The following is a 283,013-nucleotide window of genomic DNA, read 5'->3' on the forward strand; positions in this document are numbered from 1 at the left end:
CCATATATTGTAAGTAGTTTTAATTACCTCTTAGGCTATATTTAATTGTCTGATTTTTTTTATGGCTGCTGCTGACACCAAGACAGGTTTATATATATAATCCTGCCTTCAAGCCCTTGTGGGTATGGGACTGGAATATGTGCCTTGAATATTTGTTATGCATCCTGGGTTTTATTGTAAGATCAGCAGTGGGTTAAAAAGAGTCATACACATGGAAAAAAAAACTAGTAGAGGTAGTCCTCAGCTTAAGACCACAATAGAGCCCAAAATTTATGTTGCTAACCGAGACATTTGTTAAGTGAGTTTTTCCCCAGTTTTCAATTTTTTTGCCGCAGTTGTTAAGTGAATGATTGCAGTTGTTAAGATAGTAACGTGGTTGTTAAGTGAATCTGGCTTCCCCATTGACTTTGCTTATCAGAAGGTCGCAAAAGCTGATCACATGATTCTGGGACACTTGCACAGTTGTTAGTAGGAACCAGTTTGCCAAGCATTCGAATTCTGATGACATGGCCATGGGGATCCTGCAATGGTTGTAAGTGTGAAAAATGGTCATAAGTCAGTTTTTTTCAGTGCTGTTCTATCTTTGAACTGTCATTAAGCAAACTGTTATAAGTCGAGGACTAATTTGACTTGATAAAATAGAAAAGATGACCTGAATTAACAACCAAACCTTTTTTGCCTCTCTTCCTGTCAGGGCTGCCACTAAAGAGAAATCTCTAGCAAAAATCCTAATTTTAAAAATACAATAATAATCAATATATAAGAATGGAATAATAATCCAACCACAATTTAAATTAACATTTTGGTAAAATAAAAGGTTTTCAGGCTGGATAAGGCATTGGTAGGAAAACCTTTAGCTCTTCCTATGCTAAAAGGGCAATGAATTGCGGAGGATTACATTCAGCTTAAGAGGAGCCTATTAAAAAACAATATGATGAAAAGGGGTCACATTTGTCATCAGACCTGATTTGGTATAAGAGAATTGAATGTCACATATTTAGACTCGGAGTAAAATTTGGTCCAATTCAGCCATTCTCAATTTGGTAGCTTCCACATGTGAAGAGTTACTATCTCCATCAGCCCCAGCCAAGGGTGCTCCAATTTGCCAAATGAGGCAGATTACTTCAGCCTACCTAATAATAGAAAGGGACGCGGTGGCTCAGCGGGTTAGGATGCTGAGCTTGTCAATCAGATGGTCGGCAGTTTGGCGGGTCGAATCCCGAGTGCCATGTAACACAGTGAACGCCTGTTACTCGTCCCAGCTTCTGCCAACCTAGCAGTTCGAAAGCACGTAAAAATGCAAGTAGAAAAATAGGGACCAGTATGGTGGGAAGGTAACAGCGTTCCATGCGCCTTTGGCGTCTAGTCATGCCAGCCACATGACCACGGAAGACGTCCTCGGACAAGTGCTGGCTCTTCGGCTTTGAAACGGAGATGAGCACCGGCCCCTAAAGTTGGGAACGACTAGCACGCATGTGCAGGGGAAACTTTACCTTTACCTTTTTTACCTAATAATAAGTTTGGCCCGTGGTTCATATATCAGACACTGGGGAAAAAATTGCCCTACAGATGTTTCTGAGCTATAATTCCTATCTAGTGAAGATATTGATGAGGAACAATGTTTGATTATTCAGAATAACACAATAACAGAATTGGAAGGAACATTTCATGGTTGTCCAGTCTCTTCTTAAAAACTTCCAGTGTTGGAGCATTCACCACTTCTGGAGGCAGGTTGTTCCACTGATTGTTTTAACTGTCAGGAAATTTCTCCTTCATTCTAGGTTGCTTCTCTTCTTAATTAGTTTCCATCCATTGCTTCTTGTCCTGCCTTCAAGTGCTTTGGAGAATAGCTTAACTTCCTCTTCTTTGTGAAATCCACTGAGATATTGGAACAGTACTATTTATTTATTTTTTATTTTATTTATTTAATTTTTATACCGCCCTTCTCCCGAAGGACTCAGGGTGGTGTACAGGGCAATAAATATCAAAATATAAATACAAAAGTTAAAAAAGAAGTTAGAAATAATTAAATAATTATCTGACCATAGCCCAGTATGGTTAGAGATTAATAAGGATAACAGAGATAGGCGCTCGTGGCGCGTAAATGAGAATTTGTTTAGAAACAAGGAAAATGTGGAAGAGTGTAAACAGCGAATGAAGGATTTTTTTGAAATTAATATGAATAAGGATACTTCTATGGATATGGTCTGGGATGCTAGCAAGGCCTATATGAGAGGAGTGTTGATATATATGAACAATAAATATAGACGTACTTTGGAAGCTAGAAGGAAAGAATTGGAGAATGAAATTAAGGAAAAAGAGAATGCTTTGATTTTGAATCCATTGGATGTGAAGACTAAGGAGGCTATTAAGCTATTGAGAGGACAATTTGATAAATTAATGGCTGATCAAGTGGCAACCAATTTGAGGTTTGCCAGGCATAATACTTTTTGCAATGCTAATAAGCCAGGTAGATGGCTAGCTTATAGACTAAGGAAAAAGCAGAGGGCTTCTAACATAGACAAAATTGAACATAAGGGAAAAATGGTGTTTCAACAGGATTTTATTAAGAAAGCCTTTGTGGATTTTTATTCTAAATTATATGCTAAGGAGAAGATTAATGAAAAAGACATTGATGAATATTTGGAGAATGCTAGCATCCCGGTGCTTACACAAGTACAAAAAGAGGAGATTAATCAATTGATTACAGAAGAAGAAATACTTACAGTAATTAAGGAATTGAAGGTAGACAAAGCGCCAGGTACAGATGGTTTGACGGCGGCCTACTACAAAAATGTACAATTAGAGATGGTTAAACCGTTAAAGGAACTGTTCCAGACAATCCAGCGAGGGGGAAAGGTGCCTCCATCTTGGAGAACTGCCTTTATCTCTTTGATTCCGAAGGAAGACCAAGATGCTACTCAAGTAAAAAACTATAGACCGATATCACTATTAAATACAGACTATAAGATATTTGCTAAGGTGTTGGCTAATAGATTGATGAGGGTTCTGCAACGGGTGATTCATGGGGATCAAACTGGGTTTATTAGTGGTAGGCAAATGAAAAATAACGTGAGGCATATAGTAGATGTGTTGGAATTTTTGGAAAGGAACAACCAGATCTCTGCGGCGCTAATTTTTTTAGATGCTGAAAAAGCTTTTGATCAATTGAATTGGCAATTTTTGATGAAAGTTTTAGACAAAATGAATTTTGGGGATAAATTTCTGCAACCAATCAGGGCATTATATCAAAAACAAACAGCCCGAATAATAGTTAACAATAGTCTGACAGAAGTATGTAATATTGAGAAGGGCACAAGGCAAGGGTGTCCGTTATCGCCCTTGTTATTTGTGTTAACATTGGAGATATTATTGGTAAAAATACGAAATTCGGAAAGAATTAAGGGTATACAGATCAGAGATCAGGATTATAGATTGAGAGCGTTCGCAGATGATCTGGTTGTTACAGTGACCCAGCCGGAGAGCTCTGTTGTGGACCTGATGGAGATAATAATGCAATATGGGAAGGTTTCTGGATTTAAAGTTAATGTACAGAAAACTAAAATTTTGGCTAAAAACATGACAGCATCGCAAAAGGCCCTTTTAGAAGGGTTAACTGGATTTGAGATTGTTAAAAGGGTTAAATATTTGGGGGTGTTTTTGTCGCCCTCTAATACAAAATTATATAAAAATAACTATGAAAAATTATGGGGAAAAATCCAAAAAGAAATGGAGAGTTGGGAAAAACTGCAATTGTCTTTGTTGGGGCGAATTGCAGCAGTAAAAATGAATGTCCTGCCTAAATTTTTATTTTTATTTCAAATGATACCGGTTCTTAAGAAAGATTCTAATTTGGAGGAATGGCAGAGAGGTATCAATAAATTTGTTTGGGCAGGGAAAAGGCCACGAGTTAAACTTAAGATTATGCAGGATACTCGTGAAAGAGGTGGTCTTAAAATGCCTAATCTTAAATTATATTATGAAGCTGCTGCGTTAGCAGGTATAAGTGATTGGATTAATTTGACACAAGAGAGATTATTAAATGTTGAGGGCCATGACTTGCTGTTTGGCTGGCATGCATATTTGTTGTATGATAAGAAGGTAGATAATGTCTTTAGAGTGCATATTTTAAGACAGGCATTGCTGAGAGTTTGGAAGAAGTACAGACATAAGTTAGATTGTAAGATACCATTGTGGGCAATTCCAAAACACGCAATAGAAAATATACATGCTGGTTTCAAACATGATATGACTACGTACAAGGAGATCCTAAGCTTGGAAAGAAATGAGTGGTGTCTGAAGCCATATAGTCTCTTGCGAGACGAGAAGATTGTTCAAAATTGGTTTCAATATACTCAGTTACGGGCCAGGTGGAAAGAAGACCAGAAAAATGGTTTTACAATGACTGATGAAAATCTGATAAAGCAAATTAGAAATCAGGGACCAGCACATATTAAACGGATATATCTTGCGTTGATAGAGATTGATTCAGAAACAGAACTTGTTAAGGATTGTATGATAAAATGGGCCCAAAACATCCAGGAAGTTATCACAATGGACACGTGGGAAAAGATTTGGGTGAGGAACGTAAAATTTACACAAGCTCAAAACTTAAGAGAGAACTTTTATAAAATGTTTTATAGATGGCATTTAGATCCTAAAAAGCTTGCAAGTATGTATCCGAATTATCAGCCAAAATGCTGGAGATGTGGAGATGAAGATGCAACATATTTTCATGTATGGTGGACTTGTAAAAAGATCAAGGTTTTTTGGATAAAAATTTGGTGGAATATGCAGAAGATTTTTAAGCAAAGGATAAAGTTTTGTCCGCAACTCTTCTTGTTGGGAATAATTACGGATGCTACGGTTGTGGACACTAAGTTGATGTTAAATTTAATTACGGCAGCAAGACTCTTGATAGGTCAGTATTGGAAGAAAGAGGAACTGCCGACCATAGAAGAGTGGACTTTAAAGGTCTCCGACCTGGCAGAGATGGCGAAGATTTCAGCTTATTTGAAAGATCACTCGCAAGAACGTTATATTATGGAATGGAGAAAATGGATTGAGTTTATCCAGAACAAGTATAGGGTTAAGAAGTTTCATGTAGCATTTGAATAAGTCTTCTTTCTTTTTTTCTTTTTCTATTTTAGTTTTTCTATATATATTTAATATTACTAAGGTTTGTCTTATCCTATATAAGCTAGAGAGTGATGGATTCTAGAGTTTATGGTTGTTAGTATATGGTTGTTTATGATTGTTTTTTTTATATATACCTTGTATTTAGCTCTGGGAAGTCGGGGGGGATGGGGGGAGGGGGGAGAGGTAGGGGGGGAGGGAGAAGGGAGGGGGAGGGGGGATTGTTAAAGATAAATTGTATGTTAAAACTTTTCAATAAAAAAAATAATAATAATTATGCCCAATATAATACAATAATAAAACTGTGTTAAAACTAAGTCCAACCCCAAACCCATCAGACCAGGCCAGATTGTTCAAATAAATAAGTTTTTAAATCACGCCGGAAGGAGTGAAGGTCGGGGGCCATCCTGAGCTCAACTGGCAAGCGGTTCCATAGGTCTGGCGCTCCCACAGAGAACGCCCTCCCCCTGGGGGCCACCAATCGACATTCTCTCATCGGAGGCACCCTGAGGAGGCCCTCTCTGTGGGAGCGCACTGGACGGAGGGAAGTTGATGCCGGCAGCAGGTGCTGCCGTAGGTAATCCGGACTCATGCCATGTCACCCCTGGTCCTTCTCTTCATTAAACTAGACATACCCAATTCCAGCAATTGTTCTTTATATGTTTTATCCTCCAGTTCCCTAATCATCTTTGTTGCTCTTCTCTGCACTTTTTCTAGAGTCTCAACATCTGTTTTACATTGTGGTGAGCAAAACTGGATGCAGTACTCCAAGTGTGGCCTTACCAAGGCATTATAAAGTGGTCACGTGATCTTGATTCTATCCCTCTGTTAATGCAGCTTAAAACTGTGTTGGCTTTTTTGGCAGCTGCAGCACACTGCTAGATCATATTTAAGTGATTGTCCACTAGGACTCTGAGATCCCTCTCACAGTTACTACTATTGAGCAAGGTACTACCTGTACTGTATCTGTGCATTTGTTTTTCTTGCCTAAATGTAGAACCTTACTTTTTTCACCATTGAATTTCATTTTGTTAGATAGAGCCCAATGTTCAAGTCTGTATCCTTCTGTATCTTAAGCCTATCTTCTGGAATGTTGGCTATTCCTGCCAGGTTGTGTCATCTGCAAATTTGATGAGTTCATCCATATCATTGATCATTGCAGGCTCGGGCTATTTGCTGATATTCTGCCTTAGTTATGTGCCCCTCTTTCCACTTTTTATACTTGTTCTTTATGCAGCCATGCTGTTATTTTTCTTCTTTGTTGGTATTGTGCTAGACTGTACTTTTATAATCTCACTTTTCAAAGTTTTCCAAGCTTCTTGGGTTGTTTTCACCTTGAGAATTCTCATCCATGGAATCCTTCCCAAGCTCTCTAAGATTATTGAAATTAGCTCTCTTAAAGCCCAAGACTCTAGTTTGACTTTGTTCTATTGTTTGTGCTTGTATTGCATAATCACTCTCCTCCCAAGATTCCTGTAGCTTCAACACCTTATAATGTTCCATATATGTTAGTTAGAATTAAGTCCAATATGGCCTATCCCCTAGTTCCTTTTTCTACGTTTTGTGTCAGAAGCACCACAATTCTACGCATTACATGCTTATGGATTGAAAGGATTAGTCAGCGATAAGCTGTTGTCCAGGATACGCCTGAATGAGTTAACAGCACACATTCTTCAGGGAAGCTCCTTTCATGTCCTCCATGAGGAACAATGTCATCCAGTAACATTTGAAAGATCCCTTCTCCCTTCTTGTTGTTTACTTGTTTTTTAAATTAGTGTTCTAGATACTGTTTTTCAGTTGGGTCACCTCAGTTGCTATTCCATATTATTCAAGTTTCTGATTGCCTCCATTCCTAGAAAATCCACTTCAGCACAGCAGCCTAGTAGGACAAGGTATGGTTGGGAAGGAAGGGCTTCTTATAAAGGAGAATATTTGTAATTCTAGGTTGAAATATGGGTCCTTGGGGCTCTCTGAACTTGGTTGTTTTCTTGCAGACATTTCATTACCCAAACTAGGTAACATCATCAGTGCTAGTAAGAAATGGAGTTTACTCTCGGTTTACATCCTAGTGGCTTGCCCTGGGGTGGTCTTAGAGGTTCTTTGGTTGGGCTGTTTACTGTTGGCTTGTTAGATAGTGCCTTGATTGGGGTATTGTTTGCTTGATTGTTGGTCTGATGTTAATCTTGGAGTTAATCTATGCTCATCTAGGTGCTGATTGTTGGTGGAGAGCTGTTTTTAGCTTGTTGATAGTCTCTTTTGCAAAATATATAAAAAGGTAAAGGTAAAGGTTCCCCCACACATGCGTGCTAGTTGTTTCCGACTCTAGGGGCCGGTGCTCATCTCCGTTTCAAAGCCAAAGAGCCAGTGCTTGTCTGAGGATGTCTTCCGTGGTCATGTGGCCGGCATGACTAGACGCCAAAGGCGCACGGAACGCTGTTGCCTTCCCACCGTAGTGGTCCCTATTTTTCTACTTGCATTTTTACTGCTTTCAAACTGCTAGGTTGGCAGAAACTGGGATGAGTAACAGGTGCTCACTCTGTTATGCGGCACTCGGGATTCGACCCACCAAACTGCCGACCATCTGATCGACAGGCTCAGCGTCCTAACCCACTGAGCCACCGCGTCCCTTTTGCAAAATATATAAATATTGTTTATATCTATGTGTCTATTGATGGTTAATTTGTCAGAGTGCCAGGCTTCTAAAAATTCCCTAGTGTTTTTGGATTTGGCTTGGTCTAGGATGGTCACATTTTCCCAGTTGAAACTATGGCTAAGTCTGTCCATAGAGCTTCTTCCTTTCTCTCTTCAACAACTCCTCAGCTGTGAAGGGAACAGCAGCAACTGGAGAAATTCCTTCTTAATATTGCATTTCTAATCTGCGCTCCTTTTTCTCTTCCGTGGAGATCACAAAGGAAGATCTGTTTCTGGTCTCCAATGCTTTCAGATTTATCTGCAGCTATTTTCTACTACCTAGCAGTAGCTCAAACACATAATTTTCTAAAGTATATGTTTTTGAAATTAAAGGCTGTATTTCAACTGGATAAGTGGACGACATGTCTGGCAGTTCTATTTTGCATAGTAGTTTTTAAAAAAGGAAATAACATTTTATAATTCTGTAGTGCTGTGGGGTTTTTTTATCCTACATAAATCCTTCGCTATTCCCCTCCCCACCAACTTGTGGTGATGTTATCCAGATAAGTTCCCACAGTCAGAAAAAAATGATGTCATTACTTGTAGAATCATTGATTAAGTAAAGGATAAAGGATGCCCCATTATTATGGCTCATTTGCTTTTGGAGTGATACAATTCAGTGTTAAAATTCAAAAATTATATTTTGAAGGTAGGACAAGAAGCAATGGATGGAAACTAATGAAGGAGAGAAGCAACCTAGAACTAAGGAGAAATTTCCTGACAGAACAATTTACCACTTAATCCAAAAGTTGTGGCTTCTCCAACACTGGGAATTTTTAGGAAGATATTGGACAACCATTTGTCTGAAATGTTACAGGGTTTCCTGCCTGAGAGAGGGTTGGGCTAGAAGACCTCCAAGATCCCTTCCACCTCTGTTATTCTCTTATTCTGTTATCTTGGGCTTTTCATGGAAAGTCCTTCTCAGAGTCTCTTCTGCCTATGTGAAAATTAAGGGACACAAATCTTTAGATATCTTTAGATATATATTTTACCATATCTTTAGAAAAAATGGAAATGTGACTGGTGTCAACTTTGAAATGATATCAAAGTTTCAAACATTTTTGCTTGGTTGAGTATTTTAAGTTACTTGAACTGTCTTAAGATATGCAGTCCATTCATATGCTTTGTGTTTGTATTTTATAGTTATTTAGTTTTAAAATCACATGTGTGATGGTGTCTAAATTGATTGGACATACAAATAAATGCATTTCCGCATCTGGAATGCAGGCATGACTTCAGGGCTAAACTAATAATACCTTGGATAATCATGAAGCTGAATCCCAAGTTTGTGTTAATTGGTATACTGCCTTTAACATGTTATTAGGATAGAAATTGTATGGCAGGAAATTTAAAATGAATGCATATTTATGAATACACATAAACATATATGTTTTATTATTTACATACAACTTCATTTCATATCGACGTCTTAAACTTAACTGAAAACATTTAAGATGGCAAAAGTATAAAGGAGAAAATTACAAAGCCCAGGTTCCTGTTTAAAATGCCACATCAAAAGAATGTTGGAAACATGTAATATATTCTGTAAATCACTGTAAATATGAACACTTCTGACTGTGTGGAATGAATTAAAATATAACCCCCTTCAAAATACTATTTATAATTGAAACTGCACCCAGTCCTTTTATTCTTAGAACAAGAATGTGATGAATGTAATGCATTTTATATATATATCACATCACATTCATCAAATTGTTAGCAGCTTAATCTCTGTGCGGGCTATCTATTATATTTAACATAGTTTCCTGCCTAGATCTCAATGTAGTCTTCAGGTGGAAGGAATCAAGTGCCATGCATAACTATGAATTGCTGTATAACTGCATATGTTACATTTTTCTGTGGCTGAGTGTATACTGTAATTTCACCTTGTCTAATTTAATCAGCCAGTTAGTTAAAGTTGTGCCATATACATCACTATGTATACATCGTACACACCCAAAGGTGCTTTTCTAAAGGCAAATGGAGTTTGAACTGAAGTTTGAACTGCAGTTTAAACTGAACATGAACTGAAGAAGCTTCTTGGATGAGAAGCGAAATGTTTGTTTTTTAAAAAAAAAACCACCACGAAAGCCCAGTTATCTTTTGGTAATGCACCATTGGGACAACCATGACTTGGATAATTGAAAATCTCCATAAACATCACACGCACACTTATATTCATTCATTGAAACAACTTGTTCTTATTTTTAAATTAAACTTTGATGCTTCTCTTTTTCACAGGAAAAGAAGAGGACAGGTTTGGATCTACTGCAGTGCAGAGATATTTCTCTATAACAATGTTTCTCAACCTTGGCAATTTAAAGATGTGTGGACTTCAACTCCCATGGATTGGGAATTCTGGGATTTGAAATCCACACATCTTAAAGTTACCAAGATTGAGAAAAATGGCTCAATAAAATATTTGTTCCAGTTTTACTAATATGAAATTTGTTCCCTTTGAATGTCATGCTGTAAATAAATCTTGGAGGACCTTTAATAATAAGCCTATATTGTACAGCACATAATTAATTCTGTAGATTGAGCTATAAAATAAATGACACAGGTAGCTCTGGTGATATTTGTCATGCTTTAGACAAAATTATTAAGCTTTTATCTTTGTCTAAAAGTTGAAAAACACATTCTAATAATCAGGGTAATGGAACCTCAGATTATTCATATGTCATATATAGGTAGCATAACCCTTGTTTACAAACATTCATTTAGCAACCATTTGAAGTTTCAACAGCATTGGAAAAAGTGACTTACAACCATCGCAGTCCACATTCATGTGATCAGAATTCCAGTGCATGGCAACCAGCATATATTTACAATGGTTGCAACATCCCAGGGTTATGTGATCATCCCCGGGTCATGTGATTATCCCAGGGTCATGTGATTCCTATTTGCAATTTCTCAGACAGCAAAGTCAGTGAGGAAGTAGGATTCACGTAACAACAGCATGAATCACTTAATAATTGCGGTGATTTGCTTAACAAATGTGATAAAAAGATAGTAAAATCAAGCACAATTGGTCATACAGTAAGTCTACTTACGTTACCTACGTGCTATATAGGTAAGTTACATTTTATTTATCAAATTTATAAAACTGTACAGTATATATGGTTGTGCATTATAAGAATTCATTCATATTGTTTAATATTACATGCAAACTGTCATTTTGTTAAAAAGTTCTTTGTAATTTATGATTTATGCCTTATTGCAGACATGTCAAACACAAGGCCCGGGGGCCGGATCCGACCCACAAAGTGGTTTCATGTGGCCCGCGAAGCCATCCTGGGAACAGTGGGGGAACGGCCCCCACTGCCTTGGCCCCAGCCCAGGCCAGCCAGGAGCCAATGTACAATTTTGTGGTGGCCATCTATGCTGAAACACATTCAGTCTTAGCTCCACAAGGCCATCTGGAAACAGCGAGGGACCGGCCCCTGCCATGATGGCCCCATCCCCTGGATGCACGCTGGGGAGGTGTCACCCTTTGTGCAGAATGAAGAAGTGCACCATTGCCTGGAAGTGGCCAGCAAATGGCCCTCACCTACTTCACATATCCAGCTTGATGGGCTCCAGGGGAGGGGTCTCAGCAGACAGCGGGGCGCTCTTCTCACAGCACTGAGAGGCTGAGCCAGGCAATGCGAATCCAAAAAGAAGTGCGCCACCTCCCAGCCTGCCCAGTTTCGGCAGGCAGTGGGGCGCTCTCCTCACAGTGCCAAGAGCTGAGCCGGATGGCACGAATCTGATGAGAAGTGCAATGCTGCCTAGCCACCAGCCTGCCCAGTTTCAGCAGGCAGCAAGGTGCAAAGCCAACTCAGCTGGGGGCTGGGCGGCATCACGCTTCTCTTCAGATTCGCACCGTCCGACTCAGCCTCTTGGCTCTGTGAGGAGAACGCCCTGCTGTCTGCCAAAATTGGGCAGGCTGGGGGCTGGGCGGCATCACATTTCTTTTTTGGATTTGCGCTGCCTGGCTCAGCCTCTCGGCACTGTGAGGAGAGCACCTTGCTGCCTGCTGAAACCAGGCAGGCTGGGGGCTGGACGGTGTTGTGCAGGTAATGTTAACTCTCCCACTGCTCATGGCATCCCCTCCCCTAGAGCCCACCAAGCCGGATATGTAAAGTAGGCAAGGGCCATGTGCTGGTCACTTCCAGGTGATGGTGCATTTCTTCATTCCTATGAAGGGTGACACCTCCCCAGCTGCATTTCTTGCCTGTTTTTCTCCCTCTCTCAACTCAAATATTTTCCCACCACTCTGTTCTAAGGAAGGAAGGAAGGAAGGAAGGAAGGAAGGAAGGAAGGAAGGAAGGAAGGAAGGAAGGAAGGAAGGAAGGAAGGAAGGAAGGACCTCTGCTGCCTAGGACTCCAGGCACTATCCAGCCCCCCCATGGTCTGAGAGGAACAGTAAGGCTCCTCCAGTGGACCATGCCTTGGCACTTGCCCTGGTCCCACCCCCTTCTGCCAGAGACCCTCAGATCTCTCCCACTCCTGCCCAGGCCCTCACAAGCACCCTTGATGCAAATGATGTAGAGCTGGCCATGCCCACCCAGTAGGCCACACCCACTCCAGCCATGCCCACCCAGGAAGCCACACCCTGCCTGGCCACATCCACCTGGCCCTTCGAGGGCAACCACAATGCTGATGTGGCCCTCAATGAAATTGAGTTTGACACACCTGCCTTATTGTATTGTGGTTTTTTTTTATGAACTATGACTAATAGTGTGCATAGCAGGTTATAGTTTCTTAAACAAATTTTGGATTAAAATAATTGGCTTTATCATTATACACAATCTTTGTAAATCATTCAATTTTACAAAGTTAATTAGTAAAATTCCTTGGTGTAAGAAATAAATTGCTTTTTTGCAAGAGGGAAAAAAAGAAAATGGAACCACAAATTAAGAAACTCTATTTACCACCATCATCAGCCAATATGAAAATAATATAGTATTAAATGAGGCATGTTCACATTTCAATTCTATTCATTTTCATAAGATAATGATGGACTTATGCCAATAGTTGTTTAACCATTGTTTACTGACGATTACTGAAAGACATAGGATTGTACAAAGAAAAGTCCCAGACTTATTTTCAACCATATAGCCATGGGACAGGTTACCAAAATTGTGACTCAGTCTACTTATAGCCAAACATTTACAGTATGTGGGGCCAGAGCATTATCACAAAAGAGGAGGCCAAATATTTCACCCTTTTTCTCACGTTTTAGAATTAGAAGTAAACTAGGTGAGATTAACCTTACAAAGACTTGAACCTTAAGACATCCATCCCACCCCTTTTCATTTGAGCCTCTCTCCAAATATGTTAGTCCTATCCACAAGTGTGACCAGTGATGTGCCATGCAAAGCCTGCTATAGTGCTTGTGTATTCCTAGCATAGTGTAATTAAAAATGCAGCTTTAAAAATGCTTCATATAAAGCCACTGACATCTGATGCTGAAATTGTTTTATTGTTGTGGATTACATGCAACCATTCCATTTATATTAAAAGCAAGATTGCAAAAAAATATATATCAATAAAATGTAGATTTACCATTTTTCTTTTTGGATTTTCCATCTCAGAAAAAGAAAAAGAAACTGAAGGCTATATTTTGTTCTTGACTCAAAAAAAAAACCACATTAGTTAGCTAGTAAAGCTGTGTGAAGGGTACATAAATCAAATCCTCTTAGCAGTGCTTTTTTTGTAAAAGAAAAAGGTGCCGGAACTCACACATGTTATACAACCCGCCTTGCCTATCCTACAAGGTTCCATCCAAAAAAGGTGCCGGAACTCCGTTCTGAGCGTTCAATGAGAAAAAAAGCCCTGCCTCTTAGTGTATCAATCAAAATTACATTTGTGCTTGCTTATCAGCTGCATAGCAAATTCTGTAGCTATTTCCTTTTAAATCTGCTGGAATTACAAAGCCAGGTCCCAAATATCCCTTCTTTCTGCCTATCCCTCCAAGCCCTGTCATATTAAGTTACAAATGGGTATCAATCATCACCCAATTTAACATCAGGGCAAGTAGATGTTTTAGATTCTGGAATTGCTCTTAGCCATCTGAGACAGACGTTTTGTATAACTTCTCCTGAAGATTTGGAATCTCACTGCAGCCCAGTCACAGCTGTTGAAGGTACCAAATGTATTTATGTGGCACCTGTTGTAGACAACGTGAAATAAAAACAAGTTGTGGTTACATGATAAGGCAAACACAAGCCCAAGCTATGTTTACTTGAGTCCTGTGGCTCACCACTTTCTTTTCTAACACATGTGTTTAATAGTAATCATGCTATCCATATTTCTTTTAGGTAATGCTGCTAACCATTCCCATTTTTTCAAAGTATTTCCTGTTTTCTAGCACTCTAGAATAGTTAAATTTTGTAAAGTACTTAATAGAACCTTCCTCAAACTGCTGCTTATCAAACTATTTCATCCTCAGCAAGAGCCACCATGCTAGAGATTACGTAAAAGAAACCTCTACCTACCAATTTGCACTGGATCAACATGGTAGATTACTGTTCATAACTTTTAATGAAGAGCCTTTCATCTTGAAGTGGATTGATTTGGGATTATAATAATAGCACAATGAGTATGGTGCATTAAAAATGAAAGCTAGTTTGGTGTAATTATCAAGGCATCAGGCTAGAAACTGGGAGATGAATATGAATAAATGAATAAACCTTTGTTATCAAAGTACAACATGTATACAATGAGATTGGCTGAGCCAATCATGAGTTCTAGTCCCACCTTGAACATGAAACTAGCTAGGTGATCTTGGTCACGCTCTGTCAGCCCTAGAAAGAAGGGAATGGCAAATCGCTTCTTAAAAAGAACCTTGCCAAGAAAACTGCAGGGACTTATACAGGCAACCTCTAAGAAATGCGAATGATTGAAAAGAAAAAATATTTACTGTTTACTATTTCAAATTTATCATTCATTCTTTGCTTCTGAACTATTTCTTTCACTGTCTTTCATTCTCTATTTTATATAGCACAATAGAAACAGTCATTTGTCACTGTTTACTGCCTCTTTACCGTAACATCAATTACACAAATCCTTGCTTTAAAAAAAGAATTTAGCCTTTCTCATAATTCTTCTAAGGAATACAAGGACACTACTTTATCCTTTGTGCTCATGCATGTGCAAAAACACTCAATGCGTATATAAAATAATGTGGGCATAAGACATCTCTTTTAGATGTGTGACATTCAGAAAGGACATTTATGTGTTGAGGTTTAACAAAATGGAAATATCTCCTTCTAAATAAAAGATAACTGTCTAAAACCACTGTTAGAATAAAAACTCATCCACACAAGAAGAGTCATTCATGGTACAAAGAAAAATGATAAATCCACAAAGATGCTGAATGCTTGAGCAAAAAGAAAGGAGAATTTATGTAGGGATTGGGTAAAGGATGTACAATTTAAGATCATACAGTATTACTTCAGAGTACCTCTAAACTAGACGGTAAGGGCTAGAGATTAAAATCAGTCTACACTTCTCTCCTTCGGTTGCAGATTTATATCTGTACCTGGTTATAAATCTGCCACATTAATATGGAAAAGTTTTCTTAATAGGGGGACAGTAGCATCTCTAACAAACAGGGAGAACACAAAATGATGGCACTATTGCTGCAATTATATCCTCTCATGCCTGACTTAGGTAAGTCATAGCATTGATATGATGATTGTGTCAGATGCCTATATATAGGTAAAGGTTCCCCCACACATGCGTGTGAGTCGATTCTGACTCTAGGGGCCGGTGCTCATCTCCATTTCAAAGCCGAAGAGCCAGCGCTTGTCCGAGGATGTCTCTGTGGTCATGTGGCCGGCATGACTAGACGCCAATGGCGCACAGAACGCTGTTACCTTCCGACCATAGTGGTCCCTATTTTTCTACTTGCATTTTTACCTGCTTTCGAACTGCTAGGTTGGCAGAAGCTGGGACGAGTAACAGGCACTCACTCTGTTATGCGGCACTCGGGATTCGACCCACCAAACTGCCGACCTTCTGATCGACAAGCTCAGCGTCCTAACCCACTGAGCCACCGCGTCCCTATGCCTATACAGTTAAAAAAAGTAATTGAGAAAATAACTATGCACAAGCAGCACATTAAAAATATGCTCTTTTGGATTATTATGCTGCTGAAACTGCCATTTCTGGAACAAAAAGGGGAGTTGGAGAGACAGCTACATGTTGGAGAGACAGCTACTATAGTTTGCTGCTTGATTCCAAAACAGCAACCAAAAGATTATAATTATTATTTTTTAAGAAAAAGGCCTCTCTCTCTCTCTCTCTCTCTCTTTTTTTTCTCTCTCTCTCTCTGTGTGTGTGTGTGTATTAGCAATATATACATATATATTATTGTGAACCAACACCACACCGGAAGTGATGCCATAGAAAATCCTGCCAAATGTGAAGATGCCAAAGGAGTACTGCTAGTGAAGTTCATAGAGCATGATTCAACCATCAATTCAGAAGTCTACTGTGTTGGGGCATGCTGACTTCCGATGTGTTGGTTCATGATAATGCTCGCCCGCACACCACTAGACGCACCCAAGAACTTTTGAAGCAGTTCAGTTGGGATGTTTTTGATCACCCCCCCCCCACATACCCCAGATTTGGCGCTGAGCAACTACTATTAAGAAATTTCAAACCTTGTAAGACGTTATGACAAGTGCCTCAATTTGAATGGTGGTTATGTCAAAAAGTAATGTAATGTTGTAGTTTTCTAATGTGTATAATAAAAATTCTGTATCTGTAAATGTTTGTCATTGATAACCAAATGGAGGTTTATTTCCGAATTGCCCTCATATTTTATCGTCAACCTATATGTTGTGGAGGTTTCCTCAAATATTTCATGTGCTATTTATCTTCAGAACTTGTTTGGAGAACCATATTATTATTGCCACTCAGTATCCCTTATTGTAGGGATAAAAATTCCACTTATCCATATGCGTTATGTTTTTGTTTAAAATACTTGTGATTAAACAATACATTTTATCACCGGAAGTTGCATAGATGAGTCTTGAGAGAACTAGTCTTAAATCAGTTGCATTTGTCGTTCTGTATTGATAAAAGTTATACTGCATTATCATATTTAGCTTTCCATTTATATGCAGACATCTCAATCATTTATGGTAGTAGATTATGCAGAGAAAAAAGGCTAATATTATCTTCATAGTGATTTAAATGAACTTTAAATTTATCTGGAACAATCTAAATTACTCTTAAATATTAATGAAACAAAGCTTGTATTATTTGACACAACATAGAAACTGAGTAAACTGAAGATGGCAAACAATGTGACCTTGGAGTTAGTTACTGGCAGGAGCATTTTAAAGACTTTAGAAAAGGAGAGAATATTCCTTCCTCCCTACCCTAAACCTGGATGCTTCCCTTTCCACCATCTAAACCAGGTGTGTCCAACCTTGACAACTTAACTTGGGGATTTCAGCTCCTAGAATGGAGGAAGGTCTCTATTAGGTCTTACAGATTGGTTCACTGTTCTAAGTATTGTATTATACTTAACTGATTTGTATCTTAAGTGTATTTAAGTGTATTTTAGGTATATATATATATATATATATATATATATATATATATATATATATATATATATATATATATATATATATATATATATATGAATATTGTAGACAAGAAGGTTTGTCAGTCCGTTTGTACCATGTCCAATGTTTTTAAATAATAAATTTAATAATAATAATAAATTTAAATAATAAATTTAATAAAATATATTAATAAAAAAAGAAAAGGAGTGAATATTCCTTCCTCCCTACCCTAAACCTGGATGCTTCCCTTTCCACCATCTAAACCAGGTGTGTCCAACCTTGACAACTTAACTTGTGGATTTCAGCTCCTAGAATTGCCCAGCAAGCCTGGTCTAAACTATTGATTACTACAAGATCTGGAAAGAAGCCCACATTTCTTATTTAGAAACAGTAAATACTATCATGTTGTTTGGTTTTCTGGACTGGAGGAAAAAGTTGTTCCTGTTCAGATCGTTTGAGATAGCTTAGATTGTGAAAGTTGCAACACATCTGTTGGGCGGGATAACACAACTTTAGTTTGAACCTCTAGGCAAATTATTTTGAATGATAAATTGTATAAATATTAGCATATGCCAGTGTAAAAACAATTAAGTAACTAAATCCATGTTAAACTTCTTCGTTTTTCCCCATGAACATTCATTGTCCCATTCTAGCCCTCTAATCTTTGAATATTTGCACTTTATGAAAAAGAAATACTAGCCCATAAATTGATACTAGAGCCACTATGTTTCAGTTATTTCAACCATAAAACTGAACGTCAGATGAATAGACACATGAGAAGCCTGTATAAAATAATATGATGGCATAACTTTTTATCTTTTGATGGAAATATTTTTTTATTGAGTCATCAACCTCTCCTCTAAATAATTTAAAGTAACACTTGGAATCACAGTACCACAGTAGAATTGGACAAATGCTATGTTAGGAGCGCATGTAACTCCCTCAAGATTATAGATGTCACTACATAAAAGAAAATAGTCTTTGCCAACATAACATTCTTCAGAATTATTAGGAATGCAAATTCCAGAATATATTTGTCTATGCTAACTAGAAGTATTAAATACAACCCACATGGAAATTATCAGATTAGGGAAGGCTGGAGTGGGCATTCAGTGCAAGCTGTTTCTTTTGAAAAAAATCATAATCTGGATTCTATAAATAGTCTTGACAGCAATGCTCTAATCAGAACGGGTGATGGTTTGTTTTTCTCCTGTCCAAGTTGATTAGTTTTCCAGTCCTTTTTATAATCATCACAACATGAGTTTGACTTTCCCATAATAGCAATGTGCTGCCAAAGCTACAAAACACTGCATAGTTTAGAGATGACTATCAGAAGTTCCTTTGAGTCTAATTAAAAAGACACAAGCAAACTTTTCATCAAGCTGAATGATAGGTAACAAGAACCCTGCAATTAGAAGCTTGCAATTTAGAAGCTTCCCATCCTCCACATAGTATTTCTGGAGTCAAGGAGAAGCAAACATTGCTTTGCTTGTCATTTATAATTTTGAGAGACTTGGAGAAAGGCGTTTGCAGAGGGCAACCTGATCGGTTTGCTCTCTCTATCTCTACAGGAAGTTCTTGCTATTTCGCCGCTTTTCTGTTTAGGCTGATTTCTATATTTTCTTAAAATAAACTTTGGGGTGCAGGCACCCGTGTATTTTCTAAGGATGACTAATGCCTGGAAGAATTCTTTTGAACAAATATTTTGTTGGAGGATAATGCATTACTGTGCAAATGCCACAATGTACTGAGGATTGGTTTGTTTTTAATTAAAAGGATTATTTCATTTTTTTAAAGTCAAAAGTGGTAGACACAATGCAGAGTGTCCATGGCAACATGTAACCCATGAGAGTATGGTTTTCTATTACTATTCCTTTAATGTAGTACTAGTTGAGAAATGTGTTTCTTTCCTCTGCCTCTGTGACCGGGTTAACCATTTCTCCAATCCATATTTTTCCCTTGTTTAATTGTATGTCTAGCAATTTATAGAATTAATACTATGGTTAAGGGACAACCATAGTCAAGCTTAAAAGTCAACAATAAGAAAAAGTATATAAAGTTGAAGCATAACCAAATCAACAATTATATGAAATGAAACACAGTTGGAGAAAAAATATTGTATTTCTTGAGGCTTGGAATAAAGAAGAAAAAATAAATTTAATTTAACTCTGGTGATATTTCTATATATATTCTCACTATATGTTAAATATATAGAACAATTTTTGTTGAAACTACTGTTAATGATAGCTCTGGTAAATTTTATTTACTGTGCTGTTTTTTGTATTGCATTGATTTGATTTGAACAAATTTAGAGTAAGGAAGATTTATGTTAATATTAAAGAAAGTGGGTATGCTTAACACTAGAAAATCCATAGCTATTACAACATAATCAGTGTCATAATAGGGATCCAGGAACATGCAATTTCAGTTTCAAAGAGGACTTCATTGACCTAATAATCCATATATTATACACAAACATAGGCATAAACAAGATAGCCTATTTTAAAGATAGCATGGCCAATGAACAGATTGGGTCTTGATTTTGGCATTGTTTTGCGGTGAATATTACTCTGCTAAATTCAGTGCCTTTATTACTTCTGTTAGAACTGACTCACACACCCACTTGAGGCTAGATAGAAATATTTCTGGTTCAGTTGCATACCTAGAAAAAAAATGAGCCATCTGCATTGCCTAACATCAGCACAAGCTACTAAATATACTATGGATAATTCTATTTGGGAAACACGGAGAGCAAACCAGTTAATTCTCTCAGTGGGAGCAGCCTGATTTTAGAGCTGAAGCATTTTTAATGTTGTGCAGAGAACAGACCCAATATGGAATTGAGGATAGAAAATCATATGTGTATATCTTTTTGCCCCTAACTTTTTTTAAACTGTAATTTTACATTTTAGGTTAACAATATTCACACTTCACAAAGGCATTCTTTCAATATTTGAATATCCTTCAATCTTTTCCCCAACTTTGCTCTCCTTCTCAAATACCAAGTCTCTAACGCTCTGGAATTTTTATTTATTTATTTTAATTCCATTTATATCCCGCCCTTCTCCGAAGACTCAGGGCGGCTTACAAGCTTAGCAGGAAAGAGAGCCTACAGGCTCTACAGAACAGTGCTTCTCCATGTTAACAACTTAAAGGTTTCTTGACTTCAACTCCCAGAATTCCCTAACCAGTAGGCTAACTGGAGAATTCTGGGAATTCTTTATGTGAGAAGCACTTTTCCATACCTTCTTAGGGCCATTGGATTGCATTTTATTGATGGGAAGTGATTCAGGGAAGTGAATTTCCACCCAAATGAGAAAACAGTTCATGTCGTTGAAGGCCAAAATAGTCATGATCCATAATATAGGTCTACTCTGAAATGAGAGTATTGCTTTTATCCAAGTATCATATATAGTTGCAAAATGAATGCTAGTATTTATTAAATATTCTGACACAGTAAGTAAATCACCAGCTAAAAATCTCTTCTTTCATATAAGTTTAAGAAAATTTAAGATAATTCACCTATTTCAGACCCATACAACTTTGGATACAGTATGATCTTCTATTCTGTTTCCAAAATAATCCACTTTTTTAAAAAATGCTAAAATTATATTTAAATATTTTCAAAGAATAACATACCGTATATACTTGAGTATAAGCCGACTCGAGTATAAGCCGAGACCCCCAATTTCACCCCCAAAAACTGGAAAAAGTTATTGACTCGAGTATAAGCCGATCCGCCGTTCTGCAAGCCTCTGCCGCCAGCAGAGGCTCGATCCGCCATTTTGCAAGCCTGAATACACAGGAATACCCTGTGTGGCCGCGGCTCGTCGGCAGGTCTCCGTTCCTCCTGCCGACCTTTGGGGAGGTTTGGGCGCCTCCCCAAACCTCGGCAGGTCTCCGTTCCTCCTGCCGACCTTTGGGGAGGTTTGGGCGCCTCCCCAAACCTCCCCAAACCTCGGCAGGTCTCCGTTCCTCCGCGCAGACCTGCCGACCTTTGGGGAGGTTTGGGCGCCTCCCCAAACGTCCCCAAACCTCGGCAGGTCTCCGTTCCTGTTTGGGGAGGTTTGGGCGCCTCCCCAAACCTCCCCAAACCTAGGCAGGTCTCCGTTCCTCCGCGCAGACCTGCCGACCTTTGGGGAGGTTTGGGCGCCTCCCCAAACCTCCCCAAACCTCGGCAGGTCTCCGTTCCTCCTGCCGACCTTTGGGGAGGTTTGGGCGCCTCCCCAAACCTCCCCAAACCTCGGCAGGTCTCCGTTCCTCCTGCCGACCTTTGGGGAGGTTTGGGCGCCTCCCCAAACCTCGGCAGGTCTCCGTTCCTCCTGCCGACCTTTGGGGAGGTTTGGGCGCCTCCCCAAACCTCCCCAAACCTCGGCAGGTCTCCGTTCCTCCTGCCGACCTTTGGGGAGGTTTGGGCGCCTCCCCAAACCTCCCCAGGTCTCCGTTCCTCCTGCCGACCTTTGGGGAGGTTTGGGCGCCTCCCCAAACCTCGGCAGGTCTCCGTTCCTCCGCGCAGACCTGCCGACGTTTGGGAAGGTTTGGGCGCCTCCCCAAACCTCCCCAGGTCTCCGTTCCTCTTTGGGGAGGTTTGGGCGCCTCCCCAAACCTCCCCAAACCTCGGCAGGTCTCCGTTCCTCTTTGGGGAGGTTTGGGCGCCTCCCCAAACCTCCCCAAACCTCGGCAGGTCTCCGTTCCTCCGCGCAGACCTGCCGACCTTTGGGGAGGTTTGGGCGCCTCCCCAAACGTCCCCAAACCTCGGCAGGTCTCCGTTCCTCTTTGGGGAGGTTTGGGCGCCTCCCCAAACGTCCCCAAACCTCGGCAGGTCTCCGTTCCTCCGCGCAGACCTGCCGACCTTTGGGGAGGTTTGGGCGCCTCCCCAAACGTCCCCAAACCTCGGCAGGTCTCCGTTCCTGTTTGGGGAGCTTTGGGCGCCTCCCCAAACCTCCCCAAACCTCGGCAGGTCTCCGTTCCTCCGCGCAGACCTGCCGACCTTTGGGGAGGTTTGGGCGCCTCCCCAAACCTCCACAAACCTCAGCAGGTCTCCGTTCCTCCGCGCAGACCTGCCGACCTTTGGGGAGGTTTGGGCGCCTCCCCAAACGTCCCCAAACCTCGGCAGGTCTCCGTTCCTGTTTGGGGAGGTTTGGGCGCCTCCCCAAACCTCCCCAAACCTCGGCAGGTCTCCGTTCCTCCGCGCAGACCTGCCGAGGTTTGGGGAGGTTTGGGGAGGCGCCCAAACCTCCCCAAAGGTCGGCAGGAAGAACGGAGACCTGCCGAGGTTTGGGGAGGTTTGGGGAGGCGCCCAAACCTCCCCAAAGGTCGGCAGGTCTGCGCGGAGGAACGGAGACCTGCCGAGGTTTGGGGAGGTTTGGGGAGGCGCCCAAACCTCCCCAAACAGGAACGGAGACCTGCCGAGGTTTGGGGACGTTTGGGGAGGCGCCCAAACCTCCCCAAAGGTCGGCAGGTCTGCGCGGAGGAACGGAGACCTGCCGAGGTTTGGGGACGTTTGGGGAGGCGCCCAAACCTCCCCAAACAGGAACGGAGACCTGCCGAGGTTTGGGGACGTTTGGGGAGGCGCCCAAACCTCCCCAAAGGTCGGCAGGTCTGCGCGGAGGAACGGAGACCTGCCGAGGTTTGGGGAGGTTTGGGGAGGCGCCCAAACCTCCCCAAACAGGAACGGAGACCTGCCGAGGTTTGGGGACGTTTGGGGAGGCGCCCAAACCTCCCCAAACAGGAACGGAGACCTGCCGAGGTTTGGGGACGTTTGGGGAGGCGCCCAAACCTCCCCAAACAGGAACGGAGACCTGCCGAGGTTTGGGGACGTTTGGGGAGGCGCCCAAACCTCCCCAAAGGTCGGCAGGTCTGCGCGGAGGAACGGAGACCTGCCGAGGTTTGGGGACGTTTGGGGAGGCGCCCAAACCTCCCCAAACAGGAACGGAGACCTGCCGAGGTTTGGGGAGGCGCCCAAACCTTCCCAAACGTCGGCAGGTCTGCGCGGAGGAACGGAGACATGCCGAGGTTTGGGGAGGCGCCCAAACCTCCCCAAACGTCGGCAAGTCTCCGTTCCTCCGCGCCCTGCCTGCCTGCTTCTTTCCGCTGCGGAAAGAAGCAGGCAGGCAAGGCGCGGAGTTTGTGGAGGTGCGTGCGCACCTCCCCAAACCTCCCCAAACTTCGGCAGGTCTCGGACGGCGGTGGCTTGGGAGAGGTGCGGGCGATCCCGGAAGCACCAAAGCCTCGGCCGCGCACAAGTCCTCGGTAAGTTTTTTTTGTTGACTGGAGTATAAGCCGAAGTGGAATTTTTCAGCCCAAAAAGTGGGCTGAAAAATTCGGCTTATACTCAAGTATATACGGTATTTAATTACAAAATCTGTATTTGTATATTTTATGTATATTAAAATAACTTTTAGACATTTAAATCCCTAATTTTTAATAGATGAGATTTGAGCCCTGAAAAATGTGAACATTATATTATTCTGCTGTCTTTTTTTAAAAATGCACTGAGAGATTTTCTAATGGCAATTATTGTTATTACATAATAATATGTAATAAAATATAATATGTAATAAAATAAAGCATGGCTGTTTACTATTGCATATCCCATCCAGACAGAGAAAGAGAATCTCAAAGATTTTATTCTAGGGAACTTTGGCTTTTTTCATTTAATTAGGGATAAATATGGAAATAAAAACAGTCTTTGATCAAGCTTCCTCTGTTTTCTGTTGAAAAGCAGCTTGTAATTGTATGAATTTTATTCAAAGAAATAGGAACTTGGTAGTTCCCTTTCCTTCAAATGGACTCCCATGCTAATTCATTTCTTGTAGCCAGACTCATTTCAATATTAAACCTCCTTATATAATTATAATTATGAGATGAGTTTCTTTAAAAAAAGAAGTACTAGCTTTTATCTGGGCAAAAACTAATATATCCTTTGGCTGAGGAACTACTGTATAGTAAGAAAGCATTGCCCAGCATGAATATTCAACAGACTAAGAACACCAGCATGGGGATACTGAGATACTGCACGCCAGTCTTCTTGTCTATTAATTATGGCCAGTAAAAGAAAAAGGTGCTGGAACTCACACGTCATACAACCCACCTTGCCTACCCTACAAGGTTCCATCCAGAAAAGGTGCCGGAACTCCGTTCTGAGCATTCTATGACAAAAAAAGCCCTGATTATGGCCGTTAACTTTAGCTATCAACAATCAATTTAATGAAAATATTGTTAAATGGAGAGACACCCATTATTATTATTTTTAAATCCCATTTATATCCCGCCCTTCTCCGAAGACTCAGGGCGGCTTACAATCTAAGCACAAATCAATGTGCTTAGCAATAGCCTTCATTCTATGTATATGCCTGCTTATTAGGGCTTTCAGGCCCCCCCAAGCGGCATCATTACAAAGTCAGCTTATTGCCCCCAACAGCTTATTGCCCCCAACAATCTGGGTCCTCATTTTACCTACCTCGGAAGGATGGAAGGCTGAGTCAACCTTGAGCCTGGTGGGATGCGAACCTGCACTAATTGCAGGCAGCTGGTGTTACTTAAGGAGGCATTAGCCTACTGCTCCACCAAGGCTCTTGCTATTCCTGCCAGCTTGGTGTCATCTGCAAATTTGATGAGTTCCCCATCTATCCCCTCATCCAAATCATTGATGAAGATGTTGACAAGCACTGGGCCTAGAACAGAGCCCTAGGGCCCCCACCACACACTTCCTTCCATGTAGATGCAGTTCCATTGAGGACCACACACTGAGTATGGCTGGTCAGCCAGCTATGAATTCATCTGGTGGTGATGCTATCTAACCCACATTTATCTAGCTTATCAAGTAGTACAAGGCCCTTGTATTTACCTTTAGCTTCATACAAAACCAGGAGAATAAAGTGAACCCTCATTCTATACAACAAGACAGTCCTACATATACTGTATGTTTCACTATGTCTCAAGTGGTAAATAGCAACAGTGTGAATGCAACTATCTGCTAAGCTGGTTTGCTACCACTAAAGAATCTTTACTTTGCAAATACATAAAGCAAGAGTTTAAAATAATGTCTCAAACTAACAGTGCTATCCATTTTCATTGGTTCATTGGCTTCCCTTAGTATTTTGATGTTTTAACACCATCTTGCTATTAAAAAATTAGAAGAAAGCGCATTTAGAAAACTTTTAAATATTGTTAATAATTTCTACTGGATCTCAATAAAATCACTTTTATTGTGACCAATATTAAACCCCAAAGAGCAGAAACAATGTGAACTACATATAACTTTTTTGTTATTACCCAGTGGATCACTGGGAAAATTACATATTTACTATGAAGAAGGGTTATAGCTTACCTATACTGTCTTTGCCAAGTCCCAACCTAGCTCAGGGTAATAACATTTCTGAATCAATAGCTGACTTGTCTTTGAAATGCAGCACAGCTAGATTTTGACAAAGACTTCAGAAACTACAGCAGAGCACACTGTTTATTTGCATACCTCTGCAAATAAATGGTAAGATGAAGCTACTCCACTGGCTAATATTAATTTCTCAAGCCAAGGTTAATATGTGTTCAAGATTTAATGATGTTCAGGACTAGAGAAGCATTCACTTTTAATTTTGGCATTTTTGTTATAACCTGAAAATGATCTAAATATCCCATGCATAAATAGAGTAGGTGTACAAAATGATCACATGACCACAATGGTTTCAGAGAAAGTGTACACAAATAATATTTCAAAATTCTCTTTCTAATTTGCAGGCAGAGAAACTGGAGTTCCCTGAATTTCTCCAGGGCAACATTCTCCAAAAAGAATTATATACAAGAAATACATATTTATAAAGAATAAAGCCAGTATAAGTCAAATGAATATGGTTATGTAGCTAACTCTTAGGGGTAATAATTCAGCTATATTTGATTAACCATTGGCCTCTACCCAGTTTTTGCTGGCTGTAGAAGACCAATCTTCATGTATGGCATTTGGCAGAAAGAAGATGTAAATTATGAATAGCAGAACAAACCCATCTGCATGCTGTTTCATCACTCAGTAGCCTTAATGTATAGTGTTCTGGTTTAAGTGATGATGGAGATGCTTAGGATCCAAGGATCTCATTACAAATTTTGGGGTACAGATATGTAATAAATAATATAGAGAAATGTGAATATAATATTTTAAAGAGAACTAAGTGACTTACGACACTAAGATAATTGAGTGTGACTTACGACACTAAGATAATTGAGTGTCATTTTAAAAAGAAAATCAGCGCTTGTTTATATTAATAATTATTTTCTTCTGTTCTTAACAAGTTTTAATACAAACTAAACAAACGAGTTTAAGAAAAAATACATATATACCACAGTATTAAAACACAAGGTAAAATCAAAATTAATAACCATAGTAAAAATAATAAAAGGGATTAAAGTCTTGGGAAATTATGCTACAAGAAGGATTATAAAGTTGACTATATTGTTCAAAAGTCATTTTTCTTGCTCCATTGTCAAAAAAGTCAGACAACATACACCAACGATTCATTGATGCAAATCAAGTGCTGTATAATAATTCTTTTACTCAGTCCCATGCTCAGTGATATCATAGACCATTCACATAATTTTTCAAAGGCTGTGAGTCTGGTTCACTGTATGTGATTACAGATTTTATTTCAACCAATGATTGCTATTAAAACATACCCTACTGATCAATCAACTTCCTGAACACAGTTAACTTCAGTAGGATTTAAAGATATGTATTCAGGACTTATCTATTTTATTATTTCTGTCTGATGGATAATTTTATGTGTGTTCTTCAGGAAGATAAAAGTACCTCTCTTTATTTAATAATAGCATTATCATTTAATTAATTGAAATGCTTTGTTACTCATGTAGAACCAACAGATATGCACAAATTATATTATGATTGTGTAATGTTCAGTATATTCCACTTTTGCTGCATAAGTATTAACTTAGGGAAATATATATTGTTCAATTGTTTATATTTCCCTTTTTAAGATGATCTATTGGGGCTGTTATAAACTCATATGGAATGCCTGCATTCAGGCCATACAATATGTTAGGTGTTAGCCTTTTTCAGTCTGGTTAGGAGTGACATGATAGCAGTGTTCCAATATTTGAGGGGCTGCCAGAAAGAAGAGGGGAGGTCAACCTATTTTCCAAAGCACCAGAAGGCAAGACTAGAAGCAATGGATGGAAACTGAACAAAGAGAGAAACAACCTTGAACAAAGGAAAAATTTCCTGATAGTAAGAACAATCAATCAGTGGAACAACCTGCCTCCAGAGGTTGTGAATGCTCCAACACTGGAAGCTTGTAAGAAGGGACTGAACAATCATTTGTCTAAAATGGTATAGGGTCTCCTGCTCAAGCAGGAGATTGGACTAGAAGATCTCCAAGGTCCCTTCCAACTCTGTTATTTTTTGTCTCTGAGTGTCTTTGAGCATTCGGACTACCATGCTAAAAATTCTAATATTGGCTGGGAATTCTGACAATTTTATATCTAAAACATCTGCAAGGTTTTTATGCTATGGAAGGCTGACCTTCAAAGCATAGTAAATAGATATTACTCCACGATTAATCACAAAAAGCAATCAATATTTTGCCTAAGGTGTAAATAATCAACTGTACAGAAGCAGCTGCTACATGACTTTAGACCAAAATCTTAGACTTTCACTTCATGGAGTCTAGTATTATGTATGCTAGTTCCTTGAAACCTTTTATTCTCCTCCACTTGGGCTCATCTCCAGCTAGCATCTCCATGTTCTGTTTCCTTAGGTTTTGTTTTCAGTTACATATAGATTTAATTCCAAAATTAAAAGTTGTCTTCATAAGCTTTTGTACATTTATTAATTCAGAATTTATAGCTAAGAAGACTCCATTAGACAATATGAAGAAGCCAATGTTTATGAAATACTGTAGCATAAAAACATAAATAGTATAATAATGCATGAGCATGCTTGCACACACACACATCTGTTTTCATTATTGTATATATGAATGTATGTTTAACCTTCATTGTATATTCCATGAAGACAAAAATTGGCAATGAAAAAAAATTATTGCTTTTGATCCCTACTTAGGATTTATGCACAAGGTAACTAAATTATTCTGGCCTCCAGAATCTTTCATGATAACTAAATATACTCATGAAAGGCAGTCAACTTCATGGAGTTACAAATCTGCTAGTTATAGCCCCAATATCTGACTACAGTTGACCCTGAGAGAACTTGGTCAGTTAGGCTTTTTGGCACTAATATACTGTGGGAAGTCAGCCCCCCCCCCAAGAGAAGGAAATATTAAAAGGGCAGAAAAAAATATTTCCTCAAAGGATCTTAAAGAGGCAGAAAAGCATGCCCAGTTTTGTTAATAGGCCCAAGTCTCCCTCACCCAAGCAGACACCAGCTCTGTACAAATGCAGATGTAAATCCATGAAGGTTGGAGGCCCCCAGCTAGAAGATTAAGAAGACAAAGACACCTAAAATCTACATACCCCACCCAAACTCTAAGACAGGACATAATAGGATTAACCCACAGGTGCCAAAGGAACACAGGTCAAAGTACATGACACAGGAAATGCAAATCCTCAAACAGGAACAGGAAACAACCCCAAACAAAAGCCCCAGAGACTATAAAAACCCACTCCCTACATGTGTTTGCTCTCTTTTCTTCCAGAGCCATCTTCCTGTCTGGCTCTCCTCTTCAATAAACTGCAACCTTTTTTTCTAAAGCAGTCACCATGTTGTTTATCCCCGGCTTGGACTGAACCATGATGAAGGCTTCTCCTTCAACAATACAGTTCAGTTTAAGAATAAGTCTTTGAACAGATCTAGTCTTTTCAGGAAGCTGTTCTCAGTTGCTAAATATTTAGCAAATACCTTTGCCCATAGAATAGAAAATCATTCACTCTTGCCCATTATAATGTCCTGACATTTTTACTCCTAGTAATTCACCATATCTCTACACAAGAAAGATTCCTGCTTGCTGGAAAAATTAGAAACAGTTTTTATGTGCTTCCATGCCATCTCTTCTACACAATGTGGCAGGTCCCTTTAATAAGGGACCTGTCTACCCTCTTATTTGCCAGCTTTCTTCTAAGAAGAACATATAATGAGGTAGCTCCAGAAGACCAATTAAATTCATTGCAATTGTGATAGCTGTTAGAGGCTCAATTGTTTAGCAATTAAGTTAACCTGAATTCTTTTAGGTAAGCATTTGCTTCTAATTTGATTGTGTTATGTTGCTTTTTGTTATATTATGCTATTTATTTATTTATTCAACTATATTGGCTGTCTAATGCCAAAACTCTTGTTCTGTCTTTCTGAATGTAAAATTAAATAAACTAAAATAACATATTGTAAACATTAGAAATGAAACCTGGAGTGAATTGCTGGAATCAGAGAACAAGAGATCCAGTCCCAGAATATCACCTCAGTGGGTTTACTCACCTGCGCTCTTCTCTGCTATTGAATCTCCAGCAGCGATACCTGGAGAATAAGGGTCTCCAGACTGAAGTCAGAAGCACACTAAGAAAGATGACAGATTTTCAGCTCATCCAGGGCAAAGACGTGCACTCAAGCCAACAACAGATCTATGACATTCTAGAACTGATGTAAATTACTTTCCTGCCACTTGAACCAAGACAAAGTAATCTGTTAAAAATAATAGTCTGAAAAGGGAAAAGCAAAATGAAACAAAAAAAAAATCTGCTTCTCTTTGCCAGTGCAAGCCTGCAGGAGTCATCTTTCTGTCCTTGGATCGCCCTGCTGCTCCTGCTACCATTTTGCTATAATTTAAAAAAGTAATTCACTTATGATCTACTGGAGTATAAAATGAAGTCAGAGGCAAATATTATTGTTTTTCATAAACTTTCCATGACCTCTGATCAGGTTTTCAATGAAAAGACTGAAAGCAATAAACCATCTAGAAAGTGGTAAAGATATCTTCCCAATGAAGCTGCCAAAATTTGTGACCTTTTCAACTCTGCTGGGCTAACTGTAGATTGAATTATTGGATCAATAATTTTATATTCTGCAGATTTTTCTAAATACATACTTTTTCCTAAAAGTATGACTTACTTAGTGGTTTCATTCAAATAAAGGAGTAATACTGTAAACTTTAATATCATTGGTTTTTAGACCTTGGATTGATTGAATGATTGATTGATTGTTTTTTTCCCGCCTTTGTTATTTCTACAAACAACTCAAAGTGGCAAATATATCCAACATATCTCCCTACTCCCATTTTTCCCACATCAACCCTCTGAGGTAGGTTGGGCTGAGAGAAAGTGACTGGCTCAAAGTCACCCAGCTGGCTTCCATGTTAAAGTGGAACTTGAACTCCCAGTCTCCTGCTTTCTAGCCTCGTGCCTTAACCACTAGAAAAACAAATGGCTCTCTTTGATTAATCAACTGAGAAATTAGATGATTCCAGTGAAGATTTAATTTTTATCAACTGAGAAGACTAATAATATATATATATTACCTTGCTAGGCCCCAAACATGGGACAAATCTTTATTTCCTGTTTCAGCCTAACCTGTAGTTAGGTTTCTGTTTTGTGGTTGTGTGTCATTATCGTTGTGGGTTCGGATTTGCTTTTTGAATGGTTGTGTGGTGGTGATGTCATGTGATGTTATCATGAGTTTGGGTCTGGTATCATTCTTGGGTCTGGTATCATTCTTGGTGGTTGGGACTCATCTGTCAATCAAGGCGGGTTTCCAAATGGCTGGTAGGCGAGAGGTATCATCTCTACAGCTGCAACATTAGCCACTTTAAACCCCTCCAAACCACACAATAAGCAAGCTGACACCCACTATAAAAACATGGCACCACCACAAACACGGAGCCGAACAAAAGCAGCACAACTCACCAGTTCAGGTCTAAGGCTGGCAGCTGAGACCAGCCCATCCACTCAAAACACATCCCCACCCAATCAGAACACAGCCCCCATTCAAAACACACTCCCACCCAATCAGAACACAGCTAAGCCCCCACCCAATCAGAGCACACCTCCACCCCATCAGAACACAGCCAAGCCTCCACCCACAGAACACACCCCCTCTGGCAGTTTAAAAAAGAAGAAAAAACAGCCACTATCACACACTTCTCCCAGAAGAACGAAGCTGAAGTCACCAGCCTGAGGATGTATAATGAAAATTATGCTTTCTTTCATGTAATATTAACTGGTATTTGGAGCCATATCTTTTTTAGTATTTTACATACTTTATTAATAAATGAATTAATTACATCTTTAAAATATAACTTGACTAGTTTCATAATTGTATTGGGAATAAATTTAGTTTAGTTTAGATTATGGTAATAGAGCAGAGCAACTTAAAAATAAAATAGATACATCAAAATAGCAGAGACTAAAATTCCACCTTTGTTAACATCGGTAGGCGCCGTCACCAAAGCAAAAGCTGATTTCAGTTGTCAACTCTTATTTGAATGTAAAACATTCTCATGTAACATTTTAATGTTACAAGGCCAAAAGGCCTCTATTAACTGATGATGTCTCCAGTTTCTTCTACAATTGTTGTCTAGAAAGAAGATTAAATATTGCCTTGAGGTTCATGAATGCCACATAGAGTACTCTTCTGAGGACTGGTAAGCATTTTTTAAAAAATAAATCATTGTAAAACTAAGCACTGAATCACGATCGATCTCCTCATCCTAAATCCAGCTTGCCCTTGAGCAAGTTTATCTTCCTCTTCTATGTGGTCCACTAATTTTCAAAATAATAATCTAACAAATGGTTCACTATACTGATTAGAGGATGGATAGTCAGACCTGTCTCCTTTTTTAATTATACGGTCAATAATAAAGTTGTCCCATTTTGGTAGTATGTTCAATATTCAGATAATCGTTATGAGTGAAACCACTAAAACCTGTGTCTACTAGTCTACTCATCCACTTGATTTTTAATAATTTAGGTGGGATATTGTCCCCTCCTCCAGCTTTCCCATTTTTCAGCTGTAACATTAGCATAGCAGTTTCAGTTGGGAAAACAAGGGGCCAATCTGGAAAGGCATCTTGTGCCTCTGTGCTTATAAATGTTTAATTTTTTAAAGTACAAACAGATTGAGTTTTAAAAAAAACTTTCCATGTGGAGACAGGATGGGGGATTATGTAGTTTGATCAGGGACAAAGTCAGATACAACATTCCAAATATCATACTTGCATGATAATCCCAAAATTCAGGAAGGCCTTATCTTTAGCCAGATTCAATGCCCTCCCAATAGCCATTGCTGAAGGAAGATACAAAAAAAAAATCTCCTTCAGAGACTAGGTTCATGCAGTGGAGGAATAATTGAATCAATGGAATATGTTATTCCCTATTGCCCTCTCTATGCAGGTGCTCACCAGGAATTATTATTTCCACTCTTTAATAAATATCCTGGTTATTCTGATCTATTTTATCTCCAGATTTTATTATTGGCTCAATCTGATTTTATATCTTGCTCTATAATCTTATGGTAGTATTTGTTTGGTTCGAATTGACGAGGACTCAGAGTGGTTAACACTGAACGAGTTTATTGAATACACAAAGTCAACTGTCAAATGTCAAATGTTGCAACCCTTTTATAGAGAAAGCGTTTGAACTGTAACCAATACAAACAGTCTGTTTTCCCGCTCCTTGGTTGTGGCGTCCAATGATTGCACCTTATTTTCCCGCTTTAAACCTTGCAAAGCTGCACAGTGTTTGCAATCTCTTTCATGGCTTATTGCTAACTATTTACATACACAACACCCCTTACCCCCCAGTTGGTGTCATTTCTTTACAAAGTCCATTAGGTATTTTGGTGGCCTATGTATTCTAGAAGGGTATCTGTTACTTTGGCTGCTAGGGACCCTTCTTCCTGGTTGACTGCTTGGCTGCTGGTTACTATGCTGGTTACTACTAGACCTGGGCTCAGGGTTACTGGCTTCAGATGTACTGCCTTGTGTATTAGGTTGTGTTTGGGATTCAGTTGTCACTGGCCTACTTCGCAGGGGTATTTCCCAATCAATTGGACTGAATTGTTGTTGATGGGCATCAGGAAATGTGTCATCTTGCCCCACCACTACACCACTTTCAGGCCTAATGTTATCTGTACTGTTTGCCCTAACTGAGCTTTGGTCCCCCTCAGCTGGCACACACCCACTAGATCTTTTCCTCAGCTGGTCTATGTGTCTTTTACAGACCCTATTCCCTTCCCCCTCAATGATGTATGATAGGGGACCTAAGATTTCAGTTACCACCCCAGGAATCCATTTATCCCCTTGGGCGTAGTTCCTGGCCCAAATCAAGTCCCCCACTTCAAATGTTCTGTTAGGAATGTCTAATTCAATGTTTGGTTGGAGTCGGTCGGGGTGTAGTCTGTCCAACTTGGTCAAGATTTTTCTTCCCCACCTCATTTCAGCTGGACTCTTCCCTGTAGCCGAACAAGGGGTTGTGTGTTGAGCCAACAAGAACTCAGCTAGTCTCTGATGCCAGTCACCTCGAATGATTCTTTTAAGCGCGTCCTTCGTGGTCCTCACGTTCCTTTCAGCCAATCCGTTGGTGGAGGGGTGGAAGGGTGCGGAAGTCTTATGCTTAATCGAGTTGGCCTTGAGGAAATCCTGAAATTCAATAGATGTGAATTGTGGCCCGTTATCAGACACTATTAAATCCGGCAACCCATGAGTGGCAAAGAGGCCCCTTAATGCCTGTATTGTTCTGCCTGCCGTTACTGAACTGACCGGTACTACTTCTAGCCATCTAGAGTAGCTGTCGACCACTACAAGGAACGTTAACCCCTGGAAAGGTCCAGCGAAGTCAATATGAATCCTGGACCAAGGATTCCTAGCTAGCTCCCATTTATGTGTGCGGATGTGTTGTTGTTCAGGCCTGGAACGTTGGCACAGATGGCAATTGGCAACGCATTCCTCAATGTCTTGGTCCAATCCTGGCCACCACAAGTGACTCCTAGCTAGGGCCTTCATCCTTACTATTCCAGGGTGTCCCTCATGCAATTCAAATAGAATAGCTGATTTGTGGATTCCTGGGATTACTACACGAGTTCCCCAAAGTAAGCAACCCATATGAACTGATAGTTCATCCTTCCTTCGGAAAAATGGACTGTATTTTACGTCTGGGTTGGCGTTGGGCCAACCGCTCATGACCCAGGCCATTACTCTCCTTAAGATGGGGTCCTTATTGGTTGCCTCAGCTATGTCTTTAGCAGTTAGGGGCAGATCAGGAATATCTTGTAGGGACATTACTTGTCCCACTGGGGCAGGGTCCTCCTCTGTTGTGCTAAGGGGCAATCTGCTAAGAGCGTCTGCATGACCCATGTCTTTACCTGGTCGGTATTGGAGGGAAAATGAATATGCTGAGAGGAAAATGGACCATCTCAGCATCCTGGGAGACATAATTTGGGGAGTCTGTTTATCTGTGGTAAACAGTCCCAGCAGGGGTTTGTGGTCTGTCAGTATTGTAAAGTTCCTGCCATACAGGTAGTCGTGGAACTTTTTAACTCCTGCCACTATGGCTAAAGCTTCCCGGTCAATTTGAGCATAGTTCCGCTCTGCCTTGGTTAGTGTGCGGGAGTAGTAAGCAATGGGTCTTTGCATTCCCTGGGTATCTAAATGGCTGATTACTGCCCCAACGCCATAAGGCGAAGCATCGCACGCCAGGTAGATTGGTCTATTTTCTATAAAGTGGGTTACAGTTGAGCTACTGGAAAGGATATCTTTTAAGGTCTGGAAACTCACTTTGTGCTTGTCTTGCCAATGCCAAGGGGTCTTCTTATCTAAAAGCCTGTGCAGTGGTTCTGCAATGGCAGCCTTATGTGGCACAAAAGTGTGATAAAAATTTACCAAGCCTAGGAAGGCCTGTAGCTCAGCCTTGTTCCTTGGTTCAGGAGCCCCTTTTATTGCTTTAATTTTTTCAGGGGTAGGGTGGACTCCGCTTTTGTCAATCCTGAACCCCAAAAAATCAGTGGATTTAACCCCTATGCTGCATTTTTCCTTTTTTAATTTTAATCCAGCCTTTCTAAATCTACCCAGTACCTGTTCCAGCCGCTCTACTAACATTCCTTCATCTTTTCCAGCTATTAGGACATCATCAAAGTAAGGGCATACTCCAGGTATGCCCTTTAAGGTCCTCTCCATCACTTCTTGGAAGATGCCTGGAGCAGCTGCAATCCCAAATTGCAGTCTGTGGACTCGGAACGCCCCCTTGTGGGTAACAATTGTTTGTGCCTCTGCAGCCTCTTTGGAAACAGTCAACTGTAAGTACGCATGCGCCAAGTCGAGCTTGGCGAAGATGGCGGCGTCCTGGATCATGGCGAGGACCTGCTTCACCGTCGGGACCGGGTAAGCGTGCTTTTTCATTCCAATGTTGAGGGTCGCTTTATAGTCGGCGCAGATCCTCACATCCCCATTGGGTTTGAGGGGTGTGACGATCGGCGTCTCCCATAAACCGCCCTCAACGGGTTCTAAAACTCCGAGGCCTACAAGCCGGTCGAGCTCGGCCTCGATTTTTTCTTTTAAGGCAAAAGGTACCCTCCGGGCCTTTAGCCTGATTGGATTTACTGAGGGGTCTAGGTTAAAATTAATGGGGGGCCCTTTGTACTTGCCTAGAGATCCATCGAATACGTCTGCAAATTCTTTGCAGACGGATTCGAGGGTCTTATTTCTAATCACAGAATTTATTCCCCCAATCCAAATTCCCAGGGCAGGAAACCAATTAAGCCCTATTAAGCTAGTCCTATTCCCCTCCGTAACTACCACATCTAAGACCCCCTTAAATCCCTTAAAATTAACTCTAAGGCTGGTCTTTCCCTTTACGATTATTGGACTTTTTTGGAAGTCCATTAATTGAATATTTGTTGGGCTAAGTGGAATTCTTTTTCCACTTAGTTGTTCAATTTTTTCCAGGGTTTCAGTGGAAATTATCGACACTGAAGCCCCAGAGTCGATTTCCATTCTGCAAGGAACCCCTTGCAGAAGGACTGTGATTTTTAATTTTCCGTCCGGAAAATTGTGCCCCCTTCCCTGCCTTTTCCGATTGACTCGGGCCACCTCCCCTGGGTTTGAAAATTTCGCCCGGGATCTAGGGGTCTCCTTGCCACTAGCATTGGGGGTTACCTTACCCTCTGGCCACACATCGACTTCATTCAGACGGGAGTCCCGGACGCGGTTTCTGCAGATGGCCTGGATGTGGCCGGTCTTGCCACAAGCCCTGCACTTGGCGGTGCGGAATCGGCAGGAAGCGCGGGGATGGTTGCCGCCACAGCTGCCGCATCGGTTCTGGGTGTCGTTGTCGCGCGGTCTGGTTGCGGTGTCCCGCCACGGTCGTTGTGCCCCGGTCGGTGGTCTCTGCGGTGTTGCGGGTTGTTGCCGGCGGCCGGGTTCGGGCCCTTCGCTTCTAAGTTGTCTGGGTGCCATCTTCCCAAATCGCCTGGAGACTTCGGCGATCTCTTCCTCCCACTGCTGATCCACCTCCCCGCAGTCCACATAGCCCTCTTGGTTAATTTCAGGTGCTGTCGCCATGCTACTGCGGGGGGGGTCGCGATACCCGGTTGACTCATACGTTAGGAGTTCGTCGAGCACTTCCTGTAAATCGCCAGTAGGTTTGGCGATTATTCTGTTTTGTAATTGTTCATCGCGTAAGCCTAGCACAACTCTGTCCCGAATCCTAATTTCTAAATTATCGTATTTGCAACGAACTGCGGCTTCCCTAACGGCAGCGACGAATTTCTGTATGGACTCCCCCGGTCTCTGATTTCTCTTCTCGAAGATGCGCCGCCAAAAAAGTTCGGACCTTCGGGGAGTAAAGTGCACCTTTAGTTTTGCAAGGAGGTCGGCATAGGGCACGCTGGAGACTGGTTGTGGCTGGCACAGCCCGACAGCGACTCTGTAGACCGGTGTGCCGCAAATTGTCAAAAGTGCCGCCGCTTTTTTCCGGTCGTCGGTGATTCCGTTCACTAACAGGAATCCTTCGACCTGACCAATATATTCTTCCCAATCTTCGGGGAAGTTAGGGTCAAATTCCTTCAATGACCCGATTTGCGCCATTCGGAGAATTTTTTTTCCTATTCTGCCGCGGCCGCTCGGTTGACTGTGACTCGCTCAGACTTTGCCGCCTTCACGACAATTCTTCCTAATCTCTGGTCTTCTGTCAATCCCACCTTCGTCGCCAGTTGTTTGGTTCGAATTGACGAGGACTCAGAGTGGTTAACACTGAACGAGTTTATTGAATACACAAAGTCAACTGTCAAATGTCAAATGTTGCAACCCTTTTATAGAGAAAGCGTTTGAACTGTAACCAATACAAACAGTCTGTTTTCCCGCTCCTTGGTTGTGGCGTCCAATGATTGCACCTTATTTTCCCGCTTTAAACCTTGCAAAGCTGCACAGTGTTTGCAATCTCTTTCATGGCTTATTGCTAACTATTTACATACACAACAGTATTAATTCTGTTTTAAAATATTTTTATTTCTTATTCTATAGTCTTATGGAAGTATTAACTCTAACCATTTTTAGATATTTTAGAATAACTATATTTTTCCCTTTATATGAATTAATTGTGACTTTTGTGTTTTATTTGCTGGTTTATGACCAGCTAAAAATTTGATTGATTAACAATACTCCAAAATGGAATCTCACCAGCCAATTTGGAGAGGTCAGTTGTCTGCATAATTTCTCTGAACATCCCTTTTATTCTTTTTCAGTAAAGCTTTGTATTTCTTTTTTGTTTATGAAATAAAATCAAGAATAAGGTGTTTATTGTTCTTATATAAAATCAGCAGTTACACTGGTGACTTATGGAGGATAAAATGGCAGACTGAAGGCATCACCACAAAAAAATGGAGTCAGCAATAATGGCAGAATGAAGAGACAGTGAGTAGGCCAGTCAATTGAAAACTTCCAGACAAGGAGAGGATTTGAGATCACACAAATGCTCCAGACAGCTGTTCCTCATAAGAGGACTACAAAATAGCTGTGTCTGGTGAGTTTAGAGCTGTGGGGCGGGGTAAGAGTATAGCCATCTTGCTCAAACCGCAGTTGGAGCTGTTAAAGAAAGTGAAGCTTGTAAAATCCCTATTTAAAGCCTGTGCTTAGATATGGACCACTAAATAAATAAACAAATAATAAACTGATATTGCCAATTAAGGACTTTGCATATTCTTCATCAAACTGTGGTTTGGATCTTCTTTTGTTAGAATCACCCTTAGTTTTACAAATCAGTACTATTTAAAATGTAGCAATGATACAGGTTATAAAACCTTTCTGAGGCTTTCTCGTTAATTAGTAAATATTGATAACTGTAATATGGTAAAATCTGAATTGGGGACCTATAACCAACAGGATACAGGATTTCTATGTAATCATCACTTGAATCTTGAATGTTATTTGAGACACAAAAACACCAGTTCCCCCACTTGATGTTCATCCTTCCTAGTAACAGTATATTTGTTGGATCCTACGATCTCAATAGATCATGTATCCTAGAACAGTATAATATTGTAATTAGAAATATAATCCATTATCTATCCCAACATTTAGAATGCCAACCAACAGTGTTCCAGGAAAGAAAGATAAATTCCTGTAAATGCCTTGATTGTCAATTAACAACCATATCTAAAGTAGGAACAAGCTACATTATAAGCATAACCAGCCTTACAGTGGGTGACACATATGTGAGTTATATGTATATAAGCTCACCACTTTCACGGTGACTAAATTTTAAAGATCTAATTTTAACATTGTCAGCAATAGCTAGTGTATGGTGCCCTGCTGATCTTTCTTTTAATAGAAAAGAATATTAACAGCACTTTGGAGTTTGGAATCCCGCATATAATTAATATTTTTAACCATCTGCTGTTTTGTATCTGCTCTTATCTGATTTATTATCTATTGGTTTATGCATTTGTTCTCTTTTATTACATATTTCTTGTTGTTCAACTTCATGGACATTTGCATGGATAACTCAAAATATATATTCAAAAAGATTTCTTTAAATAACTAATGATGGTTTTAACTAAGTAAAATTAAAATTAAGATGACTTACAAATAAACATTTAAAACAAACTGGATGCAGTATTCCAGGTGTGGCCTTACCAAAGCATTGTAAAGTGGTATTAGTACTTCACTTGATCTTGATTCTATCCTTCTGTTAGTGCAGCCTAGCACTGGGTTGGCTTTTTTGGCAGCTGTAGCACACTGCTGGCTCATATTGAAGTGATTGTCTACTAGGACTCCGAGATCCCTCTCACAGTTACTACTATTGAGCAAGGTACCACTTATACTATACCTGTGCATTTGATTTTTCCTGCCTAAATGTAGAACCTTACTTTTTTCACCATTGAATTTCATTTTGTTAGATAGCGCCCAGTGTTTGAGTTTGTCCAGATCCTCCTGTATTTTAAGCCTATCTTCTGGAGTAGTGGCTATTCCTGCCAGCTTGGTGTCGTCTGCAAATTTGATGAGTTCCCCATCTATCCCCTCATCCAAATCGTTAATGAAGATATTGAAGAGCACTGGGCCCAGAACAGAGACAGGATCTTTGAAAAATATAGTTCAGTGGTTCTGAGATCACGTCTGCCAGTTCCTTGAGAACTTTGGGGTATAATCCATCTGGTCCTGGTGATTTGAACTCATCAAGGCTGGACAGGTGTTCACTTACCATTTTTTTGCCTATCTTAACTTGCATTTAGTTTAGTTTAGTTTAGTTTTATTTGATTTATATACCGCCCTTCTCCTTGGTAGGGACTCAGGGCGGTTCACAGGGCATATATAAAAAAGACAATACAAAAATTAAAAAAGATTAAACCCATGCCCAATTAAAACAATAATACAAATTTAAAAAACAATTAAAAACCCATAATCCCCCATCAGGCCAGACCAGCTATTTCAAACAGGTGGGTCTTCAGGCCCCGACGGAAAGTTCGGAGGTCTGATGCCATCCGGAGCTCCACCGGCAGTTGGTTCCATAATGCCGGAGCGCCCACAGAGAAGGCCCTCCCCCTGGGGGCCACCAGTCGGCATTCCCTGGCTGGCGGCACCCTGAGGAGGCCCTCTCTGTGGGAACGCACAGGGCGGAGGGGAGTCGATGCCGGCAGCAGGTGGTCCCTGAGGTATCCCGGACCCATGCCATGTAGGGACTTAAAGATCGTAACCAACACCTTGAACCTCACCCGAAAGACAACTGGTAACCAATGCAGCTCGCGGAGCAAAGGTGTAACATGGGAGTACCGGGAAACTCCCAAGACAACTCTCGCGGCCGCATTCTGTACCAGTTGGAGCCTCCGAGTGGTCTTCAAGGGAAGCCCCATGTAGAGAGCATTACAGTAGTCAAGGCGAGAGGTCACGAGCGCATGAGTGACCGTACACAGGGCATCCCGGTTCAGATAGGGCCGCAACTGGCGCACCAGGCGAACCTGGGCGAAAGCCCCCCTAGTCACGGCCACTATATGATCTTCCAGGGTAAGCCGTGAATCTAGGAGGACTCCCAAGTTGCGAGCCCTATCCACGGGGGGTAAGAGCTCACCCCCCATAGAAAGAGATGGAACATTTTGAATGTCCCGGGATGCCAGAATGCACAGCCACTCAGTCTTGTCAGGGTTGAGTTGAAGTCTGTTCCTCCCCATCCAGACCCGAACCGCCTCCAGGCAACGGGACATCACGGCGAGGGCATCACTGGGGTGGTTTGGGGTCGAAAAGAAAAGTTGGGTATCATCGGCATACTGATGATACCCAACTCCAAAACCACGAATGATCTCACCCAGCGGTTTCATATAGATGTTGAACAGGAGAGGCGAGAGAACCGACCCCTGAGGAACTCCACAAACGAGAGACCTAGGGGCCGATCTCTGCCCCCCTGCCAACACCGACTGCGAGCGTCCCAGGAGATAGGAGGAGAACCACTGAAAAACTGTGCCTCCCACTCCCAATCCCCTGAGACGCCGCAGCAAGATACCATGGTCGATGGTATCGAAAGCCACTGAGAGGTCTAATAGGACTAGGACAGAGGAATATCCCCTATCCCGCGCCCTCCAGAGATCATTCACCAGAGCGACCAATGCCGTCTCCGTGCTGTACCCGGGCCTGAAACCCGATTGGTAGGGGTCCAGATAATCCGCTTCATCCAGGACTAGAGGGAGCTGATGCGCCACCACACTCTCAACAACCTTCGCAAGAAAGCGAAGGTTGGAGACTGGACGAAAGTTGTTCAAAACAGCTGGATCCAGGGCAGGCTTCTTGAGGAGAGGTCTCACCACCGCCTCCTTCAAGACGGTGGGGAAATAACCCTCACTCAAAGAAGCAGATATAACCGCCTGGAGCCAGCCTCGTGTCCTCTCCCTAGCTGCATAAACCAGCCAGGAAGGGCACGGGTCCAACAAACATGTGGAGGAGCTCAGCCTCCCCATAATCCTGTCCACTTCATCAGGGGTCACAGAATCAAACTCTTCCCAGATAACATTGACAAGACCGCCCGTGTCCTGATCGCCTGACTCTGCCCAGCTGGAGTCCAAACCGGTCCGAATCCGAGCGATTTTATCCGACAGATGTTGACTAAATTCCTCGGCACGACCCTGCAAGGGATCCTCCCTCACCTCCTGATTAAGAAGTGAGCGAGTCACCCTACACAAGGCGGCCGGGCGATTATCTGCGGACGCGATGAGGGTGGAGAAGTAATTACACCTCGCGACCCTCATCGCTGCGAGATAAGACCTAATATAGGTTCTTAACCGCAACCGGTCGGGTTCGGATCGGCTAGACCTCCAGCAGCTCTCTAGGCCCCGTTTCCGACGCTTCATCTCCCGGAGCTCCGCGGAAAACCATGGAGCTCGCTGGGATCTGCGCCGGGTCAGGGGCCGCAAGGGTACAACCCGGTCAAGTGCCTCAGTGGCTGCCCTTTCCCAGGCTTCCACTAAGGCATCAGCCGAGCTGTGAGCAGTGGAGGCAGGTGGGGACCCCAGCGCCGCTTGGAATCTATCAGGATCCATTAAGCGTCTGGGGCGGTACCATCTAATTGGCTCCGTACCCCCATGGCGGGGTGTGGCAAAACGGAAGACCAGCCGCAGGAGATGATGATCGGTCCATGACAGGGGCATAATAAATGGAGAGCCCCCACCTAGATCATCCAACCACCGTCTAGATAAAAAAATCAGGTCAAGGGTGTGGCCTCCCTCATGAGTTGGCTCTGAAATTACTTGCGTCAGGTCCATGGCCGCCATGGAAGCCATGAACTCCCGAGCTAGCTCAGATGAACCTCCCAGGGATGGTAGATTGAAGTCTCCCAAAACTATAAGTTTGGGAAACTCAACCACCAAACCCGAGAGGATATCGAGCAGCTCGGGCAGGGCTGCCGCTGTGCGACTAGGCGAAATGTACACCAGCAGCAAGCCCAACTGTGCCCCAGGACCAAATCTCATAAAGAGAGACTCACACCCGACTATCTGAGGAACGGTGGTCTCCCGCGGACATAAGGTCTCCCTAATGGTAACCGCCACTCCCCCACCCCTACCTTGAGCTCGTGGCCGGTGTAGCACCCGGAAGCCTGGTGGGCAGAGGTCAACCAAAGGGACCCCACCCTCTGGGCCCAACCAAGTCTCCGTGATGCAAGCCAGGTCCGCATGCTCACCCTCAACTAAATCCCTAACGAGGGGAGCTTTATTAACCACGGACCTGGCATTCAGGTACACCAGCCGGAGCTCAGGAGGCTGCACATCCTCGCTCCCGGCACCTCGGGGAAGAACCAGAGGGTCGGAGCGCCTCACCGCTTGTAGACAGCGGAGACGGCCCTCCCGGTAACGATATGGCCCCCTGTCTATCCGCCTGCTGCCTTTCCCCGTCGTGGGAATTGGTAATCCCACGACCCGCTCATGAGCCCCAGATGTAACCACAACCCGCTCCCCCCGAACGCCGTCAGACCCAGGCCTGGCCTGCAACACAGTTGTTTGGCTACCCCCCACAGCCAGACAACCACTACCCCCCACCCCCCTCCCCAACCCCCTAAAAAATTTGACTAAAAAATTAACCAGGGGCCTCTTATTAAATTTATATCGAGAACCCCTGGCCTTACCCATTTCTATTCTGTTTTTTATGGCACTGGTTTTGGTAGGTTGGACTGTTTTTTCCCTTTGTGTAAAGACAGATGCAAAAAACGAATTAAATAGTTCTGCTTTCTCCCTATTGCTTGTCACCTTCTTGCCACTTTCCCCCACTAATGGACCAATCATTTCCTTAACTTTTTTCTTGTTTTTTATATGTTGAAAGAAGCATTTTTTGTTATTTTTGACTTTGGTTGCAAGCCTTAGTTCATTTTGAGCCTTAGCTTTCCTCACTTCATCTTTGCAGGCACGGGCTATTTGCTGATATTCTGACTTAGTTATGTGCCCCTCTTTCCAATTCTTATACTTGTCCTTTTTATCTTTCAATTTATCAGAGAGTTCTTTATGCAGCCATGCTGGTTTCTTTTGAGAGCTGTTATTTTTCTTCTTTGTTGGTATTGTACTAGACTGGGCCTTTATTATCTCACTTTTCAAAATTTCCCAAGCTTCTTGAGTTGTTTTCCCCTTTAGGATTCTCATCCATGGAATTCTTCCCATGGTCTCTCTAAGTTTATTGAAATTAGCTCTTTTAAAGTCCAAGACTCTAGTTTGGCTGTGTTCTATTGCTTGTGCCTCCAGAATGTTGAATTCCAATATTGCATGATCACTTCTCCCCAAGGTTCCTGTGGCTTCGACATTTTCTATCATTTCATCTCTGTTTGTGAGAATTAAGTCCAATATGGCTAATCCCCTAGTTCCCTTCTCTACTTTTTGGGAGAGAAGGTTGTCTGCTAGGTTTGTCAGGAATCTGTTTGATCTTCCACTTGGTGCAGAGTTTGTCTCCCAGTTGATATCAGGGTAATTAAAGTCCCCCATTACTATTGTGATGTGCTTCTTATATACCTTAGTTAGCTGACAAGCCAAAAGTTCATCTATTTCCTCCGCTTGGTTGGGCGGCCTATAGTATACACCTATGGCAATGTCATTTTTCCCCTTTTATATTGACCCAAATGCATATATAAAGATAGATAGATAGATAGATAGATAGATAGATAGATAGATAGATAGATAGATAGATAGATAGATAAAAAAGAAAGGGAGGGAGGGAGGGAGGGAGGGAGGAAGGAAGGAAGGAAGGAAGGAAGGAAGGAAGGAAGGAAGGAAGGAAGGAAGGAAGGAAGGAAGGAAAACAGACAGACGGACAGACAGACCTTGGAGCAATTACATTTTCAGCCCCAGGAAGGAAGCAATGGCAAACCACTTCTGAAATCTTGCCCAGAAAACTACAAGGATTACCCCAGGTAATCTCCAGGAACCAAGAATAATTTGGTTATTTATACTAAATATGTGAAGAAAATAGGGATCAATGTGGTTACACAGTTCTCATCATTTAGTCAACCATATATTGGCTGAATTTAGGATGATTAAAATAAACTGGAAATTATTCAGCTGCATAAAAAATATATTCCTGTACCAAGTCAGAATCTCCAGTAAGGATTTTTGCTAAGTGCTATCATTTTTTCATAACACTGAGTGAGAAAGAAAAATACAAAACAGATGTTATTTACTAGCTTAATGCACTGCTAGAAGGTGAATGGATAGTGCATTAATTAATGAGTACGGCATAAAAACTGCATAGGGTAGAATTCTCCATAAAATAAAAATGTACAGAACTATTATTGGTTAGGGCATAATTATTCATAATAATTTATCTGACTGTGCATGAAGTACAGATAAATTCATTATTATGCTTCCAGGAAAGGGAAATAATGCAAAATAAACTGATATGTTTTTTTTTAAAAAAAAATACATTAATATTTAAACTAGTTAGTCCAAACTTTTAATTTTATATCTTTAAATACATTTCGCTTTGGTGAATACAAAGTCAAATTTTCATGCATTTTATTTATTACCTTTGCAACCACAGAAGCAGATGCATTGTCAGTATCCAATCCATAAAACATCAGATGCTAGCAGTGGATTATGATCTCAACACCTGATAACAGAGGATTCTTTCACCAGCAAATTAATTTCACAGTTAGAAATTAACAGCCCAAAGCCTCAAACTTCCTGCTGACTTTATGAATAGGCAAATGAACTAGACTTAATTCAGAACGGAATGCCCCCAAATAAATGTCGCAAACAGAATTCTGCCATCAGACATGTTTTTATTTGGTGAGAGAAAAGAATGAATGAAAATGAATAGGGGAAAAAAATCAGAGAAATGATCAGGACTAGCAACACAGGTATGCCTCATATAGTAATTGCCTCATTTAGTGACCAGTTCCAGTTACAACAATGATGAAAAAATAACCTTGTGACCAGTTTCGCATTTATGACCTCCCCAAGTCTGTAATTCAAAAGAAAGCTGAGATAAGATTCTAAAATTGTGATGTACACTTAGGTTCCACTTCCCTTAACAACTGAGTTGCCAATCCCAGTCCTGGTTGCTATATTTTGACTGTTTCTAATACCACACTCAGTAGCATTGTAATAGCAAACTGTGTTTATTTGGAACCTTTCTGCAATACTTTTTCACTAGTGAATAAAGACCAAGGGAGAAGGTATCAGGCACAAATGATCAGGACCATACATTAAGTTGCAGTTCAAAGATTTATTTACCTGTTGAAGGAAAAATCTTCATCAGGGTCCAGTCCAAGCCGGGAATAAACAACATGGAGACTGCTTTAGAAAGAAGGTTGTAGCTTAATGAAGAGGAGAGCCAGACAGAAAGATGGCTCTGGAAAAAAGCTAACCACATGTAGTAGGGAGTGGGTTTATACCTTCTCGTGCTTTTGTTTGGAGTTGTTCCTGTGGCATGAACTTTGACCTGAGTCTGAGTGTGCCTTTCTGGTATTTTGATTGTGGTGGATTAATCCTATTATGCCTCAAAGGTCATATCCTGCTTCCCTGGGGCTGGGGTTGACTGTTGGATTTTTTGCTGTGAAGGATTGTTGATTCTAGGGATCTTTCTTTCTAATCCCAACTTCCTGACTCCAATCTTTCTGACAAGATTATCACATCTGCATTTCTGCAGGCCTGGTTTCTGTTTGGGGCAGAGAGACTTGGGGGTAGGGTTGGTTTCTGCCTTTAAAATTCCTTGGGGAAATATATTCTGCCTTTGGGGAAATTTATTCTGCCTTTTTAATATTTCCCAAAATATTTCTTTCTCTGGATTCTTCCCACATACCAAATCTTTGAACAAAAATATAGTCAACCAAAATTCAATATTAAATTAGCGCCAGATAAGGATCAATTGAATTCAAGACAGGCTGGGCTTGGATCATTTGTGGCTATGTAAAGACTCCAAGCTGATAACTCCGACTTCAGCTCTGCCTGATCTTCCCCTGCTAGCGGTTTTGGGGGGTGTGTGTGTCATCAATTGCTGTAACAAAGGAAAAGTTATTCTGAAACTATCAAAAATGGATAAGCAAGATAACTTGTTATCCCAGGAAAGCTAATGAGTCTAAGAAAACTAAGTTACGTGGCCAAGCATAAATTCCTTTATTCCAACACTATACTGGGCATGATATCACCTACTCCATATATGCCTTCAAAGGAGCTTATAAAAATGTTGCATACTGGCAACAAAAGAACAAATGCAATTCAAATAGCTACTGTTGATGGATTTGCTGCAAACCTTGTTTGCACAATAGTCAGAGAGCTGTGAATAATGGCCTTGAATGAGTAGAAGACTTGGGTAGAATTAAATGGTATGAATGCTGTGATGAAAAATGATACAGGACCAACTTTGTAATTTAGGAAGATGAAGAGCAACAAAATGGATAGCTCCCTTCTACAGAGGAACAATTGCCCAAAATATGTTCCGATTTTCCTTAGGAAGAACTGCTCAGAGTTTACAAGAGCAGGGAGTAATATTAGAGCAATTGCTGAGAGATTTGTAAAAGGAAAATGGCAGCATATCTATATGCAGAATCTAGGCATTGTGTTACTAGCAAGTAACACAATACCCCAGTTGGGGAGAAACACCTGAGACATTTGAACACTCACCGTGGGCAGTCCTGTGGAATTAAGCCTTTGAAAACATATGGGAAATTAAAGATTAGTGAAATATTCTGAATACAGCTTCTTTACACAGCAAGAGTTTTTCTAGTATGAGGTCCTGTTGCTAAGAAACTATAATTACAAAATGTCAAGATGAAGTATTTTTAAATTGGAAATGTTTATTGTTGAAAATATTTATCTGTGAGGGTGTTTTGGCAGAAACAGACTGTGGATTGCACTGTCCAAACTTGTTTATGATGAAAACTGTCTTGATTGCATTTGGGTCAATATAAGGGGAAAAAATGACATTGCCATAGGTGTATACTATAGGCCACGCAAACCAACAGAGGAAATAGATGAACTTTTTGCTAGTCAGCTAACTAAGGTATGTAGTAAGCACATCACAATAGTAATGGGAGACTTTAATTACCCTGACATCAACTGGGAGACAAAATCTGCACCAAGTGGAAGATCAAACATATTCCTGACAAACTTAGCAGACAACTTTGTCTGCCAAAAGGTAGAGAAGGGAACTAGGGGATTGGCCATATTGGACCTAATTCTCACTAACTGAGATGAAATGATAGAAGGTGTTGAAGCCTTGGTGGGGAGTATCATGCAATATTGGAATTCAACATTATGCAAGCACAAGCAACACAGTCAAACTAGAGTCTTGGACTTTAAGAGAGCTAATTTCAATAAACTTAGAGAGAGAGCTTGGGAAGGATTCCATGGATGAGAATTCTCAAGGTGAAAACAACCCAAGAAGCTTGGGAAATTTTGAAAAGTGAGATAATAAAAGACCAGTCTAGCACAATACCAATGAAAAACAAAAATAACAGCTCTCAAAAGAAACCAGCATGGCTGCATAAAGAACTCTCATAAATTGAAAGACAAAAAGGACAAGTATAAAAAGTGGAAAGAGGAGCACAAAACTAAGTCAGAATATCAGCAAATAGCCCAAGCCTGCAAAGATGAAGTGAAGAAAGCTAAGGCTCAAGATGAACTAAGGCTTGCGACCAAAGTCAAAAACAACAACAACAGCAACAAAAAGCTTCTTTCAACATGTAAAAAACAAGAAAAGGTTAAGGAAATGATTGGTCCATTAGTGGGAGAAAGTGGCAAGAAGGTGACAAGCAACAGGGAGAAAGCAGAACTATTTAACTCATTTTTTGGCATCCGTCTTTACACAAAGGGAAAAAACAGTCCAACCTATCAAAAACAGTACTGTAAAAAACAGATTAGAAACACATGTTAAAATAGGTAAGAAAATGTTGAGTGAGCACCTGTCCATCCTAGACAAGTTCAAATCACATCATTGCACAGTCAGCCAGATGTTCAGACTGGATTTGGCATTTTTGTCTATCTATCAAGTCATCATCATCATCATCATCATCATCATCATCATCATCATCATCATTATCATCATCATCATCATTATCATCATTATCATCATCATTTACTCCAGGTATGCAGGATGACTTTTTGGAAGGGACATTCCTTTCTTTCTGCTTCCTAAATTAAAATACTAAATTACTGTTCCTAGAAACCTAAATTAAGTGAACCTAATTAAGTAAAAGGGAGCAAAATTAGCCTTTAATGTGGCCTACAGTAAAGACCACCAACCCTAAGTCCCAAACCACCCCCCACCCGCTGCTACCACTGGTCCGTGGAGCCAGAAAGGTTTGGGACCACCAGTCTACAGCACTAATAGCAATTATGGATACTTCTCAACTTACAACCACAATCATGACCAGAATTACCATTACTAAGCAAGACGGTTATTGAGTTGTTTTACAATTTTACAAACTTTTTTGCCATGCTTGTTAAATGAATCATTGCAGTTGTTCGGTGAATCATGTGGCTGTTAAATGAATCAAGTTTCCCCCACAGACTTTGCTTGTCGAAGCCAGCTGGGAAGGTTGCAGATAGCAATTACATGACCCCAGGATGCTACAACTAACATGAATTCATACCAGTTGCCAAGCACTCCAATTCTGATCATGTAACCACGGGGATGCTGCAACAGTCATATGTGGGGCGACTAATCATGTCACTTTTTCCAGTGCCGTTTTAACTTCAAACAGTTGCTAAACAAATGGTTGTAAGTTGAGAACTACTTGTATGGTGCAAACTGATGATATTATTATTGCAATATTAAGGGCAAATGCATACATAAAAATAATGTGTGTGAGAAAATATTTATTTTCTACTCATATACATGTTTTAAGTATGCATTTCTTCTTTCATTTCTTCTATATTTCACACATTTAAAATATTGTTATTAGATTGTTTATAGATGATGAATTACAGTTGTTGAATAATAGTTAGGATTCATTCCTGACTGGAAGTTTTCACATTTACTCTCATTGCAGCCTAGTACATGAAGTGTTATGTTTATTCCTAGCTGACATCTTAGCTGATCATATACAGTGATCTCTAGAGAGAGAAAAGTTGAAGTAGCCTTAATCATTCTATTTATAACACTGTTTGATACAAAAGAAGAAATCTTGGCAATAGCTAGAGGACATCCTTTTCTGTGTACAGTAGCTTGAAAAGAAAATTAGTGTGCAATACTCTTGGCACAAAAATAAGAAGGAATTCAATATTCTGTAAAAATTCAGTCATACAGCAGTCTGTGGATGAAATCAGCATCTGTTAAATTGGTCATCTTATAGATTGATGATGCTCAGTCTTAGCAATCAGGTCTGCCATTTATTTATTTATTTATTGCAGCTTGCTTACAGATGTCCAATACCCATTTACTCATTACATTGATTATTTCTGAAACATATGAGACAATTATCTAAAGAAATATAAGTTTCCCTCACTGCAGCTGAATGCAGATGAAATATTTTTCTTGGTTCAAGAGGAACTATCTACTAAAGCTTTCTAGAATATTTTATGGAATGTCTCAGAAATGAAAATGATTTACTGTAGTGCTAAAAATTGAAGAATTTATCCTTCTTATGTGACTTATACTGTGTGAAATTGGGGAGAATAAAATTAAGAAGTTGCAGAATTTGAAAAGACTATGAATATGAACTATGAAGCATATACCTTTTCTCAATCTACCGTATTCCCTTTTTAGTTTTTTAGGGGTTACATTTTCTTTTCAATTTACTGAATCTTTTTCACCTAACAATATATCATTATCGCCATATCTGTTGTCTTAGATGTTAAAAATTGGTTTTTCTGTTGTGACTTGTTGAAACCCCATTTATTTTGATGCAACTATATGTTAGTCTAAACAATTGATACAAGAATTCTTTTGAGTTTTGTCTACCATAAACTAGGACAACTCTCATCCTAAACTTACTTTTGGAAAAATTATTATATTCTTTGTCATGAGTATGTACCACAGATGTAATGCATATTTACACGGATATTGGTGAAGTTATATACTCAGTCCATTTGCATTCACTAATATTTCAGAGATGCCCTCATCTTAGACTGTCAAGTATATGTCAAGCAGGCAAAGTTCTGAATTTAAATCTTTACCTCAAGCAGGAAAGTTAAAGCCTTAATGTAGATCTCAGAGATATTTTCAACCTTTCTCTTTCTAGAAAGAAAAATGGTTGCTTTAAATATGAGCAGTTAAGGAAGGAAAGGGGATCTCTTGAAAAAAAGCATAGCAATCTAGTGGTACCTTGGTAATCAACTGCTTTGAAACTCATCGAATTAGGTACTCAATGCATTTTGACACAAACATTTTGTCTCAGTACTCATTGTTTGTTTGGTCCTCAATGCACAAGCTAGAACGTGTTGGAGTCAGCTGCCTTGTGACTCACTACATTATTACTTATGGGAAAATTTTGGTACTCATCGTTTTTGATACTCATTGCATCTCCCAGAAAAATGAGTATCAAGGTAGCACTGTACATGAATTTCAGGGATGCTAGGAGGGCCAAGAGGGACCCTTGGCTTCAGGAACTCTGTCTTCAAGAAATGGATAAACGTATAAACTAAACATCTATCTTAAGGGTTTGTGCTTTAATCTGACCTTGTATTTTTAAAGGCCTTTTATATTTTGATGATATCTTGATAGCTATCTTTTTTATCTCTATGCCGGCCTTATATTTTGGTGAACTTTGAAATTAGATCTAGGCAACTAAACTTCCATTGATAATTAACAAATCAACATAATCTTGTGTTATGCTCAAAATCTTATAACATTAAACTGATTCAATTAGTTTATTATGAGGGAGGTTTTTCTGGAGATAATTTATCAGCTATATATTTCAATGTCTTTATTATAGAATGTTTTGCATGGGACTCATAAATTTCCCAAAAAATGTCTATATTCTCTTTTCCATTTTCTTTAAAAAAACCAACAACCCTTAAATAATCCTTTAAGTAATTAATCAGACTCCAAAGAGACTGATTTCTCTAGTCACATCCTTTAATGCCTCAGAGCCAGGAAGCAGTCCTACTAAGACAACAACCAAAATACAGGTGAAACTCGAAAAATTAGAATATCGTGCAAAAGTTCATTTATTTCAGTAATGCAACTTAAAAGGGGAAACTAATATATGAGACTCATTACATGCAAAGCAAGATAGTTCAAGCTGTGATTTGTCATAATTGTGATGATTATGGCTTACAGCTCATGAAAACCCCATATCCACAATCCCAGAAAATTAGAATATTACTTGCAATCAATAAAACAAGGAGTGTACATAGAACAATATCAGACCTCTGAAAAGTATAAGCATGCATATGTACTCAGTACTTGGTTTGGGCCCCTTTTGCAGCAATTACTGCCTCAATGCGGCGTGGCATGGAAGCTATCAGCCTGTGGCACTGCTAAGGTGTTATGGAAGACCAGGATGCTTCAATAGCGGCCTTCAGCTCTTCTGCATTGTTCAGTCTCATGTCTCTCATCTTTCTCTTGGCAATGCCCCATAGATTCTCTATGGTGTTCAGGTCAGGTGGGTTTGTTGGCCAATCAAGCACAGTAATCCCACGGTCATTGAACCAGGTTTTTGTGCTTTTGGCAGTGTGGGCAGGTGCCAAGTCCTGCTGGAAAATGAAGTCAGCATCCCCATAAAGCTGCGGAAGGAAGCATGAAGTGCTCCAAAATCTCCTGGTAGATGGCTGCGTTGACCCTGGACTTAATGAAGCACAGTGGACCAACACCAGCAGATGACATGGCTCCCCAAATCAACACAGACTGTGGAAACTTCACACTGGACTTCAAGCATCTTGCACTGTGTGCCTCTCCATTCTTCCTCCAGACTCTGGGTCCTTGGTTTCCAAATGAGATGCAAAAGTTGCTCTCATCAGAAAAGAGGACTTTGGACCACTGAGCAACAGACCAGGTCTGTTTTTCTTTAGCCCAGGTAAGATGCTTCTGACGTTGTTGGTTGTTCAGGAGCGGCTTGACAAGAGGAATACAACATTTGAAGCCCATGTCCAGGATCCGTCTGTGTGTGGTGGCTCTTGATGCACTGACTCCAGCCTCAGTCCACTCCTTGTGAAAGTCCCCAACACTTTTGAATGGCCTTTTCCTGACAATCCTCTCCAGGCTGCGGTCATCCCTGCTGTTTGTGCACGTTTTTCTTCCACACTTTTCCCTTCCACATAACTTTCTATTAATGTGCTTTGATACAGCACTTTGGGAACATCCGACTTCTTTTGCAATTACCTTTTGAGGCTTTCCCTCCTTATGGAGGGTGTCAGTGATGGTTTTCTGCAGAACTGTCAGGTCAGCAGTCTTCCCCATGATTGTGATTTCCACTGAACCAGACTGAGAGACCATTTAAAGGCTCAGGAACCCTTTGCAGGTATTATGGCTTAATTAGCTGATTAGAGTGGGACACTTTGAGCCTAGAATATTACACCTTTTCACAATATTCTAATTTTCTGAGATTGTGGATTTGGGGTTTTCATGAGCTGTAAGCCATAATCATCACAATTATGACAAATCACAGCTTGAACTATCTTGCTTTGCATGTAATGAGTCTATCTCATATATTATTTTCCCTTTTAAGTTGCATTACTGAAATAAATGAACTTTTGCACGATATTCTAATTTTTCGAGTTTCACCTCTATACCATGTATTACTTCATCAATTTGTGGAATCTCTATTGGTCCCACATATCTAAGTTAGCAGAGACGGGTAACCCCCAAGCAACTGCACCAAGGCTGAAAGGCTATGCTAAGAAATGGGGAGTTTCAGAGGAGTCCTAGGGAGAAGTTGAAGACCTGCAACCTTGTGAGTCTAATTTTTGTTTCTACATGTAAATACCTGCTATTGTTTTTCTGTTACTCCCTTAGTAACTCTTTTTTTATCTTTAGGAGAGGCCTTACTGATTTCATTAGAAAAAAAATCAAAGAGGTCATGGAACTGGAGGCTAAAACATATAAAGAACAGTTGCTGGAATTGGGTATGTCTATTTAATGAAGAGAAGGACCAGGGGTGACATGATAGCAGTGTTCCAATATCTCAGGGGTTGCCACAAAGAAGAGGCAGTCAAGCTATTCTCCAAAGCACCTGAAGGCAAGAAAAGAAGCAACAGATGGAAACTGACCAAAGAGAGAAGCAGCCTAGAACTAAAGAGAAATTTCCTGACAGTTAGAACAACTAACCAGTGGAACAACCTGCTTCCAGAAGCTGTGAATGCTCCAACACTGGAAGTTTTTAAGAAGAGACTAGACAGCCATTTGTCTGAAATGGTATAGGGTTTCCTGCCTGGGCAGAGATTTCGACTAGATGACTTTCAAGGTCCCTTCCAACTTTTTCATTTTGTTGTTGTTGTTGTTATACAAATTAAGCAAATCTTCCTAGATAGTATCTAAGCAGGGGGTTGGACTAGAAGACCTCCAAGGTCCCTTCCAACATCATCATCATCATCATCATCATCATCATTATTATTATTATTATTATTATTATTATTATTATTATTATTATTATCATCATCATCATCATCATCATCATCATAATCAAATTATTTTCCCTTCCATATACATTATATTAAGAGCTCTTATTTTGGCATCCCCAGAAATGCTAAAAAAAATAAATTGGGGGGGGGGGGAAATTGGTCTCCTTATGATCAGGGATCAGCCCTTCGGCACAAATGGAGGTTCCTTCTATTTTATCAGGAAATTTTGCTTTGACAAGAAGATGATTTCTTCATTTGTACATTATCAGGATGCAAGGAGTCAAATAAACAAATAATTAATTTGGCAGAACATTATTTAGAATATTGCCAAAAGTCTGTTCTGTCTTATTTCATGTTCTCAGTGAACAAGGCTGCATGATGAAAGATAATGAAAAATAGGTTTCTGTGATGCATAGTTTAATATATAAAAAGCCCAAAGAATTAGCCCTTGGGAAGGCATAAACTCTTCACCAGAACTAAAGTATAAAATTAAATAATGGTTGTGGGGAAAATAATATAATGAATTATTGTGGCCTTTTCTAGAAATACTAAACTTCTGCATCCTGCAGCTATACAAAGCAGTAAGCAATATATAACAATACATGTTACAGAAGTAAGAACCTCTTGATTGAATTTACTAAAAATGCGTTACCAACATTTTAGGAAATAAGGCATCTTTTCATAAAAGGATGGTTTCCTCAGTTAAGCTCATTAGGAAATCACACATTGATTCATGCATAATTACAGGGAAATATCTGCCACTCACCACAAATCATTACCATATTAGCTTAAAGTTGAGTTAATTAATCTGTGATTTCAAAAAGGTGGTATCCTAAATAGGCAAAATTAGCATGTATAAATGATGAGACTATCAATACCACTTCAAAAGATTTTTCCTCGCCCCTGCCAAAGGTGCGTCATTTAATGCCTTTGCCTGGAAAGCTGAGTCTTTTCAATGAGTGCTTAAGCTTTTCTTCCCGTGTCAGAATCTTATACTTATGGATCCAATGCCAGGTACTTAGTGAATGGTTGATAGTCTGAGCACGTTTACTTGCGCTAGACATACTCATTGTTTTTAATGATCGTTGCAGCTGAGATTGAATTGAAAGGAGGCTCAGAGGTGTTGAAGAAATAAGTTCTGAAAGTGCCGTGCAACTAATGCTTCAGTAAAAAAGAAGAAATGAAAGTGAGCAAAACGTTCTGGGTACTAACATTAAATCTCAAAAGTCTTAGCATTGTTAACAAAGACTGAGAACAGAAGATTTCAGCTCTTTTGTTTCCCCAGTATACATTTTGAGCAGTATAGTATTTTGCCTTTTTTTTTGAAGAAAGGATTTGCCATTCGAAAGGGCCAGTAAAGGTGCAGATGTTAATCCACTTTATTTTTGGAAGACTATCTTTACAGGTGAACATAGCTTTCTTAATTATGGCTGGACTCCTAGCAAGTATGGTCCATACAGCAGGAAAGCATCACGTTGGAGATGAGAAACACAAGAAAAGAGCAAATACTTTTGTAAGTAGTGATGCAAAATGAATCTGTTTGTGCATATCCACTGTCGGAAATTGCCCATTGTTTGATTATCTTGGGGAATGTTTGCAACCTTCCTACAAAACAGAAAGACTGTCATATTAAAAGCTTGTTAGTGTTAATTCATTATAGTACCTAAGGTTTGCCTTTCTTATAGAGGTATGGTGCTCTGTTAGACATCAAAGGACATATTTCCCATTCTATTCTGGGTGGTGCTTTAAATCTTATATGACCTTAGTTGTCAATAAATTAAGGGGGGAAAACCACAAGATTCAATTATATTTCTTTCCAGAGTAATTTTTGGACTCCTTAACTTTATCGGGTTATTGAGTGATTATCAGCTATTTTCCTCATAGTACCTCAGAGTTGACATGACACAATATGAAACATTTATTTACTATACATTCTCCCTTTATTTTATGATACACAGATGAGGAAGAATACAATAAACTCCACTGGACTCTCAGGTTCTGCTCGAAAATCAGATGATCAGAGAATCTTTTACTGTTCACAGATATATTATATCTTCCAAACTTGCCTATTTCTATAGCAGGTTCTGCTCAGTCATTCATGCCTTGAATTCTGTTGGACTATTGAAATGCACTCTACATATGGCTGCCTTTAAAAGCTCCCAGAATTTGGTCCAGAATTCAACAGTACATATAGTTATGGCAGAGTTCAGTACACTCATGCTTCATAGATGCACTGGTTCCCAATAGGCTTCCAAATCAATTAAATGCTGGTTATGAGCTATAAAGCATTACATGGCACAGGGATGGGTTATTTGCAAGACGGTTTCTCTCCAGTTGTGTCATCACATGTAAAGAGTACGGAAGATGATCTTGATAGAGAAATGCAAGATATTGTCTAAGGAAATGTGACTAAAACATTTTTTTAAGTCCAGAGCATAAGATAACACTCAGAAGAAACTTGGGCAGACATCTCCTTAATTCAGAAGGTATAGCACAATGATACTTACGTCTATGATTATTGCCAACCTCAGTTAAAGTAGTTTTAGTCTTTCTGAAAAGCTGTTTTCCTGCTCTGGTTTACTTAGTGGGCCTGATACCATGATGGGCATTCTTTGGTCTCTTCTATAAAACCTTCCATAAGGAGCCTTGGTGGAGCAGTGGGCTAATGCCTCCTTAAGTAACACCAGCTGCCTGCAATTAGTGCAGGTTCGCATCCCACCAGGCTCAAGGTTGACTCAGCCTTCCATCCTTCCGAGGTAGGTAAAATGAGGACCCAGATTCATGGGGGCAATTAAGCTGACTTTGTAATAATGCCGCTTGGGGGAGGCTAATAAGCAGGCATATACATAGAATGAAGGCTATTGCTAAGCACATTGGTTTGTGCTTAAATTGTAAGCCGCCCTGAGTCTTCGGAGAAGGGCGCGATATAAATGGGATTAAAATAAAAATAACAAAAATAAAACAATGTGGTGTGACCCAAAAAGTGTGCCTTCTCCATTGCAGTATTGAGCCATTGAACAAATGAATTCTTAAAAGGGGGGGCGTTAAGGTATTATCTCTGAATATCATAGTGAAAACTGATAGAGAAGGGATATTGGAGATTCTATTATGTAAAAAACAAATCATTTTTTCCTGATTCATCTTAGAGCTGCATCAGAGGGCATAAGTCTGTTTCAGCTTTGTCTTTTTTTTTTAAGTTTTACAAAAAAAATTTTTCCCAATACATATCCCCAAAACCCACCCATCCCAAACCACCCCCCTTTCCCCCCCCACTTCCCAGAGCTAAATACAGGGTTATAGATATAATAATCATATTCTAACTAAAAATTATCCATAATATAAAATTAACCAAATTCATAATGTGCTTTAACTCCCCTTTAACATAGATACATACAAAGTACTAACACTAAAATTAATAACAATATCCCTCTAAAATCTACTCATAAGCTAAATGGAACTTTTTAGTCCCATATTTATTCTGAATATAATCTATCCATCTCCTCCAAACTGAAATATATCTTTCTTGTGAATGATCCTTCAAATAAGCAGAAATCTTAGGCATTTCTTGAAGATTCGATACTTTAAACACCCATTCTTCTATGGTAGGCAAACTATCCTTCTTCCAGTATTGTCCCACCAGTAACCGCAGTGGCGTAGCGTGGGGGGTGCAGGGGGGGCCGGCCGCACCGGGCGCAACATCTGGGGGGGCGCACTCGACGGCGCCGGGATCCGGCAGGGCGGAGGCACCGGAGCCCCAGCCGGGAAGGGCCTGACGCCCCACGGCGCGCCACACACACACACACACACACACACACACAAACACACAGCGTGACTCCTCCTTCGGGCCGCTCCGACCGGAAACTCCATAGGCCACAAGTCGGAGGCGCTCTTCTTTGCCCGGCCTAGAAGGCTCCGGGGAGCCAGGCCCGGCTGGAGCCTGAAGTCATCCGGTCCCTGGGGCGAGCCGAGTCCGGCCGAAGACAGCCTTCGCCAAGGCAGGGGCGATCAACTTACCGGAGCGGCTTTTTTTCCCCCCCGCCTGGGTTTACATTTCATGGCTGCAAGCCCAACTCTCTTCCTCTCCGCCTCCTCCTCCTCCTCCTCCTCCTCCCCCCCCACGGTCCTCTCCCGCCCAATCGGAACTGGCTTTTTCTGCCCGGCGGAAGCCGCCGGTTGTCCAGAGAGCTCCTCTCCGAGCGCTAGCCCTGCGGAGAGGCCAGGAAGGTGAGGGGGGGTGGGGACGCGCTTCAGGACAACCTCGGAGCAGGACCGGGCTTGTCTCGGCTTGTCCCTCGCCGTAAAAGGAGCCGGTCAGTTTCCTCCTGGCTTCCGGAGCGCGCTAGAGAAGGGAAGCGCGCCCCGTTGCCGCTCGCCGCGGGTTGGGAACTGCAGCGCGGAGAGAGCTATAATTATCTGGGCCTGGGAAGGGATGAGTCCTCCTCACAAAAGGAGATTCCCCTGGGTAACAGGGGTCGGCAACCTTGGCTCTTTTATGACTCGCGGACTTCAACTCCCAGAATTCCCGAGCCAGCTATGCTGGCTCGGGAATTCTGGGATTTGAAGTCCGCGAGTCATAAAAGAGCCAAGGTTGCCGACCCCTGCAGTGGCGTAGCGTGGGAGGTGCAAGGGGGGTCGGCCGCACCGGCCGCAACATCTGGGGGAGCACACTCACACTCGCAGCTCTCTGCCCTTGCCTGGCTCACTCTCTCTCACAGCAGTGCTGGCTGTGCGAATCCAATCCGAGCCGCCGGGTCACCGTCCACTGTGGAGGGGGGGGTGCCAGGCGTGCGGTGCGGAGAGAGAGCGAGGGACTATCTGGGGGAGGGACAGTGCAGCGGCCGCCCAGCAGGTTAGGGGGCGCAAATTACTTGCCTTGCCCCGGGTGCTGACAACCCACGCTACGCCACTGAGTAACCGTGCTGCTGTTATCAAATTCAACATCAAATTGGTTTCTTTAACATCACAATCTACAACAATGCTCAATAAAAACAATTGCGGAGAGAACTTTATCTTTCTCTTTAAAATCTTTTGAATGTTCCACCAAATTTTAACACAAAAAGCTTTTAGATTTCTGCAAGTCCACCACATAAGGTGGCTTCTAAACTACCACATCTCCAGCATTTAGACTGTAAGTTAGGATACATGTTAGACAACTTTTTGGGATCCAGATGACATCTATAAAACATTTTATAAAAATTTTCTCTTAAATTTTGAGCCTGAGTAAATTTAAAATTTCTAACCCAAATTACCTCCCAAGTATCCAACGGAATTGGTTCCTGGATATTTTGTGCCCACTTTATCATACAATCTTTAATTCCGTTTCCGAATCCAATTCAATTAAAACATTATATATCCTCTTTATATGTGCACAATTTAAATCTCTAATTTGTTTTACTAAATTTTCATCTGTAATTGTGATGCCAATGCTTTGTTTTTTTAAAAAAACAAGTTTTATTGGTTTTTCAGTTAAAATCTACATATTTAGAAAGCATCATGATGACTGGGTAATCAGAGATTCAGTAACAGAGTTTTCAGTACATAATTCAGGTTACATTATCAAAACATCCTTCTCAATTTCCCTTAACATTTCATACAACCAGTTTAAACTAATAAATTTCTAGAAATAGCATGGTCAGTTGAAAAATTTGTCAATTCAATTTCATTGAAATATATCTATGTCCTGTTATTAAAGTTTACCTAATTTTAATTATATTATTCAAATTTAGCCTTTAACATCCCAAATAATATTCACAACCCAAATTTCCCTTATTTCATTACAGCAAAAAATATAGCATCTAACATGTACACAGTGGCTGAGTAGCTATGTTCTACCTAATAAACATTGTCTGTTTCACATCCTAATACATCACACATTACTGACAGGACCACAGCCTATCTTTATCAATCTACAACTATTTATACACAACCAGATTCTGTTTTAAATTTTAGCTAATTCTTAATTCTTAAATAGAATAATCAAACGTCTTTTAACATCAAACGTGGGGTCTATAAACCAAATTTCCATTATGTCAGTGCACAAATTATAATGTTTAAAATAAGCCTAATAGAGACATAAACAGATTCTAGTTCTATCTCATAAACATTTTCTATTTTAGATCCTGATAGATCACTGATTACTAAAAGGATAACCTTTAATGGTTCTGTAAGAACTCACTTTTTAAATCTAACTCTGGCTTTCTTTCTTTTTTGCCAATCAGGTTTCCAGACCAAGGCCTTTGAATTGCCAGTTAGGTCTCCCTTCACTCCAATACATATTATTTGAATCGAAGGAGGCCATCTAGCCATCAGTGATCCACAAAAACCAAACCATTTGTAATCATTATGTTGTTGCCCTGTTAGTTCTAGTCTCTGTATTTGCTCTAAAAACTTTATCTTCAGTTCGGTCTGGATTCCTCTTCCATCTGGGTTCATCTGCTTTAACTAGAGAGTCTTATCCAATTTTGTAATTAATGCTTGGCTATCCAGGCTTTCAGGAAACTGGTTTTGTTGATATTCCACGTCCTCTATGTTAGCATCACTATCTTGCACATAGTATACTTCTAAAGTTATAGGCTCTTTTGATGAAGTCAAAAGTTGAGTATTACGTTTTCCCATAGTTTGTTTTTAGTCCTTAAGGTTATTTGCCATAGTGATAGTTCCTTGTACTTTTAGAGTTGTCAGTTCTTTGGATAATTGTTGCTTATATACCTCTGTCTCAATAGTAATATCTTCCAATTTTATTAGATTCTGAAGTGTAAATTCTTTAGTTGCAGTCTGGGTTTCAATTTGTGACTTAAGGTTGGCATGTAAATTATTAAATCTGGAGATAGACATCTCAGTGACTCTGTAGATTGTTTCAAGTATAAGGTTATAGTCAAGCGAGGTTTGTGGCTGATCCTTCTCCACTTTGTAATAATTATAAATAGTCCTTGGTGGAGGCTATTTTTCAAACAAAAATCAGTAAGAGTCCACCTCCACAAGTCTAAGCCAAATTCATCTCCAGCTGTTTCAGGTTTTTATCTTAATACCAAGGTCAGTCCAAAATGTAAGCAAGCTTGTTTGCCAATAGTATTCACTAGATATCCCCAGAGTACTTCAAATCCTTTTCAGACAGTATCTTTTTATTTATTTCTCTTTTTTTGTCCCCTTTTTTTAGACTAATAGGTAGAATACTCCATTTCTGTAAATATAGGAACTTTGGGCCAAAAGTAGAAAGGCAGTAAGTCCAATAAATCAGTATAATTTAGTAGAAGGCTTTTTCTTTTCTCTCCCAATGTAGACAAAGGCCACTCTTTAGGAGGGTGGGGAAAAAAATTCGAGAAGCTTTTGGCAGGGAAAGTAGACAATTAAGAAAACAAGAAGGCAATTCTCACCCAGTTTTCAAGTGCTTTCAAGTGCTTTGTTGTGCTTTTGGCTTCGGCAGGAAACGGCTAAATGATGGGCCATGGGAGTGTCCGGTCCTTTCTTCTTCAGTTCAAAGAGTAGCTCCAAGCTGACGGGAGGGTTGCCGCCCTTCTACCGCTGACTGGAGAGACCTCTCCCCTGCTCATCATCCCTCCAGGGTGACTTTTGACCCCTTTACAGGGGCCCCCCGATGAAGAAATCCAGGGGACATGAAAAATCTGTAAAAATCTGTAACCGGAAGCCAGCTTTTTCTTCAAGAACAAACATTAGATCTCTGGACAAAATACCACAAAGCATCATGTTGTTCTTAGTTGCGAAGTCATGTCCGACCCATCGCGACCCCATGGACGTTTCTCCAGGCCTTCCTGTCCTCTACCATCTTCTGTAATCCATTTAAGCTCACGCCTACTGCTTCAGTGACTCCATCCATCCACCTCATTTTCTGTTGTCCCCTTCTTCTATTGCCCTCAATCTTTCCCAGCATTAGGCTCTTCTCCAGTGAGCATCATGACAGAGTCAAAATTTGGAGGTCCCAAACAGCAGCCAAAGATTGCTTCCTATGTGTTTTATTCCATTAGTTATTACACTGTAAATTGCCCAGAGTTGTCTTGAACTGTGAATGGGAAGCATATAGAAAGAAAGAAAGAAAGAAAGAAAGAAAGAAAGAAAGAAAGAAAGAAAGAAAGAAAGAAAGAAAGAGAGAGAGAGAGAGAGAGAGAGAGAAGAAAGAAAGAAAGAAAGAAAGAAAGAAAGAAAGAAAGAAAGAAAGAAAGAAAGAAAGAAAGAAAGAAAGAAAGAAAGAAACCTTGGTTGTTATTTCATTATTCTGTTTTTTTTCTATGTATTGTTTTGTTTCTGGTCTCTTGGTTTTTATGCTTCTATCAAATTGTAAGCTGTCCAAATTGTAAGCTGCTTTTGTAGGTACAACAGCTATATAAATCCAATAAATATAAAACAAACACTAACAGCACAATAGACTTATTTGACTGAAATTATCAAAATGCAGATTCTTTATTAATCTCCATACTATTGAAATATGCTTCTATTTGCTTTTTTTTAAAAAAAAACCCCACAACTTTATTAGATTTTCAATTAAAGAAATAAAAAGTTAACAAAACTAATAATTAAAGGAAAAGAAAGGAAAAAGTAAAGAATGGAAAGCAAAGCAAAGCCCGAAGTGCAAAAACAAATGCAAAGAAATGACTTCCAATTTTCTTTTAAAGCAGATATAAGACATATGGTTAGATATTTGCAACTTTAGATCTGTTTGTTTATTTTTTATCTCCTGAAAACTAACATCAATAGCCAGTACAGTCTCCTAGCCTGAGGTTAGCCTATGGCAGAAAAAAGTGCAATTTCACCCAATAACTTTGGGTGGCATACATTAAAACTATAAAACCATTAGCATATTAAAAAATTCTTAAATCAGATTTTTTTTAAAAAAAAATGCAATTAAAGGCTAAGAGAGGGTAGCAAATATCAACATCAATGGAGCCATCTGAGTATCTCACTGGAGCTTGTATCTCCAGGCCTGATGAGGTCAGTTGAGGGATTCAGTAAAATCAACAGGGTGGATCCAGCCTCACAGTAAAATCAACAGGGTGGGGGGTGGCATTCATAAGGTGGGTACCATGGCAGAGAAGACCTGCCTACTGGGTCCTAGCAGGCCTATAGCATGCCTCTTCTGCAGGATCTGATGGGATAGGAAGCTATAATTGGAGAGAGACAATCACCTGATAATTTGTCCCCATGTCATGATGGACTTAAAAGTTCAAAACCAGGACCTTGAATTGTACCCAGAAGCAAAGTGGCTTCAGCTTAAGGAGCAGAGGTTATTGCATCTTTTACCACCTGAAGCTTCTAGATAGATTTCAAGGGTAGCCTCCCCTAATGTATGCCACCCAAAGTTATTTTTGATGAGATGGACAGCCATATAAATGTGATACATAGATAAATAAATAAAGCAAAAAGGTGCAACAGTTCTGACTGATCAACATCAGCATGTAGAACATTATCCTCAGTAATAGGTAGCACCTAGTGGAAAAGATTTTCTATTCCTGCAATGAAAATTAATAATATGTCCAAACTATAACTAGGTATATATTAAATTGTAAGTATCTCCTTGGGCTTTTTTACCGTAATTGTTTCACAAGCAGAATATACCAAAGAATATAGAATATAATTAATGTTGTTGATTTTTAAAAATGTTTTTAGTGATTTTATGATTGGTGCTTCTGTGTTGTGTTTTCTTATTTTAGGTGCATTGAATAAATAAAGCAGCAATAAAACAAAATAGAACAGCAAATTGACAAAAAAGCAATCACAACAAAATGTGATTTTTAAAATAAACTCTGAATCACTAAGAGAAACAGCAAATTTCTCTTAGTCTGCACATTTTATAAACATGGAAGCATCTCTGAACATTAACCAGAATGTTTCATTGAAGTTTTCTCCCTGCTATTCTTTACAAGCTGTTTCTGGAAAGTAGGCCCTCGAAAGCTTAGTTTCTTGTAGAAGTTCTTTTGATAGCATTTCGTTGCAACAAATATATATAAATCAAGGTTTAAAGATATTTATACCAATGAATAGTTTAATAGACTGAGAGGTCAAATTGAGGGATATCTATTTAATATGGCCCTAATAGTTGAAGGCAATGGTGGGATTCAAATATGTGAACAACCGGTTCTCTGTGTGGATGCCGCTTCCGGAAGTCCATTATGGGTCTGGGCAACAAAAATTAGCTACCGGTTCTACCGAAGTGGTGCAAACTGGCTGAATCCCACCACTAGTTGAAGGGGCTGTGGTTAAGATACTTGTTGGCTGGAAAGCCAGCAGCCCAGGTTCGAGACCTGAGTTCCATACGATGGGGTGAGCTCTTGTCCTTCTCCCAGCTTCTACCAACCTAGCAGTTCAAAAGCATACAAATATGAATAGATAAATAGGTACCACTTCAGTGGGAAGGTAACAGCACTCTGTGACGTCAGGCTGGCTACATAACCACAGAAATATCTTTGGATAGTGTTGGCTTAATAGCTTTGAAACAGAGATGAGCACTGCCCCCTATAGTTTGCAATGACTAGCTGAGTAAAATTTTCAGGGATTCCCTTACCTTTTAATGGTTGAAGAGATGCAAGAAAATGGACAAAGTTCAGACTCACAGGCAGGGCAGAGAGCTTGCATTTGTTTCTGTTTTTGTGAGAGATTGATTTTTTATTTACCTTTGTTAGTTAAGCTATATTTCACTTTGCATGTATTTTCTGCCTAAGCATGGCAGGAATTTGCTTCACAACACATCAGGATGAGCTCTGGAGAAACTCAAAAAGTCTGTAAACAGCGGATGCTTATATTATCCACATCTGCCTTAAAATACAAGTTAAATCACAAAGCAAAATAAAAAAGGAAGAAAAGCAGTTGAAATGATATATCTGATTTAAAATTAAAGTATGCAATGACATTAAAACAGGAGTGTCAAACTGCCGGCCCATGGGCCGGATGCATCACCAGGAAACCGCACCCACCCCATTGCCAGCAATGGGGCAAAAGCTCAGATACATCCCACGATGTCATATGACGTCGTGAGTTTGACATGTCTGCATTAAAGGATGAAGCAAATGTGTTTTATATAGACACATTTGGATATCCAGATATTTTTCCTTTCCAAGCAATTTTGTCAACTGACTCTTTCATTTCCTGTAATAATGATCCTGTCATTATGTGTGTGTCTTAATATAATTATCTGCTCATAGCCGACTATGTTAACATATGGAATTAAATTTAATCCCTAGGTATGTTCCATGGGTAATTGTTTTTACCTATGCTGCATTCGACAAAACTGCATAGAGAAACAGCATATTGAACAGTCGATAATATAGTTAAGAGAAGAAGTTAGGACTGAGTATAGGCAAGGAAATTGTAAAGATTTCTCAAAAAAGCAAAAAAAAAAACAACCCAGGAAAAAAGTAATTCACTGCTTCATTTTGAAATGAATCGGCTTTGCATAACTGATTCCAAGTAACCACAGCTTAAGGTTAGAGGCATTCAGGCTGAGAACTTACTATATTAGAGATACTATAAAGAGTAATGAAAAGCATACTTTTTTAACATTTAGATGACAATAGCATTAGAGGTGTGTAATGAGTACAGCAAAGCCTTCACGATGTGAAGCCTTTATATGTGCAGCATGACTTACTGATCTTTTCCTTATCTGTGATTTAAATGGCTTTTCATAGCTAGCCATACTACATATGATTCTGAATATAAAACAACATGATCTTTACATGCAATTACTCTGGCATAAGGATAATACAGCAAAGTTGGATAATTAGATCTGTACAAAATTTCTCTATGAATAACAAAACTGATAAAATTTTTAGAAACTCAAATTTTCTATAATGTTTATTTATTTTGAGTGCATTTAATAAAGTTATTATATTAATAAGGATTCTGTATTTTTTTAAAAAAAATTCTCAGTCCTCAGATTACCTTTCAACATCTGGCAATGGATCTTATTTAGCAATGCACTGGATAGAATTGGAAAATATGATTTCCACATTGAAGTGATTTTGAAGGTCAGCAGTTTGGCGGGTTGAATCCCGAGTGCCGCGTAGCAGAGTGAGCGCCTGTTACTCGTCCCAGCTTCTGCCAACCTAGCAGTTCGAAAGCACGTAAAAATGCAAGTAGAAAAATAGGGACCACTACGGTGGGAAGGTAAGAGCGTTCCGTGTGCCTTTGGCATCTAGTCATGCCGGCCACATGACCATGGAGATGTCCTCGGACAAGCGCTGGCTCTTCGGCTTTGAAACGGAGATGAGCACCAGCCCCTAGAGTCGGAAACGACTAGCACGCATGTGCGGGGGAACCTTTACCTTTACCTATTAAGTCAAAAATAGGAAGCAGGCTGTTTTAGGGAAAATCTTTATTATATATCTACATCTTGATTTTCAGATATATATATTTGCTTTACATCTTTTTCCAAATATGTTTGGAAATATATTTGGAAAAAGATGTAAGGCAAATTCAATTCACAATCTAATCATATTTCTGCCCACAGCAAAGAAAAAAATATCCAACAATTAATTATAAATAAAATTGGCTATAAATGTTAAAAAGAAATACTGTGAATAGTCATCTAACGCTAAGGTTTTCCAGGAGTGCAAGTTTCAAATAATTACAAAAGAATCTGTCAGCATCATTTTACAATAGGACATCTCCTTGAAAAGTCAATGTGATTTTTAGTTTAGCTTTAAGGCATTTAAGATAGTGAAATCCTTAGAATGAAGAAAATAACCAATAGTTCAAGAGACCATTTTCTGATAGATTTACAGACTGAAAGGAACTACTTTTTCCCCCATGTCTTACCTGCTCTGGTAAAACCCTCAATTTAGTCCCAGTGTTGACTCACAGCTTTTCACATATAGGTTGACATTGTTGAAGAACAAAATATATAAGGCTTTAAAATGGTCTAGTTATTGTTCCTTGGTATCTAGTAGAAGCCAGACAAGTAAGTGGCAGCTGGACTTGCATTTTACAGCAGGTTTGACAGAAGGCAGTTTAGGAGAAACATAAAAAGACCAAGTGCTAATACATAGCTTCCCATTCCCCTTTCTGGAATAATGAGCAAAATTAAACTATGCATACTGATTGTAGGAAGGGAAGTCACAATTGCTGAAATAATAATAATAATGATCCCATTTAATAAGACACCCTTATTGTAGAATGTATCCATGCCTTAATCATTACCACAGTTGGACTATAATGTTGAAAGTGCTTTTAACAGTTGCTAGTTCTTTTAAGGCTGTTTCCCTGTAGGCTGCCATTAGCAATGTAAAAGATTGCATCATGAATTTTTCTGGAAGCACTTTGGTGAGTTTTGTTCCCTCTGGATTTCACAACTAAGCAAATGTTAGTTTTGAAATCCACCAAAGTAAAAGTCAAGTAAAAATATCTTGGGGGAAAAAACTAGGAAAAGGTATGCTACTAAAAATTATGTTTTAAAAAATATGTTAGATAAAGGAAACTTTCATCTTAAAGTCTGAGAAACCCACAAATTGAAGAATGACAAGAATTCTTCTATATTTTAAAAATATGTTGACAAGTTATTAAACATCTGGAGTGAAGTGATTTGTGTCGCCTTCATATGTTACCAGATGTTGTGGATGTAAACAAAAAAAACCTTTCTAAACAAATTGCCATATAAAACTGCTTTACAATTGAAGACAACAATACAGACAGCTTTTTAGTGGGGTTTTTTCACTTTCTTAACTGCTGTGATACAAAAAAAAAAGAATTCAACTGGGATGTGGTTGAGCTGTCAGGTTGGAAAAAGTTGCAATACAAAGAGGAAATGCATCTTGTGAGGAAAAAAATTGTGCCTGTCCTTTTTTAACCTGAGATTTTGTTGTTCACATTGGTGCTGGTTATAATATATTGAAAAAAATAATGAATCACATTTTTCTTCTTATTTTTAAACTCATTTTTAAGAAGTATATGTCTAAGATCTAAGTTTTTGTCATCTCAAGGAATAGACGAATAGATCTGAAGATATCTATTGCCTAATGTCTTCACAATGTACACTGAAGCTAGATTAGGAATTTTTCTAAATATATTTGTCTTCCAGAAGATTACAAAGGTGAAAGTCTGCCAGATTGCCTGGGGAAACTGTTCCATAAGGTAGGGGCAGTCACAGAAAAGGCACACTTCCTATGTCCCATTAGATGGCAGTATTTCAGGGAAGAGAACTATCTAATGTAGTGGGATGGGCACATACCTCCAGGGAGCCGCTGAAAGATGCTCTACTAATTCAATGGGCTTTATCTCCCAGAAAAGTGGGGTTTAGGTTTAGGTGATTTACCAGGTTTATTCTAGAACAGAGGTGTCAAACTCCCAGCCTGCAGGCCAGATGCCTCATCCAGAAGCCACGCCCACCCCCCTGCCAGCAATGTCAAAACTGTCCTGATACGTTGCGCGATGTCAAGTGACGTCGCGAGTTTGACATGTCTGTTTTAGAAGAACTCAGATCCTGACTTTCTCATCCATCCAATATCCAGACTTCAAAAATAATGACCAGCACCTTGAATTGCATCCAGAACTGAACTGAACTGTTCTGAATTTGGGGCCTTATGCCTACAATCATATTTTCTACCTCTAAAGCTCTTCAATAAATTTCACTGAGTTGGATACAAAGAAGAAGCCATTAGAAGGCTTGTTTTTCAGTTTGTTCTTTGGAAGTAGGAAAGAAAATGAAAACTAACCAAAATAAAACAGTTGACTTAATTCATCAAAATGGAGTCATATGTTGTATCTTCATGAATTCCTCTCTGCTCATAAAAAGTGAATAACCTTTGCTTTGTTAATAATAAACAAGACAGGCAGCTTATTGATCTGCTTATTCAACTTTTCTTAAACTGTAATGTCTTGATCTTGCCAGGATAAGATGCTTCTGAGTATTCTTACAAGAATCCTTACAATTTGAATGAATGAATGAACCTTTATTGTCAAAGTACAACCATGTATACACTGAGATTTCTACAGTTGATTGATAGGAAGAGTGAGCAGCTGGTGAACCAAACTCTCCAGCTACTGGTGAATTTCTGCTCTCAACTGTAGTCTCTAGGGCAGGGGTAGGCAACCTTGGCTCTTTTATGACTAGTGGACTTTAACTCCCAGAATTCCTGAGCCAGCATGGCTCAGCTTGGAAACCTCTCTTTTTCCCCTCAGCATGGCTGGCTCAGGAATTCTGGAAGTTGAAGTCCACCAGTCATAAAAGAGCCAAGGTTGCCTACCCCTGCTCTAGGGAAAGTAAATAAGGGAGTGAAAAGTGAATAATCCCTCCTCGCAACCCTGAGTACTGCAAGATTTTTCAGAAATACATGACATCCTTCACAGTTTCATAAATACAAGAGATGTTCTTAAAATCATTACAGACTTTATGGGGAAATTGAGTAGCTGTTTGCCATTTCTAGTGGGTTTTTCCCCTCATATTCATGCCCTGTGGAGGCACCTGGCAGGGTGCAGCAGATGTCAGGCTCCATGCAATCTATTAACTTCATGCCAGTTGAACATCCTTATATATATATATTCAAACTTTTTAAATAGACTTGTGAGCCCAGTGTGAAAATGACGCATCAGATGAAGCTAGTATTGCCCATCATTTATATTTCCTCTTTAGCACAGTAACAGAGGCAGTGCCACCAGACATAGCAAAAATGTTTCAAAAGGACACATTTATCCTTTGATGCTGAAGAACATACCACAAGAACATAATCAAGAGCCCGCTCTACCTCTAAGGATGCTGATTCTATAACATTGATTAGAAGTGAATTTAAGAAAGATAATGCATATTTGTTCTGTTAATGGTTTTATGATTCTATCTCACTGTATATGATAACACTTTTGAAACCATGAAGTAAGAATTCTGTACAATGTCTAGTATAACTATTTATCTATGCATCGAATTACAATTCTCATGACTTTTAGACAAGTTGAAGGAGATAGTTCTAAAGAAATTAAACAATAACTGACTGAAAGAGTAATACTGGTGGTTTAATAGCAATAAAAGCTAGTTTTTAAAAAGTAATTGATAGGCAATATAGATACCAACAAAACCTCAAATAATATGCTGGTGTTCTTCCTCATCCCTCCATTTTTAACAATAATAGCAATATATGATAGGACACATGAAGGAGGCAAAGGAGAAGGAATTAATGCAGAAGTAAAGGATCTTAATTCTAGTTAAATAATGGGAATATAGACTATTGAGGATGGCCTGAGTATATAATGTTTTCACAGTAGAACAGAAAGTGAATATGCTGTTTGTCAAGCTGATTCTTAATTAGTGGATATTAGTGAGTATACCAGAGAATAAGGTGCAGTGGTGATAGTTTCAAATTCTTCCTAGCATTAGAGAGAAAAGAAATTACAGGAAACAATGCTTTTAGCTATGCGAATCTCAAATATTGACTATTTTATTTTTTCATATGCATACTATTGTGAAAGAGGAAGTATTATTAGAGAATCAAACGACAAAGATGAGAGCTTAATTGTATTACGGTTTCCTGAGGTTATGTAAAATACATTAATAGATTTCACTAATGATGAGATCATAGTGCTTGGTTTTATAGTAAGCAATTTGCTATCTTAGTGCATTCAATTTTAACACTGCAACAAAGTTCCATATTATCTAGAGACAACTTCTGAGAATACCAAGAAACCAAATAAATGGATCGTAGAACAAACCAATCACTGAGATATCAATGACAAGCCCAAGGAGCTTACTCTCTGGAAAAGTCTTTAATGCTAGGCAAGTAGAAGGAAAGAGAAAAAGAGAAAGAGAAAAAGAGCTTGAGTACAGTAAGGTGGATAAATTCAATTACTTCTGTGATGAGTGTATCACTGGAAGACCTGAAGGTCCAAGGTGGGGACAGAAACTCTGTCTATGTGATTACTGAGTGTTGACACTGACTTAATGGCACATAATCAATCCTGCCAATCAATAAATCAATCGCCTAGAACAAGTGAGAACAAACTCCATTCAAAACAAGCATAAATAAATCATGGGGTGATGGGAATTTTAAAATAAAGGATGTAAAAAGAGGGCCTGCAATTAAATATTTAAGATTCTAACTAGTAAACCGTGCCTCTTTTATGTAAACCACACTCAATTACCATCTCCTTCCTAGTTTGTATAGTAATATAATGATTTCATGAAATCTATTAGTAGGCTAATGTTTTGAAATATGATAACATATACAGTATTTTTTTACAAACCTTATTCTTGTATTAAAAATTGAGATGAGTCAGCAATATTATTCATACTGCTTGGCACTTCCAATTTCTGTTCTGTAATTCAACTGGTTGCTTTCTCTTATTTTCTCCTGGTTATTCCCCAGGCACCATCCGATGAAGCAGACTGGCACCAGCTTGGCAAAGGAGTGTGACATGGCTGTATATTCTCTTATTTATTCAACCTATATGCTGAATATATATTACAGGAAGTGGGTTTAGAAGAAGATGAGTGTGGTTTTAAAATTGGAGGAAGAAACATCATTAACTTCTACTACGACACTACTCTGATAGCCCCAAATGCACAGGATCTCCAAACTCTAGTAGTAAAAGTCAAAGAGCATAGTGAGAAAAAAATGGGACTAAAATTAAATATAAAGAAGATCAAACGAATGGTTACCAGCCTTAGAATTGGAAATAAATATATCAAAATGGTGGACAGTTTTTGCTTTTTAGGATCAATCATCAACACTAAAGGAACAAGGAATCAAGAAATACACAGCAGACTAACAATGGTTAGAATAGCTATGAAGGCCTTGAAAAAAATATCCAAATGCCATATAATGTCTATATCTACAAAGACCAGAATTGTGTAAGCCATGGTATTCTCTTCTGTGAAAGTGAAACTTTGAAAAAGCAGGATATAAAGAATATTGACACCTTTGAACTTTGGTATTAGAGAAGAATCCTGAGAATACCAAGAACATCCAAGAAAACAAACTGATGGATAACTGAACAAATCAACCCAACGGTCTCACTCAAGGAACATACAACCAGATGCAATTTATTCTACTTGGGATGCATTATGTGAAGAAGTAGCTTTCTGAAGAAGACATCAATGCTGGGAAAGGTAAAAGTAAGGTAAAAGTAAAGAGAAGAAGAGAACTAGAAGCAATGTAGATGGACTTAATCACAATGGTAATACATGCACCATTGAGTCCTGAAAGAATTGATAAAGGATAGATTGTCATGGAGAAAATGTATATATGTGGTTGCTAGAAGCTGAATCAAAAACATTCAATTCCCCTTAGAATTCTCTGACAGAAAAGGAAAATTCAAGATTCCTTCAATTATAGCTAGCCTTCTAGTCTATGAGCAGTAGTTTTCCTAACTATGATCCCACCACTTGCATGCATGACCATTGTTATAAGATTTTACCATGCAATGCACAGTTGGTTTCCAACCTAATAATACTCATGTAATACCCATGTGAATGTTCTATTCACCTAGACATAAAATATTTATCCAGAAATCTGGAAAGTCATCTCAGTACTATTTTGTCAATGTGAGCCAAGCATGCATATTCTTTATAGTAAGCCCATAAATCCCATTTGTACTAAAGTGCTTTTCTGATGGAGTCATGAGCATAATTATCTCTTTTTTGCTGAATTGATTGAATTATGGTGGCAATTGTTTTTCATGCTGCTATATCCCAATTTTATTAACCTTGCCTATGAAATAAATGAAACACTAAACTTTCCTGGGATCTCTTGCTTTGTATATCAATGGAGTGACATAAAGCCACCAGGTGACTTTAGGACTACATTTTTCAAATTTGAAAACAGGTATGGAATATGGAATACAAGGAAAGAAAGAAATAGTGCATGACACTGATGTTTCCAATCCTTCTTTCTATCCACTGTAGACTCCAGTGTCCCAAAAGAATATGGAAGAAGAGATGACGTCTGCTATTGGAACAGGCCTCCAGGCTGATGTGCCTCCCGTATCAGTGATGAAGTTGTTAAAGGAAGTGGATAAGAGTATTTCCAAATCCATGAAGATCTTCATAGATAGGACAGCTCTAACTCTAACAAAAAGTTCTGCAGAGTTAGGACAACTCAGGAAAAAAGTGGGGAAATTCCAGATAATTACAAATCTCAAGATAAAAATCACAGACTGTAGGGATAGCAATAGCAATAGCACTTAGATTTATATACCACTACACAGTGCTTTACAGCCCTCTCTAAGCAATTTACAGAGTCAGCATATTGCCCTCAACAATCTGGGTCCTCATTTTACTGACTTTGGAAGGATGGAAGGCTGACTTGGCCTTGAGCCAGTGAGGATTGAACTGCTGCAGTCGGTAGAATTAGCCTGCAATGCTGCATTCTAACCACTTTGCCATTACGGATAAAACATTAGAGACAATCCTGGGGCTAAAGAGCATGCAGACCAATAGCTATGTGGGGATCATCTGTTCCATATGCTACACCTTCCGTGCCATGTGCCCAATTGGCAATGGCATGAAATGCTCAATCATTTTCCTGTTTAAAGAGATATTCTCTGTGGCTTTTTCAGTTAGTCATGCAACCTGATGTGCGTATGCACTCCTCAACACTGGGTGGCATCTTGACATGGCCCCATTTAGATAAAAGTTTACAAATTTTGGAAAGAGGAGACAATAAGCATAGTACTGCCATGAATTTCTGTCATTCTTATATTGGACACCTTTCTTCAAATTCTCTCTAAGCCATAATAGCTTTTGCAGTAAAGTTGAAGAATGGATAGAACTTCAACAAAGCTTTGCCGCAACAAGGAAATTTATTGAGTAACCGAGAAATGAGGAAAGAAAGTGTATAACTTCTGGTTTTCTTGCCTGAGGCAGGTAGGAAATGGAGCACACCATACCTAATGAAGAAGCATTTTACCCAAGACTAGCTGAATTATTTTGAGACCTGAGAAGGAGGAAGAGGAGGAGTTACAACTACCACTCTGGCAGTAAAATGAATGATACAATAAATAAACAATAATTTGTTGCACTTTTATTGTACACAATGTTAGCTGCCCCAGGGCAGATGATACTGGGATGATTATTCTGTCAATCTTTTCATTAACTGATTTTTTAGGAAAACCCTTCAATGACAATTAATCTAGCAGTAAATTTGTCAGAAAATAGAAAAGCATGTTCAGCCAGCATCTATTTTTTAAAAAAACACAACAGTGTTTAGTTATGGCCAACGGAACTGTAGTTTTGAGAAATACAGGCAAAGAGCAGTTTGGGGACAATAAGAAGCTATCCAATTTAGTTGCAATAGCTAGGGTGAAATTTACAATGGCCATCAATTCTCATGCTTTTAAACAGATACTGATCACCAGCTGGGTATAGGAAAAGGGTTTTCCCTCTGGTACAATGTCCCACAACTGGCAGTGTATATTTCTTTTCCTGATCATCAGGCCACTGTCAGAAGCAGGATATGAGACTCGATGGATCATTGATCTTTCCAGGGCATCAATCTCTCTGTTCTTAATTTTCTTTGCAATCTACACAAATTGGAATCAAGTTTATTTATACCATAGAGTAAAATTTTCACAGCATACTGTAACAGTTCCAGCTATCCTGCTGTTATCACAGATAACATCTTTAAATAATCCAATATTGCATCCCAAACAGTACAGTATCTTTTTATAGGAGTTCGGTGATTGACTGGTTTTATTCTTAGTTGCACGGGGTGAGGGGAGTCAGCTGCTATTGTCTTAATTATATCAATTTAAAATCAAGCATTAACTACAACATATTGCCAAGCAAACAATAGCAGTAACATGAAAAAGCAATAGTGATGAACTTTAAAGATGTAATTGTGAATTTGATTTTGGATTTATTTGAAAGGAGATTTACCTGTTCCCTGCCTTTCCATTATTTCAGCAGTTCACTTGCCCTAAAACATGTGTACCACAAAGTCAGCAAGAGACAGATAGATATTTTTTATAGAAGCTCCTCTGAGCAATATATCCAGGTTTCCTGAGAAAACTGACTTATTTTAAACAAACAGTAGAGATTATTCAGTTGCCACCTCAGGCTTGCTTGTGCTTCATTGATATGGAGTGAAAGTCTGCCATGAACTATGGAGAAGGGGAATGAAGTGGACGATGGTTGGGAAACCAAAAGTAGATTCTGTGCCATCTCGAGAAGCTGCTTCAAGGTCTCCCAGTTGGAAGGAGGAGGGAGTGGCATATTAGAGCCTGCTTGAACTGTTAAAAACAGCTTGCAAGATTTTAATTGGTTAATTTTTTAATTTTAATTCCATTTATATCCCGCCCTTCTCCGAAGACTCAGGGCGGCTTACAAGCTTAGCAGTAGCCTTCATTCTATGTATATGCCTGCTTATTAGGGCTTTCACACCCCTCCCAAGCGGCATTATTACAAAGTCAGCTTAATTGCCCCCAACAATCTGGGTCCTCATTTTACCTACCTCGGAAGGATGGAAGGCTGAGTCAACCTTGAGCCTGGTGGGATGCGAACCTGCACTAATTGCAGGCAGCTGATGTTACTTAAGGAGGCATTAGCCCACTGCTAATGTTACTTAAGGAGGCATTAGCCCACTGCTCTACCAAGGTTACCCTGGAGTGGGAGATGAAAGACGTTTAAGGAGAGGAAAGGAGGGGAAAATATAATGTAAGGATGTTGTCATGCAAATCTCAGTTCTGGCTATGCATTACTGCAATACAGTTTATCTCTAATAAAAATATTCCTTTCTCAGCAAATGGAGCCAATGATTGTTTTCTACTTAAAGGTTTAACTTTGTGGCAGGTCTGACAATTATTGGAAATGAAAGTGAAGATGGTTTGCTGCCTCAGTTTGTTTTATTTTCATTTTGGACCTCAAGCTCTAATCAAATCAAATCCAAAATAAAATGTCTGAGGAGCAAAGACAGACTTGACTTTAAGATTTCACTTGTTACAAGGTTCTTTCTCCAGTAAAAAATATTTTAATACAATGACAGCACTGCAAACTCAATGAATAATAGATGCCCCATTTTTATGATTAATTTGTAGTTGCTGTTTTCACTTGCACATTGAACTAAGCTAAATCACATGTTCAAATGGTTTGCATGATTTATTTATAATAATCTGAAATTAAAGAGTTTGTGAAGTCTCGAGTCTACTCTCAGAACCCTGTCTTTCTATTCAATCTTTTTTTTCTTCTTTTTTATATTCTCTGAGTAAGGAAAGGATAATTTGTTACAGGATAAAAGCCTAATCTAAGAATTACTACACGATACTATGACAGTTTGAAAACCATGCATAATATATATGAGATTTCCAAAAAAACAACAAAAGAATGATTTGATGCGTACATGAATTCAGGTATTACGCAAAGTGACTTGGAAACTTTCCCATGTTTATGAGTTCACAGAACACCACCAGCCAAGCAGTGATACACTTTCTGGCTAACAGCTTAATGCAAAGAACTTTCACCTAATCAAGCTTGCTTGCCAGATAGAAACTGAATGTCTTGACTCAGCTTCTCAGATCTGTGCCTAAAAATTATAACGGGCTTTTCTCGTTATGGCCATGTGGCACTACAGTTTTACAAGCCGCACTTGGCCACAAATTTAAAGTTGGCTATTACCTACAAAACCCTTCATGCCATAGGATTTGGTTATTGGAGAGATTGCCTACCTCCGATTGTTTCTGCCTTCTCTGTGCATTGTGGCAGAATGGATGCACTCAATTAAAAGTGGTTACTTGGTTATAGGACCAAGGAAGCATGCCCTCTCTGTTGCCACCCTTGCCTGCTGGAACAGCATTCCCCAAGAAATGCATATGGCGCTCACTTTCCCAGGGTTCCAGAAGGCTTTCTTCCTAGGCCTGGGAAGGCATGTTTGTGTAGCTTCGAAAGTGTTTCCTATAGTGTTTTAATAGGTATGGTGGTTTTAAATTGAGCTGCCATGTTTGCTTCATGTGTTTTAAAACTTTTTAATTGTTTGGTTTTGTAAGCCTCCCATAATTTTCTGGAGTGGGCAGCTGTAATACATTTGATAAAGGAAATACTTATCATGGTGGCCAAATTCTGTTGCCTTCAAAGTTCCTAATGTAGCATGGAGGTGTTCTGCATTGGAGGTGTTATCCTATGCAAAACACAACCAACAAAGATATAGTAGATTCTAGGAGTTGAGAGGTGGACTGAGCAAAATATTCCTATGGTAACATAATGAACTGACTCTCATATTCCTGAAGCGTCATTCACTGCCTTGAACCAGCATTTTTCAGACCATAGAAAGAATACCACTAGACCTGGATATGCTAACATTGCTTGCAGTTGCAATTCTCACCCATTTATGAAATCATGAAAATAAATGTGTGTGGTTGAGGGGAGCTCATCTCACATAGGTTCTGAATCAGTACTTAGGTTTGGCAGACTTCCAGGTAAGCTTATAAAATTATAGCCTCAGTAAACTGGAAAATTGGAAATAGCAGTGTACAACCACGCTTTGGATGTTTCCCCATTACTGAATTAAAATGCTCTTCATCTATCCTTGAGTTAGCAAAAAATTATACTGGCATGAAATTTGCTGCCCCATTGCTGATCTCTCTCTGTTCCTCTGTTCTGTCTCACTGCCAATGACTGGAGATATCCATAATATGAATGATTCCTCTGCTTTCCTGGATTCACTCTTCAGGATGCCACAGCCAGCAAGAAAACACAGTAAAAAACCAGACTGACAGAGAGATCAACTCTATTTTTAAAATTGTAAAAAGGTTCGAAAGTAGCCATGCAGAAATGCTAAAAATAATGCAAAGCTATTTAACATACAGCAAATCAACACCTAGCTATAAGGAAAAAGAAACAATGCAACAAATAACACAGGCATCCACAGAGAGCTACGTTTAGAAAAAAAATGGCAGCCATGATCAGATGAATGAAGCCCCCCTTTTGGATGCATCACAGTGCATATTATAAAGACGTGGGGGCTTTGCTCATGTGACTTTGGATATTCCCCCCGCCAATCCTACCTTACAAGCAATATCTCGCTCTGCTTTGTATTTTACCTTTGAAGAAGGTTTATATGCATGAGGCAGTGATTTGATGACGCTGTGTTCCTTTGAGTGAAACCTGGTTAGAGGCCTTTGCATTCAAACTAAGTGCCATAAGATCCTAAAGCCTGTCAGCCATTAAAAAGGAGCCATTTATGTTTTAAGTATGGCTGATTCAACAAATCAATGTCTGCATTTATGTCTAGGTTATTAAAAAATGAATTAATACATTTTACTGTGTCATAACCCAAAATTTAAACTAGAGTTAAAGCAATAAAAGTGTTTTATTAGAGAAATATTTTTGCTAATGTTTGTATGAATAATTCACAATTTGCAGTTCCATAAACCAGGAGAATAGTTTTATGGTAGTATAAGAATGTTGCAATGTAGTTAACAATTCAAAATATGCATATAAATAACTACATATCATAAGAATGTGCAGATTATTTCAGAGATCCGAAGGGATTTGGCGAATTCTAACTTTGGAGACTCAATAAATAATAAAAATAAACAATTAAGAGACCTGAAGACAAAATAATTAAGAAAAGCACAGGCTTGTTTATAGTATTAAAAAACATAAAAATTTCTAATTCGAGCCTCATCTCTTTTTTGATTGTATTTGAGAAAATATCCTAAAAATGCAATTTTTTTCAAATGATTCCCTCTCGGTGTGAGAAAAGTTGTGCACAAGAAGGCCATTATTAAATATCTCTGTGTGTATTTAGGTTTGTGTCTATATGTGTGTCTTTATGTGTCTGTGTCTGCATGTATGTGAGTGTACATGTGTGTGTATACACACAAGTACATATACCTTTAGTCTTTAAAAGTCACAAAGTTATGAAAATAGGATAGCATAACATAAGAGTAATAAAAATGGGGCACAGAATCAAAACAAACTTAATAGCTTTGTTCTTTTGAATGCTTTGGTTTACGCTTTAGAATCAAATAGATTCACAAAACCTGAGATAATAACTTTATGCCTCTTCAGAATCTGCTTAAGCCTTTCCTCTTTACTAACTTTTATGATTGAAATGATTCTAGAACTTTAAACCTAAATGACTTCTCATTAATTGCCAACTTTTGCAATTGCCAAGCAAAATAGGCAAATATTCAGGATATTCTATCTCTCTCTATGGGGGGTGAGTTATTACCCCCCCGTAGATAGGGCTCGCAACTTGGGAGTCCTCCTAGATTCACAGCTTTCTCTAGAAGACCATATAGTAGCTGTGACTAGGGGGGGCTTCGCCTAGGTTCGCCTGGTGCGCCAGTTGTGGCCCTATCTAGACCGGGATGTCTTACGTACGGTCACTCACGCCCTCGTGACCTCTCATCTGGACTACTGCAACGCTCTCTACATGGGGCTACCCTTGAAGACCACTCGGAGGCTCCAGCTGGTACAGAATGCAGCCGCGAGAGTTGTGTTGGGAGTTTCCCGACACTCCCATGTTACACCTCTGCTCCGTGAGCTGCATTGGCTTCCAGTTGTCTTCCGGGTGAGATTCAAGGTGTTGGTAATGACCTACAAAGCCCTACATGGCATGGGTCCGGAATACCTTGGGGAGCACCTGCGGCCGGCGTCAACTTCCCTCCGCCCAGTACGCTCCCACAGAGAGGGCCTCCTCAGGGTGCCACTGGTCAAAGAATGTTGACTGGTGGCCTCCAGGGGGAGGGCGTTCTCTGTGGGCGCGCCGGATTTATGGAATCATCTTCCAGTCGAGCTCCGGATGGCGCCTGACTTCCGCTCCTTCCGGCGCGATCTCAAAACCTACCTTTTTGAACAAGCTGGCCTGGCCTGATGGGATGGGGTTGGGTTTTATTAATCTGTTTTAACCTATTTTTTAATGTGTTCTAACTTATTCATGGGCATTTTGTTTAATTGTTTTTATTTTTGTATCTTGTTTTTTAATATGTATTGCCCTGTTCACCGCCCTGAGTCCTTCGGGAGAAGGGCAGTATACAAATAAAATTAATAAAATAAATAATAATAATAAAAGTGAATCAGAATAATAATTAATAATTATGCACATGACTTTTTTCAAGTGTATGTGTAAGTCTTGTTCATATAGGTATAAATTACTATACTGTAATGTATAAGCAAGGGACGCGGTGGCTCAGTGGGTTAGAACGCTGAGCTTGTCGATCAGAAGGTCGGCAGTTTGGGAGGTCAAATCCTGAGTGCCGCGTAACAGAGTGAGTGCCTGTTACTCGTCCCAACTTCTGCCAACCTAGCAGTTCGAAAGCACGTAAAAATGCAAGTAGAAAAATAGGGACCACTACGGTGGGAAGGTAACAGCGTTCCGTGTGCCTTTGGCGTCTAGTCATGCTGGCCACATGACCACGGAGACATCCTCGGACAAGCGCTGGCTCTTTGGGTTTGAAATGGAGATGAGCACCAGCCCCTAGAGTTGGAAACGACTAGCACGCACGTGCGGGGGGAACCTTTACCTTTACCTTTTTAATGTATAAGCATCTTAAAGTTCTCAAATATACAAGTGTTAAGTGATACATAAAAAGTTAAATCCCTTTTCTATTCTGTTTAGCCTTGAGTTCTATCTGAATGGTCTTATTGTAGGGAATATCCACAACTGTCAATCTATGGATTCCACCTGAAAAATTAATAAGGCTTTCCTAAAATAGTCTCCCTCATGTGTCAAAACTGTAACAATGATGAGCAGGAGGCCTTAAGGCATTTAAGCATACATGTTCCTTAGCGCATGTGCAGTCATTACTATGCCAGGCCCAGATAGATTCCACTTAGCAATCACAAAATATATATGGCACATTTTTAAAAAAATAGAATGTCCACTTCCTGTATTGTCAAGTGTTCTTCACCTATTAGACTTGTTAGGGAAGCTTTCGCAATATATTGATAAGTGGGAGAGTAGAAAAGATGGAGAAAATAAATCTGGAGTAAAAAAGTAAAGTCAAGCAAGTAGTTGCTCTGATTTTTCACTAAATTGGCAGGCAACCATGCTTTCTAATTTTCTGAACTGCAGGTTTTAGATACTCATAAATTATTTAATAGTAAGTCATAAACAGAATATTATTTATTATTCAAATTGAATAAATCTAACTAGTGTCACAAGAATTTTGGGATTCCAATCCAAGGTGGGATTTACATAAGAATGATACTAGCTGTTTGAAGAAAAAAAATTATTTAAGAGTACATACAGACAACCCTTGAAGGTAGCTACAAACTGGGTTACAGAGGCTGGTAATATTTATAGGATAGGTGGTCCTTTGGTGTGGTATGGGTGCTTGTGTGAACTTGAACTCAGTAATTTGATGGATCTGCAGGTCTGGTGGAAATGTTCTTATCTTATTTTTCTGAGTGTACCTTTTCTCTTTAATGTGTGCCAACGTGGTGGTTTTGGTCATCACCTTTGTGTACCTAGGGAAATTCTATATTGTGAAAGGATTTTCCTGGTCTGCTATTATTTGCATAGGTTAATTAGTTTAGTCTGGTCACTAATTACCAGAAATGGATTAGCAATCTTTGCAACATAGTTTTCTAGTCTGGTTACTTGTGGGTCATGTTAATGATCAAAAGGAGGGTCAGAATTATTTACATTCTTTCCATAGTAGTATTTTTAAATCTTTGTTTAAACATTGTAAGATTTGTGGGACAAAACATATTGGCATCTCCATACTATGCATGTTCAGACATGCAACACTGAGTTGAATACCAAAATGTTTGGATTTTTCCCCTTAATCCTTTTATGTTGTATCTTTGAGATTGAGAGCCCAAAAAAATAGGGTTTCTCATATCACAAAATAGTTGCATTACACTTCAAGATCTGTTTAGGTTAGAGAGTAAATTAAAATCCATTTGAATGCAGATCAACTGTGGAATAGCTATTATGTATGGTAATCTCTAGGGACGTGGTGGCTCAGTAGGTTAGGACGCTGAGCTTGTCGATCAGAAGGTCGGCACTTTGGCGGGTCAAATCCCAAGCATCGCATAGCAGAGTGAGCGCCTGTTACTCGTCCCAGCTTCTGCCAACCTAGCAGTTCGAAAGCACGTAAAAATGCAAGTAGAAAAATAGGGACCACTATGGTGGGAAGGTAACAGTGTTCTGTGTGCCTTTGGCATCTAGTCATGCCGGCCACATGACCACGGAGACGTCCTCGGACAAGTGCTGGCTCTTTGGCTTTGAAAGGGAGATGAGCACTGGCTCCTAGAGTCGGAAACGACTAGCACGCATGTGCGGGGGAACCTTTACCTTTACCTATGGTAATCTCTGTTTAAATTAATAATCTGGTACAGCATGCATTTCACATATTGTCATATTGCTAGAAAATTTAAATTTTAAATTTTATTAAAAAATACAACTATAGCAATAAAAATTATGCTAAAACAAAAAGAAAAGATGCAGACAAGAAAAAATAGAAAAACAGAAAAGAGAAAATAAGAATATGATTAAGAAAAAAATATCTAAAGAGGTGACTTTTCACCTTCATTGCATATATAGGCAATTTTAGTAACTTACCTTCTCTTAAAATACGACCCATAATTTCTTCTTCCCATATTGCATCCCATTTCTTATCCTTAACACCTTATCATTTCAATCTTGATGTCAGCAAAAGTTCATCAAGAGTTACTAGAGAAAACAGGATTGTCTATTTCAATCTTGATCAAATAAACAAACTATATATACCTTCCCTTCCCTTCGAACAAGCATTCCATGCAGCTGATACAAACATTGAATAAGATTGGTGCCTTGCATGATGCCTTTTCCAGTTTCAGTTGTGGAAAAAAACTATAAAATTTATCCCAAATTATCAAATTTTAATAGATGGTGTATAACTCCATCAGTAATTGCCAAGTTAGATGGATTATATAATAATAAATGTCATGTGACATTTTTACCATATGTAGTGAACATGTGGAAAACTTTAAAAGTACTGGAAAGAAATTCACAGAATTTTAGAAATCAAATTTAAAATGAAATTATAATGCTTACTAGGCATAATTCCAAAACATAATAAAAGATAGCATGCTTTACTACATGTTGATGATGGAAAAGATAAATTTAGTACAATACTGGAAAAGAGATGCATAATGTTTTAAAGAGTAATTTCAGTAAAGATTACAATTTACAACAATAAAAACTAATACAAGTAAAAAGAATAAAAGGAAAAATAGAAGATGCAGAAAAGAAAAAAGGAAGAAAAAGAAAAAAATAATAGTAAATAGAAAGAAAAGAAATATACAAAAACATGATTTCCCCTTTATCATAACAAAAATATACAATTTTAGTAACTTATCACCTTGTCTCAAAATGCAACAAATGATCTCTTCTTTCAATTGTTGTTGTTGTTAGTTGCGAAGTCGTGTCCGACGCATCGCGACCCTATGGACAATGTTCCTCCAGGCCTTCCTGTCCTCTACCATCTTCTGGAGTCCATTTAAGCTCACGCCTACTGCTTCAGTGACTCCATCCAGCCACCTCATTCTCTGTTGTCCCCTTCTTCTATTGCCCTCAATCTTTCCCAGCATTAGGCTCTTCTCCAGTGAGTCCTTCCTTCTCATTAGGTGGCCAAAGTATTTGAGTTTTAGCTTCAGGATCTGGCCTTCTAAAGAGCAGTCAGGGTTGATCTCCTCTAGGACTGACCGGTTTGATCGCCTTGCAGTCCAAGGAACTCGCAGGAGTCTTCTCCAGCACCATAGTTCAAAGGCTTCAATTCTTTGGCGCTCAGCCTTTCTTATGGTCCAGCTTTCACTGCCATACATTGCAACTGGGAAGACCATCGCCTTGACTATACGCACTTTTGTTGACAGGGTGATGTCTCTGTTTTTTAGTGTGCTGTTAAGATTTGCCATGGCTTTCCTCCTGAGGAGCAAGCGTCTTTTAATTTCTTGGCTACAGTCCCCATCTGCAGTGATCTTGGAGCCCAGGAAAATAAAATCTGTCACTACCTCCATTTCTTCCCCATCTATTTGCCAGGAATTGAGAGGGCCGAATGCCAAGATCTTGGTTTTCTTAATGTTTAGTTTCAACCCAAGTTTTACACTCTGCTTCTTCACTCGCAACAAGAGGCTCTTTAGTTCCTCTTCACTTTCTGCCATTAGAGTGGTATCATCTGCATATCTTAGGTTGTTGATGTTTCTTCCGGCAATCTTAATTCCAACTTTTGATTCATCTAGCCCTGCCTTTCTCATGATGTGCTCTGCATATAAGTTAAATAGGCAGGGCGACAGTATACAGCCTTGCCGGACTCCTTTCCCAATTTTGAACCAATCAGTGGTTCTGTGTCCAGTTCTCACTGTTGCTTCTTGGCCCGCATATAGGTTTCTCAAGAGACAAATAAGATGGTCTGGTACGCCCATCTCTTTAAGGACTTGCCACAGTTTGTTATGATCCACACAATCAAAGGCTTTAGCATAGTCAATGAAGCAGAAGTAGATGTTTTTCTGGAACTCTCTAGCTTTCTCCATGATCCAGCGTATGTTAGCAATTTGATCTCTAGTTCCTCTGCCTCTTCTTTCAATATCCCATCACTTATCTGTAAAATATCCCCATCTCTTCATTTCATTCCTGAAATGAAATCTATTAAGGATTACATATCTATCTTAACCTTGATCAAATAAACCAGCTTTGTATTTCTTTTTAGCTCCAAACAATCTTGATATTTAGTATCTTCAAATAATGTCCTAGAATTTGATTTTTTTCATTTTTTTCTTTGTCCCTTTTCACAAAATTCTTCCAAGTTTTAGCAAGCACTTTTTGAAAATCCAATGTAAGAAAATTATTCAGATCACTCTCAATTTGTTGTTTGTATACCCCTTTTAATTATTAAGAAACCTACTGGTTCCTTTGTATGTCCAGTGTCACATATTTTGTTTCATTTCATTTTTGTAGCCTGTCATTTTTAAACCCACTTTCAAATCAGTCTCAGTCTTGTCAGGTAAAACTTGTTCTTCTTCCACAGCACCTCTTAAACATAATCTATAGAGGTAGAGATCTGGATCCATTATTCAAAAATATTCTTCAATATGTCCAATGATAAAATATTTTGCAACATTTCATTTTTAATTCAAATTTAAGTGCTGTTTTCCTTTAATTGTAATCTTTGGTTCCCTTCTAGTTTCCACTTCTAAAAGTCTTTTTTTTTTAAGAATTCAAGTCAAAAGTATTTTCCCATGGGAGGGATTCTTATAATCAACTCCAAAATCTTATTTCTAATTTATCTGGAACCGTAGTCCATTTGAAATATTCTAAAGTCACCCCTTTTTGTCCCCTCCCCCAATTTTTAAGTCATTAAACTTGTATTCAATATTTCTGCCAATAAATATTAAGGGAAATGCACCCAGTGATATAAAACATATCAATCCAAAGGTCCCTAACAGCTGAAAAAGGACAATTTCCAAAAATGATGAGAAAAAGCTGTATGAGAACCCAGTGTCTTTTTCAAGTTGCTAACTCCAATATGTGGAGCATTTCTGAGCAATATCAAGTCCTCTCCTTGTGCAGAGAATTATGAAGAGCCAGCTCTTCGTTCTGCTGTAGTTGTTGGCTTTTAGTGATCTTTAGACTGCCATTTTTTCTTGAGGAGAAACTTCATTCAGAACATTATTACAACTCTAAAGACATATCCAGTAGTTGCTAGTTTCAAGAGGAACCGCCTTAACTTCTCACATGCATTACTTTTGTATTTGAATTTTTGTTACCAGATGCAAGTCCTTATATTTGTCATTAGTAAATATCCAGGCTACTCAGACCACTTTATTCATGTTTTTTTATTCTAAGATATTAACCAATTCCTTCACTTGAGGTCATCTGCAAAATTAATGTATTCTTTCTATATCTTCCTATGGATCATTGATAAATGTGTTGAGCAGCATGGGTCCCTTTGTAATTTATCCCCATTTTTTCTACATACTGCCAGACATTCTGTTTGACAATCAATTCTATTATCTTTCTAGCACAGACTTTAAATTAACTCATCCATAGTTTGCCAGATACTTCTTCCCTGTCTTTAGGAGATTTTGAAGATTACAATCTGCAGTCCACAGATCACTCCTGCTAGTTCTTTCAATACCTTGGTGCATAATTCATTTGGTTTGAGAGGCTTAGAATTATTTAAAGCAGCAAGATTGATTCTTACTATACATCTATCAATCCATAATTTATTTAAACATTTATATATGCATCCATATTAGATCAAACTCTGGGTGGTTCCCAAACATCAATTAAACCAATATAAATAATAAAATAACAATACAAAATTACATAAACATCAAAAACCTGACATCAAAGTTACTTCAGACATACATTCTCTCTCAAATCTTCTCACCCACCTCATTCTATTCTAGCACTTGGGAGGTAAAACAGATCTTCAGTGTTTTTTGGAGGGCTAGGAAGGCAGAAGTTTGCTGAACTTCAGAGGGCAGAGTGTTCTGTAGGGTAGAAATGTTTCAGGTAGGGGACTAGGAGCATGCTTGCCCTAGAATGATCTGGTAGGATGGGTAGATATCCTTATGGAAAGACAGGCCTCTAGGTAACCTACCCCTGTGCCATGTAGAGTGATAATCAGCACTTTGAATTGTACCCACAAGGAAGTTGACAGCAAGTTATAGCTTTCAGGTGATCTTCAAGGGGAGCCCCAGGTAGAACCCATTGCAGTAATCCAAATGGGTAATGACCAAGGCATAAATGACCATGAATAAAAGCTCCAGGTCCAGGAAATGGTGCAATTGGTGCAGCAGATGAATCTGTGCAATGTCTCTCCCTCCCCCCCCCCCCTGCTGGGCCCAGCCATGGCTGTCATCTGTTCCTTGAGCAGCTGGAGGATTTCCAAATTGTGCACCAACTCTAGGAGGATCTCCAAATAATGCTCCAACTCAGTCTGGGGGAGTGCCACCCCATCCATAGTCAAAGAGCAAATATCATGTAGGTCTGGGGAGAACTACTCCACCTTGCCAGGATTAAGCCAAAGCCAATTCCTCCCCATCCAGATCCTTACAGCCTCCAAGCACTTGGCCAGCATTGCCACAGGATCACCTGACCAGCTAAGGGTAGAAATATATAATTGGCATGCACGTTATCATTAGTATACTGGTAATACCCCACCCCATACTGATGGATGGCCTCCCCCAGCAATTTCATTTAGATATTAAAAGGAAAGGCAAAAGGCTTGAGTCCTGAGGCACTCCATATTTTAGCGGCTTTCTCCTTTCCCACCAACACTGACTGGACGTGGCCACAGAGGAATGAGAATCACCATAGAACAGTGAGTCTCACACCCAACCCCAAGCCAGTCCAGAAAGATACCATGGTTGATAGTATCAAACTTCACTGACAGGTCTAGGAGGACAAGAATGGTTCTACCACCTCCATGCTGAGACCTCCAAATTATCCACAGATTGAACCAGGCTCTGCCCCAGCCTGAACCCAGCCTGAAAAAGGTCCAGAAAATCTGCTTGATCCAGGGCCTTTTGTAGCTATGTGCCAGCTACCCTCTCAGCAACTTTCCCTAAAAAGGGAAGATTGGAAACGGGACAAAAGTTGTCTAATACTACTATGTCCAAGGATGACTTCTTTAGGAGAGCCATATCACTTGCATTCTATCCCTCTGTTCTCCTCATACTTCTTAGGAAGGACTCCTTTTATCTTCTGACAGGATAAAAACAAACACTAAGATGTTAACCACTTCCATTTCATCCCTATTCTCTGTGATTACTTTCCAATCTTCTTTTTCAAACCTGTCAGCAGATTCATCTCATTCCAAGCTTTAATCTTCACTTTACTGAAAAAATAAAAAACAAGTGTGAAATGAGAGCCAGTTTAGTGTAATTTGTAAGATACAAGACAGAACCCAGGAGACTGCAAATTCTAGGCGTCCTTTAGGCATGAAAGCCAGCTGGGTGACTTTGGGTGGTTGTTCTGGAGAAAGTAGAAGACAGGAACTTTATCTATTGATACTGCCCTGAGTTGTCCAAAAATAATTTAATAATATTTTTAATAATAATTCTGTTCTCTAAAGATACTAAAGTCTAGGATAACATATCAGTCATAAAACAATTCTTCACTGGGTAATTCTCATCATGAGACATGATAGTTTGATGTCAACAAATATGAGAATTCTCTACTCTGATCTGTTTGTCTACAGGAGTACACATTTTGAAACTAGATTTATGTTCTTTGTCCACACAAAAAAATAAAAAGTTACAATTTACCTCAAAAACCCCTTTCATTTTCCAACATTAAAGGCCTGCATATTGATTCTTTTCTGCAATGTTGGCTATTCACTCAGCAGGCTTAGTCCTTAATCTAGAAATGGATAATAAAGAACAGATACCGCTCTCAAAAGGTAGCACTGTATTGATTTCATTACTGATCAGCATACTGAAGAGAACAATTAAAAAAATCCCAATAAAGTTAGAAGGTGATATATCATTCAGCCTCTTCTAATTAAGAAAAAATAAGCTTGCTGAAAATACATTAGAAGTGAGGCATAATAATTGCCAATATTCACTAACTGATGTTATAAGAAGGGGTTAGATAAAAACAGAAGATATAACATTTTTGAAGAGTTAAAAGATATGTTTTCCAGTTACTGGATGCCATCTAAGTTGCCCTATCTTGAAGTTTAGCCAGTTTTCTATTGGCTTAGTTTCACTAGTCTCTATAGAATCTTTCAAATGAATCATTTGAGATTTTGAAAACCAACAGTTCTTGCAGACTTTTGTGATGTGTTGAAATTAGTTCTACATTCTTTCAGTGCTAGAGAAATTAGTTAAGGAGACTTAAATAATTTGTTTTTCATAGCTACTTGTATCCAGCATTTGGATGCATGTATCATATGACTGCAAAGAAGGAGGTGACCAGTATGCTTCTGTTTTGGCATTCTTTCATATTATATGTCAGTGTCTGAATGCTCTGTCAATATACTGAACTACTTTCTCAGTAGTTTATTGTTAGTAATCATATTTAAACATTTTATTTAATTATCAATTATTTAAAAACAGCTTCATTTACAGATCTTTTTCCTGAATTTGTAGTTACTGTATCTGATTTAGTAGAAATGATCCTATTAACTGTGTATAAACAGATCTGTCTCTGACCATGCATTCTATAGACCATGCATCCAATAATGTAATTTACTGAATTACAATACAGTAATTTATGTTGTTTATAAATAATTCACTAATATTCTTCCCATTATAAACTCTAAACCTAATACATCATTCCCTCCCGCCCACCTCCCGCTGGGAATGAATGCTTCTTGCCAAGGATACCCCAAACAAATATATTCTGCCAATGTGTTTGTATCTGGTGAATTCTCATATTTCAATCTTCACTGCATCATGCTATAGCACATGGATATAATTAGAAACAAATTATGTATGCCACCTTTTATTTTTTGGCATAGCAGTTTCAACAGGCCAATCTTTATGAAACATGATCTGAATGTTATTTCAGATATCAACTTTTCTACTTTTATAAGACTAGATTAGAATGTGTCTTCATGTCTAGCCCCCAAACTCCAGCTGCTCCTACTTTCATCATTGCACAATCTTCTACATTAGTGATAGTACAATATTTTTATATATAGGTAAAGGTAAAGGTTCCCCCGCACATGCGTGCTAGTCATTTCCGACTCTAGGGGCCGGTGCTCATCTGCGTTTCAAAGCCTAAGAGCCAGCGCTAGTCCGAGAACGACTCCGTGGTCATGTGGCTGGCATGACTAGACGCCAAAGGCGCACGGAACGCTGTTACCTTCCCACTGTAGTGGTCCCTATTTTTCTACTTGCATTTTTACATGCTTTCGAACTGCTAGGTTGGGAGAAGATGGGATGAGTAACAGGCGCTCACTCTGTTATGCGGCACTCAGGATTCGACCCGCCAAACAGCCGACCTTCTGATTGACAGGCTCAGCGTCCTAACCCACTGAGCCACCGCGTCCCTTTATTTTTATATATAATAGTACTTAAAATATCATCTTGATATTAGCTGTCCCACCAGTTTTGTTTCTGATTCAGATTCAATAAGTATTCTGTCTGTGCCTCATCCAAGTCCTTGGTGAATTTTTATTACTCGGTCTCCTTAATCCTAATCTTATATGTTAATCACTGCATATTATGGTAGTGTAGGAAAATAACTGCCAACCTAGCAGTTCGAAAGCACGTAAAAATGCAAGTAGAAAAATAGGGACCACTACGGTGGGAAGGTAACAGCGTTCCGTGCGCCTTTGGCGTCTAGTCATGCCAGCCACATGACCATGGAGACGTCCTCGGACAAGCGCTGGCTCTTCGGCTTTGAAACGGAGATGAGCACCAGCCCCTAGAGTCGGAAACGACTAGCACGCATGTGTGGGGGAACCTTTACCTTTAGGAAAATAAGAGAAATATTTTTCAACTTCCTTTTGCCATATTTTCTTTACCAAGTGTTTCCCCTTATTTTTCTCCTTTGCTGTCAATATGACCAGTGACCTACTTTTAGAAGTTATGGACTAGAAATACTATAAATTCATGAAATAGGAAAATCATGTGCAATTAACTTTTAGTAAATAGGAGTCACAAGCTTTCCTAGTCACATTAATATATAATAGTGGTGCCTATATTGAATTCTAATTAAAACCTTTCTTCTATGAATGTCAGAACTATTTGAGGTCTGTATTTTTTCCCCTAAATTTGAGTAATCCTCATTTAGTGATAAAGTTAGGAAGCATAGTGCAAAGGCTTAATTGTTATTGCTGCTCACACCAAAACTCATTAAATGAAGGTGTTTCACTGAGGCAGAAAATACATCTTGAATGGGTGGTTATAAATAAAGGGAGTTGGGTACTAAATAGAGAACAGAATATAATAAGACAGAAAAGACAAAAGAAATTCCCTCCGTGCATCATTGGCTATATTGTATTATTGCGCAAGTTCTGCAAATCAATCAGACACTTAAATTAGTTTTATTTTGCGCTTTTAGGAAAAGAAGAAATAATAAACCTCCATGTAAAAAAGGAATATATTTTGATATACAACCAGATTAATATATGTAGTAACTTGAGGTAGATCTGTAGAGTTTGAATGTTGGGGGTACAAAGAGAAAAGACTCAAGGAATATGCTATGCTTACTGGATTCCTGATTCTGCATCAAATGCCATTTTAATCAACCCTCCAATTACTAAACATAAATATGTCTTTATATAATGAAGCAGAAACAGCAAGCTAGATTTGCTACCACACCTGTTTCTACCACAAGAATAAATTAGCATTTACTGTTTTTCTATTTATTCATACAAAATTGGCCTTAGAGATCATAGTAATGAGAAACAGACCAAAAATGCTAAGTAAATCCTTTGAAAGTTTTGCCTTTGTAAACAGCCATAATGCAAACATTAAAAAAAGTATTTGACCCAAATATACGGAAAGTTAAATTGTAAAGCATTTAATTATGGGGGAAGGAATATAAAAAGTTCTTAAAATGGAATTAAAAGTGTCACAAAGATAAAAGTTAAAATAAGATTTGCCTCTTTATTTTTCTTGTGTATAATTTGATCTATTGTCAGGTTGTGTGTTCTAAGTGTTAATATCTTTTGAATTCCATTATACTATTTTAGTATAATAAAAACGGATTCTTGGTTTTCAAATGTTCCTTAAAGTCTCCTGTGAATTGCAAATGCATTGACAGTATAGTTAAGAAATATCATAAAATGAAGCCCCATAAACTGCCACAGTGTATTAGACATTCATAAACTCAGCGTGCACCAGATTATATTGGACAGGTTTTTAAACATTATTTCTAAGTCACACTGACAACTTGTTCTATTCCCCAGCTGTGCTGGATGTCAGTAATCCTGGAAATTGTGGAAACTGTTTTAGTTATATTTGTTAATTGCAAAGATGACTTGTAATTAACAACTTGGACAGTGTCTAATTCTTTCAAACTTGAGCAACTGGCACTGGATAGTATACTTAAACCTTTGATCTGCTTGCTATAGTTTGGATTAGGAAACCATAGAGAACTGATGTTTTACCATGTCTTAGAATCGATTAAGAACCACAGCTTTTCAACTTGTCCTTTCCTCTGTAACATCATCTTTCTTCAACTTTTCTTCTAAGCAATACTTATATTTTAAGTTTTACCTTATAAAATAAACCTGGGTTATATATCCTAAACTCCAGTCAATGCATAGCAGGGCAGTGAGAAAAGGACATAGTGATTTTGAACCTATCATTGCTACTTAGCTTCTGGTCCAATTGAAAATGTTGGTTCTGAAGCTCTGAATAGATAGGATATAAAGAGGGTATTTAACTTGAATAGGCCCTATTTCTTGCTTAATTGATAAAATAACAGTCTCAGAGGCTTTTCTTCTAGACCAGGGGTGTCAAACTGCTGGCCCACGGGCCGGATGCCTCATACAAAAGCTGCGCCCACCCCATTGCCGGCAATGGCAAAAATGCTCCGATATGTTGCATGACGTCATGTGACTTCACGAGTTTGACATGTCTGTTCTAGGCACTATCACTTAAAAAAATCCAATGTTTGAAAAGGAAATTAATTTTCCTTGCAAAGTACTTTTATTTTTGCAATATCCTTACCATATGTCTTGCCTGGTATCTTCACTACCAATATCTAGAAGGGGAAAAAAAGCTTTCAATCCTTGGCAGACATGACACATTTAACGATTATTTGCATTTTAAGTTGCATTTAAAATAATAGTCATTTTAAGTTTCATAATTGTCTCCTACCCCAGCCCACTTGCTTTTGCTTTCATACTGGCAAACAGTTACAAGACATTTGCCAACTAAACATTACCTGAATTAGTAAACAAACAAGCAAAAAGCAAGCTTTGTATAATATCAGTGTGAAAGATTGCCTTATTTATGCGTCTTCTCTATTGTACACTTTTTAAAACTCTTCCATTTAAGTTATATTAACCTAGTTCAGCTGCCAGATCAGAACAGATACTGGAAAAACCTAAATTGGAAGTGCTATTTTTTATGCCTAGATCAAGTGTATCATAACTCCTTATTTTAACTATTGGAAGGCAATTAATTTTACCAAACTTCCCAAGTGTTATGAATTCTATGTACAACTAATGGTATTCATATATAAACATTGTTATCTAGCAATCCAATTGTATGTTCAGAATTAAATAATAACCAATATCATCAAGGATGCTTTGAAACTATGTTGTTGTTAGCTGCGAAGTCGTGTCTGACCCATCGCGACCCTATGGACAACATTCCTCCAGGCCTTCCTGTCCTCTACCATCTTCTGGAGTCCATTTAAGCTCACGCCTACTGCTTCAGTGACTCCATCCAGCCACCTCATTCTCTGTCGTCCCCTTCTTCTATTGCCCTCGATCTTTCCCAGCATTAGGCTCTTCTCCAGTGAGTCCTTCCTTCTCATTAGGTGGCCAAAGTACTTGAGTTTTAGCTTCAGGATCTGGCCTTCTAAAGAGCAGTCAGGATTGATCTCCTCTAGGACTGACCGGTTTGATCGCCTTGTGGTCCAAGGGACTCGCAGGAGTCTTCTCCAGCACCACAGTTCAAAGGCCTCAATTCTTTGGCGCTCAGCCTTTCTTATGGTCCAACTTTCACTGCCATACATTGCAACTGGGAAGACCATAGCCTTGACTATACGCACTTTTGTTGACAGGGTGATGTCTCTGCTTTTTAGTGTGCTGTCTAGATTTGAAACTATAGCACCAGCAATTTTTCTACCTGTGTTACTTAGGATGTCCAATAGTTGTTAAAATTAAATGGATAGAAAAGAAAAAAAAACACACATGCTTCAAGTTAGCAAGAATCTGTGCTTACAAAAAGGAAAAATTAATGATCTAGGTCACGGGGCCCCAACCACTGGGTTGTGGACCCGCACCGGTCTGTGGCATGACAGAAACTGGGCTGTGCAAATAACTGAAGCTCCATCTGCACGATGCAAGCAGCATGTGAAACCACCCTCCCTCTGGTCCACTGAAAAACCTCTCTCCACGAAACCAGTCCCTGGTACCCGAAAGGTTGGGGGCCACTAATCTAGGTGATAACTGGCAGGACTTAATCTTTAGAAACCATTTCGTATAAACCAGAGGTTTCATTGACAAGTATTACCATGAAGAAACTCAAGACTCTCTGTTAGGATACAAACTATAGTAATTATTAGTTAATTGATTAATAATTTGATTTTATTTGACTTATATATTGCCTTTCACTCAAGAGAATACATTGATGCACAGAGGGCTCTTCCTATTTTTCCCTACAGCCACTGAGCTGAGAAGGAAATGATCAACTCAGTCATTCAGTGAGCTTCCATAGCTGAAGGTGGAATCTTCCTACTTTTTTTCCCTTTTCTTTCCTTTTTCTTTCTTTTATCTATTCATCTACCTACTTACCTACCTACCTACCATCCTATCAGTAATTCACTAGAAGCTAAAGTTCAATGGTAGTCATAAATATTCACTTCACTGGTTCCACCTTTACATTCTTGCCACCCAGAGTCATTATGAACGACATTATGAGCATATAGATTCAATAAATTATTAAGGTTGGTCACAGTCAGCCAGATAGATTTGTCATTCCTAAGGACCTGGGATAGTAGATTTTTAATAATTTTAAAGGTATCATTGCAGAATATAAGCTGTTCCAAAGAAATTTGGTGGTAATTATGAAAATGAAAGATTCCTGTATATTGCATGCAACTGGCCTAAGGAAAGATTTTTATATGTTCGATCTCATTTTAAATAGCAAAATTGACTTTTGTCAAAGCAAAATAATCTCATAAACCATTAACTATATCACACAGTTCACAGTCCATTAAACAGTGGTTTTAAATTAGCAACATATACTTCAAAAAACAGTGTAAAAAATACATGCAAAGGTAAGAATCATGAAGCCACAAAGCTTAAAATTATATTAAGCCATTGAAATATTTCAATGACCTAATATAAATATAAAATCTGAGCTTCATCACACTACTGAAATGAATATCAGACTGATAACAACTAACTGTTTATAGACATATCCAAGAGTTACTGCTTTAGCTTAGCTGTTATACATTCTCCAAACTGTCAGTTTATTCCATGTATATATTCTGTGCTTGCTGAAATATCAAACCAACAAGTGACATGTCAGGTTAAATGCAGACATCCACATTCAAGAATTTTAAAAGGCACATTGTATTTTTGGCCAAAACAGAAGTTTGTTGGGAATAAAACAACAGCAACTTTGAGATGTGAAGATAGCACTGAAATACAATTTTACCTCCACACTTAGCCAGAAAGGCAGTACAATGAATAAAAGACTTTTGAAATTTTAAGATTTTCCCAAATTAAATCCACCTTAGAACTTTTAGTGTAGCAGTTTCCAGCAGATAGCTTGTATATATATTTATTCATCTAAACCAGGGGTCTTCAAACTTGGCCCTTTTATGACTTGTGGACTTCAACTCCCAGAATTCCTCAGCTAGTGTGCCTAGCTGAGGAATTCTGGGAGTTGAAGTCCACAAGTCATAAAAGGGCCAAGCTTGAAGACCCCTGATCTAAACAATGAAATTGATTAGTATTTGTAATTTTTGGGAACCTGATACTGCTGTAGTATATTGGTATCAGTGCCTGCTAGGAAACAGAATTTATTTGCAATAGTGGCAAATATCTGTAGTTTGGGTGTAGGATGAGGGTGAAGGTTAATTCCCCGAGCTTGTGGGTTTGTTTCCGAACGTTTTGTTACTAGGCTAGGTAACATCTTCAGCGGCGTTTAGGGGATGTTGGTGTCAGTGCTCTTCTATTTATAAGGACTTCAGTTGTGGGTGTGTCAAGTGAGGGTCATGTGATGAGCCATCACCAGCCTCTCACCAATGACTCATGCCTGACCCACTGATAATTCACACCCTCCAACAACCCTGACCTGTAGTAACCTCCCCATCACAAGTCTCTCTGACTCATCACAAGACCCTCACTTGACACAGGGACACCTGAAGCCCTTATAAATAGAAGAGCACTGACACAGACATCCCCTAAACGCCGCTGAAGATGTTACCTAGCCTGGTAACAAAACGTTCGGAAACCAACCCACAAGCTTGGAGAACAACCTTCACCCACACAGTATTTTTCTAAAGTATTATCAAACATTTTATGCTTTTTCAGATTCAAATTCAGTTAAGATTTAACTATTTATTGGGAATTTGGAAAGCCTAAAATTATAGTTGGGCAACTACTATAAGAAAGCTTACATAAAGTATCTAATTGCATTAGGCTAGTGAAAATGCTGTATAAATTGATATTATCAGGAAGGTAGGAGTCATAGTGAAATGACTGTATTAACATGCATTTTCCTGTCCTTAAGATTCATTCAATTCCTGCATCTAGCCTAGGTCTGTCCCTTAAATAATTCTGCAAGAACTTGTATGTGTGTTTATACATAAAACCTGTTGTTAGCATTAGTCACTTACATTTATTTGGATTTTTGTTTCTACCCTTGTTTATTCAGTTTCAAATTTCTTTTCAATGACAAAACCGGAAGACTGCTAATAGAACAAAAGAAAATACTATTCTTTATACCTTTATGCTCAAATGACAAATCAGACTGTGGTGAAATAATTTTCCCTAGTGAGGTCTATAGACATTATTTCTAATTATTTGAGTCCACTTATACTATTTGTATGCATGTACATAGATATCACAATATCGAGTAATTGCCTTATTTATTCCAACTAATTTACTTGTGAGTGTATGCATGTAGGAAGTGTTGAAAGAATTTTAAGTATTATATTGTAGTTTTTAATTAACAATTGTTAATTTAATGCAACATTCCAACTATTTGCCACAAGTCTGTAGACATTTTCCCCGCATCTCCATGAATTTGCTTCTTGTGATAAGATTCTATTATACTTCCTAGATATTGTATGATGATTTTCCCGAGTGAAAAAAATAATGGCAAGCTTATGGAACTCTTTATTCTTCATATTTCTATGTACTTTGTACTCTTTACCTTGTCCTTATTTTTCATTAAACTGCATATTATTGATACAAGTTTCTGAATTACAGATTTTAGTATTTCCTTATTATAATTTTCTAATAATTAGTAACTAGAAAAAATATATGATGTTCATTCTCATGGTAAAGGTCAGCCCACCTTAAGTATTTAAAAAAAGGAATACTGAAGGATGTCACCCATTATGAGATGTGGAGGATAGGAATCTGCCAACAGACCTTCTTCTTGGTGGTTCCCCCTAGATTCCAAATATTTTGCCTCCTATGGTGAGGAATGTCCCATTATTTCCTAGGTGACTACTAAATTTGTAGGACATTTTACCCTATTTGGTGATAGGAGAGTTTTTAGTTTGACAGAGATTCTGTGGAGTGTATTTTGCTGTTCATTTGTTATAAACAGCCTTGAGTCTTAAGCAATAAGCAATATATCAACTTATTATATGTAATAAACAAAAAACATTAATAGGATTATTCTCCATGAACTGTAACTTCCTTTTGGTAGCTGTTATTAAAACGTATGATGCAAAGCTGTTGTTTTCATCGATCTTGAATCGTCCAGAATGCAGCTTTAGTTAGTGATCCCATGTTTTATTCTACTTATCAAGGGAAAAAGCATTCTATGTACCAATTTTCTAATCATGTGAAATTTCTTGTCCCTTTCCTTGCTGCCCCTTTTCTAATCCAAAAAGCCCCCAAGTTCCAAGTATCATAGTGGAGCAATGCCATCTATTGATTATTTTGCCTTTTTGCAATTTCCTCTTTAATAGCTCAGTATTTTAAAATAACTATTCTAGATCTGGTTAAATGTGTAATGAAAACTGTTTTATTTCCATTTCTACTTACCTCCAAAATATTTGTTCTTTGCACAGAAGCTGCACACTGTTTTGTTTTCATTGACCTACCAGTTTTGCTTCTAATATTTCTTTCTTATTCATTACCAATTACATTATCAATTATGAAATTAGCCTTTTTTGTACCAACACACATCACTTTGCAATGACTAATACTGAACCAAATTTGCGCTCTGTCAATATCCTACTTTTCCAGTTTACAGACATATTTTTGTTCTAATTGCCTAAAAGCAGAGTCCTTATTGTTCAGTCCATGTGTAGTTCTTGCAGGAATATATTCAATACCTTATTTACTTTTACTTACTGTAGGCTACTTATATTTATAAAACCAAACTGTTGCTACAATTCCTGCAAAACATGGAATCAAAAATGTTTTTCAATAGATTCTAACAACCAGGGAAATTAGGATTTTGCTGGAAATCTGAAGTCAATTCAAAATTTGTATGTTTATCCTATCACACAAGTAGATAAATGCTTTCGTAAAGCTACATTCAATCCATATTTGGGAATATTGCATTATTAAATCATTAGTAGAAAGACTTTTTAACATGAAAAAACACATTTTATTGCACTTAATTTATAAGAAAATAAAATTTCTAAGTGAATCAAATCATAGACACAATCCCTTTAAAGGTTTTTCCTCCATCCTGTCAGGTTGTTACATATCTAAAATTAACAAACTGAAATCTGATTTCTTTAAAAGAAACAGACTATAAATAAACCAAAAAAGGAGGGGAAAAAAAGATCAGCTAGGATACAGTGTTAAACCACTTTCACAGTTCAACTTGAGTTGTGGCTCTTGGAGAATGAGGCAAATCAATTTGACAATTGCATTCTTTTTTTATATGACAACTTTAACAGAAAAACTGAAGCATTTTTGCTTTGTCAGTTACTCACCCAACTGTAACAGCTATTCTCAAATTTTGTAAAACACTACAACCGACTAGCAATTTTGTTTTCACTTTTGAATATTTTTTAAATATATTGTCAGTTTCGTGTCTGTTTATTCCATTCACCACAGCCCTCACAAACAAACTTCCCCACAGAACAGGCTGCAAGAGCTTTGTTCTAAGGAATGTATTTTAATTTTTGCCCAGAAAAAAAAGAAAAAGAAAAAAGAAAAAAAGAAAATAAGCGTTGCACACACTCTCTTTACTTGCAAGCAAACTTCACTCTACATTGTCTGAAACTTTTCCATTCACAGCCTCTTAGAGGCACAGTTGGCTCAAGTTTCAGTGGCAAAAAAGTCTCTTCTCTGTAACCAAACTAGAGCAAATTTGGAATTCAGTCTGGGACTAAAACGTCACAGCAGAAAAAAATAAAAATATTTTTTTTTCCTTTCATTTAGCAGCATAAATAAGTTTGGCCACTGGGAATACAGTACAGGGCTGGGACAACAATCCCATAATTGAAGACCTACTTCTAGCACCAGCATCATATATTAAATCCATCTGAGAAATCTTCAAATCCAGGACAATTTGCCACCTCAGAGTAACTTATGCATTGAAGAACGTAGATGGAGGCAATAGTAAAAGAGATCAATGAAGACTAATACTGTGATTGACATTGGCAATGGTTGGCAAAAAAAAAGCTGTAAAACTGTACAAAACAATTCACAGTAAGTTTAGCTTTTCCATACACAAAGGACTCTGCTTTCCCAGATGCGGTTTTGTTTGAAAGACAATAACTGATAATAGAGATATGAATCTCCTTTCTAGAATAAGGTAGAGTAAAAGAACAGGATTAACAAGAATTGTAACAACTTCTACATCTCAACAAAGCTCAGTGAGCATTGAGAGGAAAACAGAAAAGAAATAATTGCACCTGGCTTGATACAGAAAGTCACATTTTGCAAAGCTGGCCCTTTCCAAGGTGAAGTCTTTGATGTAAAGAGAAAAGCAAATGCCTCTTTTGTCAGTTACAGTTTTCAATTTTGTGTCTTCTCTTTTGTAGCCTGTAGGTCTTTAGGATCTGTTGCCCCAAGCCAACATCCTGCACCACCAAGGACAAGGGTTTTTTTTTTCCTTTTTGTAGAGGGGGGGGAGAAAGGACAAGAACATCATTTGCATTTCTGGACAAAATAATTTTTTCAAGCTTCACTTTATATCCACATCGAAGTCCAATACCAGCAGCTTGGTTTCCTCAGTCCCATTCCGGCTTCCAACTGCACACACTAGCTTTGTGTTGGAGGCTCTGATCCGCCATACAACACCTCCACTTCCTCCACTTTCCAATGTAACTAGATTTCGGATAAATTCACCCGTTTTTAAGTCCCACAATTTTACAGTCCCATCATCTGAGCTGGTAATTACAAAGTTCTTGTTGAACTGTAAACAGGTCACAGCACTTTGATGCTTGTTGGGACCTAAAGCAAATAATAATTCAAAATTAAATTAGCAAAAAAAGTAACATCGGGGTCTACTAAACTAGCCCTGCAAACATTATACTGTATTTCTCTATAAAGGTAAAGATTTCCCTTGTCCCGTCATATCTGACTCCCCAGGGTGTGTGTGTGTTCTAATGTTTATTTCTTAGCTGAGGGAGGGAGAGATTAAATGAGCTAAAACCCTAAATACAACAGGTGGAGGTGGATTCTTACTCCTAGTCTGCTAATGACCTCCAGCGTGGAATGCCATCAGAGAATTTATTAAATTATAATTTATGTGGTACTAATTTTATAGTATTTGCACTGGTTTTACATTTAACTGTTTTCTTTTTTTATTTTGGTTAAAATAAGGACATTTGGAGATTTTTGTTTCAAAAAAGGCAAAATTTATTTATTGCTGATACATTTATCTTTAGATTTTTCTCTGTATTAGGATACTGGGATTATTTTAGACTGGTGAAATGACGATCTGTCAATAGAGGGGATATATGAATGTATATTTGAAGATAAGATGTTATTTGGAATAGTGTGCACTAGAATTTATCTTTTGTAAAGGGGTAATGGTTCCTTTTTGTAAAGTTAAGCTTGTTTTTTTATTTTGTTTATATTATGATGTTGGGATAATTTCATGACTTTTAAATTGATTTTGTTATAATTAAGAGGTGAGTTGCGGAATGTTCAGTTTTATATACATTAATTAATGTTAAAATGTTAGAGCTTTAAATGGATATTTTTCTGGTAGCTGAATTGAAGATGTTACTTATCTGATTTGCTATTAAGAAATGGGTAATGGGATGAAGAGTTTTTATATTTGTTAGCTAAGAGAAGGTAAGGAGATTAGAGAATTGTTTACATTTGCCACAAAGCAGAAGTTGTTTTCTTAGGGGAGGGAAAATTTTTCATTATACATTTATTTTTCCTGCAATTCTCTCTCCCCACCCCCAGCTTCTACTATCTTTTAATTCTTTTATTCAAAGCTTTAATAAATGTCAGGACCCACCCCAATCCACGTCTTAGGAAAACAAAAGCTCTTGGAGTCAATTCTAGTCCAAAAGAAATTTTTACTAGGACGTTTGGTTGTGGAAATACAAGACAGGACCTGGTATTGTTTTACAGGTTGAAACTTCATAGAGTTCCTGGTTCAACCCCCCTTCCCTCAACCCCATTTGGTCAGCCCCCCATCATTTACTTTGTGTCATCCCTTTCGTGGGAAAAAGGGAACTTTGGATCTTTACGGTTATTGCCTTCTTCCTTTACAGATTCAAATGCAGGCACAGGCCAGATGCCTTCTTACCTAACCCTCCCCTTGTTCCCCCAGTTCAAAAGGTTTCCCTTGGTCTTTGAAATAACCTAAGGCAGGCTGAATCCACATCCGCTCTTCCTTCTTCGGGAGATGGCAGAATCCGGGGGGGGCGGGGAATAATGTTTTAAACATACATTTATGAATGTGATATAAATGGATTCTGACAATAAAATTATTTGGAAAAAATATTGTATAGGTTTTGTTTTGGTCTTATTCTATAAGAAACTCACACCAGACTGAATATAATTAATTGTATTTAATTGTTGCTGAAGCATTAAAATTGTGCTAAGCCACCAAAGGTACTTTCCTTGGAAATTTTATTCTATTATTTAAAAATTCAGTTCCTGCAGATTTTATGAGGGGGGGGGGAGTATAAAAATTCAAAAAATTGAAATATGTTGTCTCATATTATTTTTCTCACAAAATGCTTTAGTATAGATATCAGTTGTTTTAGTTGAGAGGCCAGCAATTTTTCTGTTTTTTCCTGTTCCCAAAATCTGCTTAAAATTCTTTAATGAATGTTCAGTTTCAGAGGCATACAAATAGCCAAGGGTCAGGTTGGCAGACCTAAAACTACTATATACAGTTGCAAGAAAAAGTATGTGAACCCTTTGGGATTACATGGAGTTTTGCATGAATTGGCCATAAAATGCGCTCTAAACATAATGTAAGTCACAACAATAGAAAAACACAGTCTGCTTAAAATAATACTACACAAACATTAGCTGTTGTCATGTTTTAATTGAACATAAGATGGAAACATTCACAGTGCAGGGTGGAAAAAGTATGTGAACTTTTGGACTTAATAACTGGTTGACCCTCCTTTGGCAGCAATAACCTCAACCAAACGTTTCCTGTAGTTGCAGATCAGACCTGCACAACGATCTGGAGTAATTTTGGACCACTCCTCTTCACAAAACTCTTTCAGTGTAGCAATATTCTTGGGATGTCTGGTGTGAATCGCTCTCTTAAGGTCATGCCACATCATTTCAATCGGGTTGAGGTCAGGACTCTGACTGGGCCACTCCAGAAGGCGTATTCTGTTCTGTTGAAGCCATTGTTTTGTTGAATTACTTGTATGCTTTGGGTCATTGTCCTGTTGCATCACCCATCCTCTGCGGAGCTTCAGTTGGCGGACAGATGGTCGTACGTTTTCCTGCAAAATGTCCTGATAAACTCTGGAATTCATTTTCCCATCAATGACAACAATCCGTCCAGGCCCTGAGGCAGCAAAGCAGCCCCAAACCATGATGCTCCCTCCGCCATGTTTTACAGTGGGGATGAGGTTTTGATGTTGGTGTGCTGTGCCTTTTTTTCTCCACACATAGTGTTGTGTGTTTTTCCCAAACAACTCAATTTTGGTTTCATCTGTCCACAGTATATTTTGCCAGTAGTGCTGTGGAACATCCAGGTGCTCTTTTGCAAACTTCAAACGTGCTGCAATATTTTTTTTGGACAGCAATGGCTTCCTCCGTGGTGTTCTCCCATGTATTCCATTCTTGTTTAATGTTTTCCTTATTGTAGATGTGTCAACAAAAAAATGTTAGCATGTGCCAGAGATTTCTGTAGGTCTTTAGCTGACACTCTAGGATTCTTCTTTACCTCATTAAGCATTATGCACTGTGCTCTTGCAGTCATTTTTACAGGACGACCACGCCTAGGGAGAGTAGCAACAGTGCTAAACTTTCTCCATTTGTAGACAGTCTGTCTTACCGTGGGCACATGAACATCAAGGCTTTTGGAGATACTTTTGTAACCCTTTCCAGCTTCATGCAAGTCAACAATTCTTGATCGTAGGTCTTCTTAGAGCTCTTTTCTGAGAGGCATGGTTCACATCAGACAGCGCTTCTTGAGACCAGTAAACCCAAAAGAGGTGTGTGTTTTTAAAGGGCAGGACCAGTTGTCAGCAACACATCCAATATCATCACACTGATTGGAGTCAAGGTTGGCTCACTCCTGGCTCCAATTAGCTCTTGGAGAAGTCATTAGGCTAGGGGTTCACATACTTTTTCCACCCTGCACTGTGAATGTTTCCATCTTATGTTCAATTAAAACATGACAACAACTAATGTTTGCGTAGTATTATTTTAAGCAGACTGTGTTTTTCTATTGTTGTGACTTACATGACGTTTAGAGCACATTTTATGGCCAATTCATGCAAAACTCCACGTAATCCCAAAGGGTTCACATACTTTTTCTTGCAACTGTAGTTCTGTGGTAGGAATTCTTATATAAATATTCATTTATATAAATATTCATAGTTTGTTTAACCTTGCTTTCCAAATTATGCAATAAGATTTTTCCTTCCATGAAGCATATACCCTTATAAAAGCTTTGAAAGCATTCAACAAAATCCTTGGATTGTTTTGACTATTTGAAGAAAAATATCTCAAACCTCAAAATCCATCTTGATGATTTAATAATGAAGCATTAAAATACCACCTTAAGCAATCTGAACATTTCTAAACCATTTCATATGTACATGTATATAGATTACTATCGAAACACTTTACGACAGTTACATGAGGCTGTGAAATTTTACCTTGTAATGTCTGTAAACACTGTCCTGTTTTGATATCCCAGATTTTGACGGTAGAATCTGCATTCCCAGACACAAGAATGTTGTCTTTGAGTTCCATTCCACTTGTTAATGACTGGTGACCTGTTAATGTGTGAATGCAATTTCCTGTTTCCACATCCCAAACTCGGATTGAAGTGTCAAGAGATCCACTCACCACATGGATACCATCAAACTATGAGAAAAGAAGTTTACATATATCAACATATTTATATTTTCCCCAAATTATGATTATTCTTAGTTGCTTAATTCAATTCAGTTTTATCTTTTCAGAATATAAGTTGATACAAATCTGTGAATAGTCTGATATTACCAAGTTCAATACATATTAAGAGAACGTGTGCCATCACAAAGTTACCCAAATTATAATTATTATTATTTTTTTGCTAAGGATAAACACTTTGCTTCAGGAAGCTACTTCCTACTCATTTGGAACAAGAAGTCAATTTTGTGACATGGAGTAACTTTCATCTTAAAAATAGTTCAGAGCATATGTGCCTTCATTATTTATAGGAGGAGTTGAAACCTGGAACAATTTTATCATGGTGAAAATTATACCCATATATTTAAGTTTAATATGATTTGAACAGGATGCAAGATTTATTTTCTAATATCTACTAACAGGCTGAAAACCATTTCTGCTCACCTATAAATTCTGTTTGAAAGGCATACTACAATATAGGCCACATTAATGCATATTTTCTTTCATTCCTGTCATATTTATATTTCAAAAAGCATTCAAATTGGAAACATTTGTCCTTTTTATAAAAGAAAGCTAGCAGATATGGGTTATTAGTGATAAAACACTATATTCTCAACTACAGTTAACTAAAAATGACAATGATTAGTTGAATTAAAGGTCAACACAATTTAAAATTCTCTATTATAAGGTTAGAATTTGAACATAAATATTTTTGAAGACATTCTGGCTACATGTTTTACAGTTATAACAAATATTCTATATTCCTAATGGACAAATGGATTGAATGGCCTTTTTCTAAAAAATATACCTTTTTCACTAAATTGCTAAGTCATATTGCAATAGAGAAATTTTAACAAGGTGTACTTTTATTTAGAAAATTCCCTCTTTCTGTCAGAGAAAACATCCTTAGATACACACTACGTCAGCCTTTTAGTAGTCTGACTAAAATCATCAAGAAAATTTAGTCATGACTAGTGTATCCCAGTAATTTGCAAGGATTTAGTTTAAACCTGACAGTCTGGATCCAACCCACTCAATCAATAAAAATATAAAACGTTAAATTTTACTATGACATATATAGCCTTTGAAGAATGTCTAATAATTTGAAGATTGCTTAATAATTTTAAGATTGTTCCTTTAATATTAAAAAGTACATTTGCAAATAAACAGATTTAAATACATACTATAAAACCAAATTAAGATGTCTTTTATTCTATAGCCAAAGTATCTTACACATTTATAAAGCTTGTTTTTTAAAAATTCAAATGTTTCACTATTGCATAATACAGTTTATTCCTTTCCTCTCTATATCTCTATCAACTATGGGTAACTTTTGAAAAAGTTTTCTATTAGTTAATGAGAAGAATTATAACCCGTTATTTTTAGTCTCCACTGCAAAAAGAGATGGGCGACACACATACTAAAATTAACCATTTCAACAGTATGATAAGAGAACTGGTAGTTGGAAAATGGAAACTGTGCATTGCATGTAGACAATGAATGCCTAACCCTGTCATGTATGAATTAATGTGCACGTCTGCGTGAATGTGTATCACAGAATGCCAGGTGGCTTGTCCCTTTTGGAATTGTCCTAGTACTAGAATATTTCACGTTTTATTATTCTACTGGCCTCTTTTCTCTTTTCTTATTCTGATAAAGCCATTTGTGGTCTTCCGGTGGCTCCGCGGCGCCGGAGACAGCCTTCCCGGGCTGCCCGCAGCTCAGCTGTGTGATTTTTCGCCCGAAACAGCGCCGATCAGCTGTTCGGGCGAATTTGAAGCCCCCTCCTCGGGAGAAGAGGAGGGGGTGAGCCCCCAGGTGGGGGTTGAGTTCTCCGGGGCCGCCTGAGCTTGGAGCTTGGGCGGCTGAAGGATTGAACTCCCCCGTAGCCTGGGCTGCTCCCAGCTGGCTAGCGTCTCTGCTCCGGACTTTATGGAGCAGAGCCAGGCGTCTGCGACCATCCCTGCTTGAAGGAGAGACTATGAAAGGAAAAGAGCAGGCAGAGCAGTACAAGAGGGAAAGATGAAGAGATGAAGAAGATTTTATTTTACTCTCAAGCTTGATGGACTTTGCTTAAAACTTAAAGTGAAAGTGCGTCACAATTGTAAGTAAAAGATGGCGGCTAAACCTCCCCCTAGAACTTTTCGGAGTGCTGGAAATTCTCCGGTGCAACAACAATCATTACTGCAGGCGTTGCATTCTCCTGATGTATTGACTTCGAAGGATCTTGAAAAACATACCCAGTTAATTCTGGAGTCAATGGGTGCTAAATTTGCACAGATGGAGGAGAAATTGGAGAAATTGGAGCAGAGAATGGAAGAAAGGATGGAACAGAAACTTAGAGAGATGAAGGCAGACATTTTGTCCTCAGTGCATAAAGTTGCTAAATGTGTGGAGGTGCTGGATGACCAAGTGCAAGACTTGACTCAAAAGAATGCTATATTAGAAGCAAAAGTTTTGGAAATTGAAGATTTAAAAGACAAAATGGATAGTGAACAGAGTCTGGCCCAATTTTACCAGATGCAGTTTGCTGTGAGAATTAGAGGCCTAAAAGAGAATATTAAGGAAGATTTAAAGCAGCTGGTTTCTGAGGCTTTTGAGGGGGTATTGAATCATCCAGCATCTGAAATAAAACAAGGTATGGACAAAGTGTTTCGTGTGAATTCGTGGATTGCTAAACAGAGAAAGTTGCCTAGAGATGTGGTGGTTTATTTTGTAAAAAGGGAAGTTAGAGATGAAGTTATACAAGCTGCCTATGATACCAAAGTTGTGATTGCTGGTCAAGAAGTTTTGGTTCTAAAAGAAATTCCTCCAAAGATTTTAAAGAGAAGGAAGGATTTTATTTTTCTTGTGCAAGAGCTCAAGCAAAGGGATATAAGGTTCAGATGGGAGATCCCAGCTGGGCTGAGCTTCATGTATGATGGCAAAAGGTACTGTTTGGGTAATGTGAAGCAAGCGCATGACTTTTACAACAATGTTTTAAATGTAACCCCATCAACACTTCTGGAAGCTGCAGAGGGATCTGGAGAAGGAGAACATCAAGAGGATGAAGATGGACTGATAGACGAGAAGGGTACAGGAGGAGTTCAAGCTGCAACTCTTTTGGATGATATTAGAGAACAGAGGGTGACGCGTGCTGCCTTAAAACGCTCAAAAAAGACAAAAAAATAAGACCAGCAGAAATCTATGGAACTTCCACAATATACTTATAGACAAGTGGTAGTTGTGTTTTTAAAAGTTTTGGGATGATATGTATGGTAATAGAATCTTTAATTTGGAATTAATGGACAATTCATTACAGAGGAAGAGGAAGAAAGTTTTGTGGGTTAATGTGGGTTAATTTGTGTAAGAACTATCTATTATAGTCTATTTTGGCTAGAGAGGTTAATAGGGATAGGTGTTTGTGATGTGTAAATGAGAATATGTTTAGGTAATAGGGAAATGTGGAAGAACATAGATGGGAATGATGCTAGTTTTCTTTTATTTTAGTTTTTTATATATATTTAGTATTGTTAAGGATTGGTTTACTTTATATAAGCTAGAGAGTGATGGATTTTAGAGTTTATAATTGTTAGTATATGATTGTTTATGATTGCTTTTTAGATATATACCTTGTATTTTGCTCTGGGAAGTCGGAGGGGGGGGAGGGGGGGAGGAGGGGAAGTAGAGGGGGGGAGGCAGGGGAGGGAGGAGGGAGAGGGGGAGGGGGGGAGATAGGGGGGAGGTAGGGAGGGGAGGAGGGAGGGGGAAGGGGGGTTTCTTAAAGGAAAATTGTATTTTTTAAAACTTTTCAATAAAAAAAAAAAAGCCATTTGTGGTCCAAAGAAGCTTGTACAATAATAATTTTGCTAGTCTTTACGATATTAGAAAACTCTCTACAATATATGTAGAAATGCTGATGACGTTCTATTATTAAACTGGCTTTCAATAAAGTCTAAATCAGTGGTTATGCACAGCATGCTATGACAAAAGTTTAATTGTTAAAAAATGTGACTTCAAAAGCTATAAATCAGATTCTCTAATTTTCACAATACAATTGAAAAATAACAAAAAATTAACCGTTAAAATAATTTCATGCTTTTCTGCTTTTTGTACCATGTACAGTAGACATGAATCCAATAAATGAATGATGCAATAGTCGTCTATTAAATTGGTTTAAAAATTCATCTCAATGTTTAAAACAGTTAAATTTGATTAAATGAAGCAAACAAATCAATAAACTTTCTATTTTACAAGAAATTATATGTTTAAATAAGTGCATGAAAAGGAAGACAATTAAAGTATAACTTCAATATAACTGTTTTGCAAAGCACTTTCTTCAAACACGAGTTCCACTATTTCATGGTTGTTATAATTTATTTCTTGTAATGACAAAAATATCTTTGACACTCTAAGACAGGGGTGTTAAACTGCCGGCCCGCAGGCCGGAGCATCACAGAGAAACCACGCCCATCCCATTTTCGGCAATGGGAAAAAGTTCCGATACGCCGCGCAATGTCACGTGACGTCGCAAGTTTGACATGCCTGTTCTAAGAAATGCTTTAAATGTAAATAGACATTTATTGTCATTAACAGATTTAATAACCCATCCAATTAAAAGTACTATTCATTTTTTTCCATTTAGAAGATATATTTAAAACCTGCAGAGTTCATCTAAAATCTTTTACTCAATTCATTAGTAACTTATTAAAAAAATTCTTTACAGATCTTTCTGTAACACAAGAGAACACCATAATAATACATAATAAACATCCCTATTCATTCTCAGTGGTTATTATTAATTGCATAAATCAAATTATTCAATCTTAAAAGATATGCATTAAATTTAGCTCTATGAACTAAATTTAAGAAACTTATCTCAAATATATGGATGTGTAGTCAGAACAGCTAGCATATGTCAGATGATCTGGTCTGAATTCTTATAAGACAAATGGCTATGCTCTGATTTTTAATGTCATAATGTAACACAAAAGATTAGATGAATAGGGAAAGGAAGAAAAAGGAAAATACAGAATGCATAGACCAAATAATTTGATCCCATTAGTTGCCAATACTGTACTGGTTGCACCAATTAATTACTCTTGTTGAATACTGAAGGCACTTAGTACAAAACACTTACCTGTAATGAATAGACTCTATTAGTATGCCCTTGCAAGGTGTGTAGACAGGTTTCAGTTTCTGGATCCCAAACTTTGACCATGAAATCATAAGCTCCACTAACAACCCTCCTGCCATCATATTGTACACATCGGACTGCAGCTACATGACCCATCAGAACATGTAAACACTGGCCTGTTTCTATGTCCCAAACTCTCAGGGTGGCATCTCGAGACCCACTGACAACTCTAGGAAGTGGAAAAATAAAAATAATGTGGCTGTTTTAGCAGTATTTAGTCCAGATTAAGCAGGAGGTATGTTTAAGCAGACATTTAAATCGACCCAACTCATAGGTAGGATGATAAAAACTATTTAACTGAAATATTACAACCAAACTTTTTAGGCTGAAAAAGAAAATATATTTGCAGGAAGTTCTGAGATTTCAGAAATAGATTGTCTTCATCACGAGATGGAATTTAGTAACAAATTAAAATATAAAGACTCAGATTAAGACTCTTAAAATGTGTCCTCTAAAAATCTTTATATAGGTAGTTCTCGAATTATGACCACAATTGAGCCCAAAATTTATGTTGCTAAGCAAGACAATTGCTTGAGTTTTTTGCCCCATTTTATGACTTCTGTTGCCACAGTTGTTAAGTGACTTACTGTAGTTGTTAAATTAGTAACATGGTTGTTAAGTGAAACTGGCTTCCCCACTGACTTTGCTTGTCAGAAGGTCACAAAAGGTGACAAAACGCCCCGGGACACTGCAATAGTCATAAATATGAACAAGTTGCCAAGCATCTGAATGCTGATCATGTGACCATGGGGATGCCCGAAAAGTCATAAGTGTGAAAAATAGTCATAAGTCACTTTTTCAGTATTGTTGAAACTTTGAATAGTCATTAAACAATTGGTTCTAAGTTGAGGACTACCTATATTTTTCTTCTATTTAATATCACATTATTTTACTTTAATGGAACACCTGATTACAAAATATTCATATTGATCATGATCCCAGGTTTAAACTACCTGCATGCATCATACCTTTTAATAATGAACTGAAAGTAGCTGCTTCTGTATATTGATCTCCTTATATTTTAATATCTTTTTAATATCTACTGCTAAGCTTGTAAGCCGCCCTGAGTCTTCGGAGAAGGGCAGGATATAAATGGAATTAAAATAAATAAATAAAATAAATAAATCTTGACTTAGAAACTATAACTGTCTACCTTCTTTGTAAGAAAATGTGCAAAGTGCTTAGTACAAATAGATATTGCAGTAGAATAAAAGAAAACGACAGGAAGAGCCTTTATATTGAATAATTAAATTGAGCGGTATTCTATCTCATCTTTTAGTATTCTTTTTTGCATCCTTCTTTTTCTTAGGAAACTTTTTGTTTTTGATTTTCCTGCATTTGTACATAAATGAAAGAATAAAATGTATAATGCATAATAGTTTATTTATATTTACAAGTTGTCTAATATTTTTCTATTAAATATAAAACTTCAGTACAACAAAACTATATATAGTACATTAAAATAATACTTAAATATCAGAGTATGTTTGTTACATTTCAAACAAAGTATGCAAGATAAATGCTTACCTTTTTTCATGGAGATGCATGCAACGCACTGTTGAGGTATGCCCATATAATGTATGTATACATTCTCCAGTCTCTGCATTCCACACTTTGAGGGTCCGGTCTGTAGATCCACTGATGATTATATTGTCCCTCATCTGTGAAGACCAGACTCCACCTGTATGTCCAACAAGTGTTCTTAAACACTGAAAATAGACAATTAATCTGGTTATCATTTAGACAAAGTTGACAAATGACAGATGAACTAGTATGTTATTATTGCACATAGTAATATTCTGCATTCTTCAGGCTGATACCTGAAATAGGAAACTCAGCCATGTGGTAACATCAATGCAATAATTTTCTAGTGCCCTCACTGGCCTTCTTCAATTGTCCTATTATAGAGAAATGGATTACTGGAACTGTACTAGCAAGTCAGCCATGATGCATTCAAATACATACTTGATTTGAATCTGACACTGGAACAGCATAAAGCTGTATGTTATTGCAATATGTACAAGAAAGAAAAAGCTTGCTTTTTCATGTTACTGCATCTTCAAACACTGTTTTTTGTTGTTGTCCAGGAATAACTTATATCCCTGGAGGAGGGGCTCATGGGTTGTTGGAAGGGTTCATAATTCTAGGAAAGTAAGACTAGAATTACAGTAGTCTCTATACTTACACTACAGATCTATATTATACTACCAAGACGGATTGATATATTAATTTGAACCAGCAATTGAGGAGATAATTTCATGCACAAATTCCATATGGATTATCTTAAATTACAGTGTGAGAGAGAGACAGACAGACATAGATAGAACTAGAGATAGACAGTGTTACTTGAAAATAGCTTTTAATTTTTTTTGCTTGAATAATTCTAAAAGATTCATAATCTTTATAAACTGCAACTCATACAACATTTTGGCCAGTGACCTAATTTTAAAAGCTAAAGTGTGGCTGGTATATACAGTGTTTGCCCTTTGCCTTGGTGGTTAGGAAAATATTCTGAATGGCCTCATTGCTTCTTTGAACAATTTCTGCTACTAATTTTAGTTGTGTATTCCAAGTGCTGGGAATATAAAAGGCAATTTAATTGAAATTGGAAAGTGCACAGTATTTTAAATATAATGGTTTTCAAATAGGTATTTCCCAGACTGTAATAAATGAAAGGGGTTAAATTTTTACTAATGCTGAATTTGGTTTGGCTTAGTAGCTTAAAGGCCACCCTAGAGGTAGTCTTAATTCTAGTGAACAGTGCTAAATGAATTAGATACATCATCTTCTGAATAGGAGACACACACGTTATTGTAAATAAACATATTTATTTAAGTATTATTTGAATTAAATTAAATACCGCATTCTATCTGTAACATTGCATTTTTTCTGTTTATGCACTACAATTATGTTAAATCATTTAGGGTGGGGGGGACAGGATATCAGCTATGTGGGAATGCGAGAACGGCTAACATGCTGCCAGTGACAATACTGGATTCACATAAAAGAAAGGTAAAGGTAAAGGTTCCCCCACACATGCATGCTAGTCGATTCCGACTCTAGGGGCCAGTGCTCATCTCCGTTTCAAAGCCGAAGAGCCAGCGCTTGTCCAAGGATGTCTCTGTGGTCATGTGGCCGGCATGACTAGACGCCAAAGGCGCACGGAACGCTTTTACCTTCCCACCATTCTAACTGCTAGGTTGGCAGAAGCTGGGACGAGTAACAGGCGCTCACTCTGCTACGCGGCACTCGGGATTCGACCCGCCAAACTGCCGACCTTCTGATCGACAAGCTCAGCGTCCTAACCCACTGAGCCACCGCGTCCCTAAAAGAATAGTACATATGTACAATATATGAGGTTGATATCCACTTCAAGATTACAGTGATCAAGTAACACTGCTCAAGAGGTAGTTCACAGTTTTGCATAATAAATTATGGATTATGGACCTTACATTATGGACTTTACAACCTCAGGCTTTGGGTTTCGTTCCCCATCTTGCATGATGGCCTGCTCTGTTATAAAGCAGAATACCACATTCCATATATTAATAAGGGAACTCTGGTTTAAAATGGGAGTGAAGTGAATAGAAAAGTGCAGAGATGAAATAGAACTATGCATTATGAATACCAGATTGAGCTACAGAAAGCATATTTTACAAAGCAAAGAACATATTTAGGATGAACTTTATTAAAATGCAGTAAACATATTTGATTTACCTTTCCTGTAACTGCTGACCAAACCTTTAATGTATTATCATCAGAACCACTGACTATTCGGTTACCGCAGAACTGTAGACATGTGATTACATGATCATCATGACCTTTGAGCACCTAGCAATATAAAAAACACATCTCAAACAAAAACAGAATTGATTATACCATTAAAATAAAAATGGTAGTTATGTTTTTTAATTAGGATATATTTCTCCTGATATTACAAAACATGTTTTTATTTAGTTTTCAGCTGTTTAATCCAGTTTACCTATGTGAACAAGTAGCAATCAACTCATAGCAATATTGTAATACATAACAAGATTTATCTTTCCATGCTTCGTTCTAGTACCATTTTGCTACTTTTAATTGTGACTCCATTTTGTGCAAGCCTTTCCATATATACAGACTTTTCCAAATGGGCAACATTACAAATTCAGCTGAGTCTGTTGACTTTTTACTAACCTGATATCTGAATTTCATTACTCATTGGAGTGGAAAAGAAGAAAAAAGAGGCAATCCCATTTTTAAATTAGACAAAAAGATTTGGCTCAAAAAGCATTCTCCACTGTTCATTGGTGAAATCATTTACATACTTTTTTCCATAAAAATTAAAATGGCATTCACAAGCTCTATGTAAACTTCCATATGTTCACATTTGCATACGCAAGTTCCTTACTAGTTCTTCCTTTAGAGGAACTAATAGATCTAAAGTTGCTTAATTTTATAGGACTGAATTACATGCCTGCAGACAATGCTGTGATTTAACATAGATTAAAGAATGCTATTTTTCCTTTCTGATAAGCCCCAGTAACATCCCTCAAAAATTTCTGTATCTTAATCAAACATTTTGAAGACAAATCTCTCATATTATGGCTTTTGAAAATATTGTAATAAAATAATGCCTATCTGAATTGCTCTCCACTCAGATATAGCAACACAGTTTTCATTGAGCCCTACCGTTATGGGCTAATCTAGATCTTAGATACAAATAAATTTAACTGAAAAGGCCACAAAATTAATGTCTGTAGCAATTATTTACAGAGCAGTATATTTGGCAGTATGATTTTTCTATTAGTACAATCTGGCAATATTAAATTTACTGTTCATTTTCATCTTTATAACATATTAAGGTAGGACACATATATATTCTTTGAAGATTCTTGCAGCAATCTGTTGAGGTTTGAAAACAACTGGAGATTTTGCTTTTCAATCTAACTGTTATTCTCCTAGTTCAAATTATTTAGTACTTAATCTTTCAGATATCATGACCAAAATTCAAGTTCCATAATAGTATTAACCGTAATACTATTAAGTAGCATATATTTACAGTCATACTCAATACACATTGATCTGCAGGTATAACTTAAGTTGATGCCTTAGCATATTAAAAGAGCACCTTTAACTGTTTGCATACTACACAAAACGATAATACCATTGCAACTGATGATTTGTTATATCTTGCATGCTATAATTTGCCTTGTTTTTAGAAATATTTGTTAATTGTAGAAGTCCCTAAAAAAGCAAGTATCTCTGAGTCCTTCGGGAGAAGGGCGGTATAAAAATTAAATTAAATAAAATAAATAAATAAAATGTTTAATTATTTATTGTAATGGGCTAGTTCTATTTAATCTTATTTTTTAACTTTTGTACATTGTATTTTTATTGTATTTTATTGCCCTGTACACCGCCCTGAGTCCTTTGGGAGAAGGGCGGTATAGAAATTAAATTAATAATAATAATTATTATTATTCCTGTTAGGGAGCCTCTGGAAGGAAGAAAAGCCAGAGAGACCAGTAAGGTATAGACAAGATTCCATTATTCAAAAAAATTGATGTGCCCTGAACAGTTTTACCTATTATAATTTCTAACTTGAATTTCTCAATAATTAACATTGAAAACTGAACACAGCTCACTTTTAAATTCAATTTTTGTTGACTGTGAAAATTATTTTAAAAAGTCTTTATTGATTAGCCCTTGGGCCATATAAAGTGCAAAGTTCCAGCAATAAATTGTTACTAAAATTTGATAAAAGCAATTTAAAATGGAATTTGATGAAATACAATTTAAAATGGAATTAGAATAAAATACGATTTAAAATGAAATGATAATAAAATACAATCTAAAACGAAGTTGTAATAGTGTACAATAATTTAAGATATAGATTAAAATATGATAAAATTATATTTTGGAGTCGCCCTTGCAATCTCCCCCAATCAGTCCCACATATGCAGATCTCAACCGAACCATTTTGTTTAGGTACTGTGCTACGTTAAATGTTGTTTTCAAGTTCTGGCCAGACATAAGGTAAGTTATTTTGATATGGGGATCCCAATGGGTCATTTGTTTGGTATATAAAGATTGCCGGCGGGTAACGCCCAGGGGGAGGGCCTTCTCAGTGGGTGCGCCTGCCCTCTGGAACCAGCTGCCCGTAGAGTTGAGGACTGCCCCTGACCTCCTTTCATTCCGCCGGGACCTGAAGACCTGGCTCTTCGAGCTCTCTGGCCCAGGCTGAGAATTTTAACTTTAATTTTAATTTTAATTGGGGTTTTTATTCTCTCAGGGACTACCGGTATTATAATCTTTTTAATTGTTTTTAATTTTTGTATTTCTTGTTTTAATTCCCTGTAAACTGCCCTGAGTCCTTCGGGAAAGGGCGGTATACAAATCCAAATAAATAAATAAATAAATAAATAAATAAATAAATAAATAAATAAATAAATAAATAAATAAATCCAAATAAATAAATCCAAATAAATAAATAAATAAATAAATAAATACCAAGATACCTGTCTCTCACCCTCTTATACAGGCAACAGTCAAATAGGATGTGAGCCAGGTCTTCTACCTCTGCCGCCCCAAAATGCAGAGACGCTCATTGTAGTGTATAACATAAAATCTCCCATATCTGACCATTGTGTCAAGCTGTTCAAATCTCGCTCGTGTAAATATCTCCCTAAGATGTTTTGGGAGTTGTAACTTCAAATAACTGTCTACTTGGAAAGTACGTTTGTATGTACTCAGCCATTTCAAGTTACCCACCATACCAAGGATAGCTATATCAGTTTGTGCTTCTATATCCTTAATTCTTTGGGCAACTCTTTTTTTGGATTGTTCTCCTGTTACGCAAGAGACAGGAAGGCCACAGCTTCTTACAAAATTTGTTAGTTTGGTGATCCAGGAGATTTGTGATTGTGGTTTTATTTGCTCTATTAGACATAACTTGGGGAGTCTATCAGTCTTCATTTCATTAACTTTGCACCAGTAGTTATAAGCTCTAATTTTAGATAATGCATGGATTGTATGAATTCCCAATTCAGCTCTAACTGCTGCAGCAGATGTTCTTGGATCTACACTCAAAATACATCTCAAATGCTGGGACTGTGTTTGTTCTAAGACTGTGGTTGAGTAAAGACCCCAAATTTCTGCTCCATACAAGAGCATTGTGGTAACCTTAGCCTTATAAACCTTGATTAATGGGGCTAGGGGCCCTGCGTAACTATGGTTCTTTAGTTTGAGTAGTAAATTCAAATGGGCTTTTGCTCTAAATGTACTCAGTTGATGATGGCAGACCCAAGATCCAGTCTTGGAAAAAGTTATGCCCAAATATACAAAGGTGTTAACCTGTTCAATTGGTTCACCATCTAATTGCCACTTATGTCTCTGATGGTTTCTTCCAAACACCATTATTTAACATATAAAATGGAAGCATTTATACTTTTTGTATATGATATGCTAAATTGCATGTATGCATTAAAATGGATGTAACTGCCAGCATATCAAGAAGTAACAAACTTGTTTTGAGCTGTAATACTTATAACGTGAGAGAAAAGATAATACAAAATACTGAACCTGAACAAATTATCTGAAAATTATTTGCAAATTATCTGAACAAAGTTAGATTCTTAAATATTGAAAATAATCAGAACAGACCAATACTAAGATGTGATTTTACTATATTTATAATATAATAGTCTATTCAAGAATGGTTCGTTACCTTCGGAGATTTAAGTTCACCTCGCCGCCAGTTAGTATCAATTCTGTGCTGCCTGATGTAAGCACTTTTCCATGGGCTATGAATAAAGCCTGGCTTTATTACTTTTCTCCTCTTGATATGTAAAGGTTCATCAATTCCTATATATTTTAAGCAAACCCAAAATGATGTTAATTGTATGTTTCATTACCCTCCCTTTCTAAAATGATAAACTATTGCCAATTGTGTAACATTCTTAGTGATGTCTCACCTATTTGTCATGCAACTCAAAACTATTCTATCCTCCATTCAATTTATCATAAAGCCTTATACTACAACCCTTATTTACCTCTGTTATTTCAAATGTCTCATTTAAACTTTTTTAATTAAATATTTACTATTCCCTGTATAATAACTGAGCTGCTGTTCCTCATTTTCAAGCTTTATATATGATCTGGAGGAACATGAGGCACATCTCTTTCGTTTTTTTTGAATCTACAAAAAAAAAAAGGTTCAGCAACACTCAGTTGAATTCGTGTTGAATTCTAGTATTCCAGCCTTGAATACCAGAATTTATATTTATTGGCTTGTTTGATTTACCATAGCAAGTTAACATATATTTGGAACTGTTTTTTTTGGTGAAATATAAATATTCAAAATAATGATCTTTCCATAACCAAAGACATTTTTTCAATGACTCTCAGAACTTAAAAATTTTAACTTTACCTTCTTCTCTGCATTTCTCTCTCCATAGAAGATTGTCTTCTGCCAGAATTCTCCAGTATCGACATGTTTGTGCTGCCTGCAGCAAGTCCTTGGGATCCAGGAAAGAAAGCACATATAGAGCCAGCTACAAAAATTTTAAAAAAAGTGGAAGTTGAAACTCATTGAAATAATTAGGTAATTTACTATGCCTTGTATATTCACTTATATAATCAATAAGGAATGATTATAACAAACACAACATGCATAATACCTATATCTTGCCAACTTCTCCAAAATGCCAAGAAACATCCTTGAATTTGAGAGGTTTCTACAAATACTACCTACTGCTACTACTGATGTGGAGTCCTTGGTACTCTCTGTTTGCTTGTGGATGTTTCATTACCCTGCTGGGTAACATCTTCAATATGAGTATGAATAGGGTTTGCACCTGGATTAATATTCAGTAGCTTGCCCTGCCAGTTTTGGTGAGGATGTGGTTTTGTTGTTGGTAGTTCTTTGATTAGAGTATTGTTTTCTGCTTGATTGTTTCTCTGATGGAAATTCCAGCTTATCTGGTATTATCTGATGTGTTATGATTTCTTGTTTCCTTCTTAGTTTTTGTATTGTCTTGTTTGAATGATGTCTAAATATGGTTTATTTCTATGTGTCTACTTATGGCTGATTTGTCTGAATGCTAAGCTTTCAGGAATTCTCTAGTGTTTTTGGATTTAGACTGATCTAGGACACTCACGAACCAGCTTGCTCATGAGCCAAATTATAGCCAAAAGACTATAAAAAAGGAGATCCACATTAGACACAAAACCAGCTAGGTGATCTTGTGCTCAATTAGAATTTTTTGCACTCTTAGCAGCAGCATTAAACACCACAGGATTTACTATAGAGATCCAAGAAAACATAAGGCAACAATCATACCAGAGATCAGAAGAATTCTGAAGCAGAGCCAATTCAAAGTAGAGGATAGAGCAACCCTCAAAAACCTGAAGAAGGACCAAACCATCACATCCTCCCAGAAAACAAAGGCCAACTATGATTATCATGGACAGAATGCATACAAAAATCCAAAGAATTCCTGAAAGACAAAGAAACTTACATCTCAGTAAATACCAACCCAACACTGCACAAACCAATTAAGAGAACCCTCAACAACCTAACCAAGAAAAGTCAAATAAAAAAGAACAGTGGTGGATGAAAAGCGGTGGACTCATCCTGCCACTCTTCTATGGACATCCAAAAATACACAAGCTGACATACTTCTTTGTCTAATTATATTACCAGGGATCCCAACATACAACATTGCCAAAGAATTTATAAACAAGTTTGGATATCTTTGGATAGTTTCAACTCTCCATTATAGTGCCTCCAGAAAATCAAAGAGCTAAAAATAGACGCTCATGAAATTATACTTTCAACATCATAGCATTTATATGTCCATAGATCCAGAACTAATGGCAGCAGCACTACACAACATGCCCAACCTAACCAAATACACTAAGATCAAAATACCTAGAAATCATGGATCTCATAAACTTCTGCCTAACTACCTACTTTCATTTTGATAAATAAATATATTAACAAAACAGAGGAATACCCATTGGATCACCACACTCAGGACTCATAACAGAGATTATAATTCAGTGTCTCAAAACTATAGCAATGCCATACATGTGGCCAAAACTATGGAACTGATATGTAAACACCACCTTCATCATAATAAAAAGAAACAACTAGAGAAGATACACAATCAACATCTTCAAAGTAATAAATTTAACAAGGGAAGAGGAAAAATACCAAGACACTAGCACTCCTGGATATCTTCATCAGCAGAGGAAACAATGCAAATTAGAAATGTAATTCTATTGAAAAATAACCCACATTAACTAAGTGCTCCAGTACTAAGCAACAATCTATCCTCACACAAGACAATCTGTATAAGAATGCTATACTGCAGCAGCACAGAACACCAGAAAAAGGAAAGACTGCCTATACCACAGGTCGGCAACCTGCGGCTCCGGAGCCGCATGCGGCTCTTTGAGCCGTCTCTTGCGGCTCCCAGCCGCCCGGTGCGTGCGCACCTCTTCCAACGGGCAGTGGTGCGCGCGCACCTCTCCAAATGGAGAGTGGCACCGCCCGTTTGGAGAGGTGCACGCGCACCTCCCCGAATGGGCGGAGGTGCGCGCGCACCTCCCCAAACCTTTGGAGAGGTGCGCGCGTACCTCCGCGCAAATGGGCAGCGGTGCCGCTCTTTCAGGAAGCCTGCCTCGGCCCGTCTGTGAAGCTGCCGAAAGCGGCAGCTTAGCAGACGGGCCGCGGCAGCTTCCGCAAAGAGCGGCGCCCCTGCCCATTCCGAGAGGTGCGCGCGCACCTCTCCGAACGACCGGAGGTGCGCGCGCACCTCCCCAAACCTTTGGGGAGGTGCGCGCGTACCTCCGCGCGAACGGGCAGCGGTGCCGCTCTTTCAGGAAGCTGCCGCTTTCGGCAGCTTCCTGAAAGAGCGGCGCCGCTGCCCCTTCGCTTTCGGCAGCTTCCTGAAAGAGCGGCGCTGCTGCCCCTTCGCACGGAGGTACGCGCGCACCTCCCCAAAGGTTTGGGGAGGTGCGCGCGCAACTCCCCAAAGGTTTGGGGAGGTGCGCGCGCAACTCCCCAAAGGTTTGGGGAGGTGCGCGCGCAACTCCGGTCGTTCGGAGAGGTGCGCGCGCACCTCTCGGAATGGGCAGGGGCGCCGCTCTTTGCGGAAGCTGCCGCGGCCCGTTTGCTAAGCTGCCGCTTTCGGCAGCTTCACAGACGGGCCGCGGCGGGCTTCCTGAAAGAGCGGCACCGCTGCCCATTCGCGCGGAGGTACGCGCGCACCTCCGGTCGTTCGGAGAGGTGCGCGCGCACCTCTCGGAATGGGCAGGGGCGCCGCTCTTTGCGGAAGCTGCCACGGCCCGTCTGCAAAGCTGCCGAAAGCGGCAGCTTTGCAGACGGGCCGTCGCCATCGGGCAACCGGGAACCGGTTCCATCTCATTTTTTTAAAAATGGCAGCCGCGTGCGTCCGCGCATGCGCAAAAAACCTTTTTGCGCATGCGCGTGCATGGACACACGCACGCGGCTCCCTCTTTTTTTAATTTGTGATGGAACCGGTTCCCAGTGGCTCTTTTTCTTTTTTAGGTTGCCGACCCCTGGCCTATACGATAACTTCCAACAAAATAGATACCCCTACAACTTTATCAGAGTACCTGACCACTCAACCTATTATAATCCAACTAACACAAGCTAGAAAACGGATAACACTACCATACATCAAAAACATCTCAGAAACAACCAAAAGACAATTACAACAACACATCACCGTAGCACAAAAATTAAATAAACCCCTCCCAAATATCTTCAGTAAATGACCTAGCAGCCCAAGAAGACAAAACAGGAGCCATTTATAACTTATAGTTATAAGTGCTAATGCTATAGTGTAAGGAGTGTAAGAGCCACCAAATGACACAGAGAAGTAGAAAACTAGCAGAGTATCCATGAATACCAACTAGCTGTCAGAAGACATATGAAAACTCCTTAATCTCACAACACATAGTTACATTCAACCATAGCTTCAATTGGGAAACTGTGAGCATCCAAGGTAAATCCAAAAATGCTAAGGAATTCCTGGAAGATTGGGATTTAGACAAATTAATAGACACACAGAAATAAAGCACATTTACTCTCCATTAAAGAGAGACAGTGAGAAAGCAAAAAAGGAAACCAAAAGACCAGAACACATCCTCTTCAGCAGCCAACATCCAGATAAGCAGAGATTAATACCATATAAAACACTTATGCACTTATCCTTAATCAAGGAACTACCAAGGGGTAAAAACAACAACACATATCTACCAAAACTGGTAGGGGAAGCTATTGAATATTAATCAGGGAGCAAATCCATACTCATTCACACTGATGATGTTACCCAGGAGGGTAATGAAACTTCTGCAACCAACCATGCTCAGAAAGCACCAAGGACTCCACAATTCAACCCTGAACTACATACAGTCTCCTCTATTGGTACTACTGATGTATTTCAAATCACCAGGTTATGTTAAAAATAAAATAGTAGAACAGACTATAATTTCTGAGAATCTTAAGTGGAATTTCTATATAAACACTAAGAAGAGTTGAAGACCTAATTTAAAGCAATGGATTTGATAAGAATGGTTTCTGAGGAAAACAGGCTTGCAGCATAACTGCACAATATAACCTGTGATTCTAATTATTTTGTTGAAAATAAATGACAAGTTCATTTATGAGGTGATTCGGAGTTGTAAACTCTCTAACAATATCATATTGACCTTATTTGTTTAATGAAGCATTATATATTTTGGTCTGCTTGATTTAATCAAAAATATTTATAGTTCTCCACTTCAATTTTCTTTAGTTCTTAATTTGGTCATTTATGCTGTGTAAAATGTGCATATTGTCCTAAATATCCTTAATAGCATTCAAGATATTTTAATAGGCTAAAAACCTAATTCAAAGCAATTATATAAAGAAAAAAATGAGAACATGATTGGAAAGAAACAGTTCATAACTGAAAAAATATAAAAGAAAAAAACTAATATATTTTACACTCAAATCGTAGAAATGGAAAACAACAATCATCCTGAAAATTAGGACAAATTATAAGCAGTGGTGGGATTCGGCCAGTTTGCACCACTTCGGCAGAACCGGTAGCTAATTTTTTGTTGCCCAGGCCCAGAATGGACTTCCGGAAATGGCATCCACACAAAGAATCAGTTATTCACATATTTGAATCCCACCACTGATTATAAGGTAGTAGTTCTAAATCTACTTTATTGTAGTAGGTCTAAAATAAAATTGTAAAATCTAAGACTCAAAAAACTTCCACTGTAAGGGATAAATATAAGTGCAAGGAGAGTAACTTAGAACAAATTCAAAATATTTCTGAACTAATCATAATCCTGTCTTCTCAACTCAGGCAGGTTTAGAAAATCAGAGTTAGGGGCCATTAGAAATTACATTTTGGATATAAAATAACAAAATGGATCCAAAATGAACGGCAAGTTTTTTTTTAGAGAATAAGGGGAATACTGGGAATATAATCTACTCAATTTTAGCAAAGTTTTTGATAATAACTCATCTGAGCCAAAGGCAAAGAAAGATATGATACTTCACAGTGCTTTACAGCCCCTCTCTAAGCGGTTTACAGAGTCAGCATATTGCCCCCAAACACCTGGGTCCTCATTTTATCAACCTTGGAAGGATGGAATGCTGAGTTAACCTTGAGCTGTGGTGAGACTTGAACTACCAAAATGCCAGCAGCCCGCAGAAGTAGCCTGCAGTACTGCCTTCTAAACACTGTGCCACCACGGCTCTTTACAAGCACCTGAAGGCAAGACAAGAAGTATTTCTATTTCTATTGAAGACAGTTGGACGAAAAATATCCTTGTAGAATCTAAGCAGAGAATATGGGACTGACATTCAGATAGACAGAAAACAGTACAGGTAGTCCTTGACTTACGACTGGTAGCTAAGCAACTGAAGTAGCAACAGACATCTTCAGGGCTAATGACCCAAATTTAAGTTCTAATGGCTGCTCCCTACACTCCACCCCCCCCCAGGAATAGGATTGTATTTTGGGTGCTTGGCCACTGGTACACATTTACAGCTATTTACAGTGTTCCCTGGTCATGTGACCACAATTAAAATGGGGGGGGGAGTTTGCTGCAAATCAGCAAAACCTCTGGTTTTGGGCAAAACAAGCTCATTAGCTAAAATGGGTTCACTTTATGACTGCAATGTTTGGTTAATGACCATGACATCCAAATTACAACTGCCACAAAAATTATAAAATCAGGTATGATCACATGACCCATTTAATGACTAGAATGTCTTAATATCACTCTAGCCTCAGTTATGCTTATAAATCGAGGACTACCTGTACTTCTGTAAGATTCTGTATACCTCACACAGAAAGCTCTTCTCCAAAGCCCAAATAGATTGTTTCCCTAACAGAGTGGGGAGGCAGGGAATGCTAGGGTCCCTTCTCCTAAGGAGGTCCATTTATTTATTATTTATTGATGGGATTTATATCCCGCCCTATCTCCTGAAGGACTCAGGGTGGCTCACAATAAAACATATAATAAGTACATAAATCAAGATAAAATGAAATTGAGAACATCAGTGCAATAAAAAATTAGAGAATTTAAAAATGAATTAAAAATACTAAATATAAATTAATTAAAATGCCTGTCAGTCTAGGTCAGCTTGGTGGAACAGGTGTGTTTTGAGGCCGCGGCGAAAGGATTGGAGGTTTTGGGCTATCCGAAGCTCAGGGGGGAGCTGATTCCATAGGGTTGGTGCTCCCACAGAGAAGGCCCTCCCCCTGGGGGTTGCCAGCCGACATTGCCTAGCTGACGGTACCCTGAGGAGGCCTTCTCATGAAGAAGGGCCTTCTCTGTAGTGGCTCCCTCCCTGTGGAATATCTGCAGAAATGTTATGGCCCCCTCAGAGGAGGAGGTTCAGAGAAGGAGGAGGAGTTGGAGCTTGGACCATCTGACAGGGAAGGCGCACCAGGGGCAGAGGACAATGCTGTCCCAAGCCCCTCAGACATTGGGGGAGGTGGTTGACCACTGCCTGCCTGCTTGCAGAAACACAGGGGAGAATTGGCTAATGACCAGCACTGGTGCTGATAGGCAGCCAATCTCCTCTGAGAAGGAACAGCTGCCTGCTCCATTTGATCCAAGGGCAAGGAGAGTGGAGCATAGGCAAAATTATACAGAATAGTGATGACAATTTTTCAGCTAATTTCACAAATTGGCAAAAAAAAACCCAGTTAATTGAAACATAAAGGTAACAGAAAGCATTCTTTGTAAAAATGGTGAACTAAAAAAAATAATTAAAACCTACTTGTCCACTTAATCTTTCCTTTGCAATTAATACTTAGCACATGTATTCCCTGTGACAACTTTATTGATATATTCTTCAAAGACACAGTAGACACCCTTCTTGAGAAAGGATTTTAAATAAACTGAATGTTTAATTTTTAGGCAAAAGATTTGAAGAAATAACAGCAGGGTCTTATATTTAAGCAAAATTATTTTTACTATAGAGAAGCTCAATCTGGCAAGAATGATTTACATATTTCTGGGGATTTACCAACTTTAGCTGTGGATTGGGTGGCACTTCCCCAATCAGAGCTAGCTCACAATATGCGTTTCTTTTGTGCTCAAGGAGCAGATGACCTCTTTGGTTAGGAAGGTCTTTGTACATATTCAACTGATGGGCCAACTGCACTCTTTCCAGGATTGGGAGGCCCTCCTCATAATCACTCATGCCTCAGTCCATTCCCACTAAAAGCACTACAATATGTTCAACAGGAAACTATCCTTGAAAAGCACTCAGAAAGTACAACTGTTACAGTATGGGTTGGTGCCAGCTGTAGCATGGTACCTTCCTGTAACACTATAACAGGTAGTCCTTGAGTAATAATTATTTGTTTAGCAACTGTTTAAAGTTACGACGGCATTGAAAAAAATGACTAACTGCTCCTCACGACTTACGACCGTTGCAACATCCCCATGGTCACGTTGATCAAAATTCAGGCTCTTGACAAGTGGAATATATTTACAATGGTTGCAGCATCCCAGTGTCATTTGCAACCGGCGTCTGACAAGCAAAGTCAAGGGGGAAGTCAGATTTGCTTAATGACTGCATGATTCACTTAATACCTGCAGTCATTTGCTTAACAACTTTGGCAAAAGAGTCGTAAAATCTCACATAGCAACTGAAATTCTGGTCCCAAATATGGTTGTAAATTGAGGACTATCTGCATACAAGTTGTATTAGTTACCAGTAGGCTTGTGAATTCAATTCAAGGTGCTAATTGTTATCTAACGTGTCCTTCATAATACAGAAACAGGACTGGTTGTATCCTATTATGTCTGCCTATTTGGTAAGATCCAATAAACTCAGCATGTTTTGGGTCTCATATATTAAACAGGGTCACCTCATGAAGGGTGTTGTCTCTCTCATTGTATATATGTCTGCTGGAACATTTCCCTCAACATCTGCACAAACCCAATGTTATCTGCCTTCAAGAAAGTGCTGAAGATCAGGCTCTTTCTGCAGGCAGTAAGGTAAGGCATAAAGAGTAGTACCCTTTAGTATGGGTGAATATTTTGTAATTGCGTGCCCCCCCCTCCATGGTTGTAAGAATTTTGTTTTAACTGTTCTACGGATTTAAACCTTGTGAATTAATCAGAATGATGTGTGAATAGGTGGCCACAAAAACTGAATAAATGAATGAATAAGACTTGTCTATGTTTAAGATTGAAATAAAGATTTGTATGCTTGAATAAATAGCTTCTCTGTCTACTTAATTCAAGGAGAATCCTAACAAACTCTACAAGAGATTATGTCATACCTAATGAAACTAGTCCCTCCAGGAAAGACAATATCCAACTTCGGGAAGCTAAATGCTAACAAGATAGAAAGTATTTAATCTAAATAATTTTAAATCAGTTGTAAAGCTTCAAGAAAATTACAAATAAAAAATAATGTAACAAAGCAGCCTGGGACATACAATAAGTTAGTCAATGAAATAAAGTCATTGGTCTTGCAAGCATTTATTTAAGCTAAGAACTACATTATTAAATCATAGCAGTGTTCACCTTCCAAACTTTTTTAACACCAATTAGCACTGTTATGCTGAAAATATTGAGGACTATAATTAGTTAGGAAATGCTTAAGGGTGGCAAATGATATATTACATAGTCAAACAGTACCCAGAGCCCAATATTAAATAAGAATCCTCACCTCTTTGGGGAGCAAGGAAATGAAATCTCGTTGAAACTGGGGTTCAATCACTTGCATCATATGCTTCACTTGGGTAGGTTCACAACTATCAATCAATTCATCTAAGGCAAGCAACTTCTCCGGTCCACTCCAGCTCTGAGAGATACAAAACTGTATTTACTTTCACACTACTGTTTCAATAAACTGTAGCTAGAAAAACTTGGTAATATTTGGAAATTATTAAAATAAACTCTTGAAGTAAAAAAAAATCTTATTTCATTTAATCATTTAAATTCATTGGTCTATCTCCAGTTGATTTAGGCTGGCATACAATAAACAAAAAACAGCAAGAAATATTAAATCAATAGGCACCCTAGAGTGAAATACTCCACTAACTAATGCCACAAAACAAAACAGGGGCCATTAATTATGACAAATATCAACCCCAGGTTGAGACTAGAGCCAGATTTTCAAGGCTTTCTGGAACCATACCACCGGTGGTACTTTGGCAACTGGCCAGCGATACGTGACAAGTGTAGCGGGGAGGGGAATGAACTGAAGTGGCGGCAGCACCGCACAAACCTGAAGGACAGACAGCTGGAGCTGCAGGGCTGGGCAAAGCCCAGGATCACCGCACACAGCTACAGAAGATCGGTGCTTCTGCAGGGTTATAGGGGCTGGGCAAAGCCCAGGATCGCCACACGCTTCTGCAGGGTTGCAGGGGCAAGACAGAAGCGCCAGGATCGGCGCTTCCGGTGCACACGGAAGAGACAAGGGGGGGAGAGAGGAGAGGCTATAAAAGGAGGTTTTGGCAGGAGAGGAAGAGAAAAAAAGACAACAGGAGAAAGAGGAGGGGACTGCAAAATAGATATGGAGAAGCACAGCCTTGAGAGGAATCAGCTGAAGGTGCACGGAAGAGAAGAGGAGGAGGGGAGAGAGGAGAGGCTATAAAAGAAGGAGAGAAAAAAAGAGGATATAAAAGAGGGAGAGGAGAGGATATAAAAGAAGAGGGGAGAGAAGAGAGGATATAAGAAGGGGAAGAAAAGATATAAAAGAAGGCAGGAGAGAAGAGAGGATATAAGAGAAGGAGGGGGAGAGAAGAGAGGATATAAAAGAGGGAGGAGAGAAGAGACGATATAAAAAGAGTGAATCTGGTTTCCCCATTGACTTTGTCAGAAGGTTGCAAAAGGGGATCACATGATCCTGGGACACTGTGACCATCATTTATATGAATCAAGTTGCCAAGCATGCAAATGTAGATTGACCCTGGGGATGCTGCAATGGTCATAAGTGTGAAAAATGGTTATAAGTCACTTTTTTCACTACCGTTGTAACTCTGAACAGTCACTAAGCGAACTGTTAAGTTGAGAACTACCTGTCCTTTATCACTCCCCCCCCCCTTTTTTAGTCATGTTTTTGACACCTTGCTAGACGACTGGTGGTACTCGAATACTGCCATATCCTAAAAGTGGTACAATCTGTGAAAAGGTTGAAAAGCCCTGATCCAAAGCACCTGAAGGCAGGACAAGAAGCAATGGATGGAAATTTATCAAAGAGAAATCCAATCTAAAACAAAGGAACAATTTCCCTGACAATGAAAACAATCAGTGAACTGGTTTGCCTCCAAAAGTTTTTAAGACAAGATTGGACAGCCATTTGTTCAAAATGGTATAGTGTCTCCTGCTTGAGCAGGGGGTTGGACCAGAAGAACTGCAAAGTCCCTTCCAACTTTTTATTCTGTTCTATTATTGATTCCTGAAGTTAGCAATGAAAAATGCCACATATTCAGTCTTTAAAATGTATTTCCTTAAACATACTTACAAGCATAGATTGTTATATTGTATTATGGTTTATAGGAAGGATTCTTTCAACAATCAAAAAGTATAATTTGAGATTTAGGGCTATGTAATTTGCACACTGACTATAAACAAGGTCATTTTTATATGGAGTCAGAAAATAATTTGAATGATATTTAAATCTGAGATGGTTAAGTATTTTATACGCTTGTTTTGATTGTATGTAAATTCTGACAATTAACTGTCAAATACCCAAACATGCAAGATATTACTGAAATTTCTTCCTTATAATTAAGATACATATTAATAATTGAATTACGGTAGTTCACCTTTCTATACTTCAGAAAACTCAATTTTGGGACTGTTAGTCTACTTCACATGTCTTTGGAAAGTAAAAAGTGAACAAATGTTCATCTAAATTCTATTAGTAAAGTGACTCTTGTTAAACAATCTTATTAAATAATAAATTAAAAACTGTAATGTACTGTGTATTGACCATACTGAATTAACATTTACTTTGCTGCAAAACATATGTGCAGTTTTGAATTTAGTAACTTGATAGCATGACCTTTAGTGGAAATGACTTATCAAATGTTTCCAGTTTTTCTTAAGACAATCCTACATGGCTTGAGATACTTTGGTATTTTTCTTTACAAAATTGCTTCAAACTGTTGGTATTTTTGGACTATCTAGGTCACTGAACAAAATTTCAAATGAGTTAAAATCAGGACTTCAGCTTAGCCATTTCAAAATGTAAAATTTCTTCAGCTTCAATATTTTATTATAGATCTATGTGCTTAGCGTAATTATATACTACATAATCCATATTTAAGCTACAGATGATATTTAACTTGGACTATTGCAACACCAGCTGGTGTATGTAAGTCAGCTTTTAGAAATGACCTGGAAGATGTTGATTGGTCCAGAATGCAGGAAACACATTGTTTTGGGTGATGGTCCCATGACTACAAAATAGCACTTTTTCCCAAGTCATTGTACAGGTTACCATTAGGCTTCTGGGTTCAATTCAAATTGGTGCTTGTCACATGAGAAGTCTACTATGCTGTAGCAATAGAATGTATCAGATATACTTTTGCCAAACCTGACTGTCAGTCAGTTCTGAACATCTCAGGAGCGTTGGAAAGTTCCTCAATTTAAGCACCCAGGTTGCATTATGCTCTGCTTGCCCTAGAGCAGGCGTCAAACTCACATCACGTGATGTGTCGTGATGTATCACAACTTTTTTTCCATTGCCAGCAATGGGGTGGGTGCGGTTTTGTCATGATGCATCCGGCCTGCGGGCTGGCAGTTTGACACCCTGCCCTAGAGATATATGTAGCATATATATGTGTTTTTTTCTGTATTTCTTGCTTTGTTATATACCACCTAGAACCTTGTGACTCTTTAAAAAATATATATTTATTTCAAGAAAGTTGCATTAGGATGAGATTTTTAGGAAGCAGAAATCCTACATGGGACATTTTCTAAGATATTTAGGGAATGAAAATGCCTATTTAATAATAGGCATTTTTGTTCTTGAATAATATCAGAACAGAACAGAATAACAGAGTTGGAAGGAACCTGGAGGTGTTCTAGTCCAACCCCCTACTCAGGCAGGAGACAAATGGCCGTCCAATCTCTTCTTAAAAACTTCCAGTGCTGGAGCATTCACAACTTCTGGAGGCAAGTTGTTCCACCCATTAATTGTTCTGACAGGAAATTTCTCCTTAGTTCTATGTTGCTTCTGTCCTTGACTAGCTTCAATCCATCACTTCTTGTCTTGCCTTCAGGTCCTTTGGAGAATAGCCTGACTCCTTCTTCTTTGTGGCAGCCCCTGAGATATTGGAACACTGCTACCATGTCACCCCTCATCCTTCTTTTCAGTAAACTAGACATACCCAATTCCAGCAACTGTTCTTTATATGTTTTAGCTTCCAGTCCTGTAATCATCTTTGTTGCTCTTCTCTGCATGTTCATTGTTTGACTGTATATTTTTAAAAAACTTTTTGGAATTATATAATTAAGCTTATTCAAGAAATATTGATTTTACTATTATTCACTAATTTTATAACAATTCAACATAGCTAATAAGGATGATTGAATTTTAGTGGTTTTTTGGGTCTCAAGCTAGTATAGTATATGGTATATTATATGCTGAATTCACTTTTTAAATATTCAATGGCAGTAACTATATTCAACTACATTAGAGAAAAAAATAGAAATTACAATATGCTAATTTCTATGGATGAATGTTATTGCATTTTTTAAAAACCAGTATTATACACAAGGGTTTCTATATGAAATGTTTTTTAATTTTCTTTTTAATATATGAAAAATCTCAAAGAAGAAATAATCTTTCATTTAAATTTATAATTAAGATCTATAAAACTTTATCTTTTTTGATTATGTGCCATCAAGTCGAGATTAATTCATAGCAACCACCTAAGATAGATTTTGTCCATGACAATCTGTGTCTAACCTAGTCTTTCAATAGCGCAACCATCACCAATATAATTGAGTCCATCCACCTTGCTTTATACTTGGTACTGTGCCTTTAAAGATATTTAATTAATTTAATATATCTATAAAGGACCAATTAGATATATACTGCCTTGTAATGTTTTGACTTAGATTATTTAATAAAGATAATCAAAGAGGCACGGTGGCTCAATGGCTTAAAAGATGCTGGCAAAGGTCTGTACTCTAGCGGTTCAAGTCCTACCACTGCATGATGGAGTGAGCTCCCATCACTTGCCTCAGCTCCTGCCACCCTAGTAGTTTGATAGTATATAAATGCAAGTAGATAAATAGGTATCATTTCGGTTGGAAGGTAACAGGGCTCTGTGTTTCACCACATGCTCTGCAATGCAGTGTGATGTCATGCTGGCCACATGACCTCAAAAATGTCTTCAGACACCACTGGCTCCATGGCCTAGAAACAGAGATGAGCAGTAACCCGTAAAGTCGCTACGACTTAACAGACAAAATCCACGGGGACTTCTTTACCTTTACTTTTATTATAATCAAAAGACTGGGAAAAAGAAAAAAAGAGCAGGATACAAAAACACAGACTATTAATTTTCATTATTTTAAAAGAAGAGTAAAGAGAGAAAAGTGGTGTAACTTTGTAGTGAAATATTCTGCATTTGTTCTAATACAAAAGTCACAAAAAGGGCATTCTGAATTATTACCATTAGTTAGTTAAAGAAACTTATTACCTGAAACATTTTCAGCCATTCTTGAAGCCCAGTTGGTGGCTGGATAGATGTAATACGACGGCGTTGCTGCCCTTGACCATTGGCTGCTCTCAGATCTCCAAATGTAGTTGGTGTTGCTGAACAAGGCACAAGCCCAGTAGTGCTATGGCAGGGGGAATAATTCAGATTCCAGAAATATTTACTTCCATTAAATATAACGTTTTCTTTAGCAAGCTCAATTCTAATTATTTAAGTAAATTTCATTATTATTAGCACATTTTATGCAATCCTAGTTCCTTTACAAATTCAGTATTTTGATATTTTGTAAGGCTATGAAATGTCCAAAAAGGCTGTAATTAAACCCTATAAAATTAACAAAATGTGAGTCATGTGTAGCTTAATTTATTGAAGAAGGGATATTATCTATAAGCAGTAACAGGGAATCTGAAGTATTACTTTAGATGTATCAAAGGGCTTACACTGATTTACTAGTATTTTTGAGCTTCAGTTAAGTAGTCAAATTACTTTAAATCCCCAAACCCCTGGTGTTTATATAACAGTTTATAGTCAACTGGGCACTGCTAGGTAATATGCTGAATTTTAGCCATAAAACCTCAAAGTGAATTCATGTGGAAAGTGCAAACAAAAATAGAGCAAAAACAGCCACTGGGAATTAAAGGGAGTAGCACTATATATATAGGAAACTTGATTTTTCATAAATGAACAAATAAATCCCGCCCCCCAGATGCACATTTAAAAAGCTAAAGTAAATAAACCAATATAATTTGTCAGGAAGAATTAGTACATCCAGTTATCATGGAATGATGACTGTCCACTGAAAACAGAGTGGTAAAGACAGTAAGGAGTAAAATAACCTAGTTGAGTGTTTTACAGCTTATAGTATGCTCGGAAAGACAGAGGGCTGGCAATACTACCCAAAGTAGAAGCATAATGCACAAATATTTTCTTGCACCTTTACTTGTGAATAATGTGCAAGTGGTACTATGGCCATCAGTTAACAGTATCTTTATGTTTTGCCCATTTTATGATCTTTCTTGCCTCAACTGTTAAGTGAATCACTGCAGTTGATAAGTTAGTAAGCCAGTTGTTAAGTGAATCTGGCTTGTCAGAAGATCGCAAAAGGAGATCACATGAGCTTGGGACACAGCATAAATCTGAACCAGTTGCCAAGTATCTGAATTTTGATCACATGATCATGGGGATGCTACAAATGTCATAACTGTGAAAAACAATCATAAGTCTCATTTTTCAGTGCTGTTGTAACTTTGAACAGTCACTAATGAACTTTTGTAAGTCAAGGACTACCTGTATTAAAAATTAGAGCTAGGAAAATCTTCAAGTTTTAAAATAATTTTAACCTCTGTGTTATGTTATTGATTACAAGCATATTTCATACTGACTTGCCTTTGAACAGATTAAATTATGAAAAATACTTCACAAAATGTCTGAATAGCAAAAAAATTTGCTTAGAAATTCAAGGCTTTAACATAGTATTTCTAATCAGTGTATTTATTGCTAACATACTTTTGAATATTTAGCTGCTGACTTATTTCTTTCCCAGTTCTTCTGAGACTCAATTACTACAGGGCCACATATTTGAAAAACATTTGTGTAGAAATACTAAAATATATTTGAAAGAAAAATGGAGATATGGTTTTCTACTTTTAAGCATTTTCATTTAGAAGGACTTCAGGAAGTAGGGCTACAAATAAAACCTTCTGCTTCAGAGACTACAGTTAAAGAGACCAGAAGTCAAAAACATTCTAGATCAGGGGTCCCCAAACCCTGGTCCGTACACCGGTGCTGGGCCGCAACATGCCAGAAACCAGGCCGCACAAACAAAGCCCCATCCATGGGATGCAGGCAGCACACAAAACCATGTATTCTCCGGTCTGTGGAAAAACCTTTCTCCACACAACCGGTCCCTGGTGCCCAAAAGGTTGGGGACCTCTGCTCTAGAGGGATCAGTTATCTGATTCAGTGTATAAGATAGCTTTAACAGCATTATTTTATTATTTTTCATTACAATCTCCCGCTGAAAACAAAATTAGGATCTAATGTCTAATAAGGATGTCATTACAGTGCAAATTAAATTACTTCATTTTCATAGTTAAATTTTATCTCAAGATTATAATAATTCATTTATATTATCTATTATTTTCATTTGTCTAATAAAAAGTTCAAGGAATTTTTTGATTTTATTGGTACAGGCCACTAAATTATGTGAAATCAATTCCAAATATTCTATCTGTAATTCAAATCCAAAAAGTAACACTGCCTCATAGTAATATTGTCTTAAAATGCATTGTTTTATAGGAGCATCTATATTATTCCCCCCCCAAATTAGAAACCATTAGAACCAATTAGGCTAGAATGAAGAAGTTTTCATATTTTTAATATTAACTTCAGCCTCAATGTAAGTCCAGAGTCACACTTTTGTAAGCTGGGGGTGGGGGGTGGGGAGATACAAATATTTATCAGATTTATTTGCTGCCCATCTTGCAGTTCAGGAAACTCCGAGTACGACATTTTTTTTATTTCTTAAGAGTTAATGTTGAAGAAGTAATTGTGAATAACATATAAATGTATATATTTCAATTCATAAAAAATTTAGAAAAGAATTTATATTTAAATAATAGATAAACAGCCTGTAAAAGCAAGTGTTCCAGTGATGCAGATTTGTACATGACAAAATGCAGCAGAACTGTATTTAGTTGTTATGGCAACCAGTTAGTAGTAAAGCTGAACTGAATGCACTGATACTGAAATTCCTGGCCAAAAGAAATTAAAGGGTTGATAAACTGACAAGGCTGGATCATGATGAATGTATGTTGCTTTAATTTATAAGTGGAACTTCGCACTCTTGTACGGTTATAATTCAATGAGTCATGAAGTATCATGCTGTTGCATGCAAGAAAATTATGATTAGCATCAGATATATTGTCAATTCTATATTTCAAACAATCCAGTAAAATGTTAAGTGTCCTGACCCGCCTAAGTCTTTGCATGGGGACAGTGCTATAAACCCCATTATTTCTAATTCAGAATTAAAATATTTCTGTAGTTAGCATTTAAATGTCAAATTTCGGTCCTTTGCAGAGAACGGAGTTTTTGTTTGAGTATAAACATGAAATAGTTGCCTGGACAGCATTTGATAAAGTATCTGAAAACAGATGACAGTTTATTATACCAAATTACCTTGTATATTCTGACACTTTACAGGGTTTCTTTCCCAGTGAGAAAGAACGGACCTCTGAGCCATGGTCTAACTTTCTTTTCATCTGTAAAATTGGACAAGAAAAAAAGATGTTAGCTTACCACCTTAAGGTAGAACTGTAACGAACAGAGTGATAGTTTCATTTATATTACTTTGAAAAAACCTCCCTTTTTATCGACCCCTTAGTCCCTTTGAATGAACACTCTGATTTATAGTTTAAAAAAATAAATAATGAAATAATTTCACTAATAAGACAACCTTCTGTGTAATATTGCATGCCATTATTACTAGGCTTCCAGAATATTTGCTATATTTATTTCTACACACTTGTACATTATAATTTGTCTTCTATAAACTGGTTACATAGATTTATAAGTACTAGCATTTTAAATTGCTCAGAATGAAAAAAAGCATAAAAATACTAAGGAAGATGAGATTAAAATGAGATCCACATTGCCCCCACTTTAATAACTTTTTGAAAAGGATTAAAATCCTGCTTATTCTCCCAGGCTTGGAACAGGATGGTTATGGAAGTCCTATGATTTTGTTTTAGTTTTTTGTCAGCTGTGTTCTTTCATATTTGTTTTTTTTATTTCTTTTTAATTGTAAGTTGTTCAGAGTTAAGGACTTGGGTGGCCTACAACCGAATGAATATATAAAAAGGTTCTTGCCTAATTATTTGAGAAACATTTTATGAAAAGGAATCAAGGACATTGAATTCCTTTTCTGTGAGATGTTCCTTGTATTCCTAACTCCTATTGATAGATTCAATAAAACTATTTTTTTCTAATAATAATAATGTGGGAGGGGAGTGTGAATGTATGAAGATTTGACTCCAGAGAATTTCTTAAACGGTTTTGTTTTAAAAGTACATCTACTAAAAAGAAAATATACCTAGCAATCAGCATATTGAGTCAAACAGATTATTAAATGTTAATACGCTCAATGATTTTTAGAAACTGCTAGGGAAATCAATTGAAATTAAATCTGTATGCAAGAATTTTATAGTTTCATTACTGTATAAAATTGCTTATAACAGATTAAAATCTATTTATAATGCAAACTTTTCAAATTTGACCATTGCAGCCATAACTTGCTACACTGGCTAAGTAACATGGCATAATATGCTTGAGCAGAATGATGAATATTGAATTTGATGGATTTTATTTATTGTAGATATTATGTTTTAAATAATTGCTACCATACCATTATTTTCATATTGGTTTTTGAAAATAGCCTTTGTAATGTCCAAGGCACCCTGCCCTTCCAAGCAAATTATGTTTATTTTTCTCCTATTAAATGGATATGCACTAATTATTGAACTGGTACTGGTGCTTTGGTACCAATAACAAAGATACAGTAAAATTTTCCAAAGCTTTAAAATGTACTTATGTCCTTTCACTCAATGTATTACATTTGATTTTGGACAATACGGTATGTAAATTGCTATGCATATTCATTTCACTTTCTCAGTAATAAAGCTGCTCTCATAATCTATCTGTATGATTCTGGCTCATATGGAGCATAACTCCGCATGTTACCACGCAGAATTAAAAATCAAAATGAGAAAACAACCTTCTTTGCAAGCGTGCCTCTTTTTTAAAACAAGACACAGAATAACAGAAACCATATTTTTACCCATGTGCAGGAGAAAGGAAACCACTGGAAAAGGATTACTTATTTTACTATATAGATCAACTCTATATTAACATTAACGTGTTTATTCAGGAAAATGTTTTCTATCTTTAATTTGATGTTCCTATAGGATAGTTTAATATAAAAAAGACATTCACCAAAAAAAATTCTTCAGGCAAATTTAGGGAGTCAGAACTGTAACATAAACTCCCATGTTAAACACAACTTCATTGTCTCAGAAGTACAGGATATATTCTAAACACTTTCTATAGTTGCCAAAGAATGTTATCAAACTCTCATTTTCTCAATATTTGCATTAAACTTTTTCTATCCCTATTTAGTCTAGATTGTAAAATATGCAATAGCTCTGCAATGGACACTGTATTAAAAAAAACCCTAATAAATTATCATACATCATCCTGTAAAGTTTATTCCCTTCAGAATAATCTAATGCAGAGCTACTACATAATGTAAAACATAATTCATAAATACTCATGAAAACATTTGAATCCTATAGGAAAGTATTATATAGTATTAACATTATTATCTGAAAGAACAACCACTGTAGCCTGTTTTCTGCACTGCTACTGGGAATGCACCAGGCACATCTTTAAAATTCCTCCCCGATGTAAATATTAACACAGAAGCATAATTATTTGCTTTCAAGGTCAGCAGCATAAATAAAATAAAAATAAAATACTTTTGGAGACAATACGTAAAAGAGAATGCGGGAGGTCTAATTAGAAACAAGCTTAAAGAGCTGAGCTGAACGTGAAGACCCATTTCAGTCGAAGGTAAATAATCTGAATCTTTTCCTGGTATCTCCTGCAGATTTTTAAATAAACGCATTTCGCATCTCACTGAGCCTTTTCGCTATTTGCCTTTATCCAGCACACAGAATTTTAAGCATCCATCCACTAAGAGGAGGGGGGCAGCTAACGGAGATACTGCAGCCATCTACAATGATACGGATTTTTCCTCCATTCCTCTTCTCCCGAACATACAGAATAATGATGCCTCTTTCAAAAGCGCGCGAGTTACTTACTTTGTAAAAAATCATCTTTAAAGTGCCGTAGAAGCCCATGTTGTCAGTATTTTTCCCCTTTAGAGATTCCGTGCCCCCAAGTATTCGGCTGCTTGGTAGTCGCTGACAATATAAACCTTTTTCAGGTAGGTATGTCACGGACTCTAATGTGGACATGCTCGGGCACGTCAGAAAAGGGAGACTGGGCAAGAGAAACCAGCAGCCAAACTCCACTGCGAACGACAAGGAAGCTCGCGATCCAACAGCTTCTCCCGGCACGCATACATACGCAGGGCTTGCCGAAGAAGAACTTGGGGGAATAACGAGATCGGGAGGGAAGATTATTGGAGGAGACTTTGCCCAGTCAAAGCCTTGACGGAACGGATTCCTCCCTCGGCCGCGCAGAGAGATCGGATTACATCTTCCCTCACGCTGAGAATGGTGCAGTCCAAGCTTCAGCAATGCAGACTGCACATCAATTACGCGGTGCTCCGTTCCAAGGAGCCTGTGAGCGTACAGCATGGGAAGGACTTCGGCAGGAAATTAGAGGAGCCCCATGCCTTGCTCACATTGGCCACTGGGACTGGGGAAACACGGAAACTCTATCGTTCCGAGACCAATAATTTATCTCCCTCGTTTTAGGCAAGCAGAATAGCACTGGCTAATTCTAAATTGCCAGCTGCAGCAAACAAGTTAATTTTCTCTCATTACACGCGTACCGCGGCCCTCAGGCAAGCTGTCTGCACCTTCAAGCCAAACCTAATGGATATAGAAAATGCTCCATACAGTACAGTTCATTGTATAATAGTCTGAGAGGAGCATTCCTTTTGGCAAGCTCATTTCTTATTTGAGGAAAAAAAACTCATGACGTTGGAATATTTAATATTCAGTCCAATCTTACTAAGCATCATCTACCAGGAAGATATAAATATTAAGCTGCAATTCCACAATGAGATCATCTAATTCACCTTAAATGTGGCATGAGGAAAATGTTTTCTAATTGCTTTTTGGTTAAAACTAAAATGAAAAATATTTATTCCATGACTTTCCATGGTAACTTGCTTCCATCACACTTTTTTTTTAAAGTGTGTTTTTAAATCTTAAAATCTTTTAAGATATACTAATTGTAGCTTTTACTCAGAAGGTATGAAATTACAGATAAAAAATGAAAAATACTTAGAAATTTAACTGAATATCTCAGGAGTCATGTGACCATTTCACTTTCACCATTAGATTGGCTCTTTGAGCTCTCTGGCCCAGGCTGAGAATTTTAACTGGGGTTTTATTTTCAGGGATAATTTAATCTTTTAATTGTCTTTTAACTTTGTATTTTGTATTGATGTGATTTTAAAATGCCCTGTAAACCGCCCTGAGTCCTTTAGGAAAGGGCGGTATATAAATCTAATAAAATAAAAAAAAATCAAATAGATACTTATAACCCACAGTAGCCCATTAAGGAGGGGCAATCAAATGGAAGTCTTGCACAGTCTATCAAGAAACAAGCAGTGCCCTGTTCCCTTTGATTAGTTCCTACTATTAGTAAATACAACTCACTAATAAAAGAGACAAGGAACTAAGTTTTTTTAAAAAAAATATGTATCAACTCAAAACAAGACACAATTGGAAGTTCTTGATTTCTTCTGTTGATTTTGTTTGAGAGGAATAAACCAACCTCACTCTAGTCTAAGCAATCATGGATAAAAGCCATGGTCATTGCTACAAAGAGCTAACAGGATTTGTCTAAACCCAGCAGTTCAACATCTATAAAAGGAGAATGATTTATACTGCAGAGAGATAAAAGCAGTACAACATTATACAGTATATTCTAGATTCACAAACATAAAATGATCAGCAGAAGTTTGCTAAATCAAGTAGAACTATCACATGTTCTGAACATGATGCTTTCTCTACTGTTAATAACTGCAGTATGGCACTTGTGTGGAAGGTATGTTCATAAGTTTCCCAGATGGCATCCTTGCCATTAACACACTGTACTTTCCCTCCCTCGTACTGTAGTATAAAACAGTAAGAAAATCCTTTGGATTTAAAAAAAAATGCTACTTAATTTGTCTACAGTCTATTATTTACTTGAATAAAATTCCCTTCAGTTTGTTATGCTAAAAATGGTTCTTTTTTTTAAGTGTGCACACACCATGACTGTTGTGATACATTTGCACTATTCTGTTGATTCCAAATATAGGAAATGTAAGAATCATATATATTATATATGTAAGTCCTCGATTTACAACAATTTGTTTAGTGACCTCAAGCTTACAACAGCACTGAAATAAATGACTTATGACTGTTTTTCCCATTTACGACTCTTGCAGGATCCAACAATCATGTGATCAAAAGACAGATGTTTGGCAACTGGCTTATTTTTATGACAGTTGCAGTGACCCAGGGTCATGTGATCACCTTTTGACACCTTCTTACAAGCAAAGTCAATAGGGACTTTGCTTAACAACTGTTACTAAATTAATAATAGCAGATTCATTTAACAACTGTAGCAAAAAAGTCATAAAGTGGGGCAAAACTCACTTAACAACTATCTCTCTTAGCAACATAAATTTTGGCTCAATTGTAGTCATAAGTCGAGGACTACCTGTATTAGATAACGATGCTGCAGAGACTAGAGATATTTAAACTATTTCATGATTGCTATATGTTTGCTCTTTATACTATTGTTTAGCATACAGTCCTGAAACAGTACAGTTCTTGCCATAATATGGAAAATAATTCTTTATTGTTTTATTCTGTTCAGTTGTGTTCAATTCTTAGAGACTGCCTTTAGCTTTCTTGGCAAGGTTTACCATTGCCTGCTTCCTAATGCTAAGAGAAAGTGACTGGCCCAAGCTCACCCATCTGGCTTTGTGCCTAAGACGGGTCCAGAACTCATAGTCTCCTGATTTCTAGCTTGATGCCTTAACAACTATACTAGACTGGCTTTCAAAATGTTATATAGAAAAGGGTTATTTATATACATTGCAGTAACTAGTAAGGCATACAGCATTGCATGTTTATTCTCATCTAATTACAATCTCATGAGGACAGATAGTGGGAGTCTGTTTTCTGTTCTTTCCTGGTCAGTGACATCATCCCTCCCATCCACATTATCTCTGAATATTGGAAATTAAGTATAGAATAGGAAGCCAGCTTATGTAGTTGCCTTTATAATTCAAAACCCTGACAATACATTTTCTGATGAAAACCTGATTTTCCACTAATATTAGAGAATGAAAGACTTGTTTCTATATTCTTTCATCGCAGGAACAGTTTAGAATGGGAGGGTAGAAAATATGTACCCCAGGATAAACATGGGGCACTAATACAGTATATACTGTATACTGTATACATACATATATATTCACAGACACACATATAAGCATAATTCACAAATAATAGAATCTGTTTGGTGTAGCGGTTAATGTGCTGGCCTATAAACCGGAGACAGTGAGTTTTAGTCCCTCCTTAAGCGTGAAAGCCATCTTGTTGACATCATGCCACCCACTATCTCTGAGCCCACCTACCCCTCATATGGCTACTACTATGGGAAAAATAGGAGAAAGGAATATTATGTATGCTTATCATCTTGAGTTACTTATATAGTAATAAAGACAAGATAAAATCTAATAAATTAGATATAATAATAAAGTAAATAAATATATCTGGAAAAATCTACTTGAAATATCTGTCAGTACAGTATCCAATTTAGAACCCAACAGGTAGTTTAGTATTTATAGACAAGAAGTAACTCAATGGCAGAATACACGTTCTAGATTCAAACCACTTAAAAAGTTAAAAAGTACCTATAGTCTATGAAGTGGTGAGATGATAGACTTGTAGGCCTTGCTGTGGGGAAAGTCAAACAAAATGTTCACTTTACATCCTTTAATCTAATATGTCAGGGAAAAGGTTTGTCCAGAGGCTTCCTCCCTGTGCTCAAATGGTTAAAAATAACTCTATGTTGTTGTTAGCTGCAAAGTCCTGTCCGATCCATCGCGACCCCATAGACAACGTTCCTCCAGGCCTTCCTGTCCTAACTCTATATTTAGTGTGAATTGTACAGTATGTATGTGTGTGTGTGTGTGTGTGTGTGTGCGTGCGCGCGCGCACACACACACATACAATTTGCATTAACTAGGCATCTTACAAAATTATTGTAATAATGATATGCCATAAAAAATAGTAAATCAGAGTTACTGCAGCTTGTCTCTCCAATGATTCTTGATAAGAGTTATTAGATATAAAACAAAATTCTAGGAAATAAGAAATTAATACTATTTCAATCACATTTTCAGATATATCTTTATATTCTTCAAAACACTTGTGTAGCATAGTTTAATGGACCCCTCTGTTTCATTTTATTATGACAAATTCTCCAAAATAGGTAACGTTCAGGGAAAAGCTGATATTAAATAAAACAATAACATTAAAATTAACATGCAATTAGGCTTTTGTCTCATAGTAAGAAGGGAAGAAATGCAAGTCCACCATTTACACACAGAACTGAGGTGCCTAGATTAATAGTCTTGTCAAAAACAAATAATTATTTAAAGCTAACAACTTTCCAGTAATAATAATAAATAAATCAGGGACAAACAGGAATCAAGTGAGGATAAAGGAATAAAAAATACTCTTGAGTTGTTAGAGAAGGCAATCAGCTCCCTCAAGCTGCAACCTAAGTAAGTGCAGATGATTTACTTTTAAATAGTTGTCAAGAACAATTTTTAAAATTTAAAGTTAGCAAATATAAAGGCTAATTTATTAATTATAAAAATTATATGAGAAGGGGGAGGAAGAAAACTTATTAGGAAGCCAAAATCCAAAACTGAGGAACTAATATTGAGTTCTAATCTATAATTTCTTCATTACCGGTATCTTTTAATAAAATAGTTGCTCCATTTATGCTGATATAGTCGAGAATTTTGAAAGCATAGACTATCATCTGAATGTCTTAAAACTGCCATGGTGGTTTAGAAAGACAGACAGACAGGCAGGCAGGCAGGCAGACAGATTCAGAGCTGTACTATATAATATTATATAGAAGGTACATTACTTAAAATGAGCCCTTAAAATGAAGTCTAAAATGGATATACAGTTGTCATCTTGCTTATTTTGGTAAAAAAAAAGGAACAAAAAAATCTTTATTTTCTTTGCTATCTCCAGTTAAAGGATGAATGTTGGGAAAGAAGAAAGCTATTCCTATAGTTTGCACTAGCAAAGGTCTTGCAACAGTTTTACACCCTTTAATGATAGTCCTTGTTCTTGGTTGTTGCTATTAATGGCTAGAATAGTTGCAATAAGAGTGTCATTATGAATTCTCATGGAAAAAGCAGTCTACATTCCATATATAAATGAGACCTGGGTCGACCAGAAGGCCAGTGTTTGTGTTTCAAAATTGTGCCTGTCTGGATTTCCAGAGCAAAGAAGATGAGGTAGTGGTTGTCATTTGGGAAACCTTTATGGCTTTCAGAGGTTCTGTAATGCATTTAAACTGGATGCGAGACCTTGATGCAAAAGAAAATTATATCTACAAGTTGGCAGTGGAATCCCTAAATTTGATAGTCCTTGAAGATTTTATCATGTCTCTGGATAATACAGAATATAGACCTATTCTATCAGTTATGATCCTGATTGAAAAACATTAAGATCCTGTAGTTTCCTAAAAGAAACACATGATCTGTTTTTTTTTTATCTCGGGGCATTGCAACATGATTTGAAGATAAAGATGTTACCATTATTCCTCTGCCATAATCAGATTAGTTTTTAATTGTATTGCAGCTTGCTAGGGCTACTCCACCCTTAATTAGGTAGAAACATTAGATAGGTCTGCCCCAGGCAGTAATGGACCTGGAGGATTTCAGCAAGAGCTTAGGGTTTTTCCTAAGGATCTGGTGAGCTGTTCGTCTAGGGCCGTCAGTCCTCTGAGGTATGCCAGATTAAAAATAAGATACCAGAATTTCAGGAATGCTACTATAGAGGTATTAGGTAAAACAAAATCTTAAAAGCTTGTCCAAGTTCCTATATTAGAGATTACATTGCTGTAATAGAGCAGTAAAATATAATTATATGCTGTTATCACATCCACATATACTGTAGGTTGCAAACAGCCCTTTTCCAGATGAACCTTTCCTTGGATTACTCAAATCACAGAATCCAAAGCAGTATGGTGAAAAAAGTTCTCAAAAATGCTTACAAAATTATTTTGACTAAGCAGTTCAAAGTAAAAATATTTACTTTTTGCTTGGTTAGCTGAGAAGGTTTTATTGTGTGTCTTTTAAGGAAATAGAAGGTACAGTATACTTGGGCTTTCATGGCTAAGGAAGGACTTGAACCCCGTCTCTCGCTTTCTAGCCTGGTGCCTTAACCAGTAGACCAAAGTGGTATTGCATTATCTTACAGTTATAGATGTATGTCTACATAATATATGGTTAGACTACGTCTTATTACAGATCACCTTCTGATCAGGAAATACTGCAAATCCAAGAAAAATGAAGCAGGGAAATTATGTTCTGTTTCATATGCCCATTGTCTGTTGTGACATTATTTTTCTTTAAAAAGAAAACAAAATCCTACTTTAATATGTAATACCTTATCCAAACTGTGATCCCTCTGAAGTAATTATAAAAATAACAAATCTCTAGAATACAGAGGTCATAGCAATTTCTTTGAAGTTTTTTTTAACTTATTATCATTCACTGTCTTATAAAAGTTCATACAGATCAACACTTTAACTAAAAAGGTAAGTTAACAAATTCATCAAAAATCAAATCAATTATTTTTTCTATGTTGAAAGACTAGAAAATACTCCTCAAGCTGATGGGCAAAATTTATTTAAACAATTTCTATCCATGACTTATAAAGTAGAGGGCTTTTAAATCTGTATTTCTTGCCCCTGGCAAGAAAACAAGCCTCTTCTTACTCTGATAAAAGACTTAGTCATGGAGAGACCCTGATTCACAAGCACTACACTTTCACTTTTTTCATAGAAGGTCTTTCCCTGGCCATTAACTAAGATTTTTTTTGGGGGGGTGTTGTTAGATTTTTTTTTAATCCCACCTTTTATTATTTTTATAAATAACTCAAGGCATTAAACATACGTTTCTTCCTTTACCTATTTTTCCCTAAGAACCCTGTGAGAAAAATTGGGTTGAGAGAGTGTGTTATTGGTCTAAAGCAGGGATCAGCAACCTGAAACAGTTAAAGAGCCACTCGGAACCGGTTCCCTCACAAAAGGAAAAACTGGGAGCCGCAAAAAATGTGTGCACATGCACGTACATGCGCGCATGCGCAGAACAGGGTTTGACTGAAGAGTGGAGCCAAGGCAAGATATGCACCTACCCTGCATATTTGAATTGATTGGTTGAACATTTTTAGTCCCACTTTTTTTTTGGACTGCACATGTCAGAGGACTGGGAGCCGCAGGAGACGGCTGAAAGAGCAGCATGCGGCTCCGGAGCCGCGGGTTGCAGACCTGTGGTCTAAAGTCATTCAGGCATCTTTCATGCCTAAGGAAGGATTAGAACTCACAGTTACTATCTTTTAACAACTAAGTTGAATTCAATGTCTTTTTAGAGTAGGAGCAGGAAATGTTTTGTAATCTTGTGTCAGGATCTTTTGAAGCAACTTGCTTTTTTATTATTTAACAGCAAAATCTCCCTCAATTCATCTAAACCAGGGGTGTCAAACTCGCAGTCACGCAATGTGTTGCAACGTGTCATGACTTCTTTTCCATTGCCGGCAATGGGGTGGGTGCGGTTTCACCATGACGCATCCGGCCTGCAGGCCAGCAGTTTGACACCCCTGATCTAAACAAACTCAAATATAACAGATGACAAGTTCAAAGCTAATAAAGCTTTTATCTTGAAAGGTCATGGTTACTTAAATTACTTTTGGTAATTTATATTGGTAATTTTTAATTCTGACTATATCATTTCTCTATATTTTTATAATGTCAACATATTTATTATTATTTTTATCTCATACTTACTACTTTAAAATATAAAGTTTGCATTTCTTTTCTTAATGATGTTGCTATTATAATTCCTAAGAAAGAAATCAAATTTAACAGAATCTTTCAATTTATGCATGACTAGTTTATACTATACTTTGGACTTTGCATAAATTATTAAATAATTAATTCAAGCCATTATTGATGATTTTGGAGTTTTAGGACAAAAATGTTTCTAAAGGATGTCTACTGATTGAAGCTATTAATAGAATTATATGAATATCATCTAATAGAATATGATCTAGAATATTTATGCAAGCAATTTGTTTAAATACATTCAGTTTAATATTAGAAAAAGTCAATCTTCAAGTAGAAACAACCTCCCTGCCCCAAAATGGGAAGATGTTGATCTGAGTAAGATTTTTGGTTCAATACTCTCTATTTCTTTATCAGCAGTGGCTCTATAGTCCTCTGAAATTCTGAAACTGAACGTGTTTGGGTTCTACATAGGCCCTTTTATGTGGAAAGGTATATTTTACAATTGTCTTATGATTACTTCCCAAATTTATCATTATCATTTTTTATTAAAATATTTGTGCTTTTCTTTTTAGTGAGATAATAAAGGCTAATAGATAATGAATAAGTCACATCATCAAATAGGAAAATTTAGTAGGCAGTTGTGCAAACAGGCCATTTTCCACTTTCATGCGTTAATTTATATTCTAAAAAGGGTTTCCAAAAGCTGAATACCTCTCAAGCTCTGAATTCATAGGCTGACCTTAGTCTTTCTCAGAATGATTTTTAATGTAGTCTGCTATCAGCAAAATCCGTTTAAAACACATGCCCCATCTGCCACTTTCCCAAATGCAAAAGAACTTCTTATACTTGCAGACAGTGCAGCTTCTGCCTGCTTCACTCTTCTAAATACCAGCTGTATGATAATGAGCAAAAACAGCCGAAAAATACTGCACAATAACAAAGCTGGTACGAAATGGGCAAAACAACGCTCCCACTCAAAGCAGCAGTGGCAGCATGAACTTTACAGATTATCCATTGAACAGAGATGGGGGAGGTTTGGGGGAAAAAAGAAAAGGGCCTGTACAGATAGTTAAAGAAGGGGGGATCCATGGGAAGAATGAAACTCAAGAAGGGGTACAAGTGCTGAATGAAAAGCCTAAATTCTAAGGTACTTTTGTTAATATGCATGAATCAGTTGTTCACATTTTACACAGCTTATTTCTGATGTACTATGATATGCCAATTGCCATACCGATCATTTACATATTCAGTCTATTTCCAAAAAAGGCAGAAATTTCCTATAAAAGTTGTCTATTCACAAATTATCATTGGGATCTACAGAGGGTATGATGAAAGCAATATTTATAAATTACCATACATTATTTCTCATAAAGTTTTCTATTTTCAGTGAGAACGCTTCTTTTTATTTATCTCCCCTCTCAATGATTGCAAAGGCTCCCTAAAAGGAACAAAAAGTATTTTCAATATATGCTTCAGCTTCAGAAAAAGTTAAGCTTTGTTTTTTAAAATCATACATACTTGCTCAATTCTTTGATTACTTGAAAATGCAACCATGTTAAAAGCATGTTTATGTTAAGTATTCAAATATCTTACAATCAGTATAATCATAATTTATATTACTAGTCATGAAAGATAAAAATTATGGCACCCACTGAAGCAGAAGGCAATCATCATCATCATCATTATCATCACCACCATCGTCAACATCATCATCATCCTTTGTTTGGGAGCTTTCCAGATTTATCTTGCCAGTATTAATGATGCTGGATTAGGATAAAGTTAGATCCAGCAATGCATATAATTTCAGTGTTTGAATTGTAAAACTATTGAAGACCATGGAGTTCAGGAAATATGTAAAATCTGTATACTACATACAGTTGCAAGAAAAAGTATGTGAACCCTTTGGGATTACGTGGAGTTTTGCATGAATTGGCCATATTTTTTTTAATCCCATTTATATCCCGCCCTTCTCCAAAGACTCAGGGCGGCTTACAATCTAAGCACAAATCAATGTGCTCAGCAATAGCCTTCATTCTATGTATATGCCTGCTTATTAGGGCTTTCAGGGGGCCCCCAAGCGGCATTATTACAAAGTCAGCTTATTGCCCCCAACAATCTGGGTCCTCATTTTACCTACCTCGGAAGGATGGAAGGGATGGAAGGCTGAGTCAACCTTGAGCCTGGTGGGATGCGAACCTGCACTAATTGCAGGCAGCTGGTGTTACTTAAGGAGGCATTAGCCCACTGCTCCACCAAGACTCTAAGCGTCATGTAAGTCACAACAATAGGAAAACACAGTCTGCTTAAAATAATACTACACAAACATTAGCTGTTGTCATGTTTTAATTGAACATAAGATGGAAGCATTCACAGTGCAGGGTGGAAAAAGTATGTGAACCTTTGGACTTAATAACTGGTTGACCCTCCTTTGGTAGCAATAACCTCAACCAAATGTTTCCTGTAGTTGCAGATCAGACCTGCACAACGATCTGGAGTTATTTTGGACCACTCCTCTTCACAAAACTCTTTCAGTGTAGCAATATTCTTGGGATGTCTGGCGTGAATCGCTCTCTTAAGGTCATGCCACAGCATTTCAATTGGGTTGAGGTCAGGACTCTGACTGGGCCACTCCAGAAGGCATATTCTGTTCTGTTGAAGCCATTGTTTTGTTGAATTACTTGTATGCTTTGGGTCATTGTCCCGTTGCATCACCCATCCTCTGCGGAGCTTCAGTTGGCGGACAGATGGTCCTACGTTTTCCTGCAAAATGTCCTGATAAAACTCTGGAATTCATTTTCCCATCAATGACAACAATCCGTCCAGGCCCTGAGGCAGCAAAGCAGCCCCAAACCATGATGCTCCCTCCGCCATGTTTTACAGTGGGGATGAGGTTTTGATGTTGGTGTGCTGTGCTTTTTTCTCCACACATAGTATTGTGTATTTTTCCCAAACAACTCAATTTTGGTTTCATCTGTCCACAGTATATTTTGCCAGTAGTGCTGTGGAACATCCAGGTGCTCTTTTGCAAACTTCAAACGTGCTGCAATATTTTTTTTGGACAGCAATGGCTTCCTCCGTGGTGTCCTCCCATGTACTCCATTCTTGTTTAATGTTTTCCTTATTGTAGATGTGTCAACAAAAATGCTAGCATGTGCCAGAGATTTCTGTAGGTCTTTAGCTGACACTCTAGGATTCTTCTTTACCTCATTAAGCATTATGCGCTGTGCTCTTGCAGTCATTTTTACAGGATGACCACGCCTAGGGAGAGTAGCAACAGTGCTAAACTTTCTCCATTTATAGACAGTCTGTCTTACCGTGGACACATGAACATCAAGGCTTTTGGAGATACTTTTGTAACCCTTTCCAGCTTCATGCAAGTCAACAATTCTTGATCGTAGGTCTTCTGAGAGCTCTTTTCTGCGAGGCATGGTTCACATCAGACAGTGCTTCTTGAGACCAGTAAACCCAAAACAGGTGTGTGTTTTTAAAGGGCAGGACAGCTGTCAGCAACACATCCAATATCATCACACTGATTGGAGTCAAGGTTGGCTCACTCCTGGCTCCAATTAGCTCTTGGAGAAGTCATTAGGCTAGGGGTTCACATACTTTTTCCACCCTGCACTGTGAATGTTTCCATCTTATGTTCAATTAAAACATGACAACAGCTAATGTTTGTGTAGTATTATTTTAAGCAGACTGTGTTTTTCTATTGTTGTGACTTACATGACGTTTAGAGCGCATTTTATGGCCAATTCATGCAAAACTCCATGTAATCCCAAAGGGTTCACATACTTTTTCTTGCAACTGTATTACATTAATTCCGAGAAACCTTATTTGAACCAAGGTATATATCTACACAATTACAGTGAAGTATGTATATTGGCTGATATTTTTCTTATCTCAATGTTATTATTTTTTCTTAAAATGTAGTTTTACTTTAATGGTTATAGAATAACTGCTTTGGCCCTTTTTCGTTAACTATTTACAATAAATGTAGTTTGTATTGTACAATCCTGACTTCTACATATAGTATTTTTCATTATATACTGCACTAGAAACAACATATAAATCCAATCAAATTAGTATGCTAATTATAATATCTAAATGATCACCAGTCCTCAAAGACTGCCAAGCATATCATAGTCCAGGGTCCCCAACCCACGGTCCGTGGACCAGTACTGGGCCGCAGCATGCCAGCAACTGGGCCACAAAAACAAGCGAAGCCCCATCCATGGGATGCAAGCAGCATACAAAACCACGCCCTCTCCAGTCCGCAGAAAAACCTCTCTTCACAGAACTGGTCCCTGGTGCCCAAAAGGTTGGGGACCTCTGTCATAGTCAATACTTTATAAAAAATAATAAATTTTCATTAATCACTGCTAGGGAGGAAAAAGACATATTAGCAGTTTTTCTTTTCTCAGTATATCTGTGAAAGAAATAGAGAAAAGAGTATGAAGGAATGAATACCAAAAATACTGAATTATTTTTCTGTTTGTTCTTTTTTTAAAAAATACATTGGATTATTAATTTAACTAGATCTTTATTCTGAGTAGATAATATAAATACTATTTTTTCTTATTAATTTTTATAATATGTTAATTAAGACTTATTTATATATTTCTTTCTTACCATCAAATCAGTTTAGGTCAAATAGAAGAGAAAGAAAATAGAAAAATTAGCATTAGTTTAATAAGATTATTTTTCCATACCAATGTACCTAATAATACTTTGAATACAATATTTAAATCCTAAAATTTGCAAGGGATATACATAATTTTTGCAAAGATATATTTTGCAAAGAAATTATACTTTAACAAAGTATAATTTCTGCAACATTCTCAAAATACTTGCAGAATTTGTACCAATTCATCTCAACACTATTTTATAATAGTGTTGCAGTGCCCCTACATGTTCACTAATGGAAAAGCATGTAAGTTTATTATTAAACAGCATCTAAATGTCTCAAAAATTGCTAGTACTTGCTAAGTACTAGAACAATATTTTTAATAATACATTTATTCCTGCTCTACTGCATGTGAAAACAACAATATATAATGCAATAGCAAGCATTAATTTATCTAAATGAAAAATTGAGATATTAATATTTAGAAAAAATAGTCTAGATGTTGCTAACTTCTATGGATCTGATTTCAATATTCAACCACCTTGTTTCATATAAGTAAGGCTTTCATGGCCATGACAGTTTTGTTTATAAATTGGGATCAACAATGGTAGTCTGATATTCAGAAACCATGCTCCAATTTCATCAGAATTAGAACAATGCCAGTTGAACTGAATATTTTGTAGCTATTAGTTCACTGCATGTGGAAAATCTGTTGCAGACTCTAAGAAACTGTGGGAGATTCCTGGGGGGGATTAGATAGTACTGAACTGCTCTTGTTGAATTTGTAGTTATTCCAAGGATGCAAATAATTTGATAGTTATATATAACATCTCTCTAGATAGAATCCATGCACTTCATTGTTAAGCAGTCAAGCTGAGAACAATGAAACAAGTTTAAGCAATACCAAATATACTTTTTAAAAACCACAAGTAGTCCAATTAAAAACAAATAAAAACTTAATGGGTACAGTCTGCAGAAATAATGAAATTAAGTTTTTTTTATTAACTTCAATTGCTTTCCCAGAATAATTTAGAACTTTTCTCTGCTGCTGGATGTCTTGTAATCTAATGTAGGAGATTCCTCCCATAATATACTAAGACATGAATTGAGGCTTGTTAGAAATGCCCCAAAACAGAAAAGCTATTTTTAGGTATGTCAGTATTTAAAAGGAAAGGGAAAAGTCTGTAGGACTATTGGAAGGAGAAACAAGTGGGAAAGTAATGAGTAAGAAGGCAGAATGTCTTATTCAAATTTATATATTTTCTCAGAAGAAAAATAAAGCACTAATTCTCCATCATTAGTTGAAGGAGATAGCTGCTCAGGATAAACAAGGAGAAAATAAAAGAACAGATAATTTACATCATAGGGAACACCAGCAGAGAATATGGCAGAACTAAAATCTTTGAAAATTACTTGAGAACTGGAATGGAAAAATGGAGGAAAGCAAATGTTGCTCTATCTTCAAAAGAGTCCCCCTTTGCTGACAAAGTTAATACCTTAACAGATTGGGAAATAGGCTGGGGACATAAAACACTGTGACTTCAGGAATACATTTAGTGAAGTTTCTCATAATATCCTAATAAAATAATATAGACTAAGTGACAGAACAAATGGATTGCTTGCTTCCTGAGTGCTCAGAAGTGCATTCACATCAGATTGGAGAGTGGTATGAATTGTAGCATCAATTGGAGGCTCAGTGTGGGATCCTATGTTATTTATCATTTTTAATGATCTGGGCGAAGAGTTTGAGAGAATGGCTGTCAAATATGCAGGGCACAGAAGCAAGACAAGTGACTAACTCTTAAGAAGTTTCAAAAAGATCTAAACAAGCTTGAACAGGCAGATGAAATGAACAGAAACATAAAGTTTTGTGTCTGAGAAGAAGAAAAAATTGAGATGCAAATAGAGAATGAGGGAGTTTTTGGTTAGCATGTGAAAAGGATCTGAATGTTCTAGTACAGGGGTGGGCCGGTTGCATCATACGGAGGTCGCGCCCACCCCAGCTCCAGCAATGCAAAAAAAAAGTCACATGATGCAGCAAGTTTGACGTGTTCTAGTAGATCACAAACTGAACATGAGCCAACAGTTGGTGGTTAAAAAGGGATATGTTAGCTGAGCATAGAATCCAAAGTAATTTCCTTACTCTTTTCTGTCTTGGTCAGGCCCTACTTGGAATACTGTTTCCATATTATTGCAAACATATGGCTAGGAAAAAAGATAATCTTATAAATTTTGGGTTAATTTCTTAATGTGTAATAAATATATAAATGTGAAAAACATTTTATTAGTTATGGAATAAATATTGGCTGTTTCTGATTTTTTATATTTTCAGTGACCTGTTTTAGAAGGTAGATACAAACTATACAAAAACATAAAAGAATTAAATACATTCGTTGCATATTATATTATTGCATACTATAGACTAACAAATATAGTTTCTAATAGTTTTTTTTATTTTTGAGTGCATGAAAGCATGCAAAATTAATATTACAATTACAGAAATTATTAACTTAGGTAAGCATTTTTAACAAATTATTTAGAGCAGTTATTTCTAAACCTTAATGTTGATGATACTTTTTAAAATCAAAAGTGTTGCAGACCTTTATAATAGTCATACTTCTATTCAACTTAAATAAGGACAAAAATCTGAATTCATAAACTCCAGAAATCATGAACAATTCTTTTCAAGGAATATATATTTTATATAGTCAGAAGAACATCAACATGCAACAGAAAATAGTTGTGAGAATTTATTCAATCGTTATATTAGAAGGTCATCATTAAGGTCTAAAAGGTTTCTACCCTTCCATTCACTTTCCCAATAAACAGACCTTTTATTTAACAAAGGATAATTAAGAGGCTAAAACACAAGAACGTTTTTATGAGTTCAAAACACGAGCCTATGTACTTATTTTATTGTTAGGATGAGAAAATCTTTTCCATGTGTTTAGAGAAGGCTGCCCAATTACTGCTGAGGGAAGGGGACCAATAGATTCAGGTGATGCTGTGGCTCCTATGAGATTTCTGAACTGACCACTCAGGCAAACAGACAGCTTTTCTGTCAGCAGTAACCAGGAAACTGAAGGAATCTCCAGCTGTGTTGATGTTGATAGTGTGACTGATATGAGATGTGTGGGTAATCCTGGGGGCATCTTTTGCCCCTTATTCAGTGAAGCCCCTTCTTCAATGTAGCCTCTATCTCTCAACTCCACTATTAAGGAAAGTGCAATGAGAAAGCCTATAATATACACATGGGGAGAGAGACTGAAGGAGTATTAAATGCAAACTTTTTAAATTACAAAAAATATCCTCTACAAGGACATCTTGTCTAACCAAGAATTTGCCCATTTTATGCTTTATCCAGGACAGTTTATGATTGTCTCCACTTGAGAGAAGGGGGTTAGATCATAGAAAAGGGCCATTTGGGGGCTATCCCATTCTTTTTGTGGCTCAGGGCCACAAAAATTATACTCTCTCTGTTATTATTTAGGAAAGAGGTGAAGGCTATCATCTTTCTTTGGGTTTAAATGTAGGTAATAGTTGGATAGCATGTTATTATATATTGTCCTGATCATTGTTTAAGTATATACTAAGCCTATGTTTAAGTCTTTGTTTTTTGTGTTGATTTTGTAGGTGTTTTTTTTAAAAAAAGAACTTTGTTTTATACTGATTGTTGTAAAGAACTTAAGAGCCTATGACTGGGCAGTGTACAATTTGTAAAATGAGTTAATATGAACTATATGTAAGAATTGGCAGTGCTACTTTGAAAGTACATATAAGGGCAACCATTTACTTCTCATGTGTATATGCAAGCAAAAACTGAAAATCTAGATCAATAAATCAAAATTGCATCAGTCCAGACATTAGCTTTTACATTACCCTTATCTTGAGATCCTTAAGCCAACCCTTGCACCGTAAACATTTCTAAACCCTGTTTCACCTATCTGATAAAGTAGTAGTTAAACTGAATGTAAATTTGGAAATTCGGTACATAAAATTATGTCAATAATAATGCTGTTCAGGAAGAGGACATATTCTCAAGGAACAAAACCAGTAACATGGAACCAGTAAATAATTAAAACCTAAAATGAAACTAACATCAGCATAATATTGTTAGCATCAAATAGGTCTGCAATAAACACGTCTTTCTTAAGTGCAAGGAACTGTGCCAAAATTATGAATTAATACCCATCTTGGAATTAGGGAACCTCTTAAAATGGGTTGTTGAAGAACAACGTGCTATGAGAAAAATGTGAATGGAATGCAACTACACTAAAGCAAATAGCCAAGACTGCTTGCATTCTTGTCAGCTGTTGGCATTATCATGAGAAGAAAATGTATAACAGTGTTATTAATAGCAACTTGCTTTCAGGAATGTCTGCCATTTGTATGTAGCTCAGAACAATTAGAACTGCATATTTATTTATGCACCACTAAAATACTAACAATGCATTCCATGGCAAATATTTAATAAAACAGATGTGACAGTCTGTAATTTAGTATTTGCAGAGAAAATGTTAAATAAGTCTGACTTCTTTCACAGGACTATATGAATTTTTTCTCTGCAAAGTGATCTTAAAGGTCCTCTTCCCTCAAGGTAAAAAGGGATGAATTCTGAATTTCAGAGGTAGAATCTTAATGCCTGACAGTTAAAATTCTGCAAACTAAGAAATAACTTTTTTCAAATTTCATCAGATCACACACAATGAAATGCTTTATCAGCATGTATTTTTATAAAAGTATATTTAATATAGTAAAAGTGCAGTATTACAATATAGTGTGTACCTATACAAGTTGACCAAATTAAATTTAATTTCCCTGTAGTTATATGTATGTTTTTCTAAACATTGTTTGAATTCCGTAAACTTTGTGAGCTACTGAAGCCTAGTAATAAATCCTTTTTTTCAAATGAATAGTTTAGTTTATAGTCTTTATCCAAGCATGCAAACTTGCTATGGTCACAAATAATTCATCTTTTTTAGGCTGGCACTCTATAAGGATTCTCATGATTGGCAATATGTAGTGACTCGGACAAGTCTGGCATTAATAAAAAGTTAAAGAACACAAAACCAGGGCATATGTTTCGGTGAGATCAACTAATGGAGAAGCTATTCAGATTGAAAGAGATGGAAATAAAAAGTAGGAGCTGCCAAACAGTACACTTTTTTAATGTAAATGCTAATCTTTGATTCATTGAACAATGTTTTGGGGATATTAACTATGAATCCAAGCAGAGATTGAAAACTTCTAGAACAAAGTTGGCAGTCTGATGTTTATGTTACCTGCCAAGTGTATTTTTGTTCGAAGAGGTAGTAATCAATCAATCAATCATTAAATGTGGTTACAAACATTTCCTTTTCAGCTCATCATACTTTTGCCCCATGCAACTTTTGCGTATTAAATTTTAGTTTTGAAATTAATATAATGTGCACATTTCACAGATTTACTAGTGATAAACTTTATTTTATTAGGATACCGTACCAATTTATTATAAAATAAAATCTGAAGGCTGCTACAGTTCAATGACTAGTTTCAAAATAGACTCAGCTATTCAGGTTAGGGAGAAAATTAAGCTGGGAAAGTAGAGGACATTTCAGAGATAAGAAAGATAAGCAAAGTCTATTTTACTCGTCTGCTTTCCAGTACCCTAAGATAGCTATGTGCCTCCATTTGGCTCTGCTTGATTGTTTGCAAGTATAGACATTAACATTTTATGAAGTTATTACTGTTTTGCAATACTGAAAAGAGTAAACTTAAAATTGTAACACTTTCAATATGAACTTGTTATAAGCGTTTTTCAGTGTTTTTCACTAACTATACTACATAGTATTAAGAATGCAAAAGCAATTCCTATAAAGGTCAAGTTTAAAGATTGTCCATAAATGCTACATTTATCATTATCTACATGTCACTAATGATATTATCAAAAAACATTTTGGAACTCTGTAGCTTTATAGAGCAAATAATTCTCCCAAATGCTACAAATTATACATAAATTTTACTGGATTGAATTATGCATAAAAAAGTATGAATAACCAATCATTCCCCCCCCAATCATTTCAGCATTGTATTACTTTAGGCTGCCACAAAATAAGTATCTATATATCTATTCCTCTTACAGAATTTGCACATGAAAAAAAATGGAGCAAAGACAGCTCCATAGGTAACATAGCCTTGTGCCATGTAGGGATTTAAAGTTAATAAACCAACACCCTGAACTGGACCTGGAAGCAAACTGGCACCCAATGCAGCTTGGGCAACAGAGGTGTTATGTGCACCATTCTTTGAGCAACCAAGATTGCTCATGCAGGCGCATTCTGTAGTAGCTGAAGCTTCCAATATTCTTCCAAGACTAGCTCCATTTAATCAGCACTGCAATAATCCAAACAGAAGATGATAGCTATGAAGCTTGCGCTATATTAGCATGTTGCATGTCCGTGTAGGATATACGTTTTTACTGTTAAGTTAGCTGAGTAAAACTACTAACTGCTTAGAGAGATATTAAACAAACAAGCAGACTTCATTGTGTAAAATAACAGGTAGGAGACCAGATAAAAATGAAATGACTTCAGTTTCCTGCAGCTTCTAAAATCCACTGAATCATACTGCAAAATTGCAGGCTTTCACAAGAATAGAGATTGCTTCTTTGCAGTGAAATGAGCAAACCAAAATGACAATGTAACTTTCTTTAGTATTAATAATAAGCAAGATTAAACTTTCAACCGGGAATTCTAATGTTGAGCTTTTTAAGAAATATTGTATAGCCGGAAGTGAGATTTCATTTAGTTGAGAAATAGTTTTCCTATTATAGATGTTTCAGTTGTGAGCTAGAGACTGCTAAATACCTTTGCATGTTAAAATGAAAAGATCCAGCATTTAATATATATAAAAAACTAGCTAGACCTCTTTATGCTTCTTGATTCAAGTAAAAGAAATATAGATGGTTACTGTTGAGTTCTATGGCCATTTATAGTAATGCGCTCAATGGAAGCTGAATATAACTAGTGATAGAGACACATAAGACTTGAACTGTCAGATCTCCTAACAGAAAGTATTTTTACTGCAAGGATTGCTGTATGCTTTTGCTTCCTATACATGACTGAGTTCACACAAGGAGAAAACTGGTACTATAAAGGTTTAAATAATTAAGAATGTTCAAAATATTGATCATATTTAAGAATTATGTTTTTTTTCCTAAAGAGAAATAGTGTTAACTTTCAGAAGCATTACTAAGCATCGTTACCGCATCTGTTTTAATGTAAGTAAACTGTAGCATACATATCAGGTAACCCCAACTGATAGATCATCCAATCTGCAGTCTAAATGAGAAGGAAACTTTCTAGCATTAAGTGCAAGCAAGATCATTTAAGAAATTATTTTCAGTGATTTCACTGTGTAAATGTTTGAGAGAACAATAGATATCTTGAATTGATATCTAATCACATCATGGGAAATTCATTCAAAATTTCAAGCAAAGCTTAAGAAATATTTGAGAAATACAAATATACCATATTAAACAACTCATGTAATATAGTGTGATCAAAGCATTTTGCTGAAGTATTACAGTATAGTTTAATTAGAAGTTTTTGGAATTAAGAAATTTAAGATAGACATGAAATATGAAAGCAATGTAAGAAATACATATAATTATTTGACTTTATTAGTAATATTTAAAATTACAGTAACTTAAAAGTTAGCAATTTATTACTGAGAAACCAAATCATTTTATGACATAGAAATGTTCAGTACACTTTAATCATATAAAATATTAATGTTACCATTTCAACAAGGTAAAAAATATATATGTTTCTCAAATAACATGTATTTATTCCTCATCTGTATCAGCATTTACAAAGGAAGTTATCTTGCTGAAACACTGAGGAAATTTCCAGAAAATGCTACACATTATTTTTTTCATAATGTATTTGTTCGACATTTATTTTGAGATTAATAAGCGTGCTAATAAAAAGGAATCAAACCTTCTTAAAGCATATATTATATACTTATTTTTCTTACTATAAAGAAATAATGATTTATGAACTGGAAATATTTACAACCAAGTTACAATACTTGAGATATGTAATTTCATATCTTAGGTATATCCCTTCCCATAGAAGGGGCAAACATTTTAACACTTACCCGTCTACGACAAAAAGGAAGACCTTGGGTAATAATGCTGATGCTAAATATCTTCATCACAGTTTGATGTGGCAAAGGCTCTTTTGTACTTGGAAGATCAAAAGAAACCAAGCCATGATTTAAAGAAGTTTTCCCTGGTTTTGACATTATACTATTGTCACTTGGTCCAAAATTATTTTCAATAAAAGGGCATTACAAAAAAAAAATAGTAATACAAAATAGTATCTAGTACAACTGAGGATTTTAAAGCAGAGATTCACTTTTCAGGGCCTGCTTTGCCTTTGTCTCAGTCTCTCCTAGTAAGTGTCTTGACCTGTCTGCTGCTAAGTGAAGTACAAGCTATCCTAGCATAGACAGGAATTATAAACGACTATGGCAACAGACTGTTCCTGCCAATCAAATAGCCATTGGCCCACCCATGCAGTATCACTAACACATATACTATCAACATAAGTGACATGGAAAAAAAAGCAAATGCTTAGAACTAAAGCAGCTGAGTTACAAAATTAAAGTCAATTATGTCTATTATGGTTCTGATAGATTTAAGTGACACCAGGCTTTAATATTTTCAATTACAACTATTTCAAACAAATACACTATTAAATCTTAAACATAGAAGCCATGAATAAATTATATCTATTAGAGCTTCAATTGTACCCATCTTGGTGGTATGCACACACGTGTCTGTGTAACTCATCTATGTAAGATTTATTTAATTTGAAATATATTTTTATTGTTAGAATAATAAAAGGAAAATATCTATATTAGATTGCAACAGGAGAATAAAGTAGGGAGAAATGAAGAATAAAAACATCATGGGGAAATTTTCTAGTGATATATTTTCCATTTCTTTCCATTTGTTTCTCCAAATGATGACCACAACCTGAATATTGTGCTTTACACTGAACACTGAAGATTACTATTATTTGTTTAGTTTATGTATCTTTTTTATCAGTCTCATAGTTTTATTTTAGAAATCAGATTCTGTCTAAAACTCTCTTGCTGTGTAATGTATAGTATATAAGGGAACCACTCCCATTTACATTTGATTACACTTCTATTATGGATATATATTCTCAACTTTGCCTTTATTACATATTCTATAATTTTACTCTCCAATCTGATATTGGCAGCAAGATTCCTTAATATATAATTTTATTAGATGTTATAACACGAATAAAGAAAAATCCTATCTTCCCATATTCAATCCTTTTTAATCAGAAAATCCAAAAATTACTCATTTTATTTTTATTTTCAAAAGTTAATAAAGGATCTTCAGTCTTTTATAATAGTATTTATTGTTTAATCCCCAATCAAACAAGTCACTTTGCCATTTCTTCAAATTCTGCCATTTCAGTATTTTTCAATCTTTGTGCACGTGCTGTTATCATTTTTTTTTAAAAAAAAATCTTCCATAAGTAGTTTCTGATTGGCTGCTCATAAATCCTAATCAGAAAAGTTATGATTTCACATGATTATTTTTTAAATATTGATCTCAAAAAATTCTTTCATTTCTTTTTACAATCCTCCATTATTGATTCCCTTTGCAGTAAAGTTTGCTTTAGCTTCCCTTTATAAGTTCTAACTCTCTTCTTGTATGTTAAAGACACTGGATTATTGAAAGTCTGGCAGTATCTCTCCACTTTGCTAATACATGTACCAAGATTTTTAGAAATCCAAAATGTATCTATTCTTCAACAAGATCTTTTTTTTCAGAGAAGTATATTTTTAGTTACAATTTCTATAGATTTAAAGTTATCCATCATTTTAAAAAAATACCATCAGTTGTTTTTTAATGCCTTTCACAGAGATTCTGTATTTTTGTGGGCAAACTATGCCATTTCAGTCTCCTAAAAAACACCAATTTTCATATGGGAAATCTATTAGTTTTTCATTGTCCTTTAAAGAATATAGCTTTGTTATCATTTGAGGCATATATCACAATCTTGGTTTTTCAAATTAATTTCAACCCCTACATATTTACCATAATCATCAGTCAATACCGATAAACCAATTATATCTTGCTTTAACTTTTTAAAATAGTGAAATACTTTTTTCTTTTCTGCAAGGTATTTGCCCATTTTGTATTCCACATTAGGCATTTAAAATTGATGTTTACACTGTGAACATAAAAAGTCTACACCTGTAGTGCCTATCACAGTAGTCTCTTCCTCAATCTCTTGCTGCATTTGCTACCTAGATCCTTCCTTTTGAGCCTACTTGTATCTCCTCTATTTTCTCTTTAAATTTTTCAAGGAAATATCCTGCTTCTTGGACTGAGTTAAGTAGAAATCTCTGCTGCTTAAATAGCACTTAGACTTATATACCACTTCACAGTGATTTACAGCCCTCTCTAAGCGGTTTAGAGTCTGCCCCCAACAATCTGGGTCATCATTTTACTGACCTCGGAAGGATGGAAAGCTGAGTCAATCTTGAGCTGATAAGGATCGAACCCCTGCAATCTAAGCACTGCGTCACCACAGCTTAAACTTAAAACTCTTATGTGTATTTGTTTTAGATTTTTTTCTAACTTATGCAGGAGATCTTCAATTTAAAGAAAAGCATAAGCTACCAGATATATTGCTTCCTGAGTTTTCTATCTCTGTGTAGAGCAAATACATGGGTATTTTATTTACTTATCAAATTTATTTGCCACCCCATCTTGTGGTTCAAGGTGACTCTCAGCATATCTGAAGGAATAAATCTTGAAGGGCATTGTGTTATTCCTATCTGTCGGTTATGTTTCATTTTGTTTTTCAAGTTGCTTTGCATTGATTACCTTATTATTTGTTACAATTTGGCTTTCTTTTGAAGAGATCACTGGGAAAACCTAGAAAAATGCAAGACATTGGGGCATGAGACAGACATTTATTTTTTCAAATACTGCTTTAGCAACATGCAAGAGCTTTTCATTATCTCATGCAGATATTTTAATTTTTAAAAAACACCTTGATTTTACATTTTACTGAAAATATTGCTTACTATTTAATTACTATTACACTCCTATAAGCTGCTCAGGGTGGCACATAAAAATCTCAATATCAGTAAATCTAGTATCTTTCTGCTGTAACATCAGCATCACTCTGTGAAATATCTAAATACAGACTAATCTCATTTTTATGTAGATAGCAGAATGCTAAGAGACTATTACAGGATATATTACTAGAATTAACTCTGCCCCTGTAGGAAATTACCAGGTTGAACCCGAGGAAGGGCTTAAACCCGTCATCAGTCTCAAGTCCCTTTGTGCCCACAAGAGTTCTACGTCCAGTCCACCTTGAATTCCATTTACTCTTACCTGCCACCAATTTGCTTTGACTATTAGTAGTTCAGATTCACGTAGAGAGCATTAGCATACACCTATATTCACTTGAACTGCCTGAATTCTTGATTTTCTGTGCTTGATAGCCCATTTTATTATAATCTCAGGTAAGTGCAATGGTGTTATAATTTATTTGTAAGGGGATTACAAATTAGAAGGAGAAAGGAAAAGTTAATTTCATCCACTCTTTGATTGGTTCAGCAACATAGTAGCAAAATAAGTTTCAGTTAACCAAGTGCTAATCCCAAACTAAATAAATTATCTAGTAGATTACCCTCATTTTTATTTTTATTTTTCTATGTAGAGGGTGTGAAATTATCTCAAACAATTCTACATGAAAAGAATGAAAAATGTGTTCATGAAGTAAATTAGTTAAACATGGGAAGTTTATTTTTGTGCATAGAACATCAGCATTTCTTCAAAGAAAACAGCAATTCCTAGTTCACTTGTCCTACCTGCTTTAAATTAGTGTTTCAAGAACATTTGTCCTCATCCTACATTAAAATATTCCACAAACCATTTCAAATATGTAACACAAACCCAGCTGCATCATCTTGTGTTCTTCAAATATTCTAGAAATGTCACTCCAATCCTTATTGGCTATAACATGATTTATGTGTTGATTAAGTTAAACTCTTTGGTTGTCTTAGGATAGTACCAGCTGTTAGAATAACTACTACAGTTGCTCTTGAAGAATTTGCTTGGTGATTTGTTTTGTTGTGTACTGGTACACATTTTAAATATATGCAATAATAGAGGCAATCATTCTTTCAGATATATTTAAGATCCTAATTTTTAGTGTAAATCCTCAGAAAGACTCAGAAGTAATAATGCAGAAAAGAAAAATACAGTGTATATCAACAAAAGTATAATTTCCAAATAATGGAAGTAATTTCCACTTTATTCTATCCTGATCAATAGATATACTGATTATTGTATAAAGATGAAGTTAAAGGTGGTTATATCAAATGTGATCATTAAGAGTAAAAGAAGAACAATGGGAACAATCAGTTTACTAGGTAAAAATTATATAAAGACCTTGATGGAAATCGGGGATTTCACTTTCATAAGTAAAGACTGAGATGGGATATGATAGCACTTTTCAAGGATCTGAAAGAATGTAACACAAGGTAAAAACTTTTTTTCCATTGTTCCAGAGTACAGAATATAAACTAACAGTTATAGTTTTTAATTGAATGTTATAAAAACTGTATTTCTGAAAACTGGTAGGCTCTCCTTTGTCAGTTGTGCTCAAAGTCAGTCTAGAGAGCCATCTATCAGAAATGATTTAATTTGGATTTCTATCCCAATTTATACGGTTTAGATCATGGGTGTCAAACTGGCAGTCCATGGGCCGGATGTGTCACGCACAGGCACGCCCACACTGGCTCCGCTAAGGCAAAAAAATATTGTGATACGTCATGTCACATGACGTAATCGAGTTTGACACCCATGGTTTAGATCATAAGATTTAATCACATCACTAACCTTGTAAATCACCTTCAGAAACAACAGAGCAGGGTAAAAATGATAAAAAATACTACTTTTTTTTAAAAAAATTGTTGTTCTCAATCAGTTCCATAAACCAAATAATTTAATTTATCTGCCTAACAGCTATCTGAGAATGAACAGAAAGAGAAAACTACAGGTAGACCAGAAGTCGTTTTAACAAGCAATGGCAGTTGCATGATAAGACCCTTAGATAAACAGTATCCATGTATTAAGAAAAAAATGCAGATTCTGTAGTAGCTGGAGAAACTGATAAACCAGACTGTTTACCTTATCATTTTTTTTCTAGTGAGGAAAGTTCTTGAAATCTGCTGAAATCCCTTCACTGAATGATTTGTGCTGTGTTTGGATGGTTTATTGCACAAAGCCTCATGATCTCTCAATTGCTTAAAAATGGCTGAGGTGGTCCTTTCCTTTGATCCATCCTGATAGACCACAAGTGAAACAGATTAAACATGACTAAGTGTCATGCAGTATCAATATGGCATTTCTTTTTCCTGATTTTTTTATAAACTTAAAGTGTAAGAAGGAAAGAAAACAGTTCTGGCTTCTGAAATAAACGAAGATACTATCTGTAGCTTTATTTTGATAGTACATCAGATGAAGGCTTGTCAGCGTTCCATCAATTGAGCAGAAGAGAATGCAATTAGGACACAAACTCTATATGATTCACTAGTGTCAGCTCTTCAAGATAGGCCAGGCCAGAAAACAGACACTGCAAGAATTCTTTGAAGTAAATTATTGTAGGGTACAATAACAGATCTTGAAAGCCTGCCAGAAAGTACCCCATTTAAATTCTTGGAATTACATGAATTACAGAATTCTCCCATTTGCAAACTAAGATACTATTACAGGGCTTCTCTGTGATCTTGTAGTTAATGTTATTGTGAGTTTAGCTGCAGGAAACTGAAAATATCTTTTTTACTTTTCTGATGCAAACTGGTTCCTGCTACTTGTTTTAAGTAAGTTCTTATGTATTATGTAGTTCATATACTATATTATACTATATTATTGCAGTTTCTTCAAGAGTTCTTTAACATCCTCTGTAAATAACTTCCTTCAGATTAGCATTTAAGCTGTTTTATGTGCCTCTGAATAGAAAAGTGAATAACAACTGAATTATATAGGTAATCCTCGTATAACAACCAATCATTCAGTGACTGTTTGAACTTATGATGGTGCTGAGCAAAGGGGACTTACAATCAGTCTTTATATTGCAGCCATCCCGACAGACATGTAATCATCTCTAGAGCAGACATGTCAAATTCGCAACATCATGTGACATCGCGCGACATTGCCGGCAATGGGGTGGGTGCGGCTTCTGAGTGACGTGTCCGGCCCGTGGGCTGGCAGTTTGACACCTCTGCTCTAGAGTTTAGCAACCAGCTTGCTATTACAACAGTCTAGCATCCCATAATCATGTGATCAACATTTGTGAAGTCCACTGCTGGCTTCCAACAAGCAGTCAATACAGAAACCAGCTCGAAGTCACCAATGGTGATCATATGATCATGGGATTCACCTAACCATAGCAATTGGGACTGATGGAACTGCCATTGTAAGCAAGTGCACTCATGAAATCATGCTTTATGACAGTGTTGCTCAGTGCTAATTCTCAATCCCAATTACAATCAGTGAGGACTACCTGTATTAAAAATATGATCCAGATAAAGGTGCCGTAATATACAATTGGAACACATCACTACATATTTGCAGCCTCTAGCTGTTATATGCTGACAATTGACTAGATCTAGAAATTAAGATCTCTTTATTTAGTACAAAGGATCTCTTCTAGTTTCCTAGGGGTCTAATTAACAGAATCTATTAGAAGAAAGATTCCAGTGAGTGCTCTTTGTTCAAATTAAAAATCTATATAAGGACAACTTTAACTGGCTTGTTTATGTTTATTTCCTCCAATTCATCCTATGTAAAGAGCTTCTTGCTTCTTTTCAGAAGGGCAGTTTAAAAGTATTATTTTTAAATGACTTTTGTCTTTTTAAAGATTCTTAAAGATTTTTCGTTGTATTGTTTTTAATTTTGCACATTGCTCAGAGTCACATTTATGAGATGACCAGCTATATAAATTTACAAATAAATTTACTTTGATGTCTGTCAGTTATTTTATCAGTGTGAGAAATAATTCACACAAATTAGTGGATGACACCATTCACTCATCATATCTGACTGAAATCAAAAGGAATCTTACTTTTGGGTACTTCAAAGAATAAAGGCAAAAGCTCTGAGGAAGGAAATTGAGATTGTAAAGTTAAGTCCGATTATTATGGTTTGTCTGGATAATTCAGTTCTGCACACAGAACTTTCAAGTTAGAAACATAACAATGTCCTCAGATGTCAACATTTTGTGGCTAGATGAACATGACACTGTTATGACAGCAATTTGCCACAGTCTTCTTCGAAGAGGTTTTCTGAATTCTTAATTTAGTATACAGGCCTAGCATTCATTGACGGTCTCTGATACAAATACTAATTAACTTAATCCTGTTTAGTTTCTGAGTCCAGACAAGTCTGGCACCTGTTCATAGTCAGCATCAACGTCTTTTTTCAACTGATGAGATCTTGCACTTTTTTAGTTCCGTTTCGCTGTCCTATACCATCTTGGTTCAGCATTACAAAAATATTTCCCTTCTTCAATGTATATGTAATTGTATGGAGAGCAAAGCTTTTTTCAGTTCTATCTCTACAGAAAATCCTGTATATCTTTCATTTATCCTATCTTTAAGATATTTCTGAGAGGGATCATAAATTCTATTTGTCCTTTCTCCTGATTGACCACATTTCAGAAATATACTTCTGAGCTGCCCAATTCTGCAGTGTGTCTCCTTGGGTTCATTTCTCTGTGGGACTGGAAAATGTATATTAATTTTAAATGTTATCTATTTTCATTTTTAATTATTTTATTTCTTTCCATCTGTTGGCCTTATGGCCATAATAAAAATTTGATTTGATAGACCAGTAAGTGCTGAAGACCTTTTTTATTATCTTTATATTATTATTATTATAAATTATAATTAAAATTATAATATAGCTTTATAATATTGTGATACTTATGTATCATACAATCCTTCAAGCGCCAAGTTCTCTAATGGACGCCTTTCACAAATCAATTTAAGTGAGAGTGATTCCCACAAGTACTTCATACCTTTTCAACTTTGTTTACACTAGCTGCCATACAGATCTGAAGCCTACACTATTAGGATTCAGGAACATTTGGAAGCCTTCAAATGTACATGCAAATAATTTCAGTGACATCAGAGTGAATAAGAGGGCAAGGCTATTGTTCACTTAGTAATAATACAGATATACCTCCCAATGACTGTGGGTGGTTCACAACCTCAAGATAATCACAATAGAATGGATTTTTTAAAAATATAAAACAAGACAAGAGTAACAGAACAGATGGAATGAAGGGAAAGATCTCACTCTCCCTTACCAAAGGCCTGAGTGAACAGCCAGGTCTTCATGACTCTTCTAAACAACAGCTGAGTGGGGTCCATCTAGATCTTAAGAGAAACCTCATTCCAGAGGGCAGGCACTGCTACAGAAGGCACATTTCATGGATCTTGATAGACGACATTGTTTAATTAAAGAAACCCAGATGCTAATTCTACAAGATCAAAGTGGTTGGGCAGATACTATAAAAGAAAGGTGGTGCTTCAAGTAATCAGGCCCTATGTCATGGAGGGCTTTACAAATAACAACTGCCAAACCCAGAAGCAAACTGGCAACCAGTGCAGCCTGCAAAGCAAAAATGTTATATGGGCATATCAAGGCATGTTCACCACACCTCCCACTGCTGCATTTTGAACTGTTTGAAGCTTCTGTATTGCCTCTTTCCAGGCAGCTGAAAATGATGAATCTCTCTCTAGTCCAAGAGGAATAGTTTTTACTTCGCAAATAGACAGTGCTTCATTTGTTCAAATATTATAAGCAAAGTGTTTGAGTAAAGGTTAATTAATTAAAAACATTAAAACACTTTTAAAACAATTTCAGATAGACCATTGTAGGAGTTATAATGCTAGCAAGAATACATTTAAATTAAAAATGAAAAGCTTAAATATTCAACAACAGAATTACATTTGTCTTCAAGTGTCCTTGTTATTCATTCCCAGCTTAATAGCAGTAACACTTACACTTACATACAGATCCATGTAAGCTTTACAGCTCTCTCTAAGCGGTTTACAAAGTCAGCATATTGCCCCCAACAATCCTGATCCTCATTTTACTAACTTGGGAAGGATGGAAGGCTGAATCAACCCTGAGCCGGTGAAGATCAAACTCCTGGCATTGAGCTGAATTAGCCTGCAATACTGCATTCTGTGCCACTATGGCTCCAATTAAGTAAATATATTCATCTCTTCAATGAAGATAGATATACTAAGCAGAAATGAAAGATTTGTTCAACATTTATATAAACACTTTATAAGTACCCTTTAAGATTTTCATCAGCATCACAATTTTCGTAATAGCTTTGAAAGAGAAAGGACCACACAATCTTTGAACAGAGTAGTGTCTTCCTCTTTCCCTGTAAATTCTTATTAATTCTTTCTAGCAATCCCTATTCACTTTATACAAGTATAAGAGACTTGCAAGGAATGCACATAGTTTTCCTTCACTCTTTTGCCATTTTAGGTAGAACTTCAGATATTTAAGCTTTATTGACAGAGTATCCAGTGTCTATTTAGGTTTCAAAATGTTAAATACAGTATTGCAAAAGCTAATACGGTGTTGTGGTTAAGGTTCTGGACTGAGAAGACTACAATTCAAATTTACCCTTTCATATGGAAGCTGACCAAATGACTTGGGGCCAGACACACTCTCTCAATATATTTCATGGAATTCTTGTTTAAAGAAAAATTGAAGGGAAGGCTTTGTACCCGACCTTCATCGCCAGGAAAAAAAAGTGCAATAAATCTATCAAACTCTAAAGAGCCAGATAACACAAGACAAGTACAAGAAAATAGAAAGAACAAATTGCGTATTAAATAACCTTTTAGCTGTAAGTTTGTAAAATTTATAAGATATTGAAAATACACAATTATAGAAAATAGTCAATATATTCCAAATCCATTGCTTCATTTTTTACACTGAAGTGCCTTGGCTGGTTCTATAATGAATTTTAAATATTATCTGGGATGCCAAAAAAACTCAACTTTGACATACAGTATACACACAAAAACAAATTAATCATTACAGGAAGCACTTGCCTTAAAGTGGTGGCAACTTGCATAGGTATTACAGTCTCAGTCCTTGTAGAGAAATGTAAATAGAAATTTTTTTGCTCCAAAAATATTTACTATGTAGATCAGGGGTCTTCAAACTTGGCCCTTCGATGGCTTGTGGACTTCAACTCCCAGAATTCCTCAGCCAGGCAAGCTGGCTGAGGAATTCTGGGAGTTGAAGTCCACAAGCCATCGAAGGGCCAAGTTTGAAGACCCCTGATGTTGATAATGAGTCCAAATGCTTTTTACTGGAGAAAATTTAACTAATTCTTATCAATTTATTTGGATATCTTCAAAAATTCAAAAATCAGGACAAATACTACATTAAAATGTCATTTCATTATATTGTTATAGTCAAAATACAAAAGAGAAGAATTATCCATAATTTGTTACTAATAATTTTCATTTAGTGTTATGACAATACTGAAAAAAATAGGACTTGCAACCAGTCTTCAAACAGTGCCTTGCAAGAGAACCAGGTGATCAGTGCCAGGCTCTTCTCATTTGGTAAGCTGCTGATGAGACCCAAGAGGAGATGGGCTCCTAACAAAATGCTCAGAGGTTGCTTGTCATGCTGCAGCTCAGAGATTGCTTGGGGCAAGAAGCTTTCAAGCTATGATGTGGCAAAATGTCCTAGAGCTTCTCACTGCATTGCAGTTCTGAGACTGCTTGTGCAGCACGGTTCAGGGGCCTCTTGGTATGCTGTGCCATGGGGTTTGAGATTGTACACCTCAGTGGCAGTGAAGAGAGAAAGAATACAACAATTATGCCGAGGAGGAAGGTCCACTGGGGGCCGCAGCGGGAGAATACAACAGCTTTTTTATGGTGTGTGGGTGGCCAAAAGGGCAGAGATGGAGGGGTGACAGACTGATAGGGGGAGATGCAGGGGAGGCAGTCGGTTGCCTTGGAAGAACAGAGGCTTGAGGATAGAAAGACAGAGTGGCAATTGCTTGGATCGAGATCAGTCCTCGCCTAACAACCTGCAGGATTCATTTAATGATGGAACTGGTGATACTGCCATTGTGAAGCAGGGTGGTCACAACTACCTAGCAACCACTTCGTTTACTGATGGAGTTACCAATCCCAATTAAGGTTGTAAAGTGAAGACTGTCTGTATTCCATATTTTAAAACTTACGGCACAATTGAGACCAGAATTTCAGATGTTAAGCAAGGCCATTGTTAAGTGAGTCAAGCCCAATTTTATGATTCTTTCTGGCCATGGTTGTTAAGTGAATTATGCGGTTGTGAATCTGGCTTCCCGTCTTGACTTTGCTTGCCAGAAGCCAGTCAAAGGTCACAAATGGCAATCACATGATCCTGGGACACTACAACTGTCATAAATATGCCGGTTGCCAAGCAGCTGAAGTTTGATCACATGCCCATGGAGATATCATGACAGTCGTTAAGTATAAGGAATAATAGTAAGTCACTCTTTCAGTGCTATTGTAACTTTTAATGGTTGTAAGTTAAGAACTACCTGTACCCTTTGAAAAATATCAAGAATACGAAAAACAGTATAAATGTTATTTATACTGGAACATCACTGAGTGTTATATGAAGGCATCTAACTGCACCCTCTAGTGTTCAGAGCTTAAAATGGTGTTTTAATAAGTTTAGAAAATATACAGTCACCTATTATGAAGTTATTTAGTAATGTTTTATTGCCTTGTCAATTCATGTTTTTAAATCTTTCTTGAAAACTGCGTTGAGTTGTTAGTCAAATGAGAGGCCCTATAAATCAAAGAAATAAATGAAAAGGCTACTGTGCATCACCATCCCAATAGAAGGAAAATGTTGGCTGTGTTGCTAAACTAAACTACATGATGCTGACAATGGCTTGTGTGCAAAGGCAGTACTGTACTAAAGTCAAATAATGAGGAAATAAAATTTTGGTTCAAGAACCCAAACCAACTGCAAAATCAAATTAGGTTGGTAAATATATGTAGGAGGCAAGACTATTCCACATTCTATCTCTATTAGCTAAAAAAAGTTAGTAGTCCTCGACTTACTGTACAGTCACAATTGGGATCAGAACTGCGGTCATAAGTCAATACAGTCATAAAGAGAAATGTCACATGACTCACTGAATTACTATGGCAACCCCAGTTCTTCCTGTTGCGGTTGACAATCACAGGTCTTTAAGGAAATACCCGCCCCAATCCAAGCCATTCCCAGCTTGATCCCTACCAGCCTTGAAGTTCATTAAGATAAGAGACAGCCTCCAACTCCCCCCACCCACCTAACGTGCTCCCTGCTATGCCATTTTGGCCATCCAGTTTTGCAGGGTGTCAAGCAGTCCGAGAACCACACAACTCTGGACTGCTTGTCACATTCTGGGAAGCCTTCACTCCCCAGCAAGTGTCAGAATTTCTCTCCCCAGCTGTCCCAGCAAGTGGCAGCATACATGAGCTTGCCAGCAAGCGCCAGCATTTGCAAACAAGCGCAGCATTTGCAAAGGGGAGTTTCATGTGTTGTGATGCCTTTAAGCTGCTTTCTGCAGGTTTTTTTTTCTTTTATGCTATGTCAAGCCAGCCCCATATAGCCCAGCCGGCAGGCCAGGCAGGCCTCATCATGAGTGGGACTAAGAAGAACGTGGTGAATGGAAGGGAGGGCAATGGAGTACAGGATGGCAGGGGGCGAACAGGGCACAGATGGAAAGGCAGGCAAGGTGAGTTGCAGCACCCTGGTGGTCTAAAAGCAGGCAGGCTGTCAAACACCCGGATTTTGATAACTTGAGGGTGTGAATGTGGAGGTGATGCAATAGCCGTAACTTTGGGCCCTTTGTAAGTATCACCATTCAATGCCGTCATAACTTCAGTCACTGAACAAATGATCACAAATCGAGGACTACCTGTACAGATTTTTTTCCCATTTCACATCTTAATATATAAGGGACTACCTTTCTGTTGTTACTTACACTGTAGATCCTTGTTTCACCTTCACAGCATTTGAAATAGTATTTTCGTTCCAATAACAGGCTTCAAGTTAATTTCAGTAACTCTCAGCCTGTCTCCCTGACATCTTACCTGTTTGTTGTACTTGTGTTAGGTATATGTCTGTTGCCTAACTGGTTGGGTTGGCAATATATAAACTACTACTGTATGATTGCAATAAAAACTGTAATGCATAACTTTAAAAGTAAATGTATTGCATCATACCTTTTGCCGATTGTCTAGCACTGATCCCAATGGCCATAAGAGGGAGCTAGTGACATGGCTTATTTCTCTCTGTTTCACGTCTCTCTGCTATTCTCTCTGTTTATTGTGGAGTGTGGATTTTGCTACTGTTTGTAAAGTCTGAAGAACTCTGTTTATTGTGGTTGACTTAAAGACTGGTAAGACGGCTCTGTAGTGGATAATCCTTAGACTGTTGTTACTGACTATCATCTAATTACTTATGAATGACCTGGACTATGCTTTATTCTACAAGTAAAAGCTTTACACATCCCAGTGCATCTGTATGGTTACTGTGCATAATTCACTACTCTCAAAATCCCATTTTTCTTTGCAAGCTCTTGCTTACTCAAGAGTAGCTCTGCACATCACTAACAACTTGGAATGATATTGTTGTGGAACAGTTAATCCACAAGCAGACCGTCTTCACAGATATGCTAAGCTACATCTGGCAGTACTACTAGAAATTACCTACTTATCTGACCATGGCGTGCATAAGCACAAACCACAGCAACCTTTGTGATGGCTAGCTAACATACTCTTCTTTTTTACTTGATTCTTTTAACTTGTAAATACCTCAAATTAAAAATGAAAAGCTTCAATAACATTGGCAGACCTGGGAATAGCAGACTCTAGAATTGGAACAATTCCTTCTTGTACTCCCTCTTTTTTATGGCAAAGAGTAGAAAGAAAGGTAATCACAGCTGTATTCTATGTCAGGGATCAGCAACAGGAATCACACTTTATATTTTTAGGGTGGATGTAATAATGCAAAGTGAATAGAACATATTTGTAAATGGCTATTGTTTTTGAAAGGCAGTCTTTCTTACGGATGATTTTTTTTCTTGCTTTTTAAAGCTATGTTAAGCCTATTTTTGGAATTATATTACAGTTTTTTGGGGTACTTCTCATCTCAGAATGGCAGGGAAATATAATACCAGTTTTAAAAACTCTGGTGAAAGGCTTATCTAGAAGACCATGTCCCATATATATGGGTTGCACTGTGTTTTAAGTGAGTACACTCATGATAGCAATGATTACAAATAAGAATTAAGGCATTTCTTCTTAAACAGTTTAAACTATGATTCATATTCAGATGTCATGCTAGATTTAGACACATTACAGCTTAGCAAGTCATGCAAGCAAATTAAATTCCTAATTTCTAATATATTAAAAGCAGAAGTATTAAAATGGATAACATTTTCTTAACCAAAGTTCAGAACATCAGAAAAAATGTTTCGTTATTCAACCAGGTTTTGACAGCCTATTGCACCAGTACTTTGCAAATACAGATTTATAAACAAAAGTAAAAAGTTAAAATATTTTCCTGCAAAATCTGATGCTTCAGAAATTCTGAGAATAAGCCTATTTATAACTACAAAAAATTAATTCAGAAATTAGAGAAAGAAAAGTGCTTTGAAGTAAATCTTAGCATAGATTTTAAGAAAGCAAGAACAGAAATAGTAATGCTACTTTTATTTAGTTACAGGGTTTTTTTCAAAGAAAAATGTTTGAACAGTGCTACAAATAGTTGATAGTAAACAGAATATATTCATCTTGGGAACTTTACTCTCTACATTCTAAAACTGTACTTATAAGTATTTAAAGTTACTCACCTTAGATTTAATATAGAATGGTGATGACTGCTGATGTATTGCTAAGTCCATATTACCATTGGAATTTATGATATTGTTACAATTAGTTTGCTCATCTCTGCTGCTTTCATCAGATTGATCAAAATCATCACTGTCTTGATCCATTTCTTCTTCCTCCTCTTCCTCCTCTTCCTCTGGTATGCCAGTATGTTCATCTTCTTCCTCCTCTTCTTGATTGCCAGAATATTCTTCATCTACTTCAATAAATCTGTTGTTGTTTTCTTCCAATTGAGATTCATTTCTATGACACAGTCCAGGTTGGCCTTCACCAATTTCCCCATTTCTTGCAACAACTTCATCTTGTTGTCGTAACTGTTGTTCCTCCTCCACAACTCGATTCATCTGCTCTTCATCCACTTGGCTTGATGTATTACCTCGAATAGACCCACCAGTTCGTCGTCTCTTGCTGCCAACAGATATGAGTTCCTGATTCATTTCCAAAAGCCAGTTTGCTACTTCTTGGACCTTCCCTAAACTATCTGAAGATGCAAAAGTTTTTACATTCTGAGAAGAGAAAAAGAAGAGAATTATCACAATTATAAACTTTATTATACTCTTAATTATAAAGATTTAGATATTAAGAATATCTCTTAACACAGAATACTTCTGATGTAACACATCAACTTAATTTTATATTGCAATGAACTTATTGCAAATAAAATCTTGTTTCTATGCATTTTAATAGTCTGTTTTATATATTAAAGTAAATCTAAGTGGTACAAGAGGAAATTTTAAGAACAAAACACTAGATGCCCACAGTAATACAGTAAGAATCTTATAGACTATTGCATTTAAATTTGACACTGATGGTAGTATCAAGTATAATGAAAATACTTTAAATAACGTTAGACGTTTTGTTTTGAAAAATCTATTTCACAATTGATTATGGGATGTATTTTCTCTAATTATGGAAATACTTTAGGGGAATGGAAATGCATGAAACAATATACACATATGTGTAACTGACAACATAAAAACTATTAAAGATTTTCAAGCTTATACAAACATTTGGCTAAAAGATTACAAAAAATGTTAAATAATTCAAAAACCATTCTGTAAATTCTTACAGAAGATGTTATGTCTGCTAAGACCAGAAGCATTGCTTCTCCATTACTGATCAATATTGTGGAATAAACTCACGTGTAAGATCTGAATAGACTCCACTCTAGTAAACATGAAAAAGTAGAATTGGCTCTTCCTTCAAAGATTAGCATTGAGCATCTGCATTCTACTGTATACAGTCATGGCCAAAATTGTTGGCACCCCAGAAATTTTTTCAGAAAATCAAGTATTTCTCACAGAAAAGTATTGCAGGAACACATGTTTTGCTATACACAGGTTTATTCCCTGTGTGTGTATTGGAACACAACAAAAAAGGGAGGAAAAAAAGCAAATTGGACATAATGTCAAACAAAACTCCAAAAATGGGCTGGACAAAATTATTGGCACCCTTTCAAAATTGTGGATAAAAGATTGCTTCAAGCATGTGATGCTCCTTTAAACCCACCTGGGGCAATAACAGGTGTGGGCAATATAAAAATCACACCTGAAATCAGATAAAAAGGAGAGAAGTTCACTTAGACTTTGCATTGTGTGTGTGTGTGCCACACTAAGCATGGACAACAGAAAGAGAAGAGAACTGTCTGAGGACTTGAGAACCAAAATTGTGGACAAATATCAACAATCTCAAGGTTACAAGTCCATCTCCAGAGATCTAGATTTGCCTTTGTCCACAGTGCGCAACATTATCAAGAAGTTTGCAACCCATGGCACTGTAGCTAATCTCCCTGGTCGTGGATGGAAGAGAAAAATTGATGAAAGGTTGCAACGCAGGATAGTCCGGATGGTGGATAAGCAGCCCCAAACAAGTTCCAAAGGAATGCAAGCTGTCCTGCAGGCTCAGGAAGCATCAGTGTCAGCGCAAACTATCCGTCGACATTTAAATGAAACGCTATGGCAGGAGACCCAGGAGGACCCCATTGCTGACACAGAGACATAAAAAAGCAAGATTACAGTTTGCCAAAATGTACTTGAGTACGCCAAAATCCTTCTGGGAAAACGTCTTGTGGACAGATGAGACCAAGATAGAGCTTTTTGGTAAAGCACATCATTCTACTGTTTACCGAAAACGAAATGAGGCCTACAAAGAAAAGAACACAGTACCTACAGTGAAATATGGTGGAGGTTCAATGATGTTTTGGGGTTGTTTTGCTGCCTCTGGCACCGGGTGCCTTGAATGTGTGCAAGGCATCATGAAATCTGAGGATTACCAAAGGATTTTGGGTCGCACTGTAGAGCCCAGTGTCAGAAAGCTGGGTTTGCGTCCGAGATCTTGGGTCTTCCAGCAGGCCAATGACCCCAAACATACGTCAAAAAGCACCCAGAAATGGATGGCAAGAAAGCACTGGAGAGTTCTGAAGTGGCCAGCAATGAGTCCAGATCTGAATCCCACTGAACACCTATGGAGAGATCTTAAAATTGCTGTTGGGAAAAGGCGCCCTTCCAATAAGAGAGACCTGGAGCAGTTTGCAAAGGAAGAGTGGTCCAAAATTCCGGGTGAGAGGTGTAAGAAGCTTATTGATGGTTATAGGAAGCGACTGATTTCAGTTATTTTTTCCAAAGGGTGTGCAACCAAATATTAAGTTAAGGGTGCCAATAATTTTGTCCGGCCCATTTTTAGAGTTTTGTTTGACATTATGTCAAATTTGCTTTTTTTCCTCCCTTTTTTGTTGTGTTCCAATACACACAAAGGGAATAAACCTGTGTATAGCAAAACGTGTTCCTGCAATACTTTTCTGTGAGAAATACTTGATTTTCTGGAAAAATTTCTGGGGTGCCAACAATTTCAGCCATGACTGTAGGTCAGGGGTCTGCAACCTTGACAACTTTAAGATTTGTGGACTGCAGCTCCCAGAATTCCTCATCCAGCTATGCTGAAGTCCACAAGTCTTAAAGTTGTCAAGGTTGCAGACCCCTGGTATAGGTAGTCCCCAGCTTACAACCACAATTGGGACCAGAGTTTTAGTCATTAAGTGATGTAACTTGAAACTGTCACTAAATTATCATAAATCAAGAACTAATAATCCTATTTTAACCATTTTATTTTAATTGGTATTCGGATGTAGTAGGGTATTTACTGTGTTCTACTGTGTTACTCTAAACTGCACAGAATATTTGTAAATTGGGTTTTACAAACACTGTGAAACAAATAGTGATTCTTAATTAATCTTAATCTTCTAATCTAGTCTAATCTTAATAATTGACTCCAATCCTAATTTTTCAAAAATATTTAAGAACTGAGATGGTTTGAAAATCAAAATGCACATTAAATAGTTTTAAAGCCACTTGTCATCTGTTTGATTTTATACTATTTTGTTTATGTTTAGCACACAGTATAAACAGTATTTATATAAAAATATAAATGACAGACATTGATAGTTCTCAAATTAACTTTTTAAAATTTTATCCTTTTATATAAAACAAATGAAAAGGCATATGTGCTATTAAAATATTTTAAGTTGTAAATTAATATTCATTCTAAATTTAAACTAAATCTTCAGGTCAAAGGAGTAATTTCCAATAGTCTTCAGAAATAAGAGACTATGTTTTTAATCTTTAATGCCTTTTTGTTTTACTGACTGTAGGAATAAGATTTGTAGACCTAGAAAAACAAGATTATGGAATACTAATTTACATTAAGTGGTAATAAAGAACTAGCTATTGACATTTTTAATTGGCTAAGTATATAATATTACAATAAAACTGGATGAAAATACGACACAAACAAATATTGGAATTCAATTCCTCCAGTTAAACTAAACTGTTTTAGAAATCCCATCGTGCATTTAAGGAGTCTTAATCAAGAAATCAAAGCCAAAGAATCTTTGATTACACAAAAGTACTATTTGGTTCTTTAAACTCTGACCAAAACAAAACAAAAAACTCCACAGCACAATATGATAATACATCAATGATATAATACTGAAAAGCCAAGTAATTTAATTTGTAACAGAAGATACAGCATCAATTGTTCCACTGTAATACATTTTTATTCACTGAATTTCTCTCACGTATGGAATGATATGGAATCTGATTTCAAGCCAGATTAAAAATGAGAAACATATCATATCAGATGCATTTGCACATTACTCCACTAGGGGGTAGCTCTTTCTGCTTATTAAAATAACTGACAAATTATTTTAAAGCATAGTATGTAACTTAAATCATAACAGCTCTTTAATGTGTCATTTTAAAATACACCTTTTATTCTAATGGCAACTAAATAAGGAATATACAGATTTCAGAAGTATCTATAATGAAATCTTTCTATAAATTTGTTTCCATAAATGTTAAATTTGTCTTAAGAGTGCCTAATTCTCAGATTGTCTTAATTTCATTAATATCTATTTATTCATGAATATCATGAAATAAAAGTTTCAGCAGCTTAAATCATAGGATGTTGTGCTGGAGTGAAGATTATTAACAAAAAATAATTGTTGGGCTACCTAAAATTAGAATACAAAGAAGGTCCAATTAGGAAGTTACTAGGACATAGAATTATAACTTCCTTAAAAGTTCAGATTGCTAATTTTCTTTCTATTCAATTTGATGTCTTGGCTAAATTTGGAACATATATTTTCTATATTTCTAGGGGGAAAAAGGCTTCAAATTTAAGGACACCTCTCGATCTTTCTTCCAGTCTCCTAATCAGAGCTACTTAAAATTAGTTTTGCAATTAAGAGAACAGGAAAACCCAGCTTAAACTTGTACTTGGCTATGGAACATTCTGTGATTTGGGGTAATCATTCAGTCTCAACCCAGTTAACACATGAAATTATTGTTGACATAAACGGGAGAAGAGATGCTTGCATGCCACTTTAAGCTCTGAAAAAAGTGGTTAGGGTAATTACGCTATAAATTGTTTTACAGTCTTGAATTTGACGGCAAGGTAAAGAAAACAGAAGTTTATAACTGTTTCCTAGATTGCATAGGGAGGATTCTTACGCATTGCTTCCTGAGAGGCATACACAGAATGAATAGGATCTAAATAGAAGCAGACAGTTCTGTACCTATTCAGGTGCCAAGCTATATAGATCTTCAAAGATGAAAACTGTTTCTAGAAGCTTACTGCACATGGAAATTATAAAAACTACTTCCCAAGTCTTAAAGCACAACAGTGGATGTTCTTCAATTAAAGGGAGTAGAGATTAATGAATACAGAATTCCCAGTTTCATCTACTGTCAGCCCACAATTCATGTGCATCTTTATGGAAAAGCAGCAGTTTGTCCTTCTCATCCAACACCAAAACCAAGTGGTCTGATGATACAGACACCAATCATAAGTCTCACTGTCATTAGCTATATTTTTATATTCCATAAGAATGGTTGGAATAATTCATACTTCAAGCATTTGCTTCATTTTTACTCTGGATGGGGAAGAGGCAAAGCACTCTAAAGTCCGAAGGATTGTTTAAAGCATGTATCACAACGTATCACAACTTTTTTGCCATTGCCGGCAATGGGGTGGGTGTGGTTTCACTATGATGCATCCGGCCTGTGGGCCAACAGTTTGACACCCCTGGTTTAAAAAATGTTTCTCCTAACAAAAAGACTTGAGGTCAAGTTATCCGATTAGTAACCCCTTCCAGATTTATCAAACCTACAGTTTTTGACACAAGGTTCTTCTTCGGGTCCCATATCAAATAAGAAAAATATTTGTAGTTAGATAATTCTTCCAATAGCTTTGGTCCCGTCTGACATGGATCCTCCATAATAAAAACTAGATCGTCCGCGAAAGCTTGCAATTTAAAGGTTTCCTTTTTAATGGTTAATCCTTTTATCTTTGGGTCGTTTCTTATAGTTCTCGTTAATACTTCAAGAGTCAATATAAACAGCAACGGTGATAAGGGGCAGCCTTGCCGTGTTCCCTTTTGAATTTGAAACTTGCTAGATGCTTCCCCATTAATAATTATTTTTGCTTCCTGATTGTCATAAATTGCCCTAATTATATTTATAAATTTTTCACCCATATTCATAAAGCTAAGCTGTTGGCACAAAAAAGACCATTTAACATTGTCAAATGCCTTTTGGGCGTCTAAGAAAAGTAATGCCATCTGTTGTTCGCTATGTAATTCATAGTACTCCAATGTATCTAATATTATTCTAATGTAATCTAAATATGGTGAGGTTGCCGGACTGCGAATAAATAGAAATAAGACCAAGATGATTGTTAAAAATATGACCAATAAACAAAAAGGTAATCTGGCCGAAATCACGGATATAGAAATAGTCAAGAAAATAAAATATTTAGGGATTAACATTACGGCTAGATGCACTTCACTCAAAAAGGATAATTATGATAGTGTAGTGAATCAAATAAAAGGTGACCTGGAAAGATGGGGAAACCTAAAACTCTCATTATTGGGAAGAATCGCTGTCATTAAGATGAATATTCTGCCTAAAATCCTGTTTCTGTTTCAGAATATCCCAATTCAACTCGACTCTAAATTTTTTCGAAATTTGGATAAATTATCACTAAATTTTATTTGGCAGGGGAAAAAACCAAGAATTAAATTGAAATATTTACAAGACACGAAGGAAAATGGGGGTTTTGGATTGCCAGACTGGGAATTATATTACCACGCCGCGGCCCTGAGCTGGATTAGAGAATGGGTAATCTTGAGAAATAGAAGACTATTAACTTTAGAGGGTCACGATTTGCAATATGGCTGGCATGCTTTCCTATGGACGGAGAAACAAGGTCTTTTCTCGCATTTTCAAAGACACCGGATCAGGCAAGCGCTACTCAATACTTGGAAAAAAATTAGATCTCACAATTACACCAAAATACCGGTCTGGCTATCCACCCTTGAAGCGATAGTTTACCCAAATCTGTTTGATTTGGGTAACATAATCTCATACAAGGATATTCTGAATGAGGAGGGGGAATTGAAACTTAGGAATGAACTAGAATTACAAGGTATAAAACTCGATTGGTGGGCCTACTTACAAATCCAATCGAGATTTAGGAAGGATAAAAATGAATGGGGGATATATACCTCTGAAACAGCATTGGACAAAATATTATTGGGACCGGACTCTAAACAAATAAGGAATTTTTATAAATTACTTTTGGGATATAAGCTGTTTGAAGAGCAAGTGAAAGACCCCATGTTGATCTGGGCTAACAATTTAGGACATAACATCGACCTAGATACTTGGCAAACAATTTGGGATAGGAATAAAAGGATAACACTGGCCTCATCGTATAAAGAAAATTTATTTAAAATGTTTTACCGATGGCATCTCCCCCCAGCCCGCTTAGCAAAAATGTACACAACAGTATCTCCCAAATGTTGGAAGTGTTCTGAAGAGATAGGCACATACTTCCACACGTGGTGGTCTTGCAGTAAAACACAAAAATTTTGGAGAACGATTTGGATTTGGCTGAAAGAAATATTGAAACAAGATCTGGAGTTTAGTCCAGAACTTTTCTTGTTGGGAATCACGAAAGAGAAATATCCTAAAGACGTGCTATACTTAACGATCCATATTATCACAGCAGCTAGAATATCATTTGCGCAAAAATGGAAAAAGAATGAGATCCCAGGACAAAAAGAGGTTATTAGGAAAATTTGGGATTGCGCTGAAATGGACAGATTAACTTTGGAATTAAAGAATAAAGATCAATCAGACTATTATAGAATTTGGAACAAATTGTATCTTTGGATGGATAAAAAGAAAGGTCTCTATTAGGTTTTACAGACTAGCTCACTGTTTTAAATATTGTGGTATTTCACCGATTTGTAATCTAAGTGTATTTAAGTGTATTTTTGATGTACATATATACATGTATATATATATATATTTAAACATTGTAGACAAAAAGGTTTGTCAGCTCGCTGGTACTGTGTCCAATGTTTTTAAATAATAAATTTAATAAATTAAAAAAAAAAAATATTTGTAGTTATGGGTTTTTTTGTCCTAGATTTCTGACTATTAAGACAATTTATTCTCAAAAGCGTTAACTATTTCTACATCTCAACTCTATTTATTCTGATGCTCGCTTTATTTTGACCTTATATACATTTTTATTTTTACCTTAGTTTTATTACTCATTTTTATTGTTCCATTTTATAAGTATAAACCTTTATTTAAAAATAATTATGCTATTATATCACAAATTCTTAAGTAGCGAATTTCATATATTAATTATTCATTGTATAAAACTATAATTTTTGCCACTAATATAGGTTATAGATGCAATTTGGTTAATAGTTACAGAATTAGTCATGACACTGAACAATTCCCTTCAGCAAAGACTTTACTACCAAAAATTATTATAAAGTTTTCTCATAATAGTTCTATTTTGAAGTTATGTCAGAGAACTATTTTTACTTTTATTCTCTATAGTTCTATTTTTACCTCTCTCTATTCCTACTTTATTTACAGTTCTATCTCTAATTATAGTTCTAACCTATCCACTTACTTTTATTGTTCTATATTCTAACTTCATCCTTTATTTTATGATTCTGGAGTTAAATATGATTCACATTCTTGAATCTTCTTTATCTATTTTCCTTTCAATTCTGTCTGGGCTATTCCTTTCTGAGTCTGGTGATTCCCCATCTATTCTGTCCCATGGCTCATTTATTTGATCTCAGTAGGGGGTAGGGGAGTCTGTATTATCTATGGCTTCTTACCTCCTTCTTCAAGGCTGCAGCTGCTGTCAGGTACTTAGCCTTCCTGACACTCTAAGCTGCAGCTTTCATTCTGGATCATCTCCTATAAAGTTCCTCACCTTGCCAGAATCTACCCCCCTTGGAATTGCAGATTTTCTGGTCCCTTGTATTCTGCCTCTATTCACTATTGGGAGGGAGGGAAGGAGTTGGTTGTAATATCACTGCAATATTGTGACTGTTACTGGCACTTGTCAGCTACTGCTATCTGAAAGTTCTGCTGCTTCGTTTTGCTCAGTTGCAAAGCCTTTAGCTCTTTTTCTGTGCATTTTTGTTTTCTCCTCAGCTCAGTTTTGCTCAACTGTTCTTTTTTTTTTGCCACTGACACAGCTATGCCCTCTTTTTAAAGGGCACATCAAATAAAATAAGGGAAAGCCCTTAAAAGATCATGGAAGAGGGAGGAACACAATTTCTTTCCTGCACATCCTTCATCTAATAGCACATCTTTTCCCACGGAAATTTTTCACTCTTAATTTAGCCATCCCAGGACCTTCCACATGGTATAGACAGGAATAAGAAGCATACCAGGAGTCTAAATGGTTGCATATTTATAGATACAGCTAGTCCTCAACTTATCACCAAATTGAGACCAGAATTTCCATTGCTAAGATGGTTCCTAAGCAACTCATGTCCAGTTTTATGACTTTTTTTGCCACAATTGTTAGGCACTGCAGTTGTTAAATGAATCATGCTGTTGTTAAGCAAATCTGGCATCCCTCATTGACTTTTCTCGTCAGAGGTTGCTGGACACTCAATTGTTGTAAATACATGCCAGTTGCCAAGCGCCAAATTTTGATAATGTGACTAGGGAGATGCTGTGACAGTTCTGAGTGCAAAGGCACTTTTTTCAGTGCCACTGTAAAAAAATTTTTTAATCCCATTTATATCCCGCTCTTCTCCGAAGACTCAGGGCGGCTTACAAGCTTAGCAGTAAATCTGAATGGTCACTAAATGAATGGTTGTACAGGTAGTCCCAACCTATGACCACAATTGGATCCAGACTTTCTATTGTTTAGCAAGGTAGTTAAGAGACTTGTGCCTGATTTTACAACCTTTTTTGCCATGACTGTTAAGCAAATCACTGCAATTGTTAAGTGAATCGTGTGATCATTAAGGGAATTTGGCTTCTCCTACTGATTCAGCTGATAAGAAGCTGGCTGGGAAGGTCACGAATGGCAATCGTATGACCTATGGATGCTGGAACCACAGCAAATACGTGCTGGTTGCCAAGCGCCCAAACTTTGATCATGTGATTGTAGGAATGCTGCAATGGTGAGTACTAGTGAGTACTAGTGGCAAATCACTATTTTCAAGGCTGCTGCAATTCTGAAAAGTCACTAAATTTAAGTTGAAACTACCTCCACTGCTGCATAACTTTTAAATCTGTGTACATGGCATTGCTAAGATAGCAATAGTACTTAGACTTATAAACCGCTTCACAGTGCTTTCACAGCCCTCCCTAAGTGGTTTACAGAGTCAGCATATTGCCCTTAATCTGGGTCCTTATTTTACTGACCTCGGAAGGATGGAAGGCTGAGTCAACCTTCAGCTGGTCAGAATCAAACTAGAATTAGCCTGCAATACTGCATTCTAACCACTGCACCACTACAGCTCTATATGAACAGTTCCATACATATTATAGAGATTAGAAGTAAGTATAAGAAATGCAAATCCAAACCCTTTGGCCTGTAAATTGACCCAATTTTCCTCCCAGAATGAGCCCAGAACATTATGGACTAACGTTTACACCTATGAAAGTATTAGTTACTAAGTGCCTATGCAACGAATACTAATTTTATTTTAGTATCATTTAATATGATCTTGAGCTATTGGCCAAAATTATTTAAATGTGAATTTATAAGTTAAGTCATATTGCTTCTTGATATGTCACTTAATATTTCACGTGTACATGCAGTTATGTAGAAACTACTTAAAAAGTAATTTCCTTTTTTATGAGCACTGCCTATAAAGTCCCATCATCACCATGGATGAGAGAATAAGAAAATACTATTGATGGAATAAGAACAATTCATACACACAATTCAGAAGCCATGAACTTTCCGTTGTTCCTCCTTAACAATGCCAACCTCTAGGAGGAACTGGCAAATGTTCCTCCTCTGGTCACCCTGCAACTGGGATCACCTCCCTGTATTCAGGATGCTCCATCACAGTCCCATTACAGGCAAATTTCTTTTTGAATGCTTTCACAAGTTTCTTTTTGTCATAACCATCAGTTGTTAAATGTTTTCTACTGTTTCATTGCTGGATCTTTATATGGATATAGTCTTCAGTCCCTGTCGGGAGTAAGTTGTCACTCTTAGTTGCATCAGCAAAGGAGTCAAATGATTGGAGGTTCTGGATAGTGGCCATGCGCTTCTGCGGCTAGGCACCGCTTGTAGGGAAAAGACCCCAGCTAGTTTCGCGGGGGACTCCCAGGTTCAGTAATGGGGAAAAATAAAGGGAAAAAAATGCAAACTAGCAAAACCTGAAGGGCAGAGAAGACGCAGCTGGGGAGAGAATGGGGGAGGCGGCAGCAGCTACAACAACAACAGCGACGGTCGCTCACAAAATGGCTGTCATATTGTATTTCGGCTGTCATTTTTGGCTGTCATATTGTAAGCCACTGTAAATGTTTGAACTCTGCAATATTGGCCATTTATTTATGTACTGATACAAAAAACTATTGAAAATGATATTAGAATGAGCACAAACAGACTAACAAATTATACGAGAGAAGAAAAATAGTTAGCATCAACACAGGGATTTATGAAACTGTAAATCATAGAAAAGAAATGAAAGAGATCAGAAAACTGAAACCACAAAAGAATTATAAACTGATATCTCAGATATTTTACCTTTAGGATCTGTAACATATAGTTGGCTGTTTTCAAATGGAAGAAAGGCTATTAATATGATTTCCAAGATTTTTTTCATTTTACTATTTAAAGTTCAATTAGTTCCTCAAAGGCTTACTTCACATAGTAAAAAGCTTACACATTTTCCTCAATTCATGACCAGTTGCTTAGCAACCATTCAAAGTTACAATGGACCTCCCCCAAAAGCTACTTACGACTCAGTCCTGAAGTTTTGAATCTCGCCCCAGTCACCTCACCACATTTGGTATTTGGTAACTGGCTCACAAAGGGACGCGGTGGCTCAGTGGGTTAGGATGCTGAGCTTGTCGATCAGAAGATCGGCAGTTTGGCAGGTCAAATCCTGAGTGCTGCGTAACAGAGTGAGCGCCTGTTACTCGTCCCAGCTTCTGCCAACCTAACAGTTCGAAAGCACGTAAAAATGCAAGTAAAAAAATAGGGACCACTACGGTGGGAAGGTAACAGCGTTCCGTGCGCCTTTGGCGTCTAGTCATGCCAGCCACATGACCACGGAGACGTCCTCGGACAAGCGCTGGCTCTTCGGCTTTGAAACGGAGATGAGCACCGGCCCCTAGAGTTGGAAACGACTAGCATGCACGTGCGGGGGAACCTTTAACTGGCTCACATTTAGTACCATTTGCAGCCCACCCTGGTATACATGACTACATTTTACACTTTTTTCAGAAAATCTGCATTTACTTCCAGTTTCTGAAAAAAATGCTCCACAGTAAACAATGTCACTTAACGACTGTCCTGTTCACTTAGTAAATGCCACAAAAAAGTTGTAAAGCGAGTTTGTCATGTTATATGACTAATAATTGCCTGGCTCAACTACAGTTGTAAGTTGAGGACAAACTGTATTACTATTTTTTCCAATATTTGGAAGTTTTGAATATTTTTTAAAAAGTTTTTATGAGCATGAACAAGTTGAATTGTGTCTTGAGAAGAATGTGGCAGTATAGGTATAGAAACTAATTATTCTGGAGAAAAGTTTGCAAAGTCAAACTTGCATTTCTCTCAAGTGACCAAACATGTATTGCTAACTGGGCAGGTTCAAGCAAAACCAATTATTAGGAATGCTTTTTACTAGTTTATATGCTATGTGTACTTGAAACTGAACTGGAAGGGATGTAATTTCAATTATTCATGATAACATCATTAGGCTGGACTAATATAATGCACTCAGTATGTCATAATAGACAGGCTAGCTGAAGGATGGTTTGTGTCTTCCTCAATCTCAGGTCTTCTACCGGAAGCCTGGGAGTTTGAGAGTTCTCTGCAGAATCTTAGCTCCTCTTAGCACTGCACTCTTCAGGACACAGAGCTCTGATAAAGCCCTCTCTCAGCTTAGGAGTCACAACCCTGAATGCTCCTACTACCACTGGCACCACTTTCACCTTCACTTTCCACATCCTCTCCAGGCATGACTCTCCTGGTTCATGTGTCACTCTCATATTTTGAGGTAGGCAGGTGAGACGTTAGGGGGTCTTTGCCCAAGGACCTCTATTGGTAAGTCAGGTACCAGCAGATTTGACCTGCCCCGGTCTCCTCCATCAAAGATGGCGCTCTAACCACTACACTATCCAGCCACTATTACGTATATATAGTAGTACTGCTAATAATACTAAGGTACTAGACAACCAATATAATTAGAATTCATTGAAGCTCTTATCTAAATGAGAGTTTTAAATCATCTGAAATTATAAAACACATCATGCTTTATAATAGCATGTACTGTACGTATATATTAACACATATAACTGAAATTAATGTATACTGTTCTGTCATATACTATGAAGTATTAATTTACAATTATGTGAATAGAATCAAAACAAAACACTTGTGGTCTGGCTGGACATTCCAGATGGCAATTTTTTTTTAATTAACATGTCACTTTATTTCATTCTTTCCATCCATTCATCCAGCAGTAAACATCACAGGACTGTTTCTACTTTTCTCCCAAATGTTTATTCCTTCCTTCCTTCTCTTTAAAGGCTGATCCCACCCTTCCTACAGATTAATAGTGTTATCTGATATCAAAATTCATCTCTAATACAGTACTTATATATGCACTTTATACCCTTTAATATATTTTAAGATTCCAAATAAAAGATTCAGCAAAAAATAAGACATGTAGATTAATTTATATTCTAGCTTCCTGTATTTCATTCAGTAATTTCTTTTGTCTGTGAATTAAATAATATTTAATATTAATGGCCAAATCACAGAATAAAGGTTCACATTTAACAAAATTAAAGTGTGTAAATAGAAATCAAAATTCTTTTAGTAAGAAAACTAAGAAGAGGTAAAAGTGAATAGGATAAATGAATACAGCAATTTTTTTACAAAAGATGGGCAGTGTAGAAAAGTGATAAATACTTACAATTACTGGGACCAAAATGTAAAGTACATTGTTACCATAGAGCAGGGGTTGTCAAACTGCTGGCCCGCAGGCCGGATGCGTCATGGTGAAACCGCACCCACCCCATTGCCGGAAATGGAAAAAAAGTCGTGATACATCGCATCACATGATGTTGCGAGTTTGACACCCCTGCCATAGAGCTATGGTAAAGAATACCTAAAAAATATTCTTCTGACTGTACATCATCTTTATATTTAGTAACAGCTGAAGCAGCAGTATAGATGCTTCATAGAACTAATTAGATTACTTTCTGTTTCAAGGTAAATTGATATATACACTCCAAAGAAAAGAACACTGTCATAAATGCCACCAATTTAATCTATTAATGTAATTAGATTTAAACTTTCCAGATGAATGAAGTGAAATGAGGCCAAGAATATATTCAACCATTAACATGACTAAAAATAATATTATTTCTTATAAATAAGATTTCCTGCACCATATAACTGTTTTACTTCCAGAACAGTTTTGCTTTTATTATAATATATATAATGTAAATGCACATTTATGCAGGCTTTAAAAGAGGAACCCAGAATTCACAAGCAGCATGGAAAAACGTTTTAAGAACAGAATCATCTTCATGGTTAGATACATGTAAAACATTTTATGGCAAAAGAAATAAAGAATTGTGCTGATATGAAGTGAAGGTCTTCAGTGATCTATCTCTTGGCTTAAAATAATCATTCTATGATCTCAAATTTCACTTTTTCAATACATGTAAGAAAATATTTTAGCAATGGTCTATATATTTTAGCTACCAAATATACATGTAACATAGAAGTAGAAACAAACTACTTGTTGATATAAATCTAGTTTCTAATTTATTTTCATATCTATATCTTTTTTGTGTATGTGTTTTGTAAAGTGAAGAGTGCTTGCTCATTTCACTAAAATTTTTGCAGTGTATTTTGAACAGCTTCCACAATGTAGTCCTTTTTCAATCTAATAATATTTTTTACTAAAACAGATTCCTCTTCCCCCCTCAAGTTGCTTTCAGGACATTCCAAACAAGCCAAGATTCCTCAATATATCACAGATGCTTTGAAAAAGAAACTTGCTTATCGTGCTGTTTCTTGGTTGCATACAGATCTTCATTTTTATATTGTAAGTAAATCATTGCCATTATAGCAGGTCATTAGTGAAAATCTATCTTTTTCCCATCATAAAATCATAGTGCACATTTCTAGACTGAAGTTCTGAGGACAGGTTTGTTTGTTTTTTCTTTTCATTGTTACATATGTCACTCAGGGAATTTTTCTCACTGAGCAGCTTGGTATATAAGTTTTAAATAGATTCTTCCCAATGTACAATCATGCTAACTAGATTGAAATAGACTAATTGCCAATTCTAATACTGGAGAACCATATAGAATACAGTTAATCATGGACAGATAAGAGAAAGAAAATAGTCTGAACAGTTTTCAGTTTTAATTGTGCTACATCAAAACTCTTCCTAGCAGATTCAGTGTTGGGACCACATATATTGGGACACAAGGTAATGTAGCAAACTTACTTCATAATTGTGAGACAGCTAAATTTCCACTCTACATTATGATAGGAAAGCAACAACAGTAGAGCAGAATAATTACAATGCACTACTTTAAAAAGGCAATTTCAGCAGAGATTGAAGCTAGAGAATGTGGTTGTGACAGGAGAAACAGTGAAAAGGAAGAAGCCGATTATTAGTAAAGGTAAAGACTGAATGTAAAATGAGAGTGGTTAAGGTGCTGGTCTGGAGACTGAACTCTGGTCCTGCCTTAGGCATGAACCACTCCTCTCTATGTCGTTATAAGAAAATGAATGTTCTGTCACAAAGCATTATTTTCCTTTAGAAAAAAGTCAGTTTCAATCTCTACCTTTTTCAAAAATGCAAACACATTTGTTTTTCATTATACTTTATTTCACCTGTGTTTCATTGCCAATATAGTTACAATAATATATAAGTTACACAGATATGTGATTCATTTGACACTGACTCTGGAGCTTCAGAAATTGATGAAAATTGGCATTGGCAATGAAGTGAATGTGTCCTCTTACAGAGAGCATACTAAACATGGGAGCCATCATATGTTATTCAATTAGCATTAAAAAAATTGCATGGTGTCAGAAAACTTGCTTTTAGTCACTTACATTTAGCCATTTTGTTGATGTATTCATTTACAATATCTGTTACCAAGACTATATTTTATGAAGATATTGTAAAGAATAGTAGTTCTTTTTAAAATGCAGTTCAAATAAAATATTGTAATCATTAAGACTTTGTTTAGAAGGCATTTCAATTCTTCTTCCAGTATTCAAGATAGGATTGAAGAGGAAGAAAAGTAGTGCGATGCCTTAAAAATACACTACCACCCCTCCCAAAAGAAAAGCTTGAAGCCATTAAGACAATATAGCAATATGTATGCCATCTGTGTAATTATATTATCCCATTCTATACATAATTTAGAGGCACTAGACAAACATGCCTCCTACAACCTGGTTTAACAAATAATTGGTATGTGGGTTTAATCCAATGCCCTCCAGATGTTTTGAGTGATGGTATTGTATGGCTTTATGGCAGTTTTAGTTCCAAAAATTTAGAAACCACCATCTGGTATACATTTACTTTGAACAGTCTGAAGATAGAAAAATGCTGTAGACCAGGGGTGTCAAACTGCCGGCCCATGGGCCAGACGCGTCATCTGGAAGCCGCACCCACCCCATTGCCGGCAATGGCAAAACCATCCCGATACGTTGTGCGATGTCACGTGACATCAGAAGTTTGACATGTCTGCTGTAGACCGTTCAGATCACCTTCTGGTACAGATATAACTCTATGAAATATTCAAGTTACAAAGCACAAACATCAACAAATACAAAATACAAAAGATCTGGTTGCTAGGTTCTCTTATTGAAGGTTCAATAAACAATATGAAACTCACTAGGTTTCCTCTGTCTCTGGGGTCTCCTATTTTGCCATCCAGGTACTTGCTTAGGTAGCCCTCCAAGCCAAGCTAGCTGCATTTCAATTCTCTTATATTCTGATTTAATGATCTTATTCATAGTGGCCTGGCTACTAAGTTAGGTATCCGCAAATAATTTCCAGCAATCAAAATAAGCATGATATTTGGGCAGGGCATGTGTTTAGAAAAAGGATAAAACTCTCTATAATTTGGGGAGCATTTTCCTATCAGTTGGTATGAAAACACATACCAATAAGGATTCTCAGGAATCTACATCATAAAATTCAATAGTCATCATAAAATGCAATACATACTACTAATAAATAAATGCACTTTCACAGTTTGTAAAAGACAGATAAGCAGTCAAACTTATTTAAGTTTTTAGCAGAGAAAAGGGGGGGAAGCTATCTTCAGAAATCTGAAGGGCTGTCACATTGTAAATGGTTCAAGCCTATTGTCACCTACTCCAGAAGGTAAGTTTAGAACTAACAAGATGAAATTTCAAGAATGTAGGTACAAATTAGATATTAGAAAAACCTGTTAACAATAAAACCTGTCAAGTCAGTGGAATAGGTGACTTGATAGTGATTTCTTCCTCTTCACTGGAGGACTACAAACAGGTTAGTTATTTTGGGGGGGATATAGCAGTGAATCCTGTAGTGTGCAAGCAATTGGACTTGATTTTAGGTCCTTTCTAACTCTGAGGCTTAAACATATTTTTCAACCAGAAATTTTATAAGGGAAATGCATAGGAAAAGTTTTTTCTTCAGAACAGAAGAAGCAGAAACTTACCTATTAAATCATATTTTTCCCATTTAATTACTCTCATTTTTACTTTTTTCTATTTTTAGAATTTACAAATTCTGTGGAACCTAACAGTTATTTGATCACTAAAAAAGATTAAATAAATCAATAGCAATAGCACTTAGACTTATATACCGCTTCACAGTGCTTTACAGCCCTCTCTAAGCAGTTTACAGAGTCAGCATACGGCCCCCAACAATCTGGCTCCTCATTTTACTGACCTTGGAAGGATGGAAGGCTGAGTCAACTTTGAGCCGGTGAGAATCGAACTGCCAAACTGCAGGCAGCCTGGAGTCAGCAGAAGTAGCCTGCAGTACTACTGTGCCACCATGGCTCATAATTAAAACCTCAAAATATTATCCAAATAGGGGATTTTAAAATAAACTTTAAGAGGCCATGATGCTAATCATAATACATCTGACTTGAAATTCAAAATCTGATATTTACTGCAGTAAATACTATACAAAATCTTTGCATCTCCAAGTTACTACTGGTAATCCTCAACTTATGACCACAATTGAGCCGAAAATTTCTGCTAAGTGAGACATTTGTTAAGTGAATTTTGCCCAATTTTACAACCTTTCTTGCCACAGTTGTTAAGTGAATCACTGCAGTTGTTAAGTTACTAGCATGATTGTTAAATGAACATGGCTTCCTCATTGTCTTTGCTTATCAGAAAGACACTAAGGTGATCACTTGACCTTGCCATAAATATGGGTCAGTTACCAAGCATCTAAATTTTGATTACATGGCCATGGGGATGCTGCAATGGTTGTAACTGTGAAAAACAGTCAAAAGTCACTTTTTTCAGTGCTGTTATAACTTTGAATGGTCACTTAAAGAACTGTTGTAAGTCGTGGACTACCAGTGCTTCGTAATATTTAAGAATTACTTCTATACTTCTAAAGAAATTAAAAATAGTTCAGAATGACAACATTAGTGATACAGAATAACACATATCCCATGTGAATGTAAGAAAATGTATGCATAATTTTAGGAATTTGCACTCAGTTGTATATTTATGGCCTTGTGCGCTCTGAAGCAGCTTTGTGTCTTTATTTCAAAATTCTGAACTGTATTATACATTAAGTGTGTACAAAAACACAGCCACATCAGCTGAATTGTTAATATAAAATAATATGAGCCAATCAAAAGTTTCCTCCTTCCACATGGCTATATCTATCCATGACACAGGAATGATAATTAATAATCTAGTTTAGAGACACATTAGGTATTATATATTGATTCTTAAAGAACTATAAAAATGACAAATATCTTCAGGTACTGAGACATTGGAGACATTGTTCTAAAAAACAAAACACTTCATTGGGCATTTGTGGTATTTTAGTAATATCTGCCTATTTGCTCAAGGATTACATTTCTGTGGCTTCCACTGGTTTTTGAATCTTCAGTTTTCCCACATATCAAAACGTAAATAGCAACACAAAAAGAACAAATAAAACAGCAAAATATATATGTATGCTTCATTAAATTTCACAATAATAGTCCTCATATTTAATACCTATACACCAACTTAAATTATAAGTCACAATGTTTAATTGTATTAATAAATTAGGTAAAGTAAAGGTTCCCCCGCACATGCGTGCTAGTCGTTTCCAACTCTACGGGCTGGTGCTCATCTCCGTTTCAAAGCCGAAGAGTCAGCGCTTGTCCGAGGACGTCTCCATGGTCATGTGGCCGGCATGACTGGATGCCAAAGGCACACGGAACGCTGTTACCTTCCCACCGTAGTGGTCCCTATTTTTCTACTTGCATTTTTACATGCTTTCGAACTGCTAGGTTGGCAGAAGCTGGGACGACTAACAGGCGCTCACTCTGTTACGCGGCACTCGGGATTCGACCCGCCAAACTGCCGACCTTCTGATCGACAAGCTCAGCGTCCTAACCCACTGAGCCACCGTATCCCTTATTAATAAATTAATTTATCCATTAATTCAAAGAACAGAATAAATGTAAATTATACCATAATTTAAGAAAGACATAAAATTGGGAATCACAGACTTAGGACTGAAAAGAAAATGCCAACTGCCCTGACTACCTTGGCTGTAGTCAGTAATAAAAGGCAACTGAAAACCTAACAACCTTGCAAAGTCACAGTTTTATTTTAAACCACAAATGGTCAAAGACATTGATCTTTCTTGTTGTCTAAGAATACTGTTAAAATTGGCACCATAAATGTTTACAAAAACACAGTATTATTAAATTCTATAAAACATATTTTTAAAACTAGAACCCAAGTTTTAAAGAAAGTAATGCATATATAGAAGAACTGCAATAAAAAGAAATCCAGCCATTTTAATTCAAATGAGACATTTCAGAATGTCTAACCCTCTTACAGCAACTTCATACTTTAGTTCAGGATGTTCTTAAAGTGTTCCACAATTCAGAGCAAGCAAGTGGTTATCAAGGAAGCTAGTAAATCACCTGATTCCATTATAAAATCAATTACTGCAGCACATTTCTTTTGCTACACAAGCTAGAGATAGCAAAAGCATATTAGATAGCTGCTGCAAGGTCAAGAAACCTAAAGGCACTTTAAAATGTGGCTTAAATTTAGCTCAACACTGTATTTGTATTAAAGGAAATATTTTAAATAAATCTAAATAATTACCTTCTTTGGCTGATTGGGATATTTGATGGATAATCTCTGCAACTGGTCTGATGTATGGCTACAAGATAGGAGATCCGAGCAGCAGGTCGAACGGCCCAGCCTCTTCATTAAAGAAGAAATAATGCTGCAGCCACAGCCACACATTGACTTGCTCATCAGATGAGATTATTTCTTAAGAAAACGGAACTGGTACTGGCCCACAAACAACCAAAATTGGCTGACTGCCTCATTCTGCAGCTTTCTGGCAAAAATTAATACTGCAAAAAAATTTAAAAAGTGGTTCTCTAAAGCTGATGCTAGCCACTCTCTCTACGCTAAGCAAAGCTTGCAATTTTAAAGTGCCTTTTACAACTACACTTTCCATGAGAAAAGCAATTTTGATAATGTCTAGTGCTTTCTAAAAGAGCTATTAACTAAAGTAACAGACGCTATACACTAAATAGTTTGTTGTTTTGTCGCTTCATGTCTGCAATGACATTCTCTGTCCAAGTTATTCCCGCTTTGAAAGCTCAGTCCTTAAGCAGCCAACAGAAAATAACCACGCCCTATTCTGTTCCCATATTCACTATGCAAGATCCGCCTAATATCTAAAAAAAATTTCTTTGGCATTGGTAGGAGTAGAGACTGTGAGCAATTTAAATTACAATTGAAATATGGTTTGCAAGAACACCTGCTACATAAAGTGTTTAATAGATAGAGTAGCTATCTATTACACTTAAGAATGATTTTTTTGTTCTTAAAACTTTCAAGTTCTGCCTTTGTTACAAACATAACTGTACTTAAACTTAAATTAAAAGGAAAACTATTTTCTAAACATAAAACTGAGCAAAGAGACAATTTAAAGCAAGACATCACAATAACAAAGAGGGGAAACAAATTTCTGCTAAAAAAAGCCAAAGCAGTAAAAAATAAGATGCTTGCAAGGAAAACATAGCATTGTTATGCAATGCCAACTTAGAAATGCAAACTATATCATACAAGTTGGAAAGAAAAGTTAACAAAAATAAAATGTCCTTTGTATATAAAAGCGCTGATAAAATATTTAAAAATTGACCTTAATAGCAGTAATTTTTTAAATTTCACTTACCGGTAAGTGAATTATAATGTAAAATAAATGCATACAGATAACTTGAAGCAGTACTAAATGAAAAACCCTATATACTAAAAGATAACATACTGTCCTTTAGCTATTAAAAGCAATGCATTTATTTCATTTAATGCAGCATACATTAAAGCAAAGAGCGCACTCACATTAACAAAGATGCTCAACCCAACTACAGTATAATCAGACTTGAAATAATTGTCAGTTACACTGATGGCAGTATTAGCAGCTACTACAAAATCTTAGTCATCAGATAATTTAATAAGCAAGGGACAGGACATCAGCTTAAGCACACATATTTAAGCAAAACTTCTTGTTTTCACTCTGCATCAAAAGCTATATTTGTTCTGCCTCCTCCCCTCCACACAAGACTGATTATAGCTATATTGTGCCAGCATTGCTTCTTCCTTCAACCTTGCTCTGCCCTTTTGATATTCACATTTTTATTAATTCATTTTACAGTAATATTTAAATTCACACAGCCAGTGAAAATTAAATTTAAGAAGCCTTTTGTATTAAAAGATTCTGCATGCAAACAAGCAAATAATGCAGTAACCTTTTACTCGCCTGCTGGAGGTACTGTCTGCTGCATAGAATTTTAAATCCTCATCTGCAGATGCAACTGAGCTGGTATTGCCAAGGACTTTGCTCTTCCTGTGCTGATTCTACACAGCTATTCATCAGAGAAAAACATTACAGGGAAAATGTAAAGTAATATAAAGTGGAATCACTCAAGGTGACATGAAACAGGTCAACTTTGAAAAAGTCAACTGCGTCTTGCATAGTCACGTTAATGTGCTAATAAAGTATTATTCCTTAAGCAGGTTTGCACTGATATGCAGCACATGAAATCACGGAAAGCTAATAAAAACATATGCAGAAATTAAAGTTCATTGATCATCCTTAGCCTGATAACTTAAAAGTGTCTTTTCTTGCACCTACATCTCAAAGGAAAGATTTCATACTGTTTTCCACATTCACCTTTTTCATGAATGTCCAAGTGCATAATTCTAGCAAATGATTAAAGCCATCCCATACAATTTTGAAATATTTTTTCTAACTTGGGTTTTAGCTCGCTAACAACTACTACTACCACAGAATTTATTTACAAAAAAAGAACAGATTTACCTGATACCATGGTATGAATGAAAATGTAAGGATCAATTTGAACTGTGCCAGAGAAGGCAAAATAAATTTTAGATTTTTAAGTTTTGGAAGACTGTAAAAATGAAGCTCTTGCTTTGAACACAGATACTGATTTGAGATGAAAATGATACACTTAATAAGGCTGCTTCATCAACTTCTATATTTGTATTTTTTCTTCAAGAAAATCAGGCTTTAATGTGCATAAGATCCAATGCCATTTTAATGCCATTGAGTTGTCTAGTTAAAAAGAGAAACTGCTTCTAATCTATAGTACATATAATTCAAGATTACTAGTTATAATAATTTTGGGCTATACTGAATATAAAACATTTCAATGAAATTTACATTTCCCCTAACAAGAATGAAAGATTAGCAATTAAGGTTGTTATTCATTATTTATGTGCTTTCCCTCTCACCTCATGTCAGTCTCCTTAATGTACTATTGATTCTCAAGATGCATAAAGTTGGAGCCAGTGACAGACCACACATAGGAAACCATCCAAGAAATAAAGCAAGGTGATATCTTCACAAATAATTTGAGATGCATAAATCTGACTGACAAATATGCAAATAACATTGTTTTGAAGCAAATGTTAAATATGAACCAGTTTTTTTCAAGCAATTAAATCATCAATATCACTAAATGAAACTTTTAAACATGACTTGTTGAACAGACAACAGTAAGCTGTTTTAATGCTATACTATACTCAGTAAATCCACACATCACTAAACCAAAATAACAATCCATTCTAGTTTAGTACAATGTATAAACCAACCCCATTAACTGTATGATTAATCCACTTCAATATTCAAATCAATTATTTTAAGACACAAATATTTTACATTTAGTTATTATTATATCTGTTCATGCATTAGTATCATTTAATATTAATATTTCATTATAATATTGATGCTTTTAATGCTAAATCTAAATTTCTACAAATGTGAGTAATTTCATAACTTTAAAAATTATGATAACCATTTTGGATATAAACATGTTATGAATACTGGAAGATTAATGTATGTGTATTACAACATAAAATGATAAACGTGAACTTGGCTAAAAAAATCATTATCATATTATCATAATTATCTGAAGATGAAACAAACTTTTTTTAAGAAAAAGTACAGGTAATCCTCAATTTACAACAGTTCATTTAGTGACTGTTGAAAGTTACAACGGCACTGATTAAAGTGATTTATGACCGTTTTTCACACAACTATTGCAGCATCCCCATGGTCACATGATCAAAATTCAGATGCTTGGCAACCGGTTCATATTTATGATGGCTGCAGTATCCCGGGATCGTGTGATCACATTTTGTAACCTTCTGACAAGTAAAGTCAATGGGGAAGCCAGATTCACTTAACTGTGTTACTAACTTAACAGCTGCAGTGATTCACTGAACAACTGTGACAAGAAAGGTTGTAAAGTGGGGCAAAACGCACTTAACAGATGTATCATTTAACAACAGAAATTTTGGGCTCAACTGTGGTCATAAGTCAAGGATTACCTATATCTGTAATTTGTGTTTGGAAAAATTTGGAAATTTAGATCAGAATGAGATTATTTGGAGGACTGATTTAGCAGTCAGTTTCCTTGAGACAATGTGCATAATTTGTCAGTTCTACTCTGACAAACAACAGACTGGGTTGTTTTTCAGATATAAGTAACATAGCAATAGCACTTACAAGTTATATAGCACTCCATACTGCTTTACACCACTCTCTAAGTGGTTTACAGAGTCAACCTATCACCCCCAAAAATCTGGGTCCTCATTTCACCGACCCCAGAAGGATGGAAGGCTGAGTCAACCTTGAGCCAGTCAGGATTGAACTCTTGGCAGTCGGCAGAGTCAGCCTTCAATAGTGCATTCTAACCACTCAAACCACTACACCATCACATCACATCAATATAGTTCCAGTGAGTCCTTTCTGGTCTTCCTTTGAGCCACAGCTTTATCAAAAGGTAGAATTACTAAGAAAATGGATTAAAGGCATTGGTAAAAGAAAATCAGTTCAAAATTTTCTGAAGCTTTCTGAGAATTCTGACTCTATTTAATTATATGTATATCTACATTTGAACTGCATTAATTTCTTACTGTTACAGGCCAATTCTATATAACAAATGTTAAAAAGAAAGGCATTAATGCAAATAATAAAATATTACAGGCGTTTATCGCATGATTTATTTATATACTACCTGTATTATTTTTACAAATAACTCTAAGGAGCAAATATATCCAACATACATATTCAATACACCTTCCTCCTGTTCTCCCCACAACAATCCTGTGAGATACTTGGGCTGAGAAAGAATGACTGGCCCAAAGTCATCCACAGCTGGCTTTCATGGCTAAGGTAGCATTTGAACTCATAGTCTTCCACCTTGTAACCTTGTGCCTTAACCACTAAACCAAACTAGTGCACTCTCTCTCTCCTTCCCTCCCTCTCTCCTTCCCTCCCCCCCTCTCTCTCTCCTAAAAAGTCAGTATTTTGCAGCTATATGAAACAAGAGTCCAATGAATTTCAGGGGACAGTACATTCCAATGAGACGGGGCTACTACTGGGCAGAGAATGTTTATTTTGGGGGGCCATCTCTCCTTTAGCTCATGTGGGGAAGCCGAAACCAGAACATTTTCTCCTGAATCAAACAGGATGTTTAGATTAGATCTGATACACAGGAAACAGTCCCCTCGGTACCCTAAGTCTAGCCTGAGGGGCTAGCCTGAGGGGGAGTGTTGGGGTTATTTTATTTTTGTTTTTTAACTTTTCTGGGGTTTTTTAGTGTTGTATTTATATTGTTTTTACTAGGGCAATTTGTTTAATCTTTTTTTAATGTTTGTATTCACTATTTTATTCTGCCCTGTGAACCGCCCTGAGTCCTCAGGGAGAAGGGCGGTATATAAATGTTATTAAATTAAATTAAATTAAAATTAAGTCAATGGATTCTTACCCTACTGTATGGAAGCTGCTAAGTTATGCACCAGTTGTAGTTTCCAAGTAGCTGTCAAGAACAGCCCCAGACAAAGGACAATGTAGTGATCCAACTGAGAAATCATGAGGATATCAGTTATCACTGCTATGGGAATCAAGTAGAGCAGCAACTGGCACACCAGTAAACACTGGAATCAAAAGCCACTGAGAAATCAGACCTGTGCCTATCTAACAGAATAGTATCTAACAGTAATACTACTAGATTAACAGAGGGCCTCTTTAAGTGGGCAAGTGCCACCACCTACTTCGAAGGGGCAGATGTTAACCCCTTCCTTAAAGAAAGATATCCCCAACCCAACCACTCATCCACAGAAGCCCAACCCATTCACTTCCCATAGGAGCTGTATAGGGCATCAGGTAAAATGTTGCCTCAATTACTTCAACATGGTGTTAAGATCTTAAGAAATATGAATGATTATGTTTAGCAATCACATAGAAATTTAAAGGGAGATATTACAAACTGCTCTTTCAACGGAACTATTGGGATTATGCACTGCTTATCCAATCCTGTCATAGATTGAAAACAAGAGTAATCAATGCAATTTCTATCCTATGCTGCTGTCTGAATACTAACTGGAAAGAATGTAGATTGTCCACCCTGCCACCTTCTCAAAAACCTTCCCAAAAACAAAAGGTTGGACACTACGCAAGAGTTGACCAGTAGAGTGAAATCTTTAGACAATTTCTTCAGAAGATGCATTAATAACTTTGTCAAACACATCAGCACTTTCCCCTCACAGCAAGTCATTCACTACAGCCCAAATTCAACCTATTGCCCTTAACTTCATATTCAAAATCCTCCGTCATGTCTCCACTCAACTCCCCCAGCATCCATCCAATCTTCCACCTCAATCTCCTCTTTCCCTATAATAACACAACCTGATTTTCTCTCTTTTTCTTTCTCCTTTCTAGCACTATTTTCTAATTTAATTCTTCAACCTGGATTCCTATAGTTTCTTCTCTCTTATTTATATAATTCTAACTTCTAATACAGTATTTTAATCTGGTCTCTCCCATTCTCACCTTCAATATAGTCCTACAATTTAATTGGCTGACTTCACTTCCCTAACTCCAATTCAACCCTCCAGCATAGCCCTTCTTTCAGATTTTCTCCACTGTTGACTCTTTCTTTCTTCCTACCCAAACTATTTTCACAGTGGGTGCCTGCATGCAGTCTCCTAACTGGCTGCACTAAAGCTTTTCCCAATCTTTCCTAAGCTGCACCAAAACTGTTCACAATCTCTTAACAAAACATTTGTTTTTCTCTGAACAGCACTACACGTTTTAATGACAACCAGTTTGACTTCCACCTTCAGCCCTTTAAGTCCATAGATCTCCAGATAGATGTACCCACAATGGCTCTGAAAAAGGTAATTTCCATTCTTGCTTTTCTGCTTCTGCTACACAGAGTTCACATGGCACCATTTTTGGATCCTGCTCACTGTCTCTCCAACCAACACCCATTCTGTCTAATTCCACTATCAATCAAGTTAGCTCAGTCTCAGTTTACCCCCATCTATTTACTTCTCTCCTTTCTCATTATCTATTCCAATCACACTACTTAACTATCATTCTGTAACATACTTCTTAAAGAAAATTCCTTATCTTTAATCCAAAATACCCATGTAACTACCTGATTGAAGACTTCCTTCCCTTCAGGATTAATTTAGTTGCCAATTAGATATTGTAGAATATCATTTACTAAAGAAATACAGAAAAATAATATATCTCAGAGCTTTAATTTATCAAGGCCTATAATCCATATTTCTATTTTTCCAGTTATTTATATCTTTTCCCTCACAAAAAATGTTTGCACGTGAGCATCCTCAAAAGTGAAGGCACTTGCAAATAATTCATTGAGTTTTTGTGCAATATTATCTTTTGTTTCTTATAGTCCCTGTTTTCCCCTATAATATGTTAAAATATTTTAGCTGTTGTTCTTAAATGAGGTAAGCCTCATTTACCATCCTTTCATTCAGTGACTGTTCAAAGAATTACAATGGCACTGAGTGAGGGATACCTATCGCAGCTTATTGTAACTGAGGGCACATACTAGTATCCACATAGTGATGTGATTACAATCTGGGCATTTGGTGACTGGCTTGCAAATACATTGCAGCATTCCATGGTCACATGATCATTTGCACTCTTCACAGCCAGATTCTGGCAAGCAAAGTAAATGGAGAAGCCAGCAGGTTACAGACTCACCTAATGATGGCAACTGCCAGAACTGCTATCTTAAGTTGATGTAATCACGTTATGCCTTACAACTTAGAATTGGATTTCCCAGTCTCAATTACCATCGGTAAGCAAGGACCACTTGAATCATTTGCCCTATCAAAATTAACTTTTTTATATTCTTTATTACCAATTTGCATTTCTTTTGCTCAAGTTTATATTCTTGCTTTTAGTTCTATACTTAAAAGAAAATATTCTTTTCTCTGACAATTTTTCTTACTCTGTTCATTAATCATATTTCATTGGATTTGGTTTTTATTCTTTACCTGAAATGTACATTGTAAGAAAATTTCTATTGTTATAGTTTGAGTATTTTTCAACCATTATAAAAAGATTTTGTTTTCTAGAATGTTTTATCACTGTTTTTTTTACTCTGAGAAAGTCTACTTTCTAATGTTTAATTTTTTTGCTATTTCTTACCTAGTACCTAAATCCAATCTAACATCATCTTAAAAATGGGCTTTTTATCAAAACAATTAAGGATAGTAGCACAACAGGCTGCAGAGCAAATTACAGTTAGCAGCTTTGCTAAAAGAAGATAAATGGCATCCTGCAGAAGGGAAAAAATGCAGTAAGCTAAAAAATGAGCAAAGTTCTATCTTTAACTGGTTCTAAATTTACTACCTCAAGTAATCCTGCCTAATGAAAAGGTTAAATAATTCTGGCTATTTCATATTATGATAGATAAATTTCTTTTGTAGCTTACTAAGAACCAATATTTGAAATATTCACACATGACTTTGAGTATTACATACAGGGCTTTTTTTTCTCATAGAACGCTCAGAACGGTGTTCCAGCACCTTTTTTTTGCAAAAAAAAAGCTCCCTCTATTGGCTTTAGGAGTAGGCAATCTTGGCTCTTTTTTATGACTTGTGGACTTCAACTCCCAGAAATCCTGAGCTGAGGGGAAAGAGAAAGGTTTCCAAGCTGAGCCATGCTGGCTCAGTAATTCTGGGAGTTGAAGTCCTTGAGTCATAAAAGAGCCAAGGTTGCCTACCCTGCACTAGAGGAGGACATTAAAATTATTTACAAGGTTACTTCTTTAGGAAATAAACTTTTAGAATCTAAAACAGCTAATTCAAAAAAGCCAACAGGAAAGAACCTCACATTTCTCATCTGCTTCTGTCTTTAGATAACAAAATAATCTATTTCCTATGTTAACAGCTCTGCAATGAAATCAATAAAGATTTATTTATTTTATTTATTTATTTAATTCCATTTATATCCCGCCCTTCTCCGAAGACTCAGGGCGGCTTACAAGCTTAGCAGTAGCCTTCATTCTATGTATATGCCTGCTTATTAGGGCTTTCACACACACCCCAAGCGGCATTGTTACAAAGTCAGCTTAATTGCCCCCAACAATCTGGGTCCTCATTTTACCTACCTCAGAAGGATGGAAGGCTGAGTCAACCTTGAGCCTGGTGGGATGCGAACCTGCACTAATTGCAGGCAGCTGGTGTTACTTAAGGAGGCATTAGCCTACTGCTCCACCAAGGCTCTTCTAACAGGAAAGAAATGAGAAACATTTTTCTCAATGTAATATGTCTAATTTAGCTGATGCTAGAAAAAAAATTGTATCTTTTGTACACTCTTGAAAACTATTTTGAATCTATAAACATCTATTACAACTAAACCACTTTAAATTAAACAATTCTTAAGAATGAAATATTCTTAATTTGGACTTTACTTTTACTGTTTGGACTGTTGTGTGTTTTGAAAAATAGATTATTTAGAATCTAGTCATGTTGCACTTCAGTCTTTAAATAATTAACCTAGTATATACATAACAATATATGATTTTCCCATGGTGAGCTTAACGTCAATAACAACATTTATTAAAAAGAATAAAATAATTTCTGATGGTATTATCTGGACATTAAAATTTTGTTTAGTCACAATCTTTCACTTTTCACATTCTGGACAAACAGTGGTCATGTATCCTAGCAAAAGATGTTACATATATGCAAAAGTGTAGTCAGTAGCATATGCCTTTTTAAAAATATCAAACATGCAAAGAAACAAAAATAAGTCCAAAATATCTGTATTACATCCAGAAATGCCAACTTTGCAACCAATATTTCTCATCCATAACTATGGCACCCTAAGGATACCTGCATACATGCAAATGCTTCTCTGGGATCAGTAACGCAGCAGGGATTGCTTTTTCCTTCCAGTTACTGATTGCTGGGAAATACCAAACATGGCCTTGAGAATCCCAATGTTTGTTACAAATTTTTCTGGATGTGGTTGGAAAGAGGCTGTTTGGTGCCGGAGACCACTGCCACAAGGAACACAGCTCTGGGTCGGGGTTCGGAGCAGCTCTGGGTGGGGGCTCAGCACGGGTCGCGGTGTGGCAACTGCGGGGAGGGGAATCCCCACGGCGGCTATGGGGAAGGGAATCCCCGCAGCATGTGGCTCCGAGCCACAGGCATGCGGGTGCAAAGGACGGGCAGCAACGCGGTAGCAAGACACCAGCATCGCTCCCAGTGACAGCACCTCTGAGTTCCACCACCTTTTTTTAAGAAAAAAAAGCACTGATTACATATATGTAAATTTTTCCAAGGTCATTACGATTACATTCTACCAGAAGATAACTGAAAACAGTTAGAAAGGAGTTGGTCCAAGTCCAAGCCTGTAAGAATTTGAAGACCCTATTAAAACATTTATGTATAGCGATATATTTAAGACATTTAGCATTCAGAGGATAAAAATAAGACAAATGGCCTAACTGGTCTTTTCACAATTCCCAGAATTTCAAAAGCAGATGTTGGTCTAAGAATTACCAAAGAGTGAATGTATTTTTAAAAATAACATATATATCCCCTCTCAAACTTCTATTGTGTTTTGTAGCACACAACAAATTCCACTGATACAAACACAAATGTCTTAAGACACTTAATTTTTAAACAAATATTTAGCTTATAAGATTTAAATTTAAATACATTTGAAAACTCTTATTTTACATGTCTGTCAATATATTGCATGTACATCCTATTTGGCGAAGTGTAGCAAAGATGTACTGATTTATAACTTAAGTCTCTAGAATAGAGATTCTAGAGGTATATGGAAGATTTCAATGGTGAGAGAAAAAAATGGTAATGAGCTTGAACTAACACAAGAAAAAAATAGATATATTCCATATTTACACAACTAAGGAGGAAGAATGTACTACATGTGAGAAAAGGTAGTCTGATGGGGTAGAGTAGATTTGAAAAATACATACAAGGAACAAAGATATGTATTTCTAATGAATGCAAAAACTAACATGCATAAAGTATTATATGATATCATTAGACTGCTGTGAATACATATAAAAATGAGAATTCAGTAGTAGATGAGAACTAACTGTTCCATTTCATAAACAATAATTAATCAAAAGAGATTTGGGGGGTTTTGAAATTGAAGTTTTGGGGAAATTGTGAAACATTCTGTGTGATGTGACCCACGTTAAAAGATTATTCTGTTAGGTGATATAAATGGACTGAAAGAAATTTGATGAATGTACAAAAACAATGACCAGTCATTCAGAGACCCATAAATGAATAAGATGACTGATGATCATCAGCTTACAAAACAGTCTGTTTTCAAATATCTACTTTAAGAATAAGTCTATTCATGCATGGAAAAGCAATAAATTGGAAAACATGACTTTTGGTTATTTATAATAAAAGATTGAGAGAATTTGTGAAAGATACAAGAGTAATAAGATATTCTAAACGTTGATAGTGTCAAAATGAACAGAAGAAAAGAGAGAAAGGTGACAGAAATGAAAGCAGAATGACTGCAGGAAAAAAACAAATGAGTCCTATATTAAAATATTATTACTAGACATATTAATATCACAACAGAATGAATATGTATGATAGAAAATATACTGTGCATTGTATTTGAAATAAAGTAAAAAGCATGGTGTTACAAGTACCACTAAAGTATGCTGGAAATATAAAAAAGAATGACTGATGAAGCAATGAAGTAAAAGTTTGTAGATGACAAAAAATACACATCAGATAAAGCCTGCCACAAAAAAGTAAGCATAAAAGATGCAATATGTATACAGAGAAAAAGATGGTTGTAAGAATGGAGTCAAAGAGAATTACTGAAATAAAAAAAATTTTTTGAAGTATATGAAAAAGGCTAAGCAAGGAGTCTTCAACAGGGTGAATGAAATGAAAAATAAAACTAATGAAATGATTTCACTTGAAAAGAGGGACTGCTAGAAGCAAATATGGTTAGCAATTATATGAAAAGATGAAGTATATTCAAATTAAATTAGATTTAGCTATATTTCTGTTGCTTTTATGTGATATTATTTTCTTTTGCTTATTATTTCCTAAACATTTTTGCATTCTGCAGAATATCATTTGTTCCAAAAGGAAGAGAATGAAGGAGTCCCAGTGGTGCAGCAACTACAGTACTAGAGCATTATTGACCATATAATCTCAATCCATAAGGAAGTGAAGCAGGATGAACAAGAGGAACCATGTTCTCCCACTCAATGATAGACCGATAGATAGTGTGTTACAGCCTCACCTTCCCAGATAGGGTAGCAAGAATGGTAATGAAGAAATGAGAACCTTTCTCCTTTCTTCCTCCTTGCTTTTATATGCACAGGCTATGTAATATAATAACAATTCAGAATAACTATAATCATATTTAAATTCTGCATAGGACGCTATTACTTGAACATAGAAACTACCTTGTAGTCAACAGCATACATTTTCCTCTGTACTGTATTGTTTTGGGCAAAAGCTAATAAAGAAATGCTAAACTACTATGGTCATAGTTGTCAGTTTCATGGAACTCTAAATAAAATAAATTTCCGCAAATAAAATATAGTTTTCTTCCATACTTTCATGGGGATAAATCACATTAAACTGGGTGACCAAATATGTTTATTTTCAATCTTCTCAAAAGAAACTTGCTCTAGTCAAGTCACTAGTTCTACCTGTCTCTTTCAGTATGAAAGGCAGTTATATCAGAAAATAAATAATACCTGTAACAGTTGCCAGATTGTTAGAATTTAGAACGTTAAAAAATAGTAAAAATTATAAATGCTTTAAAAATATTTTTGATTTAAAAATTGTATTTGCTTTTGCAAAAAAATATCTCATTAAGAAAGAAAACATTTCCAAACATAACTCACATTTAAATATTTATGTATTAATAAATATCCTATTTTATCAAGCTATCTATAGAGATTGAGCCCTTTCATGGATTACTGCCTTGTCGTGGCGAAGAGGCTTGCATAACTCAATGAAGCTATGAGCTATACCATGCAGGGCCACCCAAGATGGACAGGTCATAGCAGAGTTCTGACAAAACATGATCCACTGGAGAAGGAAATGGCAACCCACTCCAGTATCTTTGCCATGAAAACCCCATGGACAGTACCAAAAGGCAAAAAGATATGACGCTGGAAGATGAGCCCCTCAGGTCGGAAGGCGTCCAATATGCTACTGGGGAAGAGCAGAGGGCTAGTACTAGTAGTGCCAGAAAGAATGAAGCGACTGGGCCAAAGCCGAAAGGACGTTCAGCTGTGGATGTATCTGGTGGTGAAAGGAAAGTCCGATGCTGTGAAGATTTTTTCTCCATAGGAACCTGGAATGTAAGATCCATGAAACAAGGAAAGCTAGATGTGGTCAAACAAGAGATGACAAGACTGAACATCGACATCATAGGAATCAGTGAACTAAAATGGACAGGAATGGATGAATTTAATTCAGATGACCATCAGGTATACTACTGCGGGCAAGAATCCCTCAGAAGAAATGGAGTAGCCTTCATAGTCAATAAAAGACTAGGAAAAGCAATACTGGGATACAATCCCCAAAATGACAGAATGATCTCAGTTTGAATCCAAGGCAAGCCATTCAATATCACAGTAATCCAAGTCTATGCCCCAACCACCAGTGCTGAAGAGGATGTAATTGACCAATTCTATGAAGCCCTACAGTACCTTATAGAACTAACACCCAAAAATGATGTCTTTATCATCATGGGGGATTGGATTGCTAAAGTAGGAAGCTAAAAGATAACTGGAATAACAGGCAAGTTTGGCCTTGGAGTACAAAATGAAGCAGGGCACAGGCTGACAGAATTTTGTCAAGAGAATACGATGGTCATAGCAAACACTCTTTTCCAACAACCCAGGAGACAGCTCTACACATGGACATCACCAGATGGTCAACACAGAAATCAGATTGACTATATGCTCTGCAGCCAAAGATGGAGAAGCTCTATACAGTCAGTAAAAAAAGACCAGGAGCTGACTGTGGCTCAGACCATGAGCTTCTCATTGCAAAATTTAGGCTTAAACTGAAGAAAGTAGGGAAAAGCACTAGGCCACTCAGGTATGAAGTAAATCATATCCCTGATGAATATACAGTAGAGGTGACAAATAGATTTAAGGAATTAGATCTGATAGACAGAGTGCCTGAAGAACTATGGACGGAGGTTCGCAACATTGTACAAGAGGTAGCAACTAAAACCATCACAAAGAAAAATAAATGCAAGAAAGCAAAATGGCTGTTTGAGGAAGCTTTGCAAATAGCTGAGGAAAGGAGGGAAGTGAAAGGCAAGGGAGAAAAAGAAAGATACACCCAAATGAATGCAGAATTCCAGAGAATAGCTAGAAGAGATAAGAATGCCTTCTTAAATGAACGGTGCAAAGAAATAGAAGAAAACAATAGAATAGGGAGGACCAGAGATCTCTTCAAGAAAATTGGAGAGATGAAGGGAACATTTCATGCAAAAATGGGCATAGTAAAGGACCAAAATGGCAGGGACCTAACAGAGGCAGAAGAGATTAAGAAGAGGTGGCAAAATTACACAGAAGAACTATACAAGAACGAGGTTAACGTCCCTGATAACCACGATGAGATGGTCACTGACCTCGAGCCAGACATCCTAGGATGTGAAGTGAAGTGGGTGTTAGCTATTCAAAGTCTTAAAAGATGATGCAGTAAAAGTGCTACACTCAATTTGCCAGCAAATTTGGAAAACTCAACAGTGGCCACAGGATTGGAAAAGATCAGTTTACATTCCAATTCCAAAGAAAGGCAGTACCAAAGAATGTTCAAACTATCGCACCTTTGCACTCATTTCACATGCTAGTAAAGTTATGCTTAAAATCCTACAAGCTAGACTCCAGCAATATGTGGATCGAGAACTACCAGAAGTACAGGCAGGATTTCGAAGAGGCAGAGGAACTAGAGATCACATTGCCAACATACGCTGGATCATGGAGAAAGCTAGGGAGTTCCAGAAAAACATCTACTTCTGCTTCATTGACTATGCTAAAGCCTTTGATTGTGTGTATCACAACAAACTGTGGCAAGTTCTTAAAGAGATGAGAATACCAGACCATCTTATTTGTCTCTTGAGAAACCTATATGCGGGTCAAGAAGCAACAGTGAGAACTGGACACGGAACCACTGATTGGTTCAAAATTGGGAAAGGAGTCCGGCAAGGCTGTATACTGTCGCCCTGCCTATTTAACTTATATGCAGAGCACATCATGAGAAAGGCATGGCTAAATGAATCAAAAGTTAGAATTAAGATGGCTGGGAGAAATATCAACAACCTAAGATATACAGATGATACCACTCTAATGGCAGAAAGTGAAGAGGAACTAAAGAGCCTCTTGTTGTGGGTGAAGGAGGAGAGTGCAAAACTTGGGTTGAAACTTAACATTAAGAAAACCAAGATCATGGCATCCGGCCCTCTCAATTCCTGGCAAATAGATGGGGAAGAAATGGAGGCAGTGACAGATTATATTTTCCTGGGCTCCAAGATCACCACAGATGGGGATTGCAGCCAAGAAATTAAAAGACGCTTGCTCCTAAGCCATGGCAAATCTAGACAGCACACTAAAAAGCAGAGACATCATCACCCTGTCAACAAAAGTGCGTATAGTCAAGGCTATGGTCTTCCCAGTTGCAATGTATGGCAGTGAAAGTTGGACCATAAGAAAGGCTGAGCACCAAAGAATTGAAGCCTTTGAACTAGGGTGCTGGAGAAGACTCCTACGAGTCCCTTGGACTGCATGACGATCAAACCGGTCAGTCCTAGAGGAGATCAACGCTGACTGCTCTTTAGAAGGCCAGATCCTGAAGTTACTTTGGCCACCTAATGAGAAGGAAAGACTCACTGGAGAAAAGCCTAATGCTGGGAAAGGTTGAGGGCAAGGGAAGAAGGGGACGACAGAGAATGAGGTGGCGGGATGGAGTCACTGAACCAGTAGGCGTGAGCTTAAAGGGACTCCAGAAGATGGTAAAGGACAGGAAGGCCTGGAGGAACATTGTCCATGGGGTCGTGATGAGTCGGACACAACTTCGCAACTAAAAACAACATAGAGATCGAGACATTATTAATACCAAGGAAGTGTATTTCATAATGTGTCATTTATGCCGCAGAGGTGTTACATGCGCAATCTTTAGGATGCTGAAAATTGCTCATGTGGCTGCAATTTGTACTAGCTGAAGGTTCCAGATTCTCTTCAGCAGTAGCCTCATGTAGAACTCTCTGCAGGAGTCCAAATGAGAAATGTCCAGGATGTGACTGACTAGAAGTGGAGTAACTGGTGCACAACATGCTGCTGAGCAAATGACCTTCTAGCCATGCTGCCACCTGCTCCTTGAGCAGGAGCTAAGAGTTATAAGGGACCTCTTTATGCACTGGGCCTGTCTGGGATACTGCCATTCCATCCAAGACTAATGATGATAAATCTCCAGATGTAGTGAAATTCGTGTGTGCGCGCACACACACACACACCAACTCCTGTTGTTCCCCATCCAAACCCCATAAACTTTAGGATACTACAAAAGAATGTCAAAAGAATGTCCACAGCATTATTTAGCTATGACAGAGATGTATACCTCATCCCATAGTTATTGATTTCGTTCAGGCATTTAATCTATATGTCAAAAAGGAGTAGAAAGAGCCCCGAGCCCTGCAACACCTTACAACAGTGGGCTCGATCTCTCTCTCTCTCTCTCGATACTGATTGGACCAGCCTTGGAGAAAGACAGTGAACAAGTATAAAACTGTACTTTCCACCCACCAACTCCCCAAGTCAATCTAAATGGATATCCTGGTCAATGGTATTGAAAGCAATCAAGAAATAAAGAACAGCAAGGATGGATATACCATCTTCATCCCGCTCCTACCAGAGATTATCTAAAAGTACAACCAATGCTGTTTTGTCCCATATCTGGGCCTGAAACCTGACTTAAAGGGTCTGGATAATCCATTTCATCCCGGATTCTCTAGAGTTTGCAATGCCACTATCTTCTCAACCACTATCTCTGAAAAGAGATAGTGGTGGGAAGGTGGGAGTCTGGACAAAAATTGTCTAGAACAATAGGGTATAGTGATGGCTTGAGGGACAGTGTGCATCACCCCGTTTTACAGAAGCCAAAAACATCGTCTCCATCAGTCGGACTCACCCATGTCTCCTCCTGAGTGGACTTTGACTTTGTTCACTTCCTTGGACAAACAGAATCAAACTATTCCCAGATAATTGAGTACATTTGCTACCCCGGCATCTTCATAGGCTTGACATCCAACTGTGAATAAAATCAGGCAATTTTATCTGCCAGATGCACAGAAAATTCCTCTACGTGGTGCTCAAAGTAGATCTCTGGACCGCCCTTCCCCCAATTGCTCAGGATGATCCTGGGTATCTCATTTCTCTTTACTTCCAAGTTTCATTGTTTTTCGTCTAATATCACTTTCCTTTCAGCAGCTATTGACAAATCTTTCACCCAAACTATGCTCATCTGATTTCAGTTAAAACCAAAGAAAATGTATTACCCAAAATCAAGTTGCTGTTCAATGGAGCCATTCCCATTTATGCAGGAATATAAAATAAGATTTAAAAACTTGTAAAAAAAAACCCTACTTCCTGAACATGAATTTCAGATATCCTGATTCTCATTCAGGCTACTTTATACAAACATTTACACAAATATTCCAATGAATGAGAAGGGTGAAGATGAAGAAGAAATTCCTCAACCATTTTCTCACAATAGGTTTGGCAGCTCTGTTTTAGAAAAGGGACAACCTAAGCCCGTGGTGGCAAACCTATAGCATGTGTGCCACAGGTAGCACGCAGAGCCCTCTCTGTGGGCACGTGCACCGTCACTCCTGTCCTAGGCTTTCAGCTGGGTTTTATAAAACCTTTTTGCTTTAGGCCTCCACCGCCATGTGCAAGAAAAGAGAAAAAGGTTCAATCAATCAATTTCAACTTCTCATGGGGGAAAAAAAAGATCTCGCAAAGTTGGAATTGATTGATTGAACTTTTTAGTCCCACCCAGTATGCCGTTACCACGGCAGCCACACCCACCCAATCGGCCACACCTAGCCAGCACCCGATGATACATAAGTGGGTTTGGGGTTGCAGTTTGGGCACTCGGTCTCTAAAAGGTTCGCCATCACTAACCTAAGCAGTTAGTTCTAAAATGTGTAGGGGTTTGGCTTGGGCAAATGAAAAGGAGCACTGCTATGCTTCCTCCTCTCTAACTGTGTATTCCAAAGTTCAACTGAGTGCTCAGCTGAAACCTAGCCCATAAACAATCAACAGGATACAAAATGCAAGCTATTATCTATTTACAACCATCTCTGGTAATAACGCTAAATGACATTAAGCAACTTGAAATGTGTGTGTATGCACCACCTTTTAATTCTGCACTTTAATTATTTTGGTGAAGGGCTGTTTTGAAGAGCTATAGAAGCACCCAGCCATTTATGGCTTACCTTCAGAAAAAATAAGCAGAATTGTTAGTTCTTGAATGGGAGATCACTATGATAAAACTTCATGAAAAAAATATCTCTGTACTATTTTTGAAGTCCTTTCTAGCCAATTGATAGTGAATACAACATTTCAATTTAATTTCACATTATAATTTCTTCAAATTGTCCAGGACACCAATTTAGTACAAAAGCTATGTAACATATATTATTATATATAACATTATTTACAGCTATATAAATTTCATTGTGTTTTGAATAAAAAAAATCATGGATGAAATGTATATTAAATATGAAGTTAAATTTTTAAGCAAGTCCACTAAAAGATAATTAATACTATATTTTTATGGCTATATATTGAGAACAAAACAAGAGCTTGTCTGAACACACAAGCTATGAAGGCATTGCAGCTTTCCTTGCATACTTCTCTTCTTCACAAAAAAACTTTTTATTGTGCTTTAGTAGAAGGTCAATGGCTATCACTTCACTACTTGAGCACAATAGTGAATTGAAATAAGAACTCATTGCTGTTTGGACCTACAAAGCTACCAGTATGCCTAAGCCAATAAAGCGATTTGTTCATTAAAGCTACTAATAAAGCAACCTTTTGTTAGTCTATGAAACATCAGAAGCATCGGAGAATGCATCAAACTGCAATATTTCTGGCTTTCCCACAAAGTCTAGAAATGTCTCTTAAAAGTCTTAGTTTTTTTATATACAGTTGCAAGAAAAAGTATGTGAACCCTTTGGGATTACGTGGAGTTTTGCAGGAATTGGCCATAAAATGTGCTCTAAACGTCATGTAAGTCACAACAATAGAAAAACACAGTCTGCTTAAAATAATACTACACAAACATTAGCTGTTGTCATGTTTTAATTGAACATAAGATGGAAACATTCACAGTGCAGGGTGGAAAAAGTATGTGAACCTTTGGACTTAATAACTGGTTGACCCTCCTTTGGCAGCAATAACCTCAACCAAACATTTCCTGTAGTTGCAGATCAGACCTGCACAACGATCTGGAGTAATTTTGGACCACTCCTCTTCACAAAACTCTTTCAGTGTAGCAATATTCTTGGGATGTCTGGTGTGAATTGCTCTCTTAAGGTCATGCCACAGCATTTCAATTGGGCTGAGGTCAGGACTCTGACTGGGCCACTCCAGAAGCCGTATTATGTTCTGTTGAAGCCATTGTTTTGTTGAATTACTTGTATGCTTTGGGTCATTGTCCTGTTGCATCACCCATCCTCTGCGGAGCTTCTGTTGGCGGACAGATGGTCGTACGTTTTCCTGCAAAATATCCTGATAAACTCTGGAATTCATTTTCCCATCACTGACAACAATCCGTCCACGCCCTGAGGCAGCAAAGCAGCCCCAAACCATGATGCTCCCTCCGCCATGTTTTACAGTGGGGATGAGGTTTTGATGTTGGTGTGCTGTGCCTTTTTTTTCTCCACACATAGTGTTGCGTGTTTTTCCCAAACAACTCAATTTTGGTTTCATCTGTCCACAGTATATTTTGCCAGTAGTGCTGTGGAACATCCAGGTGCTCTTTTGCAAACTTCAAACGTGCTGCAATATTTTTTTGGGACAGCAATGGCTTCCTCTGTGGTGTCCTCCCATGTACTCCATTCTTGTTTAATGTTTTCCTTATTGTAGATGTGTCAACAAAAATGTTAGCATGTGCCAGAGATTTCTGTAGGGTCTTTAGCTGACACTCTAGGATTCTTCTTTACCTCATTAAGCATTATGCGCTGTGCTCTTGCAGTCATTTTTACAGGATGACCACGCCTAGGGAGAGTAGCAACAGTGCTAAACTTTCTCCATTTGTAGACTGTCTTACCGTGGACACATGAACATCAAGGCTTTTGGAGATACTTTTGTAAACCTTTCCAGCTTCATGCAAGTCAACAATTCTTGATCGTAGGTCTTCTGAGAGCTCTTTTCTGCGAGGCATGGTTCACATCAGACAGTGCTTCTTGAGACCAGTAAACCCAAAACAGGTGTGTGTTTTTAAAGGGCAGGACGGCTGTCAGCAACACATCCAATATCATCACACTGATTGGAGTCAAGGTTGGCTCACTCCTGGCTCCAATTAGCTCTTGGAGAAATCATTAGGCTAGGGGTTCACATACTTTTTCCACCCAGCACTGTGAATGTTTCCATCTTATGTTCAATTAAAACATGACAACAGCTAATGTTTGTGTAGTATTATTTTAAGCAGACTGTGTATTTCTATTGTTGTGACTTACATGACGTTTAGAGTGCATTTTATGGCCAATTCATGCAAAATTCCACGTAATCCCAAAGGGTTCACATACTTTTTCTTGCAACTGTAGGTTGAAAACATTACCAATTCCCTATTTTTTGCCAGTTTCATAACTAAAAAGCAAACAGTCTCCTTACAACCACTACACAATAAGAATATACTGTACTTTTAACATTAACCCAAAATATGTAAAAACATGGACTGAAAACAAATTAAGTGAGACATCAGCCCTACTGTGATGCTATTTTGACAAAGTTTCACATGTCTGCATGTCCAAGAGGCAACACTCAACAGGATTCATCCCCATTACTGAAACTGAAACACAGCAGAGTTGCCCTTTTTTTTGTATTGAGCGATGGGACATAAACTGCTCTAAATCTAATTTTCCCTTTCCTTATGCAGTTTTTCATCTCATGGCTAACAGTTCATTTTAAGTTCAGCATTACAAATATCAATTGTCCATTCTATAAAAGATTAAAGTAACATCCCAAACTATGAAACATCTCTTCTTCCTTTCACGTATTAAATATTTTAACTAGGCCAATAATCCTATGCTTATGAAATAACCAAAATATTTGTATTATTGTAATGTGGGGCTACCCTTAAAGACCATTCAGAAGCTACAGCTAGTGCAAAGTGCAGTGATGTGGGCAGAATGGCCCCTGTAACACCACTGCTCTGCGAGCTGCATTGGTTACCAGTCTGCTTCCAGATGCATTTCAAGATGTTGGTTAGGGTTAGGGTTAGCTCTTCATAGGATGGATCCAGGTTACTTGACGGACCATCTCACCCCACTGGAATTGGCCACTTGTGCCGGCAGAGGAGGCCTACTGCAGGCCCCATCAGCCTGATTATTCTGGCTTTCAGGATCCAGGAAGAGGGCCTTCTCTGCTGTTGCTCCTTCCCTCTGGAACATCTTGCCTCCTGATCAGCCCCAACCCTATCCTTTCGTAAGGGCCTACAAACATGGTTCTACCAGTTGGTTTGGGGGCCCAGTGGGGGAACAGCACAGTGAAGGTGGCTGATAGAGTAACAGCAGATCCCACTTTCCCCCACTCTCCCCACATGTCCTTAGATGTTAATGTTTACTTTTAATTTATTTATGTTTTAATTGTATATGTATAGACATATTTTTATGAATGTAAGCCACCCAGAGTTACCGTATGGTAAGATGGGCGGCCAATAAATTTTATAACATAACATATCCATAGAACTAGGGCAAACTAGCATTTTGTCTAAATCACTTGAAAATCCTTTTTTTTCTTTATCAAAAAATTGCCAAAATAAATATGGTGGCATCAGTTTTCTCTTTTTCTGTTCCCTTTTAGTTATATAAACCTCTCTTATCTACCTATAACCTTTTATCTTTTTTGATGTTGCTAATGGAACAAAAGGGAGGTATTTGTGTATACAGGTAGTCCTCAACCTATGACAAAATTGGGACCAATTTTTCTTTAAATGCAGTCATTAACTGAGGCATCACATGACTATACTCAATTTTCTGGCTTTTCTGCCAAGGTTGTTAAGTGAGACATCACATGACCACAACTTATAATCTTCCCTACTGGTTTCCCCATTGACGTTGCTTGTCAGAAGCCAACTGGAAGGATGCAAATGGCTATCATGTGATCCTGGGATTCTGCCCCTCTCATAAATGTGAGATGGTTGCCAAGTACTTGGATCATGATCACATGACTGCAGGGAAGTTGAGATTTCCTAAGTGCGAGGACTGGTCATAACTCACATTTTTCAGCACTGTCATAACTTTGGATGGTCGCTAAAGCAATGATTGTAAGTTTATCATGTCTGTGTGTATGTGTGCAAGTGGAGGTTTTCTGTGAAAGAGATAAATGGAATATGCAATGGAGTTCTTATTTTTCAGCTAATAAACTTAGACCTTTGGACTGTTTTTGAAAAGCATTTCTAAAATAAAGTTGTTCTACAGGACAGGAGGATTGGGGTCAAATGGATCTCAGGAAATAATATTCCATTAACTTAACTGTTTTGTTCAGAATGTATGCAATATGAAGGCAGGTGGAGTCAGGATCTCAGCTTAATATAAATGCAATGACATTTTAGATCCATTGCTTTATTTATTGGTATTTTACTGTGGCTATATGTACTTTATATTTTTATAATTTTATCTATTTTACTTGTCTTTTGTCTGTTTGTACTCTTTCTCTAAAATGTTTAAAGAAAAGAAGGAAAGAACAAATCATTTGTACTTACAGTGATCACACATTTGGTATCACACAAATGATGGACAAGCAATTAAATTTAAATAAGAAAATTCTGAATTAATATGCCAGAGATAGTATTTCAAAAGAAAAAGCATTAATAGTACTACAAAGCCAGTTTAAGTTTCATGCAATTATCATCAGCAATGCAGTGGTCTTGTGAATCCTCAATATTTATGCACTAATTTAGTATAGTATAACTTAGCAATAGTATAACTAACTTAGATTAACTATTTAAATGTTTCCCGGAGAAATTTAGCTTTAAAGTTTTATATAATATTTGTTATTTTAGAAAATATTTCTCTCATTAAAATGATTAGCCAGCTTTGAAGAAGTCAGTATCTCAATCTAAATACACAATTAAGTTACTTTAATGCTATTTGAGATAATTTTTTAAAAGGCAAGAATGCAAAAATAAAAAAGATTTTAAAGATATGTAGCTTATTTAACTGATTAAAACCTATGTTACTACAAACTAAATTTCAGCATACTATTTTTCTTATCCATCCACACCATTTATCTCCATTTGATCTACCATATTAATACTTCTATAGATATTTATTATACTTAAAGCTACTGTTTTAAGCAAAAATAAATTCCAACTTAATTTCATTTTGAATACTTGATACTTCTGGTCTTCTTTTTACATTTGCATCTTTTCATATAGTCAACTGTTTTTCTAGGCCTATCCAAATTCAGTGTGTATGCTGTGCTTGGAAATTTCCAGCTTTTTTCTGAAAGCTATCTTGACTATCTTTTTCCTTCCAGCTATGACTTTTTCTTCTTCTGGGAAGAGAAACATCTGTTTTGCTTCCCATAAAAGTAAACCCATGAACTTAAATAAAAAATTAAATTAGGAAAGTCAAATATGTTTAAAAACGTGGGTAAAAATACATCTATGATATATCTTGAAGCAAGTGCAAGTAAAGCAATTCTTTTGACTGACAGGATCTAGGAGAAGGGCCTTCTCTGCTGTTGCCTCCGCCACTTGGAATATCTTACCCACTGAGGTAAGGCAAATGCCTACTCTTCTGGTTTTCCAGCAGTTAAGACTTGGCTCTGCCAATTAGTATGGCAATTTAAAAGCAGGGTGATTGGTGGCTTGAGGGCACTCACTCTGCCTTGTGAACTTTTTAGTCTTCTCAATTTTCTTTTTCAACTTTTGATTTTCACTTTTTAACCTGTAAATTTTAACCTTATTCTATTTTTCACTGTGCTTTTAGAAATGTATATTATTTTATTATGTTGTTGTAAACCACCCACTTAGGTAAGTGGTGTAGAAATCTAACAAATAATCTTCAAAATCTTATGCAAATCATATATTACATTAAATAATGATATCAATAGCAAGGATATTCAGTGCCCAGTCAAAGGGACAAATTAAGCCAAAAGACATGGCTTACACCACATATGTACTACAATTTAACCCTCCATCATACACTGCCCTTCAAACAGGTTTGGTGGCTTAACATGTTTAATTTTCAGTCAGGATGAGCAGTAAATTTCATTACTGAGGTACAAATAGTGCACACAACAACAACCTATGTTCATTATTTTAACACATTGTGCAAACACAATTACCAATAATACCTTGTGCAATATTGGGTCTAAATCTATAAACTTAATAGCTGGTAAGTACTAAAGAAAAACTTACAGCCTACTTTTAGCTGAGAGTTGAAACAGATAAGGACTTATTCAAGGCAAAATTTCATGAAGTAATAGCACCTACAGATTGGACCATCTTTGAACAACTTTTAAAAAGTCAGTGATTTCATATTAAAAATGTAAACACGCTTAAATATGTCTTTAATTCTTTATTATGGAATATACTTTACTACTCTAAATTTAAATCCTGAGATACAGAATTTAGTAAAGTCAGTAAATATTCAGAAGACTAAATCTACAAACTGCAGAACAGCAAACAGCTAATAATAACAAATGCCAACCTATTTTAAGTCATATCAGATACATACACTTTGTGAGGAGACTAGAACAGAACAAATAATATACATTCAAGACTGAGCAAAATTTTAGTTACAAAGCAGCACATAATTAGATAGGCATTCCCACTAAACATATTTAACCAGATTAGAAGTGAATTGTGTTCTATAAATGAAGTTCCAAAATACAACCTTAAAAATCTAGGTTTTATTCTGTTTCCAGTTTATTATGGGTAAACTAACCACCAGCAAAATGAAATTATAAGTAAAATGGTAAAATATAAGTTTTAAATACCAAGCATTCTCTGTACTACAGTAATATTATCAATGATCATTAAATATTTTGAAATACAAACTTGGCCACAATCTCAGTTATTACTGGAACATCTGTTCACATGCGGTGTGCTTGTAAGAAATGCTAAAAGATATGATTTATTTATACCATTGGTATATTTAAGACTCATTTGTCTAAATAAGAAAATAGAGTTGTCCTTTTCAATTTTATTAAGACAATTTTATTCAGTCTTGAAATCATCTTGATGTGTCAAGTATTCAGTTCTTAATAGTCAGCCTATATACTGTCACATCTGGTGGACACAAAGTTGGAGAAACTGATTATACAAAATGATCCACCATATTAATTCTTACTATACAAGTATCAGTTTTTCAAAGTAGTGTTTTATATCTCAAAATCATTGTTATGCACAATACCAATTATTTTAAATAGTATTTTCATATAAACTATTTATCAAACTGAATGCTACCTGTTACTAATATCTAAAGACTCTCAAGTTGCTTATCCCCAATACTAGATTAGTATCTTATGTCTCTCTGCAACTAACAGAGGATATTTATCAAATTTTAAAACATTATAAAAAGATTCTGCCCATAGCAAGCTAACATGAAAACAATTTCAGAAGCTGAATTCACAGATACCTTTCTATCTACAAAAATAGGATTGCTTATACTTCTATTATTAATGAATAGAAGGCCACTACTTTTCAGAAACTAAATGTCCAGCATTCTTTATATCTTCAACAATACAATGTTAAAAATCAAAACAATTTGTAATCAAAACACCCTGAAAAATTTGTGAAATTCTAACTGGAAGTTAGCATTTCCTATTGTGCATGTTTGTTATAATACAGCTTTTAATTAAAGTGATATGCAATTTTTGCTATACAACCCCAACATCAAATAACTACCTAGCCAACTATTAATATGTTTTACATATATTTATCATTTCCAATTCATCAGTGAATGAGAGAGGGATAGTCTCCTTTCCTCAGCAGTACTTATATATAACATGTATAACATGATAGTGTCTGTTTCAGAGGTATGAAAGACCATATAGAGCAGATTTTGGGAGGGAACAAGATATAACAGGGAAGTGAAAAGGGTAATTGTCAATAGTGTAAAAATTAATCTTGCCCTTATTCTTCAAATCAACTCATATAACTGAGTATAAGAAATTAATATTGTTACTTTGAACCAGCCTAGCTAAAACAGGGATATGCCAAGCAAAATTCATAGTTGCTCCTAAATAAGTCAAATCAAAAAGACAAAGTTGATAAAGTAACCCCTGAAAACAAGGACAAATTCAGATCAAGCAAAAAAATAAAACTAAGAATTAGAACGATCTGGGAAAAGCAGCTATTTCATATTTTCCAGGAGATAATGTGTAAGTATTTCACTATCAGTCTTTAACATTAAGACTGCAATAAAAATAATTTATGTACTTTATAAATCTGTAGTGCACTCATTTCCATTATTTTCTGATGCAATACTGGCAAGTACACAAACATAATTCAAAAAATGCTTATTCAGAAGCATGTACTCTTAAATCCAGTAAAATTTATTATCTAAGATATTATTTTAGGATTGCATGTATAATAGATACCTGTTATTCCCTCCAGAGTAAAGCAATTCATTCTTAACATATATTCCTTCTGTAATAAGCCTATAATTTCCGGCTTAATTTTACTAAATAGAAAATATAAAAAATATAAAAAATTAACTGGTGTAGACTGTGCAGAATTTTTAAAAATGTTTTTGTTCAAGCCCTTTCCATTTTCTATCAATAATTTATCTCAATAGTTTTAAAACTAGATTCTTTATAAATTATATTTGAACTACCACTGTAATACCAAAGAAGCTACTTAGACAACCTGTGAAAATATTTCAAATTAAAAAGGGAAAAGTCCACTTGCCATGACTCAACTTCCACCCAGTATGGTTTTATTTAGACTCAGTATATTGTACAAACCCCTTATGTTTTCATATGTATTGCAAACTCATACTATTGTGATTTAATAAATCATGAATAAGCAAATTAAGCCTTATTTAATTACATGAATGCTTCCTTTGATGTAAATGCCTAAGTTCATTTAAAATCAGTGCACAGAAAATAGTATAATTGTAAAATGCTATGCAGAAAAAATAAATCTATTCAGAGACATTTCCCACTAAATAACAATTAGTGCCTAGTAAATATATAGTCATGGTTGTTTCTGTCTGCTTCTCCATTGCCTGGGTTTTCACATAATACACATATAATCAAAAATATACACCAAACACTCGATAGGTATCTATTTTCAAAAGATCATTGGGTTAGTTTGTTGAAACAAAAGCAAAGTCCTGTGTGATCCTTAAGACCAGCCAATGTATTATGGGATAGTTTTTGATGACTAAGGCTCACTTCATTACACATGGAATTTAGAAAGCAAACTATACATTTATGTTTGGTAGTATATTATATATACAATTTATATAAAATAAATCATATACACATATATGATTTTCTTTCAGGATAATATTCTATGCATCTAGTGAACAGTAAATAGAGACCTAATTCTGCAACAAATGTACCAGTAGGCAATATACACATTTTCATTGTTTTAAACAGAATGCAATGAATATTTTTATATGGGATTTTGAAACAATATACTTTAAAAGTATGCAATAGAAGAATGCAAGACTCAAGGCATAGTTTGGTTCCTCCAATATTAAGGAATCCCTAACTTTTAGGCAACATTAAAATTAATTATTATAACTGCTGATAATTTTATTTCATAACACACTACTGCTTCAATATTGTGTTGCACATTGTGTGAAGTAGACAGAATATACTTAAATGCATTTTAGTTTTATTGCAAATTGTGGAACCCATTCTGGAGAAATAAAGCTTACGCTATTGAAGGCAAAATGCTAAACCAGAACACTTCTCATCACCCAGCAATCAGCCTCTAGTCGAATGATTGCCTGCATGGTGCAGAGATCAGTGTACTTAAAACTACTTTGTTACTGGGAGGGAAAAAAAGAAAACAGCCCGAGAACCCTTCTGTTCTTTCATTAGTTGTTCAACAAAGGCATTTAAAGTCCCCTCAAGATGTACCAATGCTTTGGGGAGGGGGGGGGGTGCGACCCTGAGGGAGAACTCCCCATCGTAGTTAACAAGGGTGGGTCACTGAGCGCAGCAGACCATGCAGACAGTCCTGCAACGTGAGGCGCATGTGAAACAAGGGACAGCGACTGCCCTTTATATTCCACCAGGAGCCACATTCAGGACAGAGCCCATCCCTTCATGCGATACCGGGGCGGCGTGGGGGGGGGGGGGAAGGCACCACGTGCATCACCTAACTACCGAGCCAGGATGCTAAGATGAGCCCCACGACCTCCCCCCCCCCCAACTTCATTCTCCGCTCCACTTGCCTTGTACGCTTGGGGAGCTAAAGCAGCAGCGGCGGCGTCCAACCGGCTTTCCAGGGATAACGAAGCAGACCTGGGACCAAGCGGAGAGCTTGGCCGGGATCACCTTTCTTCACCCCAAAGGAGGAGGAGGAGGAGGAGGAAGCGGCCAAGAAGATTGGGAGCAAGTTCGAGAGGACCGAGGCTCCTCCACTCGGGGGCTTCTGAGGCGGGCACCGCTTGACGTTCCAGGACTGGTCACCGAAGCTTTCGTCGCCTCAAGGCTTCTGGGAAACTCAGCAGCAGCAGCAGCGGTGTGCCCTGACTCGCTTCCCGCGGAGCAGCCGCCGCCGCCGCCGCCTCCACCGCAGCGCTACCCGCCGCTTCCCCCGGGACCGGTCCGGCCACCCCCGGCCTTGGAGGGGGAGGCGGCCAGAGGGTCGGGCGGCGGCCCCAGACCGGCTCTCGTTTTCATACACTCCCGAGTTACTGCCGCCGGTGGTGCTAGGGCCCCAACCAGGCAGACGGAGCGCGGAAGCGGCGCCGGACGGCCAGGGTCAGCGCCGCTCCCGCCCCGCACCCAGGCATGTGGGTAACTAATTCTCCGTGCGGGCTCCGGTCACCCCGCAGGACGGATTCTGAGGGACGCGGAGAGCCGCTTCTGTCCCGGAAGGAAAGATCGATAACGCGGAACCACGAGACGGTCTGCCCGGTAGTCCAGAGACGCTTATTTGCTGTCCCTCGCATACAGCCAGCGGTGGGAGGGAGGAGGAAAAGAAGGGACGGCCCGTCCACGGCGGCGCAGGTAGATGACATAGATCGTAGCCTTGGCAACAGGAACCTTCTACCCGCCTCCCGCGGACGCGAATTAATGACGTACAGAGGTTGAAAGGCTGTGTGCCTTCGTGGAGGGGTTGTGTAATCCCAGACGCGGGGATAAATCAGCCAGGCGGAAAAGCCTGGCCCATTATTTGGTTGTGCGCAATCGCAGTTGGTGAATTAAACAAAGAAGTGGGAGTTCGGTAAAGAAGGTTACTTCATTAACAAGACAGCCGTTGTGGCTAATCAACGTGGAAAATAGGAGCAGTAGTTGGTGGAGAGTGCGGGATTTGCCAAACAGAAACTTGATATTTAGTTGGTTCTGCTCTGTTATAATAGACAGTGGCTGTACTCCTTGACAGTACTTACTGTGGTTAATTCTCCGTTCATTCAAGCAGGGCTTTTTTGGACTCACAAGTAAGCTCACTGGTGGATTCACTGTACCGTAAATGAGGCATCCTAGTTTCAATTACTTCCTCAGCCATGGAACTAATTGGTTATGTATATGCAGTAGGATATACTTTGTTCTGGATTATGTTGTGTGAACCCAGCCATTGTTGGCATACTATGGCTAAACCAATAATGGTTCACAAATGATTCTGTAGTATGTTGTATGAATTTAAATGCCAAATGACTTGAGCCACTAGCTTCCATCCCACACCATTCTGTCAAAGATTTGATTTTGAAAAAGAACGAGGAATGAGAAGTTAACATAATGCTAAAGATAGATTTCCCCACTTCAGGTATTGCTACAGGGCAACTAAGGTTTTTATTTTAAAATCACAATTTTAACTAAGAACTTTGTGAATTATTCCCATAACTAGGGCTTCTAGATTTTCTTAATTAAGAAAATGCTGAGTGATTGAAACTTATCCACAAAGTATAGCTTACATTGTTATTAAGTAGCATATTTTGACTTACTTTTATGTGAATCTCATCTATGATCTGCTATTTAAAATGTTCCCATTCTTGCTCTTACGCTATATTTAACACATATGGCTAATCTGGTGAAACTGATGATTGCAGTCAAATAGCAAGATTTTTGACCCATTTGCTGTAGCATCTAATAAAAATATAGTTTTCCAGTTTTTTCAATTAGGCTGTGAGAAAATATTTGCTGATTATTCATCTAAATAGCAGAGAATGTTTTAGCATTCGGAAGGCTCCTTGCTCAGCTTCTAGCATTGCGAGTGTTAAAAGGAGCAAATGATAAAGGAAAATCTCTACCTGAGATCTCTACCTCTACCTGGGACTCTGGGAAGGTTTTGTTGGAGCAAACACTTTTGGTCCATTAAAATTTGCTGCTATAATTAATGAGTAAAATTTCTTCCTACCTACTAACTTCACTTATTCTGACCTTTGCAAAATCAAAAGGAGGTGGTAGCATCTTTTCACAAATTTTCTTCAAAGGCATAAGCTAGCATGAACTGTAGCTAAAGCTCACATTGACACTTATTTATTTATTTATTTTTTATTATATTTATATACCGCCCTTTCCCGAAGGACTCAGGGTGGTTTACAGGGTGATTAAAACAAAAAATACAAAAGTTAAAAACAGATTAAAAAATTATATCCGTCCCTGAACAAATAAAACCCCAGTTAAAATTAAAATTAAAATTAAAATTCTCAGCCTGGGCCAGAGAGCTCGAAGAGCCAGGTCTTCAGGTCCCGGCGGAACGAACGGAGGTCGGGGGCAGTCCTAAGCTCCACTGGCAGCTGGTTCCAAAGGGCAGGCGCACCCACTGAGAAGGCCCTATCCCTGGGTGTTGTCCTTGATGCAATTTCTGATTTTTGTCACCATAGCTTGACACATGACTGTCTTCCTACAATGTCTACAAGATTGACAATGCTTCCCAGGTATGGAATCAGTCCCTTTAGCTAAGCAAAGACTTAATACTAACTTGCACACTGATATGGCTGAGAAACGGTGGTCAACCAATAAAACCCAGTGCAGTCATGTCCAAGTAAAGAAAGCATAAAGAAATCCCCTCAGTCATGCCTTTAACAGTGATATTAAAATTCAAGTCTTAAATGGGTAAAAGAACTGCAAGAAGTGGTGACTGAGGCAAAATGAACATTACCATCTCCCCAAGCCATAGAAACTTGGACATTCCATAAGAACTAAAAGCAAGCCAAGGTAACATCGAATCAGAAAAAGACATGTGATTCAAGGGATGGTTTGGGAAAATACAGTGAAATACGTTCAGCACTCTTATGGGACTTTATGCTTTATTTTAATGTGTGTCTGCACATTAAATGCTTTAATGTCTGACATTTTAGTATCTGCAATCATTGTCTCTTGATTTATATGTATTGTATGCATGTCTGGTGGATTGTATGTGTTGGGGAGAGGCTTAATTCGGAATGATTGTTATATCAGAGTATTATAAACAAGATCAAAGCAGTAAAACATTGCATTGTCCTTCTCAAGAACATCTTTTTATAATTTTATGGGAGTCTTCTTAAGGCATTTTCTATGACTCGCACAGCACTATAAAATTATCTAGGATTATGTTCTTCAGTAATGATGGTTTTCACAGGAAACTGCTAAAATAGAGAGGAAAAATTATGTTGTCCCTGATTTTATTTTTAATAAAATTTATAATTTTTATTATCTTGCTCTGCCCCAAGCAAGGGAAGCATGTTTATTTTAGCACCCACCTCAAGTTCACACTACATTTGTAAGAGATTATTGTAGACTTTTCTTCACTTTTATCAGTCTTGATGAGGGGTCTTCAAACTTGGCCTTTTTATGACTTGTGGACTTCAACTTCCAGAATTCCTCAGTCCACAAGTCATAAAAGGGCCAAGTTTGAAGACCCCTGGTCTTCATATTCTTTCTTTTGCTAATACAAAGTGTAGGATCTCTATCTGCCCCATTTGCAAGGGTATAAGAGGGACAGTACCAAGGAAAAATATTGTGAAAGGAGTTGAATGTTGGCAGCCATAAAACTGTCAAGCAACTACCAAGGCAGAAATAGGGCCCAGAGCAGGGCTTTTCAACCAGTGGTACGCGTACCACTAGTGGTACGCGAGCACATGCCTGGTGGTACGCGAAGAACCAGTTGAACAGCACTGTAAAAAAATTGTGAAAAAAAAGTTTTAAAAAGCATTTTTTATTAACCTGCTTTCAGCTGCATTCCGTTTCTCCATTTGCTTCTCAGCTTTCAATGTTTGTGGGACAAAAAAAAAGTTCCATGAGACTTTCTCGCGAGAAGTTAGAAAGTCTCATGGAACTTTCTTTTCTTTTCATCGATAGTCCCACAAACACGTGGGGAAGGCTGAGAAGGGAACAGAGAAACAATGTAGCTGAAAGCAGGTTAGTAAAAAAACATTTGGGGGAGGCAAGGGCATCTGGGTGGTGACAGGGACGGCCACCTTACCCTGCACGGTGGCGGGAGGGTTAATGGGTGTGGGGGACCCAGGAGGAGTTGTGTAAAGCAGGCAGAGGGGAGGCCATAAAGATTGTGGGCGCTGCTTGGGGTGGATGGCGATCGCACGGTAGAGGCGCTGCTTGGGGCCAGAAGGTGATCTCACAGTAGAGGCGCTGCTTGGGGTGGAGGGCGAATGGACAGTAGAGGTGCTGCTTGGGACCGGAGGGTGATTGCACGGTAGAGGCACTGCTTAGGGCTGGAGGGTGATTGCACGGTAGAGGCACTGCTTGGGGCTGGAGGGTGATTGCACGGTAGAGGCGCTGCTTGGGGCGGAGGGCGATCGCATAGTAGAGGTGCTGCTTGGGACCAGAGGCTGATTGTACGGTAGAGGCGCTGCTTGGGGCTGGAAGGTGATCGCACATGTGAACAGGACAGCCACACACAGCAGAGGCGCTGCTCGAGGCCGGAGGGGAGGCCAGGCAGATTGTGGGTACTGGCGCGGAGGGCGAATGCACACGCAAGTGGGACAGATCCGCACGGCAGAGGCGCTGCTCAGGGCTGGAGGGTGATCGCACGTGCGAGCACCCTCCACATCAGCACTGCCACCAGTGCCTGCAATCTGCCCGGCCTCCCCTTCGGCCCCGAGCAGCGCCTCTGCCGTGTGTGGCTGTCCTGTTCGCGAGGCCTTCTCTCGCCTGTTGGATATCAGCAGCCTAGATTTGGTAGCTCCACTTAAGACCTGCTGAGGTGATTTCTGTTTGCCGAGCAGGAGATGTGACCCAGCACCTGCCACCGTGGCTTGCTACTTTTCCCCATGTTTTTCAATTGACAACCCATAGCTGCCCTTGAAAGCGGCTGGCTGGAACAGGGGATCTAAAAGCCTGATCGGCTGAGACGTCTCCTCCGACCTCCTTCACCTGCCCGGCTGGGACCCAGCCCTCCTGCCTGGTTGCGACGCAAAGGCTTCTGTGCAGTGCTGCTTCCAGCCGGCGGAGGTTGCTGTGGCAGCGGGCGGGCGAGGGAGGCGCGACGTTGGCACTCTCCTCCCTTCCCTTCCCTTCCTCTCCCTCCGCTTCTCCCTGCGGTGTCCTTGTCTCGGTACAGATAAGGCTGAGCGAGCATGCGGGAGGCAGCATCCTCCGGGCGCACACTGGGAGCCACGGGAAGGAGCAGCTGGCCCTGGGCAGAGCTGCTCCGCTGTGTTGCACGAGGATCAGGAACAAGCTCAGCTTCCTTCTTCCCAGCTCCAGGAAGCCGAAGCCCTCTGTGCCTGCTGCGGCCACCGCCTGGCCTGCCGGCTCCTCCTGGGGAAGGAAGCTGTCCCACCCTGCCCCCGAGGTGTCTTTTCCCGCAGCTGTGGGAAGCGCCCTGACTATGCTTGCCTTCACTTGCCGGCATTTCTCTGCTGTTTGGGCTGTCCAATTGCAGCAGCCGGAGCAGCCCCTGAGCAGCTATGCTGGCTCAGGCATCTGGGAGTTGAAGTCCACGAGTCATCAAAGAGCCAAGTTTGCCTATCCCTGCCTTAGCCCTAAGGACGCACCTGTCTCGGGAACCGGGTGGGCAGGCGGGCTGGCAAGTGAAGGTGTCCCGCTCGAAAACCTGCAGCGGATCTCCCGTTTGGTCTGCGTAGGGAAAGCGGGACCAATTGGAGGAGAAGCTGCAGCCAGAGGCAGTGTCCAGTGGATTCTCTCCGCTCTCTCCTCACCAGCCCCTCCCACCCCCTCCAAGCCTTAGACTTAGGGAGGGAAGGAAGGACGGAAGGACAAAAGAAAGGTAGGGATAAACAGTAACATGCCTTTTGAAAAGTTTGGTTTCCCTCCTGCCCACTCACAATAGTAACCCATGGATCCCCCCCATACACACAGGTACCCTGCAACCTGAGGGAAGGAGGGAGGGAGAAAGGGAGGGAAGGAAGGAGGAAGGTACAAAGAAGGAGGAAAGAAAGGAAGGAAGGGACAATGGGAGAGAGGGAAGAAGGAGGGCACCCACCCCAGTCAAACTCCCCTCCATAAGAGACCCATGGATTCCCCCCACACAGGCACCCTGCAACCTGAGTGATTAGCTGCCCCCACCCCCCTGGCCATTGACTTTGCTTGTCAAAAAGTTGCAAAAAGTGACCACATGACCCTGGGACACTGTGACCGTCATAAGTATGAATCAGTTGCCAAACATCCGAATATAAATCACATGACGCTGGGGATGCTGCAGCAGTCATAAGTGTGGAAAATGGTCATAAGTCACTTTTTTCAGTGCCGTCATAACTTCAAACAGTCACTAAGCGAATTGTTGTAAGTCGAGGACTAACCTGTACTTTATCATTTTTTTCCTTTTTTTTGGTCAAGTTTTTGACAACTTGCTGGGCGACTAGTGTTACTCGGACATTGCCTTATCCTAAAAGTGGTACAATGGGTGAAACGGTTGAAAAGCCCTGGCCCAGAGAATGCATAAAATCGTGAGGATTAACACTCTACTTTTCCCCTTACCATTACATTACCTCGTTTTTGTTTTTCGGCGTGCTTGCATATTTTTGCCACTAAATATTGACAAAACTGTAAAGAGAATCTGAACAAACAAATCACATCTAGGTTTGGTACGTGTTAGGATGAGAAAAAGGGGACCAACTCATTTACCCATATCCTCAGATTAAAACTGAATTTCCAGAAAAAAGAGAAGGGCAGGTAAAAAAAAACATGCATGAGATCTTTGTTCTAAGAACAACGGCTATTTCTGTAGAAAATGGTATTCATTCTAACCTGAGTTAACATTAGATTATTTCTCAAAGGCAAATAGTAATAATATTATTTATCTCTGCAGTGTAGTAAATTCTGTGTAATTTCAACTTTTGTCAATTCTCACAGAACTGTAGAAAGATAATTTTACTTATAATTTCATAGTCTGGTTATAAATTGCATCATCTCCCCGTCTAGCCGAGAGAAATTTACGCAACATACAGATCAAGAACAGCTTCATGTTCCATATGAAATGAACCATATATAGTCGAATACCATCTGTCAGTTATAATAGTGGTCAATACTAAAATAATTGAAATTTCCTAGTACTTTCAAGACCAGCCTTATGCACAGGTGCATTTCAGTAACCCAATTGCAGGGAAATAGGTGAATCTCTGTTGTGGAACAATTCCTGACTGGAACACCTATAATTTCATTATCCAGTAACACTGAATAGCTGGTGACAAAAGAGTTCATTTCTACCCATAGTTTTAGGTGAATTACTTAACTTCTTCCTGAACAGTATTTTAAGGGCATCTGCAGGAAACAGTAAGGGGGAGCAAATGATGAAATGTGAAGGGTATCATGCAAATACCACAGCATATGTATCTTTCTAAATGTCAGGATTTGAGTGATGTCACTACAAATGCTATTTTGGCATCATCGTGGCTTTTGTGTGCTCAGTGCTTCATATTTCATATCCATGGAACATAGTTATGTTTATTTAGAAACAACATTATAATGGCACCCCTCAATATAATGCTAAGTTTGCCTGATGTATTAATCAAAAAGAGAGAGAAGTTTAAATCTGTGACTCCCCGGCTATTGCTATAATACAATTCACTGGGCGTCTTATCACAGACCATAGAAGATAGACTTTCTGTGAATCACCGCACAGCCACAGATTTCAAGCCATGAAACAGTGATGAAATATCATGAGCAGAAGTGATGGGGCTTTGGAATGTCAGCTAACAAGCTATGCATTTTCCACTAATATTTTAGAAAAATTGCTACAGATATTCCTGGATGCATTTGATTTTGATTTTTCTTTGCCCTTATCTTTCACACAACACATCCATCTGCCCCAGTGTTATCTTGTACTTATCTTGCACATTATCCAGGGGGGGGCAGGGGAGAGAGGCAGGGTAAATACCATGAAAGCTGTCTGATAGCTTGCCAATTTTGTTATTGACTGTCTTCAATTACTGGCCAAAAATATTGGGTCAAAAGCTGTCTTCAGGCAATAAAGCAGGGGTGTCAAACTGCCGGCCTGTGGGCCGGATGCGTCACTCGGAAGCCACGCCCACTCCATTGCCGGGAATGGCAAAACAGTCCCGATACGTTGTGTGATGTCACGTAACATCACATGATGTGAGTTTCACATGTCTGCAATAAAGGATTAGGCATCTTAACCACAGTGACATGAATATTGGTTGTTGGCATATCCAATTCTCACTAACTCAAAAATCTTACTTAACAAACCACAACACTTACAACAAAATTAAACAATTCACATAATCATATGCAGGCATATGAGTGACTGGAAGAGATCCACATATTTGCAAAGTTATACTAGCGATATTAGTAAAAATTAAACAATAGAAAACATTGATCCTAGGTAACATTCCACAGGTGGCAAATTTATGGTTTACATCAGGCATGTCAAACTCGTGACGTCGCATGACGTATTGGGACTTTTTCCCCATTGCCGGCAATAGGGTGGGTGTGGCTTCAGCATGACGCATCTGGCCCGTGGGCTGGAAGTTTGACATGCCTGGTTTACATCATCCCTTTTGTATCTTTCTTAATACTTGCAAGTGTATTTAGGGACTAACAGAACACCTAATGCTCCCTGTTGTTTAGTTGCTGAAAAGGCTAGTTTTTACATATCAAAAGAAAAAATGGCTTTGGCTAAAAAGACCATCATTTCCTGAACTTCAAAAGTAGGTATGGATGCCATGCTAAAATATCTAAAATTCCAAGTATCACTAATAGCTCAGCTGCATTTGGTCAACACTGGGAACAATAGAGATTTAAAAGTATTTGATGTGATGTACTCACGTAGGTAAATCTCAGATGAAATCCAGTTGCTGTTCCCTGAACTATCTGATATAGCCCAGACTTCAAAGGTATTATAATGTATAGGTAGTTCTTGATTAATGTCACTCTGTTTAGTGATCATTCAAATATATGAAAGCATTGAAAAATTAGCTTTATGACTAGTAGTCCTTGAACTTATACTGTAGCTGTTGCAGTGTATCTGTGGTCATGTGGTTGCATTATCTCCTTGACTCCATGGAACTGATATCATAAGTTCAGCAGGGTCATGTGATCTTTCACTTAAGACCATATCCTTTAGTAACAGAGTTGCTAGTCGCAATTGCAGTTGTTACTGTGAGGACTATCTATAAATATAATACATTGTAGTACAGTAGTCTGGATTTTGTCAAAACATTGCTAAATTGATCAGATTCATTTCTCCTCAGGAGATAGCACTGCTGAAGAACAATTACAGGTGGTGGTGGTGGTGGTGGGGAAATCCTCTGGCTCATAGATACAAACTGAATATCCACCAGCTGAAAATTTGATTTTTCAAGGAGACTGTAATTCCTTATAGCAGAGGCTGAATAGTATTTCTTGTAACAAGAGCCATTATGTTCCTTTACTGGGAAATCAGACAAGGTTTGAAAGATATCAATACCACAGATTCTTCTCTGTATTGATTGGGAATTCGGACATTTGAAGGGCATCTGGATGGAAAGGGTGATTCACATGCATCATTCCAGCCTAGTGGATACAGATACACACTACCAGCTCTCATCTGATTACACTAGAAGGCTGGTAAAAATGATTCTATTCCCAAGAGTAGGATTTATGAAGGGAAATTTTCAAATTGAAATGATCTCTTACATTTTTAAGAATTTCATCTGAAAAATTTTGGCTAAGGATCTCTTCCTCACTGCCCGCTCCCCTTGGCATCGGATGCTAAACATACTATATTGTACTTATCCCAGAAAATAGCTGGCTGTTTTCTAACAAATGCTGAATTATTTATGTAGTTCATAATTCTTCTATGACTGTGGTTACTTCAGATGTTGGCCTTGCATTGTTCCAGCTTTTAAAAAATTTAACAGCAACAATAAAAAAATCTCTCCCAAGTCTGTTTCTTCTGCCACATTGTTATACATCATTATTCAAAAAGATGTTTCCAATTATTTACACTGGCTTCTAGAGCAGTACACGCAGCCGTGCTGTACTTTTCACCACATCATTTTAAAAACGAAAATAATTATGCCCAGTTGACTTTAAACTTGGAATGGATAAAGCAGGTTTTTATCTGTATGATATCTGTTTTGCATGTAGTCAATCAATTATTGCAGTCATAAGCAGAGTACAAGCAGAGTAGATTAATGAATGAATGAAAATGTAATGTGTGTGTGCATTCTATCTTATTGAAGATAAATTAAAGTTTAAGAAAAAGTTAAAATGCATTTGTAAAAGGACCTAAGTGATATCTGTAAGTGAGCTCCAGGTTGCAGTCTACATTTACATGTAGTCATTGTATGTATATTTTGAGCGATATGGTGGTCTACTAGTGAAGACACTCACCACCCATTCAAAAAGTTGAGAGTTCAATGCTAGGTAGCAGCAGATGTTTCTCTCCTAGAGCGCAAAGAAAAAAAGTCTGCAAACTCTGTGTGGTGTCAGGAAGGGCATCCGGTCAATAAATGCTGAGCTCCATCCAGTCGCCCCAACTCTAATCCAAATTAAGGGATTACAGGGGGTCATAAAAACAGTTTAGTGTATTATGTTTCATCACATTTCCACAAAATTCTGCAAATATGAACAAAGCATGGTTTCTGTACCCCTTTCCAACCTCTCAAAAATAGTTCCGTTGAAGCTCACCTGACTGAGAATGAGTGCGGCTAAAAACGGAGCACTTAGCAACATTCTGAGGTGCTACTGAACTGCCACCTTCCATACAGAAGCACTCGCAGCATTTTTTTCTAGTTATTTTTTCCTTTTTATTCTTGCCTGGGCCATGACCCTTTTTAATATATTTAATATATACTAATATTTTTTTATATTTGTATACTGCCCTTCTCCCGAAGGACTCAGGGCGGTGAACAGGGCAATACATGTTAAAAAACAAGAATACAAAAGTTAAAAAAGTTTAAACAAGATGCCCAAAAACTATAACAATAAGTTAAGTTAAAATACATAAAAAACAATAAAACCCAAACCCATCACCCATCAGGCCAGGCCGGCTTGTTCGAATAGGTAAGTCTTTAGATCACGCCGGAAGGAGCGAAGGTCGGGCGCCATCCGGAGCTCAACCGGAAGATGCTTCCATAAATCCGGCACACCCACAGAGAACGCCCTCCCCCTGGGGGCCACCAGTTGACATTCTTTGACCGGTGGCACCCTGAGGAGGCCCTCTCTGTGGGAGTGCACTGGGCGGAGGGAAGTTGATGCCGGCCGCAGGTGCTCCCTGAGGTATTCCGGACCCATGCCATGAAGGGCTTTGTAGGTCATTACCAGCACCTTTTGAATTTGGTCTTTCTTTTGCTCTTTTCCCTCACATAAATTTGGTCCTGTTCTGCTCAGTGTTCAGAGGTAAATTACCTTGCTGATAAATATACATAGTGCTGGGCTCTCCATGTAATTTTTTAATGTAATTTTTTCCAACGTTTTACCAGGCTGGAAGGAAAGCCTACAGAGCATGTTTCATTCAACCCTTTTGCCTTGGCTGCATCATCAGAAGGCAGGAAAAAGGATGGTTTGGGAATGAAACAGTCAGCAAAATGTGACCTACTGACTTTTTCATTAAAGATACATGACAGAGATTTTTTTTCTCTATTTTTTCCATACAGTTTCTGGCTGGATCTATCCCAATTTTGAACTTGACTGTCTTTTGCCAGATTATCCAAAACAGACCCAGTACAGAATTCATTTCCAACATTCTGTTGTGCTGGCAGGAATAAAAAGAAAGGCAATGTGTATTTTCATATGTATTCCCTCAACATAATTTTTTAGCTTATATTACAATTTAGTGCAATATACACACCAAGATCTGATCACTAGGGAAAAGAACATTTCTGCCAGGTTAACAAGAATGCAAAAAAACAGATATAAAAATAGTGATTACATTACATTATTCTCTGCCATGATCTAAACATTAAAATCTGCAATTCTCCCATACCAAAAGGACCAAAATAGCAAGCAGGATTTGAGTGTAATTTCAGGTCTATTCTTCCTAAAATTATACAGAATACAGGTAGTCCTTGACTTACAACAGTTCATTTAGTGACCCTTCAAAGTTATAACGGCACTGGAAAAAGTTATTTATGACCATTTTTCACACTTATGACCATTGCAGCATTCCGTGGTCACATGCTCGACAAAATTAGTGGACCAGAGGAATGCTGTGGATATAATTTACTTGGACTTCAGTAAGGCATTTGATAAAGTAGATCACAACCTACTACTTGATAAGATAGAAAAATGTGGGTTAGACAGCACCACCACCAGATGGATTCGTAGCTAGCTGACCGGCTGTACTCAGCGTGTGGTCCTCAATGGAACTGCATCTACATAGAGGGAAATGTGTAGTGGGGTGTCCCGGGGCTCTGTTCTGGGCCCAGTGTTCTTCAACATCTTCATCAATGATTTGAACGAGGGGATAGATGGGGAATTCATCAAATTTGCAGATGACATCAAGCTGGCAGGAATAGCCAACACTCCAGAAGATAGGCTTAAGATACAGAAGATCTTGACAGACTTGAACATTGGGCACTATCTAACAAAATGAAATTCAGTGGTGAAAAACGTAAGGTTCTACATTTAGGCAAGAAAAACCAAATGCACAGGTATAGTATAGGTGGCACTTTGCTCAGTAGTAGTAACTGTGAGAGGGATATTGGAGTCCTAGTGGACAATCACTTCAATATGAGCCAGCAGTGTGCTGCAGCTGCCAAAAAAGCCAACACAGTGCTAGGCTGCATTAGAGGGATAGAATCAAGATTATGTGAAGTGTTAATACCAAATTACAATGCCTTGGTAAGGCCACACTTGGAATACTGCATCCAGTTTTGGTCACCATGATGTAAAAAAGATATTGAGACTCTAGAAAGAGTACAGAGAAGAGCAACAAAGATAATTAGGGGACTGAAGGCTAAAACATATAAGGAACAGTTGCTGGAATTGGGTATGTCTAGTTTAATGAAGAGAAAGATGAGGGATAACATGATGGCAGTGTTCCAATAATTCGTGCTGCCACAAAAAAGAGGGAGTCAAGCTATTCTCCAAAGCGCCTGAAGGCAGGACAAGAAGCAAGGGATGGAAACTAGTCAATTAGAGAAGCAACCTAGAACTAAGGAGAAACTTCCTGACAGAACAATGAACCAGTGGAGCAACCTGCCTCCAGAAGCTGTGAATGCTCCAACACTGGAAATTTTTAAGAAGAGACTGGACAAGCATTTGTCAGAAATGGTATAGGGTTTCCTGCCTGAGCAGGGGGTTGGACTAGAAGACTTCCAAGGTCCCTTCCAACTATTATTATTGATGATAGATCATCGCACAGTCAGCCAGATGTTCAGACTGGATTTGGCATTTTTGTCTAAGGAGAAACTTCCTGACAGTTAGAACAATGAACCAGTGGAGCAACCTGCCTCCAGAAGCTGTGAATGCTCCAACGCTGGAAGTTTTTAAGAAGAGACTGGATGGCCATTTGCCTGAAATGGTATAGGTTTTTCTGCCTGAGCAGGGGGTTGGAATAGATGTTCTCCAAGGTCCCTTCCAACTTTATCATCATCATCATCATCATCATCATCATCATCATCATCATTATTATTATCATCATCATCATCATATTTATGACGGTTGCCATGTCCCAGGGTCATGTGATCATCTTTTGCAATCTTCTGACAAGCAAAGTCAAAGGGTACTGGATTCACTTAACACCTGTGTTACTACCGTATATACTTGAGTATAAGCCGAATTTTTCAGCCCACTTTTTGGGCTGAAAAATTCCACTTCGGCTTATACTCCAGTCAACAAAAAAACTTACCGAGGACTTGTGCGCGGCCGAGGCTTTGGTGCTTCCGGGATCGCGCGCACCTCTCCCAAGCCACCGCCGTCCGAGACCTGCCGAAGTTTGGGGAGGTTTGGGGAGGTGCGCGCGCACCTCCCCAAACCTCCCCAAACATCGGCAGGTCTCCGTTCCTCCGCGCCCTGCCTGCCTGCTTCTTTCCGCAGCGGAAAGAAGCAGGCAGGCAGGGCGCGGAGGAACGGAGACCTGCCGACGTTTGGGGAGGTTTGGGCGCCTCCCCAAACCTCCCCAAACGTCGGCAGGTCTGCATTCCTCCTGCCGACGTTTGGGGAGGTTTGGGCACCTCCCCAAACCTCCCCAGGTCTCCGTTCCTCCGCACAGACCTGCCGATGTTTGGGGAGGTTTGGGCGCCTCCCCAAACCTCCCCAAACGTCGGCAGGTCTCCGTTCCTCCTGCTGACGTTTGGGGAGGTTTGGGCGCCTCCCCAAACCTCCCCAGGTCTCCGTTCCTCCGCGCAGACCTGCCGACGTTTGGGGAGGTTTGGGCGCCTCCCCAAACCTCCCCAAACGTCGGCAGGTCTCCGTTCCTCCTGCCGACGTTTGGGGAGGTTTGGGCGCCTCCCCAAACCTCCCCAGGTCTCCGTTCCTCCGCGCAGACCTGCCGACGTTTGGGGAGGTTTGGGCGCCTCCCCAAACCACCCCAAACGTCGGCAGGTCTCCGTTCCTCCTGCCGACGTTTGGGGAGGTTTGGGCGCCTCCCCAAACCTCCCCAGGTCTCCTTTCCTCCGCGCAGACCTGCCGACATTTAGGGAGGTTTGGGCGCCTCCCCAAACCTCCCCAAACGTCGGCAGGTCTTCGTTCCTCCTGCCGACGTTTGGGGAGGTTTGGGCACCTCCCCAAACCTCCCCAAACGTCGGCAGGTCTTCGTTCCTCCTGCCGACGTTTGGGGAGGTTTGGGCACCTCCCCAAACCTCCCCAGGTCTCCGTTCCTCCGCGCAGACCTGCCGACGTTTGGGGAGGTTTGGGCGCCTCCCCAAACCTCCCCAAACGTCGCCGGGTCTCCGTTCCTCTGCGCCCTGCCTGCCTGCTTCTTTCCACAGCGGAAAGAAGCAGGCAGGCAGGGCGCGGAGGAACGGAGACCCGGCGACGTTTGGGGAGGTTTGGGGAGGCGCCCAAACCTCCCCAAACGTCGGCAGGTGTCCGTTCCTCCGCGCCCTGCCTGCCTGCCTGCTTCTTTCCGCAGCGGAAAGAAGCAGGCAGGCAGGGCGCGGAGGAACGGAGACCTGCCGACGTTTGGGGAGGTTTGGGCGCCTCCCCAAACCTCCCCAAACGTCGGCAGGTCTTCGTTCCTCCTGCCGACGTTTGGGGAGGTTTGGGCACCTCCCCAAACCTCCCCAGGTCTCCGTTCCTCCGCACAGACCTGCCGATGTTTGGGGAGGTTTGGGCGCCTCCCCAAACCTCCCCAAACGTCGGCAGGTCTCCGTTCCTCCTGCTGACGTTTGGGGAGGTTTGGGCGCCTACCCAAACCTCCCCAGGTCTCCGTTCCTCCGCGCAGACCTGCCGACATTTAGGGAGGTTTGGGCGCCTCCCCAAACCTCCCCAAACGTCGGCAGGTCTTCGTTCCTCCTGCCGACGTTTGGGGAGGTTTGGGCACCTCCCCAAACCTCCCCAAACGTCGGCAGGTCTTCGTTCCTCCTGCCGACGTTTGGGGAGGTTTGGGCACCTCCCCAAACCTCCCCAGGTCTCCGTTCCTCCGCGCAGACCTGCCGACGTTTGGGGAGGTTTGGGCGCCTCCCCAAACCTCCCCAAACGTCGGCAGGTCTCCGTTCCTCCTGCTGACGTTTGGGGAGGTTTGGGCACCTCCCCAAACCTCCCCAGGTCTCCGTTCCTCCGCACAGACCTGCCGATGTTTGGGGAGGTTTGGGCGCCTCCCCAAACCTCCCCAAACGTCGGCAGGTCTCCGTTCCTCCTGCTGACGTTTGGGGAGGTTTGGGCGCCTCCCCAAACCTCCCCAGGTCTCCGTTCCTCCGCGCAGACCTGCCGACGTTTGGGGAGGTTTGGGCGCCTCCCCAAACCTCCCCAAACGTCGGCAGGTCTCCGTTCCTCCTGCCGACGTTTGGGGAGGTTTGGGCGCCTCCCCAAACCTCCCCAGGTCTCCGTTCCTCCGCGCAGACCTGCCGACGTTTGGGGAGGTTTGGGCGCCTCCCCAAACCACCCCAAACGTCGGCAGGTCTCCGTTCCTCCTGCCGACGTTTGGGGAGGTTTGGGCGCCTCCCCAAACCTCCCCAGGTCTCCTTTCCTCCGCGCAGACCTGCCGACATTTAGGGAGGTTTGGGCGCCTCCCCAAACCTCCCCAAACGTCGGCAGGTCTTCGTTCCTCCTGCCGACGTTTGGGGAGGTTTGGGCACCTCCCCAAACCTCCCCAAACGTCGGCAGGTCTTCGTTCCTCCTGCCGACGTTTGGGGAGGTTTGGGCACCTCCCCAAACCTCCCCAGGTCTCCGTTCCTCCGCGCAGACCTGCCGACGTTTGGGGAGGTTTGGGCGCCTCCCCAAACCTCCCCAAACGTCGCCGGGTCTCCGTTCCTCTGCGCCCTGCCTGCCTGCTTCTTTCCACAGCGGAAAGAAGCAGGCAGGCAGGGCGCGGAGGAACGGAGACCCGGCGACGTTTGGGGAGGTTTGGGGAGGCGCCCAAACCTCCCCAAACGTCGGCAGGTGTCCGTTCCTCCGCGCCCTGCCTGCCTGCCTGCTTCTTTCCGCAGCGGAAAGAAGCAGGCAGGCAGGGCGCGGAGGAACGGAGACCTGCCGACGTTTGGGGAGGTTTGGGCGCCTCCCCAAACCTCCCCAAACGTCGGCAGGTCTTCGTTCCTCCTGCCGACGTTTGGGGAGGTTTGGGCACCTCCCCAAACCTCCCCAGGTCTCCGTTCCTCCGCACAGACCTGCCGATGTTTGGGGAGGTTTGGGCGCCTCCCCAAACCTCCCCAAACGTCGGCAGGTCTCCGTTCCTCCTGCTGACGTTTGGGGAGGTTTGGGCGCCTACCCAAACCTCCCCAGGTCTCCGTTCCTCCGCGCAGACCTGCCGACATTTAGGGAGGTTTGGGCGCCTCCCCAAACCTCCCCAAACGTCGGCAGGTCTTCGTTCCTCCTGCCGACGTTTGGGGAGGTTTGGGCACCTCCCCAAACCTCCCCAAACGTCGGCAGGTCTTCGTTCCTCCTGCCGACGTTTGGGGAGGTTTGGGCACCTCCCCAAACCTCCCCAGGTCTCCGTTCCTCCGCGCAGACCTGCCGACGTTTGGGGAGGTTTGGGCGCCTCCCCAAACCTCCCCAAACGTCGGCAGGTGTCCGTTCCTCCGCGCCCTGCCTGCCTGCTTCTTTCCGCTGTGGAAAGAAGCAGGCAGGCAGGGCGCGGAGGAACGGAGACCCGGCGACGTTTGGGGAGGTTTGGGGAGGCGCCCAAACCTCCCCAAACGTCAGCAGGTGTCCGTTCCTCCGCGCCCTGCCTGCCTGCTTCTTTCCGCTGTGGAAAGAAGCAGGCAGGCAGGGCGCAGAGGAACGGAGACCCGGTGACTTTTGGGGAGGTTTGGGGAGGCGCCCAAACCTCCCCAAATGTCGGCAGGTGTCCGTTCCTCCGCGCCCTGCCTGCCTGCTTCTTTCCGCTGTGGAAAGAAGCAGGCAGGCAGGGCGCGGAGGAACGGAGACCCGGCGACGTTTGGGGAGGTTTGGGGAGGTGCCCAAACCTCCCCAAACGTCGCCGGGTCTCCGTTCCTCCGCGCCCTGCCTGCCTGCTTCTTTCCGCTGCGGAAAGAAGCAGGCAGGCAGGGCGCAGAGGTCCGGAGACCTGCCGACGTTTGGGGAGGTTTGGGGAGGTGCGCGCGCACCTCCCCAAACCTCCCCAAACTTCGGCAGGTCTCCGGACGGCGGCGGCTTGGGAGAGGTGCGTGCGATCCTGGAAGCACCGAAGCAAGTCCTCGGTAAGCTCCGGGCGGTCACTTGCTTCGCGTCTCCTGAGGGAAGGGGGGGGCGACTGGAGCGGGCGTGTTTCCTCGCCTGCTGGGCGCCGCGATTTGCCCGGGGAACGCGCGGGCCCCGAATGGCAGCGTGGAGCGAGGAAGCTGACAGCCAGGGCTTCCCCGAGAGCCGCGGCCACACAGGGTATTCCTGTGTATTCAGGCTTGCAAAATGGCGGATCGAGCCTCTGCTGGCGGCAGAGGCTTGCAGAACGGCGGATCGGCTTATACTCGAGTCAACAACTTTTTCCAGTTTTTGGGGGGTGAAATTGGGGGTCTCGGCTTATACTCGAGTTGGCTTATACTCAAGTATATACGGTAATTTAACAGCTACAGTGATTCACTTAACAAATGTGTTTAGTCCAGGTGATGCTTTAAGATTCCTGCCTGTGGTTGGTAAGAAAACAAGCTCTTTGGTAGGAGATTGCTGCCCAGTTTCAGCTGGACTAAAAGAGAGTTCCTAAAAAATAAAAAACTATTTCTTACCACACATCACTGGCAACTGCACAGGTTTCTTAGCAACTGTAGCACTAGAGCATCAATTAGCATCTTTCCAGTTTAGGATGATGCCTTTGAAACATCTAAATTTCTGAAATAATGGTATGAAAATCGTGATCACAAATGCTCTTAAAAAACACTCTGCTTTTGTTAAAAAATTCAAGATCTAAGACAAATAATAATTTGAACAGGAATGCCAGTTGTAAGCACCTTGCTGTGGTACTTAGATCTTCACTGAATTCTGAACTCGCATTCCTGTTCAAATTATTATTCTACCACAATTTGATAGGATCCGTTCAGAATGAGCAGAAGGAAAGACGGAAAGAACTACACTGCAGTCAACATTTTTTGCAGGTGTTCAAAGAGGCTCCTTACAAAATACATTCTAGGGAAGCAAATTCTGTGAAAAGCTAATTGAGAAAAGAACTCAACTAGCCCCTGGATAAGACCTTCTCAGTTTCATCTCAGTTTTCAAAAGCAAGGGGGAAAGGTATATTTCATTAACAATAATTTGTTTTTGTAAAATTTATTGTCTTGTATGATCTCAGTTTTTCTTTATAGGGATCAGCTTCCTATTTATTTGTATGTGCATTTAATTCTTAGGCTTATGTCCTGCTACAGTAAAGAAACTTTCACACTTTGAGAGTTGTATATTAACTGTCATCATATCAACATTTTAGCCATTGACTGTCCACTGCAGGATGAAGGCCTCTTCCACATGTTTCCAACCTATACAGTCCTGAGCTTTCTTTTGCCAATTGGGCCCGCAGTGCTTGCTGATGTCGTTGATCCATCTTGTGTTAGGTCTCTTTCATGGATGCTTTTTATCAAGTGGAATCCATTCTATGACTGCCTCGGTCCACCTGCCATTAGTTCTTCTTGCTATGTGACCAGACCGTTTCCATTTCAATTCTTTTACTCTTTTGATGATATCATATACTTTTGTTTGTTCTCTAATCCATATGCAGGTTTTTCTATCTTGTCTTGTAATGCCAAACATGTATCTTTCCATGGCTCTTTGCACCACTTGTAGCTTTTGTATAGATTATGAGGCTAGTGTCCCATATTTCACAGCCATATGTTAGAACAGGTAGCACACATATTAACTATGTGTTTTGTATATTGCATGTAAAATATACAATGACTTTTGTTAAAGAAAACAATAATTTGCCAATTATATCATTAAAATAAAGATCTTTTAATACTATATATTTTGACTGAATTACATTACTCATAATGACTAGTGTTTTTATTCCCTCTGAAATTTAATATAGATTTTCCAGCCTCAGAGGTATGTAATTTCTTTAATGGTATAGAAATCAGATCTAATAAGGAAAAAAAAAATGTCATTAAGTAGGCATATTCATTGAGCTGGAGGCCTTATACAGTACCAATCCTCAGATGTCAAGAGAACAGTGACAGAAAAAAAGCAAAGCCTGAGGCCCTACAGATCAGGATTAATTTTAACAAGTGAATAAGTTAATTCAGCAATTCTCAATATTGTCCATCATGTGGACCACTACATGATAATTGAAATGGTACAGAAAGCTTCCTTCCTGGGCTCTGCCAGTCAGAAATTTTTAGCTGGCAGCGTCCACAACATTTTATTTATTTATATCTCACCTTTATTATTTTTACAAATAACTGAAGGTGGCAAATGAATCCAAAACGCCTTCTTCCTTCTACTTTCCCCACAACAACAAACCTGTGAGGTGGGTTGGGCTGAGAGAGACCCCAAAGTCATCCAACTGGCTACCTTCTCTGCTACCTTTATTGGCTATGGAATGTGTAAGATGTCTTACTTTCACCCAGTTTTGTCTTTGATTTCTAAATATAAATATAAATTTCTAAATATAAAATATAAATCTCATTCCATGACCCTTGAGGGAGTAATTAAAGCTGCAGGAAAGGTTAGGGCAGAATCTACAGACAAGAGAAATGGCAAAATCCAATCCCCCAGGACCTTGGAGAGCAGCAAATAAATTCGGCTGAGCTTTGTTCTGTTATAGCAATAATCTAATGCTTTCTTCCACACCCAGAAGATTTATATTAGATAACAAGGACTTTATTATTTTGATTAGCTCCAGTGCTTAAAGAGTCTAAACTGTTGATGAGCCTACACTTCATTTTCCAACCTCATGCTTTTAAAAGGAAAGGAATATGGAGATTCTGCTGAAGGGTCTCTTGTGTCTTCCTCCAGGAGGCTTCTGAATCTTTTGCCTTATGCTGCAGTTTAAGGGCTTGAAATCATGATGGGTCCTTTCTTATTCAGAGGATGTCATAGTCCAAATGCAGGGGAGATACTGCTCATCTGCTGTTGAAGCAACCAAAGAGATTTTCCTAGCACCACTAGCAAACATTTGGAAATGCTTCATTTAAACTTGTAAATACATTTAAGTTAATTTTTTCCTACAAAACATCCAAATCACTTTATACTGAGCACAGGTGTGCTCAAGAAAATAACTGTTTCTATTTTATTCTTATTTATATTATACAAATGTGATTACAGTATAAAACATTTTTGCCAAAAAATTACAATGCAAGTTGTAAATAAAAAATAACTGAATACACTACAGTTAGCATGACTTCTACAAATGTTACCAAATGGTTGTGAAGAATGCTTCATTTATCTTACTGAAGATATTGTTGAGGCATTTGTGTGTGTGTATGTGTATGTGTATGTGTATGTGTATGTGTATGTATATGTATATATATATATATATGTATATATATATGTGTGTATGTGTATGTATATGTATATATATATATATAGGTAGGTAGGTAGGTAGGTATATGTATATGTATATGTATATAATGTAAGATTTGGGGAGTAAATCACTGGTATAGTATAGTTTAATAGTTGACAGAAACAATTCAGGAATGCCTTGCTCTCTTGGGATTTCTGTGAAATATATAGTTCACAGATTCTGTAAACTGTGACTGATGTCCTTGTCATCTCTTAATTGGCTACTGCAGTTTACATAAGGCTCCTCTTGAAGATGACCTGGAACCTACAATTGGCACAGAATGTGACTATCCACCTGCTGATTTGTGTCAACTTATTTAAAAGCATTGTCTATATTGTAGATGTTAATTATTAAATATTTTATACCTTGAATCATTATTTTTGGAATGATTTGCAATACACTGGTACTTTGATATCCAACTGCTTTGAAACTCATCAGATTCGATACTCAATACATTTTAATCAAAAAAATTTGTCCCGGTACTCGAGTATGTTTGGTATTCAGCTCACAAGCTAGAACTTGTTGGTGTCGGCTGCCTTGTGACTCACTACAGTATTGTATTCTTTATGGGAGAAATCTGTTTGGTACTCATTGTTTTTGGTACTCGTTGAGCCTCCTTGAACCAATTAATGATGAGTACCAAGGCACCACTGTATGTTGAATCTGCCCACCCAACCTGAAAGATCATGAGTCTAGGGCATGGAGAATAGTCTAGCCAGGAGCAATCCCTTCATTCTACAACAGTTTGTTTCCCAAAGTCAGAATGATTCCCACCCTGCTAATATTTAGTCTCTTTAAAATGTACTTTTCCACAAGGTCTTTCAATTGATTATATTTTAAGGTGTATTTAGAATTAATTATTGTTTTCACACTTTTATAATTGTAAGCCACATAGAATCTTGCGTGAAAGTGACATAAAACTGATTATATATAGACTTGCATACATTAACATTTTATTTCTCCATTTTGTTTATAATTATTTACTATACATCTTCCTTCCCAAAGTTCAAGGCAACCAAGGTAAAATGAAGCTACATTAACCTTATTAAAACTGTATAGCATAGGCATGGTTTATTTTGATTATCCAGGGCCATACAGTGAATAACATGTCATGGCTGAGAGTATTAATCTAGATCTTATTGGTTCAAATCCATCAACTGGGCATTTTTAACCAGTAGACAGGAGTTTCATATTTCATTATGCCTTCCCTCTTTTAAAGTTGTTGGTCCAAGACTACATGAGACTGCTAATAGTGCTGATGTAAAGTACAGAGCCCTTCCAAAAATTGTTGCTCAGTTATAATATGATAGAAAAGAAAATGATTAAATGCATTAGAAGTAATCATTTTACTCATAATTAAATTTTAATTTCATTTAATTTAACTTTTGGCCTAACCTTGATCTATTTCTTTGCCTTGGACACAGGACTTTTTGAAATATGCCTATTGGCACATAATCCAAAGGCCGAATGTTGCCCTTGACTTTGCAAAAGTTTCCTAATCCTAGTGCCAGTATCCTGTTAGTGATCTCTTTGGGGATTTCTGAATTGTTTCCTGAAGGATTAATAGCAATTTTGCTACTGCATTTTGACCAATGTGATTCTGAGAAAAAATGTGTTGTGATAAATAAGGAATTGTTCCATGGCAGTGATAGTCAGTTCAAATGCTGAGTCTCAACTAAGTAAGAGCAAAATATAACTTGTGTCAAGTTTCATTTTTTTAACTCAGGAATTTTGGGAAAGACCAAGTTTATTATACAACCTACACAATTAATCTACTGTACCCTATGACTGTTCAAGGCTTTAATCTACTTAACCCAATATTGTTATACTCTGAATAGGAGAATAAATATTTGATTGACCTGATAGGCATGCTATCGATCTTGAATATAAGGAATCACTCTTCTTGAAAGTCAGTGTCTCCCCAGTTTGTTATCATTTGGGTATTTAGGGCTACAACTACCCAAATTTCCATTTAACATAGTCAAAGTATATTAGATGGGCACAAGTTCATATTTAGTCATGGAAAAAAGTGAACTACAGAGTGTATCTTTGGGCTTTTATATATTGGGTCATATTGGCAAGAGTAACATGAAAGTGGATCCCAGGAAAAAAAATCAAGTCTATACCACATGTGTCTTTTTAAAAAAATTTCTGATTCACCATATTTTATAGTGTTGCTTAACTGAGTTACATAATAAATACAAAACTGAGTTAAATATATTAATTCATGTAAGAATTTACGTCTGTATGATAAAACACCTATAAACTAGAGGGATCGTGGATATTTTTATATTTATAGATTGCATTTGTCATTTGCAATCATGATAGGTCCTTTCTTACTCAGAGGATGTCATAGTCCAAAGGCAGGGGAGATATTTCACATCTTCTGTTGAGGCAACAAAAGAGATTATCCTAAAACCACTAGCAAACATTTGGAAATGCTTCATTTAAACTTGTAAATATGTTTAAGTTAGTTTTTCCTACAAAACACTCAGAGCACTTTATATGGAGCACAGGGGTTGAGCAACGTACTACAATGTAACAAAAGTTATCCTATATCAGGCGCGAAAGATCAGGTCAAGACATGAAAGTCGATTTCAACTGATTTATTTCTAATCATACTTATGTACAGGAATCTTCTCGACTGTTTACACCTGCTTTGAGTTAGATAAGGATCAACCAAATTCAAGGAGGGGTTGGACTAATGCTACCCCGTGGTTCTGCTACTCTTCGATATCCTACCACTTTCTAGTATTTTAGTAGGCAGAAGATGAATTGTTTTATTTTGGCTTTGGCATGTGTGTGATTTTCTACCCAGACTGAAAGAAGATGTTATGCCAGCTGGTGAATTACCATGGACAGGGTTTCCTCCATCACAGTATGCTCCAATTATGGTGCCATTCCTAAATGTTTTGTTTTTAACCAAAAACTATTTTTTAAAAAAATCCTACTCTTAGAGATATTGGAATGTGTGTCATTGGGGATTTTTACACGTTGAGCAGATCCTTGGCTGAAATTTGCACTGAAACTTTATGCCTTATGAAAACTGTGATTAAAAGGCTTAGAAAACATACAGTCAAGAAACTAGGCATAAGCTTTAGGAAACTCTAGATTCTTCCCAGATAAAGTTAAAGCCATTACTATCTAATGACTAAATGATGTAATGACATTATCCACAAAAATTCTTTTTAAACAAATCCTATTAGTTACCTGCTTATTCCAAATCTACTGGTTGCACTTAGGTATTTGAAATGTTGGTGCAACATTCTCTATACAAGCTTCATTTCTGCTGCCCTCATCTGTACAAATCTTCATGAGGTATCACCATCAGCAAAATCAATGCTGAGGATCATATTTCAGAACAGTGACATTTGCTTTCCAGACCAAGAAAATTCAGTGTGAAGGGCACAGTACCATTGTATTTACATGCACTGCTGTAATAGGCAACTTTACAAAATATATCATTTGTGTCTAACAAAAGAGAGAACAAAGTGCTCTGAGGAAATACCTGGAAGAATGTCATTCTGTGCACATGCTTCCTCACATTCACAGTGTTAAAAATTGATTTCAGGATTTCCATCTTTCAGAATTTTATCAGTGTATAAAACAAAACCATCAGGAAGAAATAAAAAGAACTAACTGGGATCCATGACCAGGTGAGATGAAGATACTTCATATCCACAGCATCTCAGAACTCAGCAACAATATTACTTCTGCTTTTCTTCCTTTATTTCTTAAGATTCACAGTCACTGTATAAAAATTTTAAAAGATTAAACTTCATCACAACATTTAAGCAAAGTTTTTTTTAATGCTCAATCTTCATTTCTTCTTTCTAGCTAGGTTTTGGCTACTACAATTTCAATGTTTAACTGAGTCTTTTATTTTATTATTTTTAAGGCTAAAGGTTCTCCCACACATGCGTGCTAGTCGTTTCTGACTCTAGGGGCCGGTGCTCATCTCCATTTCAGCCGAAGAGCCAGCGCTTGTCCAAGGACGTCTCCATGGTCATGTGGCCGGCATGACTAGACGCCAAAGGCACACGGAACGCTGTTACCTTACCACCGTAGTGGTCCCTATTTTTCTACTTGCATTTTTACATGCTTTCGAACTGCTAGGTTGGCAGAAGCTGGGACGAGTAACAGGCGCTCACTCTGTTACGTGGCACTCAGGATTTGACCCGCCAAACTGCTGACCTTCTGATCGACAAGCTCAGCGTCCTAACCCACTGAGCCACCTCGTTAAGGCTATTTGTCATTAATTAAATATAAGCCAGGAATATATATTAATATCAGTATATAATTGTTTGAATTACACAGAATCTACTATCATACAGAATAACAGAATTCTGGATTTGCTGCAACTAGTAGAATGATTGTGAAATGTAACAAGAAACGATTTACAATCTTCCATGCTTGCACACAAATTAATCAAGGAGAGAACCAACCTCGTTCTAAGGAGAAATTTCCTGACAATTAGAACAACTAATCAGTAGAACAACTTGCCTCTGGAAGCTGTAGGTGCTCCAACACTGGAGGTTTTTAAGAAGAGACTGGACAGCCATTTGTCTGGAATGGTATAAGATCTCCTCCCATGGGGAGCGGGTTGGACTAGAACCGTGGTAGCGAAACTATGGCACGCATGCCACAGGTGGCACGTAGAGCCCTCTCTGTGGGCACGTGCGCCGTCACCCCAGTCCTCAGCCTTCAGCTGGGTTTTATAAAACCTTTTTGCTTTAGGCCTCTGCCGCCATGTGTGCAAAAAAAAAGTTTCAATCAAATCAATCAATTTCAACTTCTTACATGGAAAAAAAATCTCATAAAGTTGGAATTGATTGATTGAACTTTTTAGTCCCACCTAGTCTGCTCTTACCACCGCAGCCACAGCCACCCAATTGGCCACATCCACCCAATGGGCCACACCCACCCAGCACCCAACAATACATAAGTGGGTTTTGGGTTGCAGTTTGGGCACTCGGTCTCTAAAAGGTTCGCCATCATTGGACTAGAATATCTCCAAGGTACCTTCCAACTCTGTTATTCTGTCAAGGTACTTATACACATTGAGCAAAGAGATCCCCTTGCCCATCTGTTTTCCCATAAACTCTTCATTTTTTGCCTCAACAAAAATACATAAAATACTTTAATTATTGGCCAGTCTGAAACCCACAGCCCTCTAACAGGAATCTATGATGGTGATATAAAGTTAATCATTTTTCTTTCACTACTTCATTAGTTATAGAATTGCCATATCTTCTGTGGGATTCGGTACTGAAAAAAGATTTCCACATGTCAGATCCCTTCCTGAATCTTTATTTTACTTCTTGTTTTTTTACCAAATACCTCCTTCTACTTCACCCTTACCCACCCATTCCTGGGTCAATAACCTGTAGTGCTCTAACTACATGCATATTTGTAATTATACATCTAAATTATGTCACAGGATCTTATGGCCAGGAGCTAGACAAAATCAAGCAGATTATTGAAAATCAAGAGAGATGAGGTTCAGTGATGGGGCAAAAGGTTTTAACTTTCAGTCGTTATACAAAAATATTTGCCTATCTCTTAAAGGAGCAAAACAACACAAATTGACCCTAAAACAATGGACAATAAACTCTTATCTTTCTGAGCCATAATGCTGGAGATTATATTTACCATTAAAAAAATACCCATATTTTAAAATCTATAGTGACTGCACATAAATTGATTACTTGTACATATTTTAGCCTTCATGCCCCATCTGTAGAATATAAGTGTTAACTTGGGTGCTTTGGATTGAACTCTTATGTAAATCTTTTGTTAGTTCTACAATAGAAATTGAGTTTAAAACATTGATTTAGAGTAAACTGAAATGATATTTTTACAGGCCACAGGAGATCATACTGTATGTTAACTGGTATAATAGTTAATTGGGACTTTTCCAACATTTTCCAAGTTATCATTTTGTACAGGATTTCTGACATGCACCAGATTGTAGACCTCTCCACTAGAGCAAATGGTAAGAGATCACCCTTCCAAACGATTTTATTCAATTTTTATTTTATTTTTTGGCTCTCATGCTGCAGTTATCTCAGAGAAGCTTATTTTTCTACATCTTTTTACTTTAGCAAAACATGCATTTTCTGTGAATTAGAACAAAGGTATATGAACCTATACTTGCACCATGATTTACAATAAGATAGAGCCATCTAGTGGTAACAACCATTCTTCCTTTCTCTTTCTATTTCCTCTCCATCTATTTGGCTTTTTTAATCAACAAGAGATAGTCAAGGAAATTCATCCAATGTATTCTACTGGACTCTCCATTGAAAATGTAACTAAGATGGGGAAATGAGATTTACTTGCCTTCTCAAATACAGCGGTATTTTAATAACCTTGAAAAGAGCTGTAGCATTGAGAGGTTAAGGCTTGAATATGTAAAGGCCCATTCATTCTTGGACAGTGACAGTAAGGAAAAAATTAAAAACCATGTTTTAAATTATGTTTTTATATTGTACAATATCTATAGTATCATTCTAAGTTGCATTAGAAAAAAAGTGAAGTTATCTTGATAGCTTGCATAATTAGGTGCAAGTACATTTAAGGTGTTAACTACTACAGCCACCCAGAGAACCTCTGCTCGTCTTCCCTGCCACAAAATTAATTTAGAACCCTTCCCCCCCAATTTTCAGGTTTAGAGAACACAGAAAGGAAATAGAAGAAAAGAAAAATGTCATTTTCCCCAGTACTATACAGTTGGGTTTGTCCGTGGAAAACTGTTCAGTTGCAGTTCAATAATTATAGAACTAAGTACAATAACAGGCAAAAGTAGTGCTCTGGCCTGAATTTCTATGGCATTTCTGGTAGACCATTTACAAAAGGAAGCTTCTGCTCAATCTCACAAGAGAAAAAATTAAATTCCCATTGTTTTCTGTAGGAACCAAAGTAAATATAGGCTATACTTTGAGGAAAATAATAATTTGGTTTATTAGAAGCAAGTGAGATATCAAGGAATAAGGAGGAAAAGGAAGACATAACTTTTTGGCAATTGTGGATCTACTGACAGTGTAACTTTTAGAAATGAGAATTATAAGTACCTTGGGTTGGTGTTATAATCTTTCTCTTCTTTTACAGGAGGCAAATAATCACATTCTGCTGTGAAAAGACAATGCACTATTAGCCTTGAGAACGGGAAGGACAGCAATTCGGTTTGAATAGCAATGTCTACATGATGGGCTCTTGCAGAACATAGATGTATTTTTTTATAAAAAAATATATGTTTATATTAAAAAGAAACATTCTGAATGTCTCAGAAGCTATAATAGCCTTTGTTTCATTTATCTCAATGCATTCTCTTTACAGTATATACAGCTCTACTCTCCAATATTTTGCCAACCGGCTAAAAATAAAATGGATAATAATAAACTGTCCACTGTACTATTGTGAATTGTCATATCTGCATTCTGTTGGTTTACTCTTGCTGTGGAGTTTATCGACTCTTGTTGATTTTATGCTGTGATTTTGTACTACCTATCAAGTACGATGCTGCAAAACCATGCTCAAAGTTGATTGAGAGTCCACAGATTATCTTGTGGTAAGATGGGTGGCCAATGAATTTTATTTATTTATTTGTTTGTTTGTTTGTTTTAATTATTTATAAATTTACTGGCAAGTAGCATATAATGCCTAGCACTCCATCTTTACTACATAGTAGAAGATCAGATTTGTTGTAACTCATATTGTTTGACAAGTGTTGCAAACTAGAGATAAGTGTCATTGCATTGTATGCAGTGTACAGGTATAGAATGGAGGTTTAACCCTAGTGAAAGCGCTCAGCCTTTATAAAATCAGATCCTTTTGTTATTTTGGTATAAAACTATACACCCTCCTTTTATGTCCTATGTCCTATGTGCAGGTATTTTGTGGTTTTTCAAAATGATTTACCTAGCAGGAGTATCTACCAATTTGCTTATATAAGACCTGTTTAGGTGGACCCAATGGAGTTGGGTTTCATGGGATTTTGCTGTTGAACACGGGAAATCTATTTCTTTGAAGAGAGATGAAAGTTTTGAAGAAAAGAAAAATACCATTAAAAATATATGCAGTATCAGAAAATGGAGTAGATTTACTACTGTGGCTCTGTAGCATACAAGTCTTGTATATGGTCTTAGAGCTCCTTTGCAAATTACTGTCAAATTACAAATTGAAATAATGCAAACAGGGGAAATGATTAAATATACGGGGAATAGTAAATTAAACTGTATATGATTAGTTGAATTTAAATTCAGTCCAGTTTAGTTATGTCCTGGTGTGACATTCAAATTAAGTATGTCCTTAGTTGCAAAATGGCTGTGCAAATTGAATGGCTACAACCCTCTCCTAAGAATTTATAGAAATTCTTAGTAATTTAGTCTTCAGGTTGATCTACGGTCTATAAAGCTTTATGAAACAGGAGGGTAAGGAAGTGTGTCACTTTATTAAAATAATTATTCCTATTCTGCCCTGAAGCTCAGAGTTAGAAAATGAGATGGGCAGGTTTATGAATGCTGTTTAAACAAATGAGGAATTAGGCCATTTCTGCAAACTGAGGCTTAGTTTTCATACAGCTTAATCAAGACCTGTGATTATGCCTTCCTCAAGCCTAATTTATCTTAAGGTCATTTCAGTATTGGACAATCATGGCTGGACATACAGTATGACTGTAAAAAAAGAATGAATGTTCACTGTGAATTAATGGGCTGGCACCTTTAAGGATATATGTTTTTTAATCAGGGCATGGAATCGATCTATGTTAGACTAGAGCACAGGTCTGCAACCCGCGGCTCCGGAGCTGCATGCGGCTCTTTCAGCCATCTCTTGCGGCTCCCAGTCCTCTACCATGTGTAGTCCCCCCCCAAAAAAAGTGGGACTAAAAAATCAACCAATCAATTCAAATATGCAGGGTAGGTGCATATCTCGCCTTGGCTCCACTCTTCAGTCAAACCCTGTTCTGCGCATGCGCACATGTACGCGCATGTGCACACATTTTTTGCGGCTCCCAGTTTTTCCTTTTGTGGGGTTCCAAGTGGCTCTTTCACTGTTTCAGGTTGCTGACCCCTGGACTAGAGAAAGAGATTTATAAAATCTAAACTAAACATTTCCACTTAGTTGGAGCAAGTGCACCCATAAAACATTTACTGTATCTACTGCTTACTGTCTGCATGGGTATCTGCTAATAATACACATTTTAATAATCCTCTAATAGCCTGCCTCCATTGCTTTCTCTTATGCAAATAGATTTTTAAATTCCTATTGTGCAAATGAATAATAACACATTCAATTATCTGCAAGTACTGTGTATCTTCTATCCTACTACAAGGAAAGAGCAGAAGCAATCAAGCTCTGGCCACTGAGTAGAAGATAACTTTTGTGGAAAGTAACAAGGGATCCATGGTGCTCTCTGAGCTTGCTTGTTTTCTTGCAGACGTTTCATTACCCAAACTAGGTAACATAATGAGTGCTAATAAGGACTGCTGTTTGCTGTCAGTTTATATTCTGGTGGCTTGCCTGTCAGTGTTGGTGGGAGTGGTCTTAAGAGATTCTGGTTGGGCTGTTTACTGTTGGCTCTGAGAGTTTCTTAATTAGGGTATGTTTACTTGATTGTTGGTCTGAAGTTAACTTTGGTGTTAATTTAAGCTGATCTGGGTGCTGATTCCTGGTGGAGACTTGTTCCCTTTTGGGCTGGTTGACTGTCTCTTTTGCATAGTCTATAGATGTTGTTAATGTCTATGTATCTATAGATGGATAATTTGTCAGAGTGCCAGGATTCTAGAAATTCCCTGGAATTTTTGGATTCTGTCTCGTCTAGGATTGTCACATTTTCCCAACTGAAACTATGGTTAAATCTGTGTATATGTTGTGAAATTAAAGAATTTTCATCATATCTTCTAATTGCTAGTTGGTGTTCATGGATACGTTCTGCCTGTTTGTCCTACCTAGTTGATGTTGCAATCCTTACATTGTAGGGATTGTAGGTGACTCCTGTTTTATCTTCTGGGGTTGCTGTGTCTTTTGGTTTGCTTAGGATGCTTTAAGGGGCATTAATTGGCTTGTGTGCTATGCTGATTCCGCTGATTCCGTGTGGTTGTAGTAGTCTGTTGAACTACTACAAAGTAACAATGCATAGGTTTTATATGGACTGTACTTTAGAGTGTAAATGGTGATGCACAATTTGCATATGAATTGTACCTGATATGTGCAGTTTCCTCCTTACATGGCTGCCTTTTTTACATTTATTCTAAACTAGATTCTTGATGTGAAGGGTTTCAACAATTGAACAAATGAATTAAAATCCATAGCTATCCAGGCTAACCCAACTGGAGTGATGGGGGTTATAAACCAATCTATCAGGAAGGTGCCAGGCTAGAAAGGGGACTTTTAGCCACTGTTTTGTTTGTTTGCTTACAATTTTTACAAATTTAAAAGATTTGTATGGCTGCCCATCTTACAGCACAATTCTGGTAGCTCACAACAATAATGAAACCACAAACACAGCAAAAACCGTAAAAACAAAACTAAACACTAAACCCCACGCCCCAATCATCCTCCTGGGGTACCCCAAAAAACCATCTACAAAGAGTACTCAACCTCTTGATGCCCACATATATTTCTCTTCTTTTCTAATTTATATGTCATCTTTAACAGCCAAACATTGTTAAAATTCTTCCTGGACAAACAGCTTGATCCCATATTCCCCCTCCCAAGCAGCTTGATTTAATCCAGTAAAAGAGACAAGCATGCATAGTGATTAAAATAAAGAAGCCAAGAAACATGTCTTAAATATAATTGGATATGCAGTCTTAGTTTCCAGACTGGAGTAGAATCACAGCTTATAAAGGGGGGGAAAATTATTCCATTACAGTTAATGGCAGTTAGAGGGTCAATTTAAAAGGTCTACACAAATGGCCCAATGTGATCATTGCCTATTTTGTAGAATTATCCCAAAGACAGAATTGAAGAAAAAGCACTAGAAGTTGTGAATTACTTGTAAAGTATATTATAAATTAATGCCAACACCCTCCCTTTCACATTAAAATCCTGCTAATTTCAACGAACACCTGGTACATTTTAAAATATTACAAACATTTATATGTTCAGAATAAAATATTCTTTATGTAAAGGACACCTTTTTGTATTAGCTCTTCTTTAAAAATTAAAATTCTTAAAATATAGAGCATATCTTTCTGCTCGCATTTTATGATATGTTATTATCTACAACTGTTTAAAATATTTATCAATATGAGAGACAGATATACCAGGAAAGAAAAAAGTTGAGAGTCAGATAGGGATAAATACCATTTTTTTTTAAGCTGTTCATCCATTTATCCAGTTCTTCCATCTCAATTTCCATTACAGAGGGCGTGTCTTCTTCAAAAATAGGGCTGAATTAAAAAACAAAAAAATATATTGGAGCTGGCAATTTAGAATTGTTTATATCGAGGCACATGCTCAGGAATAGCTAAGTGGCTACCAACTAGTGACTTTAGTTTAGGAAAAAAATATTAATTACATTACATGGCAGTTGAATTACAACTGCAGAATGTAGATATGGTAAGATACCTAGATGTGTACATGCAAAAAATCTAGAAGATTTGGGATACAAATGCATACTCTGATTCAAAGAATTATTAAGATTAATGCTGAACACCTGAAACTGGGCTTTTGCTCTTGAGACTAGTGGTTAAACAGTTGGGAAAAAATCATGGAATGTTGTTTTTATAGATGATAACCACAATGATGTTATTGTACATGCAAAGATGGAAAGATTTGACAGTACCTACAATGGAAGAATAGTTGGCGAAGATGATAGAACTTGCTGAGATGGTGAAATTGACCTATTTGATTAGAGAAAAGTCAATGCAGGTAATCCTTGACTTATGACCATGAGCCCAGAATTAAGGTTATAAGGCAGCCATTATTAAGCAGGTCATCACATTACCATGACTGATTTTACAACCTTTTTTGCAGTGGTTGTTAAATTAATGCCATGGTCATTAAGTGCATGCAGCGGCTGTTAAACAAAAGTAGCAGTTGTTAAGCAAACCTATTTTCTTCTAGGGGCCACACAACATAGACTTTGTAGTATTGTAGTATTGTTGTACTTGATAAATAGCATAGGTTTTTCTTGCATTTTAATTTGATTTTATTCTCCTCTTTTAATTTGAGGTTAATAGCTTATTAAACTATTGCAGACTGGAATGTAGAAAGATCTTTATTCTGTTGCTGGATGGATTGATTGATAATTTCTAACATTCCTAAACTGCAAGATAAAACTTATCTTTGCTCTCCAGGCCAGTGTAAAATAGGACTGTGTACGTCTTAACAGTGTGACTGTAGTTTGTCTTCTGATAAAAGAGAGAGCTTGTTAGTGTTAACTGGCAACTCCTTGCAAACTCCTTACCACATTTTCCTTCATTAACATCTTAAATTTTAAGCCCTCTTGTTCACCAGAACTCATTTAAATGTGGTATTATGGATGCAAATATGTAATATATTTAACTTCATGTAAATGATTTCCTATGCAAAGGGGAGGATATTTTTGTCCTGTCCAATCAACTTTTCTTTTGTAATTTCCTTTGATGTCTTAATTATAAAAGGGAATGTAAGATGAGTTTTGAGGTCCCTTCTTTGAATGAGAGGATCTTTTCGATCAGAATGTTCTGAATAAATCATAATAATCTTCCTGCCTCAATCTGCTTTATTGAATCTATGTGTGCCGAGGCACAAGCCTTGGGCCAGATTTGGCTATCACTTCTATGGATATTTTTTACTGGAAACCAGAAATAAACATCAGAATCTAGCAAAATATACAGAAAATCAGTCATATGATTGCAGGATGCTGCAACTGCCATCAATATGAGCTGGTAGCCGAACACCCAAAATGCAACCCTATTACTGCAGAGTGCAAGTATGTGTGTGTGTACACCATAAGAATTCTATAATGGCTTGTAAATAGCTCTGGGGAAGTCCATCATATCTTCAAATGGTTGCTAAGTGACTGGTCATTAAGCAAGGACCAGTGGCATAGCGTGGGGGGTGCAGGGGGGGCCGGCCGCACCGGGCGCAACATCTGGGGGGGCGCGCTCGCACTGAGCTGCTCAGGGAGCCCCAAGGGCTGCACAGAGTTGGCTTGGCTCCGCTCTCGAGCTGCTCTTTCTTGCAAAGCGAAATGAGTCCGGCAGGTGAGATGGGCGGCCACATAAACTGAATAAAATAAATAGAAGCGGCCAACTCTCCGCCCAGGCTCAGGCCAACCGCAAGCGCCCCGCAGGCGCCCTGGCAGGTTTGGCCGAGCGAAGACGGACCCGCTGGCCGGCCGGCCTAGCTTCGTGCGCATGCGTGGCTTTATTTATCGGGGCTCACGTGCGAGCTTGAATGCAGCGGCTCTTGCAGGCCGGAGCCCCGCCCAGCCGCCCTCGAGAGGGACCCGGAAGCATCCCGCATGCGCACGACTCTTCTTGGAAACTCTATGCCGCTGCGGGGCGCGTCTTTTCAGCAGTGCCGTGATGTCACCGCCTGCCCGCCCCTCTATTTCCGCTTCCGGTTGCCTTGCCCCGGTTGCTGACAACCCACGCTACGCCACTGGCAAGGACCACCTGTCTCTACATTTATTATTGACTGAAAAACTTTAAGGATTTTCTTTGCATAAAACAGTAAAAAGATGAACTTATGATTAATGGTTCTGATGATTAAATAGGACAGATTATAGAAAGAAAAGAGCCATGATGTAACTTTAGAGCAGCAGTGGGGAACTATGGCCTCTTTATGACTTGTGGACTAACTCCTAGAATTCCAGAGCCAGCATGGCTGGCTCAGGAATTCTGGGAGTTGAGGTTCACAAGTCATAAAAGGGCTATAATTCCTCACCCCTGATTTAGACTACCGTATATATATAGTCTTGTTTTGTTCACCAGAGGTCTCTGTCTAAAAGAGCACAGTGATAGGAAACAGCTAATATCCTGCTCAGAACCCTCAAACTCCCAGGCCTCTGGTAGAATTCGTGCAAAATATAAATGACAAACGACAAGAAGCAGACCTATAAATCTCTTACCTTTTACCATTTTCACTTCCTAGCTCATCTGAGGGGAAAAAAGAGAGATGTGCTTAAGCCAGCTGGCTGGGAATCATTGGAACTAAATCCAATACATTAGAAGAGCACAGATTGGGAAATAGCGCATGCAAACTATCCACCAATGTTACTAGTGAAGAAACTTTAATAATCTACAGCACATTTATACAGCAGAAGAAATATCCCTATAATGACTTGTCTGCAACACTGATAAAAACAAATGCAGACAGAATAAGGCCCGAAGCAGAAAACCTTCCCTTGCTCTTAGAAAAATAATAGTTAAAATCTTTTTTTTCCTTTCAGATTGAAATGATAGGGCCTATACTGGCATAATTTATATTTCCCAGTTGTTTAACATCTTTATTCACCTCTTTTGAAGCCCCATTAATAACAAATGGCCTGCTTCAACAGAACAATGTCCCCTGCTTATAATAGCCCCTGGCCTGTTTTCTTGGACTTCTTAGTGCCAAGACGATGATCACATAGTTATTCTGAGAGTGCACTACAAGGAATGGACAGGTATAATCTGTTCTCCATCACTTTTCTTTTTTCAAGTTGAGTCCAATATGAGTTATTTGTGTTTTAACACACTGATATGTCCCTACATTCTGCCCTTGGGGACCTCAAGGCACTCCACAATGAGTAAGTAAGAAACAAGATTCTACTTGACTCAGCCCACCTTCATATTTGTCTGCTAAAGGAATTGCCTTATGCTGTGCTTCTTAGAGAAGTTGGGACTGCTACTCCCCACCAAAGCATATTGGTTGGAAATTGGGGGACTGCAGCCCTGCCATACTTGCATACCCCTGGGTATGCAAATATTAGATGCTCTAAGATGTATTAAATGTAAACTAAGATGTATTAGATGTGAATGAATAAGAAGGTGAAGATAGATAGACAGACAGACAGACAGATAGATAGACAGACAGACACAGACAGAAAGACAAATGATGGATGGATGGGTGGGTGGATCTGTATATACTTGGAACAAGGTTTTTTACACAGTCACTAAGCTTAGAAAACTTTATAAGATATAAAATCTAATTGGAACATTACTTTTACAGCATGAATGCTATTTTCTCCCATGTGAACCTTATTTCCCTTTTACCCAAGGGAAATAAAATATTTACCTTCTTGGTTCTGTTTCTGTTTGTGACGTCTTACAATAAAGATGACCAGGATAATCAAGAGGACTAGGAGCACCACTATAGAAATTCCAATTATCAAAGCAGTATATAAAATAGAGTCATTCCCATTCATTTCTGGGGTAGTAACCTTAGTTTCAGTTGGTGTTGTGGCATTTTGTTCTTCCGATTTATTAGCAGAAATTGAAAATAAAACAGAACTAATAGATCCTACTGTAGTTGTCACAATAGATTGTATGCCATCACCAGAATGTTCATGATCTGCCATTGTAGTTATGGACTCTACAAAAAAGGAAAAACATAACAATTCAGCTTTTGTGAATATTTTGATCTCTTAACATTCTTACAATATAAGGCAATATAAGTGTTCGAGAACTGCTATGATAATTAAATTATAATTTGGGGGTTCTCTTGTAACTATCTTCCCCTAATTATATAATGATTCATACTTCCTCTTTGGATTGATACTCATCACAAGTTTGGTCAAGGGTTAAAGGGTAAACTTTAAAATAACAATCTTGATGTATGATTCCAGTTGAATGTTCTTTTTGCAAATAACTACAAGGCATTCAGGAAAATAAAATTAAACCCAAACTGTACAAATCTCAGTGGACAGTGACAAAAACTTGAATTAAAAAACTAGCAGGAAATTTCCTAGAAGTTTTTCAGTAAAGTACATGCACACATAAGAGGCATTTTTTTTCATGTATGTTTGTGAAGTTTAATTTAGCATTTGAGTATAATTGCATTTGCTTTTTCATTCAAGTGATACATCTCTGTGATTTTCATATTTTCCATCCAAATATGTAAGTGTTTGCATTCCGCTTAGGTATTTATACATCTTTCAAGAAATACTTGCCACATTGCTTTGCTTCCATTCCTTTTTCAAGCAAAAGTATTATAAGTGTATGCAAGAGTATTTTAAGCCAGAGGTCCCCAACCTTTTGGGCACCAGGGACTGGTTCATGGCCCGGGAGCGTGGTTTGGTGTGCTGCCTGCATCCCGTGGATGGGGCTTTCTTTGTTTGTGCAGCCTGGTTGCTGGCATGCCATGGCCTGGTACCAGTTCACGGCCCAGGGTTTGGGGACCCCTGTTTTAAGCAATGGAAGAGCTCTCACTATTTCTTATGTTTTCCACATCCTACAATGATAAAATAATACCCCTCTTCTCTCCCTCGAACCTTCTGTGAGACCATGCAGGAGTGAGTATTAGTAACAAAAACAAATAATGTTTAGGTGGTATGCCAAGCCAGCCTTTATGGGTATCCAATTTATTTCTACAACGAACCCCTTTTCTATCTAGGACATTAGAAACATAAGTTTTCAAATGCCAAATAGATTGTTTTAAATAACTGAACTACTGAGCAAATTCTTGCTCATTTGGTTTTATATGTAATAGTATTGTATTGTTCCCACTGATTTTTGTAAGAATAAACAAATGAAACTTTTACACACACAGGTGTGTATGTATGTATCTCTATATGTACACACACAAATACAGATGGTTTCTGAAATAACTGCAATTAGTCAGGAAAATAAGATTTTCGAATTCATAGCAAAAAGTTTACTGCTAACAAAATTCTGGATCTGGATCTATTAAAAAAGAGAAATCAATGAACAAAAAGCTTTTTTAAAAAGATATTCTGATTTATTAATCAATAAAACATCATGATAATAAATCCATTCTCTCCAAGTATTGAATTCAAAATACATTCTGAAAGCTTGATGTTATCATTGGTGAGAAGTAAATATTTGTTCTTGCCTTCAGCAGCAACACATACTGTACTTCAGACACTTCGCAAATTAATTGCTCCCAAAATAACTTCAGTCTGAGCTCTATCTCTCCCCCATTTATGCCAGATGCTTAGGGAGCAATAGGGAAGAGAGATAAAAGTATGCAACAGTTGATTGCTGCAACATACCAATATTATGGTTAAAGATCTTCTGACTACGTGACTAGGATAACTTTGTCAATCTTTATTTGATGCAGAAGTCAGCATATCAAATGAATTCACTAAGAGTGAAATAAAACCATTACAATTACATTAACCAGTTTTTTTAATTCATCCCCAAAGTGATCAATAAAATCCAGCTATATGACTATTGTATGTTTCTTCTGAGAAAACTCTATACAGTCAATTCATAAATTATTTTGCAAACCTGTCTGAAAGCAAAAGTATATCTTTAAAAGTGATGCCCTTCTGAAGAAAATGTATAAAGTTGAATGTTGGCCAGATATTTTGGAGAATTTCCACAATCTCTTGCCATTGGCCATCCTAGCTGAAGAAGATGGAGGTCAAACTCTGAAATAAGTTTACAGCATCAGGTTGCCTGTTCCTTGTTTAGATTATGAGTAGACAGTCTGCAATAAGTGCTGCTTGATGCACCACATTGAGCCTGTGTAGAAGGAAGAACATATTCAACTAACATGTCCATATCCCTCTTTATCCCAGTCTCATTTAAGGATACTGACTTGCAGATTGATCAGTCCAACCATTCAAAAAGATCTCTGCTGTGGTGGTATGCATGGTGATGACAAGGAGCAAAAAGAAAAAAAGAGCATCAGACTGTAATAGGGCAATGATTACAGAGTGACTAATGGTGGGCACAGCAGGCAAGTTTTGGGAATGACCAGAGGGGAGGTTTCCCAAGAAAAATGTTGACCAGACCTTCGCCCAGGTGCGCCTGGTGCGCTAGTTGCGGCCCTATCTAGACCGGGATGCCCTGCATACGGTCACTCATGCGCTCGTGACCTCTCGTTTAGACTACTGCAATGCTCTCTACATGGGGCTGCCTTTGAGGACCACTCGGAGGCTCCAACTGGTGCAGAATGTAGCCGCGAGAGTTGTGTTGGGAGTCTCCCGATACTCCCATGTTACACCTCTGCTCCGTGAGCTGCATTGGCTCCCAGTTGTCTTCCGGGTGAGATTCAAGGTTCTGGTAATGGTTTTCAAGGCCCTACATGGCATGGGTCCGGAGTACCTTAGGGATCACCTGCTGCCGGCGTCAACTTCCCTCCGCCCTGTGCGTTCCCACAGAGAGGGCCTCCTCAGGGTGCCACCCGTGCATTACAGCATCATCTTGTAGTCTAGGTAAGTAAAATCCTTCTCTCAAGTTGGGTATAAACATTTTAGGTGAATCAACATCTTCTGCCCTTAAAAGGCTATCATTATATTGTTCTTAGAAAAATAAATAGTTGAGGGAGTGATGTAGGTGAAAAGAAAGATTCATGCTGACAGCATTTATATTGGCTATGCAAGTCCTGTGAGCAGTTACTTCTGTGTGAGCTAAAATCCTGACAGTGGACAGTTCCAATCAGGATGGAAGCATGGCGTCTCTAGGCAAAAGCTCCCAGATGCAGATAATACTCTTTGCACACATAGAGACTATTAAACCTAGATAATTTGAAATTTTAGGGCTCTTCTTATCAGGACTTTTCACACTTTACTCTTCAGTTGACGTATTCTTCAGTTCTCATAGAAAGGCATATACATTATGTCCATGTTTGCATAAACTATCTTGATTTGTATGTCAAATAATCTTTATCTATTTTAGAACTTGCCTGAGCAAGAACTGCATTCTTTTGTTATTCTTTTGAAGGTCCCTTTTTAAAGAGTTTCTTTTAACAGTTTAAAAAGTTTACAAGCTTATAATACCTTTCGTAAGAATGTGGCAATAACACGGACACACATTTATACATTTGGTCTTTATATAGTCATGTGTTTAGAATATATACCACTTTGCAAGTGCAGAAGATGGAGAGATTCATGTATGATAAAAGCTACTGTGAATGACAATTAAAGGGTGACAAACAATATCACATAAGTATTTACGAACCAAATATTATATTCCTAATTTTAATTAGTTCTGAGTGGCCAATGGGTGAATGAGAACATCCTGCCTCTCTCCATTCCTCTGTATTTTCCTGCTAAATTAAGAAACAAAATAAATGTGTAAGAATTCTGGGATGAGCCTTTAAATCTGATTTAAGCTATTTCACAAAAAAGGATCAGAAAGTTGAGCCCCAATTGCTGTGATATCATCCCATCAGAAGTTCTGTTCCTGCAGCCTTCAAGAACTGCTGTTTTCATTTGTACAGTGCAAGTATTGACCCAATTACAAAATAGTTGTCTACCTAACATTAGGGCTACAAGATCCGATACTGCTTTTATTCTAAATAGCAAGCTAGGACGTGCAGAAAGTAACTCAGCAGGTAAGCATGATGACATCTACAGAAGTGAAAGACGTGAAGCAGACTGGTGTATTTTGTCCTTTGCAGTTAACTTTTTAGAGATTTGTTTTCCTTCATAACATTTGAGAGATAAATCTTTAAATATTAGGAAAACAAATGTCTCATCTAATTTAGGCATTTCCTTAATGTAAGTATAGCATATTTAGACAATGTTTTAAAATTAAAATAAAAAGCAAATAATTAATATTTTAATATAAAAATATTTGGTTCATCCTTCCCAACCGTTATGATCTGCACATTTTAGATTATAAACTACATCAGTCTGGCCACAGATAATGGTGTTTACAGTCTGTTGCTTTGGAAACAAATTAGAAAAACTTGGTTTTATATATATAATTCTACATATATGACATGAAAATTATTTTTCTAATGATTTTTATCTGGAACAAAAACACCCAACACATTTTTGTTTGTTCTTTGACAGAGTGCCTCTCTGAAAGTTAAATACACATCTTTTAAATTATACTATCTTAAACAGCAAGGCTTCCTCTTATATATTATTTTAGGAACTTAATCCTTCCTTAAAATTATATATGTTCTACCTATCATAGTAGATCAATACTAATATTGCAACATTTCCGTGAAATCAGCTTAGAAAAATAAATTACTTGGATTTATTAAGAGTACATTATAATAATAGGACTAGAGGCTTTATTTATTTTTTTAAAAATCCAAGTGAATTAATATCTTAAGCACAGTTAACAATGGGTCAGAAACACAACATTCATTCACAGATTAACACACCTTAGATTTGTAGTTCAAACTGGATCCATGGAAAGACAAGTCAGCATGCAGTTGGGAAACTACACCGAAAGAAATGGTGCAGGCTTGTATAGTCTTTGCAGGGACCAGATTTTCTGGGTGTGACACATCAAAAACAGTTCTATAGCCTGGAGCATAACATTGTCTGTGTGGTTATTCTTAACAATGTAGAAGGCATGTTCCTACTTACCATGGAAGTCAGATACTCCACTCTGCAACAGAAAGAAGGACAATAAAAAGTTGTACTTCTTCATGTTACTTCTCTAACGCAGATGTGATACTGCTTTCATTCTTTTGTACATTTCCTGCTTACTGCTTCTGTGGTGGATGTGTAAGATGCCTTAGGAAGATGTACTACGTTCAGTTACTTTTAGGAAGTGATGTAATTCGGTTTGGGCCTATCAAATGAGCAAACAATTGCAAAAGGTTCCTGGAAAAGCACTGATTCAAGTGAAAAAAAGTGAACAGTGAAGTCTCCCTAAGAGAATTTTGCAGTCCTTTTGTGTCTTCAGAACCTGAATGCTATCCAGATCATGGTATTTAAGAGAGAGAAAAGGGGAAAAAAACTTTTCAAAGTGAGTTGTGTAGTGGGTTCTTTGGCGCCAGAATGAAGACGAGGCAAGTGAGTTCAGGAAAGCTCATGGTTTATTGCATGCAAGATCTGAACTGAGAATTGGGCTGTAACTAACCACAATATATAGTCTAGCCCCTAGGCAGCAGCCAATAGGTTTGAAGCAACCATTGCCACCTAGGGACAGCCAATAGCAGCACTGGAGACTTGTAGTCTGGGTTGCTGGAGAGCCGTTAGCTGCTCCAGCAACCCACGTGGTATTACTATTGAGCCCAATACATAACACCCCTCCCCTCTTAGATCAGACAATATTGTAACACAATTTAGTCTTAATACAATTATCAAGATTCATTATCAAAACAATCCTAAATAATAGTAATAGAAAATAAACCCATATAGGTTACAAGGTTAACTTACAGCATCTGAATGAATAGGCTTAATTGACAGCACAGTAGACAGTTAACATCATAGCATCTGAATGAATAGGCCTTCATTGACAGCACACTAGACAGTTAACATCATAACTCCCAGTTTCTGTAGTACAGTGGCAAGTTGCAATACAACAACATTATAGATCTTTATTTTACAACGTAATCAGCAAGATATGAAGGAGGCTTGTGTGTCCTAGAGGAACGTCTCCGAGTTCCAGTCACTTTGTTGTCTACCAGCTTACCCAGTGGGCTAGGTAGACCCATGTCCCTTGTTGCTCCTGAGTCAAGGGGATTAGATGCTCTCTGGCTGGCCTTTCCAGGTTGGCCCACCCCAGAGTCAGACTGATCAGCAGAGTAGGCACAGCAGTTGCTGAAGTCTGGTTGGCTTGCTCCTGCAGGGGATCCATGTTGCATTCCTGGACTCCCCACTTCTCCATCTGGTTCCTCATTGGTTATGAAGGAAAAGTCCTAAGAGTCCAAGTGAGGACTAGTTTGGCCACAAGTTTGAGGACCTTGGGAGGGACTTATGATGCAATCCTCACTTAGTGGCCGTTCTAGAAACCATTTTCTCAGTTGATCAATGTGGCATCTGACAACTTGCCCTCCCTCCAGCCCCACTTCATAAGATAGGGGCCCAGATGCTTTGGTAGTTTTACCAGGAACCCACAGATTCCCATGACCATAGTTCCTGACCCAAACCCAATCGCCCATTTGCAGTCCCCTCGGAGGTTTTGGTTGAGAGGCTTCTGCTGCCACTCTATCTGGATGCAACCTGTCCAGTTTAGTGATCAATCACCTCCCCCAAAGCAGTTCTGCAGGACTTTTGCCTGTAGCAGTGCAGGGCGTTGAATGCTGGCAGAGTAGAAAATCTGCCAATCTGTGATGCTAGTCACCTGTTTCAATGCGCTTGAGTGATTCCTTCGTTGTCCTCACCATATATTCAGCTTGACCATTAGAAGATGGATGAAAGGGCGCAGATGTTGCACGTCTGATGAGATTTGCTCTAAGGAAGGCCTGAAATTCAGCAGCAGTGAATTGGGCCCCATTGTCTGAAACTAAGACATCTGGCAACCCATGAGTGGATAAGAGTTTTCTCAGCACCTGGATGGTTCTAGCAGGAGTCATGTTAGGGACTGGAATTACTTTCAGCCATTTGGAGTGGCTGTCCACCACTATGAAAAAGAGCTGGCCTTGAAAGGGCCCAGCGTAGTCTATGTGAATTCTAGACCAGGGAGTGTGCATTTCCTCCCACCTGTGGACTGGAGCCTGTGGCATTTCAGGCCTAGATTGCTGGCATGTATAACAACCATGGACTTGTGCCTCAATGTCCTTGTCAAGGCCAGGCCACCAAAGGTAGCTTCTTGCTAAAGCTTTCATTCTGACAATGCCTGGATGGCCTTCATGTAATGATTGTAAGACCCTGTCTCTTAAGGAAGAGGGAATTATGACTCTGTTTCCCCATAAATTGCACCCTTTGTGGGCAGAAAGCTCATGTCTTCTAACAAAATAATTCTGAAATTCAGAACCTGGGCTTTTATCCAACCACCCTGTGTATACCCATGAAAGTACTCTACTAAGTGTTCTATCTGTAGCTGTTTCAGCAGCAATGTCCCCAGCATGGAGGGGAAATTCAGGGAGGTTCTGTATGGACAGAATTCTGGCAGCAGGAGCTGGGTCTGGTTCCATTAGTGGCAGTGGTAGTCTGCTGAGGCCATCAGCATGGCCCATTTCTTTGCCCCGTTTGTGAATCAATTTAAAATTGTATGCAGAAAGAAAAATAGACGATCTCAACATTCTTGAGGACAGTATGTGGGTGGTTTGTTTATCTGTTGTGAAAAGTCCCAACAGTGGCTTGTGGTCTGTAAAGACCGTGAAGTCCCTGCCATATAAATAGTCATGGAATTTTTTTATTCCAGCAACAATGGCTAGGGCCTCTTTGTCAATCTGAGCACAGTTGCACTCAGCAGAGGACAACGTCCTTGAGTAGAATGTTATAGGAACCTGTGTTCCATTCTTTTCTAAGTGACTTAAAACTGCCCCCACACCATAGGGAAATGCATCACATGCAAGACATACTGGTTTAGACTCTTTGTAATGAGTTACAGTGGACTTTTCTGACAATAATGCTTTTAAGTCCTGGAAACGTTTTTCATGTAAATTAGTCCATTTCCATGGAGCTTTCTTATCTAAAAGCCTGTGCAAAGGCTCTGCTAATGCTACCTTATGAGGTAGAAAGGTGTGATAGAAGTTAAGGAGACCCAAGAATGCTTGTAGCTCACCTTTGGATTTGGGCCTAGGAGCCATTTCAATGGCCTTCACTTTAGATTCAGCAGGGTGAATGCCATTAGCATCAATTCTGAATCCCAAGAATTCTGTTGAAGGAACCCCAATACTACACTTGTTCTTTTTCAATTTGAGGCCTGCTTCGCAAAGCCTCTGTAAAACAGCTCTGAGCCTGCTGGCTAACACTTCTGGGGATTCCCCAGCAATAAGAACATCATCAAAATAAGGGCAGACGCCCTGAATGTCCTTAACTGTGCGTTCCATTATTCCCTGGAAAATGCCTGGGGCAACACTGACTCCAAACTGTAAGCGTTTTACTTTGAAAGCCCCCCCCCCATGAGTCACGATTGTCTGAGCCGCAGCTGTGGCCTCATCAGCCGGCAATTGCTGATAGGCCTGTGCTAAATCAAGTTTAGCAAAAATAGTTCCCCCTTGCAGGGAGGCTAAAATGTGGTTGACCACTGGAACTGGGTAAGCGTGTTGCTTGAAGGCTTTATTTAGAGTGCATTTATAATCAGCACAAATGTGAATTTCCCCGTTGGCTTTAAGTGGGGTGACTATACGAGTTTCCCACTCCCCCCATCAACTGGCTGTAAAACACCCTGTTCTACAATCTTGTCGAGTTCAGAATCAATTTTATGTTTTAAGGCAAAGGGGACCCTTCGAGGCTTAACCCTAATTGGAACTACATTGGGGTCTAGCTTGAATGAGATAGGCGGGCCTGTGTATGTTCCTAGGGCAGAATCAAAAACATCAGCATAGTCCTCACATACTGACAAGAGGTTTGCAGTTTGTGTCCGGTTGATACCAATAATCTGAATACCTAAGGCATCAAACTAATCGAGTCCAATGAGACTCGTTCTCTGGCCCCTTACTACTATGACATCCAAGTGCCCATAAAACCCCTTAAATTTTACAGTCAAGGTGGCTTCTCCCTTAATTTTAACTTGAGCATTTTGAAAGTCAGTTAGAATTATGTCTGAGGGCCTCAGTTTGGCCCAATTGTTACTGTGCCTACACACGAAATTAAAAGTGTCTTGAGAAATAATGTAGACTGCAGAGCCAGAGTCCAATTCCATTTTACAAGGAACTCCTTGTAGCTCTACCAGGAGTCTGAGTTTAGGTTTGAGGGGCCGTCAAGCCCCAGTGCAGCACACGCTTCTACAGCTTCTGAAAAAACCCACACTAACCAGACCCTGGGCCCCAGTCCCTCTCCTAGTCGGTTCTTCCGACTGGTGTTTGGGTGGCCGGTCCCTCGTGGCCTGTCTGGCCACAGGCTCTGCATGTAGCTGACCGGAATGTGCAATCAGCAAGAAAATGGCTGCCGCTGCACCCTTTACATCTAGGTAAGAGAACTACCTTGTAAGCGTTCTCTTGCTGCTGTCTGTTGCGGTGTTGCGCATTGGGCTGCTTTTGAAGTTTGTTGATTTCTGGTTCTTCCTCCTCGGAGGACTCTTCGGGGTGTTTGGCGTCCTCGTGGTGGACCGTTTCTTCATGCTTTGTCGTTTTGGCAGGCTGGACTGCTTGAACTGCACCCCCGGCGGCTTCGTCAACCAAAACTTCATCTTCTGCTTCTGAAAATGTTAAATTTGGTCTGGCAAAGAGTCTTTGTTGAAGCGTTCAGTTCCGTAGGCCACAAACAAGCTGATCTTGTAGTCTCTCTTCTAAGTTCAAAAATTTGCAAAGGCGTGCAGCCTGCCTCAGGCCCGTGATGAATTCTGAAGCTGATTCACCGAGTTGCTGCACTCTCTGGTCAAACTTGAAATGCCAGGCCATTTCAGACATCTTGGGCTAGAAATGTTCGGTTAACTTCTTCCTGAGGTCCGCATAGGAGACCGATTCTATTGGCATTGGAGCAAAGAGGTTCTCGGCCAAATCAAAGGTTGCTGGGCTGCAGAGGCAGAGTAGCGTTGTGGCCTTGAGGCCTTCTTCCACGATTTGGTTTGCCCGGAGGAAGTTTTCTACCTGGGACAAATAAGGTGGCCATTCTTCTGGATGCTTCACATCGAATTCTCGAAGTCTTACAACCTTCGGCATTCTGTTTCTTGCTGGTTCCTGCGATTTCTTCCGATCCTGCTTCCCAGGCTCAGGGAATGAGTTCGCTGAGCACGAGGTCGCTAGCATAGCTTGCTAGCTGACCTTGAGGGAGGGGGGAAAATGCCTTTTCCCTCTGGCGTGGGCTGCCTTCCCTTCTAAGACTTCAGCTCTTTTTCAGGGAAGCAGGATCCCACCTTCATCACCAGAGTTGTGTAGCGGGTTCTTTGGCGCCGGAATGAAGACGAGGCAAGTGAGTTCAGGAAAGCTCATGGTTTATTGCTTGCAAGATCTGAACTGAGAATTGGGCTGTAACTAGCTGCAATATATAGTCTAGCCCCTAGGCAGCAGCCAATAGGTTTGAAGCAACCATTGCCACCTAGGGACAGCCAATAGCAGCACTGGAGACTTGTAGTCTGGGTTGCTGGAGAGCCGTTAGCTGCTTCAGCAACCCACGTGGTATTACCATTGAGCCCAATACATAACAGGACCAATATAATATGGGCCACTGTGGATATAATACACTGAAGTTGCAATCCAAAAAAAAAAAGTTGTATAGACACCAATGCAGGAATGTATGGGGCTGGGTGCTGGTTTGTTATCCAACCTCTTCACACCTTCTGTATGATTAGATGCCTTCTCATTTGTTATGCAGGAGGCTGACTTATAGCAAGCTAGACCATTAACCAATAAAGATGAATTAGTAGCTGCAGGAAAGCGATTTCTGGTCCTACCTTTAGTCTGAGCCTGAATCTGCTCTGCTTCTGAGTTATATAGATTTGTCTGCATTTCTCCTACTTTCTATCATCAATGAATGGACTTGTTTGCATATTTTTCCCCCCCCCACACACACTTTTTTCTCCCTCTCCTTTGTTCTTATTATTTAAGTTGCATCATCTAATCAACACTATTGTAAGCAAAGATGCTTTTCTTTTGTTAAGTAGTTCAATGGGAAAAGTATTTATTATAAAGCATAAGTAAATCTGGGTTCCTTTTGCACATATTTAGTAGTCAAAATCTTCAGTTTAGCATGTCATGTAACTCCACGTCAATTGCCATTTGGATTTCTGGAAACTAGAGATTTTAAGTTTAACACAGATGATTTTTTTAAAAAAAATGATTAAATATGCACAATATCAGTTTCACTTGATTCATGACAGTTTACAGGAAATGCCCACAGAACAGATACTGCTACAAACAATAAAAGATCCACAATAAATATAATACTAATATATTCATAATAATAACATTAAAATCCTTAACATGGGATTATATGATAGGTACTGATCAGGATGCAATAACATTAATGGCAAGAAATCATTTAACTCCTGAGGGCATTTTGGAATACTTCTACTTTTAATAATTTCTGGATGAATATCACAAAGAAGTTTACTCTAATATCCAAGGGAAGATAGTTTCATAGTTCACATTCAGATATTATATTAAAACAAGCTTGGAGAACAAATCACAGCCAAGATCTAAAACCTGAGTATTTTCTATCATTTCATAGTTTCATAGTGTTGATGCTGCCATTGCCATTGTCCTATAGCTTTCAGCTTCCTCCCTTCCTCCTTCCAATGACTCATGAAAATATGAGAGTATCAGCAGCTTTTTCTGTGATAGATGTACAGGATGAGCTGAATCTTGCCAGAGAAAGTAGTCCTGAAAATTCTTTAGTGCAAGCTCTTAATCCTACCAAAGGACTTCATACGTCAAAGCCCAACATTTTGATTTGTATTCAGAAGCCTGTTGGTAATACATCCAGAGCCTTGAGGACCAGCATGAAAAGCTTTTAGACATTAATCCTGGCCCCGTAACTTTGCAGCAGTTGTAGTTTTCAAATGGTCTTCAAAGGCCAGAGCAATAACCTTTATGTAAAGAGGATGATACTACTGTTGCAAGGTCTTAGTGCTTCAGATGGGGGCACAACTGCTGCAGCAGCTGAAGATGGGCATTCACATGACCAATGATGAGATGGTACTATCAATTTTCATTAACAAAACTTTTGGGCTTAGTGGTCCCATGCCAACAGACCTTTGTTGTTCTTGCATCTCTTTTTGTCAGTTATGAACAATTAAATCCACACCTGAAGAGTTCGGTTAGCTATTTTATTGCTCAAGCTTCTAACACAGAAATCTTCTCAGACTGGCTTTTGTCCAGACTATATAAGGTTCAATAGCATTCAAGGGTGTGGTGGGCAGACTTTGCACTCTTGTGCCAATGTAAAGATTCCAGACTAATTCCCCATTTAACTTCTCCCCTTGGCTCGGCCAATCTCTCACCAACATTTTCTGCTTTAATCAGCTTTTGCATATTGCTTTAATAAAAGGTGTCCTGAAAGACGATATATTTGTTATAAATACATCAGTGAATAAATGCATTCAACAACCACAAGATTAATGAGGTTGAAAGATAGTTCCTATCATGGAGTCATCTGAAAATAATTCTTAGACAATCCTACTGAGCCAAAAATCCTATTGAGCCAACTCAGCAAGGTTAAGCCTAGGATTTGAGCCAGAATCATTACACAATAGATCAGGAAGACTCTGATTTACACTCACTTATGCAATACTAGGGACACGGTGGCTCAGTGGGTTAGGACACTGAGCTTGTCAATCAGATGGTTGGCAGTTTGGCGGGTCAAATCCCAAGTGCCGTGTAACAGAGTGAGCGCCAGTTACTCATCCCAGCTTCTGCCAACCTAGTAAAATGCAAGTAGAAAAATAGGGACCTCTACGGTGGGAAGGTAACAGCGTTCCATGAGCCTTTGGTGTCTAGTCATGCCGGCCACATGACCACGGAGACGTCCTCGGACAAGCGCTGGCTCTTCGGCTTTGAAATGGAGATGAGCACCGGCGCCTAGAGTTGGAAATGACTAGCATGCATGTGCGGGGGAACCTTTACCTTTACCTTTACTATCCCTAGAATACAATTCAGAGTTTAACTGTTTTGATTGTTTTTGGATTTTGTAACCTATTCATGGTCTGCTGAGGTGGATGACTACAACAAATTTAAATGACTAAATAAACAATATTTCATTTGAGGCAAAGCACTTCCATTTTCTGTAGGGGAAACTGAACCAAATTCAAAATACATCCAATATTGTTGAGTAGATAACATAGATAATAACATTCATAATTTAATATGTAGCATTTACAAAATATAATTGTAATGATAATTAATGCTGATACATTTCAGCTGAATTAAAAACTCCCTTTTTATGAGCCTGTAATCCCTTAATTCGGGGTAGAGCCAGAGCAACTGAATGGAGCTGAGTGTTTACTGGCTGGATGCCCTTCCTGATGCCATGTGGAGTTCACAGCAGATAATTTTTGTCTTTGTGCCCTAAACAACTGCCACTAACTAGGATTGACCTCTCAACCTTTCAAACAAGAGTAGATCATCTTCACCACTAGGCCACCATGCTGCTCAACATTTCTGCTGCATTAATGTTATATAAAGAGATGTCGTAAAACTTCAGTTATACTCTTTACATTTATGTTTAAAAGGACTAAGAATTAAAAGCAGTATTATCAAATATTCATATATTTCTTTTATAATAATTATCTATTGTCTAAAAGTATCTTTTTATGGTTAATTTAAGAGAAATTATACTTTAAATTTTCAAAATAAAATTTCTAGATCAAGCTTACTTTTTTACTGAAACCATATGAAAATGATTGCATCTTTCTTGTTGTATAATAGAGCAAAATTAAGAGCTGCCTTGACCCCTGCAGAACTCATTATGAGTTGCACAAGTGGAACACAACACACCCATGCTGGATTCACACATAGCACTAGCAGTGTTTATTTTAACAATGGCTATTGACTAATTCATAATAGTCAGATTCATTCATTTTGCAAGGTTTGTAAACCACAATCTTTTTATTCATATAACTAAGCCAAAGCCAAATAAACTATATTATGGCTTAATATGGTATTTGAATGCAAACATTTGAAGTTAAACTGAAAATAGGGAAGAGATATATTTTACATGTTTTTTTTCCAAAGTAATACATAGTTCATAGAACCTTTTGGCAGGTTTTTTGGGTGGGGAGAGTTATGGCATAATATAATTGGAGAATGAAATTATCTGTTCAGATATCTGTAAATATAAGTCTCTAATGGTTGTAGTTTTTTTCAAGAATACAGTAGACTGATGAAGTATGATAAGAATGTAGCTTCAAGTACATTCAGCCTTACAACCTTAACATTCACAATAGCCTTACTGTTCTTTGCCTGGCCTTCTCCCTGAAATTCACATTGTGTACTTGGGCATTTCAGGTTTTCTTTGAGCATGCAGACTGCTAACAGTACAAGTTTCAGCAAGATTGGGATCAGAATTAGGGTGGAGTTGTGAAGCATATTCGCTGGAGGTTGAACTTAGGGACAGAGTTATTTACAGATTATAGAGTATAGACTGTTCAGTGTGACAGCAACTGAAGTGTTTTTCTTCTAGGAAAACAACATTCTGAAAACTCTGTTGCTTGCATTGCCCTCTGCTGTTTTACTTCAGACCCCCATGTCTTGAGGTGGAGGGCAGGAGAAGCAGCTCTTCCGTTGTCAGTTCACTTTACAGGATTGGACAAACAGCCACCAAAAGAGCTGTCCTTGCTCACCTCTACTCTCTTCTCTTGCCATACATGCTCTAACTGATAGGAATGGTGATGATTCAAGGAGGGTGAAAGGAAGGGAAGCAGATCTTGGTGCCAGGGAACTGCCCCTAGAAAGCCTCACTTCCCCTCTTCTCTTCTCACTGGCTGCTTCTCTAAGTTTGAATGGCAAGAGAAGCAGTGAAAAGAGCAACTCCTTTGCTGTTAGTGCTTTTGTCCTGTGAAGTGATCCCTCAGTGGGACCCAAAAAACTGATACTTGAAGACCCTGTGCCCCCTTTCTTTAATCAAGCTGTTACCCTATATATTAGGATTAGGCATGGCAACACCTAATCCATAGCTAGACATGTATTTTTGACCAGTATCCCTCCTCTTAACTTGACCATCATCTCACCTATTTTCTTTTGGGTTAATTCTATGTCTTCCTCAATTCAACCACTGTGAATTCTAGTTCATAATAACAATAGCATTTCCTGTTTTTCTTTCTTGTTTTAACAAAAATGTTTCACAATGAAGCCACTGACTTGCAAGTGCCCATCTTTTACTTACATCTTTTACTCCATCATCTTCTCTTATGATCCACTTGGATCCTGGATCTATAAAGAGGGCAAGGACTAAAATTTCACATGGACGTCACTCTCAGCATGGCTTCTTATCATTTAAAAATAAAATGGAACAATGGGGAAATTATAAAAATAAATAAATGGACAACTTCTTTCCAGCAACCACTGCATCTTCAAGTTCTATTTGGCTTAAACATAAAGTTGCCTTTCAGCAAAGCTCAGCTCTTAGTGACTGGACTCATTCACATCATTTGTTTCCTTGATACTAATGCAGAAGTGCTTTGCTGTAGCTTATCTTCCTGAGATGTTTTTTTCTCACCAGTGCAGCCTGCAGCCCTTGACTTCCAAATGACCTATCATCCAAGTGTTAACCGGACCAATTCTGTTTAGTTTTCAGGATTGCCCCAAATCATCTAGATCAGACATGTCAAACACAAGGCCCGGGGGCCGGATCCGGCCCGCGAAGTGGTTTCATGCGGCCCACGAAGCCATCCTAGAAACAGTGAGGGAACGGCCCCCACTGCTTTGGCCCTGGCCCAGAGACCCTCCTTCTGCCAGAGACCCTCAGATCCGTCCCACTCCTGCCCAGGCCCCCATAGGCACCTTTGATGCGAATGAGGTAGAGCTGGTCACGCCCACCCAGTAGGCCATATGCACTCTAGCCACGCCCACCCAGTAGGCCATGCCCACCCTGGCCATACCCACCCGGCCCCCTGAGGGCAACCGCAATGCTGATGCGGCCCTCAGTGAAATTGAGTTTGACACCCCTGATCTAGATGCAGCTTACCATAATTTAAAACAAAAATCAAAACCATCTGGCATCATTCCAAATAGTTCAAGGACTATGAATTTGTATTGATAATCAGTTTGCTTTTTGTTTGTTGTAAATTTTTAGGATGGAATTTAGTAGCCTTGGAAAACAACCAGCAAAACGTGTCTAAAGAACAACTTAAAGATTAAATTAGAATTTGGCAAAATGTTAGTACCATAAAAAAAAATTTAAAAAATGTTCTGTTTAGCAGACAGAACAAATTTCAAGGCAACATGAAACATACACGACACAGAATTGACAGAAGAAACCCAGCAAGTTTCTTGGTTTTATCAAGTTTGAAGGTAATACCTATATTTAGCTCTAATTAGGCCTTCATCCTGAGTGATCCTGAGAACACCAAAAGTTGTAACATCCATTATGCTTTTTGCTTCATCGACAAATATCTAAAAATGCCTCAGTCGGCATCCAGCAGGCTTCCTTCTTCACCTGTTGTTTCCCTTCTTTTTCTCTTTTCTTTTAAAAGAAAACTTTCAGGAATTCTTGCTAACAATATCCTTGCTGCCACTTAAGATCATAGAGCATGGGAGAGGGTCAGAAAATACAAGATGGCAATCAAAGGCCTACTCCCAATGACAACAAGAAATGGAGACACATCTTATACTGGCAGGGTTTTTTTTCTCATAGAACGCTCAGAACGGAGTTCCGGCACCTTTTTTGGATGGAACCTTGTAGGGTAGGCAAGGTGGGTTGTATGACATGTGTGAGTTCCAGCACCTTTTTCTCTTACAAAAAAGCACTGTATACTGGATGGAATTAATTATAGAATTATTATTAATTTTTCCAATTTAATAGGTCCTTGAACTTTTCAGTCATGGAGCTAATTACCAATATTTCTGGCCTGAGAAACTATGATTGTAAATGTAAGTTTTACATTTTGATCACAAATATTACATCTTGATTACCTTGGACCTTCTAGATCTCTTTTTCTATTGGCACTAAGTGGGACACAACATGGGTTGCAGTGGATAATTTTGCTTCCATGTTGTTTTCCTTTTCTCTGTGAAAGGCTGGTGTAGCTTTTCCACACTGCGTAAAGCAGACTTGCATAGTTCCTTAAAAGGACTACAGTTGAACTCGCTTGCTTAACTGTATTCTCAGGTTCAGAGAAAAATTTTGCAGGAAGCTAAAATGACGAAACAATGAAATGACTAATGGTGGCCTTTCTGACCTTGTAACTAGAGGAAGTTGATGTTTATGTTTTTCATGTATGTAGACCTGCAGATAAACTTCAGCAACTCAGTTCTTAGGTAATCATGGTCACTGCCTAGTGCCTTTATCAGTCAAGCGATAGGGAATAAACTTTCAAAGACGTCAAGTTTCAGATGAGAAAACTGCCCCATTCCATATTACTGTCATAAGATGGTGTAATAAGATGGAGGGTTTGTGTCACTGTAAGTTGGGGGTGGGGGAACGAAGGGAGGCTCAGCCAATCTCAATGTATACATGGTTGTACTTTGACAATAAAAAGGTTCATTCATCACAGGTGGATGTTTCTCCACTCACAGGTGATGTTTGAGAGAGACGTGGGCAGAGGAATCACTAGGTTAAACCAATCTTTTTGCTTAAACATCCTACAGATAATCAGACCAATACTATTTGACCACAAACCAGAAAAGAGGCAAAAGAGGCAAAGGGGAAAACCAAAGCATACGTGTGCATTTATTCCACATAAATGTATCATGTGAGGTCTGGGATAATCAGTGTTCATTTTTTAAAAGCATTTTTCATTTTACTTAATATTTCCCACCATTTTTACAAGGTTTGCATGGATGGTTTCCATGGCGCTTCTTTTATTCTCGTAAATTAGATTGAAAAGGTCATTGTTAAGCATTGCATCCCAACAGATGTTTGAACGATCCAGAAAGCCTTATCTGCGTGTGCCGGCAATGCTTAATGAAAATGGAACAGAAGACAGAGGGACTGCTAAGAAAGGTTTACTTAGCTATGGCATAGGAATTTTACTCCACAAAGCTCAGTGATTTGCATAATCCATTCTACAAGTGTAGTAGGATAAAAAAAGATGCAGAATAAGAGTATATGAAAATTAGTTTTTATTAGTCAATATTTTCTTGATAAGGAATTGTAATATACAAAATTAAAAATTATTTTTATATGTATTTCATGAGCTGCACTAGCACATGGTGCTCAGATTCTGTTTCCTTGATGGCTGAATGTTATAGTTATAGCCAAGGATTGCCAAATAGCAAAAACCAGAAAATTACCTATACAAGCACATATGATAAATGTCCACATTGATATTTGATAAGCATGGCTTGAATTCTCGCTGTTGTTCTCCAAATGAACCAAGAGCATTTTTTTAAGCATTCCACTCATAATAGGGTATTTTGCAACATAAAAATGTGATTTATATTAAGTGTCTTGCAACATAAAAGTGAGATTCAGTATACTTATTTGGAATAAATTAAAAAAACATGAAGCCTTCCCTTCCAGAGAGTATTATAGTCATGTACTCATGCATCATTTATTTATTCTATGCAGAAATATATTTTAGATGATTGTTCCCCAGCTGTGGAATTCTTTGTGTTCTGTAGTTGTCATATGATCTGAAAAAAGCCTGTTTTCATTTCAGTAAATTATATGAAAAATAATAAAAAGAACAGTAGCATATTTTGCATTTTCTAGTTTATTACACAGTTGTAATGTTTATATTGTTTTTGTATTGTTGAATTAGGATTGGGAAGACTTGAGTTCAAGTTCAGTTATGGTGGCTTACTAGATCTACAGTCAGTCACAACTTTTACTAAACAGGCAGCAATGCTGTCTATTGCTAAATATAAATAAATGTGCTGTAACTGCAACCTCAAATGTCCTGTTTTCTTACCACAAATGCAGATTTCCTGCCACCTCAGAAGCTTGCATTTAAATGTACTCTTAAGTCTATTGTTATGGTTTTCATGTGCTTCCCTTCTGAAGAAGGAAGAAAGCCCCAGTTCTGCAACAAGGTTCTGCATTCTGTAGCTGAAATAAATGAGTTAGGAAGAAGGTTTGGAGAAGAACCAGTGTAGAAGGCCACAAGTCGCTCATACCCGAACTAGCTAAATTACAAATTCCGATTTAGCAAGAAAAACATATTAGGATCACGTTCCACATTTATGAACTGTTTAAGTTATCTAAGTGAACATCTATGCATTTTGAGGAAGCTTCGTTCATCCGTTGCCTGCATGTTAATTGAAGAAAAATAGAGACATGTAGACTCATGCAGAAAGATCTGCTTGTATTCTGAATGTGGGGGGGAAAAGTATGTTATTTCCAAAACTAACTAATCTGCCCCACTTCACAATGCTTTTGTTTACTGCTGTACAAGATTGAGATCAGTAGAGTTGATCCCCACCCTCAGCAGCCTTGGCAGACTCAGATGCTTCATTGGAGAGAGCCCCATAGGAGACTAAAAGAGGATGTCAGTCAAGCAGTGATGGATTTTTGCACAGATGTCATGTGGGAGGGGTAAATGAAGGAGACAGGAGGAGACAGCAGCAGATGTAGTAGTGGTCAACTCTTAGCTATTACAGTTCATATAGTCATATAGAATAACCACTCAGAAATGCAGTCTTGATCCTATTTAGTTTTGGTTCAATTGCTGATTGTTTTTGTCAGAATCAACCCTCTTCTCCCTCTTTTCTCCCCACCACTTAGAGCCTCAGTTGAAAGTTTATAGTAGTCTGGGCAGCAGCATATTCTTCAGCTGCATACATTGTGAGGCCTGTCTTAGTAGACGGGGGAAGAAAGGGTACCAGCAGTATTGTTGTCTTAGCTTTTATAGAAGACCCGGCTGACCCTGAGGGAGGGGTCAAACGTGTCATCAGTTTTGAGTCCGTTCGTGCCCACAAGAGATCTACGTCCAGCTCACCTTGAATTCCTTTGACTCTTACCTACCACCAGTGCTTTTTTTCTTTAAAAAAAGGTGCCGGAACTCAGAGGTGCTGTCACTGGGAGCAATGCCAGTGTCTTGCTACGGCGTCACCGCCCGTCCTTTGCACCCCGCCCCTGCGGCTCAGAGCCACATGCTGCAGGGATTCTCTTCCCCACAGCTGCCGTGGGATTCCCCTCCCCACAGTTGCCACGCCGCAGCCCGTGCTGAGCCTCCACCCGGAGCTGCTCCAAACCCCGACCCAGAGCTGTGTTCCTCGTGGCAGTGGTCTCCGGTGCCAAACAGCCTCTTTCCAACCACATCCAGAAAAATTTATAACAAACATTGAGATTCTCAAGGCCATGTTTGGTATTTCCCAGAAATCTGTTACTGGAAGGAAAAAGCAATCCCTGCTGCGTTACTGATCCCAGAGTAGCATTTGCATGTATGCAGGTATCCTTAGGGTGCCATAGTTATGGATGAGAAATATTGGTTGCAAAGTTGGCATTTCTGGATGTAATACAGATATTTTGGACTTATTTTTGTTTCTTTGCATGTTTGATATTTTTAAAAAGGCATATGCTACTGACTACACTTATGCACATATGTAACATCTTTTGCTAAGATACATGACCACTGCTTGTCCAGAATGTGAAAAGTGAAAGATTGTGACTAAACAAAATTTTAATGTCCAGATAATATCACCAGAAATTATTTTATCCTTTTTTAATAAATGTTGTTATTGATGTTAAGTTCACCATGGGAAAATCATATATTGTTATGTATATACTAGGTTAATTATTTAAAGACTGAAGTGCAACATAACTAGATTCTAAATAATCTATTTTTCAAAACACACAACAGTCCAAACAGTAAAAGTAAAGTCCAAGTTAAGAATATTTCATTCTTAAGAATTGTTTAATTTACAGTGGTTTAGTTGTAATAGATGGTTATAGATTCAAAATAGTTTTCAAGAGTGTACAAAAGATACAATTTTTTTTCTAGCATCAGCTAAATTAGACATATTACATTGAGAAAAATGTTTCTCATTTCTTTCCTGTTTCCTTTATTGATTTCATTGCAGAGATGTTAACATAGGAAATAGATCATTTTGTTATCTAATTTTACCTTCCAAAGGACAGAAGCAGATGAGAAATGTGAGGTTCTTTCCTGCTGGCTTTTTTAAATTAGTTGTTTTAGATTCTAAAAGTTTAGTTCCTAAAGAAGTAACCTTGTAAATAATTTTAATATCCTCCTTTAGTGTAGGGCACAGGTCTGCAACCCGCGGCTCCGGAGCCGCATGCGGCTCTTTCAGCCGACTCCTGCAGCTCCCAGTCCTCTGCCATGTGCAGTCCAATAAAAAAAAAGTGGGACTAAAAAAGTTCAACCAATCAATTCAAATATGCAGGGTAGGTGCATAGTTCGCCTTGGTTCCACTCTTCAGTCAAACCCTGTTCTGTGCATGCGCTCATGTACGCACATGCGCACACATTTTTTGCGGCGCCCAGTTTTTCCTTTTGTGAGGGAACTGGTTCCGAGTGGCTCTTTCACTGTTTCAGGTTGCTGACCCCTGGTGTAGGGTAAGCAACCTTGGCTCTTTTATGACTCAAGGACTTCAACTCCCAGAATTCCTGAGCCAGCATGTCTCAGCTTGGAAACCTCTCTTTCCCCTCAGTGTGCTTGGCTCAGGATTTCTGGGAGTTGAAGTCCACGAGTCATAAAAAGAGCCAAGACTGCCTACTCCTAAAGCCAAGAGAGGGAGCTTTAAAAAAAAAAGTGCTGGAACGCTGTTCTGAGCGTTCTATGAAAAAAAAAGCCCTGCCTACCACCAATTTGCTTTTAGCATTAGTAGTTCAGATTCTTGTAGAGAGCTTAAGCTTGCAATAAATCTTTATACTCATTTGAACTGCCTGGATTTTCTGATTTCCTTGGGGCTTGACATCTTTCTCAATATTGCTTTGATGGCAAGGAGCTTACCAAATGGAATATTATCCTCATGGCAGATGGTTGGGGGAGAGGCACTTCTGCTTTTCTTCCAAGAAAAACCCAACAGGTGAATGAGGGTTGGACAGGAGGGTGAGGTGGTGTAGAGAGAAGCAGGATGGCAAAATCAGACTCTAGCTTGGCTCAGCCCTGATGGATACTTTTCTTAAAATTTCCCGGCTGTTCCAATCAACGCATGCAGCCAAGATGGCTTTTTGGTGTGCAAGGCAGGGTGTGGGGCAGCCAAAGTGGGGGAGAGACAGATGGGTAGAGAGAGTTGCAGTGCCTCTCCAAACTTAAATGTGGGAGGTGCCAAATGTCTAAATTTTGGTCAGGTGACTGGAGAGGTGTTGCAACAGCCATAACATTGAGCAGAGATCATATCCCATAATTCAGTGCTACTGTAACTTTAAACAGTCACTGAATAAATGGTCATAAATTGAGGACTATTTATATAGAAATGCTTATAGAATCACAGAGCTTCACAGTCATATGGCAAGATAAAATCCTGAAGAGGATCAATAGTTTGTTCACTTTCCAAAAACTCTTTCCTGTAATATAAAATATATAGGATTGATTCCTACGTGTGTGTGTGTGTGTGTGTGTGTGTGTGTATGTATGTATGTATGTATGTATGTGTGTGTATCCATCTAGAGCAAGGGGTCTCCAACCTGTGGGCCATGGCCTGATAGTGGCCTGTGGCCTCCTGGCCACCGGGCTGCAGGACAGGCTAGCCAGTCTCAATTATGCTAGTGATGCTGCCGCACGGTGTAAAAACAGGCTGCCACCATGCTATGGGGCATGAAAATGGGCGCTGCCATGCTGTGGGGCGCAATGGGCCACCTCCGCATCAGGGGTGCGAAAATGGGTGCTGCCGTACCACGGGGTACAAAAACTGGCTGCCGCCACTCTGCAAGGTGCAAAAATGGATGCCACCACACCATGGGGCACAGAAACAAAGCTCTGCAGCACGCAAGAATGGGGTAGGGCTAGTATCACGCATGTGCTCACATCCCTGTGCACTCGCACGCGGACACATGTAAAGTGCTTCCCCCTCCCTTTTCCTTTGGTCCATCAACCAACAAAGGTTGATGACCACTATTTTAGAGCATCTTGACCTGACTTTAGCAGGCTAGTACAAAAATAGATGTCCCTGCAGATTTTACTCCACTAGTCGTTGCCAACTATAGCAGGCTGTGCTCATCTCCATTTCAAGGCTATTAAGCCAACACTGTCTGAAGACATTTTCACAGACATGTGACCAGCATGACATCATAGAGCAGTTATCTTTTCACCAAAGTGGTACCTATTAATCTACTCACATTTACATGCTTTCGAACTGCTAAATTGGCAGGAGCTAGGTGAAGATGGGAGATTACCCAGTTTGTGTGGTGCTTCGGTCTTGAACCTGGGCTGCTGGCTTTTCCAGCCAACAAGTCCAGTATCCTAACCACTGAGTTACTGCGCTGCCATTGTGAGGACATATCTTGAGGGGAAAAAAACATAGTCAGCTTGTCTCAGAGCTAGGGAAAGGAGGGTATGTGGATAAGCCCCTAAAATAGAATGTTTTATTTATTTGTCTGTTTGTTTAACCTTAACAGGTGGCAACAGTAGCTAACTTATTGTCCAGCATATTGCATTAAGTGCAAGAAAACAAAACAATCTACAATTTTCCATTATTTGCCTGCAACTGTAAATTCACTAAACATATTGGTTGACACTACCTTTGACTTCTTAATATTACACAGTATCAAAGATTGTTCCTGTTCCATTCAATAAACTTAGAGAGACCTTGAGAAGAATTCCATGGATGAGAATCCTAAAGGGGAAAACAACTCAAGAAGCTTGAGAAATTTTGAAAAGTGAGATAATAAAGGCCCAGTCTAGTACAATACCAACAAAGAAGAAAAATAACAGCTCTCAAAAGAAACCAGCATGGCTGCATAAAGAACTCTCTTCACTGCTTCAAACAGGAAAGCGGTGCAGAGAGTGGTGAGGATGGCTGAAAAGATTTATTGGCAGTTCCCTCCCTTCCATCCAGGACATAGCATATAAGCGTTGCTCGAGCATGATCCACAGTATTGTCTGGGACACTATACATGCTCTTCACAACCTGTTTTCCTTGTTACCTTCTGGGAGGAGGCTCCCTGGTATCCAAAGCAGAACATCCAGATTCAGTCATTTATTTATTTATTTATTTT

The 283,013-nt window shown here is 38.3% G+C and overlaps 2 protein-coding genes and 1 pseudogene across 5 annotated transcripts; all 3 read right to left on the reverse strand.

The window, feature by feature from the left end:
• Nucleotides 1-98,565: 98,565 nt before the first annotated feature.
• Nucleotides 98,566-210,850, reverse strand: FBXW7 (F-box and WD repeat domain containing 7). Of its 3 annotated transcripts, XM_083367422.1 has the most exons (12): nt 210,737-210,850; nt 173,359-173,901; nt 135,064-135,146; nt 131,866-132,007; nt 126,873-127,007; nt 118,074-118,197; nt 117,372-117,508; nt 113,381-113,494; nt 111,191-111,372; nt 109,607-109,832; nt 104,250-104,460; nt 98,566-100,383 (listed from the first exon to the last, which is right to left on the reverse strand). In XM_083367422.1, the coding sequence occupies exons 2-12, from the start codon at nt 173,830-173,832 to the stop codon at nt 100,115-100,117; spliced, it is 2,097 nt and encodes a 698-aa protein (XP_083223548.1). In that variant the 5' UTR covers nt 173,833-173,901; nt 210,737-210,850; the 3' UTR covers nt 98,566-100,114. The 3 variants fall into 3 exon arrangements, with proteins under 3 accessions (XP_083223548.1, XP_083223549.1, XP_083223550.1); XM_083367423.1 differs by lacking the exons at nt 173,359-173,901; nt 210,737-210,850 and adding an exon at nt 158,498-158,738; XM_083367424.1 differs by lacking the exons at nt 173,359-173,901; nt 210,737-210,850 and adding an exon at nt 137,763-137,933.
• Nucleotides 184,178-184,505, reverse strand: LOC310643596 (eukaryotic translation initiation factor 1b-like; annotated as a pseudogene). Its single transcript has one exon. The product of its transcript is annotated as a eukaryotic translation initiation factor 1b-like (transcript).
• Nucleotides 210,851-246,671: 35,821 nt separating the features above from the next.
• Nucleotides 246,672-263,928, reverse strand: TMEM154 (transmembrane protein 154). Its single transcript, XM_083367981.1, has 6 exons — nt 263,826-263,928; nt 258,608-258,904; nt 257,460-257,487; nt 254,705-254,790; nt 250,468-250,525; nt 246,672-247,144 (listed from the first exon to the last, which is right to left on the reverse strand). Exons 1-6 carry the CDS (start codon nt 263,887-263,889, stop codon nt 247,129-247,131), a joined length of 549 nt encoding a protein of 182 aa, XP_083224107.1. The 5' UTR covers nt 263,890-263,928; the 3' UTR covers nt 246,672-247,128.
• Nucleotides 263,929-283,013: the final 19,085 nt, after the last annotated feature.

Source organism: Vipera ursinii (assembly GCF_947247035.1).
Source record: "Vipera ursinii genome assembly, chromosome: 7".
NCBI classification, from domain to species: Eukaryota; Metazoa; Chordata; class Lepidosauria; order Squamata; family Viperidae; genus Vipera; species Vipera ursinii.

Bases quoted from the DNA above. Each gene is read 5' to 3' on its own strand.
- FBXW7 (XM_083367422.1), bottom strand. From the start codon at position 173,832: ATGAATCAGGAACTCATATCTGTTGGCAGCAAGAGACGACGAACTGGT. The intron at 113,495-117,371 runs GTAACGAACCAT...TTATATTGCTAG, and splicing joins GTGAACTTAAATCTCCGAAG to GTGCTCAAAGGTCATGATGA. The intron at 111,373-113,380 runs GTAAATCAAATA...GTCTATTTTCAG, and splicing joins GGTCAGCAGTTACAGGAAAG to TGTTTAAGAACACTTGTTGG.
- TMEM154 (XM_083367981.1), bottom strand. From the start codon at position 263,889: ATGAAGAAGTACAACTTTTTATTGTCCTTCTTTCTGTTGCAGAGTGGA. The intron at 258,905-263,825 runs GTAAGTAGGAAC...CCTTTTTTGTAG, and splicing joins TGGAGTATCTGACTTCCATG to AGTCCATAACTACAATGGCA. The intron at 250,526-254,704 runs GTATTTATCCCT...GTCTTTTCACAG, and splicing joins GAACAGCTTAAAAAAAAATG to CAGAATGTGATTATTTGCCT.